This window comes from Odontesthes bonariensis, chromosome 24, assembly GCF_027942865.1.
Source record: "Odontesthes bonariensis isolate fOdoBon6 chromosome 24, fOdoBon6.hap1, whole genome shotgun sequence".
Lineage (NCBI taxonomy): Eukaryota > Metazoa > Chordata > Actinopteri > Atheriniformes > Atherinopsidae > Odontesthes > Odontesthes bonariensis.
Window position 1 is genome coordinate 18,902,775 of NC_134529.1, and position 262,987 is coordinate 19,165,761.

The following is a 262,987-nucleotide window of genomic DNA, read 5'->3' on the forward strand; positions in this document are numbered from 1 at the left end:
ATTGAACAGAAAGTAGGAGAAATAGGACAATTCAGAAGCTGTGTGAAAAACTAAGGACACTGCATGACTCAGTAGCCTGTAAAGTCAGTTTTAGCAGCCTCAACTTGAAGTAAGTAGAGAAATTCTGACCCACTCTTCTTTACAATAGTTGGTCTGTTCATTGAGGTTTGGGTATTTCTCTGCACACGGCTTTCTTAAGGTCCCACCCCAGAATTTCAATCGGGCTGGGGTCTGCTCTTTGACTGCACCATTGCAACACTTGAATCGTTTATTTTTCCGCCATTCTGTTATAGAGTTGTTGATTTGGGATCGTTGTCCTCTCATGTTATCAAATTTCAGCCAAGCTTTCGCTGTCAGACAGATGGCTTCACATTTGACTCTGGAACCACTTTGGTCTCATCTGTCCAAAGGACATTGTTCCAGAAGTGGTTTGTTCAGATGCAACTTTGCAAACCTAAGCTGTGTTGCCATGTTCTTTCTAGAGAGAAGGGGCTTTCTCTTGATAACCCTTGCAAACAAGCCCTACTCGTTCAGTTTTTTCTCTAATTGTACTGTCGTGAGCTTTAACGTTTAACATGCTAACTGAGGCCTGTATAGTTTGAGATGCAGCCATTGGGGTTTTCACCTTGGGGTGAATTTGCCAGGACAATTGAATGTTTTCCACTTTGGAACATTGGAACATTGCTGATGTCTTCCCTTGCTGACATTGTTAACACTTTATTAACACATACTTGAATGCTCCAGACCAGCAAACTGTCAAAACGTATGCTTTTGTAGAGATATTCAAACTGCTAAAGATCAGCTGATCAACTGCATTTGATCAGCAGCACCTGCCTGCCACTTATCCTGTTAACTGCCGTGGAAGGGTGTGAAAGGTGTGTTGTTGGTTTTTTTTGCTTTTTGTTTTTCATCATGTCCTGATTGGTGAAACCTCAGAACTTAAACTTTTCACAACTGCAAAATATTGAAGAGGAAAACACTGAAGAATCAGCGACACAAGATGGTGCTAATGCTCCCGAATCTCTCTGAAAACCACACGGGTCAGTGAAGACGTTGAGCTGGATTGCAAACTGTTAAACTGTGATAGATCTGTTGTTCCAGCACAGAGATGTTCGCAGATGAAGAGAAATTTGTCATTCACCTCGTTGACAGGAACTGTACTGACCTGTGCACAGCAGAGATGGCAGACGTTTTAGCGGTTTCATGACATCGCCCTGTTTGGGGGAAGAATCGGACACCATATACGCAACCCTGAAGGTTTCCAAATGAGTTGGTACTCTGGAAACTGTAACTACAGCAGAATTCAATGCAAACCCTATATTTAGATTTTAAAACTCTGGAGAAGTTGTGTAAAGATACAACAAATAAGTGAAACATGACATAACAATGTTGGTAAACTGGCGAGAGGTCATTACCATCACTGTTTGTTTGTTTGTTTCTTTATTTGTTTCAAATCTGTATACAGAATAGAGTTCACAATTAGCTACAACACTGCGATTTGAAAAGGGGATGGAGGAAGCTTTAATATTCCAACCCCTCACTCAACCGCTCACAACAAAACAATCACAAAATTCACAACAAAACAAACATAAAAACCCAATTTACTACAATAACTCTCAACACAAACACAGGACAAAGACAGAGACACAGATAGGCCCAGACAAACTCCACCCTTATACCCCTCTCCCCACAGAATATACATGTGTATTTACATATACATACATACACATGTATACACATACACATATATATACATACACACATATATACACTTATACACACATAACATACACAAAATCCAAAAAAAAAATAATAATAAAAATAATAATAATAATAAAAATAAAATTAAAAAATAAAACTACCAATAGTTAATACAATAGGTTTTTGGCCATCAGTCACTTTCCTCCTGGTATTTCCTCATCAACTTTCTTTTGAACATTATTTTAAACTTTACCAAATTTGTACAGGTTGTGGTTTCCTCTGTTAGACTGTTCCATAATGTGACTCCCCTCACCGAAATACACATAGATTTCAGGGTTGTTCTTACTTTTGGTTGATATAATTTATTAATTCCCCTTAGTTTGTAATTGTGGTGAGCTTCCCTATCTTGAAATAGGTTTTGAATATTACTAGGAAGAGAATTTTTCGATGCCCTGTACATTATTTGAGCTGTTTTATAATTAATCAAGTCACACAGTTTTAAATTGAAAGTGTTGAGGAAAAGTGTGTTGGTGTGTTCATTATATTTAACATGATGAACAATTCTCATGGCTCGTTTTTGAAGTGTGATTAAAGGTAACAAATTTGTCTTGTAACAGTTTCCCCAGATTTCTATACAATAACTTAAATATGACATTATAAAGGAGTGATAGCCTATAGTATAAATAAAGCACTTTGATTTAATACAAAACTACAGCGTTTCATCACACCGACACATATAGCCACTTTTGATCGTACATGTGTTATGTGAGGTTTCCAAGATAGTTTTTCATCAACAACTACACCCAAAAACACATATTGTTGTACTTTTTCAATTATTATGTTATCAATTATTATTTGTACAGGCACATTGTTTTTTCGGTTTCCAAAATGGCATAAGTTTAGTTTTATTCAAATTCATTAATAATTTATTTATATTGAACCAGTTTTTTAACTTGTACATTTCTTGCGTTATTTTATTCAGAAGTTTCTCCAGGTCAACCCCTGAACATAATATATTTGTATCATCTGCAAATAGAATAAATTTCATGATTTTAGATATTTTACATATGTCATTAATATAAAGTAAAAAGAGTTGGCCCCAAAATTGAACCTTGTGGGACCCCACATGTAATTTCTCTGCATATAGATTTATGTTGATCAACCTGAACAAGCTACCGTCTGCCCCACAAATAGCTCTCTAACCAGTTGTATGGAGTTCCTCTAATGCCATAATGTTCCAATTTGTTCAATAGAATATGGTGATCAATAGTGTCAAAAGCCTTTTGGAGATCAATAAAAATTCCAATAATAAATTTGTTTTTTTCAATACAATCTGAAATTTCTTCCACAAGTTCAATCAACACAAGTGCTGTGGATCGATCTTGTTTAAAACCATATTGACTGTTGGATAATAAATCATTTTTTTCAATAAATTTGAATAATCTTACATTAAAATTTTTTCTACTATTTTTGAGAACTGCGGCAGGAGGGCGACGGGGCGGTAGTTTGTGAAGCAGTGTTTATCTCCAGATTTAAATAAAGGGATAACTCTAGCGGTTTTCATTTTGGAGGGGAATTGACCAAACTGAAATGATAAGTTGCAAATATGTGTAAGCGGTTTGACAATTGCTTCTGCAACACTTCGAATTGTTCTCATGTCTACGTCATCAATATCCTGAGATGTTTTATTACTACATTTTTTTATTGTGTCTAAGACCTCTTTTTCATCAGTGGGAGCAAGAAACATAGAATTTGGATTAGTATCAATTAAATCAATCATTGGTTCATTATTAGTTTGAATTTTACCAGCGAGTTCAGGTCCAATTTTCACAAAAAAAGCTGTTAAATCTGTCCACAATTTCCTGCTTTTCACGAATAACCTTGTCATTCTCCATAAAATACTCTGGATAGCAGGGACTATTAGAACCTCCTCTAATGATACTATTCAGTGTCTTCCACATGCCTTGAATATTATATATTTTACTATCAAGTAATTTTGTATAATACTCTTTTTTACTTGCTCTTAGGATGGCTGTCAATTTATTTTTGTATGCTTTATATTTTTCTTCAGCCTCAGTAGTTCGGTACTTAAGAAATTGTTTGTGCAAGTGATTTTTCTTTTTGCATGCGTTCAGTGTAATGCGTTCAATGTTTGCATGCAATGTTTGTCATAGAGTGCAGTGAATATTTGCATAAAATAATTGTAAGCTGTGTCTACATCTGACTCCTGGTAAATAAATTCCCAGTTATAGGAGGATAAATCATTTTTCAGATCTCTTAGCGACTGCTCTGTTTTGATCCTAGACTGGGTTTAAAATGAGCATCCAATAGAGGCTGAGTGTCTAACAAATAAAGATTAGAAGGTTTTTGGGTTTTTTTCACTCTGTGAAAGACAGTATGGGCAAATAAATCAAGAATCATAAAATGACAAAGAATTTCAGCGTCATTACGACGGTTAAAGGATCTCTGTTTGCACAGGGAAATGCAAGTTATACCTCTACCATGCACTCCCATGAACATTCCCAAACATGATCCAGAAATGCTGTAGCCTCCTCTGGGCTGGAGTTCCGATCAAACCCGGCCTGTCATGCCATCTGATTCATCAAAATGTGAGATTCAGTGGAAATTTTGGATGGAGAATGATCATCAAGCTTGTTGTCAGCACTCAGCACATTGTTCAAAATCCAGTGTCCATGATGGTGTAAGGTTGCTTTTGTTATGGTTCAGGACTGCAGAAAGTGCTCTCCTCAGTTCCCAGATGTTGACAGTGTGTTGTTAAAGGAACAGGTGATGCCACAAAGTGGAAAACATGCTTTTCACATGTTTTTTAAAACATGTTGCAGGCATCAAAAGTCAAAATTCGATTATAATGTCATTCCAGTTATCTCGGTTTGAACATTTGCAAGAAGACTTTTAGATATCAGATAAAATATTCTAAATTGAAGATTTGCGAAGTGGATTTGCATTTAGTTTTTGTTTACATTCTAGGTGTGTGTGACGTGTTAGTAAAGTATAGTTGTATTTAATTTGCGTGTGTATGTGTGTGTGCATTGGGCAGGGCAACAGAACGAAATAAAAGATTGCGTTGCTCAAAAATGAAAAATAATATTCCATTTTTTTTTTTTAAGTGTTGTTCAAAGTTTTAGAAATGTTTAGGTTTTTCAAAATTTTTAACAAATTATCACCCCTGTGTCTCAGTGTGTTTTCTTCCAGAGTTAATTTGAGGCACACAGTTCACAAGGTAGCAGCACTCACAAAAAAAGTTGTAATACTATGCAAATATTGTCCGTAAATATCTTTGATATCTTTAAATAAATATCTTTTAGATAATAATAATTTGAACCAGATAAACAAAGCTGAACCGAGTTACGTTTTCTGACCCTGGTCCTCTAGTCTAACCCCAGCTAAAAGTGTCTTTCAGTGTGCACTTCGACATTTTTTTCTTTCATTTTTATTTATTTCCCCCCCTTTTTTAATGATGGTTATGCGGACACAAGCCATTCCTTGATAACTGAATACAAGAACATTAAATATATTATGTCGGGGCTTAAAGCGGTTGCAGAAGCAGTCGCGTTTGCATATTCATTCTGCGGTAAGGTCATAGTTCAACTGTCTGCCTCTCAAAATGGCGGCTGAACCAACACGGGAGTGGAGCGATGAGCAGCTCAAAAGTGATGATTTGCCCAAAAAAGACATGATAAAGTTCATTCAGGACAATGCAGCCCACTCGGTACGTTTTTTTTGCTTTAGTGCCCTTGTTATTCAATCTTGAATAGCTGTAGGTTGTGTTGTGAAGGCTAATTTAGAACTGCAGCATGGTGCGTGGTTAGCAAAGAGGAGCCACTTTTATTGGGGTGTTAGCATCAAACATAACAGAACGTGCAGCGGTATATACATTTATGCATACGGAAAATTAGCTAAGCCACAGATCATAATTTAATCTGACTCTAAGTGGAAACGGGTTAATTTATTATCTTGCATGAGTTTTATTGCAATTCGCAAATATTGTTAGAAAATGGTGGTTGTAGAAAGTCTGATTTCTCTTAACTACGTCTTCTCTCATAGTTCCTCAATGAGCACAAGCTGCTGGGAAACATAAAGAACGTGGCCAAAACGGCAAAGAAAGAGCAACTGATTATTGCTTACAATCAGCTGTTTGAGAGCAAAGTAAGTGATGCTAATAAGACCTGGCATGTGGCGCTGAATCAGCAGGCAGGACTGATGTAAACTGAGTTGAACTCGTGTCTTGCAGAGGTTTAAAGGCACAGAGCCCGTGGAAGAGGTGACCGAGCAGGTGAAAACTGTGAAAATTGAAGACAAACCCAAAGAAGTCAAGACAGAAGTTGTGGACGAGGTGCCCCATCCTATGTGTTCACATCGAAACGTTTTTAGTTCTGCTTGCCACACTACACACTTAACCCGTTCCTCCGCTTGTCTCAGGGTCCGCCGAAGTACACCAAATCAGTGCTGAAGAAAGGCGACAAGACCAACTTCCCCAAGAAGGGCGAGACTGTGAGCTGCTGGTACACCGGTACCCTAGAGGATGGGACTGTCTTTGACACAAATATCCCCGCATGTATGACATTATGCACATAAACTGTGACCGTTATTTATAGAATCATAGTTCTGCTTTGAGTTTCTATCATCATCTCTGAACCGTCACTATTCCCCTCTGCAGTGGCAAGAAAGAAGAAACAGACTAAACCCCTGAGCTTCAAAATAGGCACGGGAAAAGTCATCAGAGGAGTGAGTCATAAATGTATTTTCTATCTGGGGCATGCTTGTTTTGTTTGTTTGTTTTATCATTCCTATAGTTTTGACTCCTCTGTGAATCTTGTCGTCATCAGTGGGATGAGGGTCTGATGACCATGAGCAAGGGTGAAACGGCGCGGCTGGAAATTGAGCCAGAATGGGCTTATGGAAGAAAGGGCCTTCCTGATTCCAAGTATCCTTATCTTTGGTGTTTTGTGCTTCAGATGATTGTCACTTTAGTGCAGGGATCTCCTCCAGGGTCGCTTTCCTACGGATTTCTAGACGTTTCCCTGCTTCGACACGCCCGATTCAGATCGATGCCTCATTAGCTGGTTTGTGCTGAATTTAAGAATCTTTTGAAGAGATCCATTTAATCTGAATAGGGTGTGTTGAAGCAGGGAAACATCTCAATGTTATTTGTAATGTAATGTGATTTCTTGCTTAATTTCAGTAGATCCTCACTGAGGTTAAAATGTGAGTTGGTACCGTTTCAGATGTTTCTCCTGCGCCAAAGCTGAAGTTTGATTTCATACAAGTTTTTCCTTAATTCCTGCTCCTCCAGAATTCCACCCAACGCAAAGCTGATTTTTGAAATCGAACTGGTCGCTGTGGATTAACCATTTGGCCAACATGCACTACATTTTAAGTGTACTAGCCAATCTCAGGGCCCTGTTGTGAGGTTAGACGCAAGCATGGCTCTCGGACTGCACTATACCCCAGTTCCTACGACGTCCTCCTTTGCCTTTACTTTTTTTTTGTTCACACCTTTACTTATGAACAGACAAGACCATTAGAAAATGTTAAGTTTTGGTCTAAACTGGATGGCTTGTCAATAATGTATATATGACAGATCTTGAAAGTTGTGTTTTTTCTTTTGCATGTACAATGTAAATGATAAATAAACCTGTTTCTCTCAGTTCATATCAATGAATGACATGGCTTTTTTTTTTCTCTCTACATGTAACCAGTCCCATTACACACTACATTGGAATATCTGTTAGCCCACAAATTGGATTAAGAAACGGCTAATATGCTAAATTAAACCAATTTATATACCGAGACTGTTGATGCAGCTTAGTATCAAAATCATAGTTTAAATATATAAAACCAGTCATTTGTCCAAAATGAATATGTTCACGTTTTATGGAGACTTCCGTTAAGTCAGGACATCACTATAAATCCAAGTCAAACCATCTTTATTCTGTACAGCACAAACTTTAACTTGGCAAAAACTGACAGATGGTGGTGCCGCTGTTTCTCCTTTTAGCCACTGAAGCGCTTAGGAGTTGGCGTTGGGTCCCTTCTTCTTTCCGAAGGTGGGCACAACGTTCACAAAGCGCCGGTTGTACTGGATGCGACGCTTGGCACGACCAGTCTTCTTTTTCTTCTTCTCCTGTTTGTCCACCTGGACAAAAAAGGAAGCATTGTAATTTATTTTACGATCATGTTTGAATTTAAGATTTTGGATTACCAATTAAAAGTTAAACAATCATTTCATTCTAAAACATACAAAACAATTATATTGCTCTTTTAATGTGCATTTTGGTTGTTGTTTTTTTTAAATGTTGGTAAAGGAAATTAGTTAATATTCCAGTGAAATGCAACGTGCCAGAAAAAGCTACAAATCTTACCTTGGGAGTCTGTCCTCTCACTTTGCCGGCACGGGCCAGAGAGCCGTGCACCTTACCTGGTGGAAGAGAGCAAGGGAACAAGAAATATGGGCTTGATAATAAGAGCTCGAAAACCAGCTAATCAATCGAACTTAGCGGACGGCATGAAAAGACAGTATACCTTATTCAGTGTGCTTGCAGGTGAGCTAACACTGCTCATTTTCCAAACTCGCAACAAGATAACATGCAGGAATGTGAGTTACATGTGTACACTAACCTCCCAGCAGCCTGCCAGCTACCTCCAGGGTGCAGTGCTCTGACACACCGCATGATGCCAGGGAGGAATCATCCTCCAGTGGGCATCCAGCAAGCAGCAGCACCTGATCCTCGACCAGGAGTCCCTCCAGAGTCTGGACATGGGCCTGGAAAACACCGTAGTATAGTTATTTTATGAATGGGGCTCGACAAACCCTCAACAAAACGTCTTCTAAATATAAAACGTTCATAGCTTTCCTCCTTTTCTTTTTACCTTGATCTGGCCAACAGTCTCTTGTCCGGTCACCTCAAGGGTGTGAGTGTTCTGGGCACGCAAGAAGAGCTGCATCTTGACGCTGGAAGAGAGTAGAAAGGGCCAAAATACTTCAACTACAGTCAGTTAATTCCACAGGTCTTTCATTGGCGCCACGAAAATAAGTTTTAAAAAAAGTTTCACCTCTGATAGCATGAACCATCACTTAAATTAGCTAAACTTCCAAGTAGCCGTAATGGCTTACTAGTATAATAACTGGACACTTTGTGATAATCGATAGTTTGTGTCACTCATGCGAGATCAGCTATGACAAGTCCAAGATGTCCGCCGTGATGTTGCGGTAATCTCGCAGTAGCACTGCATTTATTTATCAAGTCTCACACTGGCTACCAAAGTCGACATGATAGATCTTTCTGAAGTTACTAAATAAATAACTTGGAAAACCCTGTCTGAAACATTCAACTGAATGAAACTATAGGAAACTAGTTTGCAAAAACGCGAAAAGAAACTGAGCAGACTTGCCTCTCTTAGCTTTTAGCAACCTCTGCTAGCCTAACTAGCCACATGGGGCACGCGTTTAAGAGAAATCGCATCAATATACATAATATACACATTCACAGCAGAAAATAAGGCATAACACCAGATACCTGATGGTATGATGGTTATATTCGCTAGCTAAAACTTGTCTTATTTCTTTCTTGTTTACAAGTTATTGCAGAAAACGAACAGGTCTCACCTCGTTTGATGCTAGTCGTTCCACGCTAGGCATAAAAAGGGCTGCTTGAGGGGCGATACTGCGCATGTGCAGAAACACGTAACCCTGATCTGAATCGATGATCCCGCCCGTCATATTTCCGGAAAGTAACGATGGTGACGCAGTTGATTACTTTAATCACTACACGGCTCCTAACGTTTTATATAGGAGACCAATCATGTATGTAATAGTTGAACATTAAAACAAACTGTAATAAAAGAAAAATAAGAGATTTTGCAGCTAATAATCAACAAATTAAAAATCACGGTTCGTACTTTGCTGCATCACCTGTCTTTTATGAGAGCTGGAAAAAAAAATTAGGCGTGAAGTTCACTTATGAAAAACAGTATTCTTCATTAGTCTGGCACCATCTCAGTCTTGAAGCCTCTTCATGGAATATTATTAAGACAAGTTTTAATGCTCTTTGCGGCACCAAACCTCGTTTAAGTTGACTGAATAAGAAAATTGTCCAGCATTTCAAACTGCACTTACTGTAGAGGTAATGACTGTGGAAAGTTGAACATTTTCTTCAGACAGCCATCTTTAAGTTTCATTAGACATAAACCAAACAAAAGTTCTAGCTCAGGTCTTCGTTTTTCCATTTTAAGATTAAGATCAGATTTATTGTCATGCATACACACAAAATTTGTCCAACACTTTTAACCCATCCAGGTTGGCACCTGTTGACACACACTCAGAGACAGATGCCATACACTGGAGCGGTGGGCAGCCATTCACAGCGCCAGGGGAGCATGGGGGTACAGCACCTTGCTCAAGTGCACCTCGCTTTCAAGGCCATTTTGTTTGGACTCGCTCAAAATGCCTGGGGAACAACCAACTTGTTTTGGGTTTTTTTGCCACAGTCTGAAGTCAAGTTTTAGAATAATTTCCATTCCTCCCACTGACAGCTCTCGGTGGGACCATGTTTCCTGTCAATCAGCCAGGTGTAACACAGCCAAGTCCTCCCTTTTATTTCAAAAAGTTGAATGAACATCCAAAGTGTAGCAAGAGGTTGTGTAATCAATTCTTGGAAATGAGCAACTACTCCATCAAAAAAGATGTAAAACATTTCAGATGTAATATTAGAACAGCTGGTGACATCAGTTCTGCAGCAACATTTTGAACCCGTTGGCATAAAAATCAGAGAAAGACATCCAGGGATATCAATTTATTTATTATGAAATCAAGTCGAAATTAAAAAAAAAAAAAAACAAGTAACTCTTCATTGCTCTTTGTGGAAATAAGCATGAAATATTAAAAATCAGAATTTTTGGGAAGGGGAGACATGGCTCAAACATCAACGAATGCCTCCTTTTACAAGTTTAAATCTTAAACACAAAGAAAGAGACCAAACTAAGTCATCTGATCTAAAAGGTTAAGCTCACACAGGAAAATAAATCTGCCTTCACAAACAACATGCATTTATGAACCCCCAAAACAGTGATGATGAATGTAGTAATTACTTTATTCCTTTAAAAGAGGGAAAAAAGAAAGAAAGAAATGTTTATTAATATTACTGTCATGGAGGCCAAAATATGTGTTATAACTGTGACCCAGTAAGAAGTGGGAGGGAGGAAAAAAAAAAAAAAAAAAAGACCATCTGAAATCTCCATGACATCCGGGTAATTTGTTCCAAGATTTAAGAAGCTCGGTAGAGACCCGTCTCCATCTTCAGAATGCAGGAACTGTCCATCATGTAGGAGGAGGAGGGTAGTACTGGTTGTACTGGCCATATTGGTTGTACTGGCCCCAGGAATTTTGACCCCAACCACCATATTGTTGCTAAAAAAGAAGATCGGAGTTAGACTGATTACCGATATTTCAAATTGGCAAACAAAACATCAGCTTAGTTTAATAAGTGGTTTGAGAGACTAAATTATAAGTCAGAAAACCCACCTGGTACCAGTTATAGTTGTATGCAGAGTTGTTTGCCTGCATGTCTGTCATGGCATTTGTTGCAACTGCAGAGCCATCGTCTACACGCTGCCTTTTGGAATCTGGTTCCTGAGAGCTGGGGGTAGCAGATTCAAGTTAATAAAAATCCCTTTTGAGGTTGCCAAAGAGTAAAGCTACCAATGCCTCGGCTGAACTGTGACTTAAGGAAAATGCATTTGGGGCTTCAACAGAGAGGGCAGCTGAAGAATTTTCAAAAAATGCAGATGTTTTGAGTCTCTTACCTGTCATATCCATTCTCAGCCTTCCTCTTTGAAGAGTCGCTTTCTTTCTGCAATTTCTGTTGTTCTTCATATGCAGCCACAAGCCTGAGAGAAGGAAAACAATAAATTCTTAAAAAGAAACGCACACAAACAAAGGGATGAAGAAAATAGAAAAAGTCGTTCACACAAAAGTTAACAAAGAAACTCACGCGTTGATGTCGCTGCCGAAATCTTCAAGAAACTCGACCTTGCGCTGGGAAAACAGCACGCGGGATTCCAGGGGCATGGGACTGTTCAGGGCACGGTCGAAGCAAGCAAGGATCTCCACTTCGTTCTGCGTCACATCCCCACTGTACTCCAGCTCAAGCAGGTTCAGATACAGCTTTGAACTCGTCTTTAAAAGCAATAATAGAAACAAATATTAAAGTGAAAATATCACAATCAGTGCAACAACTGCTGTGAAATGTGATGGTGCTTTCAGAAGTTTGCCTTTTTATTTATTTTTTTAATGTGTGTACATCAGCACACCCGCCAGATGCAAACCAACCCTCACCTGGTCTTTCTCGATGGCATCGAGCAACACCTTCTTGGCCTTGCTCAGACTTCTCTGCACCTTCATCAGCTGCCTGGCCAGCTTCACGGCATAAAATGACGTCTCCGTAGCGTTCTTCGCAGACTCCATTGCCTCCCTCAACAGCGCCTCTGCTTCCTCCAAGTTGCCATGGCGACGCTCCAGACTGACCCCTCGAAGGCGCACCATAGCCAGACCCGGTATCGCCGCCTCCAGGGACTTCAGGATTCCACGAGCCTCTTCTACGTTGCCTGGGTAAAGAAGAGATGGGAACTTTTACTCAGGCTGAACAGATCCAATTTTCTTTGAAACATGATACATTTAGTCCCACACGCTTAAAAATTCAAGTCCGTGTATTTGAATGCTGGTTGGAGAGATTCACACCTTGCTGTTCCTCAAAGGCTGCCCACAGCAGGTGGATGGCTGGTTTCTTGGGCAGGTGGATGGTGCACGCCTTCTTGTAGACATGTCTCACGCCGTCAGTGCTGAAGCCCTCTAGATATTTTGCATACTTCAGAGTGAAAAAGAGAAAGCGAGTTGGAAAGAGTGCAGGAGAGGACAGAAAAGAGGTGAAAGAGAAAGGCAAAAAAGAGACAGAACATTTAAACCTAAAATTTCAGTCGATACAGTGAATTTCTTCATTGACAAGATCGTTTTTAGAAATTTTCTGTGTAAACCCATCAGCACCTTCATGGAACCAATTAGATAAGTTTCTGTAAGGTAGTGGGAGACGAAGAAGATGCAACGTAGTAGTTGGCAAATGCTGCAGTCAAATCTTGTGTGGCAAGCTGGCCATCCCCTAATACAACAGATACAGTCACATATCAACGTTACACGCAAAGAGTGCAGGTCGATTTACTGTGTCGATGTGATATCATCGTTGATGGGGGAAGTGCAGGGAGGTAGCAGAAGTGAGAGCGAGGTTTTGTGCTCATGCTACCTTGATCCAGAACTCCTCGTAGAGGGCACAAGCGATGAGGCATCGTTCAAATAGAACAACCACGCGCTCCGGAGTTCCGTTTTCAATCTCGAAGTCCAGGTACTCCTTCCAGTTGTTCAGCTGCGTCTTCTCCAAGGCTTTGACGTGGAAGTAAGGTCTCTTAATCTGAAAAGGCATGAGTTAGTTAGTTTGATGTGAACATGATATGAGATCAGATATAGTTTGTACATTGAACACCACTGTAAAGAAAAAACAAACAAAAAAAAAAACAAACAAAAAAAAAAACATACTCCTTCCTCAAAGGCCCAACGCTTGCTGACTTCATGTTCATTGTGGTTGAACACTTCCTGCCGAACCTCGATCACCTTGTGGCGCATGTTCTCGATCTCTGTCACTCGCTACATAAAAAAAAAAAAAAAAAAAACACATAAAACAACAAGTTCAACATCTTTTTTTAAGCTTCACTGTATCACATTCTCCACTTGGAAGTGAAAACTGCTAGGCCTGCAACCAGGAATTAAAATCACCATGAGCTTGCCAGAGACAAGAAGCCTGCAGAGAGAGACATGTATGCACCCTGCATATCAGCTTCCGGGTGCAGGTGCTGTGTTCATGCGAACCCTGGTTGATCCTTTTAGTTTCAGGTTTACTCCCTGACTGGATGCCAACTTGAATCCCACTGGCTTGGCTGCTGACATAAAGACACCTCCAAATCTGACCAACAAATTTGTTCCATTTCATCATGGACAAGAAGTGAGCACCTACCAACCCTGCAAGCATTCATTTATTTAGTCAATGTGTCTCCCTTGAAGGCTTGGTGATCAGTTTTATACCTTAGCAGGATCCGTATGATCTTCTGTACCGGGTGGTAGATCCTCCGGAGGAACACTTGACTCCCCATCTTCACCAATCACTGCAGACAGACTGGCTTTGGAGAGCTCAAGCCTAAGCTGAACAAATTCCTCTTCTGACAAGAAGTATTTGGGGTGGTTGCTCTGCACGTGATCCTTAAACCTGTGTGGATAAAAATCAAATTAATTTTCCTCGTACAGAAGAGCATTCCAAATGAGGTATAATAGAGGACTATAACACTTTAAGGAATGAAAATATCAACCGAAATTAATCAAATCTTTTTCTCTACCTCTGAAAGTGCTGGGAATACAGCTGGGTTGGGATACCCAGGATGCGATCATAGATGGCGGTGACATTAGCCAGCTTCTGTTGTTCCGTCTCCCAGTTTATAAAGGACTCCCACAGGCGGTCTGAGCGAAAGTCTGTGCCTGCTGCAAGCACTGCATGTTCGTAGGAGCTAAATGTAGAAAAATAAAAAAAAAACAAAATAAAAAAAAAAAAAAAAAAACAGGAAATTATTTGTTGTCCCATTGTATTGGTCAGAACAGAAGTAACATGGCACTAACATACATCATAAGATGAAGTCACTTAAAACTAGATGAAGACGTTTTAATGGCATTTAATTGTTATACAGTAATGCAGTAACAAAGGTTTTACTCACGCTCGAATGTGTCCCTCAGTCTCTGGGTCATTGGGATCGGAGTTCTCTTTGATAAATGTGAGATAGTGAAGCCAGAGGTCCACACTGAGAGGAATGGCCTGCAAGCCTCTTCTGTACACCTGAGAAAAGACCAAATAAAAGTTTCTCAGTGGCTGAAATCGTTTTACAAAGTTCTTCAAGCAGCTCTTCATCCCCCTTTAACGTCAACCCATGTCATTAGTCTCTACAGGATAAAGACTAATCCTATGGAGACCAATACCAGCACTGTCTAGCTTGTCGTCAGCTAACTAACTGATTACACATGTGGCTGTGTAAGACTTAAACATTTACCTCTTCTGCAACTTGTATGTTGCCGTGCTTTTTCTCAAGATCAGCATACTTCTTCCAGTAGCCATAGCAGTAGGGATAACGTAGGAAGAAGATATCAAAAGACTGTCTCGCAGGTAGGAGGAGATTCTGCAAGAGGATAAGAGATAATACAAAACATTTGGGTTGTGCAAGTACGTCTAATTATTTTTTTTCTATGACAACATATTCATTTTTAATTTTTTTAACTTCACAGTCACATCTCAATCATCTACATTCTCTTACTTCTTGCTCCACATACTGCAGCAGGGTAACCCAGGCGTTGAAGTCGTCTGGGGTCTCCTCGCAAACTTTGAAGAACTTTTCAAACTCTGAGGGTGTGTCAGGCTCTGGGGGAACAGATAATTCTTGTGTGGATTCTTTAGAAGGTTCTTCAAGCTCCATGCCATCCTCTGTCGCCTGTGTTGCTTCAGTCATATCTGAAGAGGATCAATTATGAGGTAAATTAGTTGTCTTTATTGTCAAAAACAGATGAATAAACATTCAAAACCACTACGATGAGTACATAACAGTAACTAAGCAAATGTTATGATATTACACTTCGGTTAGACATTTTCAGTTACCTTCACTGTCATCCTGCGCAGCAGCCTCTGGCTGAGGCACTGCTTCTTCTGGATCTTCTGCGGGTGGTGGTGGAGGAGGTGGTGGTGGTGGTGGTGCCGGCTGCTCCTCTTGGAGTAGCTCAGCGTTGGCAAGCTGAAACTGCTCCACGGCCTTCTCTACAGACCCCAGCCCTGGAGAGTTCATTTGTTCGTTCTGTTGCTGTTCTTGGCTTGGTGCATCCTGAGAAGCATCCTGAGAAGCATCGGAGTCCTCGGGCAAGATGTTGGAAAGAGGTTCTGGAGGAACTTGGTCAAGTGACCACTCAGCTGATTGGCCTAGACTAGGAAGGTCAGGAAGAAAGGCATCCCCATTGCTTTCCATGACAGGGGACTCAGTGTCCAGCATTCCAATAATAGCGTCGTCTGAGAGTTGCTTGCCTGTTAGAAAACAAGTTTGATTATCAATTGTAATGCAATGGTGAATAATAATCAGTAAATTAACCAACAACTATTTTTAAACTAGATATAATCATTTTTGAATATTTTCCCAGACAATCAACATAAAAGTTGTCTGGTTTTAACATCACTTTACTTTTACTTTAAATATAAAACAGTGGCACCCGTATCATACAAGCTACAGAGTCAAATCATAACAGGACACATGGCAACCAAATTAGGCATATAAGAAATATAACCTGGGACCAAATTACTAAAAAGGTAAACTAAAAGTAACACACCATCTTCAACTATTTTAAGCTCTCTTCAAAGTAGACCAATATTTTTCCCAGAACTACTTTGAGAAAAAGGTTCCTTTTTGGGGAATAAGAAACAAAACAACTTACAAACATGTGAAACTTGTACATCCGTCGGAACAAAGTGCATAATTTTCGTTATTCTGAAGTAAATCAACCAAAATTCAACTACTTTAAGACCTTTTTTTCCAAATCAAACAGGGTCACAAGTAGAAGCGCCATCTGGTGCAAGCCGATACTTCCTTGTTTTAGCATTAACACGGGTGCCAGCTTAAGCTAAAATCCTAGCCGAGCGACTAAAAATAATAAAAACGCGTAATCAGTTATAAATGTACAGCCTTGGCTTGCATCCTTAGCTTATCTAATAACACTTACACGTATAAAGTTAGCTTTGTGGACCTTCACAATCTATTAGTCTCGCTTTCTAAATGAGGCCATGTTGCATCCGGGTAGACGTTTGCATAATCAAAGTTCAGTCTTAAGTTAGGCCTCAACGCCTGTCTATTTCATGTGAAGCATTGCGGTACTTATAAGCAGAACTTGTTAGCTCGAGATATCCGCGGCTTTCGTAACAATGCGAGTTAACTTATTTCTAATAATGAAGTATCTTTTTCAATTTGAGAACCAGCTCAATGTATCGTGTCAACAAAGTTAACCAACTATGACTGATAGACGTACAACGTGACCATAACTACAACGTGCCATGCATCTGCCGTCATTTCCAGGTAATAGTCGGTACCATTCTCCAAACTAGCTAGCAGGCTAACGTCGGCAATTTCGCCACTAGCGTGGCTAGCGTTAGCTGACTGTGGAGCTGCTGCACTTTTAGCAATAACACAACATATTCTTCAACAAAGACACGTTTGAAGATCTTACCAGTATATTTCGCGTGGCTGTGATGAACCTTGTGAACTTATGTATGCCCTTCGAAGCACGGTCACTAACCTACAACCGCCAAGCGAGCTTCATCCACCATTCTTATCAACTTGGAAGCAGAAAGTGCGCATGCTCAGTCATAACACCATGGATACAAAGTGAGCGGGCTTACCGGGCACAGGCCCAGGGGCTCGAGAAGTAAGGACGTCTCTGGTCTCGTGGCCAGAAACAGAAGTTCCAGAAAATGAGCAGCAAAGTAGATATAAACGAAGAGACGTAAAATTACCGCAAATACATTAAATGGTTACAAAAAAAATTTATAAAAATGAGCCACAAAATATTCATAAAAGCATACAAATATACACAGAATGCCTACAAAGGGATGCAAAGTGACCCAAATGTTCAGAAATGACATGTGAAATAACCATAAAAGTACAGAAAACAAGAAAATATGAGAAATAATGACCCTTGAGAGACAAAGTGCCGACAAGCATTATTTCAAAAATATTTTGTAATAACATGCAACTTGACGACAATAATATACAAAACGGTTATATATAACCAAAGTGACCAACTGGAGACACATAACAAGCAACTTCAGATGCAATAATATCATAATGCTTATTCGGATTTTTAAGTATTTTGAAGCAATGTTGGCATTTCAATATGTTCATAAGAAATTACAGTTATATTGATAAACTGTATCTCTGTTGATATTATGCAGAAAAAGATAAAAAATAGACAAAGATGTAAGTCAAATTCCGTATTTGAAATTGTTTCATAGGAGCTAATGCATATTAGGCTTACTAAAATCGTCATTTTAAAAACTTTTGATATCCTACTTTGACATAATTTCCTTCAGTAAAAGTTCTAAACTAAACTGTAGATCATCTCATATAAAATGTGTCTTTGGCCGGTCTTAAATATCAGGTGTGGTGTTTTTAAGCTGATTTTCACAATGAAACACTGTATCTTCTCCCCCGCCCTTCTCACTCACAACCTCCACGTCACACGCTAATCTTACGGAAATTGTTTGAATGAACGATATGACATGTCGGAAAAAACCGGCGCTAAAACCCCCCTTTTGATATTACTACACATTCATAAGAGTTGCATTTGTTTCATGAGCACAGTCTGGAGTCTTGTTGTGACACACATCACATTAAAGGCCACCACTTTCATAATGAATGCTCAAATGGCGTCAACAGTAGCTAATGGGCCGGTCTGCAGTTTGGATTTCTTTTTTTTCTTTTTCTGTGCGCATGCGAAATGGCGTACAGTGGCGTTTTGGGTAGTCGGAAATATTGCAATCACAGTGAACGTTGGTTTGTTTCCCTTGTCCACAATGGTTTGTAAATATTTACAGCATCTATTATAATAAATCAGCGATACAGCAACAAATTAGTGTACTTTTTTAAGATATTTTTTTAAATCCAACAATTTGAATTATAAATTAGTAATGACAATTAATAATTATCCGCGTCTTAAACGTCTGTTTTTTTCACCCAGCAGCTGTCATTGGTGGTTGGGAGTCATGTGCAGGGGTCAAGCTGGTCGGGGGGGGTGCCCCGTGTTGATGCTCTGAGGGGTGTACATCTTTCGTGCTCTGAGGGGTGTACATATTTCGTGCTCAGATGTCGGAGCTGTGAAGGAGTCCCTGAATGCAGCTGCAGTGTGTGTGAGCGGTGTAGAGGAAGTGGCGGCTGATCTGGGTCCGCACCTTTTCCGGTAACACAGCACCGCCACTGCTGGGACTGAACGGCTGGAGACAGAGAGGGAGGAAGAGAGACCGAGAGCGGCAAGAGCGGGGAGAAACGGCCCGGGGACTGGGGGAAGATTGCCGCAGACGCAGGTATTTATTCGGCTTTACATTTGTTCTGTTTGTGCCCAGCTTTTCTATCAGCGGTGAGAGTATTTTTTATTTTTTTTTTGATCCAAACTTGTCCTCTGTACTAACACCCCTCCCTTCTCTGGACTGCTCCTGTGTCACAGGGGGAAGAGAAGAAAGTCGGATGAATCAGTGACCTTTTGAACGATCCTCCTCTGAATGTCCCGCAACAGAAACGGACCGGGAAAAGGCTGTAAATTTCTGTGAGCTTTCGAAGAAATCGACTCGCTTTGAAATCCATCGACTGGAATAAGAAAAGGCCAAGTGTGGACAGCCGGCAGCCAAGGAGGAAGTGGGAACCCCGGGCTTGGACTGGGCCCGATTTATATCGACCGCTTTTGGTTGAAATAAGAAATTAATCACAAGTCTACTTCGGGTCATAATCGGTTCAACTGAGCGCAAGAGGAGTTTCTAAAGAGAAGAGAAACTTGATATGTGGATTTCGAAGCAAGTCTGCACTTCGAGGCGAGTTTGAAACCGGGGTATGTCATTTTTTCTTCTCACATCGGAGGGCAGTGGATCATGAAAATACATCTCCACCCAATTCTGCGAGGGCTCCACACATACCGCTCCCACTGAGAGCTCGCTCACCAGCTCAGGTCAGATCGCCTCAGTCCGGTTGATTGTGCTGTGCAAACTTGAAAGTCACCATCTTTTTGAATAGTGACACTTGTGTCAGCCCACCCGCCACCATCACGTGGAGGGTTTTTTTTTTTTTTCTTCTGTAGCTACACACTGAAACTGTAACCTCTCGGTTGTAGTAAAAGTAGTAAAAAACAACTTTTCCTCTGAAAAGAGAAGTGCAACTTTTTTTCCCTCCCTGACAAAGTATTTATGCACAGCAAAGAAGATGGGGAAAATGCTTTCAAAGATCTTTGGCAACAAGGAGATGAGAATATTGATGCTTGGACTTGATGCTGCTGGGAAAACTACCATCTTGTACAAGCTCAAACTGGGACAGTCCGTCACCACCATCCCAACGGTTGGGTTCAATGTGGAGACTGTCACCTATAAGAATGTGAAGTTCAACGTGTGGGATGTGGGCGGGCAGGACAAGATCAGGCCGCTTTGGAGACATTACTACACGGGCACCCAAGGCCTCATTTTCGTGGTGGACTGTGCCGACAGGGACAGGATCGACGAGGCGAGGCAGGAGCTGCACCGAATCATCAACGACCGGGAGATGAGGGACGCCATCATCCTGATCTTCGCCAACAAACAGGACCTCACTGATGCCATGAAGCCCCACGAGATCCAGGAGAAGCTGGGCCTGACCCGGATCAGAGATAGGAATTGGTACGTTCAGCCCTCGTGTGCAACAACGGGGGATGGACTTTACGAGGGCCTTACCTGGCTCACCTCAAATTACAAATCTTAATGTTTCGCCCACTCACCAGCCCGGACACTTTGAGGCGAACATGTAGCTGAGAATGAAAATTGGAAACGAAACAAAAAAAGAAGCAATCTGAAGCAATTAATAGCACGACCTCTCTGCTGAATATGTATCAAAGAGAGTAGCAAATACATTTTGGTTTATTTCTTCTTTTGATAACGATGACTTCACTTTAACCCCTGATTTCATTTAAGCAGAAGCCTTGTGATTCTTTTTTTGTTTTGTTTTTCTGTAGTTTTCTTTGGTTTTCACTCTGTATAATCAGTGCCGTTGAGATATACAATAAGCTTCCTTATAAGTTCTTGCTGCAATTGATTTTGTTTAATTCCTATTGTATAACTTCTTATAGGGGACTTGGGGACACATATTTTTAGCTTTGCCCCTGCTTAGCTCTCATTCAGTATTCTCATGACTTAGCTACATTTCCAAAGGATGGTAAAGTCCAGAAACCTACATCAGCATATCACTTTCATGGCGCGAACTGCCTGTGTAATATGTAAGAATGTGTATTATGGATGTGTTAGGACCTCAAAATGATACTTTGCTTTCATAATTGATTGTACTGGGATGAATGGGGGAAACATGGTAGTACTTCTTTCCTGTGCACACTGTGGACGCTGGATATTCACACACACACTGTGATTATGGACATATAATTTTGTTTCAGGGTCCAAATCTGTTACCACCAGTCTTATTCTTCTCTGTATTGTCTCTCTCAGAGCTTCCATTACTGTTGAGTATTTTGTAGTTTCAGCTGCCTTAGGAGGGACCAGGGTTCCAGGTGCCCCCCGAAAACTGAGACAGTTCCTACGACAGAAGGGGTAACCTCAACCGCTGAGTTTGCACTTTGGGTGGGAGAAGGGGGTTTGCGACTAGCTGGCTGTGCATATTTTGATGTCCCGTAACTGACTTTTGGACTCCAGCAAGTGTTTACGAAATTCCCAACCCCCTCCCTCCGCCTCCAATGCAGGTGCTTCAGTGACTGCGAGCCCCTTTTCTTTCTTCTTTGCTTTTATTTTAAGCCATCACCAGCCTGTAAGGTCCTGCGGTCCTACTCTTTGTTAGTAGTTCATACATACTGCTGTTTGATTTATTTTTTTTCCCCCTTTTCTTTTGCTATGCTGTTGAAATAATAAAAAAAATATATCCAGATCAGCATGGAAGTGGTGCCTTTTCAATGAGCCGCTGCGACTGTCGTTAAAGTAATGTTTCCCTTCTGAGAGAGGTTGAGCTTCTAAAAGAGGAAATGAGAGTTTTGGGCGTTATGATGGTTGAAAGAAGGACAAGCTGCGAAGTGAAGTGAGCCTCGGCCCGTTTCCTTTCTGCACTTGCAAGTGTGAGTCATTTGCTGTGAATAAATGATGAGATCTTAGGTTTCAGAGTAGTGATTGTCAGGTAAACCGTGCCCTGCCAAAGGTCCCAGTCAAAGGATCACTTTGTCCGTTAAGGTGCAGACTCCAGAGCACGTGTGACTTTAAAAAGAATATACCCATAAAAGGTCAAAAGTCAGGATCGGTAATGCAAAACAGTGTTTTTTTGGGTTTTTTTATAATTGCAAAAAAAAGTTCAGCCACAAAACTTTGCACACTCGAGAGGAAATGACAAATTTTTGCTCAGGATATGCTCCCATCATGTTTCAAACTTTCATTTCATTCTTGCTTCTTCTGTTCTGTTGTGTAACTACTGACGGTAGTCAGTCGTCTTCTTGAGAGGTTTTTCACCAGCCTGGCATTTTGCCCTGAATAAGCAAGCCGCCTGAGGCACAGAGCAGAGATCAGGCTACCATTTCAAAGCCATTCATTCATTTTTTTTCTCTTTTTTTTTTTGATCACCTGCTTGCTGGATATTTGCAGCTTCATCTGAACCGACCCCACACAATGGAGGAATATAGTTGCGTGTGTAAGGTCAGCTTCTCTGTTCTCACGTCAAAAGAGGAGGGTGTGAATCACACGGTGACATCACCGTGTGCAGTCAGGAAACGCTTAGAAGAAGAAGGCTGTTGTCATGGGGATTCTTGGATTAGTTGTGACTCACACAAAAAAAAAAAAGTTCAACTTTACATCTCAAAAGGTGAAATCATAACACGCGTTTTTTTAAATTTTTTATGTGCATTTCTGAACTCCGTAATGAGGAGGGTAGCGGCGACATTCTTTAACAGCTTACATTTTTAAGGTATTACACTCCTTCCAAATGTGTTGCTGGAGAAATATTCAGGAGAGTCAGAGTCCAGGAATTCCTGTCCAGGAATGCTTGTTTTCTATCTGTGCATTTGCTCTGTTTGCTCGTGTGTTGTTTGTTCTGCGGCTGTTGACGTGAAGTTTGACCCTGCTGCAGTGTTGAAGGCTGTACCCTGCATGTGACGTGTCCAGCTTGGAGGACAGGGGCATGGCCGTTACACCGAGATAGACACACAAATGCAGCAGCCTCTTATCTCTCCTGAAACTGCTGCCACTTTCCAGTTCTTGTTTCTTTCTTTTTTTTCCCCCTCTTTTAAATTAGAAGCACCAGTCACAGGACTTTCCCACATTTTCAGAGCAGACTTCTCATACTCAAACCTCTGTATTTAAACAGTTGAGGACAGTGCTCCGTCAGTGTCAAGTAAGATCTCGTTTGCTGATTATTTTCCATTTATGACTCATCGTGAATGTCGAAATTCTTTTCATTGAAACGCTTTTCATGTTTTCAGGAGGGGGGCAGTTTGAAACGGCCCCTGAAGTTACATCGGGGCATGAGCCGGTGGATCATGCTGCACGTGTCCCATGGCCTTTTGTACAGCTGTCACCGCTCTCGGCAGCAGATGCACTGCACACATTGGCTGGTGTCAAATGCTGTCAGGCTCACCTGTGGCCCTCACTTAAAGGACAAATGTTCAGATTTTATATTGTCGCTATGACTCGATGAGAATCAGAGAATTCGGGGAAAGTTGCGCTTGCGCAGCCTTTCTTTCTGAATTTACGGTCCTGCTTCGTGTTCCTTTGCATTACTGCAGTTTTTGCCCTGAGCGCCACCATTGTGTGTTGCAGGGTGGGGGTTGACTACACTATTGTATGCCTATGAAGGGATTGGTTTCAAACAATACTGCAAAAACTGAGCCCAATTGTAGTTCCTCTGTCGTTTGTTTACTCAGGCGTTCCTCTTTGATTTGAATCTCACTTCAGTTCTTCAATCAGCAAAGCAGGAAACCGTCATACAGACAATATACTGTACAATTCAGCATGAAGGAACCTGTTGCTCTCATGCTTGTGTTTGATTAAATATGACCTCAAAATCCACAAACTTTTACCTTTTTTTAAAATGTTAATCTCTCTACTCAGTGCTGATTTACTGTGAGTCTCACTCTGCGTGCTAACTGAAGTGCATCGGTGGTGTTAACTACCTGTGAAAGACATTCAGAATCCAAGCACACCACTCTGAGCAGACACTGCTTTTCTCACACCACACCGTCTACATCCTCCCACTGCTGTTTCCATAGAGCAGTGGAGTTGGAACATGGTATGCTGGCCTTATTTAAAGAGTCAGAGGCCAAATGAACCACTCAAAGTTTCAATCCAAAGCTTTTTCTCATGTTATTTGCACACACGTAAGTTGTGTTTGCGTTAGCTATTACTAATGCTTGCATGAACAGCATAGAGCCGGGTGAAAAAGGAAGCGCATCTTCTTTCAGCTCTAAGGTTATACGTAGCGGGACATGATTAAAAACAAAAAGTTTCCTGGTCCATACTAGGTCTTAAAAATGAGTTAATAAAACCTCACATCACAACATCACATTTCACATTACAATATTACACATATTACATTATCTCTTTCACAAAAACTAAATCAAAATATTTAGCCAATGTGTAAAAAACTAAGCCCACCCTTGCTGCTTCCGTAGAAATTAAAAAGTTAAATAGCAGTCGGGTGCTGCTAATCAAATACTCTTGATTCATTTTATCATCAGCAAGTATGAGCAACACCCTTTTTCTCTCTAAAAAGAACATGGCAGCACGGCTTTGTTTGTAAAGACTTCTGGAACAATGACCTTTGGAAAGATGAGACTAAAGTGGAGCTGTTTAGTCATAATATACAGCATCATGTCTGGTGCAATCCAAACATAGCTTATGGGCACAAACACCTCATACCGACTCAAGCACAGTGGTGCAGGAGTGATGATTTGGGCTTGTTCTGCAGCCACAGAACCTGAGCATGTTGCAGACATCGAGCCCACCATGAACTCCTCTATACCAAAGTATTCTGGAGTCAAATGTGAAGCCACCTGTACGACAGCTAAAGCTCGGCTGAAACTGGGCCCTCAACGGGACAATGATTCCAAACACAGCAGCAAATCTACAAGAGAACGTCTGACAAAGAAAAGAATAAAGGTGTTGCAATGGCTCAAAGTCTAGACCTCGACCTGGTTGAAATGCTGGGGTGGGACCTTAAGAGAGCTGTGTATTCACCAATGCCCACACATTTCAATGAAATGTAAAGAGAAGATCGGATCATAATTTCTTCACAATAAAGTGAGAGGCAGATAATGTCTACCTGAAAATGAAAATGATTACCTCGAGTGCTGTTAAAACTGTATTTTGGCTTAGTTTTTGTTCAGAAAGTAATGACACAAGGTAATATATAATTAGCTGTAAAGACCAGATGAATTCTAAATATGTCCTGATGCGTCAAGAGAGGGTGTACTTTTTTATCCCCACACGCCCCTATGCATGTAGAGTGTGAATAAAGGTGTCATTTAGTAAACCTAACCGAAGTTCAGCTGTATACCAACTACCGCTTCCTTTTAAGGTTTTTAATTGGTCAGTTGCTGGAAAATGCATTTTCTCAGTTATTGAGCTTAAATTTCTTTACAATTCAACATTTGACGTGTAAAACACATGACAACTTAGAAAACACGATTCCCCTTTAATCTTGCAGCGTATAATCACAAAGGTTTTCATGTATAATCAGTCTATCACATTCCTCCATGTTGGGCTTGAGGTCTTTTAACCAAGAACAGTATATCCCCCTGTTGCTGTTGGCAACAAGGCCAAAAGATTTTTTTTTAAATCCTCCAGCACAGCCGTTTATTTGGTATCCATCAACACTAATTGTTTAATTCATCAAGGATAAGACTTGTGCATGGATAGCTATTGTTCTGCCTTTTGACTGAGTGATTACCTGGAGTTGCATTTTCTGACAAATTCCATTGTAGAGAACGAAAGAAAAAGGGTTGGATCAGCAGGAGCTCAGCTCAGAAAGTTTCAGTGTCTTGTCATGTGGCCTGGTAAAGCAGCATGTAGAGTGACATTCGCCTTGCTGGTAGTTGTGCGCTCCCCGGATTCTGTTGCACGTTGCATTTCCCTCCGCTGCGGACAATGTGCTAATAATTATAGGGAGCCTGAGGCCTGTGTGTGCATTTGGCAGAGAGGCTGTGCAGTGGGAGGCATGTGTGCCGCTGCAGCCCTGTGTAGCATCAGTGATTTGAGCCCACAGATGTAATTAACAGAGGCTCTGCACTAACAGCAATACTTATTGACGTCCTCTGGAGGAAAGAATTTTCACTGAAGGTTTATTCTTTGAAACATGTTAATAACAACACTACCTCTGTGACAATTCACTTGACATTTGTTTTCACTGGTGGCTCTTTTCAGTCAGAATGTCTGTAAAGCAGCCCGATGCGGTCAGCCAAAGCAAATCACAGGAAATGAGCACAAAGACTGATTTTGGTAAACTGTTGTGAACGCAATGGCTGGACTTATCGGACGAGTCTGAAATGAATAGGGGGAAGCTATAAGGTTTTTAATTACAGTGCGACTTTTCCTCCGTCGATGAAGACACAAACTGGTGAGTGAAGCTGGTGTGAAGATGTGCTTTCGTTTGTGACAGGAACTGACATGTGCTGCAACCTTCCTGTGTGACACATGGCACACCACAGCGACAGATGGACAAACTGAGATATAAAAGAAGAGAGAAAGATAAGCAGGGTAGAGTAGAGAAAAGAACAATACATATGGCAGCCTGGGCCAGAAATAACACGCTCTGAACTACACTGTAATTACTTCAACTGGCTTTCTAGTGGCGGTTTTAATGAAGGAAATTTACCCGATTTATTTAACAGATTTCAGTTTATTTCTAAATAATTCCCTCCAACTACATGAAGTAAAACAGTCATCTACTCCTTAACACGTTCTTTAAGAGAGGTGGTAATAAATCTTGTCGTGCCCAGGTCAAAGGCTGCTTTTCACACGTTGCGTAATTATTGATATGTCTGCTGTTGAATGCTGCAGAACTGAGCAGGGAGCCAATTACTTTAAATGTTTGCCTGTTTCTGGTGCCTGTTGGTAATCTCCCACTCGCACAAACACAAAAATAGAGTCACCAATACAACCAACATCCCAAAATAACACACAACACCAAATCCAAAAATAACACACCACACACAGGCTCCCCACTGGTTCTTGCTAATAACCCGTCTGAAAAGCCATCTGCTTTCATGTGAAGCACACCAGCAGCTGTGAATGTGTGTGTGTGTGTGTGTGTGTGTGTGTGTGTGTGTGTGTGTGTGTGTGTGTGTGTGTGTGTGTGTAGTTTATGTGCTTGGGTCATGCACATGTATGGCAGGTTGTTAGCAGGTGCCCCTGTGATGCTTGAAGGGAATCAGTGTGCTGAAAGTTTCAACTGTTTAAGCCGAGCTTCAGTGTAGCCCACAGTGAGTCACTGTTCCGTGTTTCACTGATGAGATGGTGTGACAGAAGGTCACAACTCATTTTAATAAGCTTACATGGATACTTCTCTTGGCATTTATGCAGTTCTTTTCTTACAATAGTCCATGCAAAATGAAGCACTGCTGCCCACTGACTACAAAGGTTAATCTGGTCACATGTTTTCAAGGTTTATTTGCTGCGATTTGTTCTTATCGCCCGATTCTCACATGACCTCACAAAATCTTCTCTTATCTTGTTCCATTTTATGCTGCAGACCACATACATGTAAACAATTCTGCAGTTTGTTAAGGCTGTTATGTGCAGCATACGCAGTCAGTTGCCTCAGTTTATGACAGCACTTGTTTTCGGTGTTTTGTGACAAACCTATTTGTGTATGCAATTAGTCTACCCCATTGGGGGCCAAAATTGCTAGCGGAGCCTGGCGTGTCTGAGCTCCCAGAGCATGGGAATATGCTGAGCCATCTGCTGCCTCGGTATCAGTATCTATCTGCTCTGTGCAGGGGAAGACCTGCTGATCAAGGAGAGGGGATGTGGTGTCTCTCAAATGCACAAACACACAACCAATGCGCCTATATGGGCAGATGCAACACAGGTAGAGCTCATGATTTCAGTCGGTATGATTATGTTGCAGTTGTTGAATAACTGCTGCCGCTGCGATCGCATGCGTTCTGTCTACATATCTTAAGTTCTGCTTCGCTGGTCCTTCCAAGTTTTCTCTACAAGGAGGGAGACAGGTTTGCTTAATGACTGAAATACCTTTTCTTTGTTTGTTCCTGTCCCTATGGCAACACTGACAAAGACCCAGCAGCAGATGTCTGGAGCACATTAAGTGGCTAAACTGACTGTGTTGACTCCCGTTCCTTACTTGACATTCCTCCAAATGTGCGTTTAAACCTTTTACGTCAGAATCAACTCAGTGCAGATTGAGGAAGTCAAGCCAGAGGTGTCCTGTCACTCATACTTTGCTTCTTGGTGTAAATAATGGGAGATAATCCAGAAGTCTTTCACATTAACTATGTCTGATGGTGTACATATGTAAAACTGGTTCCTAATGCTACAAAACTTTGAAAAAAGTTTTCTGAGCTGGGTGTAGGGGCTCGGTATTTGTTTGTTATTATTATTATGTATATCTAGCATTCTGAAAAAATATTGTCGAACATTGGCGTGCAGAAATTTGGACTTGTGAAAAATGGCAGAAGTCGACCAGACTTCCAAAAGGTTCAAAAGTTAAAGAAGAAAAACCTCTCAAACATTTCTGAAGCAGGTCTACTTTTTTTGTTTCCAACTTTTACAGTTTTAAACCAACAAAAAAAGGAAACGAGAGAAAAATGGCCCCAAGCCAAAGTCTGGACACCCTGTGTGGTCAGTGCATAGTAACAATCCTTTTGGCAACACTTGTAAATACTTCTTGTGGCCAGCTGCGGGTGAGAATTGTGCTCGCTCAGGCTTTACAGGTGCACAAATAATTGCTCCACACTTTGAAGATTTCGGCAGTTGTAGGTTTTAACGTCTGTTTTTGCAAGAAAAAGTATATCAAAACCAGAAAATATGCTGCAGGTGCTACTTATTCCAAGAATTCCTCTACTTATCTGCAGATGTGCGAATTTTGCCCATGACTTCGAGTAAGCTGATGCTGGTATTTCAGTGCGTTTCACCACACATTCACTGCAGCAGCTGAAAATAAAAGAGCTGCTAACTTTCTGATTAATGGGGTAGGAGATGTGCACCTGCAAGGACAAATTCCAGGAGGTGTTACTGCTGTGTTGCATTTTGGGAAGAGGACAGAGCTGTTTCTTACCAGTAGAAATATCTGTCACGGGCTCAGTTGTTGTTGACCTAAAAATACCTTCATACTCCCTGGTATTGGGAACACACAGGAGCAGCGCGATCACAAAAAGGTCCATATTTGTGTATGCTCCACACAACCTTTCACCTCTGAATTATCAGCAGTCGCCCCCTCTACTTTGCTCGCCAAAAGTCACGTTATGATAACTGCAGTAATGCATGCCACATGTTCGCAATAAGGCAAACATTCTGACCTGGGATTTGCTCACCAAATATGGATTCTAGATAACTTGAGTCAAGTGACAAGGCTGTTCATTACTACACACTGTGGGGGGAGATTCGTTTGGCTGCTTCGATCCCTTATTTTTACCTGAATCCATGTAGACAGTACAAATATCAAGGCAGGTGGATAGAAATGGTCTCCTGACTACAACTGTATGTTGTGTGAAGTGTGAAACGAGCCGCATGCTGGGATTAGCAGATGCCAATTTGTCTGGCTGGTGAGGCCATCTCAGCACAGGGTGGCTGTCAATCAAAACTGTCACGTCAAATCTTTTATTTTCATTTATTCTGTCTTTATCAGCTGCAAGAGGAACTATATCACATAACTGATGACATTGTGGTCGTTCCGTCTCCAGTTTCTGTGGCCATTTGTGTCATCAGGGTGATGTTTTGTTCAGAAAGATGGTCCATGGGTTCCTTTAAACTCTCTATGACGGCAGGCATCTGTTCTGCTAACTTTTCTTCACCAGGCTGATGAATCCCCCCCCCCCCCCCCCTGCTATTCTGTTTCTGTAAATGGTCTTTGTTCCTCAGTGAAGAGTTAAAAGAGAAACTCTCCTCTTGGGATTAATACACTATCACAGAATACTGCATATACAGTTGATGACCAGGCAGGAAGTCCGTTTATTCATTCGGAGCATACTTTAAATTCCTGGATCGACAAAACGAGTAAATAACCTCGGCAGTCGAACTTGGATTTTTGCCCTACTGATGGATTATTATGACCATAAACTATGTAGAATAAAGGGTGAGCTGTAATGAATCCTATTCCAGTTCATGCTAAAACTCCCCCAAACAAAGACAGCCAGAAAGAAAAGAGAGGACGGAGGAAAGAGACAGTGAAGTTGGGAGGCAAAGTAGGAGAGGGTGTGACCTTAATCCCACAATGGGAGAGAAAGAAATGCACGCTCACTGAGACAAGCACACACACTTACATTCACACACTTCTGGTCTATCCAGTTTCTTCTTTGTATCTCAGAGGAAAAGTATGTTGGAGGTCAAACTTGTGATACACACAGTGAAAGTTGCGTTGCCTAGTTCTGTAAAAGAGGTGAGCGAGCTCTGAAGTTAGTTACTCTGTGACTGTGGTGGGTTTCCATTAATATAATGTGGGTTTGGTCGCTTGTTTGGTGTATCCTGATGTCATTTTATGAGTAACCACTCCTTACCTCACTTAAGTTGCAGCACTTCAGTTGCTTGTGTGAGGGAGTGCTAATACTGTCGCCCAACATGTCTGATAACAAAAATGAACATAAAACATATATTGCAGAGTCATGCTGAGAACTGTATGCTGTCTCTGTGCCTAACCCTGCATACAAGCCACCACATGTTGCACCAGCCTACCAGAATACAAATGGAGCTACTGTTTCAGATGAAGGCAGTGATGCTGTTGTGGAGACTAGGTTACTGTTACTGCATGAAATACAACCAAAAACAAAAGCAAAACAGAAAACAGAAAGTTAAAATCTACTATTTCTGGTTGGTTGCTGTGTCTTTCTAAAATTCACAGTACTATGCATCAGTCCTGAACCACCTTTCCATTATATTTTCCTTCAAGGAGCCAGGCTTTCTTGTAATCTTTTAAAGTGGGCTTTTGAGAAATAGTTCTCCTAGTTTTCCCTCGAACATTGGCTGTCTTTTCGCTCGTTTTCCAGCTCAATTCTTATACCTGACCATTTTCAGAGAAAGGTCTTTTGTTTGTTTGTTAAGCCACTTGATACCGACCTATGCATGATTCAAATATACAAAGGGACATAACTCAAAGGATAAACCCAGATTGTATTTACACTTAACTTTTAAATGTCATCTTTCAGCTCTTTGTAACCAACAGTCTGTTGCAGGACACATCATTTGTTCCCAGTTCTGTAGTTGCATCTATAGAAATGCCAAAGATAATAGTTTGACAGACATAAAATTATATTTTTACACCAACAAGGTGATTCTAAAAAATAAATAAATAAAGCTGGAAAACTGGAGGACAAAAGAATTGCCAGGCTTAAAATCTATTCACTGCAGATTGAAGAAAAGCTTTGAAATGTCCTTCAAGAAATCTGGAGTATTATTCCCAAAGACTACTTTAGCTTTAGAAATTAGCTTCTCTAAGAGGGTTCAGGCTGAGTTGTAGAAAAAAGGTGGTCATACAAATTATTGGCTTTCAGTCTTTTTTGGAATCATACAATGTGTTTTGTGCGTGTTTTAGTAAATCGCTTCACCCATGTCCTCTTTTACTGGCAGTATGTAAAGAAATTAACGGTGGCACAAGACTCTTTTTACAGTACTCTATTGGTACTTTTTTTAAAAAATTCTGCCTGACCCACTTTCTCAAAAAATAAATATAACTGAATGTGAACCAGCGTTGAGGAAAACAGAATGAACACGTCTGGGAAGAATCTACCTCATTCACTCATATCACTAAAATAATTTGATATATTAAACGGAAAAAAAAATGCACATCATATAAGACACAAAGTATTGATATATAAAAGTAAAGTTATAACTCACTCATACACATATACTAACACACAAATTAGTCCAAGTAATAACACCTGACTGACTTCATAGACTGGAAAGTTGTACTTTGCCATTGCACTGCCCTCATGTGGTCACAACGTTGCACTTTACTACACTTTCTGAGTGTGTGTGAATAATTCAGTGTATGTGTGTGTGTGTGTGTGTGTGTGTGTGTGTGTGTGTGTGTGTGTGTGTGTGTGTGTGTGTGTTTGTGTGTGCTTGTCTGAGGATGAGAAAAAAAGAGAAGAGAGGAACTGAATGTATGCTCCAGTCTGCCTATATCTGATTAGGCTCCTACATTAATGCAGAGAAGAAGAAAGGGGGTGTCGTCTGGGGTGCAATGCTGACCTACATCTTAGCTCCACCACACACCGACGAAGCCCCCCATTACGTCAGACTCTATAATGGCCAAAAAGACCAGTCTCACTTGATGTCCATACACTAATTCAAAGGAGGTAGGCTATTACTTTAAATACACTACGACACCTCTACCTGCCCGGGGATAGTAGTACTTCCTGTGAATTTCCAAATGGCTCATTTTATTCTATCAGTGGGAGCCTGCTTCCCATCATGGATGCATCCATTTGAACTTCGATAGGGGAGTTTGTTTTTTAAGCTCATTCTCTTTTTGGGTTATGGAGATTATTTTTTTAATACTCTAATATGAGAGTGTCTTTAATAGATTTCAGATTAATATAAAACAGAATATTTATCAGGAAAAATATTTTATCGAATATGTGTAAGCGCGCTCTGACTGTCATCCCCCCCCCTGTAGAACATGGTACGTCTTACACCCTGCCGTTAGCCGTTGTTGTACCCTATGCTACTGAACAGATTTGCTGCGATACAAACTAGCTTCCCACTGGCTTTAAACCAACGAAAATATGCTCCATCACGGAATTAAAATGATAAAACAAACACCAAGAAGTCTGGAAAAACTTTACCCAACTGTGCCCAAACTTTGATAGACTACAACTAAAACCACTTCTACACAGTTTCGAGTGTGTTAGCATTGTTTCATCTCACCACTATTGCCACTGGACGCGTTTTTCTTTTTTCTTCTTCTTTTGGAGCAGTCTAGTCTGATGAATTCACCGAAAAAAGACGGAGATGATGATGTGCCCGTCAAAGACCCGGTAAAATACGGAGAACTGGTCATTTTGGGGTAAGTCTCTTACAACCTTAAGGGTTAGAAATACTGTAACGGTTCGAGAAACACACCAGCTGCAAATGAACCTTAAATATGTAGCAGTTCCACCGGTTACCAATATACCAGTCGAGGACGAGGGATTTAACCCAGAATGTGATCACTATACGTCCTTACGGTTGCTTTTTAGATGGCAAAATTCATTATAGTAAAACAGCTCGGCTTATTTCTCGTTTATTGCACGTTGCCGTCTTTTTAATCGACATGTCTGGCCGTGTGGGAGTGTTGTAAAGTAACTTAATGGCTCAAACGTAGGGATATCTTCTAAAACTATACCACCGTATCGGTCTGTCTTCATTTATTGTTGCATTTTTGTTGCAAATGGTGCCAAACCGGCCGTAGCCGTACTACATAAGGCTACTACTGATGTAGCCGCTTTTTCATCAATGGTTGTAGTGGGGGTGAGCAGCGCTGTACTGCTCCTGCTGAAAACCCCAATGATGTCATACACTGCTGGATCCGTGACTGCTAAAAGTGGGGCTGAGGCTAATATCATCGTATGAAATATGCATGCACCTTGCTCATATTTCTTTTGGCTGGTTATTATGAATTAATCAAAGCCTTGGTCTGATCCATACCAAGGAGGAATGAGTAGGAGGGTGGAGGAGGAGGAGGAGAAAAGCCCCTTTACATCACTGGCGCGCACACAGTGGGCAGGATGTGCTGATGACAGCCACCAGCTTCCACAGAATTTCCAGCCCTACAGCTCCACACTATGCAGGGTCTGCAAGACCAGAAATGCCACAATACACACACACACACATATGTACATGCAGCGTCATATCCAGGCTTACAAAGGCCTCCCTCTCGCCCTGCGGTGCTTCCTGTGTATTCCAAAGATAACTGACCTAATGGCCCATCACTTCCCCTCCGGCTGAACGTGGAGCAAGGAGGCTGGAGCCAGCCTGCATCAGAATACTGATGAGTTGCCCCAGCTTGTCATTTGACCGTTTGAACAGAGACCTCCTTTACTTTCTCAGATCAGAACAAGGAAACGGAGAGTCGAATTCCTATTCTGGGTTTTTGGCTGTGTCACTTAAACCCGATCGTGCCCTTCTGAATGTGCCTTATCACTTGATGTCCTATCTCGTTGGTGGCTGGAAATGCATTCTTGTTAAGCCAATTTAAAACTGTAGTTATTGAGGTTTGATCTCGCCCAGTCAGCCTGATGGCGTCGAGGCCATTATAGGTATTCTCTTTGTGGCTTTGAACTGTTGCTGGGTGATATAGTGAAAACATTTTCTAATTTTGTGTTTTTACAGACCCATGATGTTTGTATTGGTTAGATTTATTTTGGGTCTGGCTCCTAAAAAGATCAACTGATATTAAGACAGGCTGTTCTTTCCACTGCTGCCTGTCGGATATTGTCATTTCCAGGCCTGTAAAAGATACATTCACAAGTATCTTTTACTTTAGATCTGTCACTCCTGATGATCGCATGCCCCGTGTGGTGGATGCCTGGCTAATTGCAGGCCACGTGGTCTTTGCAGTGGGAGCCCGCAACCCCTCTTTACCTTAGTTAGCCTGCAATACCGTACACCGTGTCAAGCAGCCAGCATACTCTTACACCCATGCTTATCACAATGCAACCACCATCTTGTCCTTCCCATATATTCCCCTCCACACACACCTTTTTGTTCCTGTCCACAACCCCTCTCAACACTGTCTGTGTTGCATTCCTCCGTCTCCCACCCAGTCCCCTCACTGCCAGCCTTTCAGTATGCTTGCTGAGTGCTGACTTTGACAGAAGCAGGTCTCCGCGGTGACTTACCCTCAACGAAAATAAACCCTGTGTTGGGGGGCAGAAGGAGTGAATATTTCATATTGGGCTTTACGCTGAGTGCACATGCGTGATGCTGGCCAGAAGTGCCCACAGTTGCACCTCGTGGAGCTGCCCCTCCACTCGCATCTCCCTTCGACCCTCTCGGCCTTTTCTCCTTTCCATGCTTCTTGCATCATTTCACTCATATGGCTTCAGCTCTCCAGTACTCACGGTAGCCCGTCACCGCTTCTTGTCTTCCGTCTCTGTCAACTCTTTCTCTCTTATTCTTTAGCTTAATTCGTGTCCTTTGACCTCAGAGCTCCGTCTTTACATGCGTTTCATCTGACAGACCTGGCCATGCTTAGCAGAGGCTTTGAGTCATGATCCTTGTCTAGACTTTTATGTTTGAAAAATATCCCAAATAAACACGGTTTGTTTGAAGTTTTTTTTTTTCCTCTGAGGACTTGACTCTGACAAAAGGATGTATGCCTACAGAAAATGTTTTTTTTTTTTGTTCTAATATTAGCGGAATGCGTGTTAAAAATATATAATGACATCAAACTTTCCCATATACGCGCTGACAGATGTAACCACTAAAATAGCCTTTTCTAATATTTCAACAAACTGGTATAAAGTACGAAGATGGTATAAGAACGTCGGATGGAACCTATTTCACACTTGATGTTGTTTGCATTTGTGCTGGATTTCTTTTTAAATACTTTGTACATTTTCATGCCCAGCTGTCAAAACTGAGACTTCCTGTTGATTTAATAACAGTTTCAGTGTCACGCTGTGCCTGCACTGTCAAAGCAAGCCCTGTTCCCTTAAGACCTCACCATGTGGTAAATATAGAGTGGACAGAGGAAAAAAAAACCCAGACCACATCCCCCTCTGATCTGATTAAGTTTGAATGCCTGTAAAGGCACTTGTTATCTGCAGTTATGGTATAGTGTTCTTGTCTTCTGGGTTTCCACTAAATGGTTTTGATAGGAACCATGTCCTGCTGATTAGAGAAAACCAGCTCGCTGCCTTCTGTGTGAACTTCAACTGAGAACAAATTCAGTCCAGTCAGCACTAGATGGAGGTTAAAATCAAGTCAGAATATTCTCATTCAAGGATAAAAAAAAAAGGGAGATCATCTAGTTGAGTTATGAAACTGTCCTTCGTGAGAAGAATCCGAGTTTTCATAGCTGCTTGTATTAACGGGCAAAACAATGTTTTCAAAGTAATATTCAGAATCCTAATGGGAGCACTGCTTTAAATGTTCAGTGTTAATCTGACTGTCTTCACCAGGACTCGTTTATGAAAATGAATTTGCTGTGCTGAGAACATTTCCCGTTGCAAAAAGGGGTCAGGTGATGAGTGAGCCCCTCTCGAGGCAACGAGGGCCTTAAGTACAAGCTGAGTGAGTCAGATCAAGTGCTAGTTATCCAGTTCATTGATGTTCAACAGTTTAATATGACTCACAAGTGGCAAGAATGTGCTGCTTTAATCCCTTTCAAAGGAATATGGGAAGATACATCTGCACAGATGGGATATATTGGCAGCAACACTATCATTTAAGCAGTAGCACATCATAAGTGAAGCAAGCAAACAAGATGGCAGTGTTTTTTAACGCCACTGAGCATCATCGATAAAGATCATTGAGCTGGAATGTGTTTACGCATGGTCTATCGGTTGTCTGCTAGTTAAATCTAGATTGCTAAATTGTGATCTGCTCCTTTCAGTACTCAGATTTTCTTCTGTTTTTGGTCGTCTTTCTCCAGGTATAATGGCTCTCTGCCAAGCGGAGACCGAGGACGCAGAAAAAGCCGCTTTGCTCTTTATCGACGGGCCAAAGCCAACGGCGTGAAACCCAGTGCTGTGCACATCCTGAACACACCCCAGGACAGCAAGGTGTGTGTGTGTGTGTGTGAGTGTGTTTAAACAGTGTGGCATTAGTTTCCTTCCTGTGCCCCCCTGTTGTCTTTCATGTGTGTGCTTGTGTGTGTCTACACAAGTGTATAATTGCTTGTTGATGGGCTTGTTAGTTATGAAATCAAGAGAAATTAATGGCATGTCTACATTAGATCATTGTCATTTGCTGTTGTCTCACACATTGCTTCTCAGCAACTTTCAATTTATAGAATCAAATCAAGAAACAAATCATTATATGTTGAATAAATATGTTTTAAAGTGAAAATAAGTGCATTAACTCAGCTCGTCGGTGCCGTTGTTGTTACAGGCAGTGCACAGCAGGGGGCAGCACAGCATCTCCTTTACTCTGTCCCGTAACCAGACAGTGGTGGTGGAGTACTGCCATGACAACAACACAGATATGTTCCAGGTAACGCACTCAGAAAATCAAGAAAACCATCAGTGATGACTGGGGGGGAGGAAAGGGAAAAATATATCACATTTCTGATCACGTGCAAGTTTCTCCCAAAATATCCTCTTACGTAATGCCATCAAAGTAATACTGAAGTGGGTGGATTATTTTGGGTCAGAGCTGTGACTATTTATTATTAAAAGAACGATCTTTGTGAAATGCCTCTTAAGTCTATTTTTATGCTGAGTTCTGCTCTTACTGCTATTATGCTGATAATAGTGTCAGAAATTAGCTTTATTTGCAATAACGACGCACGGCTATAAAGTTAAATGCAGCTTGCTTTAAACATAGACAGCAGATACATTTCTCCCTTAATCTGAAGGCTACCTTCGAAATAAAACTGCACATTGGTATATCTGTAACTGCTTTGTTTATTACAGAAACATTTGTTTTGTTAATTAGCTGCCAAATAAGTGTTACACATATGTGACTCACTGTATGTAGTGTAGTGCAGATGGATTCATCTGTAGACGTGATGCAGTCCTATAAGTGCATTAGTCGTCCACCCCCCCCCAGCTCATGCTTCTTCTTGTTCATGTTTTTTTAATGGCGTTTTAGAATTTAAAGTATGCAGTCAGCAGACTTTAAATGTCTTTTAGAGCAGTTTGGCTTGAAAAGACATTTGTTTCAGTTGATAATACACTGAAATGTCAGCGAACTACATCTCTGCTCCACTTCCTGCAGATCGGACGTTCAACAGAAAGTCCCATCGACTTCGTGGTTACAGACACGTCTGGTGGGGGAAAGGAAGGGGAGGATCCCTCCATCGCTCCCAGCACCATCTCTCGTTTCGCCTGCAGAGTGGTGTGTGAGCGCAACCCACCCTACACTGCACGCATCTACGCTGCAGGCTTCGACTCTTCCAAAAATATTTTTCTAGGGGTGAGCAGACCGATGATCCACAGACAAAGGTTTCTAATGGGTTGTGTGTCTTTTTGGAATCGGTGTTTAGTTTTTGCTTTCAAAAAAAGCCCTTAAATATCTTCTGTGAATGACCAGAATGGTGGTTTCATAGTAACGTGTTGTGACTTTTCTCAAAAGCCTGAAAGGAGCAGTATTTACTCAAATGTCTCTGATATTAGTGATTTCTGAATGACTGTGATTTTCTCTGTTTGGAAATGTTTAAACTACACTGTGGTATTGGCTTATGTGAATCTTTAGTATCATTTTAGCCCCATAAAGGCCAGCCATAGCAACATTCATGGCAAAAAAAAACTAACACAATTTTTTTCCAATTGTGCCTTAATGTCCTCGTCCCTCAGGAGAAAGCAACCAAATGGAAAAATCCTGATGGGCACATGGATGGCCTGACAACCAACGGGGTGTTAGTGATGCACCCAGAGGGTTTCCCAGAGGACCCAAAGCAGGGTCTGTGGAGGGAGATCTCTGTGTGCGGAGACGTTTATGCACTGCGGGAAACGCGCTCCGGACCCAGCCGGGGCAAACTGGTGAGTTGCTGCTGCTTTGGCTGTAATGTCCACATCCAGCAGGCTTCAGGACTTAACTTTGGCTCTTATGTCTGTCTGCCGCCCTCAGGCGGAGGGCGAGAGCAGCGCTCTGCGTGACGGCTCCCTAGTGGATCTGTGCGGCGCCACCCTGCTGTGGCGCACGGGTGAGGGGCTCATGCGCGCCCCCACTCTGCGCCATCTGGAGGCCCTACGTCAGGAACTTAATGCGTCCCGGCCCCAGTGTCCTGTAGGCCTCAGCACACTGGCTTTCCCCAGCCTGCCGCGCAGCCACAGGTGGGGTGTGCTTTGTTACACACATGCACACATAAACGTAGCTGCTTACAATATTAATAACTCGATGTGTTTCTGCAGCCTTGAGGAGCGTCAGCCCTGGGTCTACCTCACCTGCGGCCATGTCCACGGACGCCACGACTGGGGCCAGAGATCTCAAGGAGTGCAGGAACCAGGGGAGGGTGACGGCTCCACAGCCCGTCGAGAATGCCCCCTGTGCCGGAGTGTGGGTCCGTACGTGCCCCTGTGGCTGGGCTCTGAGCCCGCTGTGTACGTAGACGCAGGAGCTCCCACCCACGCTTTCGTGCCGTGTGGCCACGTCTGCTCAGAGAGGACAGCCAGGTACTGGGCGGAGACTCCTCTGCCCCACGGAACGCACGCCTTTAGGCCCGTCTGCCCCTTCTGCTCCTCGGCCCTCAGCACCCCCGGCTGGACACGGCTCATCTTCCAGGGCCCCATCGACTAGTCGCTTCTCCTCAGCAACCACTGTCACAACGACAAGAAGCTACCTGAGCTTAATTTATGTTACAGAAGTTGACGAGTAAGGAAAGGTAATGAATTCGGAGTGCTTAAGTCACTCTGGGTGAATAACAGCGCTCCTTAACGTCGTGTTACCGAATGTAGCTCAGAGCTGAAGAATCCCTTCTTTTGTTTATCCGTCAGTGCTTCAAGATCAGGAGGATACATGAAAGCAAACATGACAGGATAATCAACGCTCTCATGTAGACAGCATTTCTTTTAAATTCTAAGAGATACGTCCTCTGTCGTGCAGGATTCATATATTTTTATGCTAGCTGATTTGAATGATCACCCATCTTTCAACACAACAGTTCTCAGAGCTTAAATGATGCTGCTCGACCCTCTTCAAACATGCATTTTCCCCATATTATGAAACGACACAGCCCCAGTATAACTATCAGGTCTGAACACCGTTTTTGTCCTTATCAAATGACACGTACACTATGAAATGATGAGTAGCTTTTTGCACATACAAAATGAATGGCCTTGACTCTCAGTTTAACAGCATCGATTGCAGGTATCTGTGTTCTCAACTTGCTCCACTCAACCTGATATCCTACGACTTCTCTACCCTCTGAAACACAGTGTAATGAAATGCTTCTTCTTTTTTTTTCCCCGCATTGGTGGCAGCAGCACTTTGACAACTTTCCTCAGAAACCAACTTCATTCTCATTTAACCTCTGGTTTCTTTACAGATATGCATTTTGAGCCCCGCCCGAACAGTTGGTGTTGGCTGCTGGCTTATGCTGAACGGGTGGTTGGCTGAGGGGCTGGTGCTTCCATGCAGCATTTAAAATTCCATGAAAGCAAATTTGCAGCTCTCGTCTCTATGCACCGACGCCCCTTATGTCGTATTCGGTTGGAAAGCAAATGCGGTATGCCCCGAAGGAGCGCTACATTCAGTAGATCTTACCCTAATTGCGCAGCAAAATGAGGATAAACAAAAGGCAGGGAATGTAACTGGATAAACTCCACTCACAACTCTCTAAAGCAATAATAGCACTAGCACAGATAAGCTACATCTTGTGCTTTATTCAGCCAAGCGTTAGGTCAGCGGCCCCCTCAAACGGAGGGGAAATGGTCTCCAGGTTAAGGGCTCAACCAGAAGCGTGTTCGATGCCATCACTCATCGATCGAGTGTGGGTGCTGTAACCAAAGCACGAGACTTTAAAGATGAGCAACCAAATGAGCGGATGAATACCTACCACATGATTAGATATCAACATCCTCATTACAGTCCCAGAAATCGGTCGGCGTAGACCTCAGACCACACTGCGTCACTTCTGTTATTAGTTCAAACACACTTCTGGTTAGTGAATCGTGCTGAAACAGGGTCCGCGTTAGTGTGTGTCGGTAGGTTTGATCTCGTGTAACCTCAAAAAAAGAAAATCTTTTCTGTTTCAAAGAAAACTATTTTGTTAGGAAACGGGGTAAATGGGTTTATTTGGGGGAAATGAGAATTCTTTTAGATGTTCAGTGTTAAAAAAAAACCTAAAAAAAACAAACAAACAAAAAAAAAACTATTTTTATAGCTGAAAGTTGGTTTTAGTTGACTGACCTTAATCAGTGTAAGCGAGTTCCGTATGTGTCCAGATTAAAACCGTGTGGTAGATGTAGGAGAGCCCGTAAGTGAGAAATCGTTGCCAACACTGTGTCCACCTACACACTGCTACCGTGAAGCATTGCCCAGACAATGAATGTAGCCAAATACTCGGGCTATATTTAGCCTCCGCTGGTGCTCATATTGAATGGTCTATATTGTGATACTATTTTTGTAACTGAATATTACGGTGTTGCTTGGTGAACTCGTTCCAAATGTGTGGTCCTTTTCAATGATAGCCTCAAGTATGGAAGACAAGACATAACTGATTATACACACTCACATGGGAATTGTGTCTAGCTCGCATGTGCTGAACGTACACATCCAGTATGTACACTACACGTACGCGTATTCGAAAACTTTGCACGTGGATCGCCAACTCGTTGCTCACGCGGAGGGCGTTGGTCGCGGGTCAAGTTGTCTTCCGAATCCTCGGTTGGTTTAAAAAAAAATTTCACACATTTCTGAGAGGAAGAAAAAAACAGAACCTAGAAAAATCCTCATACTTGATAGATCTTTGTGAATCAGACCTCTCAAATCCCACGTCCACTACTATGCCAACATTTTGTACTCGGACGCGTTCTGGAACATTTCAAGCTCATGAATGTGAGCATATCGTTGCATAATGTGCCCAGAATTTGTCGTGTGGTGGATAAGTGACGTGGTGTTGATAATTGTTGTAGCTCAGGATAAGCGATCTCAGACTGAAGGAAGCCTGGTGGAAGATGCGTGGAGTCAAAAAGTATCCCAAATGATTTAAAAAAAAAAAAAAAAAAAAAAAAAACAAGTACAGGACATGAAACGTGGGAGTATCTACTTCTAATGTCCAAATTACAGAAGGCATGGCCAGTGGTGTAGTGGTGCTTTGAGATTAGTTTTCTAAGCGGTCTTTCCACCAAAGGATGCATTTCTTGTGTTATAAACGGTGACGTGTAAGATGATTTACACGGTTACATAGTTGATTCATCCAAATCTGGGCCTGTAGAATTTGCACATTGACCCTTAACTAAACTGCTGCTTGACGTCAGGGAGCAAGGATCACTATGAAACTGAAATAGCCAGAGAAAAGGTCCAGATTTCCTCAAATTCCATACATGATTATGCAAAATTGAACTCATCCTCCTTAACCCATCCCCACCTGAAAATTGAACAGTTGTTTCTCTTTCATGATTCCGAAAACCAGCTTTTGTTTGGCTGGTTCCCTTCATCTTCCTGTTAATTTAATTCCCCCTTTATTGTAAATCTCTCAAATTGTCGTGCCTAAACACAACTGACTCGTCCAAAGAAGGCAGCGAGCACCAGTCAGAGGAGACGACGACTGCGTCACGCTTCTCACCCTCCCAGGTTTTTAATGAATAACTGAAATATAAGTAAATATGTTGAGTTTGCCTCCATATTTGCTGCACTACACCACTGGGCATGATCACCAGGTCAGTTATATACGGGTCTTTCTAAAAAAGTGAACCAGGCTCCATCAGGCAGTGGAAACATCTCTGTCAGCTGCTCTTTATAAATCATGCCAAATCCAGTCAATTCTGCGTTTGAGGATGTAAATGTACAACAGCGCATTGGCATGTGGATGGATGATCGTTGCAGCACCCCCATTCGCGTTCAGTTTCTTTCAGCTAGTTTTCCTTCACTCTTCCCTTTGCCTTCTTCTTCTTTTGAACCCGCTCACTGGGTTTAGAGCCCCCCTCCCGTGTAATTTCCTTTTATATATATTTTTTTTAAGATTTTTAGTCGCGAGGAAAATCTCAGAAACAATATTTTTAACACAGAATCGCTTTGTTTTGAATCCACCTGTGACACCACGAGCTCTTCTCAAACGTAGTTTTATTTTTTATTTTTATTTTTTTTTCATTTTCTATCAAAATGAGCCTCCTCCCAGACGGCAAAACCACAAAACTCCTCAACTTACAGTGTAAACTCACTTGATTACAGGCGAGTGCGTAGCTGACATGTATAATACAGCGTAAAACCTCACAATTAACAATGCATTCCTTTAAATATATCTGTTATGTGCAGCGATTTTTGTATAATTTTATAACATATTCTTCTGTAATTGTCCGGTGCACAGACAATCGCTATACACATGTCAATAAACCAGTGGAAAGAAAACACTTGTCCGTCTCTTTTTCATCCTCAACCAACTCGGCATCCAGTGAAGAACGTTGTTACACAAAGTATTGGTGAATTGAATTTAAAGGGACAAAAAGCCACACGCCGCTTCCAGCAGAGGGCGCTCTCCACTTGCACTGGGGTTGAGTCAGGCACGCCGGTGAGGTTGCTTTGAATTGCATCACCTCTTTAGAAATAATCATCTGTTTTGATGAGCAGTTTTGGCAGTCGTGAGGAGTACATCCCCATGCAAATGTGATGGAAAAGCAGAAAATGTACAGAATGCTCGATTTCAAATGGCAACTTTAAGGACTTTGCAAAGAATTCAAGATGTGAAAGGCCCCGGAAGAGCTGCTGAGAGTGTTGTCTTTCAGAAGTTTGTGCAGAAATGATGGCGCGCTTAAAGCTTGAGGAGGAGTCTTCTTTACAAAGAGGCCCGTTTCACGGGTGTCTCTGTATATAAAGACTCTCAGAGCAGGGAAAGGAGAAAAACACCAGCCTTCCTTCCGACATTTCAGAGAGACTGAATGGTGTAAATTCTTGTTAAAATGCCCCTTCGGTTCAGATAAAAATTTGCAATATCACATTCATTTCTTCTTCTTTTTTTTTTTTACCTGACATAATTACAGTCTCTGAACAGTTTTGATACCTGACCTTTTTGTCCTCCACTTCAGGGCACTGAGTGTAAATGTTACAAAAGGAGGACACTGAGTGCAACATGAAACATTGTGCCGGAATGCTTCCGTGATTCCCAGAGACATTAAATGGACACGAAAAATAGTCAAGGTGCTGGAAGGAGAGTGATTAAAAACCAAGGCTTTTCTAGAGGGTCGGGGCGGCGTTAAAAAGCAGTACACTGGGAAAAAAAAAGAATTCCTGAAGTAAATTGAGTTTATCCATCAGAATAGTCCAATTTTAAAGAATCCCAGACCTAGTGATGATACCCAGCAATGTTCTGTGGCCTCTATGTGTGTTTGGGTTCTGTAGCGTGGATGATAGAGGCAGAGTTGAGCCATACCGTTGAATTCTCAGTGGAGGGATTTGTGGGTTTTGATCCGAGCTAATTAATGTGAATCCCTCAATGGGAGTGCTATCTGTGGCGGAGAAGTTTGAAGGGGACTCTTCAGTCCCTGTGTGGGCAACAAAAAACACGGCCCGTGAGTTTATGTGTGTTGGAAGAACGCAAAAGTTGTCGGGAGTCTGTGTGTGTGTGTGTGTGTGTGTGTGTGTGTGTGTGTGTGTTTGTGTGTGTTTTAATCAAAGGCTCTGAAATTTTAACTCTACTCTGCTACTGAGGTAGCAAAGGAAGGGCCTTTGTGCCATTGTTCCGCCAATCCACCCATTAGCTACAAACACTGGGAAACTTTAATGAAGCTGGGGCAAGAGACGATTAATTAACTTTAAGACTTTCACCTCTTTTCTTTTCATTTTTTTTTCTTTCCTACATATTACACTGAGCCACTGAAAGTGTTCATTTGGCCACGTAATTTCCAAATCCAATTAACGCCAATATTAATGCACCACAATCTGCTTTGCTGTGTTCTGTAGTCTTATAAGGCTATTCTCTTTTGTGGCTCGACTGTCAGCGAATGCCTGCGCACGTAAGCCGAGCAGAATACATTAAACAGGGGTTAAGAGTTGTAATAACTTTGATTATTTTATGGAGTTTATTATGCTGTGTTATCCTGTTAGGGAGGTGATGTTGTGGCAGTGGATTGGTAATCCAGACTTGGAGTCTTGTGGTCTCCCACTATGTCACCATGGATGCATTCATCACACATCTCTTGGATGGGGAGGCCCATCCTGGACGTGGGTGGGAAAAGAATTATGACAAAGGAGCATATTTGTCACATAAACCCAACAATCTTAAACAGTGGGTTGGTCTATAACCTCTTCATGCCACCGTGATCGAATGACCATTTTCACTCAACACAGTATGTTGCAGCATTTGAAGACATAACCTGAAAGTGGTGTCCCGCAAGCAGGAAATCCTTTATCAATTCCGCGCCGAGCACAAGTTATTTTCAGATAATCAGACAGTCAGTGGACCTGTGTTCTGCGGTCAGATGAGTCCACGTTTCAGCTGATTCGGGGAAAGAAAACTGACACCTGGTTCCACAGTACATGCCAAAGAACAAAGTACGTGAGTGTCCAATGCGATGATGACTCACATCCTGCATGTGTGAAGGTACCACTGATGTCGAGGCCTATACAAGAGAGACATTTGCTACCATTAGGGTGACATCTTTTGTGGTGAGGTCCGCAGTTATTTCACCAAAACGATGCCAGAACCTCATGCTGCACAACTTACAAATGCTGTCTATGGCTGAGAGCTGGTGAACATTGTTTCATCATGCTAGAGGTGGAAGAATAAGCCTCTTGAAGCGTCTGCACGGATAGAGGTAAGTGAGAAAATAGGCTTGTAATTTAAGTCTTTAATGACATCTAACCGGTTCCGTAAATGTACACCCATGTTATTTTAAATGGATAATGCGGATTCAGGGGATTTTCAAATAGATTAACTTTCACAACCGATTGTGATTGCTTAAAAACGTTAGGTTTTTTGGGTCAAGCGAAGCCAGAACCCTCCCTGTGATGACACGATGAACAGCACCGGCCCCCACCAGTTGGAATCTGCAACATTCCCTTTGTCATGAGGACTGCATTTCCATTGACTGGTTTGAGTAAGCTAAGCTGAGGCCGGTCACCACAAGGTGGCGGAGTAAACTACATCACAAGTGTCTGAAATTCAGTAGAAGAAGTCGCCCCAACCAGAAGCAAACAAAACAACAACAACTGTGGTGGACAGCCACAAAGGAATTACTTTAATCTCTGGGGACATCTGGGATATAACATCATATCTGTGAAGACACCGGCCCGCTACCTCAATTTATTTAATCTTTGCCACGTCAGACGTGAGTCATTTCAGTTGTTTCCACTATTCCCAACGCATTTTCAAGCCAAAACTGCCTTGAACATGTTGTTTTCGATTTGCGCGTTAGTGGAAGTTCACAATTGACAAAGAATTGACAAATAAACATCTGGCTTTGTTTCAAGATTAAAACCGAAACCGTTAAACAGTTTACATGATTTAAGGAATTTTGTGAAAAAGTAAGCAAATGTATTTCTAATGATTTAGTATATTTATGACTGGATTTCTCTGTGCACAAATTTTCACAAACCGAACGATCAAGCAGTGATGGAAACTGTCAGCAGGTAATTCCTCAATGAAAGTAGCGACAGCAGCTGCGATCCCAACGCCTATTTCAGAAAAACACGGCATTTAAAAAAAAAAAAATTCTTCTCCCTCTTCTTTTTCTCTGGCTGACAGGCTGTGAAAAATTCAAATCTCTGGTCTGGTTAATATACGTAAAGTACTGCATATGCCATTAGATATTAACCCAATGTCCATGTTTAAAAATAACCTTTTGGAAAGCTGCAATGAAAATGTTCCGTATGTTATCATCATGTGAGAAGTCAACTACGGCAGCTTCACGGTCGTTGATACGATTGATAATGTTACTGCATTATTCTTTCAGTTTCTGCTCCTTTTTGAGTTCTTTATTACTGTGCAAGCTTAACTTGTCCCTTGTTTTGATGAGAAAAACTCCTGTTGCAGAATCCCGCTGCCGCTTAGTGAATATAGGCCAAACATTTTCCTAAATTTTCCTCTTTTCTCCCTCAGAGCTGCGCTCGGCTGCGTGACCAATAAGAGCCTCGAGGACGCATTGCTGTAATTCTCTGTAAATGACACCTAATGAAGTTGCTGTTTCCTCTCATCACTTTGTGTCTTTCAGTGGTGCTCGGATGATGCAAGCGTGTGCCATTTTTTCCGTTTTCTTGGTTGGAAATCTGCGTGTTCCTCCTCTCCTTTTTTCCCCCTCTCATCAGCACCTTCAGCGGTCAGGGACGAGCGCTCTCCTCTTTGGTTGTATCAAGCACAAGCTCAATTAACATTGCATGAAAGGTGAGAGCCGTTTCGAAAACATTTCTCATTACACCTTATCGCTGGGCCACAGAGAGGGGGGGCAACATGAGGCAAATTAGAGGGGTGAATGGGAGATGGAGGACTGGAGACATCAAAGTGTTCCTGCTCTATTTAAATTGAGTGATCTTGTGTGAAAGATCCACACCACATAAAGATTAACCCCATCCACCCTCCCACACGAGCACACACACACACACGCGGCTCATAAAACACACCCACATACCCTTGGATTTATGTGTCAGGGGTTAATAACTATGAGGATGAGGACACTGAGGGGGATTTGTGTGGGGTGTTCCTGCAATTATGTGTGTGTGGGTGGGTGTGTGGGCCTGTTGGTTGTGTTTATGTTTATATGCTAGCAAAGTTGTTTGTGAGTATGAGTGAAAAGGAGAAGAGAGTCGGAGATCACACAGCAAGAGCACAAGAGGCTCAGTTTCATCGTGGACTGACAGCACTCCCACCAGCACCACTGAACAGATCTGCCAGGACTCTTCAGGAACACACACACACACACACCTACACACACACAAACACAGAGAAGATCTGTCGCCTGTTCTTTAACAATTTCATCATGTCCCTTTTCACTCGTTTTTATTTACAGAACTGCTCAGCTTGAGTGTGTGTGTGTGCGCGCTTCGTGTTTGTATTTCTGTTTTCCTTTGGATGCATGTTTCCGCCGTACCTGTTGTTTTTCACATTAAAAGAGTTTGTGTGCCTCCTCCGCCTCCCCACAAGTTGCCTTCATGCCGCGTGTGTGCCTGCTCAATCCCACCCGGTGGATTAGTGACGTCGGCGGAGCTCACCCTCTCCCTCCGATAAGGGCGTGCGGCGCTGCCTCCCGCTCCCTGCTCCCCATACTCAATTTCAGATAGTGCTAATGGAATCTGTCCCGCGCGATTGTAATGCGAACGAGACTCATTTTCCACGCAGCTTGGAACTGTCAGCTTGGCAGGACGGTGGGGGGTGTTGGATGGAAGGAGAGGAGAGGAGGACCAGTAAAGACAGGGTTGTTGGTGTGATGAGGAGGGAGAGGATGAGGGTGAGTGTGTGTGGCTGACATGGTAGACCTCTCCTTTCTGGAGTCAGTGTACTGACCTGATTGTGCACTCCTGTGTTCACTGAACAAGCTATGCACAACCCCAATGAATGTTTTAAAGCTATGCAAAATGTAAATAAAAACTGATTGCAAGGATTTGCAAATCTCATAAACCAATATTTCATTCCCAATTGAACAGCAACATGTCTCGAAAAAAAGTTTGGAAAGGTCCATGTTTACCGCTTTACAGCATCCCATCTTCTTTTACCCATAGTCCTTAAACATCTGGAAACTGGGGAGACCAGTTGTTGGACCTTTGGGAGAGGAATGTTGCCCCCTTCTTGCCCGGTATTGGATGCTAGCTGCTCTACAGTTCTGAGTCTTTCTGTGTGTAACCGGTATGAAATGGTTTTAATGGTTAATAGATGGAGACCACACTGCTGCTCTTTCAAAGGTTTTTTTTATTCTCCAACCTTTCCTCACGAACATCACAAAAGAGAGCGCAATTACAATGACGCAAACAATAGCGCAAATAAGTGAAATATGGAGCAACGTAGACAAAATAAAATGACAAATATAAGTGACAAAATGGGAGCTCACCTTTCCTCACGAACATCACAAAAGAGAGGAAGAGTTTTGGCGGGACCGTATCTTTTGTCACAAAAGTTGCTCCCCCATAAAAGAATGTACAGAAACAGTAAACGAAAACGAAAGTTCCACCTGACTAATCTTATAAATGTCATAAAAACAATTAAAACAATAATTTTGTGGAATTATACACAAGTCAAATTAACCCTTGTTACATGTGTTGCATTTTATGATGCACCAAAAGGTCTGGACTGCAATCAGGCCGGTCCAGCACCCAGACAAAACCATGCTGTTGCTATAGATGTAGTGTGAGGTTTAGCAATGCCTTGCTGAAATATGCAAAGCTTTCCCTAAAAAAAAGAGGGATTGCCTAGATGGGAACACGAGTTACTCTAAAACCTGTAAATACCTTTTACCATTGATGGTGCCTTTTCATATGTGAAAGTTGACAGTTCCATAGACAGTAATTCATCCCCACACCATTTTGAACTGAACAGGGATAACAGGCTGGACCTTCTCGTCTGTATTATGGAGAATGTGGCATTCGTGTTTTTTTTCAAAATAATTTAAAACTACGATTCAACTGACCACAGAACGGGTTCCCATTTTAAATTACATTTGGCCTGGAGAAGATGATGCCATTTCTGCATCATGTTCACATATGGCTTCTTCTTTGCATGATAGAGCTTTAACTTGCATTTGTTGATGGTAGGGTGAACTATGTTCACAGACAATGATTTCTGGAGGTTTGCCAGAGTGCATGCAGTTGTTTCCCAGACAGAATCGTGGCTGTTTTTAACGCAGTTACGCCTGAGGGCCCAAAGGTCACAGGCATTCAGCATTGATTGTTGTATCTTGTGTACAGAGATGCCTCCCAAATTGTCAAAAACTGATAATGAACATTATTGTGACATTGCTCCACACTTTGTCGATGCAGTTTTTCACAGATTGCTGAACCTCTGCCCATTTTTACTTCTGAGAGACTCTGTTTCTCGAGGGTGCTCTTTTTACACCAAATCGCGTTACTGACCTGTTTCCAATTTGTAATTACGTTGTACTAATTGGGATGTTCTCTAGCCATTATTCAATTAAAAATATTGAGTCAGATAAAGTTTTGCTTAAAGTTCCCACTTTTGGTTACACTTTTTTTACCTTTTAATGATGGAGTCTGTTTCTCCAATGTAAGGTGTGATGTTTATTATTCTGTAACATGAGCACAAACGAGGCAGTGCGAGTGAAAATGGTCCACTTTAATAAGCATTTCAAGAGTGTTTGCCGAAGCAAAGACAAACACAGGTTGGTTCAAACAAAATTGCAGGCAGTGACCAAACTACTCCGATCATGAACATACCAGGACGGCTGACGGGGTGAGCATCCGAGGACAAATTATTTCATTAACTCCACGCGAGTTATTAAAGCTTCAAAAAGTTTATGGGATTGAATTTGGAGGCCAGTTTTTAGGATGAACGGCTCATGTTAATAATTTCTCTTTAAGCACATTTTAAAAAGTTCAGTCCTGATGTTATTTTGACTGTGAACGTCTCCATGTGCGGTTGAGCCCGAGTGTGATTGGACGTGTTTTGAGTCCAGGTGTGTTTGAATCAGCAGCCTGCAGGTGGCAGCGTGTGCATAATGAACAGTTGAAAAGACTGGCCACTAAAAACCTGACCTCCTCTCCTCGCCGGGCTTTTCTCGTCCTCGCCGCTTTGTTACATCTTCATTTTGTTGTTGTCTTTGCTTTGTGTCTTTGTTTTGCGCATTCTGTCGTACAAGTAACTTTCTTTGCTTTAGAATTCAGAGTTTAGTAGTAATGACAGTGGATATGATTCGAAGAAATTACACAGGGCAGAGGTGATCCAGGTCTCTGTAATGCCCCCCTTTTTCTTTCTTTTTTTTTTATCCTCCCAATCTCCACTCATTTAGTGATGCACAGTTCAGCAAAGGGAGTAGAGGGAAATGCCTGTTTGGCAGTGTTACAGGGATTACAGTGGTGGCGGGCATCTTTAATCTGGGACAGACTGTAGCATTTGTCTGCACTTAAAACTGCCACCAGTCACCTTGTAAAAACACCAAACACTGCTGGAGCTTATTAGAGTCTTTGGAGCAGATGAATAGATACACAACACTTTAAATCTCACCGACCAGGCTTTAGACAGCCATTATACATACATCCACATCACATGATGGAGTGTTACTGGTATCTTAATCTTTCCCTTATTTGAGGGTACAAATCGTGTTTAGAGAGGTTCACTAAATGTCGGACCTTTGCCACTTTCCGCTTTCTAAAAATGACGCCACAGGTGCACTCAGATCCAGTGTTATTCAAAGAGCACGAGGTGACATAGATGCTTCTGGACATACACGTGTGCAACTGAGTATATGCTTAATCACCACTGGAGTTTCCCAGCGGATTAAAAAAAAAAGAGACTTGCAGGATTAATTCCTCGGAGGTGAACATCAGAAAAGTGCAGAGTTCAGCTCTCAGATGGAAAAAAAAAAAAAAAGATTATCTCCCAGAGAGTGGGAGAAAGAATCAGAGGTTGAAGGCGTCAGACTGTGATACCGAGGAAGAAAGAAGAAAGGCATCGCGTTGCAAGGAAGACAGACTGATAAAAGGACGAAAGCATCAGCGGAGGAAGAGAGAAAGAGGCCCCACAAATTGGCAAAGGGAAGTCAGGGTCTCTCCGCTTTGCATTTCATTTACATGGCTGGCCGTATCGACCAATCGGATTGGGAGCAGAGCCCGAGGCTTAGGAAGGCGAATAAAGACTCCAAATGCCTTCACTGCTCTCATCCCCCCCTCTCATAATACCCTGTCTGCCCTTCTTTTCTCTCGCTCTCTCTCTTTTCTCTCCTCTCTGTCATAATACCCTTTCTCTCCCCATTCTCTCCTCTCTGGCGTGGTACTATAAGCAGACCCTGTCCGATGTGATAGCGGGATGAGGAGAGGTGAAGGGGGTGGGGGGCTGTCGAGATGACTTTCTCTGCCACCCACCAAAAGTAAAAAGCAATTCAGTGCATGTGTGTAGGTTTATTTGCAGGGATTTTTTTTTGTCTCTCAGACTCTGAGCAGAAACACAGTCTCCCACATGTTTATTCCTGCTTTGCTCTTGTTGTTTTGAGTAGGTGCTCACCTTCCTGACACCTAAAAAGAAGCAGAGCGCACACATTGACACAAAACTCATGCAAGCACACACGACCAGAGGAGACGTGACGATGGCTAATTGATTTAAAATGCCCTCGAATTAATGGGGAATATATAATGTTGGAGATAATTGATACCGATAACTATCGTGTGAGTTCTTCGACGTGCAGTTGATGCTAATTTTCATCAGTGGGATGCTGTGAAATGCACGCACATCACAGTGATACCCTTGAATTCATTTGAATAATGGCATGTAGACAGACACATTAGAAAAACACAAGAATGACTCCAAGCACTTCTCACAGGAGACGGGCAGCCACTTAACACACACACACACACACACACACAGACCCTGAGGGGATCATTTTGTGCTATATTACAAGTCTAATAGTTTACCTCCCATCCATGCATGACAGTCCTCCATCTGTGAGTCGAATGGAAATTTGGGGAAAAGAGTCAAAGGATGAGAGAGAAATCTTTTCACGCCTTTCATAGATTATAACTATATCCTCCACATGGTCACAGGGCATTTAGATGTTCTCCTTGTACAGTGCAGGAACAGGTGCTGCAGTCGTTTTCTTTTTGGCCAAAACAGCAGTGCCTTGTGGGACAAAAAACATAGCATCAAGTCACTCACTGTGGACAGTGTCCAAGAAGAAAACCTTTGCTCACAGAAAAACTGCAAAAGGGACACCCGATGACACTGACACACACCCTTTGTTCGTATGTTTGGGTGTGGAGCGTGTGCTGGAATGTTGCTGCAAAGCGTGGATACTGAATGACAATATGACTCCCTGTTTCAGTAAGCCTACAGGAAACAAATTCCAGTATAAAAACTAAACCAAACAAGTATTTGCCTTGACTTTGATCCATTTGAAGAGTTGTGGAATATTCTAAAGTGAAAGTTAAAGCAAGACAACCCCTTCAAAGAACATCCCCAAATTCTTTGCCCTTGTAATTGGGAATTATGTTACATACAGAGAAATACTGGGCAGATTTGAACCATTCTCTTGCAGTACTACTTTCAAATTCAGGTGGAATTTACCCCAAATAATGGCTTAAAGTGCAAATCATTCAACTAGTTGTACTTGTTAGATTTTGATGGTGCGTTTTCAGAGCGACTTCCATCCATGATGAGCTGTGAACAAAACAACCAGATGCTTCTTGCACCAAAGATTATTTTCAGACGTGCAAATGTGCCACTGACAGTCTTTTAGCTTTTTAGCACACGTGTGAGCAGCCAACTCTCGACATCTTTCAGACCTGATTGTGTGGAAAATGTTCGGAAAAAACTTGGTGGTGTTCACAACAGCCTTTCAGCATCTGAAGGTGAGAAAAGAGCAAGAAATATTCCACCACTGCCACTTAATCTATGGCAACAGTGATACCTCTGCTCATTCTTCTCCGTGCCCAAACTCTCTCACACACACACGCACACACCACATCTTCACTGCTGCTAATCAGCAATAACAATGGCTTATTTGTCGGGGAGGAATGTTTACAATGGGATCACCCCTTAGGCGTGTCAGGCCCTCCCCCGACACGGCAGTGTGTCAGTGTGCCACCAATTACCGAGCGCAAACTGAATGAGGTCATAACGGGATGGGGTCATTAGCAAAACAAACCCTCCAACCCCCATGGGGCAAAAAAAGAGGCAAAGAAGAGATAGAGGGACTGATAAAGAAATAGGAGCTCCATCCCACCATGGCTGAATTTACACATGAGCCCATCTTTTTACTCTTCATCACTATCCAAGCAGGAGAACCCTGTCAAAGTGGTGATAGTTTATAGGTAGACGGTAGTTCTGGCTGTATGACAGGGTCTGAGCATCCATTTATATCACCTTAATCTATTTCTGACAGGCTTATTAAGTCATTCCAAACTACACCACACATCCCAAGTGATGATTATTAAGTTGACATGCAGCAACTGATGGTTGCTCTCAAAGGTCTGGACGATGCTTGTGAAATTGCTTTGTTTTTTTTTAATCTCTAGGGACATTTTTCATTCGTGCTCTCGGGATTGGGTATCAACATAATAATGATAACGCTCAATTTCTTTATGTAGAAGTGTAGAAAAAAGCGGTTAAAAAGCCAAACAAGACTTTTTATCTTTGAAGAAACGCCTCTATGAATAGTTCCGGGGAGCTGAGTCAAAGCACTTTTCAGCTTTCGCTTGTTCGAGTCAACTTTAGAAAAATGGTGTGATAATGTCGTCAAACTCGTCTAGTCGAGAGGCTAATGAGCCCTTCAGACTGCCGCCGAACAAATGACCGTTCGTGCTCCACTGAATCCCTGTGTTCACTATTCTTCACAGGACATTGTGTAGGGAGAGGCCCTTTGAGTAATCTTTAAGTGGGCTGTCGTATGCGTTTTGTTGTACGTGGCCTTCACACCACTCTAATGAACTGCCTGTTTATGTTGTCCATTCTGCCTTCATGGTGATGCCGTGTTTTGTGCACTTGTCTTCATCGGGACTGCTCATTAGTTTTTCCTTCCCCACGTCATAGGGCTTTTATGGTTGGAAAGTGGGACAGCGGATCTGTTGCTGGTCTACAACACCTCTCCTGGCAGCTCGCACACATGTTGAAAGGCGCCAAAAGCAAGGGCAGCCATTGGTGCTATGAACCCTCCTCAAAGAAAAAAAATTAATCCACAAGCAAATGGAAAAAAGAGAAGTTCATAGTTCGCCGTACATCCTGAGTCATTATATCCAAAAACGATCAAAATATGGAAGATGCTAAAAGCGATTAGCGGCGATGCTGTCTGGTGTGAGCGTGTCCTTTGTTGGCCGAGGGGCATATTTGTGTTTGTGTATCTCCATTGTGATGCGTGTAATCTGCATGCTCTCTAATCCCAGAGCAGGTGGCCCGGCGTTTGGCGGCTATGGGGGGGGCGTAGGGAGGGCACACTCCTCCGGCTTCTCTAAACACACACACATTCGCGTACGCTCACACACATGACTGATCTACAGACCCATAAGCACATGAAGACCCGCTCCACGAGCTGTGCTTCACACATTACCTCAGGGGAGAGGAAGCACATGTAGGCACACACCTGCACTTGCCTGCAATCCCCTAATGCCTGTAAACACACACACTGGCACACACACACACACCGGCGCACATGCTCCGTTCGATGGCTTGTGAGTGGGGAAAGGCCTGCAGGGAAGCATGTGCCAGCATATTCCAGTCGAGCCCTCTCTGGCCACCTACTCCCTGCGTGCGTCCACAGCAGAGACGCTCGCCTCCAGGAGATCACTCGCCGCCCTTAACAGGTGGGCAGCGTTGGGGCGGGGCAGGGAGCGGGGCATCTGTCAACAAACTGTGCATTCATCCACCTCTACTGCGCCACCTCTCCATCTGCCCAGAGAGAGAAAGAATGAAAAGGTCAGTGAAGCAGTGGGTCGACCATAAAGCAGACTGTAAACACGAGGCCTCTCCTGTAGCCGTAGTGCTTCTGAGCCCCCTTTATTGAAGTGCCCCAATTTTCTCCACTGTTAATGGAGGCGAATGGAGTGTTGTGTGATTTTCTGAAGTTTCACATGTTGTTCTGTTGTCTCACAAGCACCGGGAGGCCCCATTGACCTTTGCCCTCTGTATTGTAACAGCAATACAGGAGACATTTGGCAGTTGAAGTTTCCCCGCGTCTGATAAGTTGCCCGCTTAGTGAGGTACGTGACCTTATTGCATTCTTGTTTTATCTATATTTGCCCTTTAGAAAACCAGTAAAAGTCACACTGAGATAGCTCCTCTTCCAGAGATGAAAAAACATTCCGTTTTTACATAAAAGCTTCATGACAAAACACATTTTCAGGACCAAACCAAATTCAGACCAATAGCTTTTCTTCCGTTTAAAGTCAGCAACAGGTTTCCTTCTTTAAACACCCTTAAAAGTAGGTACATTGGGAAGCATCTGATGGTATTTTGAAGCTCATTTCATGGTTATAGAGCATTAAAGAAAAAAAACTAACAATTTTGGTCAGCTCTGAATGCACCTCAAGATCATTTAGAAGAGTCCTAGTATCAGACATAAATATATAAGCACATCTACCAGTGTTTTCTTTCTCTCTGGCTGCAAAGGGAAAAGCACATTTTTGAAGAAAACAAACAAAAAAAATAGACGTTCCTTCGCCTTATCCTGTCACTTCCTTAATAGAGCTTCCCTTAATCATTGCACCCTTTGCACCGAACGCTTTTAGCTTAAACTCAGGGAAGTAAATTTGGCCATTATGCATGTAATCTGTTATCAAAACATCTCTCTTTTTTTGCTGTTATAAGGAGATTTATGGGTCCTGCTAATGGTCTGTTCTCATGACAGCAGAAGTGCTTTGTTGGCTGAATGTCCACTGTTGGCATAATCCAGGGTGGTATGGTCTGTAGCTAAATGAATGCTCTGAAAAAACAGGGAGGGGGGGGGGGGCATTAGCTAGGCATTAACTTTATGTAAAGCATTAAGTCTTTAATGGCAATTCATTCTTTTACATATGCTGGATTTTCTCTAAACCTAAAATCTAGCTTTCTGCTTTACGTCTGTGGATGTGTATATATAACATTAATGAGTATTTAATGTGCTTTGCTTCATCGAATGGGAGCATTTCAGCATTATGAATATTTTCCATTGCATGTGTAGCCCAGAGTAATAGTAGAGAATCTCCGCTCCAATCGAATCCATCAATTAGGATATTTTTGCAAGTCTTTCCTTTTTAAGAGGTTTGCACTTCATCGCAGGCCAATATAAAAAAAATCAGTTGACTCCACATAAATTGAGTCATTATTGGATGAGATTTATGTAGCAGATTATGAAGCATATACTTTTCTAAGAATTTACATAATGTCTTTAAAGGGATTTTTTGGAGCTCTTACGGTTCAACAGGATGACTGAGAAATCAAACAGCGTTTTAAATGTTTTGCTGTGAAGAGACCTTTGGAGGAGAGAAAAAAAAATGCATCCATGTCAGGATGACGGCGTACAACGCTGCAGCAGATAAATGAAGGAGTAAGTTGTTCCAAAGATTCATTGTGCTTTAAAGGCACACTGTGAAGTATGCAAAAACAGTCATGCGGTGTGTCACGGCTGAAAAACAAAAATAGCATGAGCAGAAGGCGAGAGCAGCTATGGTTATTGAAAAAAAAAACACTCTGGAGGTCCGGTTTGTCAGCTTTTTTTCCACACAAATTCCAGGCATGAAATGGAAAAAAGCCAAATAGATATTCTAATAAACATACAGTGTACAGAGTGAACAGCGTTCATTATACCTAACATGCTCAATATTAACAACTGTTTGTTTACAGAGAAATATGGAACAATTAGTGGCATATTGGATAAAGTGTGGAAAATGTGAAATACCGTTAAATAAAATTAGATTAGTTACCTTAGATATGAGTAAATGAATTATTTCAGTGACTTCGTATTCACTGACAATAAGTAAAAACTAGAGTTTCCATATTTAATTATTTCATGCTTCAGCTCATTTCAGAGAGAAATACTGTCCTTGTAACTCTACTGTATTTATTTGATAACTGCGTTTGAAAAGCACAAATGTCGAGTGTTTGAAAGACCACACACACAAAAAAAGCAATGACAGTCGGGAAGCCGTTTGAAATGGAAATGGAAACTTGTGCAGTGGTTTTCATATCTCACATACCAATATCTCATTCGCAGTAAAACACAGAAAAACGTATCCAATGTTGAAAGTGAGACATTTTATTATTTCATGAAAAATACGAGCTCATCTTGAATTTGGAAGCAATCTGCACCTGAAGAAGGTGGGACCCTGTTTACCCCCTCTTCTTTTAACAGTCTGTAACCAGCTGCAGGACCTTTTTATGAGAGTCTCACATAGGATTCTAGCTGCTCAGCTGTCCTGGATCTTCCTTGTCATGTGTTGGAACAGATGCTGTTTGATGTTAAGCATTGTTTTACTGAAATATGTAAGAGGCCGAGACATTCGGGATTTTCTTCAAGCAATTTTCCACTTTGTTTGGTCCATTTTAAATGAGCTACGGCCCAGAGAAAATGATGGTATTTCTGGATCACGTTCACATGTGGCTTCTTCCTTCTATGATAGCTTTAACCTGCATGTGTGGATGGCAGAGTGCACTGTGTTCACACACTGTGATTTCTGGAAGTGTTCCTGAGCCTATGCAGTGATTCCCTTGACAGAAACATGTCTGTTTTTAATGCAGCGCAGCCCGAGGATCCAAAGATCATTGGCATCCGATACTGATTTTTGGCTGTGTTCCTTGTATACAGAGATGTGTTTAGATACTCGTAATCTTTTGATTGCTGCAGATGACGGAATAATCACAGTCTTTGGAATTTTTATATTGAGGAACATTACTCTGAAATTCTTTTGCAGATCGCTGACACCTCTATCCATCTTTACTTCGGAGAGACTCTGCCTCACTAAGGTGATCTTTCTTATTCCCAGTCCTGTTACTGACTTGTAACCAGTTCAACTATAATTTGTTCCTCAGGCCGTTTCATTCCAGAACCTCTTATTTTTCTAACCTTTTGTTGCCTCCTTCCCAACCTTATTTAGATGATTTGCTGCCATCAAATTCAAGAAGGGTTACTACTAATTCCCGAAACAGTCAAATGTCTCATTTTCAGTATTTTATATGTTTTCTATAATATTCTGGATACACTATTGGTTTATGATATTTGTAAACCGTTGCATTGCAGTGTCCCAGACTTTTTTTGGATTAAGGGGCTGTAGCTCCATCTCAACAACACTAAAATACAGCTTAAATGAATAAACAATTTCTAATAATGTACGATAATAACAATCACAGAGGGCATATTCTACAGAATGATGAATTGTACACCCTTTTAAATGTTCTCAGTGAATTAGTTCCTGGGTACTTTTACCAGTTATACAGCATCTCTTTCACTGTTCTGATAGTGAAGTATAGGGTCACTGCTGAGGTTTTTATTTGACAAAAAAAATAAAAAATAACAGCAACATTTACTCATAAATACGTTCAAATGAAATCAAATTCAAAACTGCATCTACTTTAAAGTCAATGTGTGTTTAGCAATTAACAGCACAGTTGCCTTGCTGTGAGTCCCATTAAACCATCACACGGCATCATTTAGCGCGTGTATTATAGATTTGAGCTTAATCTCTTCAAATAGTCTAATCTCTGAGTCGAAATCACTCCATACATTACACAGCTTAACGTGTTTAGAAAGGGTCAGGAGGTGTTAACAGTTTCTGCGCACTTTCACCATTTAACGTATTCCTCAACCGCCGGTCTGACGAGAGCACAGAAACACTATTGTTTCATTCATTCAAATGAGATTCCATGACTGCTGCTGTCACAAATGAATTATGTATGTGTTGCTCTGTTTATATGTGATAGACATTGCCTCCCTGGGAATGTAGGACACATACTTATGCATAACAATAGTTTTCAGTTGCATTCTCACCCATTGGCTGTTTATCTCAAATGTTCTTCCGTTTATACGAGAAAGTCTCTTCTGTTTTGTCTTGTACAGTATTTATCCTCACACCTGCTGCTGCAGTCGGGGCCATACCTCAGAAGGCCGTTAGTGCGTTTGGGTTGACGGGTGCCTCCTTATCCTTAAAAGAGGAATAAACAAATGTAGCCTTTTGGCGCAGAAGATGACGACATCGCCTGTTTAGAATGGTCACTTTCCTCTGTCTTGAAACTTATGGACGTGGCAGTGTGTTATAGATAGATAGATAGATAGATAGATAGATAGATAGATAGATAGATAGATAGATAGATAGATAGATAGATAGATAGATAGATAGATAGATAGATAGATAGATAGATGTCTCGGGGCTATTCGGCCGAGAAGAGGAACTTAAAAAAAAAGAAAAAATTATTGTTTGACATCCTCAAATGCGATGAGAGGATTAATGGAACGCGTCTGCCTGGCCCATATGTCCTCTTTAGTGCCGCTTGTGCTTAATTAAAACCGAATGGATTCTTGGGGGCCCCACCGGTCCTGCTGCCGCAAGAGGACTGACTTACTGCTCTTTGCTGACATTTATTAAAAAACCTGTTGATGGGCCCGAAAGGTCTGCGAGAAGCGTGGCATATTCCGCTTGGATTCACTGTCTTTGAACTTGGTTCTAAATTAGAGCTTTTGGCTTAAATGTCGCACAACGTCGATTTTGCTGCGTTTTTACGCGTTTTGTGTTTATTTTTTTCTCGCGCTCTCTCCATAAATTTCAGCCATGCCACATGAGCCTATATTAATGTTCTCACCTCGGCCGATTAGTTGTTTTTATCTTCTTTTTTAGGGACATTTTCTGTTTAGCCTGCTTGTTGTTTGTCACATTAATTCCCCCTTTGTAGCAAACTCCAAATCCTCTGGGGTTTTTTTGTCAGGATTGAAAATTCAACTGATTATCATGGGCTCTAAATTCTCTGTTTTTATTTTGTTGTTTTTGGTTTTTTTTTAAATAAACGATTGAACAAAAGTCTCAGACAAAAAAAAAGTGTTAACCTTTCCCGCAGCCATATAACATAAAGGTAATGAGCTCCATGCCATGCCGCCCTGATGCCTAATAGGGTCATTTGTCGCTAATTGGTGGTAAAAACAAACGGAAACAAAGCTTTTCAGCGGCAGCAAAAAGTCACAGCATTTTCAGGTTATTCCCCTTCACTGTCATTAGTCCCGGTCCGCTTTAATCTCATGCACGACTCCTCTCTTCTTCCAAAGAGGCTGCCGTGTCCGGTACTTCAACCCATATGTCCGACAGGAATCACAATCCCTGCTGCACCAGATGCCTGGATCTAATTGATTTGAATGTAGAATCCTTACGGACTAAAGGATGAATTAGGCTTCAAAACGTCATTTGAGGATGGACGTGAAGGCCTGTTTGCCATATATTGCAAACGCTTTAATTATGATTAAAATAATAGTGTTTGATATTAAAAAAAATATATATATATATATATATATATATATATATGCAGAAGACATTGTTGTTATAACGGATGTGTTTCCGAGATGACCATTTAGTGTCGTGCCCCCTGTCATTTTCTGCGCATCGGCTGTCCCTTTCTTACGCATTTCTCCGCGTGGAGAAGCCAGTGGTGTACCTTCACCCAAAAAAATATAGTTGGATTACAACATTACAATCTATGTAACGGGACCAAACATGATATAATTCCTCAGCAGCCTGGGCAGTTGTGTCGGAAATGTGTGGACGTTGCGGCAGTTATTAAGAGAGAAATTGACTGGCAAGATACATTTAATGCAGTTCATGAAGATTTCATGCCAAATCTGATCGTGCAAATATGAGTAGAGCTGCCATCCAGAGGCCGAGCAGTTCTAAACACAGGAAGTGGACTGATTTACACATGCAGCCGAGTTGGATCAGGTCAAGTGGTCTTTATTGTTGTCATTGGATGCGTTCGTGGCTCCATCACCGCACTTTACACGTCAAAATGGACCTCGCTTGTTGCTGGCTTGATTTTTTTTTTTACCCTGCTCTTCCTAATACTTTCAAACTAACAAGTCTTTATCATAAGTTATCATTTTAACACTCGAGAGTTAGAAATAACACTCGTCAAATTCACAGTTGGCTTGTGGCGCACGTGTTGCACAAAAGCAAAAAAAATTGCATACAGGCAGTACAAAGAATCACAAGTTTGACAAAAGGAAAAATAAAAACAATCACAAAGGGAGTATGATCATTCAATAACACGTAAAGGACATTAACGCTCACACGCAAGCGAACTGATTGTCTCAATAGTCTTATATTTTGTCATAAATTAAGTAGTGCATCCAGGTTCACGGCGGATCTGCTCTCTTTCTCTCTCTCACACACGCACACACACACACACACACGCATACAGAGGCTCTTTGCAACACAGAGACACACTCGTCTGCACCGCTTTTATCAAAGGGGTGCCAACTAAATTAAACAGAAAGACAAGAAGGGAGTCTTTAAGGAGCTTAGAAGAAAACCCGAACAATCCTTCAAATACTGCCAACTTAGGCTGGGAGCTTTCGCTCTCTTGATCCCATTTTCACCCCTTGAGGTCAACGTAAATGTTCCCGTGCCTATATGATCAAAGTCTGGCAGAAGTCAGTGTCATTGTTAGTCCAACAAAAAAAAAGACAACCGCCAGGAAAGCCCTGCTCTGCTCGACCCGAGGTAGAGGTTGGGGCCTGCAGTGGTGGAGAAACCGTCGCAGTTGCTGCTCGCGGCCTTGGGCTTCATTTGAATTTAAAGTCTGTAGTTCATTAAAGTTGTCACCTTTTTTTCTGCCCTCACAACACTTGAAATTTCCACGCTGCTTGGTCTTTGTAATCCAAACAGTCCGGGTTGAAATTAAGCTTCCACGAGGAGGCTGTTTGGTCCTTATAGTCCAGGCAATCTGCAGCGCCGGCGAAGCCGAGACCCGCCGCTCCGTACGCCGACGACGAGAGAGAGGACGCCGGGCTCAGGTGGCTGGACACGCCGTTACTGCCCATGGGGCTCATGGCGGAGCCCGCGGCGGATAACTGGTGGTGCATAGGCGATATGTAGGAGCCGCAGTCCATCCCGGTGAAGTAGGACGAGGAACCCGTGTAGCCCTGGTTGTAGCCCGTTGCCTGGGTGTAGGTCATGGGGTATGAGCGTTGCATGCAGGAGGAGGAGGAGGTAGAAAGCGGGTCGGAGAGAGGGGAGATGGAGGCCGGGCTCCAGATAGAGACGGGCGCCACGCTGCTGCTGACAGCCGGGAGCGAGGTGCTGGAGGGCGGCGTGAACTGGCCGCTGGCTCCGCTCTCTGAGCTGGCCTCCCTGACCGGAGAGCCTTTCTTTTTCACCGGCCTGCTGACAGACTTGTTCTGCACTCCAGGCTGGGTTTGCTGGGTTTGCTGGGCCTGCTGGCGATGTTTGGCTCGTCTGTTTTTGAACCATACCTGGAAGAACAAACATTGGAACAGAATTAGGCTTAGCTTGTTGAATCTTGTTCTGCAAACAGAACATGGCTGCATAGTTTTAGGCCTGTGACCGAGCAGTTGTAAAATGACTGAATCTTCTTGACTTTGGCCTGAGGGGGACCGTCTCACCTCTCAACGACACACAATCAACAGATATCAGCCTTGCGTATAATCGACTATTGCCGCGACTTACTTGCACCCTGGATTCTGGAAGGTTGATCTTTAAGGCCACCTCTTCTCTCATGAAGATGTCGGGGTAGCGAGTCTTGCCGAAAAGGTTCTCCAGCACGTCGAGCTGGGCCCGGGTGAAGGTGGTCCTCTCCCTCCTCTGTTTGCGAGGAGTTCCTGATAAGAAGTGAAAAACAGACGTGGGTAAGTCAGGGGGAAATGTCTTGGCTTTTGAGGAAAGCATAGCTGCACTTCAAATTTGTTTTCAGACCATCACAAAGAACATTTAGGAGAATTGATGATGCACTAGTTGTCTGTTATTTGGCACTGAAATTGTAATGCAGGTTTAGAATCAAGAGGGAGAGTCTGTTTCCGGTGTATTATCAGAAAAAAAGTCAGTCATCGATTAGTTGTTTATGTAAATGTTAGTGCCTGGGCAACAAATTGAGACAGATGCACCCAAGGCTATTACCTTGGTATCCCACTGAAGGATGCAGCAAGTCCACTCCTGAGGTAGTTAAGCTCAGTCCGTTCACCGTGTACGGTGGTTGCTTCAGATAGGACATCATGCTGGCGACTGGTCTTGAAAGCGCCGATGAAAAAGAAGAAAAAGAAAAAAAAAAGAAAGAAGGAAGGAAGGAATCTAAGAAAAAAGCGTCGCAGAAAATTGTGTTTTAATCCTCCGGCGTCTCCGTTTTTGTCACGTCGTCCGAATGAACCTGAAGCGAGACACAAATAAAATGTTCTTATGGGGTAAAAAAAAAAAAAGAAGAGAGAAAGAAAACGAAGAGGGGTTTAGATTAGTCTGTGTCCGCCAATTTTTACGCGCAGTCTTTTACGCACAGCGGTGGGCTTATAAGAAGTGGGCGTCCTCGAAGTCGGAGCGCTCTTAAAGCCGAGTCGAGACCCCCAGCTGTCCCCAGTTGGACTGAATTTGCTCTATCTGGCTGACAGACGTTTACGCCATCATCACCCCCTCCCCTCCTCTGCCACACCACTAAAGGCTGATTCATACTCGGCGCAAACGCGCAACTGTTCTGGCTCGAGAACCATTAATGACGTCATCGAAAGCGCCAGCCCCTTCACAGTTCCTTCAGCTCATAAGCGCAGTTTGCGCCGAGAATGCGTCACATTTGCAGTTCTCTCCAGACCAGCGAGCGTCACTGTTGAGGAAACAAGCTGAAAAGCATACGAAGAAAGCATACACAATGCCACCTGTGGTGTCACGTCAGCAGAGGCTGGCACATCTGATGCGGAATGAATTTACTCTGGGTGTAGAACTGTATATGTATCTCAGAGCTAAGCGGCTGCGGCAAAAACAGAAGAGAAGGTGGATTGTTCGTCCTTTGCAACAAGACGAACTTTGTCAAACGTTGTCCCAGTGTAACTTCATAGACGTGTCGTACAGATGTTTGTAGAGGCGCATCCTCTCGGTCACCGCGGTCTCTGCAGTGTTCATGTTTCCTTTCTCTTGGTCAGCTGTTTCCGGTGGAGCGCGCGTGAAGTCAGAAAAAAAGTTGTGTGCGCGCCCTTGCGCCGCGCGAGGATTTTCTAGCTTGCGAAGGGGGGCGTGGCGGAATTTTGGGACACGTGACCGTTTGCGCTATTTGCGACCAGCTAGTATGAGCGAGGTTGCGCCGAGTATGAATCAGCCTTCACTCCTACTATAACCCCGCCTCATGTCACCACCCTCCCCCAAACACTCCGCTCCTCCTCTTCTGGTACCACCAAAAACAAAACATTGTCGTTAAAATGCGCACACTCGTTGGGCCCCTGCAGGGGTCTCAATTAGCATATATACCCACAGGTTGGCCGAAGCTAAATAGACAGCTGATTGGGGGGCCATTTGCAGAAACAAAGCCCAGTGTTCGCCGATAAGTAGTGCTGATAACAAAAGACTTAAAGGGAACAAACAAAGACGCCAGCGCTGCAAACTGAGCGCCCATTCAAACCCGAGCCAGCAACTTTATTTCTAAATATCGGAGGTCATTGTGTGCTTTCTGCTAAAGAAGAGAAAAACCTTCACTACATTGAAATGTAGAGAAATTAAAATGGGCAACTTTAGCGAGTGGTTTAAAACATGAGGACATTCCCCTCAAAAGTGTGTGTATGTGTGTGTGTGTTTGTTGGGGGGGGGGGGGTTCTTGAGACTCCTCGGGGTGGTTTCACCTCTTTCCTTAATGAATTGCTCCCGGTAATTAGATTTGGAAGGTGAGACTTTATCGAAAAGTGTTGATTAGAGAGGAGCACTTCACCTAAACAAACAGGGAGGCATCTCGCTGTACAGAAAGGAAGAAAAAAAGGCCGGTGTCATCTTTTCTGTTTGTTTTATTTAATGGTTTTTCCCGGTCGTCCAGAGGTGACTTAAAAGACGAAGTGTCAGTAGAAGACGACCACTCATAGGATTTGATCAAAACTTTGGGATAAATAAAAGAGAAAAAGCTGCTCACGTTCTTGCTATTGATGTATCCAAAGACTATAGAGTGAAGCGGGTCGAACACAGAGTTCATGCTCAGGTGCACCATGGTCAATAAATATTTTGGTTGTATTTTTCAAATTGATAGATTGTTATTTTTAAAAAGTTGGAGCATTGTTGGCCTAAAACAGAGGGGTGGGCGTTCAAGAAGTATCAAGAAATTATTAGTGTTTGACATCTTCATCATGAGACCCTCTGAGGCCTCCCCGGTGAGACCTACCTGTGGAATAGTTCTCAGGGCCCTCCATGGCGCTCGCGCCTCCAGCCGGACCCCCTCGTTTTTAAGAGAGCCATTAACGGACACTGGTGTGTAGCCTACTCCTGAACTCAATCTGTCTTTTTTTAATTATTATTTGATTTTTTTTTTTTTTATCTCCGGCTACTGCACATTCGTTCAGTTAATTATTACTGGCTACAATAGTCCGCCCCCCCCCCCCCCGCCCCCCCCCCCCCCCCCCCATCTTCACCTTCGTCTTTTTTTTCTGTGAGAAATTAACGAGATAATCCGGCCGGCACGCGCTGGCCTGATTACAGGACGCCAGCCACGACTCCGCATTTAGGCCTCCTTCATTTTCTGCGTCACGAAAATAAAACAAAGACCGACATTGTGTTTATGAGAACAGCTGACTGGCAGACAACACCCCCCCCACAAAAAAAAAAAAAACCCTCATTACCCCAAACTGACCCATCCGCGCTCGTGCATTATCATCATCAGTATCATTTTCTTTTCATGCTGTCGCTGCCTTGAGCCATAGGCCTACTTTTGGATTATATTTTTAATATGTCAAATATTTCAACTTATTTTGACAAAAAAAGAATTGATCAATGAATAAAAATACAGCTGTTTTAGTTTGATCATAAACCAGAGCATTTTTCTTCTTCTTAATGCTTCGCCAGCCTTCGCTGAAGACGGCTTGAACTTTGGTGTTTTACACCCTCCCCGAGTTTGTAGTCTGAGGATGTGGCGTGGCCCGCTGGCCTGTAATTCATCAGCTGGACACTCCTTTGCTTTAAGCACCCCCCCACACACACACACACACCAAACACGCCTCCTCAATTATCTGTCTGTAGGCTGTGCATTTCTTCTCGCGCTCCGATCGATTTGAAAAAAAAAAGAAAAGAGAAGATAAATCGCGAAAAAACGTCAACAAATTCAAATGCCACTTACTTCAGCCTCCAGACGCCTGGGTTAATAACGCGCGCTTTGGTCGTGGCCCATCAAGCGGCTTTGATTTGTTTCCTTCCGGATAACCTTGTTGGATGCGGATTATACTTAGAGATGCTCAGTTTTTATGAAGAGAGAAAGTGTGTGTCAGAATGTGTGCGCGCGCGTGTGTGTGAGAGAGAGAGGTGGGGTGAGGAATTTTAGCAACCAATGGAAATTGGAGGGAAATGTGATGAGCAGAGGTGTCAAAGGATGCAGCCCGAGTTACAGGAACTGCTTTTAATTAAGGCGGAAATACAGCCTGTAGCACTGATCGTTTTGAGTCACAGCTGGCGAGTCAAGTTCGGAGTCAGGATCCCTATACAAGCTATTCCAGATACAGAGAGAGAAGAGAGAAAGAAAGAACAGTATAGGCCACTTGTATCAACATAAATTTGCCCCCCCTCCCACACTGGCCTCCGTTTGTTTAGCATGTTTTGGATTATGAACGTCTGTGCTGGATTATCAGCAGCTAATTCCGCTCTGCTCTCTTCGCTGATCTTTAGTGCTCCGATTTAATCCCAGATCAGCGTCATTACAGTGTTGTTGTTCTGTTTTTTGTCCTTTTTTTTTGTCTTTTTTTGCCTTTTTCCATTCGACTCCATTCCCGACAAAGCTTTGGCCCCGTCAGCCCCACAAATGAAGGTTTTTAATTGATGCTCTCCAACAAGCAGCAGGTTGGAGAAATAATTAGGAGTCTAGGCCTACATGCCAGATGAACAGACTGTGAGGCTGCTGGCTTGTTACACAAGCCTTAAAATCAATATGACCTATAGACTGCGCCATATCTACAGCGTTTATGTCAATTCTTGTGTGATTAGGCTAAAATAGCCTAATCATTTTATCATTATTTCATATTGCAGACATCAAAGCTATGAGTGTCTTAAATTCGATTAAATTGTCAAGACATAAATATGCCCTCATTTTCTGATGATCATTAGAGGACAAATTGTTTTTAATAATGCAGCCTTACTGTAGCCTTACTGGAGGTTTCCCGTTTTCCCTGAACGATCACAAAACAAACAGCCTAACCGGGCTTGAAAGTCGAGTCCCCTTGTTTCCCCCCAGCTATGTTCTTGGCTCACGCTGTGTCCTTTCATCTTCGGCTCTGATATATAATTCATCGGAAAATATCTAATAGCCCAGGGGAGCGTTTCAGCTAAACGGGGCCGTGGTTGTTAAAAGGTGAAGACGCGTGTTAATGTCTGTGGCAATATGCCCTCCTCCTGTCTCCCGGAGAATCGACGAAGTCACGGTTTTTCTCGCTGTCAGGGAGACCAAACGAAGGCTAAGAATCGTGGGACTGGTTTTCCCACTGGAAGACAGTGGCCTGGCTTGCATGAGCAAAGTATAATGTACTGCTTCCATTCTCATCCGCCCTGTTTGCTCAGCCTATGGTTATAATAACCTATAGCAAAAAAAAAAAGACAACCTCCATAGGCTTCAATGCAAAGAGGAGCCTACATCCAATATTACTGTACAGGGTAAATTTCACAATATCCAATCCCCATGTTTACTCCAACAAGTTCAGTTCACTTCAGCTGTCTATATCAAGGTCAAATCAATGGCTTGGCCCCCTCTGCCAAGTCCATCTGTTACACGCTGACACTCAGAACTGTATTGAACAGCAGAATCTTTTTTTTTGTTGTTGTTGTTGCCATATGTACCTAACATTGATAGATTTATTGATATAAGCATGGTGGATGAAGCCACAGTGTTGATGATTACACGTTACCAAAGCGAGCGTCGCTGGATATTGACCTACAGTATAATCACAAGAGTCTCCAGCTCTGGATAGCAGGTGTTTCAAAGGAAAACAACCAGACAAAGCTGGGTGTAAATTGTGCAAAATTAGGCCTATTTTTTTCAAGTTTTTTTCCTAGCCTCCCACTCTGAATGAAAGCTGTTTTTTTGTAAAAGTGGTGGTTGAAGCTTTGTGATATAATTCTCAGGTCTTGCTTGGGGATTATTGGAGCTGAAAAATAAGGCAGCTATAGTTTCTTGTTAGCTAGCCTCGCCTTGTCACAACAGCTTTCCAGATTCCTGATGTGTTTTTATTCCATCCAGCTGTTTTGATTTCAATCTTATGAATAAAGAACATGGGGTGAAGCTAGCTGCGTTTTAGGTACTTGTTGGTTGTTCTGCACTTATTAGGCTTTTTTTTTTTTTAAACCTTGGCTTAAAGGTGCAAGTTAGCAAACTAGTAATAATCCTTTTGCTAAAATGTAGCATGCAGTTAGGTATGCAGTTGCTTAAATGCTACAGATTAGAAGATTCAGGAAATATTCCCAACATTGGTCGACCAAGAAAAAAGTGTCATATATAAAGTGAAATAACAAGGGAACCAGTTCAGACTTGTGTTACATTTGCTGTGAAGTTATGCAGCAAAAGATGTGTATCTGGTTCATTGTTGTTGTCAGATGGACCTGCCTGTTAGAAAAAGTTTTTTTTAATATGTAAGAAAGTTTCTTACATAGTTTCACACCACATACTTCTATGGAAAGCAGCACGTTTTTTTTTCAACTGAAAGTACGTGAAACTTTTTCATCCCTTTCACTTCAGTTCAGTAAGAGGGAGTATTGCAAGAACGCTGTGAAACAAAACTGTATACCACCGTATTATGGGACAGGCAACTCTGTAGAAACAGTTAGCATGGAGGAGATTCAATCCATGCTGCTGTTCATTTACTGAGAGCTGGAGAAGAAATGATCCAAACAAAGTGATTTTATGAGTTGCTAAAGAGTATGTGCACATTGACATCATCAGCAATTTTGTTGAACTTACTCTTAGAACGCCAACTTTCCACCTCATTGCATGTAGTATGTCATTTTCATATTTCACGTCACAGACCGTAGTCCAATTAGTGACTCACACCCCCAACATGTTACCTGTGGCCCTTTAATGTTTAATTGCACCCAGATCTCTCAAAAAATGGAGCATTACTTGAGCTTCTCTCATGCCACAAAATCATGTCATAAAGCAGCTGTATGTGTTGCAAAATGCTGTAAGAACTCCGGTACTACCTCATAGTCCAATTAAGCAGTATATATGTTTAGTAATACAACTAATGTCAGAATACTCCTCACGGCCTAATGTGATGACTTTCAGACCAAAAAGCTTTTTGTAATGGCAGGATTTTGGTCAGTGTTATCTCAAGCACTTACCACATATTTTACACCAAAGATGGTTTCCCTCATGCAGGGAAGGCCCGTACGACGTAAAACTCTATGCTGCCGAACACGCGCAGTCCAGACTGTGGACTGATTTCATGACCTTTCATGGGAAGTGTCGGCATATCTAACTCAAAAGGCAGTAAGTGAAGGACTACATGGCCATCTGTTGTTGCTAGTCGGTTTGTGCACGGGGAGACAGAAAGCCATAATTCCTTATAGGGCACTTTGTTATTTGATCATGGTACAACAAACCTGAATTCACCCAATTTAATCATTCAGTACAGTTACTTGTCAGTGCATTGAATAATCGGATGTTCCTGTAAAATTCACACCGTTTTAAAGGCAGTTGTGATAAAGGCCCCTAAAACAGCTACACCAGGTCAACTATGATAACTTAAAATGACTTGACAGAGATTTGATAGAGTCTCAGCTCTATTACTATTTGATATTAAGCAGAATTAACATTTAACCCTGTTTGTGCTCTCTAATGCATGGCTTATATTCTTTTTGCCCTTCATTGAGATACATCCACCACTTGTGGTTTGCCCATGGGAGGGTTGAATGTCTTGTGCCTGCTGATACCTCGTTAACCTCCCGCGGCCCGTGGCTAGTGTTAGCCAAACTGAGAGGCCTTATACCTGGGTATTGGTCAGCAGGGACACACCCCAGGAGATCAGGACCCCCCACTGTCCTGGGGGAGGGAGACAGGCGGGACAGAGGAGGGCCAAACAAAAACACAACCTGGCATCCCCACTGCAAACAGCCCACCTACTGTCAGCCAGCATCTGAGCCACAGCACACAGCCCCTCCATTCACATTCTGATGATGTCAAATAGTGAGCAGCACACACACCCACACATACAGGTGCACACAGTTGGGTTTGTATGCAAAGGGCATAGTAACACCTGACTCAATTTGTACAGTAAACTTTTAACAGATTTGAAATTTGTATTAGTTTCAGTTGTTTTAAATAACCAAGTTGAGGCACTGTCTTTAGAAGCAACGCACAAGGACTTCGTTCTCAGCAGATTAGCAGAAAAAAAATGTACGGATGTAGCTTTTTTAGGCTCGGCTAAATGCTTCGAATGCATACTTTCAAGAGAGTAAATTGCATGTGAAGAGTAAAGTTCCGAAATTGCACAATAGAAAGAGATTGGGGAGAGAGTGACAGAAATAAGGAGGAGGAGTGTAAAGTTAATCCCGTCTGAATTGATTGGCCCGGCTGCAGGACTGACACTGAAAACAGTTTTTCTTTTCTTTCTTTTCTCTGCAAATTTGCTCTCCCCTCTCCCTCTCTTTTTGCTTCCTCCCGTGCCTCTCGCTATTTCTCTGCCTTCTTATCCTTTTTAATTAGAGGGGCCATTCTGCCGCACAGAGGACCTTAATCCCCAACTGACCAACAATGTAAAAAGCCAGCCTTTGAACAGCCGACCCACGCCCCTCTCTCCTCCACCAGCTCCGCCACCAATCACTGCACTGCCCAACCACTCCACCGCTGTTGCCGTCGGGGAAAACAAGGCCCTCTCCCTTTTCCATCTTCTCCAGCATCTCTGAGAAAGCACTTGGGGAGCCACTGCCTGAAAGAGCATTCCAATATCCGCCAAGGTTCTCGAAAAGCTTTGAAACGAGGTCAAAGCCATGTTCAACTGGAAGGTGACTTTCACTAAAACAGAGCTACAGAAATAACCATTTAACATCCGAAGTGCAGAGAGCTCCGGGTTACCAAAAAAGCACTGCTTCGAAACAAAATTGAGAAGAGTTTTCTGTGACGGTTGCTCTATGGACACAGGTCTGAGAAATAAACAAAACTATCCTGTTACGTGCACATTTACAAAACCATTAGTGCCTTTACTTCTCTCTATTTCATGTCGTTCTTTCTATTGTTCTGCAAAAAGGAAGGTAAGAGGACACAATATGAATAGCACAAACTCCAAAAGTAGATCCTTCAAATTCCCCCGCTGGGTCTAATTTCCATATGTATATGAATCACAAAATGGAGTCCATCAACAAACCCCTGTTCTGTTGTTAGATTATGATATTAATAACCTAATGAGAAATGAGAAATCACAAGTTAGGGTCCAAAGGGAGAAAGTTATTGGAGTTTACAACGCTGTACATGAATAGAAATCCATCAGCCAATCATGTGCGCCCATTTGTTTGGTTCAGTTGATTTCACTAGTTATTAACCTCTTTATTAACTATTAACTGACAGCAGTCCTTGTGTGTAAATAATTTGAAGGATAATGATTTTTTCCTAATAATGTCAATCGCATAACAATACAACAACTCTGCCTGAAAGTAACTCGAGCTAATTTCCTGTAATTTTAGCTCAGGCTGATTTTTTGTCAACATTTTTGCCAACATAGCAGTCTGACAAGTTGCCACTGGAGCACAATGAGAGTCCTCGTGCTTTCATCACTGCTCCACTAATTCCTTTCTCCACAGACGGCGGCAGTTTTCTTATTTATACATGCTGGCTCAACAGTCCCTCATACAGACAGAAAAAAAATAAAAAATAACACAGGCCAGCCAATCCCTCTGCCTGGCTAATCACAGGCCCAATATTTCCATAGCAGGCAATTAGCATCTTGCTTTTATGTGTGAAATGGCTGAGGCGAGAGGAGGACTGAGTCGAGGAGAGAGGCACTGTAGAAGCATAGAGAGAATAAAAGAGCAATTAAGATGTTGGGTGAGCGGAGGACAGAGACAGGCAGTCTGCTGCCGTGTGATTTGAGGCTTGCAGGCCCAGTAATTAGCACTTCATTGTGAGATAATGGACTTGGCCGATCCTCCTGGTTCCTTGAGCTGCCCGGCTCGACTCGACCCACGGAAGGTCAAAGGCCGCAATGTGCAGTTTGGCTCCTGTACTTTCGCGTGCATACGTGGGTGCATGTGTCCGACTGAGTTCAAGTCAGCAAAGCAAAACACACTTTAAAAAAAAAGTATTTGCATGCATGTAAATTAATCATCTATAAAGGTTTTTTTTGGATAAGTTAGATTTGACTTCTTGGGGCAAATTGTGCCGGTGAGGGCAACGGCCAGCTTTGAACCGTTGAAGTCATCAGTTTCTTGGCCTGTCACCCTTTTCTCCCGCCATCTTTAGAAGAGCAGTAATCTGTGAACCCTGAATCATAAGCTTTGGGTAAATCTATGTAATACGGGTAATTCGATGAAGCAGTATTTTTCCTGGTGAGAGGCAAAATCCTGTTGACTATTCAAGGACTGAATCATCCAACAGTAATGCCATTAGACCAGTGCCACGGATTCCTCAGAAAATGTTGTTTAATTGCCAGCAACCAGCCATTGTTTGGTGATGGGTAAACACTGGCCGGGAAGATGGGGGTGGGGGGGTGGGTAATTGTGGGGTGAGCATTGAATCGTGTGAAAAAAAAAAAAAATGGATGGGCCCCTTTGGCTTCAGCCAATCGCCACTGTGAGACGGATTTACACAGGCTCAGCGAAGCCTGTGCTGCAAAGTGCAGCGGCACTGGCTTAACTGAAGACTTCAAGAGAATAAATGCAGAGTAACCCTTTCCTTTTAATGTAGGATTTGCTCAACAATGCGATTTAGAGGGGTGTCTATTCAAGACAGACATTTTCTTTTTTGGAGTGGTAAGGTTTTTAAGGATCAGGACTTGTTGTGCAGGTTTATTAGCGCAGGACTCCGGGGCTCAGGGATTGTTGGTTGATGTAATCGTTGTGTAGTTTATCCATGATTGTGTTAGGCTGTATGTACTAACACTGACAGTAAGTCCCATTCTTGTACTGTGAATCTTTACAGAACAATACCGCTACCTACACTCAGCCACTTATCCTTAGCCACACTTCTTCTAGCCTCTTAACATTTACAAACTGATATCACCCGTAAAAAGGAACATAAGCTCATCTAAAGCCACTGAAGAGTGTTTTCTTTTTTACTTTCCGCAGCTCATCCCATTTTTACTAAACAGGGACTTTTTTTTTTTTTTTTATGAGAGTGTGAAAATCTGAGATGCATTGTCGTGCCTCCTCACAGCATCTCCGCTCTCAGGCCTGTCCTGGGGGAGGCAGATTGGAAGTGAGAGGTGTAGCAGCCGAGGCTCTCCTCCATTGTGAGCCGGTGTCTTGGAGACAAGGAGCCCTGCCAGAACTGACACTGATTGGGTTTGACACTGCGTCCAGGAGGCAAAAAGAAGCTTTTCTTTTCCCCCTTTTTTCCCCCCCCCATAAGTAAAAGAACCCTTTTTGGTAAGAAATGCCCCACTTCTCCTCCCTCTTCTGACTCCCCCCTCTTCTGTTGTGTTTTTTTTTTTGCCCTCCTCTTCGGCCCTTTCTCTTTCACTCCTCTTCTTACATTCCTACAAGTCCCTTCTCAGATTAAATCCATTGCACTTCTGTTTCTTTTGTCTCCCTCTGTCATTGTCCTTCTCACTTGGATATTGAGCAATAAACTTGATCCTCTGCATCACAACATTGCCCAAACTTTTACTTTTGTCCCTCACCCCCGCGTACAAAGTAGGAGAAACAGTAACCATTCCTGTGACTGGAACTTCAAACACTGAGGCAAACCTAATCTGTTTTATTACGCCACATATTGAACTCAGTACAACATCCCTGGGTGCACACCGCCACATACACGGGATCCCTAATCACCATGCTTCAGGTTATGTTCACACACTGCTAAACTCCGGACTTTTACACAGGATTTATCCTTTAATTCTCTAAGCTTGGGATCGAGCCTAATGCAACTAATGGTGTATCGCACCTGCAGTTTGTGTCCTGCAATTCCATTTGAACTAATACTTTGAGGGCACTGTGAGAATATGGCAAGCTTTACACAGCAAAGGACTGGAAACACACTATTAGATTCTGTTTAAGAGCACAATCGGCATAACAGCACCTCCAGAGATTCTGGGGCGTACGATACAAACGTGCAAATGTTTTGGTAAACGTGATCAAAATTTCTTATCACTGTGAAGACAGAAGTTTGGCAAGTATCACAAGTTTGTAAATGAGTTTTGTAGACATCTAAGACTCACTTAGTTCTTGCTTTGGGAATCTTCAACCATTGTTCAGATAAAAGGATTTTAGCTCGGTGATCAGACCATAAATTTTCTTGGTTAGGTCACAGATGACTGTGAGAGTCATAAGAAAGCTTTTATCTTGCACTTCTTTGAGTAGTCCATTGAGGATTTTGTGGTATGCTTAGGATCATTTTGCTGTAGAAGCCAAAATCTTCCCCTCCTCCAATGAAATTGTCCCTGTTTCCATATTCATGATACACATCTTTGTGAAAAAAGTTTTTTTTTATTCATTGTTGCTTGTTAAACAAACAAAAAAACAACAACAAAGTGGTACAATATGATAATATGAAAATAAGAATGAAAATCAGAAAGTTGTTTCTGCCTCAAGAGAATAAACACGGCCAGTAGCTGCTGCCATGAAAGAATAAACTCAACAAACTCCTGGAGTCCAATTTCCACTTGTCTTTTTTTTACATGACCAAGGCCATTAGTTTTGTTTGTGTCCTCTTCCTCAAAACTTATCAAAAACTTGTTTTTCATAATAAACTTTGTTTATTATAACCATGCACAAGGCAGGCCGTACTGCTACCGGCCGCAACACCACAAAGAATAGTTTATACCCTCCAAACTGGGAAATTAAAAAAAAAAATTATCAAACATTTCTGAAGTTCACTTCAAATTTGCTTGATAATTGAATGCAACACAAGCCCAGAGCATGATCAATCCACCCCCGTGCTGGAGTTGTTGGAGTTGGATGTAAATTCTGTGGACAGATAAAGTAAAAATGATCCCATAAGCAGTTTTCAAAGTTTTCAAGGTGTTCCAAACTTCAACTTGGCCTCTACTGTTCCTGTCAACTGACATTTGTTTATCACGTCGCTAATTGGGGAAGAGGCTACTTGAAAACAATCTGATGTACTCGGGAAGACTTCTTCTGCTTTGTGGGAAACAGTTTCTTTCATTTTCTGAGTGCATCACTGCTGCTCGTTAAGATAAGGTTTGAGGGATCAAATTTTTTATCATCTGTATTCATGTAATATACAATGTCTTGACTTTCCTTATGATTACTGTCAACAGGTCACGTGCCCCTCACAAGCTGATTAAGTACTGAGACCGCAATAGAAGTTTCTGAGTGCTGAAATCTCTCGAGGCGGACAACTTTTTGCACTTTGCTACTTTCCTTTTTTCACTCTGAAATGGTACAAGATCATAATATCATGAAATAAAAGAACGTGGGAAGGTGGAATTTTCTTGGAATTGATTCATCTTCAGTGCAGATCACCAAAGGAAAGCACAAAAATCTTGATCCGCTTAATGGAGCCACTAATGACGAGCTCCATTAGTTTGATATATGCTTTTATCGCCTTGCCCTTAGATGACTGTAGCATTTCATTAGACATGTCTGCCTCATATCTCACTTTGCACCCAGAGGAAACTGTGAAGGGATTAATTTTTTGATAGACCCCCTGCTTCTTCCTGCCACCCGTCCTCCTCCCTCTCCTCCCTCCTTCCCTCCCACCCTGCTCCCCTCAACTCAGCTCCCAGCCACAGACAGGGGACCCAGGAGGAATAGTGTCTTTGTCGTCCTGCCGTTTTTCGGAGTTGGGGAAACAAGAGGAGTTTAATCCTCATTGTCCAGGAGGCTGCAGAGGGTGAAGGGGGGTCCTCCGGCTGTAAAATGATCCAACTGGCCTTGGGCTAATCCCCTCCTAACCCCCCACTCCCTGGCCTGGACCTCCTCCTGGCCTGAATGCACGCCCCCACACTACCACAGTATCAAGCTATAAACACATAGACCCTTGCTTATAGAGCTGATCTTTAATGTAAACTCTGAAAAGACTAAAACAAGTGAATACGAGATTGGTGCATTTTTTTTCCACGCACATAGATGGGAGAAAATTGTCATTTGTAGTAATGTTTTAAGTGGTTCAGGGTGGTGTGTTTGAGTGGGAGTTAACTGGATCACCTGCACCTAGGCTTAATCAACCAGTATAGGTGTCTAATCGACTCCCACACACACATATTCACCTCTGTGTGTAAATATGTGCGAGCTGCACAGTTGTTTCAAATGTTAAAAAAAAAAAGCCTCATTTCACATAATGTGACATGTGGGACACACATTCAACATTGGGAGTGATGCGAGTGGATATGTGCGAGTGTGTGGATGCAATACGTGGGCTGATGAAAAAGAAAAAAAGAAATAAATAGCTCAGATTTATTATCCTTTTCATTAACTAAAGGATTATTTGAAGATCGGGCAGGACAGGACTGGACATCTATTCGACGTTAAACCTTCCGCTGACAAGACAGATGCTCTCCGCTCTGCACAAATCTTTTGCTTTCAGTTTTCCTACCTTGCGCAAACCCCTCTGTCCCTCCCTCCTTGCCTCCTTCTTCATCTCTCTCCTGTTCTGTCTTCATTTCTTCTCTCTTTCTTCTCCTCTCTGTCTTTTACTGCGCTCCTCCCTGAGTGACAGCTCAATACCCAGCTCTCTTAGGCTTATCTAGCCTCAGCAGATGGTTGACTTGGATCACTGTTCATACGCCACGATCTGGGCTGGTGATAAAGACTGTTACAGAGGGAATATATGCTATCTCTCCCAAGCTTGCTCTTTCTTCCTTTTGCGCCTTCTCCTCTCGCCTCCTCCCGATCCACTCTGCCGTTTCTTCCCTTCTCCATCCGCCTCTTTTCCACTCTTTGATTGCACGCTCTTTCTATCCTACCTGGGCCTTTCCACTCTCCTCCTTGTGTCCTCTCTGTCCCACCACCCGCTCCCCCTCCACGTATTCGCTGCGTCTCCCCATCTCTGTCCATCCCTCCATCTCTGCACATTGAATCTGGTGTTGTGTGATTGTCTCTTGTTCCCTGCTGGGCTGGCGCCTGTCTAAAGGGCCCTAGGACCCTCACGCACTGAGGGGGTTCCGGTCATGCCAGAGTTTCCTCTTCTTCTTCTTTCCTTTCTCCTCTCCTCCGATATATCATATCGTCTGGTCCCTCCTCATCTCCGCAGAATGGATAAAAAGGTCAAATTGTGCCTCCTTTAGCTCTTTCTCTTCCCCGTAATCCAAGTTCCATGCTTGGTCTGCCTCGAAGCGCACACACACTATCTGTTTACTGAAAATATGTACAAAACAGAGAAGTAATCTTCAAAGTGCAGCAGCATTTCACTTATGTGATCACTTCATTTGTGCAAGTGATACACACTTCACAGGCTGCAGTCACCCACTTTATGTATACTTCACTTGTCTGGATGGCTCACATGTTTTTTCTGTCTTCACAGCAAGACAACAAAGCAAATGGGAAGGGATCTGCCACTCGTAGATGAAAAAAAGGCTCTAAGTGCTGGGAGCGATATGAATGAGAACGTACAACACAGCACCTTGTATGGCAACAAGGAAGCAGACTGGCAAAGACATCACTCGCGCACACACTGTTTATCAGACCTACCCTGTGATGTGTGCCAGTGTAATATGAGAGGGGAAAGCATGAAAGCAAGCTCAAATCGAATGACTGTGAGGATGGTTTCTTGTGGAAAATGCAAAGAAAAGCTGTTGAAATTCATCACATAATAAGAGCAGCGGTGCCAGCTTAGGGTGTATAAGGAGCTGCCATCCCATATGTGTTTGAAAAAAAACCTCCTTCCCTGCCATTTGGTGGTGGCTTTTTTCGCTCACTTCTCCAGACAGTTTCCAACCATCTTAATCTGAACGCTGGAATCTGGCAACCACTCCGGAGCACCTGCATCCGTCCAGCCTGACCCGCTTTTGTTCTGGTTCAACCCCCTAACTTTAGTCCCTAATTAACCCAACAGAAACTAATTAAATACAGCTCTAGTGGACCAGACGCCAGACAATAAAAAAAAAAAAAGGAGCACAGGGAAGTGAGCGGAGTGAGGGGAGCAGGCCAAAGTGACAGGCAGGAGTAGGAGAGAGGGGGGGGTGGAGATCCAAAGCTTGGCCTCCAGCCTCTGAGACCGGTTCAGACAGACAAAAAGACCTGATGGAGAAGGGAACTTGAGTTTCAGTGTCAGCCTGTTTGTCCTTACCATGTCCCTCTCCATTTCCTCACGTGCTTCTGGGCTCCACACTGACCTCATACTTCTTGACATATTGTCGCTTTTCAAGGTATTTTAGATTCTTCCTTCAAAAAATCAATATGCCTGCCAACTGTTGTAATCACAAGCACACCAGTCACATGACGCAACTGACACCCTGGAGATATTTGGAAGAGAGCAGCGACAGGACGGGGAGAGTGTGGAGAGACAAGAGCAGTATATAATGAAAACAGGAGGGGAGGGGGGGGGGCAGTGGAGGGGCAGAGGAAGGTATGGGACAGGCTTGTGAGAAAGAAGATAGGCCTGAATAAATATGGGCTAAAACCAGCCAAATGTCTCTGGCAAGGCACTTCTGCTCCTAGTCCCAGGCACAGCTCTCTAAGTGATAGAGAAAGTAATTAAGAGAAGCCTGTTCAAGTAGATAGGCCTGAAAAGGAGATTTGAAGAGGGGAACTGATTGTGAATGTCTGATTCCAGCTCTTCTGAGACTTCTCAGCCTTAAGGCTTAGTTTTAAAAGAGCCCCCCCCCCCCATTCTAGCTCTCAGCCCTCTTCCCTTCTGATGTATATTGCCAAACAAAATATGACTTGTATTTCTGTACAAAATCGTACATATTATTGTCATAGGAAAGAGGCATCAGCATTGATATGTCTATCCATAGAAGTGTTTCTCCTGCTGGTCTTTTTGTGTCATGTACATACAGTATGGGTATATGGCTTTGCTATTGGACCTGAAAGTTCTCACAGTGCCATTACCAAATAGTGAATCACCTCAGATTACACAGATGACAGCAGATGCCCACTGCTCGAGGACATGATAGAGCAACACTGCCACCCAGGATAAACTTGATCATACTGCAAATAAACTCCAAGACGATTATGTGTTGTGTTGGAGGGTTAAATGCAGTGCAGAACACCTTGAGATTTCCTTGACATATGCAGGTGGAAAAAGTACTAATTTTTTTTCTGCTTTAAGAAAGAGCCAAATAAATATACAATCCGTAATATTGACCACATGATAATTGATTCTATCTGTAAACACACTAAAAAAAAAAACTACCCATGAACCGTGGTCTGGAGCTTAGAGGTCATATAATATAGTTACCAAAAAAAAACTCCCCAAAATATATATTAAAGATATGTCTGGACACGAACAAATGGTGGAGTAATGCAAGATTGTTTTTTTATTATGGCCTCTGTGAACAAGTCAGAGAGGAGATGGATCCCCTTGTTCAACTCTCCATAGCAACAGCTGATGATAGCGTGAAGCTTGAAGACCACATGCACTATATAATCCTGAAAATGGTGGCGTGGAAGTTTTTTTCAAATTTATTTATTTATTAAACATTTTTAACAAAATGTACAGAAACATGTGGCATGTATACACAAAGGTAAATCGGGTTGTACATGTTCAAGGCACACATAAGGTTATAAGATGAAAGAAGAAACCTCCAAAACTGTCAGGCATTAAACAGAGGAAAAAAACAAACAAACAAACAAAAAGAATAAAAAAAACACGAAGGGGCACTAATTCTCTTAAGTTAAGTTCAGTTCTTCACGGGCGTCAAGGAGCTGTATACTATTCTTGCTTTTCATCAATTTCAAGGCTCTTCATCAGCAGGCTTTTAAAGGTTGGAAAGTCAGGTTTTATGTTTCCCCATTTACAGAAGTGGATGAAGAATTTGGCATGGGTCAGCAGGTTGTTAAGTGTAAGGTCAGTTCTTCTGTCTCTGAGGGTGATTCCAAATATCATTTCCTCTCTTTTTAATGGATGGGGAAGGAAAAGTTTTGTTAAGATCCAGGCCTGAAAGTTATCCCAAAATGTTCCAGTGTTTACACAGTAGAAAAAGAGATGGTCCGTCGTTTCAATATCATTGTCACAAAAGGTACAGCTGTTAGTGTCGAAATTATATCTCTGTCTTAACAGTTCTCTGGACGGAAAAATGTTATTGAGAATTTTAAAATGTATTTCTTTTGCTTTTGGACTTAAGGGGTATTTAAGGTAAGCAGTTCTCCACTTGTTAACCTCTGAGTCAGAAAACAAGTTTAAAATGGAGTTTTTATTTGGTTGCGTAGGAAATATAAGATTAGTTAGATGCTGACGCATCCGTTTGTTATAGTTACTTTTATCCAAAAGGTTAACTCCATACATTTGAAGTGTGAGGTGGCGTGGAAGTGGCTGAATACCCCTGTCCATTTGAAAGCATGTGTTATAAACTTCTTCACACTCTGGGTGACGCTTCAATCCGATCTAATAGCGACATCTGCTGGAGAGGCTGCAGCATTGTTGTTACGAAAGGAAAGGGCTCAGCTTGGCGCCCTCTGCTGGTGAGAAAGTAGAAGGGTCAGTGTGCTAGAATGTGCTCTATGACCCTTTGGGTACGACTTAATCAATGACGTCGGTAGAAATTATAATACATACACAAATTTCGACGAATAGTCTATATTGCTTGCATAAAGTAAAAATATATCCCCTTAAACGTAAATCCACTTTAAAATTTTTGTTTTAGTGCCTTGTCTTTCTGGCATTTTTCTCATGAAAACCCTCCCCGGCATGTTTGCTCAGTATGTTCTTGTCCTTGAATGTGATCGCTTATGATGCATTCGAGTACAAAATACCGATAAACACCCATGTATACGGAAATAAAAAAAGTCATGTGGGGAAATCCCCATCATTTCAATATTAGTGGAATACAGCGATGAATTACATTAATCTGAGAAACTCCAACCATCACGCGTTTCACTACTGCCGTAAAACGTGTTTTTCTGTCGTAATGGCGTTGCGGCGGCGACACTTTGCGGCAGTAGGGAAATCGAGGAGAAAGCAGTGACAAACGTCGCCAGCGGATACGTTACCGCCTCGAAAAGCCCTCGGATTAATGCGATATTCGGCAACTTGTTTTTTATATTGACTGTAGATCCCCTCGCTTCGTTGATGAAATTGTGTTCAACGATTCCCAATCGTGAATCTCCACCTTAATGCAGTGGGATGGCCACAGTGCCGCCTGGGCCTAGTAGCGCACTGCCTGCATCCCCGGTTGAAATTCCTCCTTTCACCGGGGCTGGGAGAGCGGAGCCGGCTGAGGAAGACGGAGAACCGACCTGCCACGGGGAGGACTGTTTGCCCGACGGTACGGGGAAGAAGTCGCAGCCGGTAAGCGAGGTCAAAAGGTCGGTCAAGAAGAAGCAGAAAAACATGCTAGCGCGAGCTAGCCCGGCGGCGCTGCACCTCAAAATGCAAGCCCGAGAGCAGCAGCAGCTGAACGGCTTGGCCAGCCCCTCAGAGGACTCTGACAGCCACCAGCACGCAGGAAGCCTATCTGACAATCTCAGATCGTCCGTGGACAACTGTGACAGCAGCGGCAGCAGTGATGGGGCTGCGGCCGCTACAAACAATAATGAGAACCACTGCCAGCACGAAGGCCACGGCCCCTTCACCAAAAACGGCAGTCACTCACCTTTGATTAACAACAGTGTGAACGGGATGCCGGCTTTCACGAGAACTGAAGCGGCCCACGGAGGAGGGAAAGAGTTTGATCACACGCAGCCCCCAAGACCGCAGGGCAACGAGCAATCGGACGCTGACGGGCCCGGCGGTGAGGGGAGCCCCGGTGACCCGCAGCACCAGCCGCCGGCCGCGGAGCTGGCCCGACTCGACCTGAGCAGCTCCCCCGGCCGGGCGGAGGGGGAGAGCCACGACATCCGCTATGTCCGCTACGAGTCCGAGCTGCAGATGCCGTGGATCATGAGACTGATCACCAAGGACTTGTCTGAGCCTTATTCAATTTACACGTACAGGTACTTCATCCACAACTGGCCGCAGCTTTGCTTTCTGGTGAGTACAACACTGAAACCCATCAAATGAGGGATCAAATGAACCTCAAGCTATCTTTAACTTGGATCACTAACTTTGAAAAAGTGTGCTTTAGGTTGCGTAACTCTATTCGAGCTGGGCGTGGCTGCATACCCACTGCTCTTTATCAGCTGTCAGTGTGACTTACAGGCAGTCAGACACAGTGCTCATATCTGGTGGTGATAAACACACAAGCAGCACCTGGGTTTGGATTTTCTGCAGTTAACTGTCACCAACCCCACTTTTTTGTTGACTGTCAAAAGTGAAACTGACAAGACCACCTAATTCTGTGTTATCAGTGATATCAGTGTCTGGTTTGGTCATCTGCATGCAGCTATGTTGGAGCACGGAGACTTAGAAAACACTCATCTGATGTGCTTCGAGTACACGGTTCCATTTTGAGCCTCCTATGTCCAGTTAGGAAGCTCTTTGTTTATCTCTTGAGCCTCAAGGTTGCAAACTTCCCTGTCCCAGCTGTTCTGGAATGCCATAAGAGGAAGTACAATGAAATTTAAAGTTCAGGGGGTCATCTGAGGAAGTCAGCAGATCCGGCAGGATGACGGAGACTGTTGCTAGACTTTCTGCAGCCACCCATGCTGACACTGGAAGGACTTAACTTTTGGTTTTGTTTGTACGTCACAGGCCATGGTGGAGCAGGAGTGTGTCGGAGCTATCGTATGTAAGCTCGACATGCATAAGAAGATGTTTCGTCGTGGCTACATCGCCATGTTGGCCGTGGACTCGAAACACAGAAGGAAAAGCATCGGTGAGATCTCCCAAAGTCCCAATGTCCTAATAACAGATCCCTGCAGCCAGGTTCAGGGACATGGCCTTTTTTTTTGGTGCCGTCTATGAAACCAAGATCTCATTATGTAAATACACAGTGTAAATAAGCCATTCATAGCTCACTATCAGGCCCCCGAAGCAGAAACCGGAGGAAACAAACGTTATTTTTAAAGAAGTTTCGCTTAGTTTTCTCAGCTCAAGGCTCTGACTTCTTCTGTTGACTTTGTGGCTCTTTTGTTTCAGGTACTAATCTGGTGAAAAAGGCCATCTATGCCATGGTGGAGGGGGACTGTGATGAGGTAACTCGAACAGAGCGCAATCCATGTTTTACTGTTTATTCAAAGTTACAGTGTCAGAATATGAACATTGCATAATAAAACTGCCCCTGGGGAAAGTTGTATACATTATATCAGGGTTAAGTTTTCCTCCCCCGTCCTTCACTGGAACTTTAGTTTGATTGCCAGCACTCCTAAACTCCTACAGCTGCTGTTTCAGCCAGTCACGCACCCTCTCGGGTTTTTTGTAACCCGGTACGTGCTTATTTTGCATTTGAAGCCGGCCTCATGTTAGCAAAAGCCCGAGACGAGGCATTTTCAGCGCCTTGTTGCATCGATTCTTCCTTCAACAACACAAGATTTCAGCAGCTCAGCAGTTCAAGTACCCCCTTGTGTTTTTTTTCATTCCGTGACAATGTCATCAACATTTATGATGCCGTCCCGTAACCACCACCCCCCCCCCCCCCCCCGTAACCATCACAGATGCTTGTGTTTAAACTGTGTGCTGATTTTGAAAAAAAAAACAGCTACATGGTCCCTCCTCTCTTTCAGCCCAGAGGATTTGGCGGTCATGATTCCCAAAAATAACTCTATTTTCGGATTCGTCACACCTCGGGACCGCTTTTTCCACTTCGCCGCTGTCAGACTTAAATGAGCTTTAACTCTTAGGAGTTCTCAGGGTTTTCTGGACCTCGTTAGCGTGTTGGATTTTTAGATTTGCATTTGCGGTTGCGGCGTCAGATTGTGACAGATGGTCCCTGAGCCACTTCTACAGAATCGCGTTGGTTTATAATGCAGCGCTTCCTCGGCGTCCCGAGGTCTTTCTTGTCTGCCTCGACTCTCATCCACAGAGATCCTCTGAGTCTTTTTAATGATATAATGAATCGCAGATGATGAAACCCCTGAGTTCTTCTCCTAATCACATTACTGACGGGTTGCCAGTTAAACTTATTAGTTATGAGATGCTTGAGCAGGTGGTGTCCTTGCTTTGCACCACTTTTGTCTTGTTGCTTTGCCCCATTTATTTAGGAACATCTTGATGACGCCACATGCAGAATGGGTCAAGCCAGCAGCATTCCGACTGAAGGGCGGCTGCACAGCCTCCTGCACTAAATCTGCCCCTAACTGCATATAAAACCTGCCTTGAACTCGCCAAATATAAAGCCCTTCTCCCAACTGCAGGGCTGCAAAATAATGGATCATCTGTTTAAAACACTTCAGAAAGGGATTGCTCTGGAAGTGTCTGGGTGTCTTTTGTGCCTTAAAGATACATTGTTGGCTTTACATGCTATTTCTGATCTTGTACAAGACCCATCTCACTTTCAACTTGTTAAGATGACCAGTGAGCGAACTGCAAATGAATCGTGTAGATCAGTGATATTCACTATTTTTTTCACAAGAGCCACATTGGCAGAGCAAAATCAAGGGAAGAGCCACTTTTACAATAACATACTAAGTCCCCTTTTGCAAATATGCATTTCTACATATAAAACATCCCAAAAAAACAACACAGCCAATACATTTTCAATTCAGACCATATTTCCCTTAATACTGGGATGATTTGAAGCTGGCATGCATGTCCTCGACTTTCTTCATGTTGTATTTATAGTTTGTTGTTGTAATCATAGTGAGACATTCCAGATGAGCATGGTTTTTGTGCTGGTTTTTGCCCTCTTAATTAAAAACCGATCCATTGTGCCTGCATCTCGCGGTACACCCGACGTTTGCCTGCTCGTCCCCTCTCTGGCGTCTTCATGCTGATTTTCGTTTGGTTTTTGTGCTGGTTTTTGCCCTTTTGTAATTAAAAACCGATCTATTGTGCCTGCATCTCGCGCTGGCTAAAGGAGCTAGCTTGCACTGCGGTCAAGTGCAAGGTGGTTTAAGCGGGCTGCGTTGCCAGGTTTAACGGTGCCCCCTTTGGGAAACACCATTAAAGGTGGGGTATGAGATGTTTTCTGGAGCATTTTTTATCATATTGTCTGAAAACCTCCTCACGACCCCATTGCACCCACTAAAATAGAATGTTTGGGGGAAAAAAATATATATTTTAGTCCATTGTAGAGGGTGTAGCAAGAGGAAATGTCTGCCCAATAGAAGTAATGATGAGAGTTATTTCTATTGGATTCTGACATGCCAATCAACCGTCAGCCCCCCTCACCCCTCCGCGTTCACAGAGTCGTGACTCGTTCATGTGTTTTGAAGGCGTAGTTTCGAGGGGTGGACTGAAGGGAGAGGCAAGGTTGTGTATTTTCAAAAATATAGCTTGCAGGAACTGTTTTTCCCAGATCTCAGACCCCACCTTTAAGCCTTAATTAATACTTAATAAAAATACTTAATACTACAAAAACGCAAACTTAATAAAAATACTTAATACTGTACAGTATTCGCTGTATGTTATTTGAAAAAATGTTTTGTTATTGTTACCATATTGTTATAAACTACTATGGGAGTGCGAGCCACCAATTAAAGCTTGAGGAGCCGCATGTGTAGATGATAAGTTCGTAAACTTCCCAGTGTTTACAGAAACCCGTCTGCACACTGACACGCTTCCCTTGTGCCCCCCCCCCCCCCCCCCTCTCAGGTTGTGCTGGAGACGGAGATCACCAACAAATCGGCCCTGAAGCTGTACGAGAACTTGGGTTTTGTCAGAGACAAGCGGCTGTTCAGATACTACCTGAACGGAGTGGACGCGCTGCGGCTCAAACTGTGGCTCCGCTAGAGGAAAGCAGAAGGGACGGGGGGAGGTCGGGACAGCAGGAGCTGTTCACCTCTGACACTATCAGCTCAACAGCCTCAGCTCTGCCCTGGTCATTTTGCTCTTATTCTCACAAACGCACACACGCACACACACACATACACCTGTGTTCAAACGCGAGGAGTATGCACATAGGTATGCATAGACACAGGCACACGCTGTCGTTTTCTCCCCGACCTCTGAACAACTGTTGTTTAGGCAGAAATAGAAACGCCGTCAGACGCTTTCACGGAGGGGGCTCCTGATTCTTTGAGTGACGAGGAGGGGGCGGGGGCGGGGGTGGGGTGGGGTGGAGAGGAGAGGAGAGGGCGGTCTCTGGGATGACCGCGCTTTGGCGTGAGATGTGAGGAATGCGCATCCGAACCCAAGAGGACAAAGGCGCCACAACAACTGCGTCCTGCAGAACACAGGACAGAACAGACTTGGAGGAAGAAAAAAAACAACTCACAGGATGTGCGGCCGCGAACACCGACTGGGAAGAAAATATTTGTGGAGTTTATTTTTGTGTTTCTTTTTTAAAGCTTGTTAGTTGGGAGGGGGGTGGGGGGGGGGCTATAGTATGACTGTATGTATGTTTGTACCGCCTCATTTTTTGTTAAATGTTTTCGGACCGTATGCGGTGTGCAAGCGCACCTGTTTGTGTGACTGCGTTGGCTTGCTTTGCCCACTGTTTGTTTGTGTTTCCCCCATTCTGTCCGCCGGGTGCAGCGCTTCCCTGCCTCACCCCCCCCCCCCCCCATCACCCGCCTCAGCCCCCAGGACTGAAAACCGTAAAAGGTATGCATGCGTGTGTTTCAATGCGAGCGCGGGAGTAAGAGGCGCGTGGAATCGACCCCCGTCTGAGTGGAACCCCCTCGGTGTGGCAGGAGCAGCTGATCGAAACAAATCACTCCATTATCGCCTCAAACTTTGCCCACATTGTGGATCTGCCGTCATCACCCCCTCTGCTGTGTCTTTCATTAAATCTCTCCTCATTGAACCCTCTCAGGGTGTGGTTGAGGGGTTGTTTAGTTTTTTTTCCCCACATCCGATCTTGTTTTAATCAAATGCACTGCCAGCCTCTGCACCGCCCCCCCCCCCCCCCCCCCACAAGAAAAGGAGAAGCTGTCGTCTTTTTAAAGAGACTCCTTGCCAACGATGGTGTGTTCAGATCTCTCCAAGCCATCCGTGTTTACTCATTCACACCATCAGTCCAATCCTGTGCATTGCGAGTGCCACTAAATCCATCAGCACTAACGGTGCTCTGCCCGCTGACGGGCGACACCTCTGGTGGTCCGCCTCGAGGCAAAAGTGTTAAATATGCTGGATTCCTGTTTGAGTATGCTGTGTGTGTGTGTGTGTGTGTGTGTGTGTGTGTGTGTGTGTGTTTATCTCTTGATATAAAAGAAAAAAGGAAACTAGAGAAGAATCCTGAGCAGATTATGAATCTTTCTTTTGCTTTGCTTTCAGTTTCTGTAGGTCTGTCTCCTATACACCTGTGTAACCTCGTGCTGCTCATGAGCAGCTGAGTCCACGGTGCACTTCCTGGGTGCGCTACCTAACTCAATACACAACCAACCTCGCTAACGTTCTGAGTCTCCCTCACGGAGCTCGTCTCGCACGCACTCGGATGTTCCAGTACGCACCAATTGGAAAATTGCTTCAGCTGCTTTTTTTTTTTTTAAATTTCTTTATTTTCAGTTAAAAAAAAAATGAACAAAAGTCAAATGCACTTCTATGAAAATTGCTGCAGTGTGTATGAGTAAATGTGAGTGTGTTCTTCTGTTCTGACAGTGGTGTGGGTCTGTTCTGTTGGACTCCCGTTTTCTCTTCTTTCAGAGGAAAATCGGAGCATTCGCAGTGCTGCTGTTTGTTCTGGCCCGTAAAGGACAACAGGACTTGTTACCTGCAAGGAAGGAACAAGTGCACGCGTGCAATTTTAGTGTTTCAGGATACGACCAACAGCTCAAGGTTGTAGTCATGGCAGGAAAGAGATTGGCGTTGACCGTCCAAGGGAAAGTAAGTGGAATTTGATCGCGAATGAGAAAACCCAACGCATTGCAGGTTGTCGGTGCAAATTCCGCCTCCTTCTTACACCTCAGATCGCGTGGTTGGAATTTGTCGAGCTTTTGTCTCCCGATACTCAAAGCACTGCAAGGCACCGCCGTGCGACACTACTGAAAATCTGCGACACGAATTATCAGCAAAACAAATGTTCTCATTAACCAGAAGCTATCATAGTTTTAGGATGGACGACACTACAAGCCCTTTGCGCATGTTGTGAGGTTATGTCTGCCTTCCGCCGATATGCTAGGAGCCAAGGCCTGGAAGAGAAAGAGGATGATAACAGAGCTGCCACCCTGTCGATGTAAGTTTCTGTGTGCATTTGGAGCAATGGATCAGATACTTCTTTTCCTTTATTTTGAGTGTTCTATTCATTGATTATATATGAGAGTATTTTGTTTTTCTTTTTTCTTTTTGTAAATCACGTGTTGGGTTGGGGCCGGCTTGGGTTGATTTATCAGATTAGTTGTTTTTGGGCTTTTGTTTTATCTTTAATTTCTGTGCTACTTTAACCCATCCAGATGTGTGGTGAGACCGATGAGCAAATGAAAAGAGTCTGAACCCTGAACACCAACTGGCATCTTTGCTGCTCGTCAGACACTATTTAGAATGTTTTTTTTGTTTTTGTTTTTTTTATTATAGCCCTATTCAAATTCTTCCTGGTTCATTCTGGAGGTTTTAATCTTCTGTCCCTGTGTTGAACACATTTCCCTCCCTCCCTCCCTCCCTCCCTTTGTGTTCTCTCACTGTTTGGGTCTTTCTGGGTAGTTTTTTTTAAAAACGCTGACCACTGATGAGAGGAAGATTTAGCTTAATTTCTCAACCTATATCACTCTTTCAAACCAGTTGTCAGTGAGAGCAGATGTTTTAGATTTTGAAGGAAATGGGCCTGTGGGCAGTTCCATGAGGTTTATGGGCATTACAGTCGGGCACAGGGAGCAAAGGGGCTTCTTGAACATCACAGACTGAAGGGCTTTGTCATCTTTCATAGCCATGGCTTCTGGTATTGTGTATGTCACCCACTTTTCTAGAGCGACGACTCCTCTGCAGTTTGAATCAGTTTCACCATGACATGTCAGTTCAGTGTTCACAGATGTCAGAAGAAGTTTATTTCCTCATCCTGGATGTCGGCTGTGTTATCCTCACCTAGGGCAACTGCCATCCTACATTTAGGGCTTACAAATTCCCTGCAGAAACTGGCGCATCACTCAGATTTCTATTGGCAGTGCCACAAAATGCTCCCACAACACAACCATCCCAACACTTTCTGCAGTCTTTCTGGGGTGGGAAGCACCGCCTCCGCCAAGATTCATGAAGCGGGGAAAAAGGGAGAGCAAAAGGTTGTTGTTTTTTTGCATGGCTGTGTCCCTCTACCCCGTCCCATCTCTTGATTTTGATCTGGAAATGTCAGATAGCTTTTATTTAATGTGGAAAAATAACACAGAAATAAATTATTTGATTTTTTTTTTTTTTTTTTTTCTTTTTTTTTTTTTCTTTTCTTTTTTCTTTTTCTTTTTATGCTGTAAAACTGGGTTGTTGTGTCTGCTGTTTGGAGTGGATTAAAAACAAAAGAACAATTTACACTTATGATGTATCATAAGAAAGAGTCAAAATTAGACATCCAGATCCACAGTTTATTTGATCACAGTCTGTTTATTGTCTACACAAAGAGACCAGAAGAAGTGTCCACTGTTTTAAATCGCACTCACCTTAACAGTATTATTGCATATAGACAGGCGTTGGTAAAGTAAGCATTTCAGATGGGTGATGAAGTGACAAAATAACATTTCTTTTTAAACAGAAGACACCTTGATGCAACATTGGCCACAAATAACTAGAAATTGTCTTTGCTTCGTGAAAAGAAGTTATTTAATATGAATCTTCTCTTCTGCTGGTCCAGAAAGAAGGCGATTCTTTTTTTTTTTTTTTTTTTTTTTTTTTTTTTTTTTAAATAAAAATCTTTAATCATCTCTCCAAAAGTCAAAAACTTAATCGGACTACAACTCATTGTATCTGAGCTATGTGGCATTCAGGGACAAAAAAAAATGTTGAGCAAACTTATCCTTTATCTGCGCTTGTTGAAGGCAGATTAGCACACACAACACACATTTTTACAAGTTTTTATTCCTTAAAATTGGTGATTTGTCAAAACTAGGAACCTTTGCTTCACTGTCCTCAGTGTGTCTTTCCTGCCAACAGAAGCACATCATTCATTAAAAAAAAAACTTAGACTTAGGTCATGCACTTAGAAAAAAGTAAGATTGCAAGTGGAAATGAGTTCATATCAGAGTTATATTGTACATCAGAATATGTTTTATGTTACATACTTTTATAGGATGATGGTATTTTGTATGTGTTTCACAGCAACTTCTATGAACAAAAGACTGAATAAAACATTTGCATCTCCATTAATTTTACATTTAAACCAGTCATTAGTTCAATTGAATCATTATGGAACAGTTTGTAAAGGATTTTGATATCTTAGTTTGAATGATCGTAGCATTTGGGGGGCACAAATAGCTGATTCACATCTTTTAAGATGGAAAACCTAATAATCACAATTAAATCAGTTAAATGTGAAGTTAACTGTAATGCTAATTTATAAGATGCAGTGTAACCAGTGCAAGCTCCAGGAATTTTCTACTGTTGGCCTTAATGGTGTCCCACACATACCACACCAAAAGACCTATTCCATTTAAAAAAAATTTTTTTTTTTGGAGAAAAAATAAATAAAGGGAGATCATTACTTTTAGCAGATTGTGCCCATTTTGATAGCTTTTGACACTTTATGCTAGGTGCTAGCATAGCTCCCTGTCTTTATGCTAGCCGCCTGGGAGCTAGCATAAAGCTACTGATATTTTGCTCCAACTCACATATATCTAAAAATAAATAAATAAAAGCAAAGAAGGGTATTTCCAAAAATTACTCCTTTAAATATCTTCAGTGTCCAGCAAGAAAAAAAATATTTACACTAGTTTGCTTAAATCTAAATTCAAGTCAGCTTTATTTAAATGCTATATACACGTTAGCCTAAAATTATTCATTCTGATGATAATTTTAGATAATTAGTTAATTTAAGAGTTGACAAAAAAGTTTGTTGTGCCTCAAAATCGCTCAAGTGACAAGATTTAAAAATGTTAGTGACGAATTCGTTCCTATAAAAATATTTAAATATTAATCATACTATTTCACTGTAATATCCAGCGAAGCATTTACTATTACTATCATAACCAAACAGTAGGTATGTGAAGTCTCTACTTGGATATTGAGACTACCCCTGTTTCTGCCATATTGTTAGGCCTTTGAGGTTGGCTGTTGACAGGCTACCCATCACTTTGGCCTTTCAGATTTAGGGTGTAATTTAGGTCTGGACTCTGACAGCGGCACTCCAAAATCTTCATATTTTTCTCCGTCACCACTTTCCTGACAACTTCAGAAGTATATCTCAGATTATTTTCTTGATGAATGGGTCATTGCTGCCAAATGCCAAAGGATTCTGATTTCAGCAATCCTCTTTTTCTAAGGAACGCTGAAGGTCCAAAGATCAACATCAAAGCCATCCAAGTGAATCTGAGCATTTCTGATTACAATATTTCAAGTCGGCCATTGTAGCAGTCGAGCATAAGGCTCGTGTCTGTTGACTGGCTGCTGATCAAGGAGGGCTCGTTTTCCCCAAGAGTGGGGTGCAAAGACCCAATCTCCAAACACTTGGTGTGGGGCAATATTGGACAATGATCAGAAACATGCAAAAGTGGTCAGGAAGTTATTTGCAAATGACAAAGAAAGAGTATGAATAACTTTAAATATAATATCTGACTAAATGTATTATTAACATCTATAATGTTATTTCCTTCCTTTGTCACTTGTGTGTGTTATTAATTGACAGAAAACCTACTGGTTCTCACTCTCCATACCGCCCTGCCAAGCTAGCATCACCTGACAACATTTAGAAAAGTGCTCACTCTTACAAAGGGGGGTTTGGTATAAAGCTAACCTGTGTGCAGCCTTTCCAAACTGTACCCTCCACTCTGATACTTTCTCTGGATCAGATTAGTCATACCCAGGCAGGATAGGGTGATTAGAGATGCAGTAGTCATAGCGATGGGGATTTTTTTCTGCAGGCCTCCATTACATGAGGGCCACCAAAAAGAGAAAACCAAAAAGCCGACCTCAGAATTCATCCTCAGAGCTGTCAGCGAGCAGCATGGCTTGATCCTGACGGCTGGTGCTGGGTTCCCGTGGTTGCTGTAGGAGGAGACGTAAACTTAATGTTGAACTTGATGCTGTATGAACCATTTGATTGATTGAGACTGATCTGGAATAACACGTGATTAGGATATTGACCTCTGGCTGCCTGACCTTCCTCCTCTGATGTTTGAAGCTGTTCTTCCTTTTGCGGTGAATCATCCTAATGCTGTAGAGGGCGCCAACAATCAGCAGGGCCCCTGTAATACCGATGCCTACAGGGGCCAACATGCCCGACACGTAACCGGCCTGCCGAAGGTGAAGACACAGAAGTTGAAGCACAGTAGAATTGTAACTATGTTTTGTTTACATGAAGTCTACTCCCAAATCAAAATTAAATAAAATTTCTATGGATGAAAAGAAATTACCCAAAGAAACTTTTAATGTAGATTACAAGCGGAATTTCTGTTATTTTACTGTATTTTTCATGGAAAGTATGAGCTCATTGCATGGTACTCTCTGACTTGCGTTCCCTGTCTGTGCCATAAGTGACATATGTAGATATATATATATGTGTACAACAGGGGGCAGTCTTACCTTTTCTCTAATCAGCTCTACCCAGCTGCGCACTGAAAGAAAAGGGTAGTAGATTTAGCTGGGCAACATACATAAGGACTGCGATGTTGTACTGAATAGATGTTCACATGTGCTCGTACTCAGGCCCTGGTTGCGTTGAACCCAGACAGGAGGTGGAGGGATTAGACTGTACGATGGCTTTGTTGAGCATTTCACAGGCTTTTCTGTCAGATTTTCTTCACTCTCTTCTTCCACCGATTCCTCTGAGTTCTCATCGTCCTCATCCTCATCTGGCTCCTCTGTGGAAAGGAAGGAAAACTTTATTTGCTCTGCAGATACAAAGGATGGGACATCTACTTCCGGGTTTTAGTGGGACTGTTCCCCAAAATGTTATTGTTGTGAATCACATATGAGAAAAGATGTGCTGTTATGCAAGTGGTGAAAAAGCCCATCTTACCCTCAGACTCCATCTCCTCTAACCCTGATCTGGATTTGTGCGGGAGCTGATGGGTTGCCATGGTTACTGTAGTCATAGCATGCTGGAGGGATGAGAGTGAGGGGCCAGTCGAGGGCATGTTCTCTACAGGGCTTGATGTCCTCAAGGCATCTACGTGTTAAAGATCATATAGGATAAGGAGAAAGCAGGAGTGTTTCATACAGTGTATCCATAACTGCATCCTACGACCTACAGTAATTTGAATTTCTGTCACACTGTTAGGTGGGATATGTGTGTTTTCACTATGTCTGCAGTGCTCAGGTCAGTACGTGTGAAAAACCTATTTGCAGGGACAATTTGTCATCTATCACACCGAACGTTTAGTCTCATGTAGAATGAATGCCACGTTCACCCTTAGCCACAAGTGAAGGAAAACAGAAACTGTTTTTAAAAATGTTTGCAAAAAAGTCTTTAGCCGTCCTGCATTTTTTTATACAATATATTGCCAGGAAAACGTGGAGAAAAGGGGGAAGAAATTTCTTGAAAAATGTATCTGAGGCAAAAACAGAGTTTGTACAATTGTAACCTGCTTGAAGGTCAATATTTAGTATGAGTGTCTTCATTTTTCAACACAATCAGAACTTTCTGAGACAAGCTTTCTTGATATTTCTATAAGTAGTGTTCAGGAATAGTTCTTCTGTCACACCTCATCCTTTTCTCCCTGTTTCCCTTTTTTTTTAAGAATGGCTTCTTGACAGACATCCTTCCATGGAAACCATTTCTGATGGGGCTTGAGTGAATGGTTGTTGGATCAACTGAAGGTTCAGATGCATCACAAGTTTATGCTTTGCTTTTTATCTGTCAAACTGGGTTATCTTTGGCATTTTTCCTAGGTGTGCCATAAGAAATGGGGGAAAAAATACCTGTTTTTGCAACAGGCTGATAGTATCAGTGCCAAAAGATTGGTTCTTTGCTAAGTTGTCCTTCATGTGTAGACACAACACTGGTTCATCCCCTGAGTTAACTGCCTTTTTAATGCTTAAATGAGTCTTTGGTCAGTGTTAAAGGGCAGGAAAAGAAAACATATTCCTGTGAAAATAGCCAGGTGCAGGGACAAGAGTGAAAATGACTGAAAAAGCAGCCAATGTTTAAAAGACCTTCAGAAGGGCTCGAGACCTATTGCTCAAGAACAGTTTTTTAACTTTAACATCCATCTACATTTAAATGTAAAGCCCATTTTTCACGAACTATACCCTGTCTTATCAAAGATTAGTGGAAGTGAACCTGCCTGAGCCATTTGTCAAACTTGGTTTAGGTATGTAATGCTAAAAGAAAATGTGCGTTAAGACATTACTTTTTCAAAATTTCTTTCTTTTATCATAAAGTGTCACCCCAACCATTTGTGAAAAAAGCCTGGATTGTTCTTATTATTGCTCCAAGGAAATGAAAAAATCCAAAGACACATTTTTCCGTTGCTTCTTCTCAGTACGGACCTTAAAGGGTTAAAAAGATTGCAAGAAAGTTAAGCTGCTTGAAAACTAAATATAAAGAAATAAGGGGTAGCTCAAAATGTTTGCACGGGGCTACAGAAATATCAGAAATTATTATTTCCTAATCTTGAAGTTATCCAGCACAATGCAAAACAATAAGCAACAAGTTTCTTGTACTCTGGTGAAGTATTAGTATACTATTTAGTATTATGATCCTTATTATAGTAAATGTTAGGCAGTTGCATGATTCCATATAGCATCATGTTGTCTTTGAGATTTATTCATCCATACTACCAGATCCTCACTGTCACCTTTCTCCGGACGATCCTTTGGCTGAGTTTCAACTTGCCGCTGTGACACAGACGGACCTGCAGCGCTGATTGGCTCCAGGAGCTCGGCACCGGATGTCTGCCAAGGTGACGTCCAGTCTGGCAGGAGGATGGGAGGGTTGTGTGAGGGACCATTGCTGTCAGTCTCATCTGTGACCAGCTGGTCCAGGTCCACCTCTGACAGAGGCAGGCCTCCGGTCGCTATGGCAACAGGAGGCTGGGTGCTGCCTGGCACCTGAGTGACCACCATCGCAACTGCTGCGGCTGCTCCCTCCTCAGCTGTGACATCCTCAAAAGGCTCAAAGATGAGAGGTAGCGCCTCTGATGACATGGTGGCCTCTGTGGCTTCATCTTCAGACAGCGGGGCGGCTGTGTCTGCTGGAGTTTGGGTCAACGCAAGCACAGAGATGCAACACAGGTCACCATATGCAGCATGAGAATTCAATTTTCAAAGAGCAGATTGGAACATTCTGTGAAATACCACTAGAGCATGCTAGATTCACTAATGTGACAAAACTGGGGCAAATAAATGATGGCAAGTGAGGATCTTGCCATCTCAACTCCTCTTGCAGCTGAAATGAAAAATGTATGTTTTCCACTGGAAAGCGGAAATTGTATGCGACAAGTATTGTAGCTCATTTGGTATTTATAACAGAATCCAGCCTATTTAAAACAGATACTCTCTTGTGCGTGCAGCTTATCAATTAGAAATACTTCGCACCGAGGCTCAGAGAGAGTGCAAATCAAACGGCAGAAAAGAGTCTACTCTCTGGAGAATAGACCAGTACAGAGGGAACTCTCACAAGAGAAACTGTTACTGTATTGGCTTTATTCCAAAGCATCTCTAAAGTCGGTTGAAAAATGCCTATGTGAACCACCATCCTTTTTACGTAATACCATTTTGGGAATCGAGGCACTTTGTCAGCTTCATATCCTATTTGGAGAAAGCCTCATCAAATAGCCAATCCCCATATGTACACATATTGGCTCAGACAGATTGCTTTAATCCATTTCCCTCTCCTGACTTGCTGAATAATAACCTGCCTGGCTCTCTACAAAAGCCTGGATGGGGGAGTGTGAAAGGTGGGGAAGAAGGAGAGGAGGTTAGGGGGTATATAGATAGAGAGAGGTGGGTGTTGAATCCTCCAAAGACTTGTATAACAAACCCTGCCACCAGCCCTCTCCTGGCTGTTGTGATGTTCTCTCTTTTCTAACTTGAGTCAGGAATAGAAAGTAATTAGACTGCCACTGGTCCCAGCTGGGGTTCAAAGTGGAGCGTGGAAAAGCAGGCGGCCTTCTGTGCAAATCATCAAAGGCAATCTCTGCCTCGAGGCATGTCGTTTTCATTTCTGCCGCGTTTTTTAATGAAGCCTCCTGGAGCTCTGCAAAATTTCAGCAAGCTGGAAAATAAAGCTTTGGTGATGGTGGCTGCAGACATTTACCTTGATCTACTTTAAAGGGATTCTGGGATTCTGGATTTTGCAGCTTGCAATTAAAGACCAATAAAGGAGTGGGAAATGTTTCACCCCGATAAATGCTGTGCATGTCCTTATTCCCCTTAAGTTTTGCCATGCATCTTTAACTTTTCAGGCTTACCTCCAGCTGGTCTTGCCGCCTCTGTCCACAAACTTTCCAGGCCATCCTCTCTGGGCATCAGATTTGGTGCAATGTCAGGCAAAATAGGATCCGACAGAGAGGATGTTGTAGCTCCATCGCGACCCCAAATTGTCAGAGGCGTGGAGGTCCGAGAGGTGGCAAACATCAAGGGAGGGATGGCTGTGTGGGAGGTCAGTTTCTGGGTCCAGAGGGAAGTGTATGGATCTGGAGCATCTGATGGAAAGCTTGTCTCTGGGTCTTCATTCTGGATTATCCTGTCTGCCCCACCATCATTACTCTTTTGGCTGAATGAGGAGTCGATCTGCGATGTCAATGTCGTGGAGGCAAAAAATCTCTCTGCTGTCCATTTAGGTGTACTCATGTCAACATCCATCTGCTCTCTTCCACCTGTAGGACTCAAAGGCTCGGCATCGACAGGTGTGTCCTCCTTTTTACTGTCTGGATCTGCCATCTCAGGCGAGCTCTCAATCTTCTTTACCTCGCTCCTTTGGCGCCGTGCCTCTCCACCAGTCTTGCTTGGCCCAAATCTTCCACCATAGCTGTCCCCATTTGCTGTCTGCGTCACTGAATCTATCCCCTTGGGTCCTCTATGTGGGCCAGTCCCTCCTTCTGCACCCACGCTCAGTGTGAAGCCGGTGGCGAGCTCTTTATCTGAGGGTATGGACTCTGTATCGATGGTGTGTGTTGACTCAGGAGTTGCCGCTGAGCTGTCTTGTGTGTGGTTGAAGTTTGGGAGATAAACAGGGGCTCCACAGACACAGAGACAGGTCCCAGCCAAGAGGAGGCGGCGGAACGGCCACGACATCAGCATCTCTGTCTTGTCTCAGTGCCTGCTGACAGTGGACGTAAATGATAAACGCTAACAGGCTTAGCAGAGGTGTGAACAATCCCTGCCTCCAACTTCTACGCTGTGTCACCCAGCAGACATGTGGACACAGAGACAACACAGGGGTGGCAGTGAAAGGCAAATGGGAGACAAGGCACTACACCTCAAAGGGTCAGAATGCAATGGGAATTTCATCTAGGCTTTCGAGCATGTGATAACCAAAGAGAACAGGATTAACTGAGCGTTCCTGCCTGCCTTGGCTGTGATGCTGTAGGAGCAACGTTGAAATTCGGATGAAATTCCCTTTCATCTGAGACTCTTCTGTTCATTTTGTGTGTGCATAGGGAAAGGTAGGACACACACGCTCTCTAAAAAGAGGTACACACATAGATAAAGAAAGAGAAAGGAAATCTGACACAGCAATCCTCAGCACCCCTTCCCTTCGACTATAAATAGCAGTGGGTTTTCTATCCTCTGGGATCCTTTGAAAAGGCTTTGTGAATTATAAATCTGTGCATTCCACGGATCTCCGGCTATTAAAAATAAAACGTGACCAAATGCAACCCGAAATAAAAAAGCAATCTGTCTCATTCTTTGCTGTATATAACATATTGATACCCCCCCACCCCCCACCCATAGCTATTGTTAATTCTCTGCAGCTGAAAACAAAACAGGCGTCTGATAATGACAGGTTGACACCCTTCTATAGAGTCAGACAAGCGTCTGAGAAAAATCATCCCCCTTCCGCGGATGCACTGTGTGCACTCTGGATGCACAGTGTTGTAACATAATCCACTTTTCTGCGTTTGCAAACCTCCTTATGATCAATACACCAGAGTGCACATGCAGTCCACCACCTGGCAGCTTAACCGCGCCAGCTTTTGGACTGTAAACAAATTCACACTGCGGTGTTGAGTCACATTTCTCAAATATGACAACACAGAATCACCGTACCGGAGCTATTAATAGCCCTTTAAAACCTATAACGCATCCCTTAAACGGCATCACCCATCTCATTCTGGCATCGACAGCGCGATTCGCATAGGGTAGCAATTAAAGTCGCGTATAACTAGAAATAAAACATTTACCTTTAAGGGTTCATGCCGAATTTCTTTGCATGAGGACACAGATCTTCTCTTGTTGTGTGCAGAAATGCAGAAAGACAAAAAAAAAAGAAACCCGCCAGTCTCACGAATGTATAGCCTTAATTCAAGGTGGTCTAGCATGGAAATGAAGCTGTAGGAGAGGCTTGTTGTTTTGCAGCTGAGCGTCACTGACTGAAAACCAGTCTTCCGTATGTGTGTCCGCCTGTTTCTGAAGTGCTGCCACCAAATGCTTCGAACCTGCAAGATGCTTCAGCCTCTATGATGCACGTCAGTTCCTTTCAAGTGCATATTTTCCTTCTCTTGTTGGGATTCTTCATCTCCACTACCTCCTTCTGTGAGCCATTTGTACCTCTCTTGTCCTGCCGGGCCATATGAGGCGGCTGGTAGTGCTGAATGGACAGTTCCTTCACCTCAACTTAAAGGTTGTGTACTCCTCACAGAACACCTAGTCTAATTCATCTCATTTACCAAGAAAGGAATCTTACATTAAAAGTTAAAAATTGAATGTATTTTCTAAATTAGTCTACTTCTATTCATCCTATATTACATTACAAAAGAGGAACATCTTTCTGTAGAAATTTACACCTGGTTAAAATAGGTATCCACCATGGGTTAAGCGGGGGTCTTTGTGTTAAAATTTGCATTATACACATACATGTGCAGAACTTTGTAAAAGTCTTTAGCCATCCCTCTCTCTCTTGTGTGTGTGTGTGTGTGTGTGTGTGTGTGTGTGTGTGTGTGTGTGTGTGAGTGTGTCTTTTTTCTTTCAGGCTAAACTTTCTTACAATCTTTTATTGTGGTCTTAAGCAAAATTTCTCAAGGCTCCCTGGAGCTCTTTCAAATCTTTTTTTTTTTTTCATTGGGTTGCTTCTTATCTATTTTCAGTCCAGTCCTTGTACTTGACCATTTTTTGAGGAATGTGTTTGGACTTATGAATCACCCAAGCATAAATAGTCAACTCATGGAATGAGTCCTTGTTGTGCCGACACATAATGGACAACTTAGCAAAGAACCTATTTTAAATGTAACTTTGGGATGTTTGTAGCACCCTGATGCAGAAATGTGTAGTTTGGTCCCATTTCTTTAGCTATATTTAAAGAAGCTGCCAAAGATAAGCCACTTTGACAGCATAAGATTGTAAGATTTTTTTTGCTCCACCAAAGGGATTCTCAAAGAGCTATTCGCTAAAATATATATTTTTTTATGGATTTCAACTATCCAAAAGAAATATTAGCTGTTTTTAATCAGGCACGTACCGCCACCCTAATGTGACGTCTCGCCGTGCTAAAGACCCAGCCCGGGCCGACAGGAAGACAACACAGACTCTTGATAGGATGCAAACGAGCGGCTGTCGGCGCTAACTGTTAGTATAGTTTTCGCTAAAAGGCTTGTAAATCAGTAAAATGCCATTATTTGATGGACTGGGAAGTGGAGGAGAGAAGACTGCAATTGTCATTGATTTAGGAGCAGCATATACAAAGTGAGTATGGGCCGTTAGCACGTCATGCTAACAAAGCTACAAGGCTAGCATGTTATGCTAACATACACCTAACGTTTTGTGTTTCTTTTCTTAAGTAACCGCTTGTGTTTTGTCTGTGGGTGTATTTAAGAGGAACGTACAGTTGAGTGTTAATGTCTGTAACGGGATTTAAACACCCCAGTAGTGCGTTCTGCAGCCCTGATCGCTTGTAAGCCACCCTTAATGCTATTTTAACGAATGATGCCAGTGCTTAGCTAGGTAAGCGAAAGCTGCAGTTAAAACCCAATCATGTTAAGATAAAGACACAAGTGTACAGAACGCTACTGGGATTATTGCTGCAACGGTACTGAATATTATCTTCAAACCTTCGCATTTGCATTAATTTCAGACAACGACGCAATTCCCAGCTAGTTTTTCACGTGTCCAAGTTCTTGAAAAAGTTGTTAAAAGTGTCTCTCACATATTCAAGGTGAATCCCATCAGAAGTCGTCACATCAAATCAATAACAAGACCAGGTCACTGCCGCTTTTTTGGTTTATTTGCCAAATATACGGCTCCTTAAAAGAATATCTGTCCTCTACCAAAAGTCCCTGTATTTATTGTTACACCTGACGCATCATCCCACGTTTAAGTCATTTACGGTGAGCACATTACTTGAGATTTATCACAACCTATACACTAGAAAACCTAAAATGTTTTTTTTTTTTTTTTTTTTTTTTTAAAGAAAAAACTGATCTGACGCTAGTCACATGAAGATCAGGAGGACTGTTCTCTTCTTTTAAATAAAGATGCCTTTGTCCACAATATCAGTCCCCCAATGGTCCACACAGAGCTGCACTATGTGTTCGTTTCTTTATACACAGCTACATTTTATTACATTTTCGCCGTCTTGTGGCTATGTGCATTTGTAATTTTGGCTCGATATAGTTTGATTGCCATGTTTAAATAATTATTCCCTTTTTCTTTTTACAGTCTTCTCTTGTGGTTCCAAAAAAAATCAGTATGTGTAAAAGCATTTAGAAAAAGAAAAAGTAAAAGATGGTGAATATTAGCCGGAAATATTACAACACTCGTTCATATCTTAATCATGTCTTCCCTGCAGGGCCGCTGACGCTGTCCTTTTTCTTTTCTTTTTTGCAGATGTGGCTTTGCAGGGGAAACGGGGCCCAGGTTCATAATTCCGAGCGAGATTCGGAAACCGGGACAGCAGCAAGTGAGACTGTTGTGATTAGCTCCGTGTGAATACTTTAAGTGATGTATAAAAAAACTGCATGATTTGTGCTAACTGGGAATGTGACTCCTCAATTTCAGGCCATCAAAGTGGTTCAGTACAACATCAACACAGAAGAGCTATATGTCATCCTCAAAGAGTTTATCCACATTCTGTACTTCAGGTGAGAGTCTCCTGCGTTAGTTATTGCATACAGCGTTTTCAGCTTCCATAGCACACAGTATGTAGTTGCCAGTGTATAGAACATAAACCATAACTGAAGTTTGTTTTTGCCATTTGCTTCAATCAGGCACCTGCTGGTGAACCCTCGCGACAGAAGAGTGGTCATCATCGAGTCCATCCTCTGCCCGTCCCACTTCAGAGAGACCCTCACCAAGGTTTTCTTCAAACAGTTTGAGGTACAACAAAAAATCGAATCTGTGTTTTTATGGTCACCGCAGTTCATGTGCGTAGTCGACTTTAGAGTGGAGGATACTGGACATCACTGATGGTAGAAACAAAGTTATTTCTAACAAAGGAAACTGGTTGCATTAGAGGGGTGTTTGATTCTGAAACCTGATCAGTTTGGTATGTCTGATTAAGCTAAGAGGAAGAGGTTTCTTTTATTAATTCTTTTGTTATAATTAGTGAATGATAAAAGGAGTTTTGGTCATTTGTTGTTGATTTAATTATTTTAAATCTCATTTACCAGGTGCCCTCTGTGCTGTTTGCTCCAAGTCACCTCATGGCCATCATGACTTTGGGCATCAACTCTGCACTGGTGATGGACTGTGGCTACACGGAGACACTGGTGCTGCCCGTATCCTGATCGTTTCGGTTTGATCTACGAGCTCCTTTCTCGGGGGGGGGGGGGGGGGGGGGGGTTAAAAAAAAAACAAAACATGGTGGAATGACTTGTAAATAATTTAAACCCAGTAGTCAACTAAAAATAGTCGTCAGATGTTGCAACTGAGATTTTTTTTTTTTTGCTAAATATGGGCTCTTTGTGATCTTAACTTCCCTTTTGGTCACGTTTACCATGGCGGTGCATCATCTCTTTTTTTTTTTTTAACTCTTTAGTTGTGGAAGCTCTGACAGGAAAATGTGTTCCTGTTATTGTTTGATGTGGATTTTCAGCTGCTTGACATTTTGGGGCTTTCTTTATTCTATTTTTTTTTTCACAGTGATTGAACATGTGATGGACTCTAGAATGTGCTTTCATTATCACAAGTATTGATTAGTTCAACGTTGGTTCCAGCTTCAGCTCAAGGATTTGTCTTGGTATTTCGGTATATTTTATCACCAAATTATTTAAAGGGATACAAGGTAGTTTAGCGGCAGTATAGCGATCTCTAGGTCAACCTGAAATTCTACACTGTCGTAAAAATGCCCACCTTTGTATTATACACATCCACTAACTAAACATCGTGGCGAATGCTGCCGTTGTGTTATTTAGTCAGTGCAGTTAGGTCATCTGATTCACAAGTGTAGACTGCCCACGTAAGATACTATAATCAGAGATTTTCTGAAGAGAGAACTCAAGATAATATGCTATAATACTGTTGCTGGAGGAAGTGGTCGGGGACAGGGACGTCTGGGTTTCTCTGCTCAGGCTGCTGTCCCCGCGACCCGATCCCCAGACAAGCGGAAGATAATGGATGTATGGATGGACTGTTGCTGATCTTGAATGGGATTCTTCCCTCATCATGGTGTATTCGTGGAGTGATTCCTTTGTATTAGCAGACACTTACAAAAGTTACATCTTAGACAGATGCGCGCAGGCACTACCAACATACACGCCGCAATAAACGCAGACTAGCTCTACACTATTCCGATTACAATCATAATCCGAACAAATGAATCCATTTTCATGTGTAGATAACAATTCTTGTTCGGATCAAAACGCTATTCTTATTCTAATCAGGTCAGTCCGTGTATTTCTGAAGCTAGGCTACGTCTCGAACTCAGGAGGAATTAGAGCACCATCATCACCTGTTTCTTTACGATCTAAAACGCAGATCACTATGGTAGATGAACAAGATCACGCTTGGAGAAATTTCACAAAGATGGGAAGTGCCAACATCGAACGTTTCATATTCAGTCTGTGAAAGGCAGAATATGAAACGCTTGGTGTTGGCTCTTCAACGCAAGCGAACACATAGCCTACAACTACAGCTAGCATACAGTACCTAGCTAAGTGCCGTAAACACAAACGACTCTTCTCGCGCTTCACGACACTTCAGAAGCGGGTCGCTCCTGCCAAAGTTACATATGGGATTTTCAGCATACAGACCCCTGTTGGGAGCGAGACAGGCTTCATTCGCTTACCATTGACTTGTTTAACCTTTGGTAAACTCCTGAAGGCTATAATTTTAGGTGAAAATGCTACCTAGTGCCCCTTTAAATCTGTGATTTTACGTTAAACACCTGTACCGTTTTCTGAGATATTCCACCTTTTAGGGACTCCTCCAGTATGTTGTTTCACCCGCTTGTTTTTTGGACACAAATTCATTTCAGTTTTTTAACCTTTAATGTTGTTTTTCAGAGTGTTTTGTGTTTGAATTTAAACACTCTGTTTATTTGATTTTTAATGTCCTTTTGATCTACATTTAACACACCTCCCACCTCATTTCTGTAGTGGAGGCAGAAAGATGATTTACTGTGTCTTAGTATTTTCATAGTGTGAGGTCTACAATATCCACCTTAACTGTGTTAAATCAGGTTTACGAGTGCACTCCGATTCTACCAGCCTGGGAGGATTTGCCTCTGGGAGGAAAAGCCCTCCATAAGTAAGTAGCTCAGAGAGAGAGAGAGAGAGAGAGTGTGTGTGTGGGTGGCATGTTGGTGTTCTGTTTTACTCACACTTGAATGCAGAAATGACAATAAAAAATCTTGCCATCTTTTTTTAACTCAATGTGTTTGTTTATTGAAGAGAATTGGACGGATTTCTTGTGGAACAGTGCACCGTGGACACGGACACCACGACTGGGCAGAGCGTACCAGCTGCCATTGGTAAGTAGAGACAATCATCACACATTGTGTCTTTTTTGTCTTTTAAAAGGGGACAGTTGTGAAAACTTAAGTCAGTTATGCTTAGTTATTTTAGAGCTGAGAGTGGGTGGAGATGGGGTGGCTGTGACCCATTATGCATCGTTTACTATTCATGAGAAGAACTTGTTAACGTGCGACATTCAAGTGAATTGTGAATTATACATATGCATACAGTCTATTTTAAGGCTGATTCATACTCGGCGCAAACGCGCAACTGTTCTGGCTCGAGAACCATTAATGACGTCATCGAAAGCGCCAGCCCCTTCACAGTTCCTTTAGCTCATAAGCGCAGTTTGCGCCGAGAATGCGTCACATTTGCAGTTCTCTCCAGACCAGCGAGCGTCACTGTTGAGGAAACAAGCTGAAAAGCATACGAAGAAAGCATACACAATGCCACCTGTGGTGTCACGTCAGCAGAGGCTGGCACATCTGATGCGGAATGAATTTACTCTGGGTGTAGAACTGTATATGTATCTCAGAGCTAAGCGGCTGCGGCAAAAACAGAAGAGATGGTGGATTGTTCGTCCTTTGCAACAAGACGAACTTTGTCAAACGTTGTCCCAGTGTAACTTCATAGACGTGTCGTACAGATGTTTGTAGAGGCGCATCCTCTCGGTCACCGCGGTCTCTGCAGTGTTCATTTTTTCTTTTTCTTGGTCAGCTGTTTCCGGTGGAGCGCGCGCAAAGTCAGAAAAAAAGTTGTGTGCGCGCCCTTGCGCCACGCGAGGATTTTCTAGCTTGCGAAGGGGGGCGTGGCGGAATTTTGGGACACGTGACCGTTTGCGCCATTTGCGACCAGCTAGTATGAGCGAGGTTGCGCCGAGTATGAATCAGCCTTTAGAGTGTCCTCTCCACCCTCCTTTTTGACAGAGGTAATCGAGCGGTGATCCTACATATCTATAGTTGAAACAAACGGCAGGCTGACTCACTTAATTGGACTGTTGAGCTACATCTCTGCTGAAAGCACAGAGGCTGAGACACCTTTACGGTTAAGAGAGAGAGGGGAGGGCTTGGCTAAGCTCTGAAGTCCATAAAGAATTTGTAAAAGTGATGACTACTGCAAAAAAAACACAACAGCACTGCTGCAGTGTCAGCTCAGACTTCCCCAACCACTTATTCAGCCTTGTAATACAATTATCTCATATTTTCATCAGGGACTCTTCCAGAAGAAACTGTGGAGGACGTCAAGGGTAAGTTTGACTAAAAATCTGCACCCTTCTTTTCTTCTCCCTTGAGGATCTTGGTGTGATTCTTATCTTAATGGATGTATCGTTAGTTTCATAAGAATCAAGTCAGACTTGGCTATTCTAGTTTCCTACTTGATAATCACGATTTGTCGGCTTAAAGGGATAGTTCGCCTCTTTTGACATGAAACTGTATGACATCCCATTTTAGTAATATCAATTATGAACATTGACTTACCCCCCGCTGCGTCCTGTGAGCCGAGTTCCAGCCGAGTTTTGGCAGTGACGAAGGTAGTCCAGCTAGTTTGCTAGGGTCCTGAAAATAAAGCGTCTTGCTTCTCAAAACAATATGCGTTCAAAAGAGTAATACATTTGCATCACAAAATCCTCCCTCCAGAAAAAGTCAGACCTCACAATTGCTTGGCGCTATTTTTGCCTCCCTTCATATCAATGTGTTCAGCCACCTAGTGATAGCCGCACCTGTTACGGTGTGTGCTGCTCGGAAGCAGGGGACTGCTCGGTCTGCACGGTCTACACAGCCCGTAGTGATACGAAGGTAGAGAGAAAATAGCGCCAAGCGATTGTGAGGTCTGACTTTTTCTGGAGGGATGATTTTGTGATGCAAATGTATTACTCTTTTGAACGCATATTGTTTTGAGAAGCAAGACGCTTCATTTTTTAAACCCCAGCCAACTAGCCGGACTACTTTCATCAACGCCAAAACGAGGTCGGAACTCGGCTCACAGGACGCAGCAGGGGGTAAGTCAATGTTCATAAATGATTTTGCTAATATGGGATGTCATACAGCTTCATGTCAAAAGAGGCGAACTATCCCTTTAACGATTCACCCAAATGTTTTTAGACGTAGAGTTTGGTCGTTGGAAGTGTGGTCGACCATTTGTTTGTTAATTACGCGCAGAAACTGCGCCAAGAGAACCGAGTGAGGTTTTGACAGAACACAGTTTGCCTGTAAATCATTAACAGGATTCGCATTCACTAGTAATGTTACTTAAAAATCTTATCTATCATTCGCACAGTTGTTCCCGTCCCTTAGTTTAGATGTCTGACGTGGGCTGCTTTTGTTTTGCTTCTTGCAGTCAGAACGTGTTTTGTCAGTGACCTGCAGAGAGGCCTCAAGATCCAGGAAGCCAAATTTAACCTGGAAGGCACAGCGGAGGTAAATGAGCTGTTTGTATACTGCGTTCTTCAGTCGTGCGAGCAAAAGTTTGTTCCGAGTGAGTAGAAAATGCTGTAAGTTTATTTACTGTATCGTGGATTCTTTGATCCCAGCGTCCAGCCCCTCCCCCAGATGTCGACTACCCTCTGGATGGGGAGAAAATCCTGCACATTAAAGGCTCCATCAGGTATTGTGATCTCTCTATCTGCTGTCATTCGTCACTACTTTTCAGCAGATCTCGTGGGTTGAGACATTTGAGCTTCTTTGTGTTATTTCTCCTCATAGTTATGTTGGACCCGCTGGTCGTCTGCACTGTGTAATTTTCATTTTTTGAGTTACTTTTCCTGTTTTTTTCCAGGGACTCTGTGATGGAGATCCTGTTTGAACAGGACAACGAAGAGAAGAGCTTAGCCTCTCTGATACTCGATGCCCTGGTCAAGGTAGAGAAAGTCATCCGTACACTTGTATATTGTAACGTAGCATTGTGTTTCATCTGTGAATTGCCGCATGTCGGAAGTAGTCCAAACAAATGTTTGTGAGTTGAGATGTGCACAGATGAACCACCTGCCTAACAATGTGTACAAACGACACTATTCTGTGGGGTCGTTAACATGGGACAGGGGGCACAGGGTTGATGGTGACAGATCCTTTGGGTCCTGTCAGATACAGGGTGGATCGGGCTTGTTAATGGGCATCACGTGGATGCTTGATCAAAAAGGATCTGGGTAGTTGGGGCTTATTCAGGCCAGAGAGTCTTTGAAACAGGTGTATTATTTGAGTTTGTGAATAAGGGAGTGATTTCTGACTAGAGCTGTAACAAAATCCGGGTTATCCGGTTTTCAACCCGGATAAATACGTCACCCGGGCAGACCGGATGGTGGCATGCATTTGATCCGCCTTAAAAAAAAAAAAAAAAAAAAAAAAAAAAAGATCCGCCCAAGTTGAGCCAGACGGCATTTCATTATGTCAACAAATGGCAGTTACAGCGCTCTTGCACCTTTGTCGTGAGAGAAATGATGAAACCGGAATATATATATATATATATATATATCCCTCTTTAGTTGCCTACTAGTTCAGTCACAGGCACACACTGAGTGAAACGAAACCTAACTCCCGCCCCGTTTGTCACGAGCCCGTTTGTTGTTGGTTAAGTGAGCCATGCCCTCTACTGATCCGTCCTGACTTGCGATCCGTCCGGACGGGACGGATCCCCGCTGACTCGTACTGCTCGAACGGATCACTCTGCGAGTCGCGGTTCGCGGCGCATTCGGCTCTGCTCGCTCGCAACTCCTAGTTGTATAAATGAGCCACGCCACCAGCCAATCACAGACTGGTAGTTTTCACAGACTGGTATTTGTGTGATAAATAATAAAAAAATAAAGAGGAAGAATTGTAATAATCATGTTAGAACTGGTGTAGTTGGGTGCTAGCTAGCTAGTCCCGCCCCGTTTGTCACGAGCCCGTTTGTTGTTGGTTAAGTGAGCCATGCCCCCTACTGATCCGTCCTGACTTGCGATCCGTCCGGACGGGACTGATCCCCGCTGACTCGTACTGCTCGAACGGATCACTCTGCGAGTCGCGGGTCGCGGCGCACTCGGCTCTATCTCTCTGCTCGCTCGCAAGCTGAGTCGGGCGAATCATGCCGGCTCTGGGTGACTCACGGCCAGTCGAGTCACGCGGCAGAATCGAAACTTAAAAAGATCCGAGTTGGCAGTGATCCGCTACTTGCCCGTCTGACCCGCTGAGTCACTCAGAGCCAGCGATTCAGCGGTCAGACGGGCAAGTAGCGGATCACTGCCAACTCGGATCTTTTTAAGTTTCGATTCTGCCGGCAGCAAGGATTGTCGTCGTCAACCCGTCTGACTGCTGAAGCCTCTGTAGCTCGCTACAGGCTCGGTTAGCGTGGCTTCATGCATCTTGTACAGTCGTTGAAAAATAATCATTTCATGTCTGGCTTTCAGATAAAATGGCATTGAATTATTACTTGACAAAAATAAATGAGTGAACTTGTAGCCGTAGGCTGCTCTTTGATTTATCAAAATGAATTGATAAATGGGACAAAAAAAAAAGGCGAGGTACATAGCCACTTAACGGCAGAAAGGTTTTTTTTTTGGGTTTTTTTTAATAAGTGACTCAAGTGATTCAAGTGATCCGTATAACTCGAATCACCTCCTTGAAATGATCCGATCAGCCCGGATCACCCAAAAGATTCGAGTTAAGCATCTCTATTTCTGACTAGGGCTGTAGCGATACACTAATCATACGATAAGATACACGATATTCAGCCAACGATACGATTCGATACGATACGATACACTTGCATCATTTTCTGGGGGGGAAAAAAGGGACTGTGTGATTTGACATGAATTGTTGCTGATTGGACTGGTGGTCCAACCTTTGAACCGGAAAGACAACACAGCCAGACAAACAGAAACAAAACGAACATGTCACAAACGTGAGAGCTATGCACTTTATACAACATTTTTATGAACTAATTTATCACTGTTTTTGTATAATGTGACCCCCTGGCATTGTATTCCATCCATCCATTATCTTCCTCTTCTCCAGGGGTCGGGTCGCGGGGCCAGCAGCTTAAGCAGAGAAACCCAGATGTCCCTGTCTGTATTACCTTAATGTTCTGTGTTTTCACTAATTGCAACGTCTGACTTTTCAATTATGTTTGCTTTAAAAAGAAAATTTAAAACATTTTTTAAAAAATTAAAAATCGATACTTTATCGGGAAACGAAATATCGATATATATATCGCAGTATCGATAAAATTGCTCAGCTCTTAGACTATATCTAACAGGATTTTCGCCTGGTTGGTGGACCTAGTTTGTGTAACATTGTCTTAATGTAAACCTTCAGTACCCTTTGTCAGTAGGAGTTTAGCTGTTTCTGTGTGTATAGCTGTGAAATGCAGTGTTCAGTCAGACTTGGCGTGGCCGCTTTGCTGTGGGCATTCAGTGTAACTGAAAGCTGCATTGTTGTTCACCATGTTGGTCAAGTCAGCCTATGATATCCTAATTAATCTGATAAACATCCGCAGGAAACTTTGCACAACATTTTCAGAAGAGCTCTACATATTAGAGAAAGGGTTGCAGTAATGCAGGCCACATTATCCTCCGTCTCATTCTACAGTTATCAGGACGAGTTCTCCTGTATTTCTGAAGTGGCTGCCGCCTCTTATTTTTTTTTTTTATGTTGCAATGCTTAAGTGTTTTTTTTTCTCTATTCTTTTCTCTCTCTCCCTCTCCTCTTTTTTTCTCTCAGTGCCCGATTGACACCCGTAAAGTGCTCTCCGAGAACCTGGTGGTGATAGGAGGCACGGCCATGCTTCCGGGCTTCCTGCACCGCCTCCTGGCAGAGATACGCCTCCTGGTGGAGAAACCCAAGTACAGCGAAGTGCTGGCCAGCAAAAGCTTCCACATTCACGCTCCCCCTGCCAAGCCCAACTGCACGGCGTGGCTCGGAGGTGAGCTACGAGAGTCTTTCTGAGTGTGCAAAAAATGTGAAATCAGCACATTTCAGAAACCATCAGCGGTTTTTTTTTTTTTTTTTTTTTTTTCCTTTTTTTTCGTGCCTTTCTTGTATAATTTCTCAACTCTTTTCTCTCTCTCTCTCTCTCTCTCTCTCTCTCTCTCTCTCTCTCTCTCTCTCTCTCTCTCTCTCTCTCTCTCTCCTCTCCCTCTCCCTCTCCCTCTCCCTCTCCCTCTCCCTCTCCCTCTCCCTCTCCCTCTCCCTCTCCCTCTCCCTCTCTCTCTCTCTCTCTCTCTCTCTCTCTCTTTTCCCACCAGGTGCCATCTTCGGGGCCCTTCAGGACATCCTCGGCAGCAGGTCGGTGTCGCGGGACTACTACAACCAGACAGGCCGCATCCCGGACTGGTGCTGCTTGAGCTCCCCTCCTCCTGAGTGTTTGTACGACGCGGGGAAAACCCCTCCTCCGCTGATGAAGAGGGCTTTCTCCACCGAAAAGTAGAATAAGCCATGAGACGATTCACACAGGTGTTCTTCAGTTTAGCCCCTCCCTGGCACAACAGTCCAGTAAACGTTAATGTAACATCTCTACACTGGTTCAAGTGTTAATGTCCGGTAGTCAAAACTTTTTTTTTTATGTACTGACCGTGGACTGTTTGATCAGGCGAACAGATTTCAGACTGTAAGACAGAATGGATTTTGGGATTTTAGACGGTTGCATTAATTTGATGACTGCAAATTTCAAATGGCGCGTGCGTCACATGTACACGTCTACTGTCTCAAGACACCGAATCTGTACGTGCATCCTCTCACTCTTGATCTAATTCCCCTCTGAATGCTGATGACAGTAAACCTGAAAAACCCTCTGTTTGGCAGAAATGTTTCCGATGACGTTTCTGCTGAACAGAGGGTTTTTCAGGAAGAGAAGAGAAATCAGGCGGCGTGAGTCACGAGAAAATGTGCGAGCTTTTACTTTGACGGTCGTTACCCATATAGCTTTTTTTGAAAAGAGGAATAATTTGCACTTATTTATTGTTTGTACTTAGCTGTGTGATGTTTCAAATTTCAATTTCAAATAAAGTCCTGCGCAGACACAAGCATACACACAGGTATTAGTTGCAGTTTTCCACTCTAATATTAACAGTAAGAGGGTCAGACGTGTATAAACTTGCATTTACAAGAGGCCTAATCTTAACCATGTGTATGTTGTGTAGGGCTGTTTCCCATCCTTACATCTTACCCTGTAAAGCCCTTAAACCCTCATTGCAACAAATAAATACTCGTTGATTCGGACATGTTTCTTGTTCATTTTCAACGTAGAATAGAAAGTGAGGAATTTGTTTTTAGTTTATTCCAGGTCTGGATAAGCGAACCGAGTATGAAAAACATTTGTATTTCCAGACTATCTTGAGGGTATGCTACACGAACAGAAAGGCCTCGCTGCGTTGGACGATACAGTTCAACGGAATCACAAACTGCAGGCTTCTTGTTTCCATTCAGTTTATTCTTTCAGTACTATTTGAAAGAGAGGACGGAGAGCAGAGAGGACAGGACAGCGACACAAAATCACCAGACCATGGATACGTGCTGTGTGGAAAAGAAAGAGAAACACAAAGTTAATGACACCATAACATAGGTTTATTACATATGTGGAAGGTAAAAAAACTATGGGATATCTCTCCTGCCAACTATATTCTTTGTCAAAAAATTCCAATTTTAAGCCTAATCTTAAAGTTTGAGAGGGTGTCTCCCATAGTAGGAGCCGATCTCACAAGACTGACGACTGGTAAGTAAAAGCTCCCATTCTACTCTTTGAGACTCGCTGAACCAAAAGTAAACCCACAGAGTCTTTCAGGAATTGAGGATTACCTTTGTGCCTCTGGCCTGGACCTCTCCGCAGACTTCACAGCTGTGAGGACGGCGTCCTACTAAGACAAAGACATTTAGGCTGCTGGAGAAGATTCAGTTCGAGCAAACGTTTATTCCTAAACATGAAGCAGTGCAGAGCGTACCGGAAGTTCGGACTTCTCTCCAAAGGAGAATGAGGAGCTCATTCATGCGGCTCAGCTGAATTGCATTTAGCAGGTGTTCCTTGCCAAGAGCCATCATCTGACTTTGAAACCTGGCGATCACCCGGTCTTTTTTCTTCATCCCCACTTCCAGCTCCTCACACCTGGCTCTAAACTCAGCGGCTTTGCCGATCTCCAAGTCCGCCCTCACCGCTCTCCAGCCGTTTTCATAGGCAGTTTGAACTTTGTCCATCTCCTCCTGCCAGGCTGATTTGGCTTTGTCGTGGTGTTCTTGCCACCGAGCTAAGATCAATTCTGTCTCCTCGACGCGCGCACAGAGGGTTTCATAAAGGGTGGGTGCTTCACCCTTCTGCTCCGTGGGTCCAGGACACTGAGGAGACCTCTCTGATGCCCTCAGGTTTTGCACCGGGCAGAGGCCCCTTTCCTCTAGGATCCTGTGCCATCCGCTTATCTCTTGGATCAGCAACCTCTTTTGGTTTTCCCAGCTGATTCTATCACTCGTGTATCTCTCCATCTTCAGCTTCAGTGAAAAATTTTCCGAAAGAAGGCAGGTGACCTGCTCCTGAGCTGATAGGAGGGCTTGTTGGAGAGCTCCAATGTCATCGGTGGGAGCTAAAGGTGGCGTCGGCCAGCGAGGCTGCTGCTCTCCCCTAAACACCTGACACAAATACGCCAGCTGTTTAGGTACAAACGCAGTGACACAACTGAATGCTGATATTACCTGTCACAGAGGTTCATCCAAATCCAAATCTAGATCTATCTAGATAAATTGTATGCATAAACCAATAAAGTTAATATCACAAAATAACTACAAGCTTATCTTTTCCTCTCAAGTGATCATCTGTAAAACGCGTCTGTTTGTTTGATGCAATCGAATAATTTTATCTATTTAATTTTGTACATCAAGTTAAGTCCCAATTTCCAGTGAGATCTATGGAAGCTGAGGCGGACACATTTGTAACTTGTTACATGTCTTTTGTTATGGATGTTTCACCGATTTTTGAGTGCGTGAAAACGTGGACAAAGCAAATCTACACGTCTACAGCTATGGGCAAAGTTTAAAATCAAATCCACTACTACTCACTAAATCCACTTGTGAAAATGTAATCTACGAGGACAATTTAAATCTTCAAGTACGGATCAAATTTTCGGCTGAATTATCAAATCTTCAGGAAGGTATAACAAATGGAACTTCTCTGGAAGAGGTAAACTGAACACGAAGAGAAAGTAGGCCGGTGTCGATAAGTTCAGTGTTGGATAAAAAGTCTCCTGTTCAATAGAAAATATCCTACGCTGTTTGTTGTGTCGTCTTTTCTCTCCATGGCTCCCGACAGAAATTTATCTCGACCGTGGTCACAAGTGATTCCCAGGACACGTTTTGATGCTTTGATGACATTCATTCTAGAACCTTTGGAACTGTTTGCATCATAACTGGAATCCACAAGTTATGGGTTTCACATTCTATGAGTGAGTTTGCACGGAATAGCTACCTAAGACAAGGAGGCCATCGCGATGTCAGAGTACTGGTGTAGAGTATAATCTGTTGTCAGAAGGGTGGGGGGACATTTCTATGATACATGTTGAAAAATATTAACTCATCTTACATTTGAAGGGCAACAACATATCTCAAAAGAACTCTTGACAGGGGCAACAAAATGCGGGGAAAGTAAGTGGTTTTTAAAAAGAAACAACTGGAGGAGCATGTTGCAACCAGTTGGGTTAAATGGCAACCAGTCAGTCACATGATTTGGTAAAAAGAACACCTTCTTGAGTTCTAGCAATCTGTAGACAGTCATTCATGTTCAATGTTCCTCAATGTAGAACTGTGAAGACTTCAAATGCTCTTATTATCTCCTGTAAATTATACAATCAAACAAATTCAAAGAACCTGGAGAGGCATCTGTGTGCATGGAACCCAGGCATTGTGGAAATCACTACACGGGCTCTGGAAGACTTCCAGAAATCACTGTCGGGGAACACAGTACACAGACCATCTGCAAATGCAGGTTAAAACTATCATGCAAAGAGGAAGCCCCGTGTGAACATGATCCAGAAACACTGCTGTCTTCTCTTAGCTAAAGCTCATTTAAAATGGGCTGAAGCGAATTGTGAAAACTGTTAATAGATATGTTAAAATTCCTTGTAGAAATCCTGCATGCCGCATCCTGAAGACTAAAAAGGAATGGGACCATTGGTGCTTAGTTCAAAATCCTGCTTCTCCGGTGATACGGGGGTGCATTAGTGCCTATGGATCTGGCAACCAGCACATCGGGAAAGGCAACATAGGCTCCCATTCAGATGAGGTCTTTTCCAGATTAATTTTTTTTGGTAAATCCTCATATTACATCTGGTACAACTGCACGGCTTCATAGTAGAAGAATCTGGGGGCTGAACTGGCCTACCTGCCGTCCGGATCGTTCGCCAATTGAAAATGTTTGGTGCATCTTGAAACATAAAACATGATAACGATGACTCAGGACTGTTGAGAAGCTGGAATCGTATAACAGACAAGAACCTGAGGGCAGTCATCTCCCAAAGGTCCGGCAGCCAGTCTCCTCATTTCCCAAATGTTTTACAGCCTGGTGTTGCTACCATCAAACTCAAGAGGAACTGATATTTCTCATGGGATGGTAAAAATTCTCATTTTCAACATTTGTTCTATTCTGGCGAAAATATTAGTTTGTTAGATTTGAAAATCATTGCATTTTGCCTTTAATTTACATTTAACACAGCGAAGTAACTCCCTTCGGAATCTGAGTTGTATGTGCATGCAATGTGATGATGACTAGAATTCATAATGTGGACTTCGAATATGCCGGTGCGTGTAAAAGTGCGTAGCGGTCTGTACAGATACTGGTTGAAGAATACATGCTGTTAATGTCTGCACATCCTGGAATGGAGCTGCATCTGTTTGGCCTTTTGGGTCACATTAATCACTCAGACTGTTCCATCTGGCTACTGTGAGCTTGGGAACTAGTAGTATTACCCACAATGCACCTGCAGCAGCTCAACATTGGCCAAAAAGTGTGGGAAATCAGATAAAGTTTGGGTTTTAAGTCTCCGGCATAAACATCGAGTGGAGGAGGAGCGAAGCCTCCAGTGATAGATGATAGAAGGTGTGTGCCGGCTCTCCTCTGCCCTCCGCAGTGACATCAACAAACCGAGCAACCCTGATGAAGACCAATGGTCAGACAGCTTACGCAATAGTCTGGTGGGGAAAGATTTTCCCTTCTGGACATGAGTTTGGTGACCAGTAGGTAGAACACGTCGCAGCTTTCCTCATCCTTTTCTGTTACATAATATTAAAAAAAATTATCTACAGTGAAGAGCCTCTCTAGACTCCGCAGGGATTTCGGAGGAGACAGTGAAAGCTCTGTTAGTCGTGTGAATGCTTATATTGAAAAGCAGAGAAAGCGCAGACCTCCTACCTGTGGATGCGTGCCAAAGTTTCAGTGTTATCATGTGTGAACCGCAGCCTTTCTCAGATGATCCTTTTTCAAACATTAACTAAAGGCAGCCACGGCCTTGCTCACATATAGAGCAGCACGGTCCCACCTGCTGCTCCGGCTGAGGGAAACCCCATCCTCCCCTCGGCTGGAACTGGGACCTGGGCCTCAGTGAGGTTCCCAGAGACAGGAAGCAGCAGCTGTCCGTCTGACCCCTGGCTGTCTGATTTGGAACTCGGGAAGGGGACTCCCCGCCAAGAGGGTGAGGCCTGCCTGTTGGGAGTATCAGTAAAATGCATTTTAGAAAACTGCAGAGTCTGGAAAAGAGCCGACGGACGTCATCACTCTACAGGCTTGTTAAATAGTTTTGTTATTAAATAGTAAAATTGTGTTGTGCATTTTGTACAAGGCTTAGAAATGTTTTTAATAGGCAATACGCTCCTGTTTGTATTTTGTTTTTGAAAACAATATAACATACGTTGTGGATTAAAAAACATTTATACTTTGGTTAATGTTGTAAACAATGAGATGGAAACTTATTTCTTCTCAAATGCGGGCCCGACATCAACGCCAACACAGAGGACAAGGCGAATTGAGCTCGGGTGGAAGGCCTCATCCCATCATGGTTATCTTCTCCAGAGGCTGTTTCCGAACACACCAAACCAGTTATCAAGTCAATAACACTGGCTGTGAAAACATGTGTGAGCCCAACTAATAAACGTGAGGGCACCTCGGAGCTTGTCGTCGTTCAGAATGAGGAAACAAGAACATTTATAAGGCCGGGGTTACTGCCCTGGTACACAAACCTGTTCAGGAATGGTTCTGAACTGGAAATGAAAGCATCAGAGAGCCCTTTTAAACCATATAGTCACAATATAGTGATCTCCAGATGAGCACACCAAAGTCAGGGATTGATAATCTCGAGGCAGCTGTGTTTGTGTCAATATGGAACGGGCAGCACTTGGAGGTTTGTGGATCCTAATCGGTGCTGAAGAGTCACGCTGTTTATGCTAACAACAAGATCCAGATGTGGAGCCAAGTCAGCTGTATGTTGGCAGTTAGTACAGCGATCCACAGAGCTGCATGTGCTGTGGCCTCATACTGCCGGTGAGTATTTCAGTCACAATCTGACCATAAGATAGAGCTACGCCCGTTTATTTTAGCTCCTTATCTTAATTTTTTTTTCCAAATGAGGGCTTGACTCTGCTGATGTTCATTGGTTCACATATTCAATCAATCACACAAAGCATCAAGTCTGCCCTGTATTTTCCTCAGTTTTTTCTTCTACTAATCTGATTAATTAATTGACTGGTAGGTTACGTCAAGGCCACTAAATCTCATTAACTTGCATGCTCTGAAATGGAGAGTTGATGATGACTCACCTCATGTCTATTGTGTAACTTGGAGCTTTTCATTTAAAATGTGTATTTGCAGGAAAATGTGGGGTATCTCAGCACGGTGTGTAATGTCTCTCTAAAAGAATTTGAGAAAACTGGACAAGTGGAGGACAAAAGAAGAAGTGACAGGTCTTAAAAAGTGTCTTCAACAGATAGCTGACACAGGACCTGAGAGAGAGAGATCTGGACCTTCAGTTGATCCATCTACTGTTCACTGAAACCTCATCAGAAATGCTCTGATAAATTCTGGACTTTTAGCCTTAAAGCAATGTGTATGTCATGTCATGTGTGGCATGAGTCGGACAAGCCGTGGCAACTTACAACTTCATAACTTCTCTGGGATTCATCCTGGGGACGGTTTCCCATTAATCATCAGGCGTTGCCTTTGTATTCTGCGTTACTGGCGCGCGCTTCTCATCCCAGCTGGACTCGCGCTCAGTGGGGCGGCTCCAGGCTCTCGTTGCTCCTCGAAACCTCTCCTTGACAGTTTCATTTCTTTCCGAACCGACTGGAGAAGACAGGGGGAAACTCATCCTCGGCACCATGCAAAGCTTCATTGGAAATTCTCTCTTTTGTTTTCTTCTGCTGCACCTGGCACCTGCGCAGGTAAGTCATTAGCACGTGCAGTAAATCATTAAGATAAAGTTGTTGTTTTTTTCAGTCTTTATATATTATGATAGAAGGTGTGTGGCGTCTTAGTTACAATTAAACACATTCTGCTATCTTATTATAACACAGACTTGTTTATCATATATATATATATTTATTTATTTATTTATTTTTTTTTTTGGGGGGGGGGGGGTATTTTATAACCGGAAATATCTTTTTAAACATAGAGTAATGTGTATCCTTTAGCATTTTATGTCATGGAACTTTTACGACTTCACATGCGGCTCATGGCGTGAAACAGCTTTTTTCGACCCACATATGAATTTCCAGCTGTGTTCCCGTGCGCATGTGTGCAGATGTTGGCCTTTCGGCGAGCAGTTTCGGACGCAGCTGTTTTCACGGTTATGTTTTGGATTGAAATAGATATTTACTTTCTGCGTAGCAGGTGCTACACACTCAACCCGGCTGGCGCTCAGCCAGATGTGCGTCTGTAATTTGAAGGGTGCAAGATCTATGCTGCCAGGGACGGAGCCATGGCCAATGTCGCCCACTCAAGCCCGACCACTCCTGTGGAAGGGTTGCAGAGCAGAACACGGAAGCAATAAAAAGAAGCATTGTGTTATTACAAGGGGCAGATAAAATAATAGCAAAGGTGGCTATTGGATCATAAACATGAATAGAATCAAATGGAAACCACAGTTTATTCAAAAGCTATAGAGATAGCAATAAAATGAAATGACAACTAATCGATAAAACATACAGAATTCAACAAGAGACCAGACATAGAAAAAAGTTCAATGGAAATAACTGCAGTTATGAAACTGGGTAAAATGCATGGATAAACATACAAATAAATTATTCAAACTCAGTGGAGCAATGCACACCTGCACTTGATTTATAGGCACCAATTCAGAGAGCTTAACATGAGAAACTGCTCCTGATCGCAGCTAATCATCAAGTGTTGCATAAAAAAGGTGTATTTCAACATGCCAGTCATCCCTGTATATGTAAAATAGAGCAACAGATGAGGAACTATATATGTCACGCAGGAAAAGTTTCTGTGCTTGTGGTAGATTAGTTATCATTTGTTTGGTAGAATCCTCACTGAGCGAAATTATTCAAACACAATAGGAAGTTGTTGTTGTTGTTTTTTTGCACCTTTGCAGCTTCAGTTTGTGTGTGAATATAAGGGCAACCTGCTCAGCATTACTTTCTGGCTTTTAGCAGCTGCTTCCTCTTTGTGTCTCACCCAAGACGGACATAGTTAGGATCAGATTTCTGCATTCAGTATAGCAACCTAATTTATGCCAATCTAGCTCTAAATTGATCAGAATTAAGTTTGAAATTAATCTTTATATATATTTTCCAATCATCTAGGATAGATTTCATTCCACCGCATACTTCGTTGTGTGAGCCAATGTTCATCAGTCAATGAGAGGACATTTTATTATCTTGTGCACAAATAACTCACTGTCACTGCTCAGATTGGGACAGAAAAGGCAGAGTTTTCCGGAGGTTACAGTTTTATGCTCCACTAAACTGTACTTTGTATGTGAAGAGTTCACGAGGCCACAGAATATGGTGGATGTCTTGCTTGGTATCATTCCTGCATCTGTATTTTCTTTGCTGTCACTGTCTAATGAAGAATATGCTAAAAAAATATATAATATGGTGCAAAAGTCTTGAGCTGATTCCCATCCAACCATCGATCCATTTTATTGTCTTCCACTTATCAGAGGTGGGGTTATGTAGGCAACAGGTTCAGGAGGGAAACCCAGACATCCCTCACTCCAGCTCCTCTTGGGTGGATCTCAAGGCGTTCCCACGCCAGAAGGGATATATAATCCCTCCAGTGAGTTCTGAGTCTGCCCTGGGAACTCCTCCCTGTCGGACGTACCTTAAAAACCTCCAAATGATTCCTTTCGATGCAGAGGAGCAACGGCTCTACTCCAATTTCCCTCCAGATGACCGAGCTCCTCACACTATCTCTAAGGCTCTACCGACCACACAGCTCTCAGGGTCATGGGGAGACTCAAATCCCAGGTGGCAATTCTATGATTCATTACTTTATTTGTTGCCAGGAAAGAGATTTATTGAAACTTACAAACATAAATGGAAATACAGTATATAGGACAAAAACAGAGCTTGTACAAGTCTAATGACTTCCAAAGTCAATATTTGTTATGCCCATCTTTATTCTTCAAAACAGCCTAAATCCTCTTAGACAAGCTTTTCAATAACTGTGATCCACATTCACAAAAACATCGGACTACTAACCGAACAGTTCGTTTTTTTCAAACTTTCAACATCTAAAATGATTTTAGACAGAAATCGCAGTCAAAGTTTAATGTCTGATTCAGGGCCTCTATAGGACAGAACACTCAGAGCTAGAGTGGAGCATTAACTGACAGAGTAGCGGACGGTAAAATATTCTTTTCAGAAAAATCTTCTTTTACCCGATGGTCCCCAATTCTTACACTACAGGCAGCATTTTACCACCGAAATAGAAGAAAATGTCACATTTCTTTCACCATGTGACACCAGACTGAAAGTTCTAGTCCTAGAAGCTTCTGCATCACAGGAGTCCCATTCAACTGCCCATACAAAAAACAGAAATGACCTTTTTTTTTGATAGCAGAAACACAAATAACGCACCGATGTATCCAGGAAAGCTATGTTGTTGCTGCCGTAGGATAACTGTGCCAACAGGAGATATGGTTTTATAAAAAGAAAAGGTTTTAGACTAAGTTTGAGTACATTTCCAGACTGACTTGTACTGTCTGCTCTGAAGCACATAAACATGCAAACATATATTGACATTTATATCAGACAGATGGTCTCGTTTCTGCACCGTGTTTTGAAGCATTTTAACAACATTTTTACACCGCATGTACAGTAGATGTGAATATGATGTATGCACAGGGTAGGAGATCCTGGATTTTGAGTCCAGCGAAGCTGCATTTTGAAAATACGTAAAGCCTAATTTATGCTTCGGACGCATAGCCTCTGCGAGCGTCAAAATCTTGACCACTCCCCCACGCAGAGGCTCTGCGCGTGTTCTCGTGCACCTCAAAAAAATCCTGACTACGCGACAGACGCACGCAGACCACCAACGGAAGTGCGCAGACAAAAGCGGCTGTGATTGGTCCTCGGTGTGCCTTTCCGGTTGTCTGTGTTGTTGTCATGTTGAATATATACACTCCCCCCACCGAAGTTCTCGCGACTCGCGAGTTCTCGAATGGGCTCCCACTAGCGTTTTGGCGGGAAACTGCTATGCGTCGAGGTTGCAGAACCATAACATGAAAAGTGGTTCGCGACCAGAGCAAAGCAACACGTCAAGACGATAGACGCAGAACTGTAATCTGCCCTTAATTCGTTCACGGAGCAGGGTACGCGCACAGGGGGAAACAGGGGGAGGGAGGAGCAGATTGCACTTTGATAGACGGCATCAGAATCCAATCATGATTGGATAGTGTTTTTCCTAGATTGTAGGCCACTAAAACTTTTCATATTTGTGTCAAAACTTTTAATTAATTGGTTGCAATGGGGGTGTGAAGAGTATTACAAGCAATATGTAAAAAAATGCTCCAGAAAAAGAACCCCTACCCAACCTTTAAGAGCCATTGAAAAAAAGATCTTACTGGAAATTGTTATACACAGGGATGATTTGATAACAGCAAATTTTAGTTAGTGAATTCTAGCTCATTGTATACACACTACGACACAAGAAAACACACAAATATCAGCACATATTCACTCTTACACAGACATATTAACACTGATGCAGGCCAACACAAATGCACCAACACAAACGTATGCGACAGGAAACATAAAAAGGCCGCCTTAAACCCTTCTGCTCGCAAAGGGTCCCTATGAGTGACATTTCAAAGATAATGTTCCCTTCGGTGTTCACATACAGGCCGAGGGGAGATCAGCCTTCATCTAAAGGTGAAGACTCACAAAGGGATGACTGAGATTCAAAAGAAGAAGAGAGCCAAGATCTACTTTTGACAAATTTTCCCGCCCAATTTGCTTTTTCGTTGCCATTGTTCGTTTGGTGGCTGGCTTGTGAGAACTTAGCAAAAGTCATGCTGTTTTATGATACACGTCTCTACCCCGATTTTGTTTTAACAGTCTTATGGGGTGTAGAAGTCCCATGGGGGAAGGCAGCAGCTATTCTTTGCTGTTATTCTTTGCATGCTTTGAAGGTTTTTGCTTCTTATGATAATAAGCCGTCTTATGTTACAACCAACTGAGAAATCAAAAACGCTTTCCTTGTCAGTCGGCTCATTTTACTTTTTTATTTTATGTATTTATTTGTTCTATGCTGGCCCACAGTGGTGCGCTACTGAAACCATGCTGCATCATTGTTTTTGCAGGATCCAAGTATGTACAATAGTTTTTCTCCGCCACTAGAGAGAGCTGTGCCACTGCTGAATCCCAGAAACCACACATCCATTTCTGGGCCATTTCTGACCATATTTGGCTTTGAGGCTGATACTTATCAAAGCAAACTGAATTGTAGATTTTGGCAAAATTTGAATTCTTATTTGACGTAACTGTGTTTTTACAGATGTTTCACCTTCCAGATGAGAGACAGTCTAGAAGTAAGTCTGCTGCTCTGATTCATGTCCTTCTAAATGAGCTTTTCCACCTGGTGAGGTAAAAAGCAGATATGTAACCTCTCTTGAATCAGTGACGTTCATGGAGGTGATGGGAAAGAGCATGTGTCGACCCATGGAGCAGCTCGTGGATGTGGAGCACGAGTTCCCCAATGAAGTGGAGTACCTGTACATTCCTGCTTGTGTCCCACTTTGGCGGTGCTCTGGTTGCTGTACGGACGAGCAGCTGGAGTGCCATCCTACCGCCGAACGCAACGTCACTCTGGAGGTACGGCAAGATCTCTAATACACACAAATGCCCTTTCTGTTTACATTAGATATTTAGCCCTTTGTTGAGCCTACCCTTTTCTCTCGTGCCCTCAGGTTATGCGGATTCATCCTTTGGTGTCTATGCAACATGTGGATCTGACATTTGTGGAGCATCAGGGATGTGAATGCAGGTAGATTTCAGATAAGTCCCACTGAGAAACACCTGATTCATTTTTTAAAGAGCAATTAAGAGCAAGTTGTGTCTCTTTTTTCTGTTTTTCAGACTGAGTCGGAAACCTCAAAGCAATGACAAGTAAGTAATCAAACGTTTTGATTTACCTGACTTGAATTAATCGGTATCTTGATTGTGCTTCTCTTCCTGCATAGCAACAGTGAGTCTATCAAGAACAGACCTCGAAAGAGGAAACGCAAGAAGACTGCCGTCGGCTGTGGAAAGTAAGAGACCGAGCACGTTTACACTAGAAATTATTAGGTTAGTCTGACCGAAACTGGACTTTTTGAAAATAAAGCATGTTAGTCTGATCCAAGTTGTATGAAATTGAATTTCTCTAAGTGCATCCAGATAATGCGGTTTGGGATTGTATCACTCCTAAATGTGTACTCTCAGCTCGACTCAAGTGGGCCAAGGTGCTCGTCACATGCTGTAAGGTTCCATCTTTTTGCATCTTTTTGTAAAAACAGTAAAGTATAAGTGTATGATATTCAAATAATGATCCTTCTATTCACATATTTTTCTGTTTCTTTTGTTAAATTGATTAACCCGTCAGAAATTGTGACTGACAGCCAGCCCATTACGACTGCGTGTCAACTCACGGCCGCTTAAAGCACTTCCAGACTGTCGCTCTGCTCCAATAGAATCCTGATTTTAAGGCCGCAGCATCATCTGACAAATTCACCATTCAAGTAACATGAATCACTGTGCAGTGATTTCGTCTTTACTGTGCTCTCGTACAGAGAAAATTAGACGCAGTAGAATGTCCAAAACTTGTTTTTCACACAGTCCATGTATTTTGGAACAAGGATGGTGGTCCAAGTAAACGACCAAGTCGAGCCTTAACCATGGCTCAACTCAACTGTGCACGTAACCGTACTGATTGATTTCTCCCTTGTGGCGTTTGAACACGTTTACGGTTTCATGACCTTTATAGCCTAATTTCCTCCACTCAGCCTGATCACCAAGGACAGAAAAGATTAAACATTATCCTACAATACAATGTCTGCTGTGCTGCTCTTCACTTCTGCAGACATATAAAACATCCAAAACATTTGTGATGAGCAAGCTCTCTATAAGATCACAGAGCATTTGTTAGCACAATGCATCAAGGCCACTGATAGTTTTAACCAAGGACTGCTGCACTAAAGATTTTGACCGAAAACAACCAGGTTCACATATCAGGAATAGAACAAAGAATAACCAGAAGAAAAGAGGTGAATCTTTATTTTCCACAATGTATTAACCCAACATTGATATTTCGCAAGAAATGTCCATGAATGTCACAAGACATGGGTAATCATCCACTAATGCAATGGCTGAGAATTCCTGCTTTGAATCTGAAGAGCAACACTTACAGTCTCAGAAAGGGAAGGTGAGAAAGCTTGTGTGTTCTTGTGAATTATTGGAAGAGCCAATCCCGGCAGCTTGTAGCACAAGATAGGTGGAGACGACAGCAAGGCTGAGCAAGGAGCCACTACTGCCTCCCTTGTGACTGAGAGTTGTGGGCCAAAAGAGCCTGGAGCCAGCTGATAAGCGGTGCATTTCTGGTAGTTTAGAATGTGATTAAAAAAAAGTTAACACATTATCATTCTGATACTTCCACTACCATGTGAGCTTGCACAATTTGCCTTCCTCTACTTGAGAATAGCTCCCTGATTCAAACTTGTATGGCTTGAATTAGTTACTCCAGTTTTAGAAGTGCTAAACGGAGCACCGAATCAATAAGAGACGTAGAAAACAGTGCAGGCAATGTCATCTGCTGGCGGCAGAGACAGAGGCGGGGACAGATTAGTTTATTCATAGATCCCCGTTCACTACAGGTGAGCCTTTAGGGGGATTAATAACTGCTGGAGTGTGACTCTTAAAAAAAAGATACAGTGTTCTTAAAAGGGTATAGTCTTTGAATGCAGCAAGTCATAATCGTGTTAATTGTTTTTTTTAACAGGGCATTCTACCCAATCTACATGCAGATTATCTTATCTCTAAGCATACCTCAAGACCGGAAGTTTACAGCAGAGAGTTGCTTTGGGGTTTGAAAAATGCAGCTCAACAACATGAGCAAAGTAGATCTCTGCCTCTGCTGCTAAATCATTGTTGTTGCTCACTTTGTATGAAGTCTATTTTACCGTCCTGTCTTATCGGTTCCTGCTTGTTTGGAAAGTGAAAGTGTATTTTCAACATCCCCGGGGATGTTTCCACAGACTGAAATACAGTAGCCCTGAGGTCCAAAACCCCACAATAACAGTGCTCCTTCTAAAATATTGCGTATTTTATCTTTTAAGTTTTACTGCTTACATCTCATGTTGTGTTTTTCACATCAGCGCCACATTTAGCAGAAGCTTGTAGGGGCTGAGATGTGCAAATATAGCATGAGTTGTCTGAGTCAGTCAAATCACTTGGGTGTCTCTGAGAGTTGAAGCCTCATTAGCACGGAGAGGAAATTCATTTTGTCACCTCAGCTCAGCGAGGGAACGCTATTTTCACAAATTTGACACGAAATTTTGAGACTTAGAAGACAACACTTTTATTTGTCTAAACTGAAAAAGCTGAAAGCTGAAAGCTGAAAGATTTAGTTGAACTTGTCTTTATTCCCCCAGTCCTTGGACTGTTATCATGTTATGGAGTACTTTGGTTTTCATCAATGTCAGCCCGTCCTTTAAGCATTTAATTATCATTCAGTGATCGTCCTTATCAGCTTTCCTTCTCGGGGAACGAGAAAACATTTGCGGTAACTAGGTCACCTGCCTGCAGGGTGTCACCGTCGCCTTCATTTAGGAGGAGAATGAAGCAACAGAAGGAAAGAAATGCATCGTGGGAGTCAACCCGATTATCAGCCATATCATTTCGACTTGAGGTCACTGCGGGGGAAGGTTGTGTTAGTCTCTCAGTAAGATTTCGCACAAAAGCATTTTTACGAGTCTGTGTGGTCTTGTTGTGCCAGCTGTTTTCCTGGCCTGGAACAGTAATTATGTACTTTGAATTGCCTTGGCTTCTTTTTTCTTCGTAAACAACACTTAGAGCAGGAGCAGTGCCATCTCAAAACCCCATACTTAGTGGCGAGGGGACCACACGGCTGCAGCAGAGTTTTCATGTCTTCTATCAGTTATAGAGGTTTCAAACACCACGTGAGGCCTGAGGGGCATAAACACTTGATTTGATGTCGTCATGAGCTACCTAAAGTTTATGTATAGACTTTTATTTTGTTTTTTTTAGGAGCGTAATCTGTCACTCTGATACATGGATGAGAGATTTAGCTTTTTCAGAGCCTACGTCTTAAAGGCCTCTGACCCCAAGAGTGCGCTCCGTTGACTTGCTGTAATCCATCCATGTCAGAATGATCGTTTTATTCTGTTTAGATTTTTTTTAGTGCATTCGTGGCTCTCAAAAACCATCCCATTTGGAATTAGATAAAGATCTTATGGCTCGACAAATGTTGTGCCAAGATTATCTTTAAAGCAAAGCTACAAAGATTAAGTGTTGGTTTCTGCCCGAAGATGCTCTCAAACAAGAAAAAGAGGGATTTTTTTGGTGTTGTTTTTTCATTTGATGTAGTAATAAATTTCAAGCCATTCAGAACTACATGGGGATCTAACAGTGGTATTCAGCAACTACTTCTATCAATATTGGTGTCTGAATAGGTTTTCTATCCTAGCTGATTATGTCCTCTACCTGGATAAATGGTCGTAGCTTAGTTCAAAGAGGGGAAATAGGCAGGAATCAGTACATCAAATTGAACTGTCTAATGAAAACTGTTATAAATCAACACCAAATACTGATTCATCATGATTTGCACTAAGGATCTAATATTCAGAAGTCATTTGGAAAAAATGACATAAAGAAAAAAATCAAAACATGTTGGTTAGAGAGGTGGTTGAATTGACACATAATGCTGAACATGTGTATTTTTGTTTTTTTCAGGTGCCAATTCCCTCAAAAGCAGATAAACCTTGGATGAACTGATACAAAATTTGGAGGCGTGAGCAACAGCCCATGTGACAACGCACCTTTCTGCACCCACACTTTCCTTGCTGTGCATGCCAACTTTTTCCTTTTTGATTGATTATTAAAGCAGAAAAATCACACCACTACAGAAATCCTGTGTTCATATGACCTCACTCTCTCAGACCAAAATCAGTTCGGGCTTTTTTTGTCTAGCTGTTCCTGTGTGAAATTTAAAAAATATGCTTAGAATGCAGAACAGATACAGACGACTTCTTGTTTATTTTAACTTCCATTGGTATGAGACCAGCTTGAAAAACAGCAAAGACAATTAACCTAATGCATAGTCATTGTTTTGCTGACAATGTTTTTTTTTTTAAATAAACACTAAATATAAACTGCCAAACATGACACATGGCGAGTACATAAAATAAAAGTTAACTCAAAGTAAACCAGTCTTGTGTCGTCTGCATCTGTTGACTACTATGAGGACACAGCAGTTCTTCCTCTGGTCAGGCTCCACAGTAAACACACTGTGAGCACAGCACAAAGGGCTGCTGTTATCCATTCACTTGCAATGCGCTCCCAGCCTTGCACAGACATGTGAGATGATAGGGGTGTGGTTAGATTTAATAGCAAGGCCTTCTCGTGCCCTCGTATATCACATAAAAAGGAGGATTAAATTCACCAAACAAAGGATGTGTTGGGTAGTTAGTAACCTCTTATTAACTTACTATCAGTCACAATCCAGTTGACGTTTTGTCTCAGATTTCAAGTCACTGCACTTACTGTTTGTGAGAGCACTCCATTGGGTTTATATGATAACCCTATAATGCCAATCATTTAAAAGATTTGGAGATTTTCTTTCCTTAAGCATGCATACACAGCCTTGTCAGAAATCTCCCACCACCTCCTCAGCATGGGGAAGAACATAAATGTTAAGATAAAGCTGCACGTGAGCACGTTTTGTTCTTAAGTGCAGTGTTTTGTTTACAACTGCAAACATGCTGCGGACAGAACTCCCTCCACTTAGGTTAACTACAGGCCACACCATTATGTAATACACTAGACTCGCGTCACTGGATCCTTCGACGGTCATTTGAGATGCCTGCACTTTACCATACATATCCTCCTGCACTTCAAACACGTTGTCTTAGACGTGCCACACATTTGGCAGTGGTCACGTTTTTCAGCTGCTGGCCGGGCCGGCCAATCAGAAGCCGGGAGGCCTGTCAGGTGGGCGGGTATCGCAGTCTAAACACTGTGACGTATGTAATAATCCAAACAATACCACGCCCATAACGACCAAATTTGGCAAAATTGCTACAGTGACCATATCAACCCTTGCAGTTTTGGCGTCCATGAACAAAAATTTAAGGACTGTTTATAAACCACTTTCGATTTTGAGGCTCTTAGGACAATTAGAGTACAAAAGCTAACTACTGTGGCCACCGTGCTCCGCATGTGACTGAGAGGTAAAGGGAGGGGCGATTTGTCTCGTGTACGGCACCGTGGAACACCGAGTTCCAGGCAACGTAGCTGGGCGGCAGCAGTAACGGCCAAGCCGAGGAAAAGAAGTCAGAGACACAGCCGTGACCTCGAGCTAGATACAGGCTCCTTTCCGCAGCTTTGAAGACTGCGTCGTTGAAACGCTAACACATCGGAGAAAGTAAGCATGTCCTTTTGTTTCTCGGCTTTTTGTGTGGTGTTGTTGTGTATTTTATGAGTACTTAATACTTCGTGAGAGTAGCTTTGTTTAGCTGTTGTTAGCTTTGTTAGCGCTTCACCAAGCTAACCACAGACCGTTCGTCTTTTTGGTGTTACTGGCACGTTCCTTTGTATTTAGTTATGAAGACCGTCACTTAACATTTTTAATGTATAAAACCAATAGTGTACCTAGCTAACGTACCCAAATGTACAACGTTTTTATATTAACATTTGAATTAGCAAAAATAACTTAAACTAGCTTAAACTATGTTTAGGCTGTGTCATATATTTAAATTAGTATCGTGAATGTATTTTACGAACGATGATTAAGGTAGCTGGTGTTATCATTCAGGATACGGTAGTGTATATGTTTCTGGGGGAAATAGTTCACAATCACGGTTTTCATCGGTCATTTTATTCGCTGGAAATTTTATAAGGTCAGATAAACAAAGCAACCGATGTTCATATTAAAGGAATATTTCAATGAATTTCATGCTTCCGTCTTGAAATCCTGTAACTAGAATATCAAATGCATATGTTTGTCACGTTATAAATCTGTAGTCTTGTCATTTATGGGAAAAGAATTTGTGTACTTAGTGTCGTTTCATTCTCAATTCTAGCCTTTGACATGCTGATGCGGTTTTGTGACAGCTTCTGAGATCCAAGGGCATTGTTAGTACAGCAGGAAAAGAGATGAGCAACAAGAGGAAGGCAGAGAGTCACCTGAGGGCAGCAAACCGACCGCGCATCATGAAGTGCGGAGACTCCCGGGCTGACTCGGAGAGAGACTCCGGATTCTCAGGTGCAGCCAAACTCTCATGCACAGTTTAATGTGATATTCTTAGTTTGTGAGGATTCGCTCAGTTGAATCACTGCTAACTTTCCGTCTGCCCACAGATGCCAGCTCAGAGCACACGAGTGCGATGGACACCACAGACTTTGAGGATTCACGCCGGCGTTTTGTGCAGCAGAGGCCAAAGGCTGCTGGTTCAGGACCTCGGCCATCTCAGTTGGCTGTGGTGGGAGGTTCTTACTCCGGTCTATCTCCTATGATTATAATGAACAACGTTCTTCTCAAACAGGTAACACAATAAAACCTGGATTCTTTTAGAATGATGTGTTTGGCTGAATTGCTCCCCTGATTCCTCTCAACTGTTCAGCACTACTGCTCTGCTGGAAAGCTGACCCACTTCCATATTTGCTAACCATTTAGATCAATGCTTCCACTCACATCCGTCCACTAATTGTCCTAGTTCGAATCATGTGTTTACAACCAGTAGCCGACAGTTCCTGCAGTATACCTTTCTGTAAGCAGACCAGAGCTGTTGCAGAGATTGATAATGTGATGACTGAGTCGTGAATGTTGTGTGCCTCAACAAATATTTGCGACTTAAAAACATCTGACAATGATTTTATGCGTCAACGTGTCTTTAGTTGGTTAAATTATTAAGATGGTCGGGAGTTTTGACCCTTTACATCCTTGCACTTGCAACAGTTTTTTAAAGTTAATTTTGTACTGCGACTGGATTAAAAAGGTACTATTACTGCCTTCGGCTGCCTTTTTCTGTCCTTTTTCAGCAGCAAGTTATGAATAAAAACAAGTCATTTGCTTTTCTCTTTGTATTTTGCCAAATTACAATAAAATATGTGATTATTTCAGTGAATGCTCATTGAAATGCATTCGTTTGTAATTCAGTTGAAGAAGTAATTGGCATAAGTAGTGAGGAGGGCTTTTATGTTGAGGAGCAAAAGTAAATGACAAATAACTCCATGGCGAACGTCCACGGAAGGAAAATGGACACCGCTTTTGAAAGTCATTTGAACCTCGTTGTTTCATGCATATCAAGTCCTCTTTAAATGGGTCAACCACCTGGCTCCAAGTCCTCTAGGTGAGCTGTGTCAAGCTTTGGTGATTAGCCAGCTCTTTTATGGATGGGTGATTTTCAGATTTTGTTCGTGATTGTACAGAATCATCCTCAATGTCCTCAAAGAAAGCTTCACAGTGAAGTAGAAACTTCTCTGTTTTAGCTGTGAAATGTAACAAATATGCAGAGTGGTGGACGGTATCTGAAGGAGAAGACCAAATGCCTGGGTTTATTTATAGTAATGAGCACTTTTTAAGAAAAAAGAAAAAGTTCTAATATGCCTTTTTTATTGCTTTTTCAGCCTGTAGAGAATCCTCCTGCTCTGAAGCCCTGGGGCTTCAGTCCTGCCATGGAGGTGGTGCAGCCTGTGGTCCAGCAGCCTCAAGTGGTCTTTCTACAGCCTGTGGTCTCCCGTCAAGCTTCAAAAGAGACAACCTCTAGACACAGACGCTCCAAGAAGTATTTCCCAATACTGAAATCCTACCCCAAGATTGCCCCGCATCCTGGGGACAGCACGAGTTCCTCAGGAAGAGGGACTGCCTCCTCGTCCTCTTCTTCCTCCTCCTCTTCAGGTTCAGAGAGATGTAGCGCTTTAACCTCCAACTCTCAGAGAGAGAAGACACACAGAACACTTAGTGGCAGTGCAAGTGACTCTCGCTCAACCACTCCTGGTCTTCCTGCTTCTCCTCGCATCTCGTCTCCTCTGCTTCAGAGCAGACTTTGTCTCCCAGCAACAGAAACCAGCAGAAGCAGCAGTCCTGCCGACGAGAGGCCTTCATCGGCGATCAGCCAGGCAGAGCTTCCGACTTCCCTGTCTGTCAGTCACAAAACTGGCTCCAAAACCTCCAAGTTCCCTATTTCACGAGCACTCGCCCTGGAAAACATCTCTTCAGAAGATTGCAGCCTGAGTGACAGTGATTCTGACTCGAAGAGGAAGCGCTTCTGCAACACCTACAACATCTTGAGTAAATCTGGCCTGCTGGACATCACGCTTCGCACCAAGGAGCTACTCAGGCAGAACCGCCGCACCCAGAGCGACTTAGACAGACTTAAAGAACACACAGACCTCTTCCTTCATGCGCTACAGAGTGGTGACACCAGCGTTTGTGTTAAGCTGCAGGCCATTCTTCAGAAGGAAGACCAGGAGAGAGCAGTTGTGAGCAGTTTTAAATCAGATTAGACCTAGGCCAGTGCGAGGGAGTAATCCTTTAGACTGAGGTGGAGAGGAAGACCAGGATGGTGGGGGGGTGGTAGGTGTGTGCAGAGACAGATGGACCGAAAATAATGTGCTCTACACTAAACCCCTCCCCACCAGACTCTCAGACAGACAGTGCGCTCTGACCTATATTTAGTACCTTGGGGTCCTGTCACACCGATCCAACCTAAAAGAGAAAAAAAAAAAAAGCTGGGGATGTTGGTGCACAATATTTTTCTCCTGATGAAAGTTGCACTAATGTTTAAAGTCATTTTAGCACTACATATGGAGGTCAGTTAGCCACCAATACACATCTGAGAAGCAAACACAGCTGGATTCCTCACCACCTGACGCCTGGACTATTGACAGCCCGACAGAGTCGGGAGCAGCACAGGACTCTCTTTGTTTATCTACACCCTGCACACTGTAGACTTCCAGTACAACTCCTCTCCAGAACTACTCGGATGACTTTACAGTAGTCGGGTGTTTCGGTGGTGGACAGGAGGCTGAGTACAGAGAGCCGGTGGACTGCTTTGTTGCATCATATGGGAACAATCGGCTCCTTTTTGACCCCGACGAAGACACGAGGTGTTTGTGGATTTTGGGATTGATAGAATTGTGCTTCTCTGTATGTTCTGCTTCTGTGTGAGAAGAAGCCTTTTAGTCTGTAGTTGTTTTTTTTTATATAGAATACAGGAAAGACGAGTTTAAAAAAAAAAAAAAAAAGGTTTTCTTTACCACAGATTTGCGAAACTTGTCTAATTTTACACTCAGATTGTTAATTAAGAACATGGACATTGCAATACTGTCTTTGGTTTGCTTTAGTCTGTCATGGTTGGTCTTGGGCACAAAGTAATGAACATGGACTGCCGTAGACATCAAGTGCAGCCACATAAGCGTCTGTCGGCTTGGTTTATTGGGGGGCCAAATGAGGCCAAAGCTCATATCAAGAGTTATTTCACATTTAGCCTGTCAAGGTTTCTTCCATTGAAACGGCCTCTTTGTTGCACAAGTGTTTAGCTCATTGGCAATCAAGACCAAAAGAAGCTCAGAGAGTTGGATCTAAGGCATGTAGGGATCAGCAGATGTACAGCTTTATTCTACCGAAATGCACTATAGAGGTGTTGAATTTGATTTAAACCCTTGAAACTGGATATCTGAATTGAATCAAAGCATAAAAAAATGCTTCATCTGAAAAGGGAAAGAAATCGGCACCACCGTTCTGACAACAGAAAATGAACCCGCCCGACATTTGGCCTCAGACTTGCTACTTAACGGGCTCTTAATTTATCAGTGACAGCATCCGGCTGACTTCCAACACAATTGTGCAACGAATTTCTGAATATGACGAGCTTAAGGAGGTGTTTTCGTGCCATGTTGAATGTTCTCGGGCCCGGTCGGCTCCTTTAAACAGACAAATGTGCGCCTCAAGTGTCTTTTTCCCCTCTGCATTCTAAAGCTTGATCTGACAGGGCCTGTCGATGATTTCCCATCACGTTGATGGCAGTCTCGTACAAACTGTCTGGATGTAAAACTTTTAACAACCATTTCGATGCTTCCCTGATAAAACTCGCATTGTAAAGGGCGTTAAGTTGTAATTGACCCAGATTTCAATGGTTTTGTGAATCTGTTCTTATGTTTGTTTGTTTTTTTTATGCGCATATTGGTGTAATTTAATGTGGCAACGTTGTGAAACTTCAAGTGCAGTCTTTTTCTCTGACATGTTCTTTTTGTTTACATCTGCTCAGTGTTTGTTGTTGTTTTATTTTTCTTGTCCTCTAAGGCAACCATGGAATCAGATTTCCTGATGTATGCCAGTATGTCTGCATCTTCTTTGGATCTCAAGTGCAGGCGTGTCCTTTTTTTTTTTTTTTTTTTTTAAACGTCCACATTAAGGAAATTGGTCAGTTTTCGGGTGTTTTATCGTCAGCAGTTAATTAGCTCCTAAACAATGGCCTTAAAATCCAAACTCGATGTACTTCGTAGAACATTTGCACTGAAATGATCTAAAAGAAGCTCTGAGACGCTTTGTGGACGGACTTTTATGGCAGCTGTTGTTCTGTAGCTCATTTAAGGACAGTTTTTGTTTTGTTTTTTTTCTCTTTTGATATGAACCTGTTTTGTAACCATTTTTGATTTGTTGTTACTCAACATTTGTTTTTACATCTTCTGTATATTAAATTATGTAAAGAGGTTTGATTTTGTGCTTGCTTTGCTTCTATTTATTTACAGTGGGTTTTATAAGGAGTGTCACCATTATCCGCCATTCAAACTCGTCTGCGTGAGAAGACACTACTTTTTTAACAAGTACAGAGATGTTTAAAAGAATATATTATCTCCTCTACCTTTTTTTTTTGTCTTCTACAAATTTGATTTATTATTCCATTTCCTGTGAAATACTTGCTTTGTAGAGGCTCTTTAATTATTACTTGACCTCATTATTCAACATGCCACACTTCTGGGCCCTTTCCTGTCCTCTTTCCTGGTCTTCCTGAGGAAACAACAGTCCCATAGATGAGTTGTTTTTTTTTTTTGTTGGGGGGGGGGGGGGGGGGGGGGGTTGCTCCGAATAAAATTCCTGACTTCTGTAAGCTGTTATTTACTTTCTCTGCACGTGGAATGAGCTGCTCGTGTCTTCCTGGTTAAACTTATGTGGTTCAAGTTAACGAGCGCAGCTGAGGTGGGGGTGCGCGCGCAGGCGGTGTATGGGCGTTCACAACACATGATTTCTTATGTTCAAAAGACCCCCGACGTATTTCCAATTTTTTTTTTTTTTTTGCATTAATGACGTTTCACAAATGGCCGAATGGGGTAAAAAAAAAAAAAGTCAATTCTTAGGTGACATTTTTTTTTTAAATGTTTTCAACTACAACTTCAAGTTGTAAAAGCCACAGTTTGCTTCCTGTTTTTTTTTTCTTGCAAATACATGAAAACGGGACCTGATGAAACGGCTTCATGGCTGTGTTATCTGTGCCGTTGCTATGAAGGTTGTTACCGCGCGTACTTAATAAGAGCCTTTATATAGACACAGTACTGCTCTTCCAGACATTACAGCTCTGATAACCTGTTGGACAAAACCAGTGAAAATTGTCCTGTTTTTTCCCCCCACCTGTCACAGCTGAGATAAACAAACGAGAACATCTGAACTATCGTCAGTCAGAAGCACCCCAGGATATTCTTTGTGTACGTGTCGCTACGGTGCTTTTGTGTTTTTTCAGGATTTGCTGTACTCTGAAAATCTTTTTTTATTTATTTTTTTAAAGTCTTCTGTTTCCTAAGAGCTTTTCTTTTATCTGCTACCACTGGCTGAACTGAGTCGTTGACGTGAACGCTGCGTCACAGATAGTTGCTGCAGTCGTTTTGGCGACAGCGATTTTCTTTTTGCCTTGCAAACTGCGTTATAAACTGCGATATAAAACTTGAGTTTTATATCTTGCGGTGTAAAACATCGGGGAACAGGAAACCTGCGCTACATCGGTGACAAACAGATTTATGCGAAACTAAAAAAAACCGAGAAAGGGGTTTGATTTAAAGTGCTTTTCCAATGTTTTTGTACAACTTTTAAGTTAGAAACTCATTGCCTGTGTAATAAATATCACTGTAAAAAGAAGATGTTGTTGTCCTTGATATGGTATGCCTCATCTTTATAGGGAAATTATAGTGTCTCACTGACTCCCCAATAACCCTTACACCTCTTCTTGCACCGTCAGAAGTGATACTAGATCGAATTGTTCCTCATCTTTTGTAGAGCTGACAAATTAACAAACCAATATATATTGGTTACATTGTGACTTAACGGGCTGAAATTGAGTGTGATTTTGTGTGAAGTTTCCAGTTTAGATCTGTTTGCGTGTTTGACCGCTGGGTGCCGGTGGCGAGACAGCCTCGTTCTTCTCCAGAAACGCGGAAGCGCTCCAACATTGTTCCATCAGAGACTCCGTAGAGCAGAGCTGCCCTCTGTTTTGACACAATTGTAGGGATAAGTTATCCACACGCTTCGTTGCGCTTACTCGACTATTGCAAGTTATTGTAATTCGTTTTGTATTACTGGAGATTTAAAGGAGTTACATACACGCAGAGTTGACCGTCTGCGACCAGCTTTTGTCGGCGGGCTGCTGTGTTTAGGGAAACCCGTCCCGGTAGCTAGTTTTCTGCTGCTAACCTGCTAGCTAAGATAACAGGTAATCTGCTTGCTTTATACAACATAATTTGGACCACGGACCTTGCTGTCGAGTCTTAGCTGTATTTATGTAGTTAATAATCTGTCAGTGAAAACATCTGACATGTTCACTCAGTAATTTAGTTTTTTTTTTCCCTCTGTTGTTTAGAACAGAGCTCGTGTGATGTGTTTGACTCGGAGATGACCTGCAGCTCATGACCCGCAAAGAGTCTCACTTTCATTAGGTCAAACTTGAGGTTTGTGATGTCATAGCTCTTCTTGTGATTGTGATTGTGGTTGCTGTTGACGGCTAACGTTTGTGTCTTTACTGTACAGGCTCCACACAGGGTGACTCATGCTTTCTGATGAGCTTGACTCCAAACCAGAGGTAATATTTTCATCATTTGTCCACTCGCTCTCCACAGTACAGGCAGAAGAGTGTGTTGTGGAATAACACTTTAAATAACCATAAGGTCCACGCTGTCTGTATTATACATTTCCTCCTTTCTAATCATGCTGTCTTCTTCTCCTCTCAGCTGCTGGTGCAGTTTGTCCAGAATGCCTCCATCCAGTTGGTGCAGAGTCTGGAGGACTCCGAGTCCAAACACTCCTGCCTGCCTCTGCTCTCGCCACCTGAGAGCTCTCTGTGCACTCCGCTGGAGCTCACAGGTCAGCAGGCACTCACTGCTGTTGTCATTTCTGTTTGCTGTGTAGCATTACACCACCTTTGTTTCTGATGGCGTAGTTTAGAGCTGCAATAGAACGAGAATCGTATAAAAGCTACCGCTGTTGTCAACCAATAATTAATTTCAATTTATCAAGCCTAGAAAAGGTTTCTAAATGTTACGTGGCCAATCATTTTAAAAAAAGCCCCAGCCTTTTGGACACTTTAACTTGAATGCCTTTTTTTTTTTTTTTTTGACTTGTTATAATAAGATCGTAAAAATATATAAAATTGGGCTGGACTGTCGCTCAATGGCTGAGCGCACACAGCATTTACCTAAAGCTGATTCCCTCTTGCTACAGCGGGGGTTTGACTCCAACTCCGGTCCTTTGCAATGTCTAATAAGTCCTCATATGCCAAAAGAAAAAAGGGTAAAAGTCATCACTTGGTACAAAAAGTAGTAGCTAAGACTTGGGCGGTGCAGTGCGTGTCGAGTCTGCGAAGATCCTTACCCCCTGCTGTCCAATGTGGATTTTCCCATCACATTTACTCACCTGTTGCACCGAAACATTTATTTTACTGGGCAACAGCATCCTGTTCTTGGCTTAAAGAAACAAAGACAAGCTACAGTATTTCTTTCCCCATCTTTAGGGCGTGGGCTCCACAAATGAAAAACAATATTCTTCATCCATCAGGCTCCATCTTTCTCTTGTAGCGGATCAGCTTTTCAAGATGGAAGTCTTTAGCATGGGTCATGTGTTTTTTTTGTTTTTTTTTTCTCCACATTTCCACTTTAGTTTCCATTAGAATGAGATCCAGACTTTTGTTGGCCACGTCACCGAGTTGATTTGTCTTTTCTAAACAAAAGTTTGAGCGCTGTGGCGGGGCGCATCATCATCATCATCCTGAAAAATTACCTCTGCATCACCAAACAGCCCAAAATATCTACCTGTACATTTACGGGAGAGGAAATGATCGCCGTTTCCCCTGATCCTTAATCTGACGTCAGCCCAGAACGAAACAACGAGTATGTTTCATTGGACCTGCACCAAACAAAGTTCCAGAATCATCTCCCTGCCCGTCATTTACGCCAAGAGTTTTACTGATAACCGGCGAGAAAGTTCGGATATCACCCCTTTTAAAAAGTTCTGTTTTGTTCCATCACAATTTTTACCCCCAAAAAAACCGAGATAACGAAAGGAGCGACTTTACAGATCCTGTCGGCTGTGAAATTCAACAGAAAATCTAACAAACGCTGGTTTCCCCCTCAGATGGAGGCCTGAGCCACGAGCCGGAGACTTCCACCTCCCTGTCGGAGTTTGGAGGTGTGTCTGAGCAAAGCGCGTTGGTGGTCCAGACGCACTTGCAGCCGCGGGCCTCACCAAGCCCCCCGGCCATCCTGCATGACTTTCAGCAGCCAGACAGCACCTCCTACGTCCTGCTGAACCTCGCAAAAGGTGAGCACACACCGAGCACCTGCATGTTCATACACACCAGAGGGAAATCATCCAACTGGAACATCAAGAATCAAGAATCTTTATTGTCACTATGCAGGCATGATGAAATTTACTTCAGGAGCTCTTGGCTTTGGATACACAAAAGATATTAAAAGATATCTAAATAATATACAAGAGAATAAAAATAGTAAAAGTTAAAGTAAAAAGTTACAGTGCAATCCGGTTGTTGTATGACTGTATTGCACATATTGCAGCATAAGTAAGTCAAATAAAAGTGCAGTGCAGTGCGAATAATTTGAATATTATGCAGTGCGAATAACATCTGAATAATCCCCCCCAAAAAATCACACCTTTAAGCTTAAATTGCTCTTTGTCTTCTCGTCCTTCTGTTCGCTGCACAGCTGGATTTTTTCAGTAGAATAGAAGCTGCTGCTGAGACAGTTTGTGGATTCCCGTGTCAAAGTTGGATTTTTCTCCAACACTTAATTAAATATTTTTGTCAAAGAAAAAACGAGTTGATAAATAAATATTTGGCTGTGCCTCTTGTGTTGGGAAAAGTTGTGCAGCAGGAGTCTAAATCTGATCTTGTGTGTGTACTTTGTGTCTCGCGCTGTTCCCGATTCTGCACACGGCGCTAAAAAGAAATGAGGTGACACCAAAAGAAAAAGAGAGAAATATATTCTGGCACAAAGAGAGGATCCTTGGCAGGCACAGCCTCCTGGTTTATCAGCCCTTTGGCAGGAGAGTCGAAAAAAGGATTTCTTGTCTCTTGACTTATATTTTTCTGCATAGTGTATATTTCTCTGTCTGTGACTGAGAGAAGGATTCATTCTTTCTCTTTGTATGTGTGTTGTTCAATAGCGACGTTTAGAAATATGACCTAGATAGGCTCAGGCCATTTTCCTTGCAGAACGTTGGTCTTGATTCTCTCCCTTTTCCCTCTCAGGCATCACTGCCTCTTCAGAGTCCCTGATCTTTGCCGCAGATGGCACAGGGGAGGATGAAGACGAGGGCGTCTCGTCGGGAGACTACGGAATAGACGGGAGCGCTCCCTGGTATCTGCGGGTGCAGGAGCTTGCGCACGACAGCCTGATTGCCGCCACACGGGCACAACTTGCGAGGGATGCCAAAGCCAGCCAAGATGCCAGAGCTACAGGTGTCGGCAACGGTAAAGTGACGCCAATCTCGGCATCACAAGCACAAAAGTTTTTGGTCTACAAAGTAATATCGAGCAGCCTTCAGTAAGCGTTCGCATTATTGCTGCTCATGGACGTGGGGTGAGCAAAGTTGGGAGTAAAATGAGAAAATCTCAAAAAACGTGCACAAAGCAAAACACATTTCCGGGGAGATGAGCTGGTGTACTTATTGCATGCTTCAAAAATGGAGGATAAATGAGGTCGGCGCTGAGATGCAAGTGCAGTATAATCAGCAGTGACTAAAACAATACTCAACACTTGCCTTTAGACGCCTGGAAATCAGATGGCATTTGTAGCTTCGTCTTGACAGATTTACAAATCTGACAGCAAATGTCCACTGGAGCCGTGTCACAGGCTTCCCAGCCACTGATCATCATTTAGTGGGCGTGGTGATAGTTTAAAAAGCCAGCGCAGGCATCAAGCATCAACCAGTCAGGTGATCAGGCCTGTGTTATAGATTGAAACTTCTTTCACGCCTGCACAGTAAATATAAGCTACCTCCAGCAGCCACTTAGCTTAGCCTAACAAAAAGATCAGAAACATTCTCATCAGTTTTGCAGGACTCCGGGTTTCCCTGCTCTGTCAAGCCTTGTTTACACAACCCTTTCTTCGTCTGTCCTTTTTCTAATACGTCTCATCGCATTCGTCTCATCGCACAGCGAGGCTTCCGCTTTGATCTGAAACAGACATTCATTTCCTGCAGCTCGCAGAGCCGAATCAAGCTGTTGACCCACTCCGGGAGTCGGGACTAAATGACAAATCATTTTAAGCTCCCTCCACAGGCGGCCTGTTAAGATTCAGAATTTACCCTTGACAATGAAGGCAATGTGGCTCCGAGCCACATGTCTGATCTTTGAACCCCCCTGAGTCGAATTGCAGCTGGAGGTTGTGTTTGGAAAGTGGTACATGAGGAAGTTTTCTTCCTCTCTCCGTCTGCTAAAGGTGTATTTTTATCAAGTCCCGACTTAGATCTTTTTTAGAGAAAACAAGCATGGTGCTGCTGAGCACATTTATTGTACATTTGCTATTTACTTGTTTTCTGTTACTTTAACTTGTTAAAAAATTTACAGGAGTGTTGAAAGTTGATATTTAGATCAAGTTTGAAAAGTTATCAGTGTCTTAAAATGAGCATATCATCTGTTTTGACACTATAATGGCAGAAAAAAGGCTTCTCCGCTGCTTCCTCTTCTCACATAAAGGAGAATACATCCTTTTCCCACAATTCGTCCCATAATATTCAGAACTGGGTGTTTCTGCTACCTAAGGGCTCTTTGGCCGGATTACATATTTTTATTGAGGCTGAATTAGAATCGTCAGAAGAGAACACGTTGAACACTGAATGAATAAAGGCTTCATTGTCTTTGACGTCATTTTTGACATGTAGCTGCACTGCAGTAACACAACTTGAGATAAAACCTCCTTCTTAAAAACAGGGGATGTCGTGAAATATGAAGGAGGAAAAAAAACTCAATGATTTGCAAATGAATCCTTTAGAATAAACTGTTTTGAATTAATTAGATAAGCGACCCAAATCATTGCACTCGGTTTTTATACACATTCCCCATATACTCCTGCATGGTCAAATACAACATAGTATATGTCAAAGAGTGTTCAGTCCAGGGCTAAGACTGCCAGCTCCGTGCTGCAGTAATTGCCGCCCTCCCACTATCTTGCTTTAGATTAGACACATTTCCTTCTGCAGCGGGGTTTCAGCTATAGGTGCATTACAACTGGCACGCCACAAGCAAAGTGGGAGCCGTTAAAGATGTTGAAAGCGGGGAGTCAAGTCTAGTTAAAAGGGAGTGATTGCATTCAGCTCGGGGTTGTTTTCTTTGTCCTGCAGTTGTTCAGCAGGTCGCAGTCAGTAACCGATGATTTTTACAGCCGGGCTCCAGAGGCTGGCCACCTTGCACTCTTGGATTGATTACTGCACAACCCTGCTCACTTTCCCCTTCCGGTTGCCTAGGTGACCACACACACAGTCTGATAGCAGACGGGGACAAGCGGGAGCTGCCGGCTCGAACCAGCCGCCCCCTCTCTAAGCAGATCCTGCGCTGCTCGTTTGAGGGCTGCTGCAGGACGTTCACCTGGCCGGCACATCTGAAATACCACCTCAAAACACACAGGTAGCATATTACACACACACACACACACACACACACACACACACACACACACACACAGAACTATCTGGTTTAGCAGTAGAGTCCAGCAGTGGTCAGAGGGACGGTGCCTTTGCCAAACAGTGTAATTTATGGATAAGGCATGGAGGCTTCCAACTGTCACACAGTCATTTTATACCTAAGCTACTATTACCTGTAAAACCCAAACGCAGGAAAGACACTCGATGTCTCGCTTTGAAGTGCTTCTGTTTTATATGCCTGAAAAGGATGTAAAAAAATCACATCCAGCTCAAAGGGACTCAGGAGACACCGTGAAAGCTTTCTTTAATAACCTAGATCCGTACATGCACAGAGGAAATTAAAGACAAGAGATTTAAACCATTTCCACAGTCAAAGTTTCAGAACTTTTATGGGCAACAACAGTATTAATAAAGTCTGTCATTAAACAGTAGTTAAATATCAACATTAAACTACGGCTGTAATATTTGTTAATATCTGCTTCACTTGACCAGCGTAACATCTCACAGAAGATTATTTCTGTCTGACAACTTCAAACTGTCTACATAATGGTTCCAAACTAAATTGTTCTGTTTTTAATTAAAAATGGTACAAATAACTCTGAGTTTATGGCCAGGATTTGAACTATGCAAGTGCTTTAGAGCTGAAGAAGCTGCAAGGTTGATGTAGTGTTTCCTACACAGCTGAGACTTTGAAAGAAGTGTATTTGTACACCAGAGTATTTTTTAATATCTGCTTGTGTATCGTGCAGGAATGACCGAATGTTCAGGTGCGGCGCAGAGGGCTGCGGGAAGAGTTTCTACGTGCTGCAGAGGCTGCAGGTTCACATGAGGACTCACAACGGCGAGAAGCCCTTCATCTGCAAAGAGAAGAACTGTGGCAAGAAGTTCACCACTGCTGGGAACTTGAAGAACCACAGACGCATACACACAGGTGGGGAGCGGGAGATATCCGCGTCTAAAAGCCCAAACGAGCTGGAGGCAATAACTGACTCAGGCCATTCGGCTCCTGCTCTTTTAATGCTTCCTTGATGCAGCAAAGGCCGCAGATGTGACGAGTCAGCAGTGCTGGCGCCATCATTTCCCTGCTGCAAGCAGTAACACTACTTTGTCACTTTTTATTTAGGGTGACGTTAAGATTTTCGATGGTCAGTTTTACAGTCTGCATCATCTGTCTAGTGATCAACAAACAGACCAGCTATGAAATAAGCTGCTTCTATTTTACTCTTCTGTCTGGACCGCTGCTGACCTGTTTGGGTTATCACTTTGAACACGTCAGAGCATTTCTGCAAAGCGAGTTTCTTCAGGTTTCTACTGTGGAGGTAAACCGTGTGGTTTGGTGGCTTTTTCTTTCTTTTCCAGGGGAGAAGCCTTTTCTATGCGAAGCAGATAGCTGTGGGCGGTCCTTTGCAGAGTACTCCAGTCTACGAAAACACATGCTCGTACATTCTGGTGAGTGGCGCAGTTCACAGCTGGACGGTTGTTTCGCAGATAATACTGTGAGCTTTAAAGATATGAGCTCAGTTCAAAAGGGGACCACAGGATAGCGTTTTGGTTCACTTTGTGCTGGTGTTACCCAGGTGAGAAGCCTCATGTGTGTGGGATCTGTGGCAAAACTTTCTCCCAGTCCGGCAGCAGAAACGTCCACATGAGGAAGAGGCACGGAGAGGAGGGGCTCGGTGGTGAAAGCAGAGAAACAGGTCTCTCTCTCTCTTTCTCTCTCACACACACTCACACACACACACACACACACACACACACACACACACACACACACACACACACACACACACACACACACACACACACACACACACACACACACACACACACACACACAGTCAGTGTGGTAGTTGATATGCTAATAATTTTTATGTAGCTCCAAGCAGCCCCATACATTTAAAAAAAATGTGCCTATAGAAGCTATTGCTTTAAGTTAAAGATAGGAACATTCCTTAAATTATTTAAAGAGTTTTAGCATTAAAAATGTAACCCCCCCCTTTTTTTTTGTGGGGGCCAGCAGCTGAATTGTTTTTAACTGAACGCATCTTTGAAAAAGCTGAGACAGCACAACTCTACCGCAGAATGAGGCCCATTAGGCCTCTTGTGATGTGATAAGATTCCTCTGAGAAGTCTGTAATCACCAAAATGGCACAGTGACTCAAATGGATGCCTTAAAGCTTCTCCTGCTTATTCAGACACCTTTTTGCCTTCACCTTACTGAGATGACTAAGCACAAAAGTAGAAGCAGCGTCTCCACAGCAGACGCGGAAGGTTTTTCACTTCTGGATTTCTCCTGTTCTGGATATTGGGTTCATTTCCTCTTCATGTTTAAAGCGTCCCTTTGAGACTAATTGTTCCAGATGCTTAAATTCATTTTTAACATGTAATAATGACAGCAGACGGCGCATTCATGCCTCTTTTGTCATTTTTCCATAACAGTAGGGAAGCCATGCAGCTGAATCACCACAGAGGAAAAGCTGCCAAAGCTCTAATTATAAAACAGCAGAATTATTCGGGTCAGCCTCCCCGAAGAGGCAGAGCAAAGAAAGAGGCAGTTGCGCAACAGACGTACCGTTTCTGTGTTATAACAGAAATGCTGGATTAAGTCGACACGTAAATAAACTCTGATCTCATGTTTATTTTTTTTTTGAGGTGTTGGAAAAAAGCGAAAAAAGTTTCACTGTCTGCTTCCAACCAACAGGAGAGGCTCTGACACAAAGCAGCCTGCTGGAGGCAGACGGCGAGAATGGAGGTGGTATGGTCACCATGACAACAACCGTGGAACCAATGAATCTTCATCACGCCATGCTTAGATCACCAGGTAGGCATTTTAAACACGGGACAGAAAACATGAAAGGTGCACAGACTTAACAACACATCTGACCAAGGTAACAGCCGCTGCTGTAAATACTCATTTGGTAAAGCTCTTAATGTTTGTGTTGATGTCATGCGATGCTGAGTCAGCTCGTGGCGTTACTAATGCCCTGGTAAGTGTTTTTCTGTCAGCGTTGGCGAGTCCTGCTGTCATTGGCTGTCTAGAGTTCTTGTGTTTACATTAGTCATCTCTTTAAAACCTTTTGTCCTGGAGCTTTGAACAGTTCAGCACTCTATAATGACTGTCAAAGTTTAACTAGGACTCTGTTTATAGTTTACCTAACAACCTTACTGCATCATTTAAAGTTGCTGCACATACAAGAATTTCCAATTCATGATCACAAGCAGCTTTACAACCACATGATGAACTTCCTTTTGTTTACCATTCTTAAAGGACCAATAAAGAAAACTTTTCTACTCAATAGTTTAAAAACTACTTTCAACAATGAGAACATCTGGGATATTGTATCATAACTGGAAAGACACGCGCGTTACATCATAGTTCTGTTTTCTCTGTCGGACTTTCATTCCCTTCGAAATAGGCAAATAAATACTTTGAGACAGCGAAAAAACATTTGGCACGTTAGCATTGGTGTTTTTCTTTTTACAATCTCAATTCATCTCTTATTCACGTCTTCTAAATGCAGATAAAACCTTTTTTTTAAAAAACGACAAAGAAAACCCAGCTTGTGCCTTTTTGATTTTCCAGCTAAATGAACTAAATAGTATTTAGTATTTTTTCTAATTGACCTCAAACTTAGATGGAAACAATCACAACGTTGCACTACTACCAATGTAGAGTTAAGCTGCAGATGCAACAATATTATCGGTCATTTAGGTGAAACTTGCCCCGAGTAAGAAGAGTTCAAGTATCTTTGGGTTCACTTAACAAGTGAGAGAAGACAGGAGTGATTACCAGTCAAGTTACATTCCCTTTTCATCTATAAACAGAGGCCTTTCTAGCGCCTCAGAGAAGAGAAGAGAATGGGTGCTTTCCTTTTTTTTCCCCATTAACTCTGTAAATTGCTACAAGTTAAATGACATTTTTTCTACAGCAGCATTTGTGTTACCATGTACTCAGCCCCTGTTTAACTTGCCTTTGTCTCTCTTTGTCCAGGTTCAGCAGACTCTGTGGTAGTTCTCTCTCAGCCTCATGAACTGGTGACCATGACAACAGAGGGCCATGCTTATGGAGAGGATGTTGTTGCTCTGCTGTAGTCTCCGGTCATGACAGTCATCACATGCTGCCTATTTTGGCTTTGTTCAGTGGACTAAACGTAGACATGTAATTTGTAAAGAGATTAATCACAGACTTTAACACTTGTAGATATTTGTAATTAACAATCTATGATGGTTTTATTTTGACAAGTATGAAACTGCAGAGTTTGTACAAGCAACACTTTTTTTTTTTTTTTAAATACTCCCAAAGAAACACAGACGGGTTGTAAAGGATTCTGATAGCGTGACCAATGTTTTATGTGCATTATCATGTCAAACACGGACCGGAGGTGGAAGTGCGGGCGATGGTCGCCGATGAAACGGGATTACCAGAAACCTCCGCGGCTGTTCTTGTTAGTGAGACTTAAATGTATCAGACACAAAGTTTTATTATGCTTACAACAAAAACTAGACTATTAAAAAATGCTAAAGCGCTGTTTACCACTTTGTTGCACTTCAGTGCACGGCACGAGCAGTCCCAACAAGCCCCGGCACATCGTTTATCAATTATTTCAAACACGCTACAGATCCAGTTTTGCTGAAAGCTGAAGGATGGTGCTATCTCTAGTGATTAACTTGGTCTTAATAAGGCAAGACAACTTACAGCAGAATATATTGTTGCTTAAGAAAAAAAAGTGTCTAAAAATGAATTAAGGGTAATATTGAGGTTCTTTCTGGCTGTATGAAACCAACGGCAGGTGTATGGGGCTGGTAGAAATGGCAGTGTTTGCAAATGAGCGCGACATGAATTAGCTTCTCATTGTTGCCGTCTGTTCATCACCTCTCCTCAGTGGATCCTCAGGTTGTGGAAGTGGTCCAACGTAGCGCCTAGAGCCCAGCTAGCCTCCACATTCTTTACTTTCTTGGTCAGCTGAGAGGGGAAAAGAACCAAATGACACAAATTACTTTTGTATTTACTGAATAAAAAAGTAACTGAGTGTAGAATTGTCTTATTTTTCTTAAAATGTGACTGCCAGCAGACCAAAGAATAAGATGTTGATAATATGTCATGGCCTCATTATTTCAAGCTGCTAAATGGCAGCAAATAAATGCTCTACCTTTAAATGAAAAGAGCCGTGCTTGAGCCTTTCGATGCGCTATTGTATTCACTTCATAAAACACAAGTCTGGACTACACCCTTTCCTTTAGTTGCAGACTTGTTAATATTGTATAATGCAGCCTAACCTGTAGCATCGTGCTCTCCTTGAAGCCAAACCCATCCTTGAGTAGACAAGTGATGTAGGTCATGTCCATACACAGGAAAGGGCTGACGGGTGGGTGCTTGGTCATCTTATTGCACACTGAGAGAAAGAAATCATCTGTGTTAGGTTGAATAATCAGTCACCTGTATGCTGCTGACAGATGGGGGCAGCATTTCAGACAGAAACAACTCGAGGTCCATTCAGATGCACGCTATATCTGAAGTACAGGGAGCTGTACTGTCACAGTAATGATGCATTCTCCTGCCCATCTCACCCTCTTTGGCTCTCTTCTTGAAGTCTCTGACCTGCAGCATCCCTCCTTGGACATTATCTGCAACGGGGTGATTTAGAAGTAATTATTTCATTTCAACGGCTAAAACATTCATTACAACAGCAGATCTACACGCATATTTCCATTGTACTAATGATAGAGCCCGTGGCCTTTCAGCGTAGAATGGCAGAGGATAGCAATTTCTGTAATACCAACACAACTATAGCTTGTCAAATCCCCTGATCCAGGAGCAGATGACACATTTTTCAGCCTCTGTCTGGCATGCCTTGTCGGTATAATTATATAAGGTGTGGAGAGAAGGTGTGTGTTTGTGTGTGTGCGCTCACCGATAAGGCCTGCATCCACAGCTCTGTCAAAGTAATAGGAGAATGCATAGAAAACACTGCCATCTTGGAGCTTGTATGGCTGATGAATAACCCCATTCACCACCTTAAGTACTTCCTGATAACAATGCTTGTATCCTGCATCACCTGAGAGAAATGGAGACAGCGGTGTAAATGATTAATTTCCTCTCGGAACGATGTCATAGAATAATGTGTAATTCCTTTAAGTCCATTTTGCTAATGTTAGGCTGCCCACACAAGATTGTCTCGCGTGCATTGTGCTCACATCTGTCACACGGCTCCATTTATGCCAGATGTTTGTCGTCAGATACATTATGGATTTAACACGAGGCCAGGAAAATCAAAGGGAGAAACTAATATTTTGAAAATTCCGATAAGAGTCGGCTTGGGATTTAGCTTAATACTTAACTTCAAACAATTTAAACGGGATCTTACCATCTGGGTTTCCGCTCACTTGATAGGTTCGCCCTCCGAAGCTCCATTCATCTCTGAACTTATTCGGCAGGCAGGAACTATTATAAACCAGCCCCTCCAACCCTGTGAGAGCACAGACATAATTAATCCAACGGGTACAACAGCTTTGTTGGCTTGTCACGGTCTGAGCCCGACTCAAAAAACTCTAATAGCGAGTAATTTAGCTGAAGTGCTTCAGTGACTAATCTCAGGATATTACTGAAAATGTTTATGGGTAGGAAACTTGATGTAGATCCTAAAAAAAAAATCTATATCTTGTGAATATATAAGTGTAGCGAAGAAGACGAGACGGAAGACAAACTGCTGAACTCTGTTTGAGTCTCCAATCCTTCAGTGACACACAGTGACTATGAGAAACACTGACCCACAGCTGACGGCATTGCAGTGCTGTTAACCTCGAGCATAGCGCCTTCTCCACCCAGCGTGGCGAGCCGTGCCATCATTAGTCCGTTTCCTAGATAACTGGGGAAAGACAAAAGGATTGCTGTACAGTTACAAAACCAATCTGGAACAGAGAGTGCATCTAGCAAATAAGTCATTCTGAAACTCGGCCAAACAAGTGGTGTCTGCCTATTATTCACATCCTAATGACTAAGCAGATACCAGAAGCTGTCCTAATTACAAAGAGCTCTAAATGAAGTTAAATGTAACAAGAACAAAGTGAGTGGAATTAGCACCATAACCAAAGGCCAGTTTAAACCTCCATGAAAAATGAAGTTGATTAGACGTAAAACAGATGCATGAATTCATGCAGTCGTAACATTCGAAAATGGGTTTAGACTACGTCTCATGAAAAATGCATCAGTTCTCAAATCTGTTACCTGTGACTGTACAGTTCAAACGTTGAGTTGAAGATGTCAAATCTGGCGACGTAATCAGCGACGGGAGCACTTTCAATGGTTTTCTGTGGTGGAATAATAAAGATATCGCGGCTTAACGTCACTAGAGTCTCAGAAGAAGAAATTTTGAAAAAAACTCTGACCCTCAGTTTTGGCAGGAAAGTGATCTGCGTGGAACCTCCTCCCAAATCCAATATTCCAACCGTCTTCTTGGTTTGTACGTTCAGATGACCTGGAAGAAATCCAATCTTTAATTAAGCCACTTTGTCTGAGTGGAGCAAATCAGTTCCACCTGATTAGATTGTACACGTATTCCAAAGGCTTTCTTGGCACACATGAACGATCTAAGAAGCATGAAATGGCAGCATTCGGTCTGAGAAAGATCACAGCAATGCTCTTTAGGCGGGGAATTCACACTTGTATCGATTCAGCCCACACAAAGACAAAGAAATGATTTTCAGTGTCTTAAAAGACCAAAAATAGACTCCTCTTTCAGAACTGCAACATTTAGAATCCTCACTTCCTAAATGATTAAAAACTGCTAATAATAAAGTGAAGTATCACAATGGAAAATATTCCTTTTTCGCAACTTTTTTGGGTTTGTTGCTGGCATTGAAATGTTTATATTTCTCCTAAATGCAACACACTGAAAACCATTTCTTTTGACTTGAATACATCTTCAAACAAATGAACAAATGCCAGTTAAGTTCTTATGGCTTTTAAAAAACACTCCAACGTTTCGGGCGATCTGGTTTGTGAATTAAATTTGGAGATGCAGAGCCTGAGATAAGAAAAACAAAAGCTACTCTGTATCCAGGGAAAGGCACTGAGTGTTTTATAGCTGTGTGCAGACTTGCCTGTCAGAAAGTTCACAGAAATCCAAGCCAGGATCCCTACAATTGCAAAATTAGAACCAGAAAGCAATCATTTCAGATGGAACGTGCAAGTTCATTTTAGAAAAGCTGACAACAAATTTGTGAAATACAAACACACCCGAGTTAAGCTAAATTGCTGACAAATCAATTACACCGTAGCACAACTGACTCACATTTTTCACCACATCATTACCAGCTTTTAGGATCAAAATAACTTGGTGGGTTATTTTTCTTTCATTTTTTTTTTAAACGTGTCATTATAAATAATATTCATAATATACTGTAATTTACTTAAACGCCTTCATTAAGCGAAGTTCTTTACAGAAACTGCACAGCATGCCAACAATATGGCATTAAGATCAGTGATGTCATCTGCGAAATGTTTTAACCGGGGACATGAGCGGATGGGATAAGGGATGAATGAGCTGCTTGTCAGGATGGAGGGTGGGCGGAAGTTACCTTCGCTCGTGCCGTTCATTATGCTGACGCTGTTGTCTGGGACCAAAAAAGGAGAGTCGGCAAACACATGTTGAACCTGAGAGCAGAGGAGGGAGGGAGAAGAGTGAGAAGGAGGAAGAAAACGGAAGAATGAGAGCACCTTGGAGTAACAGTGAACAGAAGGGAAATGGCCAGAATGCTGTCTACTGCGATAGTGGCTCACCCAGAGGTGCCGTCCGCTGGATAGGATTAATTCATTCCCTCAGGGGGATTAATATTGTATCATTTATCATCCAAGGTGCCCCAGGGCCATCCATTATTATGTTATCCCCTAAACAAGAGTCTTCCACACTAAGCTCACAGTGCTCCAGGAGAAATATTTCCATCTTGTCTCTGTACCACCTGTCACAGCACGAAAAATGTTCTTTTCTTCTCTGCCCGCTGCTTCACTCAATGAGAGGTTGTACTTTCCTGTGAAAGTGTCAGCCAACGTTAGAGCTAACAACTCCTTTATGATACAGAACTGCGCTCTGCTCTGCAGAGTCTTTGTACTGCTGAAATAGAACCTCAATCATATGTCGGTGTGAGTGTACTCATTGACCTGCTCCAGAAGGGCCTGGGCTTTCTCAGCGGGCAGCAGCCGTAATCCAGCTGTGGCTCTCAGCACCAAAGGCGTTCTCTTCCAGTCCAGACGAGGCACCGTCTTCCTGGCCACCTTTAGCAGTATCCTCACTGTTTGTCCAGCCTGTACAAACGCACACAATACTGTCTAAAAGCAACACTGTACGCAAAGGCCCTTAGATGACAGACTGCTAAGAGTTAAGAAAACTCGAGAAACATTATGGCAACTACATCTACCCGTTTGCCATTTCTCTAAACTTATATGCTTTTATCAGTAATGTGATTCCAGTAGAGGGAGGCTATTGGCAGCGTTTCTACAATTTAGAGCCAGCAGACCTTTTCCCCTCAGCTCGGTATAATTGATTACATCTGACAATTAACTCACCATTTGAGGGGAGTCGACATATGCTGACAAACCAGGCTTCACAGAATGGAACATCTCGTTGTCCAAAACGGGCAGCTTCTCTGAAAAGTACCACCCACATCAAATATGAAGCAGTCATTAAAAGCATTACAGGTTTAAATCCACTTAGCATACATATGCAATATCAAGTGTAAGTAACTTGTATGTAACTTGAAGTGTGCAAATAAGAGTAAATGTTAAAGAAAAGCATTCATAATCGCTTCGAAGCAGCAAAACCTATGGGCCTCCAAGTGTTTTAAAGGCAATTTATTGGCATTATATTTCAGTCTTCTCAGCAGTAAATGCGACCACATATATATATATATATATATATATATATACATATATCTCCAAAAATACAAATAACCCCCCCCCCCCAAAAAAGAAATCAGCTCATCTGAGACAACCTTGTAAAGCATTACCCGTGTCACTCTGGATGAAGGTGTAGACGTGAATGCGCGTCCCCGTACTCCCTGCATCAAACATCACCGCGTAGAAGATGCGGGTCTGGTTCGCCGGCCGGCTGAGGCTGGGAAGGATCCCAGATAGATCTAGAAAAGAGGTCTTTACTTGGGCTTGGTTCAGCCTCGCGACGGCAAGCAGGACCAGGAGGAGCAGCGGGACGGTGGGCTTCATCTTCCCTCTGGCGTGACAGAAAACAAACAGCAATTCTTTGCGTTACACCTCCGGAACGCTGATAACGAATGATTTGAGCGGCTCGAAAGCAGCTCAAAGTGCTGATGACTAGCACCCGGGGGTTTTAAATTACAGCGTGGCAGGCGACGGGGTAATAAGAAGCAATCATGCTGTTTACACCATCACGTTTGACCACACCCCATCAGTGGACCAAAACCAACCTTTTCACCTGCTCAGTCAACTCCTGTTGAAAGTTGAAGCACACACAACAACTTCACTGTGTTGGATTTCATGTGGTGAGCTTTAATCCATGGATCTTGGCGATCTGGTTTTAATCCTTAAACTTCGCACTGCAGAGTTTAAGGATTAATAACTCCTTATTACCTCAGTCAAGCATTGCTCTACAAAAAAAAAGAAGAATCCTTCTAGAGACACCATCACAGTGCTTCCACAGAAATGTAACAGCCTGGAGGAATTTAACTTCAGAAATGTTACCGCTTGTGAATCTCAACTGAGGTTTTACATTTCAAATGTTTCATTTGCCTTTTGGGCCAGAAACGAGTATAAAAAATGAATAGAAATGCTGAAATTCCCTATAACTCCTAACAGTTACAGGGGCTGTGTAAACCAAAATGTAACAGACAAAGGCAGCGAAGTGTCTGCCTTACAAAACGTCCGCCTGGAATTATGCAAAGAAAACTTTGCATGGAAGATCAGATTTTTAAAAAACGTTCACTGCACTCCAAACGCTGCCTCTTCAGCTAATACTTAAAAAATATTCAGATTTCTGTCTCAACTCGGAGACTAATTGTGCCTCTCTCAAATCAAAATAAGACAGACAACGAATTGCAATCTAACAGTCACTGCCGTTCACCTTGGGGGACAAATAACATGGGTCTCCACTGTATGCTCCGCCTAGGGACCATCTGCAAAGTAAAACGTAAATATTCAATTACTTTACTGTCAAAATCAGTGCTGTGGCCAAAAAAATAAAAAGATTTTTTTTTTTTTTTTTAAATTGCAGTTTCTTGAAAGAGAAGCATTTAAATTGGGGTAAAAAAGAAAATGGCAACATCTGTTGCCACTTTTACTACTTCGAATTGCATATCGACACGATTTGTCTACGTTTTCCCCTTTTTTTTTGGAAACTAGATTTTTTTTTTTGCTAAATTTACTTACAATAATGAGACCTGAGGGCTGTAAGATGAGCTGGATGTTAGTTCCACAATCCAGGGTAACGGTGATGAAAGAAGAACCAAAGCTTTGAGGATCGTCGGTCAGAGGATCCCAGCAATCCATCTGGATAATAATTCAAAACATGTAAACACTGAAACCTGAAACTTTAAATCAATTGTGCAGTGATGGTGTGACATATAAACGTTGGAATCTTATTTGTCACTGATAGTTAATACCAATTACAAACATAATTTAACGGCAACACAATATGACATGAGATGCACACAAAATACAAACTCCCAGTGTGCATTCTTATACTGAGGATGGAGCCACCAAAGACATCGGCTGTGACACATTTAAGAAAACTTAAATATAACCGTTGTGGTAATTTAAAGAAACTAAATTTACACAGTATATGTTGTGTTTTTTTTCCCTCCACGTGTTGTTGGAACACCAACAGGAGACCACTGAATTCAAGTTGACTTTGGTGACCTACACGAATCAAAGGCTTGGAAAAGTATGTGAACCCAATTCAAGAGATCAAAAGTTCTGTGTAAAGCCTGGTTTTTCTATCGTCAGCAGGAGATATACCTCAGGTGATTTATTTATTTATTTTTTCTGTGACACTTGTTCTGGTAAAATTGGCACATTTGAGATTGAGTGTTGCGCTTTGAAGACGGTCCCCTGCGCAGCTGGCTGCTCTGAGGTCAGTGCCATTTGTTTGGCTTTGACAACGGCTCGTTTTGATGAAAATGAGCTCGAAGCTTGTCATGTACCTTCCCACACCCTATAGCAGACGTCATTTGTCTTTAATCGTCTCGTTCATGGGACATTGCTGGGGAAGGACGAGTCTGCTCATATCTTTCCAAATTTGGCAAGTTGCCAGCAGCCATTTGTGCAGTAAGTTAGCAGCGGACTTCCAAACTTTGTTTCTAGCATAATAACGAACAGCCGGTTCAGTTACACACAAGCCGTCCCTCACAACACTGTCCTCTACTCTTGTTAGTCTTGACACTTTCCACATAAAGCACTGAAATGGGCCGAATGAAGATAAATTATGTCAAGGAGAGCTGAGGGGACCGTTGCAAGCTGTGAAAAAAAAACACTAATTAGCGTCAGCTACATTTTTAAAAGGCTAAGCGGTGAAGTTTGTCAAGCTAATATTAGCTTGTTAGCTGTTGCGGGTACATAAAATACCGGAATTTGGACAAAAAAGAAACTCCTATGCCTGTCAATTAAATATGCTACAATACGTCTGTAAGTAATTCGATGTAGCGGCAGCTAAGCGCTTAAAAGAACTGAGGCTCACCATGATGTCCGACTCGCAGCACCCTTGTCTCTAGACGTCATTGGGAGTATTTTCGGTCTCGGGCTACAGTATGTTTCATAGTGTCTCGCGCTGAGTTTACCAGTGGATGCATGAATAGAACGTGCTGTGCGTTGAATTCAAACAGCAAGCACCAATAAACTCCGTGTTCGGGCTGTGGTTGTTAGTTTAATGTCAGAAATATTTATTTTTCACAAGCTGTCAAAACAGAGGGGTGCATTCAGCAACACAGTTGTGACAAGTTCAAACAATACTGCTTTGTCTTTATGTTTAAAGAACAATTGAACCACAGGATAATTTCAACATAAGTCACAGTTCAGAGCACTCAAATTACAGCATCTTTATTAAAACAACTAACAATCAGTACAAAGAAGTGTCACTGTCAAGGGGGTGAGGTTTAGAATGGCCCCACACATCGGATGTAAATATTTCTTGTAAATAGTATTAACTGCACCACTGCTAATAGTTTCATCCCAAATATTTGACCTTAATAGCCAATATAGAATCTTGAATTTCAAGTTCATTACATGTAAAGCACTTCATCTTGACACGCCGTTCATGACCAGAAGTATTATTTTGACTGGACAATAAAAACAAACTGTAAAGGTCTATCTGACACCGAGAAGACACACACACACACACACACACAACACTGGAGTGTTTTAGTAGGATGTTGAGCCCTTAAAGGACAAGAACCCCAGTTTTGTTTTGTTTTAATGTAATCCAAAGACAGCTGCGCCCACGTTCTGATGTAACATCTGTTCCAGTCACGATTCAAGTATCTACCCAAACATCTGATAAACAATAATGAACTTCAGTGCGTCCATAGAAAGCATTTGCTGTTGGTGCCTGGCGACAGAATCCCTAACCGTTTTGAGAAATGTGATGGCGCAACACTCAGGAGACAACGCAAGTGACTGACCACGATTAAAGGAGAATTCCGGCTATTTTACAAACATATCCCATCTGTTGGAGACAGATGAAGACATGACCACAGAGGAAGACAGTATGTGCTGCATGGATTGGGACCTCTTACAGCGCGATCCAGATGGGTCACATAGCAGCGAGTGTTTCACCCAGACAGAGACGTCACGGCGAAAATGGGTGTTGAAACGAGTCAGCTGTTCGATAGGAAACAATAACAAACATGGCAATGTCTAGTTCAGTTCCCGAGGGTCGTTTTTGGTGGACAAAAAGACAATTTTGGAATACTATAGTGTATGACTTCGGCGATCGATTTGTGCGCACGCCTGTGGAACACGGAAGCTGAGAGAGGTAGGTGCGCTGTTTTTGAAATCTCAAAATGTATAATGTCTGTGCTAGCTAACGGTATGGTTAGCCCCTGGGTTGAATTGTATTGCTACTGACACCACGGCCAATTCGGTAAAAAGTATTTTGATACACCTTAAGAGCCTCAGGAAAGGTTAAAAGCTTGCCCGATAAAGCCCGCTTTCATGGAAATCAGAGCAATTGGACAACTTTGCGCAGCGGGCATGAAAATTTCTCGCGTTTTTCCCTTTGGCAAACTTTCCTGGGTCTCCAACAGATGGGATATGTTTGTAAAATAGCCGGAATTCTCCTTCAACTCATGATTCTCTCGGTCAGCAAGGGAAGTGAGTGGGGGAAAAAAAAAAAAAACTGAAAAAATACAACAAATCAATGAGGATACTCTCAGCATCATTTTGTGCAGGAGTGCAGTTAATCTTCCCCGGGGCTAAAGGAATTGAAGGTGTGATTTGTGCTTTGAGTTTATACAACAACGTGGACATTCAAAAGTTCAAACTAATCCCCGGTTTTAGTATTGGTCAGCATTGAACAAATCATGTAACATCTTTCCCGAACCCTCCTCGGGCTGCTTCTTAAGGCATGTCAGAAGTCAATCATGGATGAATTGTCATTTTAGCTTAGCGACCCATGGTTGGCATGGTAACAGCCGGGCTCCTTACAGTGGCATCCTCAGCCTTCCACTGTGATGTCACAGTTTTGATCTGAGTGAAGAACTGAATGCCCTGGTGGTGAAGAGAGGAAAGATTCAATTGTCAAAGTCTATTGAACTTTAAAAAATGTTCTTTTACATCCTAATGATCAGTGTCATAAGACACGCTACTTCTTGTATTTACCTGCTTTCCATAGAAGTTGGTATCTCCTCTGAATGAACCTCTGGAGCCAGTAAAGGAGAACATGGGGAGGGGCACAGGGATAGGTACATTCACGCCAATCTGCACAAATGTAAAAAAATATGCCACGGATCAGAGGATAACTTGAATAATTTAGTTGACTTCACCTCAGTTGTATCCAAGATACATGTTCAAGGCTAAAAATTTCTAAAACTACGGATGCTTTCTTAATAAGTTCAAACAGCAGCACAGAAGATCCTGACAATGCAATGACCACAGTTATCAAGGTGGACACCCAAAAATTTGAGTCATTACTTCAGCACCAGAGCGAATGGTACCTAATTTGCCTCATTTCTGAGTTGGGTTATGGAACAGCAACAAACTTACTATGGTACAGTGAAGCTGACCTTTAAGCTTTTGTATATAAAAGGAAATCCCTTCATATTTTCATCCCATTAGACATACGTGTGAAATTGAATCATAATTAGTGACTTGTGGCCAAAAGCAACTTTTATTAAAAGGTGGAGAGGGTGATCCTGGACCCTCACCACCTAAATCTAATGATCGTGACAGACCTAAAGAAATGTTATTCGTATGTTTGTTATGCCTTAATAAAAGAAAGAAAGAAAGAAAAATGATCACATATAAAAAGTCCTTTAGTCTATGAATTGGCTCTTGCCGTTTTATTGCCCAAGTACTGCCGTTCTCCATCCCTTCTTGGTACTGGCAAGTCTTATCTGTGACAGTTTCAGGTTAGCGAGGTACCACGGGATTTGAGTCAAATAGATGTTCCCACCTCGCATGTTTCTTCCTTCTGAAACAACACATCCCACTCAAAACTGTTACAGTCTCACACAGGCGACTCACTGAGAGCTAAAAATCTCACGGACGGTGGCAACTTTACTTCCACGTTTAAGCTATGCCTTGACAGAAAATAAAAGCCCCACCAACCCCAAACTCAGTCCTGACTTTTCCCCATCCACCTACGTAAACACCTCTCACCTGGCCTACATCCACCTCGTGCGTGTATTTGCGTGCTGTGGCTCCGTTGGTGGTAAAGATTGCTGTGCCGTTGCCATACGGGTTGTTGTTGATTAGAGAGATGGCATCATCGAGAGTGTCGGCCTCCATGACGACGAGCACTGGCCCGAAGATCTCCTCTCTGTAGCATTTCATGTCAGACTGCAAACAACAGAAAGCTGATAAGACCAGAGTTTTCTTCAGAAAAAACAAACAAAATGGACAACTCAAACTCCACGAGGCGTTATTAAGAGGTGACATGGCACTGGTGAGTCCATGTTGGATAAGATATTGGGAGGAGGGGGGAGGAAAAAAAAAGGGCTTTAGATATATTTCATAACACTTAGAGAAAAATTCTATTTAAAGAAGTACCAAGTCTGACACCCAACACTTGGTGGGTGGGGGAGGATGTCACTGAGAGGACTGCGTGTTATTTAGGTGGTTTTATTTGTCTGCAGTGTAAAGATTTGAATTAGAACGAGCTTTAAAAATAAAAAGACACTGGACTTTTAACTCCATTTACAAATAAGTTCTGCAGACCATTGTTTCTATGCCTTTTTCTGAGCCTCCTAGTGGGACTTGCTTAGGAAGAAAATGATCCGTTTCTTCCATCAAGAGATTTTCACATTTGAAAAAGAGGCAGCCTGTATCTCACTCTTTATCTCAGCCAAATTCAAATGATCAGCTCACCGTAATATTGCCTAAAATGGTGGGTCCTACAAAGTTTCCATTTTCATATCCTTTGACATTAACATTTCTCCCATCCAGCAGCAGCTTGGCACCCTCCTCCACGCCGCTCTGGATCAAGAACTCCACCCTGTCCTTGGCTTCCGGAGAGATCAGGGGACCCACATCTGCCCCAGGCTGATCGCCTAAAGCACAAAATTGAATCCTTTTGAAAAAGGGCAATATCCTGCGGCAATTTTATTGTATTTAAATGCTTATGAACTGACACCAATTTAGAATGGTTTGGGAAAAAAAAAAAAAAAAAAAAAAAGTGCTTATTCGTGTTGATGCAGGTACCTGCATTTACACGCAGTGATTTGGAGAGTTCCACCAGCTCCGGGAGCCATTCACGAGACTCCCCAACAAAAATAGCTGTGGAGAGAGCCATGCAGCGCTGGCCGGCTGCCCCAAAGGCAGCACCCACCAGTTGGTTGAGGGTATTTTCTTTGTTGGCATCAGGCATCACCACACCATGGTTCTTGGCACCCTAAATGCAAAAATGTAGGACGCAAGATAATTTTTAACATGTGGGTTAAAAAAAAAAAAAAAAAGTTCCCTCATGGCAGCGCAGTGCATTTAGTCTCTTTAACTGAAAACTGTGAGTACCATGTTGGACTGCACTCTCTTGCCATTCTTGGAACCTCGCTCATAGATGTACTCTCCCGCCTGGTTGGATCCCACAAAGCTGATGGCTTTGATGGCTGGATGGTCACAGATAAAGTTCACCGCTACACATGGAAACAAGAACAAAATAAATAAATAACAGTAAATCCTGTTTTTTTTTTTCCATCTGCACCTTAGCCGTAAGGCACAATGTATGAGCACTGATACAGAGACTCAAATCCTCCTGCTTCAAACAGATATAGGTCACACATATTATGGAAATTTCCTATTTACATATCACCAGAGGGTATAAGATTAGGGTTTCAGCCATCCTTGGACCTCCTCCCGTTGTTTAGTACAAACACGTCTTCTGTGCCACTGACTCAACACAGAGTCACACACTCACCTGCATGCTGCCCGTGGATGATGTTGAGGGTACCATCCGGAGCCCCAGCATCCTGGAGCAATTTAGCCAAAAGCATGGTGCAGCCTGGGACACGCTCGGAGGGCTTCATCAGGTAAGTGTTGCCACACACCATCCCGACGGGGAACATCCACATAGGGATCATGGCGGGGAAGTTAAAAGGAGCGATGCCGGCACAAACCCCGATGGGCAGACGGTACGTGTACGTGTCCATGTCCTTTGTAATGGAGGGCAAGGTTTCCCCAAGCATGAGGGATGTGATGCTGCAGGCGTGCTCAACCACCTCTGAGGGGGGGGGAGAATAATTATATGTGAGATACACAATAAACTGATCCATGCGTCCATGAAAAGTTTGACTGATATAAAGGGCGGGTGTAAAGTTCATTGGTCCTTTCAGGTTTAGCATGTTTTGTTATGTTCAGCTAACAACTTGTTCAGCTAAAATCCAAAGATTTCCTGTTACACGGGCCAGTCACTGTTTAATTGCAGATAACTTTAAAGCTACTGAAATAAAAATAAAAATTAAAAAAAAAAAATCCTTCAGACAATTGACAGTCGTGATTACACAACAAAAATAGATTAAAAATCCTCCTGTGCCAAAAATCTTGCCCCCTGCCCGCAGATTCTGCACATTCAGACGCAGTTATCTGCTTAATGAGATTTGCACGTGGCTTTATTGTATTCATTAGACACAATTAAAGCTCACACCTGTCTGTATATGGTCTCACAGTTGACGGTGTATGTCAGATTAAAAAGCAAAATCGAGATAATTGCTGGCAGACCTGTGAGACAGGATTGTGCTCCGTCACAGATCTGAGAAAGGATAAAAGAGAATGTCTGCAGCATTTTAAGCGTCTGAACAGCAACTTCATTCCCAGACCGACTTTAGGCCGCCATGGATGTTTTTGGGAAATGATACATATTAAAAGGAAGGCTCTGAATCAAACTTTTAATCTTTTAAAAATGTACAAAAACCCTCCGAAATGTTTCGTCTTTTGCTTCGTCATTGGTGAGAACCGCGTGCCAGTTAAAGCGGTACAATGTAACTTCTCAAAAAGCCAGAACTGGAGCTCCCCCTACAGGCTTGGACGGATAGGACACTGTCGTAAATACAACACCCTTTCACTTTCACATTTGTTGACGAACCGGCGAGGAGTCAGAAGGTGCAAGCTATGTCGACTGAGAAGGTAAGAGTAATCAAATGTTTTACGGTGCGTTCACACCAAACGCAATGCGAATATTCGCACCGCCTTCATCGCGCGATCGTTGCCGCAGGTGTAAATTAAATTCCATCGCCTCAAACGCCTCTTTGACATCTCCGGAGGCGCAGTCAGCTCGGAGAATTTCACCGCCTTCTCCAGGAGTTGCGTCTGGATGACGGCCGCTTCCAGCGGTATTTCAGGCTCACCAGGACCCAGCCTGACGACCGGCTCGGGAGGACCGGCGCCGCGATCTCTCGGCAGGACACCATGCCACAGACGCCCCGCAGCTGAAACGGAGCCGCGGCCCAGCTGCGGAGCGCCTGCAGCCGGCGTCCCGCCGAGAGATCACGGCACCGATCCTCCCGAGCAGGCCACCAAACTGGGTCCTGGTGGGCCCGAAACACCGCTGGAAGCGGCCGCCACGGGAGGATCGGTGCCGTGATCTCTCGGCGGGACGCCGGCTGCAGGCGCTCCGCAGCTGGGCCGCGGCTCCGTTTCAGCTGCGGGGCGCCTGTGGCATGGTGTCCTGCCGAGAGACACAGTTATAACAAACTAGCGAGTCACTTTCCGAACACAGTGAAACATCAAGCAAGTACAACACAGCACAAAGCATGGCAGCAAATAAGCTACTTACTAATCCAGCAGAAAGGTGGCTAGCTCTGAATCGAACTTGTATCCAAATGTTGCTTTCAGCTCTCGCCAACGAGTAAAAGCTGTTCCGAGAGGAACTCTAGTCCGGTCTCTTGCTTTATCGGCCTCTCTCTTTCTCTTCCTTGCTTCATCAGTCAATGTGTTCTTCAGTTTCTTCGGTGCCTCTGCCATGATGATCGTACTGACAATGTTGCGCTAGCTTAGCCTTATACCTGGGAGCGTGAGAGGGGTCTGTGGTAGGAGTGCCAGAAAGCAAGTCGAAGTACTTCCGCTCAGCTACCGGGCCGCCACCGGGCCGCTCCAGCAAAGTTACATAGCGCAGTTTTTCCAACTCAGACCCCCGAGGGGCATAGGAGACAGGTCAATCGTAATATTAAAACTCATTCTAGCCGCACAATTTTTTTCAAGCTGTTATTTTAAGGTAGAATTGTTACATAGTGTTGCTTTAATGAGAAAATAATTAAGACGAGTCAGACATAATATAAGGGAAACAGGACACAGTATCAACTGCCCTTCTTTAATCAATAAAGACTTATTGTCTCCATCAAAATGCTTTCAGAAGTTTGAATTACAACCTCTTAAATTAGAGACAAGCCCTGCCAGTTCTATTTCTATACCGTTAATGCAAAAAACTTCAAGCTGCTTCATACAGCAGGAGATCTCCACTGCTGGCAGCACACCTGTAAATGGAGCCTGTCTTTCAGCTGATAATAGGAGAGTTGGCATGCCAGAATAATTTGAGCACCCAATAACTGGGATGTGTACCAAGTGGCAAAAATAAATAAAATGCAGTTCTTTGGTCTCCAAAAAATTATGCTCAAATATTCACAAGTGCAAATAGCTCTCTTAATTTCTCAACATGTTTGTTGTTTATGTAAGGCTGCCAAAGCGAATAAGTGCAACTCAGTAAGGGGAAAATCACTTAATTACTTCTATACAAAATGCAGCACAAAGCAGAGCCGACAGAGTGTTTTAGAATGGGCAGAAAAAGAAAGTGAGAGTCAAATTTTAGCATCGAGACTGGAAATGGTAATGCTGCAGAAATACCGCTACCTGAACTTTTGAGTTTATATTTGTTTGTCTAAAATTACTACCAACTTAAATCTCCAACAGAATGCAACCCTGTCTCTTTGTTTGTGTCTGAAAAATATGTCATTCACTGAGCCGTTCAGATATGCACGGCAATGTTTCGTACCAGTACCAGCTCAGCTCAGCTCAGCTCAGAGTGGAATAATCTAAGCACGTCATCTTTTAGTCCACTTCAAATCCTACAGCAGGGCTATTCAATTACAAATTCAGTTGGGCCAGATTTTAAAACCGAGACCTTAAGCTGGGCCGGACATTTTCAGCGGTCAGTAAGGAGGAGGTAATGACAAATTTCAAACCAACACAAATATAATGAAATAACATGTGAGGTTTATTCATCATTTCCCCTCTTCGTATTTTTGTAAAACACAGCCACTTCAAAAAGTGCATAAAAACACATTTCAAAACTTTTAAATGAACTGAGGTAGTCGCAATACTCTCACTCCTGAAATAACCCAGGCATTAAAACAAAAAGTGCACATCAATGGTGATGAAATAGTTTTCCCTTTTGAAATGAAATAAACATATCTGACATAAGAACATCAAAAAGTGCATTAAAAACTTGCCTGAGGTAACAGCAATGCTATTTTTCACTTTAAAATACTAAAAAAAATATTTCTGTCACAAAATATTGTCTCCCTTTTGAAATTAAATCAAAGTAACATTCTGGTCATATCTGACCGTATGCACATTACAAGGTGCGTTTAAGTGAATAAAAAAGAACCGTGTGGAATTGGCGTTTGGAGTTGGTGGTAAAATAAAACAGTATTTGTCTGCCCAGGCAGGGTTAAAACGACAGTTTTTAATCGTACATTTTTCGTTTGAGGGTTGAGAAAGACACTTTTTCAGTTGGAGTTGAGTTGCTAACATGGTTCTATCAGTAACTTTCAGAACAACGCGCTGCTTTGTGGGTTGGTTGTGTGTTGCTAGGCTACGTGGAGTGTTGCATTCACTCTCTGATCTACTGTAGGAATTTTGCACTCATTTTCGCGAACTGTGTTTTTCATGGTTTTTCTCTGCTTTTTTGGCTGAACCACAAGTTGGGCCACTCAGGTATTGCTTCTGGGCCGCATGTGGCCCGCGGGCCGCCATTTGAATTGCCATGTCCTACAGCATTTGTTGTACATCAGAAGTTTCAATTTGCTATAAATGGGAAATTCTAATCAGCATTTACATCACTCACTGAAGAAAGAAATGAGCTAATAATGCTTAATGTGTACCGAAAGGAAATCCAGCCTGTTGTTAAGAGTTTTCTTCACTTTCCCAGTCATAAGTTGTCATTTCCAGGGGCAGCATGGACAAACGCAACATTACAAAAACCTCAGTAAAACGTTTCCCGTTTAAGCAATCCTCATTAGCCTCTATAAACAAAACACAGAGGAACTGACCAACAGTAAAAAGCCCAATTTATCCCGAGCCATTAAGTGACGGAAGAATTGAGGCGTCTTTTCTTGGCTCATCTATTCACTGTCAGCTAACGGCAACATAATTTCCCCCTCTGCGCTACAACATTTCAACAACCTCGGCGACAGGACTGCTCAAAAGAGTGATTAGCATGAGCTCTTTTCGGCCAAACTGCAGACGGGAGAAATCTTGGGGCAGGAGGTAAAAACTGCCAGGTAAGTATTTGGTGTGTGGTAGTCTGAGCTTCGTTTACTGTGTGTATGCTAGAGTGAGCTCTCGGCCTGGATGTCCTGTCACACTTGAGTCCAAATTTGGGTTTTCAATAGAGCACACAGCTTTACGACTGACCTAAAAAGACACTGAATAGTAAGTTGGAATGGAGTGGCTTATTCCACCCCATAAAACCTGCTGATTTGATCAAAACTGAGAAGAGGTGGTTGGGAATGGAGCTTTTGTGAGGCAACAGTGTGAACTTTTGACTGAAGAATGACACAGATTACAAATTCATTGCAACCTCAGGAAATTGTGTACATTTGTGAAAAAAAACCATCATAAAATGCCTCCTTTAACATTCATGAATAGCAAAGTAAGCCTCAATATGCCAACACAAACAAATCAGTCCCTTTGCTGATTACTAATTCAATAGTGCAAATCACTTCTGCAAGGTGTGTCTGGTTACACACAAATAATGAACGCCCTCCAGCCACCTAGGTATCAAACTCTCACCCAGGCCTCAGTATAAACAGGGACAGGCTTTCATCAGGAGTTTCAGATATGATAGATAACAGTTCCAACGGGGGAATTTTAATTTCTGATATCTATCCAGCAGCACTCTAATCGAGCCAGTATATCAAAACCTAATAGCAGCAGTGGAAGTCAAGTCTATGCATTACTTACGCAGTCCTCTAAATACATCTCCCTCTGCATCAGCCAGAGTTTTGCCCTGCTCCAAGGTGATGATTTTCGACAGCTCTTTCTGAAATAGTCGAAGGAGAAGCAGACTGACAGGATCAATTCGGGAATTCAACGATAATTTGCTCTGAGACACACAGGAGTAACCGACAGACTTCCTTACAATGTTATCCTTTATGAGCTGCTGGTAGCGAAGGAAGATCTGTTGCCTGCTGAGGATGGAAGTCTCAGACCAGGACTTAAAGGCTCGGGAGCAGGAATCCACAGCTGCCAGCATCTCCGTCTGAGTAGCTTTGGGGCAGCGTCCCACCACTTCATTAGTGGCCTGAGGAGAAGGAGACAGTCCAAACAGTGAAGTTGACTTAGAAAAAGGGAAGTTATTACTTGCATGAACATTATTTAACTGATATTAAACAAGAGAGCATTTGTCCTATGCCCTTCACAGCTTTGCAATCTTAAATGGTGAGATTTTATGCGATGAGATTTGCATGCTATAAATCACCCATTACTGTCTTGCTGGAGGTCAATATTTAACAAGCTTTACACCAGGCTGAACTTTTAAAGGATATAAAAAAAAAATGGCAAGCTGTGCACCCCAGACATTTTTCCCTTCACACTTTATAAATCTAGCAATTATAAATTGGCAAATCAAGACTTGTTTACCCAGAAAAGATACAAAACTACACAAGTTGTATTTAGCCAGCTCTTGTTACTCGTGTCAGCCCCTTTGCAAGTTGTTTACAATACTCACAGGATTGTTTATGTCTAGCCATTCAGATGTGTTGGACTCGACAAACTTGCCATCGATGAACAGCTTTGTGTTGGGCTAGAAAAATCAAAGAAGAATACGTTTAAATCCCGTCCTACCTGTCGACATCATTAATAGATTCAGTTTATCAATTATTCATCACAACATGTGCATGGGCTGTCTAGAGCTTTTCAAACCTCATTACTTTGCATGCACGGAGTTGTGTTGACACATTTAAACACTGCCTTCAGAAGGCATTTCTAAGCAGACCCTAAATGCTTCTGAACATCTCCACGTCATAACAAATAATTGCCCAATTTCAATTATTTGAGCTGATTCAGACAGTTTTGCTTAATCTTTTCTGTTCACCTGTTGGATGTTGACTGTTTATTGGCGTTAGAATAAAAGGTTGCAGGTAAAACGTGCTTTCACTGCGGAACATGACGCAGGGAAAGTTGCTAGACTTCATTTAGAATGGCGTCATGACAAAGTTTGTCCAGCAAAGCTGTTCGGATTCCCATTAACAAGACAAAGGTGCAGAGTCAACATGTGTGCTCGCCGTAAGTTGTGTTCAAATCACTGGAAAGCTAAATACAAAATGACCTCGCTCAAACTGAAGTGCGATGGTTTCGGGTTCAATTCCTAGTTGATATGAAACGTCAATGTAGAAACAGAAATGACACGCTGGCACACCCATAGAGAAGGTAGGGTAAACCCAATAAATTCCAGAGGGTAGACTGATCCTTCAATAGTGATTGTGGGATGTGTTTTGATGAAGACATTTATTATAAAAAAGAAAAATAATGGGACAGTTTTAAATTAAATGGCATTGTCCAAAAATAAACCCTGTACTAGTTGGTCTCTAAAATGTCACGTCATACTTCCATCGCTGTTGCCACATCATTTTCCATACTTTTTCTGCACCGATTTGAATGGAGCAAGCTGTTTATCTCAAAGCTCTTCCCTTCCATTATTTGACCAACTGTATTTTGACAGGCATCCATAAGCATCGACTTCCATGGGCTCATTTCGGCCTGCACAATAATCAGAAAAAAAATTACTAAATCAGCACGAGCACAGCTGGCAGTTCCCCAGTGTGCAGGTGATCCGAAGGACCTTTAAGAACGTTACATGTGTCTTTGCTCGATTTAGACTTTGGTGACACATGACGATACGAGGGGGAAACAACAGACAACAACAAACAAAAGCAAAGAAAGAAAGAAAAAGACTGCCTTCATGTCTGACTGTGTTGGTGCTTTGTTACCATGGAGCTGTGAGTGACCAATTCTGCATGTATGTCATATGAAATCTGACAACGAGGGACATGAACTGACAACAATATAAGGTGGCATTCGTTCACTCTTCCGAGTGAGTTAGAACAGCAGCTGAATGTCAGTGGGGGCTCTTACCACCGAGGAGGAGGAGTAGCCCATTCGACCCAGCTGAAGGGGGACCTGAAAAAAACAAAACACACCAGAACATTAATGACCTCAAAGTCCTGTACAAGTCACTGCCAGATTCTAACGAACGAGTGCCACGTCTGAATCCTCCAGTAACAACTCACTAACGTGGAACTATTCCGTTCAAGACGTCAACATTTTTGCAGAAAGTGGGAGTGAACAGTGTGCAACGTGTGTGACTTTTGTTAGCCCACAAGCTCGGGTTGTTAGCCGTTTTAAGTTGCATAAGCATGAGGGGGAAAACAAAGGTCCCTGTAGAAATTAGCACAAATTTAAATCACCTTCTTGTTCAACACGGACCGGAGGAGAATTGCTGCCATTATGGTGGGTCAGGTGTTTGTTTTTTTTCCCTGCTGAGGAGCCCTTCAACCGACCCACGATACGCTGGAGTGCGAGGAAGTTCAGCTCCAACTGGTTCGAAAGGGCTGCGGGATCCGATGCTGCGCTTTTTATCAGATCTACAATGCCCTGTCCATGCGGCTAACAATGATACGGACTCATCCAGATACTTTGTTTATCTGTGGAAACGGTGCGTGGTGCCATTGGCTATTTCCATATATATGGGCGGGACATATATTTCGAACAACCAGTCATATCACGCTATCTCCAGCCGCCCCAAATTACGAGGCGCTGATTTGCTGTTGCGGGAAACGCAAACTGAAGGGATATCCGTTGGTTGTTTTGCACCTTAAAATCAGTTTTTGCGAAGTGCGGATTTAATGGTGTCGTCAAGTTGCCTTAAAACGGCTCGACGCTGTAAAGTGAATATGTTTATAGAGTTGTGTTGATGTAGATGTGTATCAAAGGGCAAACATTCGCTGAGGGAAATGCTTAATTAAGTGTCAGGTGGGCTAACAGTTTCCATAGAAACGTGCTTGGAGACAACATGAACTTTCTACAGTGGAGTTGTCATGACGTTGCGAGATGGGTTGAGTCTTTAGGATTTCCTCAATACAAAGTAGGTTAAAACTGACTCGACTGAACCCAAAACCCTTTCCCCTGGATAGTGTACGTTCCTGTCAGCCTCCAGTCACTTATTATCATTGTTATGATCATTTTCCATTTCTGTTGCAGGCTTGTTTCACTGAGAATATCATCACTGGGAGGAAGCTCATTCACGTAAATTGTAACAACTTGCCAAGACTCGGGATCACAGATTTTAAAGACATGCAGGTATTGTTACGAGGCAGAAATTCTCGCTTGAGATTGTTACTGTGAAGGCTCGTTTACATGCAAAACATGCTGCACGTTTCAGCAAAGACAGCAACTATGGTGCTGCTGAGTGATTACAGTGCTGTTCAGAAGTTTATGGAACACCAAAGCATTTGCTGCACATCTCACAGATGTGTCACTTTGGTCTGACTGTGGTGGGATAATTAACAGCTCATTTTACCTGCTCGAAGAAGAAGATCATTTTTTTGGATCTTCACTTGTACTTCAAGTCTCCTCTCTGTGCCGCTAAGTGGACTCCAGACACCAGAAACCTGCTGCCTCTGTGTCTACTTAGCACAGTTACACATCCTGTTTGGCACTCTTTGAAGAGTGTGATATCCAGTTAAGCTGTGTACTGTAACCAGGTGTCACTGCCAGAAAAGACCTAAAATCAGCTCTGTCACAAAGCCAACTGTACGCTGTATATAGTCATTATTTTTATTTCTCATTGATATAGGACTAAATAGGCCATAAATGCCTCTATATATTCATATTTGCTTGCTGTCGAAGCAAAAGCTGTTGGTGAGTGTAATCTGATAATGAAGGAGAATGTGAAACTCTGTTAAGAAGTGTCCAAACTATTCTGGTTAAACATATAAGTCCTTTCATTTATCGGCTGTATGATATGTAAGCCTGTAGCCTCTGTTCCGACACAAGAATCTTGATGAGATCTCCTCGACTAGATCCTCTCACTCTCAGTGGGGCTACATTATTAAACTGAGTTAGCGGGTGTAAAGCGTGCTTCATCAAAGTCCTCAGTCCTGCTGTGCGTCCTGCAGGTCATCTCTGCTGGTGTGCGCGAGCTGCTGGGGATCACAGAGACCCTGTGGAGTCGCAGCGTCGCTGACCCAAGGCGGGACACCGTGGCCCTGTTCTTGGAGAAAAAGAGCCCCACGGGCGAGCGCGCAGACAGCCTCACCTACGTGCAGTTCCTGGATGGCACGCATTCGTGAGATCCCAGCATGAGTCATAACAGTAAAGGAGCAGAGAAAAAAATACATAAAAAGCAAAGCATGTCAGTGTCATTTCCCATCACCAACTGTCAGCCTTCGATGATGCCGATGACACACTCGCAGCAGGTCACACACGCAGGGCCTTGACATTAACATTTCCCAACAGCAAAATGTGAGTACTGTTGTGGCTGTTTTAAAAAAAAAAAAAGAAAAAGAATTGTCCATTCGAGTGGGTTTTCTGCTTGCTGTCAACATGCATTTGTCTTGAACTCTTTGGAAATGCCCTGACTATCGGGTGATCTCACAACAAGAGTAGAACAGCAAACACCGAGAGCAGCACAGACTGCGCACTTGCGTGCAGTTTAACCCACTATTCGAGGAGCTCACACTTTTCCAATTCAGGAGAAATGCACACGCTATCCTTGTTGATCTTGGGTGGATGTGTCGTAACCGGATTGAATTATTGATCTGAAGAAGAAATCCTTTGGGGAATTCTCTGAACGACCACAAACGCCTATTTAGAAGTGCCAGGAGGCAAGTGGTCTTGGTCCTGGTGCTTGTTCTCAGAAAAAATTAAATAAAATAATGAAAGAAAGAAAAACGCCCCCAAAAATGAGTACTGAGCTGCTGTAATGCACTTGTGCACACACTGGCTATAGTCAGCTTTGCATAAAGAGCTGTAGGATGGGTGCATCAGATAATTATTGGTTGAGTGCCAAGCAGACCCATAGGGAGCCTTTCCCTTTCAGTCAACTCAACACTTTCTTGCCAAAAAATCTATGTAATACATAATGTTCAGCTATAGGTTGCTATTTTTGGCTGGTCCTAGACCCGGTGTGCATAGGCCCAGGTTTTATCCAGAGGAATGGATGGATTTTTTTATAACGGCATGGTTATTGCTTGGTTAATTTTTTTTCATCTTCTTTATGTCTAAACCTTTTTTTCCCCCTTAATTCTTTGAGAATATGATAGGTCCAGTGTATTTTCGTGCAGCAGAGTTCCGTCTACATGAATAAATTATGATGCCTGCCTGTGAGATAGGCTGGGAGGCACTGCATCTGCCTATGCACACAAATGGTCTCTGTGCAGCTCAGAGCGCACCGATTACCATTCCGAGCACAGCACTTCTGGTCAGAAATGGAGCCGGGGTCGGTGGCTGACAGCAGTCCGGGGGCAAAAAAAGGGGAGGATAAAGCCGACAATGGCAGCAACCTTTCACTCAATCTGGATTAACTCGCGTTGAGCTCTGCCTCGCCGAGAAAAAAAACTCGTGAAAGCGACACGAACATCTGGTCGGATTCAGCGCAACACCGGCCACTCGCAGCGGTGTATGTTGAGGCGGCTTGTCGCTACAAAGGCGTTTTCTCCTTCTTCTGGAGGTGCACGCAGGCAGATGCGCAATAGAGGCGACCCCGCACAGTTGCAGAACCACACCGGGACCCTCCGGGCTGTGGGTTTTTTTTTTTCTTTCTTTCTTTTTTCTTTTTTTTCTCTCTCTTCCCCGCTCTCTCTTCAAATGGAGGAATCCGAGTAAAATTTCACTGGTGTGAGACAGGATATGGGTTCGTCCTTTATCTTGCTTATGGAATTCTTGAAGGGCAGCACTGGCTTCGCAGGCCGTTACATATCATAGGAGCCAAGGCGCAGGTTTCGGGACACCTGAATTACCACCAAGAGGCACCGTCGGTCCCATCTCAGGCAGACAGTATGCTCTCATTCCTCATGGGAGGAAAGACGCGCAAACCCATCCTACTCTGACTCGGCTTGATGTTTCATCTGCAAGGTAAATTCAATAATTGATAGAGTGAATTGCAGCTCTGAACTCTTCTTTTTTTTTTTTTAGGGGGGGGGGGGGTCTGTTTATGAAGAGGCAAGATATTGACTTGAAGTAGTTCTCTCAGGACCCATTTGAATGGGCTCGCATCTTTTCCCTCGTGACAGGGGTTGTGGCTGTGTAACCCACCAACCCAGGACCTGTACCGCAAGGTCAAAAAGAAAAAAAAAGAAGGGATGCTGTCAGATAGAGATTTTTATTTTTAGTATCCTCTTGGCTGCATTCTGTGCTGCTTTTTTTTTCTCTCCTGCAGGTGAAACAGAGAATGGTGGCTGATGTGCCCATTATTCATTCTTCTCTCACAGACACGCAAGGAAAGGACTGATATCAACTGTGTTTTATTGCCTGCTTAGCAGAGGATGCAGTCAGTGGTTATAACCCGTGGTACAGATTACACACCAGTCCGCGATCAAGTCTGAATATTAGAATAAATAGCTAAACTGATAATAAGTCTGAGAGGAGAGATTCATGCTGCCAGGTGACTGAAAGGGACAGGCACAAAATGTGATTATCATTAATGATGATGGTCCTGCCTTCTGTGGAGTGTTAGTTATCACATATCTTATTATTCATGAGTGCCTGAGGCACCATTGTAACTGCTACACCAGTGAAACCAAGCCCACGCCTCATTTTGCCGCTCCTGTCGGCTCTTTGCTGCTGTGTGAATGTGCTCAGTGTCGGTGCTTCGGTGCTTCAACCTTCTCACTGATGGCAGAGAAGTGATAGATGGCTCCTCGGCGGCGGGCTGTTTCTGCACACCAGCTCCACATTCGCTGACCCAAATTTGCACTCCCCTTCGAAAAAAAAAAGGAGAGCTTTTGTTTCCGCTGAAGAAGTGCTTCCATTAAGATTTTAGACTCGGATATGGCTGCATACACATCCACCTGCTCCACATTTGAGAGATGCTTCGTGATTACGACTTAATAAGAGGGGAGATGTGTTTACATTATCTAGCCATTTTGTGGCTGGTGGGAAACACAGCTTTTGACACGGAAATATGAGTTTGTGGGTGCAGAGATTGTAGTTATTTTCAGCTGCCCTTGTTTTACCACAAAGAAACAAAAAGCCTGCATGTGGAGTATGTCATCATTTCAACCACTGAAGCACATTTTTTCTATGTTGTTTAGAATTCCTCTACCGTAAACTGCATTTGAGATGACAAATGTGAACATCTACTACACAATTACAGTCGCCTTATTATGATTACTGGCTGAGATCGTTCTGTATCATTTTTGGAATCCTCTCCAGTCATCTGTATGAAAAACAGCTGGATGAGCCTTACAGAAACATCAAATTCCATCAGTACCTCTGCATTGTTTCTCAGTGTTTAGTCTCCCATCGTCTGCTGTGGTTTGATGGCACCACCTGTTTATTCTGAGGTATTTAACGTTTGACATTCCCCATTTGGGTTTCTAACCAAATTAAAAAGAGAGCCCAATTACTTAGGTCCAATCCTGATTCCTCCCCTTGGCCCTAACCCTCTGTTTTGCAGGGATAAGGTGTCCCGTTTTCCTTTGGGGATTGAGGAGCAGTGCTTATCTAGCAATCCAAATCAACACCTCAATTTATGGGCTTGATGACTGACACACTTGAACCTAAAGAAGTAAAAGGAAGCCTCATCCCTGCAAAAGTGAAGGGTAGGGCTAAGGATCGGAATTGGAATCAGGCTGTGGTTTAACACCGTGGTGAATATTCACCAAAGGAGTTCACTTTAAGAGCTGGTGGTGGAGGATTCTGCATTGATCGGAAGAAAAACACCTCAAGTCATGAGCCCCTCAAACGGGGATGGTGCTAGAATGAAAAGCTGTACCAGATTTACAATTTACATCGAGCTCAGAATGTGAATTTGTCAGCCAGTGAGCTAGATTACACCACGGAGAAGATAGAAGTGTTCTGACGCCTCACCTGTGAGATATTCAGCAGATCAAGTTATCACTGATGATCTTGTGTTGCAGTGTGAAGGAAAACACTTGGAATTACAAGGGGGAGATGTAGATGCTGATGAACAGCACTTCTATTGATGCAGTGGGCTCTGCTTAGTATGCTATCCCCCTGGTACGCACACACACACACACACACACACACACACAAGCTTTTCACACCAGAAAATAATTTCAACTGCATCAGATTTCCCATCAACTCATTTGGGTTTTTATGACGTGCCAGACTGGGGAAAAGGGTAATGACTGAAACATTAATCCAACACAAAATTAGCTGAGTGTGCAGTCTCCTTATCGCCTCTGTGTCATAAATGCTACAGTGGGTCTCTAACGTGGCCTTCAACCAGAAGATTTGTTCTAAATATTATTAGGTAATCTGACAATCGGCCACTGATTACATCGCACCCAACGCTGAGGTTTTCTGAGTTGCCATGGCATCCGGGCTGTCACCCAGAAGCTATCACACTCTAACATGTGCAGACTTTGTAGGAAAATGGTGTCACAGCACATCCCCACATTCACAAAAAAAAAAAAAAAAAAAGTTTAAAGGTCCACAACGGCATCAGTGTTTGATCCGGATGTTTGGACTCGGGCTACACAGCCATTTACCCGACGAAATAGCATTTCTACCAGCTCAGTCAAAATATGATCCACTTCAGCACATGCAGCAGCTCCATTTGGCCTCATAAAACGAGCCGGCCGAGGACCTGTTTCACTGCTTTGTCGATACCATTTTGCCATCATGTAGCAGCATCGGTTTACCTCCTTGACACAACGGGAGTTTATTTTTGGCAGCAGCAGACGTCCGGCTGCTCTTCTCTGACTGAGACGCTGCAAGTTGCTGTTGCTGCCTCGACCTGCTGTGGAGCCATAGGCAGATCTCATTAACTTCAGGGCAGCTTTCCCTGATTTCCTGCCCAGACATGGATTGTAGAACCTTTTCTCACATGAGCTCCAGCATAAGTTATACCATCTGAAAACATATCCCCCTCCCATGACCTCACCAGCGGATTGGCGTACAGCGTGCTGCATAAGTCTTTTCTTGGCGAACGCTACCCCAGGGAGACCATAGATATCCTCTCCTACGGTGTGCCGCTGCTGCACATGAATGCGTCTCAGTAGCTGGAGGTTGTTGTGTGGTGGAGCTGCCTCTATTAGGCACAAATCCACCCACTGGTGTGCATGTGTGGGAGTGGGGCTGTCAGTCTGTTCTGTTCTCTGAGGTTGTAAACTTACATCTGATTGACCGAGAAGGAGATTCTGCTTGATTTATCGATACGATCGTCTGCTTTCTTGTTTGTTTGGGGTTTTTTTTCTGGGCTTCCTGAGTTGCTTCACTGTAATACGAAGCGCAAACCTGGACAACAATAATTTTCTGGGGGGGTGTGACATTTAAAGCTGAAGTGTGGGATTGATGAATGCATTAATTGATTATCTACTTACTTGTTCACGTATCTGATGAGTGCAACCTGTTATGCAAATCTCTGTGGAGCACCCATAATTAAATGCAAATGAAGGAGAACGGCAACAGATATTTCTGGCCAGGTCTCTGCAGCGGGGGTGGAGGAGCGGGAGGGCAGATGTCCTTTTGTCCGCACAGAACAGATTTTGGAAGGATTACCATTGCAACCGCTCTCCTCACGTTTGGCTGGGTTTTTCAGCAGCAGTAAATAAATAAATGAATCAATTAAAAAAAAAGCCTCATCTCCCAAGGGTGAGTAAGTATCATGTTTTCAGCAACAATCGAGGCTGGAAGTAGCAGGTCCTCTCTGCCTCATTGCACAGCCATGGGACCGTACCATCCAGTCAGAGCTGAAGGTGGTCGACGTGCACACACTTAGTGCACCTCAGTTTTTCAAGCCTATTCTTTGATACACGTGAACCCACACATGTACAGTCATGTGAAAAAGAAACAACACCTTCTCTCAAATCTAACATTTCACATACCGGGACGCGTTAAAAAATATCTCCTTGTCCTTACCAGGTCCTGAAATAAGGTAAAGAATGAAAAACTACACATGACATGTTACACTGTGTAAATGAAAAAGAAACATGAACCAAAATGCAGAATTAATGTGTGATTAAAAACAAGTACGCCCTTACTGCTTCCATAGGACTTAAGGGGATAAGTGGCAGCCAGGTGCTGCTAAATGAATGCAGTTGGTTCAGAGATCATCACCAGGTTTGAGCACCTCTATAAAAGCAGATGTTTTGGGAATTTGTTGGTCTTTCAGGTGTGTGTTAACGCAATGCCATGGAGGAAAGACATAAGCAGTGATCTTGGAGAAGCAATTCTTGCTGCCCATCAATTTGAGAAGGGTTATAAGGTCATTTCCAAACAATTTGGAGTCCATCGTTCCGCAATAAGAACGATTATGCACAGGAGGAAAACATTCAAGACAGTTGCTGATATTTAGGGGTGGACGTCCTTTGCAAATTTGCACCAAGGTCAAACTGTGCTATGCTCAGAAAAATAAAGAAAAAAACCAAGAGCTAAATGTCAGACTCCACTGGCCTCAGTTAGCATGTTAAATGTTAAAATGAATCCCAGTACTTATCCACAAAGACAGAGCAAGAATGGCTTGCTTGGAAGGGTTGTCAGGAGAAAGCCTCTTCTCTCTAAGGGAAATGGAAGCACAGCTTAGGTTTGCAACCAAAGTTGAACAAACCACAAGAACTCTGCAAAAAGTTTAGGCCAAAGTTTAAATGTTTGGTCATGGTGCCCAGTACCATGTTTGGTAAAAAAGCAAAAATACCATATAAGTAAAAATATCACATACCAACTGTTAGGCATGGTGTTGGAGGGCGATTATTTGGGCCTCAGGATCTTGGCACCTTGTCTTTAAGTCCACCGGGAACTCCTCCATATGCCAAAAAATTCTGAAGTAAAATGTGAGCCCAGCTCTTTGATCCTAAACACAGCAACAAATCTACAATAGAATGTCTGCGTAAGAAAAGAATCGAGGTGTCCGGACCTCAGCCTGACTGAAATGCTGTTCTGGGAATGTAAGAGAGATGTGGAAAAAATCATTAAAGTACCTTTGGAAAGCAGTGTGGACCAAAATTCCTCCAGAAATAAGTGAGAGACTGATAATGTCTAACAGAAAACTATTACCTCTAGTTATTGCTTCTAAAGGTGGATTGAACCATGGGGTGTACTTGGTATTTCACACTCTGCTTCTGTAATGTGGATTAGTTTTAGATGAGTAGATAATGAAACAGTGCAATATGTCATGTGTCATCTGAGGTTGTATTTATCTCATTTTTACCTGGTGGACCAGATGATTTTATCATGTCCTGATATGTAAAACCGTAGAACTGAACCAGGGTCTTTTCTTTTTTCACATGAACAGATGTTAGACCTGCCACACAGGCAGGCTAAGAGAGCCATGCACATTCAGTAATGACTCTACACTCCATTTCTCATCAACTCCACACCATACACCACCGCACAACCTAAATAAAATCCACGAATCTTGTGCGATTTGGTTAAGTTGTGTCTATTCATAAATGGGTCAGGAACAGACATTTTATTCGCTCATGAAAATGTCAGTGTGCTCTCTCTAATAATATTCCTCCCCTCTATATTATGGGTCGTTTAAAGGCGACCTTGTTTCTGCTGCCTTGTCAGGCTGCAGTACTTCTTACCCGGCTGTCAAAAAGCAACCGCCGTCAGCGGATGCCACCAGGCTTCCGCTTTCCCCCACATGGCTGTGTGTGTCACTCCTGTCCTGTCTGATGTTTCCTATATGAGATTTTCCTCATACTCAGACTGGCAGGGTTATCGCACCATGAGCTGTGTGTCACTGCTCAGGTGCAGAAGAAGCCTTTGAAGCATGAAGTTTCTTAGTTGATATGTTATTTGCTGAGGCAAGATTTTCATGCATATTCTGCAACACCCATCGCAGAAACTGGGGGTATTACCAGCAAACCGCAGGAAGCTGCAATCATAAATCATCTGTTCTCTTCGGTATTCAAATTTTGTATTTTTTGAAGTTGCGGGATTTGATCTCTTGTTCCCTGCTTTTGATTGGATCGCTGTTCCTTTCTGTGCTCTGTCATGGGAAACCCAGGGGGCTGAATATTGTACGTTCAACTAAAATGACACTGAATTTCAGTTCTAAATATCGAATATAAATCCATCTAACATCACTCGTGGCCTGACACATTGTGCGGTAGGACTGCAGAGCTGTGATCTGATCTCCAAGGCCTTAGTTATGAGATTCTATATCCCTGACAATGTCTCAGGATTCATCAAACGGATCCCTTCTTATCCCCCATCTCAGCTGTGTCATAAGTAAGAGTAGCAGCCGAAAGAGCAGAGAGAAAATCAATAGCAAGGCATAGCACATCCTCACTGAGGCACCAGGCCGAATCATCCCTTCCTATTGGCGATATGATCCTGCGAGATATCAGTCTAATTCTTATGAGGCCCCGAATTGCCGGTCTAGACTTTCATCCTTCTGTACACAAACTTAAAAGGGCTGGTATTATCATATCAAAAAAGCATGATCAGGGGAGCTGGGGCTTAAAGGGAAAGCTGCCACAAAGACCATACATGATTACTGGGGATGTTTCACTCTCAAGTCTGTAGGTGACTAATTGGTTTCATGTCTAATTGCATGGCATCTATTGTTTGTTCAGGCATCGACTTGCTTAGCTTCCTGCCCACATTTTGGATTCACTTCAAATCTGAGCTTTGAGCTGGCAATGATAGTGTTTCAAATCAGCGGAAAAGCCTGAACTTTCCAGGGCAGAATTCTGCAGTTTCTCATTTAAAGGGATGTTTCTTACTGTGTTTTTGATCAGAGCAACAAATATTAGACTTTGTTAAAGATGATACTAATCCAAAAGTTCATGCTTTGCATTTTTTACTGTTTGATTTAAAAACATCTTTTTTTTAAACAAGCTTCTCTTTTTTCTCTCCGTACCCTGATGTTTTCTGTCTCTTTTTTAGGTCTGTTCACTTGATTTAAAGCCAAATGGAGTCGTTCCTGGTGTTTCTGATAGTCCTCGGTGTGGCTATAAAGGCACACAAAGTTCAAATCTGCCCCAAACGCTGCGTCTGCCAGATGCTTAACCCCAATTTGGCGACTTTGTGCGACAAGAAGGGCCTGCTGTTTGTGCCCCCGAACATCGACAGGCACACAGTGGAGATGCGGCTTGGGGATAACTTTGTGACCACCGTTAAACGCAAAGATTTTGCAAACATGACCAAGCTTGTAGACTTGACCCTTTCTCGTAACACCATCGGCTCCATTGTGCCTCATGCCTTCAAAGACCTGGAGAACCTACGAGCCCTTCACCTTGACAGTAACCGGCTGACCCGCATCACCAACGACACCTTCAGTGGCATGTCCAAGCTGCACCACCTCATCCTCAACAACAACCAGCTCACCCACATCCACAGTGGGGCCTTTAATGACCTAACGGCGCTGGAGGAGCTGGACTTGTCTTACAACAACTTGGAAAGTGCCCCGTGGGTTGCCATCCAGAGGATGTCCAATCTCCATACGCTCAATTTAGACCACAACATGCTCAGCTACATCCCAGAGGGAACTTTCTCTGGACTGCAGAAGCTTAAGAGGTTGGATGTGACGTCCAACAAGCTCCAAAAGCTTCCCCCTGACCCTGTTTTCCAAAGAGCGGGGGTCCTGGCTACCTCTGGGATAATGGGTCCTTCGTCTTTCGCATTGAGCTTCGGAGGGAACCCGCTGAGGTGTAACTGTGAGCTGCTCTGGCTGCGGAGGCTGCGGAGGGAAGACGATCTGGAAACATGCGCCTCACCCCAGCACCTTGCTGGACGTTATTTCTGGACTGTTTCAGAGGAGGAATTCCTGTGTGATGCTCCTCTCATCACCCGGCACTCTCAGGTAAACTGAATTGTGCACTGTTAAGACATAATATACTCTACATACTCTCCACTGTCTGAGCAAGCATTTCCTTACTTAATCCAGGCTGGCACAGCAAATATTAGCTTTTGAGTTTGAGGAGTCGTCCAAGAACCCTTGGACATGACATGTCCAACCTGTGACCTGCAGTTAAGAGATTATTGTCAAATATATTGCTATTAAAATGCCAAGCCCTGTTGCCAAGCTTAGAGAGAAGTTATTTAGCAGGATTTGTACTCACCACTTTATTCAAGGTATTAGAAGGTTTATGATGGATTGGTTGTGAAGCTCTTGATACACGGTGGGAGTTCTCAGGAATTTAGTCACTGAGCCATGCATCCAAACAGAATTATCTGATAAAGTCTCTGCCAAATAACTCCATCTATGTCAACTCATTTACATTCAGCAGACTTGCTCTGCATAATTGTAGAGAAAATTGACTTTTTTTCCCCAGCAAAACAGCGTATGTGTTTGAAGTAGTTCTCTCCTGCCTCTGCCTCAGGAGCTGCGAGCTTTAGAGGGTCAGAGTGTGACCCTCCGCTGTAAGGCCAGGGGCGACCCCGACCCCATTATCCACTGGATCGCGCCAGACGGACGCCTTATGTCCAACTCCTCCAGGGCTGTGGTCCACACAGATGGAACACTGGACATCCTCATCAGCACTGTCAAGGACTCAGGTCTGTTTACATTCTGGTGGCTGTGTTCATGTTGTTGACTGAACAAAATTTCTTGTTTGCTTGTGCACACATAAGCCTATAGGACTAAAGTATTTGTCTACACCACATGATAAAGTTGATAATGGAGGCACGCAGGCTGATGTACTGATAAAAGTCACAAGACAATGAAAAGTGACTTGCTTTTCCTTCATATAGATAGAAATAGACCAGATGACACTTTTGGGGATTTTCCTCTTCTTCTTTGTGTTATATGTCTTGTTGTTTGATGTGAAAATCACAAGTCCACACCAAAAGGAGCTATTCCTCTCCACAGAAGACACTCCTTTTAATCTGTCTTGGTCGTGTCTTCATCACAATTGAACTCATTAGCATATTACATGTCCCGTGGCTCGTCTCTCAGGTCTCCAACAAAAAAAATGAGCAGCTATCTTGACCAATCAGATCAGATTTGGCCGTTTGAAGTGGGGCCTTAAAGAGACAGGAGCTAAAACAAACCATGCCAGAAAGAAGGATACAAGAGGAGCTGTAACGATGCGCAGTATAGGAATTTATATATATTTCTTAAACAAGAACACATCGAAACTTACTCTAACAAGCCACCAACAGGAAATTATCATCTGGAAACTAAGCACTACATGGGCACTGTGTAAAGCAAGAGCCCGCATTTGATCCTTAACTCATTGAGCACTTGGTTATTTGTTCAAATTCGCAGCATGTAAAAGACACTCAAACTCACTGACTAACAGCTCCACAGCTGTAAGCCCAAAATGAACAACTTTGGTTTTAGTGAAAAAGAAAGACAGCTTGGAGAATTTTTAAATCCAGTCTCTACTTTTCCGTTTACCAGAACAGAGAATGTGACTTATTAAATATTGGGGAGAATGCTAATCTCATCACTTCGTGTTTCAGGTTCCTTTACCTGCGTGGCTTCCAATCCGGCAGGAGAGGCTCAGCAGACGGTGGATCTGGTCATTGCTAAACTCCCTCATATCACCAACGATACAGTTGCAGAGCAGGAGCCTGACCCCGGATCATCAGATATCGCCACAGTGACCAAGACGGGGCCAGAGGTAGGAGGAGTTCCTCTGGGGAATGCAAAAACAAGCCAAGAGAAGAAAGTAGTAATCGCTGAGGCCACTTCTACCTCAGCCCTGGTCAAGTTCAACTTCCACAGGAGTATTCCTGGAATTCGCATGTTTCAAATCCAGTATAATGGGACATATGACGATTCACTAGTATACAGGTAAGCAAAAAGACTTCATCTGCTATAAATTTATAGAAATAAAAGTCATGTTGTAGTGGGACATTGCTCAGAAACATTCATCTTTATTTGAAGTGTATGCAAACAAACTGAACCATATTTCAAATCCTATGACCCTTAACTTCATAGTTGATTGTGAATGCTTAAATCCCCTTTTTATGGCCAGTCATTCAGAGCCAGGCCCGACTGTCGGGGTGATTTGTGGTATCTGTCAATCCAATGAGTAAGACAGGCTAATGCACTGTATCTGACTTATTATCTTTCGACTCGTAATCCCCCCTTGTGTATCATTTACTATGTGCCAGACCCTGATAATGCTTAATCAACAAAATCAAAATAGAATGTCAGCACCAAGCTGTGGACCCACAGGATGATGAAACAAGCCGTCCTCCAGCTTTTTACAGAAAGCATCAGAGGCTTCAGTCCTATCTGAAGAACCGCCGCACACGGCATTCTTTCATCCCTACCTGCTTCCGCTTCATATTTAGTGGTAATCAGATGTGATAGGATCATTGCGCAGTCTTTTATTTTATTTTATTTTTCTTCCATGAAAACACTTTGTGATTAGTGGCACACATGGTGTTTTAGCTGTGGCTGCAGGACTCAGGTAACATGAAAGACTTCCGTCTGCTATCCCGATGCAATGAACAAACGGAGGCATCCTGTGTTCCCAAGCAACCTTTTATCAGTGGTGTTGTTGAAAGAATAAATCAAATGTCACAAAAGATTGTGCCTAGACACATCTTAAATAGCCCCCTGAGAGATAAATGATTGTCATGTCATTTTATCCCAACAACAGTAAGCTGGATAATCTGATTTGCTTCAGTCCCTTTTCATTTAAACCTTCCTAATCTATGCCACAATTTACAAAGCTCTTCTCCTTCCACAGAATGATACCCCCATCTAGTAAGAGCATCCTGGTAAACAACCTGGCGGCTGGTACGCACTACGACTTGTGTGTGCTGGCCATCTATGATGACCAGGTGACTTCGCTTACTGCCACCAGGGTGATAGGTTGCATCCACTTCACTACTGAGCCACAGTACCTGAGATGCCATTTCATGCAGTCCCAGTTTCTTGGTGGCACCATTGTGGTTATCATTGGAGGGATTATTGTGGCTTCTGTGCTCGCTTTTATCATCTTCCTCATTGTGCGCTACCGGGTGTGTAACCAAGGAGAAGCAGATAAGGTCAGTTCGGCATGATTCATTATGTCTTCCCCTCTTGTTCACGAATTTTCTTGGCTTTTAAGCAGGGATGTGTAATGGATTTGTTGCCATTCTTCTCTCTCTTGCCGCACCTGTCTCCTGTAATGTCAGGCACTTGAGATGGGGGATATTCGTTCACTGAGCAGTGATGGACAGCTTCAGGGCTGTGGGATACCCAAGTCCCTCTCTAAGCAGGTGCTGCGTCCAGAGAAGAATGACAAGGAGTGCCTCAGAGTTGCCCTCCCGCCCCCAGAGCCAGCCAAGCAGCGACCGCCTGTCACTGTACCCTCCACAAAAGCTTCTGTCCCTGACTGCACAGTCTCTACCGCTGCTGGTAGTCACAGTTGGCACCCAGCCTCCCCAGGAGCTCCAAGGCCCAAACGCTCCAGTGCTCCACCAAAACCCTCAGAGGCACGACGATCTGAAGCTCAGGCAGATGTTGAGCTCAATAACATGAACCGGAATAACTCGTCAGATGTTAAAACAGCTACTGGCTTCCCTCTCACGGTGCCTGGCCAGCCTGCCAAATGGACTGCCGCTCCCCGAGTACCGCGGCCCCACCAAGCTTCTCGACATTACATGACTGTGCCTGCAGGAGGGGTGAGGGTGAACCGCAGGCACTCGCTTAATGCAGACTCATATAGGGAGCGCTGCTATGTGGCCCACCCCAAAACTGGGGCCAGCCTGCGCTCCAAACGCAGCCTGTCAATGAGCGGAGAGCTGCCACAGCTCGAGAGCACAACAAACTTTCGCCAGGCCAGGGACAAACTCTCCAAGTCTGAGTGGCTGCTGGAGAGCACCTTATGATTTGAAGTTAATGACCTGAGCTCTCATGTATTCTTGGATTTGAACTTGTGACCCATCGTGGAACAAACAGGAATTTTATGCCTTTTTTGGAGCTGTTGTGCTCTACGTGTTGATAGACCTCCGGAAGGCTGGTACACAGGGTTAAGGGAAACATTTTCTACCTTATAACCTATCAAAGTCTTCTTTATAACATTTAAACAAACTTCGATGAAAGGAACAACACAATGTATAAAACAACATCATGTACAAAAATGTTTAGTTGTGTGAGATACTATATATCTCAGTGCAACCATAAGTGTTCATGTGGTATTGAATGCAGTAACCTGGACATACTGTATTATAACCAGAAAGGCATCACACATGGGAGGAGGCTGTTCTACTCACAGTCTCGTTGCCTGTTACTTAAGGTGATAAAATCTTTGAAGACGATTTTTGTCTCCAGATACACATGTAGGCGTTGATATGTCTTAATTACCTTGGTGGTGCTTTGGTGAGATTAGGAATGTGCTTTACATCCCAGAGGTGTGGGAACAGAATGTAGTAGACAGACAGAGCTCCAGCTTTTCATCCCGACCCTTCCAGACACAGCACAATGCAGCATTTTCGTGGCACAAGTCGACTCAGCCTAAAACTGCCCTCCGGTTTGAATCAATACATTTTTATCACACAATTACATACAGACTCAACTCTGATAGGATTCCTGTCGTGACTGATTTGAGAGGCAACACCAATGGCACGACAAGTGCGGCAGGTAATCTGATATTACGTGTGGATATGATCAAGCGGAATGGTTCCTTTCCGTATTTTTTTACTTACAGATGTTATGTCATGCCAACAACCATTGTAAATGAACTTGTCGATGTAAGGGAAACGGTAATTACAAGAATGGGAGGATGTCCACTCTTGATTTTGCTGTTGTTTCTGTTTGATGTTTACCAGTATAAATAAACCAGTGATTAAAGGGACACACTCACAGTCATCTCATTTTCAAGATGCCTTGTGTGTTTTCCCAAGTTTTCTCGCATCCCAAAGTACTGAGTGAGGAGCCCTCTCTGCATTGCATTGTTGTCTTAGAACAAAATATCGGCATCCATTCCTTATTCCGCCGCGCTCTGCTAGTTAACGCAGTAAGAAACCGAGGGTTTTGGTTGTGTTTGAACAACTTCATTCCCCTTTATCTGCAAGTGATGAACCTCTGACGGGTCCCTGTGCCCTGGTGTTTGTTCAAAGAGATGAGGAAAGCAGATGATGAAAGGAGGCCATGCGAGTCACAGGGGACGCTTTTCGGTTGCACATCTCACCGCTCATCTAACAAAGTCTGTTCCCTCCAAAGGAGGCTCACTGCAGAAACCTGCCGCAGGAGAGGTTAAACACAACCTCCGCAGTGGGAACCCGTGTGCGACTAAATCTACAGTTACAGTCGCAGAACTGACACAATATGCATTATCTGCTGGAATGTGAGGTCTGGTTCGCTGGGTGTTTTGGCGTTTGGATGTTGCCTGATTGATTTTTACTTACACTAACATCTCGTTATTCAAAATCTCAAGGGAAACAGCACACTGGGTTTGAAATACTCTTCCTTTTTACAGGAAAATGCATTAAGATGAGCTGCACATATAATACAAAAATTGATTCCCGTTATCTGAATAGGCTGCATTCAAGCACTTTCACTCGTTTTTTTCTTGCTCATTACAAGTCATTAAAATGCTGAGGAGTTCGGCCTGAACCAGGGTTCAATTGTTGGCGAGAGCCAGAGGTATATGTTAATAATAGATGCATTTCGGGAGTGAGAAAGAGTCAGAGAGTGGAGGAGAGGAGAGGAGACAAGGCAGAGGAGTAAAGGGAAGGTTTTGTGAAACAAAAACAGCACGGGCAGGGTGGGAGGCAGGGAGAAAGAAAGGCAGGGGTGAGGATGAAGAAATAGAGGTGGAGAGAAGAAAACGGCTCAAAGATGTAGCATGAGAGAAGAGAGGAGAGCGGCACAGGGAGCGGAGCGGAAGAATGTAGAGCAGAGCACAATAAAAAGAGCATCTCTTAAAAGGCAGCCATGCAGCCTCTGGCTCCTCTGTATTCAGCACACCTTCACAAAGATGGTAAGGATGGGGAGGAGGCAGCAGCGGGGCGAGTGTGGGTGATAGACCTCAAATGGAGTTCAGGCAATGAGCAAAGCTGAGTGAACCGTGCGCTCACATCTATGCACGCAGTGCCCATCACAAAACTGCAGGAGTCTGACCCACTTTCCAAATATCTATGATTCGTTTCCAAGCCCATGTCGGTCTTTCTTCCTTCTGGTACCAACCTCCTCCTCTCCAGTCTGCTGTCTTGCAACATGCTGACTCACTACCCTAAACTGCGGGATTCCTGCCATGCTCCTGAGCAGCCATGAAGTCCCTCTCATCACCACCCATCTAATCCCAGATACATTTTCTGCTCCTGCTGCTTAGAGGCTATTATTCCTTGGTAGGACTTTCACTTTATTCTGACAGGACGAGTCCCCTCATAGGGTGCTTACACCCACATGGACTCTAATGCAACAATTGACTCCTTTTAAAGTCCCATTCCAGCAGCTATTAATCCCTTAAAAAAGACCATCTGTATTATTCTTTAAAATTCTTCTTTACATTTCAAGGTTGTAGCCGAATCAAAAAAACTCCTTTTAATGCCTGACCCAAGAAATAATGGACAGAAAAATTCAAATTTTTGGAATCTGGAGTCTTTATTTGGCCCTTTAACAAATATGACACCTACGGCATTACAGGGTTAACTACTGGATCCTGAGCTAGCCAAGAAACTACCACAGCTGAAGGCTAGCTTGGCTAGTTCCTGGCTCCCCCTGTTTTATGTTGCTCCTCAGCTAAAGAGCTCCAGGCTTGCATGGCACAAATCTAACTTGGCTAACTCCTTGGCTACCTTCCAGTTCTTGTACATCCAAAGCTCTTGGGTTGCTCATCCAAGAGCTTGCTCACTATTTGGCAAGTCAGGAGCAAGCAGAATAGTTAGAAAGCCCGAAGCCGTCGGAGGGCCACAGTCTTTGGTCTTCTTCTAGCTGGTGTTGATAAACCTTTCAAATTTGGCTAGCTTCTTACCTTACAGGTTTCTCACAAATTATGCAAATTAGCTGTAAAGCACCACCCAGTGAGCACTCAGGATTGATTCTTTAATTCTTCCACGTAAAACATAACCCTGACCTTTCTTTTCTTAGACTGTAGGTGTCGTAATTTACATTCTCGGCCATGACACCAATGGCTAATTTTTTTGCAAATGATTTCTCATGTAACAACAAAGAATTTTTTTTTCATGGGTACGTTAACAAGGTTTTAAATCTTGATTTTTATTCGAGGGGGACTTTATTAACAGTAACGTTGTGTGGAAAATCACATTAGGACAATGATGTGTGAAACTTGTGGTCAGTCATTTCATTTAAAGAGATCATTATACCTTCTTCAACAGAATAAAGAGCCTATTAGCATCAGAGTTAGAGTAGAGTAATAGGAGGGCTTAATCGAACAGAACTAAGGTTTCTTCAACAAGTGTGTCAGCACCTCTCGCTCTCTGTGCTGCGGCTCAGTGTTTCATTATCTCCACACAGCAGGCAGTATGAGTCAAAGTCACACACATGCAACAAAATTTCTCTGTCAAGCGTTGTTCCTGGGAGAACGCGTAAAGAGAGCCCAGATCAAGAACACAACCAAAAACACCAATGGTAATTTTTTAGGGAGGGGGTGTCATAATGTAAAATATGCAGAGGCAATTCCAAAGAATATGCATTATTGAGAAGAGTAAATGGGTTGAGACTGAACATCATGGCTCATTAATAGTGAATGTGATTACTGTTTCTGGGAATGCAGCAGTCTGAACGGGGGGGGGGGGGTAATAACTGAAATGGTCAAATTTAAACTGATCCGCTTGTTTACTCAGAACCATCTGCCATGTCAAACTCGTGACCAAAACTGAAAACTGAATCTGCCAAGTGTCCGGTCATGATGCCAACTCACTGATCTGGAAGCTACTCCACCTTCGTGCGTGGCTTTGCTAGTTTAAGTGGTCTGAAGAAAGGTTGGAGTCATTCATCTTTTATGATCTCGGCTTTTGAGTCAATTACCGCCTGGATTTTTGACAAAGCTGAAAGTGAAAATGGATGAGCATTTTTGCAAACCCATTATAACGTGGAGGAGTTGGCTGAGTGAAGGTCACGCACGGGGGGGGGGGACATGGCGCGACTCCCCTCCATGTGACACAGCATCATTCCACAAGATTTGGTTTTGACGTGAAGCCAGTTTATTGAGTCACCCGCCTCGCGGAGGGGTTCCCACGCTGAACGAACAGATGCCTCCTCCCCTTCCTCTCCTCTCTTCCAGCCTCCCTGCTTTCTGATACATATGCTCCGGGGTGATGGACGACGAGGAGCATGCCTTGAGTTAACGCCAGACGTACCAGGCACCATTAGGAACCATTTTCTGCCTATTTGCCTGATAGCTGCTATCTCTTATAGAAGGGATTTGCTCTCCTTCTCTGGAATGATGGATCTCTCATTGATTTGCCAGACTCAGAGATCACTAAAAGAGCAGTGCAGCTGCCAAGCAGATGTGCCAGCCAGCTCTCAAATATTTATCAATAGCTGGTGAAGTGGGGCAAATCAAACCTCAATCACAGTGATTTACTTTTGAGTGATCACTTCAGCCGTCTGATAACAACGAATAGGAAGCCTTTGGGGGGTCGTGGGCCACATTATTCTGACTCCCATCCCACAGAACATTTAATGTTACTACATGAATATTAGCATTTCTTTTGGATATTTTCGAACCCAGTGACAGAAATAGGCTTACCTTTAGGCCATCCTTAACCAGCTCACAGAGGGATTACAACATGACTGTGTTCCTGTGTGCTAATCGTATTTATTGCTCAGTGGCAAAAGTGTGCTTTTTAAGTATCAATTATCAATTCATAGTGTCATATTTAACATGGATTTCACGCCGAGTCTCATATGCTGGCATAGACAGAAGGAAGAAGAAAAAAAATGCAGTGGCCCCGCAGTGATCATCTGCTGCAGCTGATCAGACAGAGCTGCATCATGAGAAAGTGAGAGTGTCAGGCGGCTCTTCATTTTCCAAGTCTGTGAAGGCACCTTCTTTTGACTGTGACCACATTTGCGATGCAGAACTCGCAGGCAGATCCCATCTCTGCACAGCCGCGCAGTCTGTGGTTTTGAAATGGAGATGTAACGGGCTTCACTATTTTTGACGAGAGTTCACCTTCAGTGGCCGGTTAGAGTGAGGAGAACGTGATGGGAATGTTGACATGAAAGGAAGCATTAATCAAACAAAGGTCGATCTGTGATTGGCATGTCGTACCTGATGTGGGAGAGTGTGAGGCAGAGGAGAGAAGGGTAAAAAAAACGGAGTTGGGCACTGCCTACAGAGAACGGAGGAGAAGCCAGTGTGTAATAAAAAAAAAAAAAAACGACAGCGTACAGCATGTTTGTTCATCTGCTCTGAAAGCATACTTGAAATCAGAGCTATTGAAAGCGGACAGAGTGAACAGTCAAAGCCTGGCACGGACTATTCATGCTGTGGATACATATTTTAAAACTGCAAAAAAATAATATATATATATATATATATATATATATATATAGACTTGCAACAGTGTTAGGCTGCTGAAAACAAGAGGTAGAAATAAAGAAATAAACGTTTCAGCTTGTAAAAAGACAGACGAATCCAAGTCTTTACCATCTTAAATCAACCTTCTTTAAAAGCCTTGCATAAGCAACTGCTAACTATTACTGATTGAGCCGAGAGTCTTTCGTGGAGGAGAGTCTCAGATTGTATATTAAAGGCAAAGCAGTGACATAAAAATACATACTGAAATACAAATATAGGTTTTGCATTCAAAATGATGGCTGCATAAAGGCATATGTTATATCTTACATGATTGCATTTGAATTACTAATACTTAATTACTTGACTTATACTGTAGTTGGGTGCATGAGGTGGAGTACGTTTCAGCTACTGTCAACAGAGCTGGTTAGTTCAGTCTGGTTGTTCCTGATTGAGAGATGACAGACAAGATAAACACATTTAAGTTGATAGGCTTCAAACAATTAATAAAGTAAGGCATGTGGAGGGAAATGCATCTTAACCTTTGTATCCACCGCTTTAATCCTTAACTTAATCTTGTTTTTTGTGAGTGAAATCTGAAAACTGTGTAAAACTGTGCCAGGTACATGTGTAAGAGTGGAAAGTGCAGTATATTTCCCTCTGAAATATTCCAAAGTAAAACAGCATAAAAAGCTAACTAAATGTGCTTTTTTTTAAAAAAAAAAAAAAAAGAAGAAAATAAAAACATATTGCTCCGTTGCTCCGATCAATCATCATGAAACAGAGAAAAAGCTTTAATCTTGGAAACTTGTGAGTTTGAGCCCTTTTCGCATAACCCGTGGCTGAAATGACGGACCATCAGAACAGATGGTGGTCAGTCGTGCTGATTTACCGATATGAAAACCGAGCCATGTGGTCCTTGTGCAACCTGCTTTGGCATCACTGCAGTGTGGTCAATTGTGGGAAATTTTGTCCCGACGGGTGCCGAGAGGAAACCAGAGAGAAAGACATGAGTACACTGACTGGAACTGAGGCGGAAGGAAGAGAGAAAAAGCTTTCTATATTAAAGCAGGGACAAGCTCAGTGAGAACGGATAGCGTAACCAGAGGTGTGACACAAGGACTGGAAAAGTAAACTGCAGCCTATACTGCTTTGTAGCACCTCAGCAAAAAACAAAAAAATAAAACCAAAGGCAGAAACAAAACCCAACGTCCTGACATAACGCAGCGGGTGTCAGATGTGAGGTGCAGGGCCTGCTGGATGTTTGCAGGGTGGAGCAGTGCGCTCTAACATCTGCAGCAGCAGTTCTGGCGTTTAGGGGGTATCTCAGCCTCTTCCTCTTCCTCTCTCTCATGCTCTCACACTCTCCTCTGTTACCTTGGCAACATATTTTCTGCATGGAAATAGCATCTCTTGCTGTGCCAAGCGCAGAAAAAAGAAAAAAGGGGAAGAAAAAAAAAACACACTTTAAGAGATTTAAACGCGTCTAAGCCAGATTTGACCCACAGAGTAGATGGAAAAGAATCGTGGTTTTTTTTTTTTTTTTACTGTTCGGCTTGTCTTAGCCGCAAATTGGCCGTGTGAAGGAGCAATTTAGGAGTTAGGCATGATAGTCACTGACAGGCTCTCATTATATAACTAAGGATGTAGAGGAAGGGGATAACCTATATACCGGCCCCTATTGTACAGCTCTGAGTTCGTCCACGTTTAATAGTCAAACATGTTTAACGCATGATGATTTAGAGCTAGAAAATGTGCGCATACTGCTGTCTTCTGTTACTTAGTTTTGAGGCTCAGCTCTCACAAGCCGGGGCAAGACCCGTGCAGGAGTGTTATTAAGAAATGTAGAACAAACGTTGAGCCACAGAGAGCTGTGGGTTGATCTGTGCGGATTTCCTCCACTAACAGACAAAAGGGGCCCCGAGTCTTATCTCACTTTCCGAGGCTGCCTGGTAGCTTCAGTGCGATAAAGCTGTTTGCTTGCCGTCAGAGCAACAAAGGAGAGACAGAAAAAAACTAATGAAAGAAAATCTACACCTTGACATGATGGGTGAGATTCCACTCAGCTGCAAATAAGCCAAGACCAGGCTAAAGCATGGGGGGGAGAGAGGGCGAGGCGGTGAGAGAGCGAATAACATGCAGGTAAACATGCAGCACAGGATTTATAAAAGGAGTGAGCGCCTCGACTCCTGGGAGAGAGAAGCCATAATGAAATAAGCATCTGAAAGAGAGCAGGTGTTGGAGGCTTGACAGACTTCAGCTGCATAACAAGTAGTGCATTCACTCTCCCCCGTCTTTGTCAATCAAAACAACCAGTGCTGTAAATAAAACGCTCCCTTAAAAGAGGGAGGAAAAAGAAAAAGAAAAAAAGAGAGACAGATTCCCCCAAGTGGTGCTTGAATCAGCTTTCACATACTCCGACTCTCTTCTTAAGTCACACGTGAAAAAAAGAGGAGGGTGCACTCGCACGTCAGTCCAGTCAAAGTTGGTCTCAGGTAGAAGAAAAGTGAGCCTGGTTCTGAATTTAAAACAGGAGCACTGAGCTGTTTGGGGTATAAAAAAAAGCCAATAGGATATCGAGCGACAGTGAGGACGGGGGGGGGGGGGGTTCGAGAAGAGGGGCTCGATAGTAAACTCTACAACAGACGGACACAAGCGTGGTTGTTTTACAGCCACGGCCTGCAGATCAGCACCATGGATAGCACCGTCACCGGGGCAGTACACGTTGCTGCCTGAAGGGGGCAGCAGGAGCTGGTCTGGAGTCTGCAGTTCTGCAGGGGGATCAGGCCAAAGAGCAGGATCTTAGCGGGGCGCTGACATAGGCAGTTGAACTAATCCTGCTGGCTGAGCAGAAACAGGAAAAATACTGAGGAGGGACCACAAAAAATTATCCGAGAGGAGAGGAAGGAAATCCATCTGAAGTGATGCAGCTTTCAGAACTTTATCCGGAGCTAAATATAAATTAAAACTGACACATGCTGTCTTTGTGGACGGTTTCGCCGAGTTTCCTTTCATTCCTGATAGAAACACATACACAGCATGTTTCAGGAAGACTTTGTCCTGTCTTTTTTATGGTGCCGGTCGGTTCCAAAGCTTAATTTTGATACAAATATATATATAAATGATAAGAAGTGAAAAAACGTTCTCTGAAAAAAAAAAGACCAGCGCATTACATTAGTATAAAAAGAAATCACATGATTTAAAAAAAAAAGTCATAAAAAGTCATGAAAACAAATTGTCCTCGTTTCATCAGGCATCAGGTACATTTGACAGAACTGTAGGCTGCATGAACTACTTTGAAAATTCCAGATTTTCTTGCTTTTCTTTTAAGCTAAAAGAGGAAAACATGCATGAAAAATCTGTAATTCTTATCAGGGTCACTTCTTTGTAACCTCTGGCAGATATCCAGCTGTGGATATTCATATTCCGAGATATTTTAGGCTGCCTTACGTGGCCCAGTGCGTCTCAAAATCTGCCCCAAAGATTTCCAACTCCTTTGAGCCTCTTTTTCGGACGCACTGCCAGATATGTTGTAAACTGTTGGCAAAAGTATTCTTTTCCGTCAAATGCAGACGCATCCAGATGTTGCCCGACGTGCTTCAGGTGGCAGGTTTTTTGCGAGGAGTTTGCAGGTGAATTCAGTATTTCTGGGTGCAGTGCTTCTAAAACACATTGGGCAGGAGGAAAGGTACAATCCGACCACGTTGACTGTCCTTCATGGACATAACTAAGACAAAGACGAACCGGTAAATTCATTATTCAGCTTACCATACATGTCTTTGGACCATGGGAGGAAGCCGAAGAAAACCTACACACCTACTCATCACACAGGAGGAAACATGGGGTTCGGTGTCTTCCCCAAGGACACCAGGAATGCTGGGAACTGAACTGACGACCTCCCAAACGTCAAGATGACCGCTCTTCCTCCTGAGCTGCACTGTCTTCTCATATCGCCGTTACATTGAGCTCTGATTAATAAAAACTGCTGTCAATAGGAGAATAAAAAGAAATGAAAAGAACGCCGGTGAAAAAGACGCACGTGGCAAACCGCACGGTGTAGTTCAACAGAGTTGGAATGACCCATTTTATTGTGGGCAGTTGAGATACATGGGCGTAAATATCAACAAAGGTAGTTAATGGCTGACGTCTGTACATTACATTCTAACAAAGAAGTGATGGTCTCGCAGTCAGTTCAATGTACGCTTCAGATACTTCAACTGTGACAGGCTCCGAGGACGTTCACGTGACTCATTCATCTGTGTGAAGACAGTTAATAGAAAATATAACGTAACTCATGACTAAAAGTTTAATTGGTTAACACTTTAAATCACACCTCTATCTAGGTCTACTTAATTTCAATACAGCCATACAATACAGGTATACAAGGTTATTTTGTGGTTAGAGAAAAACACAACCGAAGGAGGTGTGGAAATGCAAACATACAGCCGTTTTTAAACTTGTCATAAGTGTGATCCGGGTCGAACAAGGCTGAGGCCTTTTCTTCTATATCAGTATGATTTTATAATGCAGGGGCGAGGGGGAGAAAAAAAAAAAGAAAGAAAAAAATGGGGAAAATCACAATTTTACTAAACACAGCCTGAGGAAAGTGTACAATATGCACACTTGGAGGGACATAAAAGCAATGTGACAAAATAAAAATACTAATAAACTGCTGTGTCTCTGATCTCTCTGGTAAAAATAAGTCTCTGATGTTTGTCCATGGGTTCCATCTTCTGGCGGCCGAGTGCCACTGGAGAAACGGGGGGCCGTGTTGGCCGGGGCTTTTTCGGGGAGAGTACTCGGTGTGTTCCTCATCCAATATGACAGGAGAACAAAGGGGGCTCGGGAAAGCCGGCTGATTTTCAGTGTTTTTGTCTTTCAATCTGTCAGATTTGTTTTTCTTCAATATAAATCAATAAGTCTCAAGCTTTTTCAGTTCGTCTTCAAAAGAGGCTTCACGCATGCCGCCAAGAATGCGTGTCCCCCCCCCTCTCGTCTTTGTGGCTCGACGCTGATGGATGGGTTCTCATTGGTTATTTTTAGCTTTGGCGTGTGTGAGAATGTGAGACTTTAGGTTGGTTGACTGGGCGAATTTCTTATTGCAGCCGTCGAAAGGGCAGACGTAGGGTCGGTCTCCAGTGTGGATCCGCACGTGTGTGCGCAGGTTGAAGTCCAGAGAGAACCTTTTCCCACAGCCTTCAAAGGTACACTGGGGGGGTAGGGGAGAGGGAGGAGGGAGGAGAAGGGCAGCGAGTCATCACATTGATCAAACAGTGCGACACACAAAGAAAATCTCAGTTTCTGACTGACATTATCAGGACACGAGGAAAGAAGTTGTTGTTTTTTTTGGTGCAATATATCTGCAGAAATTATGTAAAGTTTGAACTCGTGCAAAGATTAAAAATGTCACCCGCCAAAGATGATGTTTCACTGACATTTACCCTATTCTCTGTGGCATAGCTCTTCAGCTAAAAAAAATGTAAACACGGATTAAGAGTGTAAAGGACCCGTGGCGTTAGTACAGATTCCCACCTGGAAGGGTTTCTCGCCCGTGTGAACGAGTTGGTGGCGCTTGAGCTTGGAGCTCTCGACGAAGGCCTTGCCGCACTCGGCGCAGACGTGCACGCGGGGCCCGTGGGTGTGGAGATGCTTCCTCATGGCAGAGTTATCCCTGAACATCTTTGTGCAGCCCTGGAGGACCAAAACGTAGTTCCAGCTCAGTGCTGATAAACATACAATGCAATGGTTTTCTGCAGCAAGGCTGTCAAATGCTTTAGTGATGAGCAACGGGGGTTACATTTTTTTTTATTATTTTTTATTACAAATGCCAGCGTTAAGGGCTCTCAGCATTTTGTAGAGCTTTTTCGAAAAAGAGTGGAGCTCTAACCAGTCCTGAAGTGGCAATGTTGCTGTTAACAGCTACACATTCCAAGAGCCGACTGCCCACAGAGGGAGGCAAACATTTACATTAGCCGGCTCAGATAAGGCTGGCTGTTCATGTTCGGACATAAAAAACAAATGCATTCAAAGTGCCATTTTGTTTCTGCGTCACCTTTAGCAGAGGGCAACGGAGCAACAGTGGGTAAAATGTTCAAACTCGTCGGGAAAGATTAATTCGATTTAGCTGAAACGGTGACGGGAGTTCTGTTCACCAAACTCACTTTATGAGGGCACGCTATCGTCCGGGGAGCATCATCCTCTTTGACCTTTCTGGGCTTCATTCTGGTGAGGAGGGAAATAAATGGTTGGGGGTTTTAACCATCAAGAAACAAATAACGACATTCCTCAAAAAAAAAAAAAATAAAATAATTGAGTTAGCAGCTAGTCCTGGTTTCTACAGAAACTTGCCACATTTGCTGGCCTCACAATAAAATAAAACCACTTCCATTTAAAACATTTTTGTTGGGAGACATTGGTTGTATTTTGGTCTTTTTTTCTTTCTCTTGAAAGATGAATCTTTGCGAGAAACATCGCACCTAAAAGGGCACCTAGACATGTTTTAAAGATATGATCTTTAGCTGATTTTAAACATTATAGATATATATCAAAGTTCCCATAAAAATACAATCCGGTGTGTCAATTGTGTATAAACGGAAGATGTACCAAGAATAAATGAATAAAGTGCTCTTAAAAAAACGACATGAGGCTTAAATAACATCATCAACAGAAGCCTGAATTTGCCATAAATTCGTAAAACGAATTAGAAAATATGCAACACTGAAAACTGTTCAGTTAAGGGAAGACACTGGATGTGAACATGGCAAGCTTTTAGTCAGACATCACCACAAAACCTCCCCTACCAATTACTAACATTTAAACTATTAGAAATGTTGGAAATTTTACAATAAAATATGCACATGAAGTATTAGCTTATTAAATATCCACCAATTGGATTGATTCAACTAAGTGCTGTGGAATAAACACTGAAATTAGCATTTTTGGAAAGGTTTTCCACCCATCTGAAAGAAGAGATGGTCACCAAATCTCAAAACTGACAACTGTGAGACCAAGTCCCACCAAAAGGGTGAGGAGCTTTATTCCAAGCATAATTATTCACAGTAAGAGTACGAATCAGCTTTGACCACCAAATAGCGTCTGACCACGTGGCAAAACTTCGAATTCCTTGTTTTGACCTTTCACACTCACAACAGCAGAATATCTCACATACAGCAGCCGCTGCAGCTTCCTGTATAGTCATCAGAACTGTGTTGACAGTGTAAACAAGTCTGTTTACTGCCGGGGGTAAATGACGCAGACACCTTGACACACACACACACAATCTCTCACCTGGCAAACTCAGCCAGCTGTTTGGGATCTGAGAGGTCGATTCCCGGGATGCCACCAGGGGGCAACTTCTTCCCTGTCATGTACTCGGAGTAATCCGGAGGGGAGTTCTCCCCGACGATCTGTTCTTCCACCACCGACTCATGGTCAATGTCTTTATTGTCATCTAGAAATACATTACAGAGACTGAACCGATAACATATTGGTGGTACCCTGGCAACAATCCCCGGGTGGCGGAAAACATCTGCTGCAGCCTTCGGCCGTCGAGTGATATTAAGAGGCGCTTCACTGTCGCATAAGTACATTATACATTTTACCATTTCCAGGTGTTTACATTACTCCCAATATTGCAATTCTCAAACGTGAAAAGAGGACACACGTGTTCGAAAATATTTCACAGATGACCACTGAAAGTAAAACTGCTGTTTTAAAGTCACTAAAAAACACAGAGCCAGCGGTGGAATATGTTTTCTTTTCGAGCCAGTTCCCACTTCTACTGCCCTGTATCTCAGGAGATGCTGTCATTTTGACTGATGCTGAACTTAATCAGGATTATTGCACGAAACCAAGAAACTTTTGAATTGCAAAACAGACTACCCAGCAGTTTACAAAAACGATCTGCTGAAACTGTGAGTGGATTAATCAGGTCAACTCACTGGCAACTATTCCAATGATCAATTACAGCACTCACTGGTGTGATTTCTCACCAATCAACTGATTAATGGGGATAATAAGTAACAGAATGATCCATAAACGCTTTCTTCACTTTAACCCCCCCCCCCCCCCCCCTAGATTGGGATGCAATGAAAATATTAATCTATGAGAATACAGAATAGCATAATTGTCATGTGACATCGTCTGCATTGAGAGGTTTCACATTTTCAATGCAACATTTAACTGAATTTTCATCCTGTATTACTGTAATTACTGTAACAAATAGCACTTTTTTTGCAGCAGTTGGAATGACTAATCAATCTTATAAGTGTTAAGTGTTAAAATTAAGTGTTAAAAATATCTAGTTTGCTAGGAACATAAATTAATACTTAATAATTTCGCTGTCGATTGTACAAAACCATTATACAACTGTGCAAATCAAATATATATTTAGTGATTAGTTACTCTCAATTTTTTATATATATATATATATATATATATATTTATAAATATAAAACTAACCATTTAGTCACAACATGCATTCATGTGTAAACATTACTCTCCATCAGCCAGCAGAGAGCACTAAAAATAGACTAGACCAGAATAGGCCGTGAGCTGCTACACTTCTTTCACTAAGCAGGTTAAACTTGCTGCTTTACAAAGCTGTTGGATAAAAGTGACGGTCTCATTTAAAAAAATAGCTTTCACATGTCCTATTGACCTACTTGTAATGATGATGGATTAGCACCGGGTCACTGTACGTTTCCACTGCACAGTCAGTTATTTAGGCGCAAAACTATATGGCCTGGTTAACGACCAGCAACGGCAGCCAGAGCTAACGGCTACACGATATTGTGAATAAATAGTGCTCGACTCAAAATTCACACCCAAATTATTCTTTAAGCGCGTAACCTGACCCCCGTGCGCCACATCAGATGCAATTGTGCATCAAGTGCGCCACAATTTTGCGGCCTGTAAATATTACCAGACCCTACTGCCTCCCTATATAGAGCACCGCCGCCATCTCTGCCTGGCCGCGACTATCGCCATTTTTTCGGGGCCGCCGCCATACTTACTAGTCTCGGGGAATATGGCGGCGCCCAGCAGCACCTAAAACATGGCCTCCCTTCAAAACAAAAACATTTCGATATGCTAAAACAGGGTTTTGCACAGAAAACTTGCACTAAATGTCGCTTCTTACAACGGTGCGACGGAGCACTCCAGGAAATAGTCTGGTGCAGCAGGACAACGCCCTGGTAACGAGGCCTCATGCAACGAAGCTGACAAAACACGGTTGGGCTTGCGTTACTTACCCGATGCCCACATTGTAACAGAAAATTCCCCCTCCAGTGTCTTTATTTGCACCTGCTTCTGTTCCCATTTTCTTCCACCAGCCTCCGAGCCGCTTAAATAGCTCTTTTTGCCCGATTTCTTTCCACCAGTGCCGCCTCCCCGTTTCACCCGACCCACTGAGCTCTTCCCAGCCACAGTCACTAAAGTCTGCTCGATGTACTCGTCCTCAACCCCCGGAGCCGGTACTGGGATGAGGATCTGGTCCTCAAATCCGCCACCACCGTCCGTATGCAGGTCCGAGTCATCCCCACCGACCACCTCCTCCCGAGTCTGGACCAGGATTACCTCCTGGTGATGGTGGATCGAGTTGGGGTCGTCCGTGACCAGTGGCTGGAGCGCGATCATGGGCTGCCCGTCGTCATCGTCATCCCCTCCGACCACCGTGGTCTCGATAGTCTCAACCGGTATCGTTTCCACCTCTATCTCGTGGAGCTCAACGATCTCGGCCGGCATCTCCGAGCCGTCTGTCTCAATGTACAGCGTATCTCCGGATGCCATATTGAAATCCGCCAGTTTGCCTCTCTCATTCAAGCCGTGTTGTGCTCCTGTTTTGGACCTCACAAACACACTCACACACCCCCTGCTTTGCTCCAGCCTCCGTCTCTTCTCCCTCTTCTTCGATAACAACTCTCCTTACTCAGTCCCACGGCAGTTCTCGTCGCCACTATGCTCTGTCATGCTCAACCATCGCGAGACTTCGATGAACCCAATGACAACAGTGCTGTTGTGGTACTGGGGGTTCCAGTAGGGGTTCCCAGAGATTATGGATTGAGATTTAGACAAATTTGCCACAAAGCACTCATTTGTGAAGCATTTGTGGACTCGTGTTTTCATTTTTTTAATTAGAATGAATGGATATTTATCAGTGAATAAACAATAATCATAACAATTTAGCCAGTTTTGCACAAAATCTAGCTAAAGCTTTCAGTAGATCTCAAATTGATATAGTCAAAAAGTTAGATCCTGACCAATACATAAAAAAGGACACATTTAGCTTTAATAAGAAATTGGGAAAGAAAGCACATTTGTCACAATGCTATTTGATATCTTTATTGAGTGCTTTTATATTCAGGCTAAAGACAAATTAAATTATGACCTGCTTAATGACATTATTAGTTGATCAACATAATGATAATCAAATGTCATTTTACAGAGCTGCTTTTCAAGAGCTTCCACGAAAAGCACACTTGTAACAGTTTTGGGATCTAATGATAATAATAACACATTTTATTTAAAATGCACTAGAACTACAGAACGGAAAAAGGATAAAAGCTTTATACGATTTAAAGAATCAAATCTACCTAATCTAAACAAGGTGTGCTTCAAAAAGGAGTCGGTAAAAACCTTTTGTTTGTTTGTTCCACCCTAAAGCAATTTATGAACCTTAAAGTGATACTCCGGAGTAGATTCAACCTGGGGTCATTTGAACCGTGACATCCAGCCAAGTAGCCCACCCGCAGTTTTTTCGATATTGGCTGAACATCAGCGGAGTTACAGAGTTATCCCGAATAGCTTCGTACAATGGTTAATGGATCCTGGTCCGTATCTCCAAAATTATCACACTAAAATCACATGCCATGACACCAAACTTCTACAGTAGTACAAATATGGTCTGTACTCACCAAACGATGCATTTGGAAGTTTGAAAATAGTCCAGGAGTTAATTATTATCAACACAAGCCTAATAGCTTCTCTGCAGCTAAAGCTGCGTTGACGTCACTTCAGAGAGCTGGGAGCTTCAAAGTAAGATGAGGGTTGATCTACTACTGTAGACAACAAAGTATATGCTATATTCTACATGTTTTTTTTATGAATTTTTATGTTGTAGAGTTGTGAAGTTATTTTATCAATGGAGAAACTGAGCAGCCTTGCTTTGTTGTCTACAGTAGTAGATCAACCTTCATCTTACTTTGAAGCTCCCAGCTCTCTGAAGTGACGTCGACACAGCTTTAGCTGCAGAGAAGCTATCAGGCTTGTGTTGATAATAATTAACTCCTGGACTATTTTCAAACTTCCAAATGCATCGTTTGGTGAGTACAGACCATATTTGTACTCCTGTAGAAGTTTGGTGTAATGGCATGTGATTTTAGTGTGGTAATTTTGGAGATACGGACCAGGATCCATTAACCCTTGTACGAAGCTATTCGGGATAACTCTGTAACTCAGCTGATGTTCAGCCAATATCGAAAAAACTGCGGGTGGGCTACTTGGCTGGATATCACGGTTCAAATGACCCCAGGTTGAATCTACTCCGGAGTATCACTTTAAAGAGATATATACCATGCCAAGTTTCAGAAAAATTGGGAACTTTTCTAAAGAGCGACAACATTTAAATCTTTTGATATTTAAAATTTGTTTGAAATAGTTTCTTCCCTGACCAGATTCATTGAATTTAATGCCAGTAAGATCATTCAAAAAAAGTTGGAGGTTAGACAAAGCTTTCTGGAACATTCAGCAATCATCAGATTAATTGGTGAGAGGTGAGGGTGTCATGATTGGGTATAAAAGCAGCATCTGCCAAAGGTTTAGTCTTTCTGAGCGAGGATTGATCGAGCCATCCTCTTTCAGAGAATTATTTACCAGTGAAGAAAATATATCTCAATGCAGGATTGCACATGAATTTTGGTTTGTCAACATCAACAGAGCACATCATTGTGAAACGTTTCAGGATGTTTTTGGAAATCCTAATTCATAATGGCGGAGCAGGTAAAACAACTGTTTGATAGTTATGACCTTTGAGCCCTCAGGCAGCACTGCACGAGAAGTCGTAATGCCACCCTGATCAGTAATGCCACGGGGACTCAGGAATACCCATGAAACTGCATAACTCAAGGGGGATTATATATCAACCCTGCACATTTTACGTTTTACGTGCAAAAGGATGAGAAAAAGCATTCATTCCGTTATCAGTGAAAGGTGTACAATCCAGCGCCTGTGAAAGTATGGGGCTGCATAAGGGCTCGTGGCAGGGATGACTTGCATACGTGTGAAAGCATCATCGATGCAGAGGCATTGGTTGTAATTTTGGAGACTAATGCAACCATCGAGGAGGAATCTTTTCCCATGATGTCCGTGGTTCTTTCAGTAGGACAATGCCAGACCTCATTCTGAACAACCTACAACGACGTGACTTCATAGACACACAGACTTTTCACATATACCTTGAAGTCAGGACTGATGTACCTTCATTGCACTTTGATGTCATGCGTGAAAGAAATGAGGCCGCATGGAGGTTGAAGTTGATCTGCTGCAGATACACCTTTCAGATGGCAAGGGAGGTAGCAACAGAGGTGAAACGGGCTGTGTTTTTTTTGCTATAAAGCAAAAACCAATATGTGATGAGGCAACAACATGTGCTCTGACAAAAAAAACAACAACAACCACAGACTATTGAGCAGTTAAAATCTTGTATTCAGCCAGGATGGATGCAGATTCTTCTGAAAAAATTCAACAATTAGTATCCTCAGTTCTTAAATGATTAAAAGTGTCAAAAAAAAGGAAAGGCGATGTAACACGATGGTAAACATTCCTCTATTCCAACCTTTTCAGATTGTGTTACTGGCATTTTTTTTTACATGCTTTACATGTTCAAATATTTTCTAAAAACAAATAAGCTTGTCAGTGAAGATACTAAGATCCTTTACTATTTACTTGTGTCTTTAAAAAAAAGCTTATAGCAGTAGCTTATAGTACATAAAGTTGTAGAAAGTTTTTTCAAAATCTGCATTTTTACTAAAGAAAAATACTATTCAATATTCCTCCCATAGTATAAACGATTGAGGTTTGAAATTCTCTACTTTTCCAACTTTATTTCCTGTAGCAAGTTGTTGCTGTAAATATGGCCTAAAAGACATATACCATCAATACATATGCTCCAGTTGCAATTTATAGTCCATATTAAATAAAAGCAGGGTTTTTTTTATGGGACAGAAGCTCCAGTCAGGTATCAAAATCACACCAAACAAGCACAAAAGAAAGTAGACACCTTCATTTATCCAAGACATTGTTCAGTTTTATTTGAATTCATTTCAAACTTGGTGTTTTTTTTGTTTTTTTCTTTCTTTCTTAAATTGGGAAGCACTTTGTCATAAAAGGAAAGAATAAAATGAACAGTACTTTACCACATCTTTGCAGCCAATAAACTTTTTTTTTATTTTATTTTTTTATCGACAACATGATCACAAATACTCTGGTGTTTTATTTATTTTATTTTTTAGTTTATAAGATTGCAGTACCCAAAGAAGTGTATTCCACTCTTAGTTTCAGGTCAGAGCCTGTTTTTTTTTTTTTTTTCCTGCCACGGTTTCCATACATAACTGTTGGCAAAAAGGATAAAAAAAACCTTTTAAAAATATTTCAGGTCAAACGATGGGAGAAAAAAAAAAAAAAAAAAAAAAAAACGGGAACGTGCCTGCAAACATAGCTCAAACAAAACAACAAATATGAAATACAAAAAAAAACAAAAACTGACTCAATATGTGCAACAATAAAACTAACATTATAATTACTATCATACTCTTATCATCATTTCCCCATTATTACATCGCACTTACTACACTACTACAATTCATAACATTACACCGACAATCATAAGAATGATAGTAATAATAATGAGATCGATAACAAAAAGCTTTCAAACAAATAACTGAAAGAAAAAACAAGCAGAGCAAGTAAAATAATTTATATTTTATCACTTTCATTTGGGGGAAGGGCAGAGGGGAGGGACTGGGCTGACGAACGGACAAACATGTTAATAAAATCTGGGCAATCAGTGCGAGAATGCGCCCCATTCACGAATTTCTGTCAAAAAAGGAAAGAGTCGAAATAAAATAAAAACAAACGGTACACAGACGCATCTGAGGTGTCACGGCAATGTTGCCACGTTGCTTCAGCACCGCAGCTGAACGCGATGAGTAGATGTCACAGTTTGGGCCTCTGTTCCAGACTCCTCTTCCTCCTCCTCCTCCTCCTCTTCAGGGCCACAGCAGCGGCTGCAGGGGCAATGCTTTGAAAAAGGGGTTCATGTCTGAGAGTACTTCTCAAAGATTATGTCGTGCTGACTCGACTGAGTTCGTGTCTAAGGGCTGGGAGGAGCAAGAACACGCGAAAGAGAGTCGGGTTAACAATGAAGGTTAGGACAGAGTCTCACAACTTAATACAACTTCATTTCAGTTGCATCAGAAAGTTACAGGTTAAAGAGATTTAACATTTTTTGTTACAGTTATGTGAATATAAGGATATGTATTAAAGTGTTATTTAGCCGTGCACTTCATATACTACTGCTGTATGTATGTATGACGTGTCATTATAAATCACGGTGTAGACAAATATCTATCAGGTGTGCTTTGGAATGGGTTATCGTTTCTGAGATGGTGTTTTGCAAATATTAGAGCCACATTTTATATGTGAATGTGCAGGTTAAGGAATGATGTCATCTTCACCCCTCAGGGATTGAGGATGAGATTTCTGAGGCGTTTTTTAAGGTCTTGAACAACAAGTTGAAAGTATGATAATCTTTTTACCAGCATTAATTGCATAAAATGCAACATAATTACCTCCTCGTGTACAACACGATGCCTCTTGTTATTAGGTTTGTGACTTAGTGAGTACTAATAACAATCTTTGTTTCGTAGACTCTCTCTCTTAGACTCTTAGAATTGTAATAGAAATCTAGTGCCGCCCAGTGGTTACAGCGGCACATAACCAGCAGACTCGCACACCCCTCAGGACAGATTTCCACTCGAGTATTCATTAACATAAGTGACGGGAGATAAAGTACTCGGGAAAAGCGCTGCGTGACAAGCCCACTCTGTGTTTAAGAATGAATTAAACGCACCGTCAAGGATTTCATCCTTCACTTTGTGCAATTCACGGAACACCTCGTCCAAGATTTCCTGTTGAAGCACAATCAAGGAAGTAACAGAAGTGTTAATAGAGCAAAAGGCACTTCTTTTTCATTCACATTGGATACATTTGTTCAAAGAGGTGCTCAAGGTAAAGAGGGTATTTTATCTATTTCAAAGGCATTTGGAGCACAGTGTGTTTTATTTTTTACCTGTTTCATCCTGTCAAGGTCTAATGAGTCTGTGTCGCTACCGGTCCCTCCAGGTCGTACCCTGCAAGCAAAGAGTTAAAAAATAAATAAATGAGAGATTTTTGGGGGGCTTTAATTGACTGTTGCTGTTGTGGCAGAGTGGCATATCCAATGAGCCGAGGCGCTTTCAAGCCCCTCACCTCGAAACCATCGACCGGTCAGCGGAGTTAGCTCGGTCCCAGGGCTTCTTCGCACCATCTATGTGACGAAGGAACACATTTGGATGAAAAAAATGAAATCATGTTCAGACGGTAGATAAACGGAAGCACAGAGACAGGCATAGTATATGCATTCATCGTTACATTCGGGGCAGGAGGCATTTTGGCTCAAGAAGAAAGATATGATGAGGATTTTCTAAACATCTAACCGAGCCCATCTCCGTTTTAGTAAATTTGAATACTTAATTATTGAGACCAAACACAATACGTTTTGCTGTGCTTAGTTTTCCTACCTGAGGCACTCTGTCCACTCCGATTGCTGGGTGAAGGGTCGTCCTGGAGAAGCACACACAGAAGGAATGAATGTGCAACATCCTGAAAATATGACCTCAGCATCACCAAACCTCCTTTCAGGTGATTGAATGAGAAAAGTGTCCAAATGTTCCATGTACACCTTTACATTTACTAAAGAGGTAATGGCCATCATCTCCCCATGTCCTTTCCCCGACACCGATCCCATATCAGTCATGATTTGTTTTTCTTCAGGCAGTCTTTATGTCTTTATATGCGTCATAGGGCCCACACCTAACAAGAGTTCTGGTCTTTTCCCAGAAAATAGCTGAGTGAACATCGTATGTCTGAACCATTAGGTCAACAATAGCTTCCTAATAACATCCTAAATATCACTGTGATTCCCCGGTTAACATCAATAGATCACCGTTTCCCGTTCACTCACATTTTGGCTGTCCTCTGGCTTCTCTGAGGCTGCTTTCCTTCTGGGAGAAAGAAGAAGCCTCAGATAAGAACAAGCAATTCATTCAAATCCATCAATGTCAATTTTAAAACGATCTCATAACGATAAAGAGAAATGAAACACTGTGGACTCGAAGACTGCAGTGACCGATTACACCTAATGCGGCTGCGGGATATATCAACATAAATGAACTTTGTGGTTTTTTCTCTGTGTATTTCTCCGACCTTCTTGCCAACAGAGCATTCATCTCCTCCATCAGTCCTCCACTCCCCCCACTTGTTCGGTTGGCATCATTTTTGGGGCCTGAAGAGCTGTCCTCAGGCTGTGGAGGAGAGAGCAGAGTCCAGGACTATGGGTTACCTCCTAATGTGAACTTTTCAACTGCGTCAGTCAGATTCAAAAGAGACAACGCAGTTATGTCCTGAACGGCTGAGAGACGTTTCATTGAAACATTAAAGCCAGAGGCGGAAAAAAAACACAAAAAACTGGTGCTTTACTCTTTGGACACGGCGCAGTTTGGCTCCGGCGATCATAGCAGCGAGACCCGTCGGTGCAGGGGGTTCGTCCCCCTGGGCCCCTCCTCCTATGGGCAGCGGAGGTGGGAGGGGAGGCTGGGGGGCCACTGCTGACGGTGGCGGCGGGCCCGGCGGCGGTGGTGGGGGAGGAGGGCCGCCCATGTTCACCGCTGGAGGTAATACTGGTGGGGCCACGGAAAGCACGGCAGGGTGGCCTTGGAAAGGAGAACCTGGAAGAAAGTGCACGTGAAGAAATCTACGCAGCTCCAGTCGCATTTGTTTGGGATGTACTCGGATGATTAATTCACTTCTTTTCAGTGTGAATGACTGAATGACTTACCTGAGTTGGAGGACCGTCGCTCTCGCTCCATGTGCGCCTGCATCTGCTGCTGCTGCTCCATCATCTGCCTAGAGGAGCCAGAAGGAAACCCAGCTGCTCACTTAACATCGCAACATCATAATCTACAACGCCAACAACACCCAAACAAATTGTGGAGCATTTTTAGAATCAAGAGGAAAAAGAGGACCCAGAACTGTTGAGCAGCTAATATTCTAGATCAGATAAAATGGGACTAAATTCCTCTCCAGGTCCAGCAACTGGTCTCCTCTGTTCTCAGACGTTTAATATATATGGCCCTGTCCCAATCTTTTTTCAGATGTGTTGCTGCCATCAAATTCAACATTTTTGACTCACTTTCAAACTTCCACATGTTTTCTATGTTCTATATTATGAATTAAATACTGGTTAAGGATCATTGCAAACCACTGTATTCAGTTTTTATGTACACAGCGCCCCCAACCTTTTTGGTTGTACAAACACAATCTATCGAATTCTGAAATGGAGAATTTTTCCTTTATAGATTTTGGAAAAATATGCTAATTGCTCATTGGGAATTAAAGTCTTTCAGAAGATGGGGAGACGTTCACCACCGTCAGCCGTTTCAGATTATCCTTTGTCAGATTGGATGCCGTTTCTGTGTCTGCAATCATCCTGCATTGATTTTAGCAGCTTGAAACTCTTGACTTGGCATCGTAGCACAGTCTCCCCACAGCACCGTGTAAACGTCTTGAGGCTCACATCCCTTATTGATTCATCTCCATCCATCTGCATTCAGCACCTTGTCATCTCTCCCTCTTCCCCCTTCTCTCATCTCTCCTCCTGCGTCTGCTTTTAATGCGAGAAGCATATGTATGCCACGACCCAGGAGAGGAGGGAAGGAGACAGCCAGCAAAGAGGAAGTGGAGTTTTCCAGCTGTGAGTCAGATAGGAGAAGTGCTGAGACAGCAGCAGCATCCCTGATGTGACAGCAGCACTCACAGCAGGAGAAGAGCTGATGAGCAATGTCGCCTCATCGCCATCGGCGAGGGCTCAGTGAAATTCATTCGCGCCCGCTGACAAATGCCAAACACGCGGACCTGGAACACACAGTCTCCCGTCACAACCACAGCCGTAATCCTAGGAACAGTTTGGTAGACATGGGATGAGATTGAGCCGTAACTCCCATCGTATTTGTTCTCTTAAGCCCTGGCATTTGGATGAGCCAATAGGCTGAGCGGAAATAGGTTTTAAAAACATCAACAAAGGCCTAGTTGTGTCTGAGTGTGTCAAAGGGGAACAGCAGTCACAATATAAACCAGAGAAACAACCCCAAGCACCACTCTGAGTACTACACATCCATTAGTGTGGGTTCTCCCAGAACAAAAAAAAAAAGAAGCAGCATCTTGCGTTTTAGCCATTTCTACAGAGCTCACTGAGGGGAGAGAGAAAGGATTGCATTGCTTATCTCAGTGGCCAAACTCTTTTCTTACTCTCTTTGTGACAGGTTGTCAGACACGTGGGGCTACATTTAATGCCCTAATCCTAACCACAGTTCCCATCTGCACAGACGGTGCACTACAAGCTCATCCAATGCAGATAATTCACTGAAATATCCGGAACACAAGTCCTCGTACCAGCCAACATTTCAGAGGTAAGCAGCAAATAGAACCTCGCTGCTGGAGACCTCGAAATAAAGCGGAAATCCCCTTTTTCTTCAGTCGTCTACCCGTGTCCTGTGCAATAGTTTCAATATCTGACTTTGAAGTAGATCCAAAGTATTCAAAAGATGTTTCAGATCGGATTCCATTTTTATGTCCTCAGCAATATAATCCAGGGAATCAAGTAAATTTCAGTTTTATGCCCTCAGTCTGTTCACCCACCAGCCACTGTTGCTTTATTCTAGAGACAACAAAGGGGGAGTTTTTAATCTGGTGCTAATGGGCGAGAGGTGGAGCGCTGACAGGACAGTCCGCCGCTGAACCAACGCAGAGATTCAGCTCATTTTAGAAAAGTCAGTGGCGCGCTTTGTTGGGAGGAAGCATAAGGAAACCCACACGGTCATAGAGCTCCATGGACCAGCAGGTTCAAACTCTTTGGAAAGTCTTTGAGCTGTGAGGAGACAAGGACTGTTTGTACATTCTCACCTTGCTCTCTGAGCTTCCATCTCATCTGAAGTCGGGCCATTCTGGACATGGCGCTGCAGAGCTGGACCTGAAGATGTAAATGAAGGCAGAGAGACAGAAAGAGACACAGATAAAGCAAAGCTGGCCTCAATAATCTATTACTAGCGCTGTAATGTTAATTAGAATTAGTGCCAGCCAAGACAATTAACCACAAAATGACAGGGAATTAAACAAGAGTTCATTATGCCACCTTTTTTTTTTTCTCCTCTGTTTCTGGCATCGAGTAATGTGTGAAGGAAAGCATATTAATCATTAAAGATAAATGAGTGTAAATTGATTCATCCACTTTGTCTACTGAAGGCAATGAGAACCCCATCCACAGTCGTCTGGCTCCGATGCCACACGGCTCTTCAGCTTATCGGCCGAACAATACACCCATATGCCGCTCTGGGCTGCTATCTGTTAAGTGTTTCAAACTCACAGAAGAAGTGCGAATGAGCAGAAACAGACACAAGCAAAAAGAAATGGGAAAATGTCAGCCAGAACCCCCGGCGAGGTCTGGAGTGTGTTTGAGCTGCTCTCCCTGTCTCTGGAAACTGGAAACAGCAGACTGAGAGCAGAGGCTGCTCTTGGGGTAAAAGTTCACACTCAGTAAACAGTTTTGACCATATTTTTAAAAAGGTTCCAGGAGGTCCAAGGCGCCACATCCCTCCTGATTTTAAAGTTATCAGCAGGGACTAATCTGTGTTAAAAGAGAAGCAGTCACTTCATCGCTGTGAAAAAGGCTCAAAGATATGAAAGTTTATTATCATCTCTTTCTTATGATACTGTACAAGCGACAAGGCTTCGGCAGTGTAATCCGTTTAGCGGCATTAGTGAGAGATCTGCAGATGGGGAGGCAGATAAGGAGTGTGATTAATTCGAGACATGATGAGACGGGCGAAGGAGCACTTCAGCTCAGAGATTACAATGAAATCAGAGGGAATGATCAGCCGTACCTTACAAGAATTGCTGAGAATTTAGATGTGAACTTGTTATTAATTGTTGGTTCAGGCATTGGAGGAGAGATCTCGGATTGTCCTGCACTTTTGTTTTTTTCTGATTCATGTTTGCCTCCGTCTTAAAAAGTAAATGAGAGTGGTTATAAAAAAAAAAAAGGAAACAGAAACAGAAATCATCCTTCATTGGAACTGGACTTGTTCCAGCCACCTCCTGTTCTGGCTAATGAAAAGTGGGGCCTTACATCATAGTTTTACATCTCCACGGTCGGGCCGTGTTCAGGGTCAGTGTCAGCTGATGATACTCTCCACCGCTCGCATCTCTGAGGGGAGCGGCTTTGGCGGGCCCACGGTGCTAATGGCTGCCATTGATCAAGTAACCGAGATCCAAAAATAACACAGGATAACAAAAGACATGACTCCTGCCTACTATCGGACACCTCATTCAGGACACACAGGCTCAACCTGCTAACATACACATCTGTTTCCACATTGTTACCTCGTAAATGTGAACCTTTTTACGAGGGAAGAAACACAGCAGCGTGATGTTTTAAAGACAACTCATGAATTCAGAGGGTTTAAACATCACTTAAACATTAGCTGCTCCTAATGACTTCGGTGGGCAGAGAAATCTAAACGTGTGGCCGTGTGCTCAGACAACCAACTAAAGCTCTATCGGGAAATGTTAGGAGCAGTTTCTGTTAAAAATTCAAAAGCAAATTAACAGCACCATTTTTTGCCATGCGGGGCTGGAATCCCGCCTCCCTCTTTCCTTCAAAACTACTACATAAACAGTGTCATCTGAGTTAATTAGGAGAGTTGTTAGAGTGTATTTGGTTACTTGGCCAAAAACGCACACACTCTTCCAGTGGGGGGAAATGGAATCCATAAAATGCCCAGAGACAGTGGAAAAATGTGCATCACAGGGTCTTTAAAGGGACACATCGAACTGTAGGATTTGTACACATGCTGCTTTAACATGGGCCCATCTCTAAAAGCGTAACTATTAAAGTTTACAGTGTTACTTTTCTAGGTAAAGGATTTCCTTTTGACTGAAGTCAGGAAAATGATCCCTGAATGATTTTGTTGGGAATTATAATCACATAATAAGAAGACTCAACATTCTATGCACACAAACACACAAACTTTGAATCCCAATGGTCATGCAGGGTTTAAACACAGAGAGACACACTCGGCAGTCGTTTTTCTACCTACATGACATACTGAAGAAGAGAAACCGGCTGTAGCAGACACAGAGGCACTGACAGACCCACTCCCTCCTGACCATCTCTTGCTTTTAGCTGCGCTTCCTCCTCCTCATCGTCTTCCCCATCCATCACCTCCCTCTCTCCTCACCTGCCTACCTTCCTCCCCTCCTCCCGTCCTCCACGCAGCCACAGTATCATCTCTCATCTTCGTGTAATTCACACCAGCAGCGGCGGCAGCAGTGCGGCGAGCATCTCTGGTTAATGTTACAAAAGGTCGGCTTAGTCTGCGGGCCGCGCAGCCAAACAAGTATGACAGCGAGACGATCTCCATGCATCCTTGGTTTACTCGGAGCCTCACGCATGAGGGCTGCTCGGCGAGCTTAAATCAAAAATCCCACCAAAAACCAGTTTGGATTTACACCACAGAAAACCTAGATCATGACTGTTTAAGATTGGCTCTGTGGCGACACTCTGTGTTGACTGCTGTTACTGAAGTAATAAATTGATGTCAGCTCATGACTTGTTTCTCTGATCCAGCAGCCGATCATTTAACCTAAAGACAAGACAGCAAGAACACAAAATACTGATCTTAAGATTGCTTAATGACCGTGACACTAAAATCGGCTCTTTTTTTTATTTATTTGACCGGTATTTTGCTTGTTTGCGGTGGTCATCAATTGAAATCATTTGAGCTGTCATTTAAGTGACTCTCCACTACGTGTGGGAGCAATGAGGTCAAAAGATCAAGTTTTGACCTCCTTACCACTAGAGGGTGTTGCTTAGACGGCAAGGAAACACATGTTATGGGGACTTTGGCGCCACAAAGCGTAAATGTGTCTTATGCAATCAGCTGGGGTGCGCAGATAGGCTGAAATCAGGTCCTTTGCCATGTGTTTTCTGCAGTGCACATGTGTCGCTGCTGCACTGCAGTGAGATGGCAGCCCAGAGCTGTTAAGCCGTCTTTCCATCTCTCAAAATGTTTGCGTCCTCCTCACGTGTATTTTGAGCTCTTGTGTTTGGCTGCTGTCACTCGAGCCTCTTTGTCTAATGTTATTAGGCAGATGAAAAGGTCCGCTCTGGGGCTCAGGACCCAGGGGAGGTCTTCTCAATGGTTCATTCTAATTAAGGGGCTGGAGGGGGCTGCAGGGGGAGACACGCTTCTGTTGATGGAGAATGAGCAGCAAGCTGTGAAAGTCACTCTGTCTCAGTCTCATTCTGTCACTCCCCAATTTATATCCGTCTGTCTCTTTGTGGCGCACACACACACACACACACTTCTGAAAGAAGTCTTTAAACACCCCACCAGACCCCCCCGACTTAAAGCAGAAAAGCACAAGCAGGAGTAATAAAATTAACCACAGGATGGGAGACAGGAAGCCACACCAGTGATCCCAATGAAATGAAGCTAATATTAATGTCACTGTCAGACGTAATTAGTGATCAATCTCACGAACCTTATCACAGCTAATTGTCACACATAAACAGCTCACTGCTACTCTTGAGGGGCAGCACCTATGCTTCATTTGCTGAAGATGCTGTGTCACGAAGTGGCCAGCAGTGGGGAGTGTGTGTCAGAATGAAGCTCATCTACTGTACGTTTGAAGAATCAGAGCAGGCAACAGAGAGGTTATAGCCCGGGGAGATTAAAATTCAGCAAACACAAACGCAGTCGCACTTTCCTTAGAAACGGCAAGGACGAGAGTCAAGGGACCAGTTGGTAAACCTGACATGAGAATAATGTTGCATTACACACTGAGCTTAAAATCTCATCAACTTGTAGACTGAGGAATATTGATGCATCTGCAGGGGGAAGGATTTGTTTGGTGTGTGGGGGGGGGGGCTCTGTAGCACCTCCCTGAACCCATAGGCTAAGCTGGCAGAGGAAAGGATGGCAGCTGTCTGCAGATAGCCTCCGTGCCTTCTTCTGCATCCTCTCTGTAAACACTTGAGTCGGGGCCTTTCTTTTTACCCGGCGCTGACCACAATGCTGCAAAATTACATTGTTAGATCTATGGTGTAGCATGCAGGAAGCTTCTGTTAACACTGGCTTTGTTCACTTCTTCTTGGAAGATAAAATCGCTCTGAGGACTTAATGAAGATAAACTGCGTCTTCGGAACTATTTTTTAAAGCAACCCTTACACCAAAGATGTCTTCTCTCGACAAGAAATATAAGGGGGAATTAACAGCCAGGTAAAAAAAAAAAAAAAGCGTGCAAGCATTCGTGCTCATTTGTCTGAAAAAGTGTGTGTGGCGCACTGAGGGGAAAGCTCACCTCCGTCCTGAGCGCTGAGGATGTTGAGAGCAAAAAGCATGGCGTTGGAGAAGGTGGTGGCCTCCTCCTTGCTGGCAAAGTTGAGGCCATAGACCTGCCTGGCGTCCCTCCACTGGTGAAAGGTCGGGGTGGCTTGGTTGTACTTGAGCCCCTTCACTATTGAATAGTTGATAACCACCTATAAGAAGTGAAGAAGAGGAGGGAACATGAGAGGAAGAGCGGCAAAGAAGAAAAACCCTGAAGATCTGTTTTTTCCAAACACCTATTCTTCTTTTTTAACTCAAAGATGGCAAGACATAAATACATCGCTCATGCTATTCTCACAAACAGACTTGTGTTACAGGCCGAAAAGGATCTTTAAATGCCGGAGAACTCACTGCACAGAGTGCGAAAGGGTCTGTAGATTCTAAATGGCTTCAGTCACGTGAAACACATCTTTTATGCCAGTATCAACGGGCAGTCCAGTTTGTGATAGTCTTTTTTTTTTTATTCCTCTTGCATTCTGAACAGTAAAGCAGGTTATTCCACATCCTCACACTGCCGTCTTCAGCAGAAGTAGAAGGAGAAAGAATTCCTTTCTGAGTGAAACTTTGTTTCCCCGCTCATTTACACGAGACGTGTTGTGGAGATGTCATCCAGAGCTGATTTGATGCTGAGTTTATTTGCCACATTTTGACTTTATTCTTTGAAATGCATGACAACCTCATTCTGGATATTTCGAGGTGTATAGCTTTTTCCCCCCATTTCAGCTGCCTGGCTTTGCTCTCGGAATTTGAGAACAAAAAAATAAATAGGAAAAAATAGAAAAACTACCTCCTCTTATCATTCTTCCTTCATTTGGCCCTGATGCTTTGTGTACTCTCCGATCTTAGTTTAAATACTGATTTTATTTATTTTTTAATTGATATTATAAGGCTAATTAACTTCAAAATTAATTAGCCTCCTGATTCAAGAGGAGCCTGCGGAGGGATTCAATTTTTCCCAACCAATTGCAAAAAAGCCAACAGTTTGGCAAATAACAACAGTAACAACCTGACAATAGAAAAGGACAATGGCTGGTTGGCATACATGCTTACGCTAAAGTGCTGAGTGTTAATGAGTAGTTGCCTTTGAAGAGATTGACAGAGGGCAAATTTTTCTTCGATTCACAGTGGAAAAGTTACTTCAAAGCAGAACTCACGAAACCAAATGAGTTGCAATCCTCCCGCATCACACTAAAATCTCTGACTGAAGAGCATAGCGCCATGCCCTCTGTGTTACCTGCTGGTCCTGCAGTTTGACGCCCACCACTCTGAAGGTGTTGTTGGCAGTGTTGTGGTAGATGTTGATGCGGCTGAATCCCTGCTGTCCGGGCTTGATGGGCACCCATTTCTTGCTGGTGTCATCGTACACCATGACAGAGGCCCGCGCCTGGCAGATACTCTGCTCGCTGGGAGAGGAAAAAAAAGACAGAGCAGGAGAAGAGGTTTGATCACTGACAGTTCAATTTTGGAAACAACGACATTAAGGTTTAAAAAAAAAAAAAATAGAGGAAAATACAGATTTTTCACCTCTTTTGGCGTCTTTTGTTTCAAAGTCAGAATTACTCTCAGGATATTCGTGAGAGCTACTATGCTCGTAGCCCAGTGTGATGTTTGAGTATGAGGGAAATATATCATGCATGTGCTTATGTCGGTAAACAAAGATAATAATAGTATCCCTGGATTTTTAACAACATATATCAATACTACTTAAATGATAACACCATCATCTACTCCACTAAAAATAAGTCAAAAGTGTCCACATCGGGGTGGTCGGTGGCGTAGTGGGTTAAGCGGCCGCCCCATGTACAGAGGCTACAGTCCTCGCTGCAGCGGGCCCCGGTTCGACTCCCGCACCGAGTGGTCCTGTGCTGCGTGTCTTTCCCCTCTCTCTGCCCCCTGCTTCCTGTCTCTCTCCATCTGTCCTCTCATTAAAGTCATAAAAAGCCCAAAAAAATACTTAAAAAAAAAACAAAAGTGTCCACATCACATATCCAGGTCATGTTCAAGTTGGGTTAAATAAATAATCCAATCAACTAAATCAAAACTGAGAACTTTGAGAAAGTCTTATCAGTCTTTATCAAACAAACAAACAAAAATAACCAATGACTGAGTGATGTAAAAGGGGTATCGTGAAAAGTACAGGCTCCAAAAGATATTTGAGAAATCCAAAAACATCTATTGGGGTCTCAGACTTGTTACAGCTGTAGCTTGGTTAGGAAATGTTACATGATACAAATGAAACAGTCAAACTTCTCAAATCTTGTCAGTTGGGCCCCAAAAAGCAAATAGAAAATAGAAATATTAAAACTGTAGCACAGCGTGTTCAGGTAGCGGTTTCCTTCCGCAGTGGAATTAAGAACTGACAGTTAAGTCAAGTTGAAGGACGTCAGAGTGCTCTCGGTTTGGAGATTTGGAGGCTTTACGGGAGAAACAGAGCTAAAAGCCTCTTAGAAGTAAAGCTGCAGAACTGCCTGTGTGGTTAATAGAAAAGGCAAATCAAACCCCAGTTTACTCCAAAAAGATTTGGCTGAAGGAAATCTTTTTTGTGTTATCATAGAGAAAACAAAAGCACATGTTGTTTGCAAATCAACAACTAAATGACCCTGGCACATTTTACAAATGAGTCCGGTGCAATAATGAAATTAAAATGCATTTTATTGGCTGCAAAGAGAAAAGATTTGTTCGAAGAAATGGTGATGAATTTCACAGTAAAGAACACCAAGCCAACTGTTAAGTAAGGGAGTGGGTTGATCATGCTTTGGGCTTGTGTTTCCAGTACCATTGGCACTGGCATCACTTCACTGGTAGAGGGAAGAATGGATTTAATTCAATCCCAGCAAATTCTGGAAGTAAACGTTACACGCTCTGTTTAAGGCTGGCGATAGAAAGCCTTCGACAACAGCGCAGTCATCTTAAACCTAGCTCAAAACATACAGCTGACTACCGCACACTCTTGGCCGAAAATAAAAATTTTCATCACTGATGTCCAAAGTTTTGCATGCCGATGTATTTCTAATAGCATTTTCTGAACTGTAGAATCACAGTAGCCTATATGCCACGGATTAATGTGAGGATAAAAGAGGGATAATTATACTGATCAAGACAACAACTCACTTCTCTAATCCAATGTTATACTAATGGTCTAATCCAATGTAATCAAGCGCTTGTCCGGCATCTGTTGATGTTCTTAATGAGGCGCAATTGTAATGCGTGTGTGTGTGTGGGGGGTGTTACAGTGATCAAAAGAGGGGAAAGTGGGAGCCTCAGTGAACTGTAATAAAAGCTGTCGGATGGGAGCGCAGTCAGACCCAACACTGGAGGCCACACACACACACACACACCCACAAGCATACTGTAAATGCCACTGTTCATATGACCTTTTCCCTGAGTTTTACAGACAAAAGCCTCATGCTGCATAGTAGACATGAAAAAAAAATAATAATAAAGTTAAGGTGTGAAGTTATTAAGAGAAAAAAAAATAAATAAATAAAAGGGAAACAATGTTGACTTGCAAATGAGATTAGGAAGAAGAAGCCCATCTGTGTCTTTGCTCCGTGCCAAGCTAAAATGAGTGGATCAGGCCTTAAGGCCAAGTGAATGAGCTTTGTTCGAGAAGTGAAAGAAAGAAAACAGAGAGGACAATTCTAGGCTTTTAGAGTAGTATGTGTAGGTAACATATGGTTCAGCGAGATGGTGGTACATCTACACGACTGCTTATAGGTTATCCATAGATAAGAGTACTGAGACTAATCCCATGCTTCAATGATATGAAAATACATTTCAACTTATGGAACTAATCCCTGGAACTAAGGACCTTTCCTGAACCTGGAAATTTGCACTACACTGTCCCGGGACTTAAAAAATATTGATATTTTACCCCCAATAATGACCCTGGTGAGGAGGTAGTACTTTCAGAGAGTTTCTGGTTCTGTAGGGGTAGGGCTTAGAGTACTGAGCATTTCTGACTGCTGATGTACTACCAACGTATTATTTCCAAATTTCGGACTTAGACTTTTCACTGTTAATCCTCTTAATTAAACAGAAAGCATCAGTTAGCATCAGCGCACTAGTTGACCTCGTTTTCTCAGAAGTTAAGAACACAGAAGAAATTCAGACAACCGCTTAAATACTCAAATGCAACCATTTACATTAAGTTCTCCTTTGCATTATTTGCAATGATTTAGTTGTTCCTACACTGAAATTTCTAGCAGCTGTTAATGTGTGTTTAATGACGACAAGCACAATGTAACCTACATACTGTTAAGTCAAACGGCACTGGTGAACATAATGAACAGGTCTGCGTATAAATAGGTTGCACACATTGTGCATATAGAAAGAGAAAATAAATACCCACACACTAGAGTATCATTTTAGGGTGCAAAGTACTGCATAAAACTCTGAATTCTCTGTGTCCTGAGCCATATTTATAAGTTGAGTTTATTTCTGGTATCATTTTCTGATTTTCAATTCATTTTAGGAGGTGTTTGTTGGAAGTTAATTGAGCTAGCTGCTTCCATATTTTATGCTAATGAAAATCACTTCCCAGGTCTAGTGCTAATAGGACAATTTCCAAAAAATGTTAAGCTATTCCTTCAACAAAAATGTATAGCACTGATACTCGTGACACTCATCCAACAGTAGAGGAGAGGGTTATATTCGATTTTTACATTCTGACTTCATAAAGTTACTCAATGAAACCTAGGATTGGAGAAGGATATCAAAATCGTGCTACAAGCTAATGTGCCTGACTTGAGCACAAACAGCACCAAACAGCAACACATTTATATATTATGAAGAGATATTCATATGAAGAAAGCACCAGGCTATCATTTAGAAAAAGGAAGTATTACTTTCTCTTTCATTTCAAACTGTAAAGGAAGCAGCTGAAACATGCAGGGTTTGAATCAAACCACGTAGCCAAAAATCTTCATATGCTACTCTGCTAGCCCCATTCCCATTTAAAAGTATTTCTTACTGCTTGTGTCTTACTATCCACACCTACATTACAGCAACCATTTTTAAGTCCACTTGAAATAAGCACCAGCAGAGCAATGGTGTGTTTTATTCAAATTTGTTAACTTGTCGACTCTGTTAATTTTTAAAATGGTGATCTTGGCAGCTAGCTAAAAATGGCACTGCGGGCCTACGAGCATGAATAAATGAGGTTCTTGTGCAAGAAGAGACCCGAGCAGACAGGCAGAAGGAGATCGAGTGGGTAAAGGAAAAGAGATGAAGCAAAAAGTAAGGCAGGTTTATACTGACTGACAGTTATGGGACACACTCTCACAAACACATACACAAATACAGGAATGTTGAGTGGATTGCTACATTGCATCTGTGGAAAAATGAGGAATTGCTGCGCAGGACATAAATAAATGAGATGCTTCTGAATAGACTATGACAGCACACACTTGTGCACTCATATATGCACACAGATGCACACTTTAAATGTCATTGTCCTTGCTCTGCACACGACCAGTTAATGCATGAGTAAATTTGAGCCAACAGTAACAGACAGAAAAATCTCAGAGAGCTGCGGGACAATAATTTCTTTCCTCTACTGAGGAAATATTCCTCAAAGCAACTGTCGTTATAAAGAACCTATTTGGCATTATAATAGTTCTGATAGACTGATAGACTAGATGAATTTTCTCTGAACAGAAGACGACATCATTCTCAAACTTCTGAACTCAAACATGACATACAGCATTCTGGGAGGCTGGGAGCTACATGATGAAAACCCCACATGTATCCCACTGAATCCAATACACCCTGATTTGTATCTTAAATGACTTTAACACAAACTAACAGACTATCTATAGAATTTGCATTGAGGGTTTTTTTCGCACTCTGTCTAAGGTCAGATTAATGAGTGTCTGTAACGATGAACACATGATTTATCCATCCATATCACTCAGTGTATAGAGGTTTGAAAAAAATTAAGCGTTGCTCAAACACAAACGCAAATGCTCATTCTTTCTTTTTCATCTCTTGAAAGAACACATGCGCAAAGAAGATTGTTTGCAACGCTTCTGAAAAACTGCTCTCCTCTTGGTCTCAGGTCATTTTAGGGTTAATAAGATTTTTAATGTTAATAAGTTTTACTGAAATAATTTCCCTTCGATCTCATAAAGCCACTTTCACGTGCTAATTTTTTCTTGAATCCGATAACTGTTTAAATGGAAGACGCCGTGTTTGTGAGCCATTTTGTGCCCTCACATCACCGATGTGGTCATGAAAATCTGCTTGCACCTGGTCCCATCACATTCATTCGCTCTAACCTGCAGTGTCACAGCGTTAAGTTCCCCTCTCTATATCTGGTGCCAAACTTCCTGTCGGCTTGCAGCAAATTTACCCCTCCAGCATTGCTCTTCTGATCCAAAACGAACAGCGCAACCTCAAGCTGTCAGAGGAGAGGGATACGCTGCTGACTAACAGAGGGATCACAGGATGGGAAAAATAAATAAATAAATGCACAGGAGACGGATGTTTTAGGAATTATAAATGTTATGAAAAAGAAAACCCTGAAGCATGAGACATAATTAGCACTTTGATCCTCTCCTCTGCTGATGAATTGGCAGAACAGAGGGAGGAGGAATTTGAGTTCAGCACAATAACTGCTTGGTAATGGCATTTTTACGTAAGAGTACAGGGAGAGTTTCTCATATTTCCACTTAGTTATCTGCCATCGTGTTAAGTGGTTTATTATCTTTTGAATTCCTCTGAAGCGGAGTTCTCTATCTGATCCGTGTTCTTTCATTGTTTCTGTGAGCTATCTATTCGAAAGGACACATAAGTCTTGCCACCTACACCTACAGTATATCCACAGTCTCAGTGTCCTGCCATTGTCACGTGAACTTTAGTGCAACCGTGTAAGCTGCTGTGGAGGCGTGTCGCTTGTGAGCATTTGCATGTGTCAGTCCTAGTCACGTCTCCAACGCTAGTCTGCACTGTCAAAGGGTCTCGTGTATATGTCTCAGCCTCCAACCGCAAGATGGCTTGCTACGGCAGCTATTACAGTGCACCACCCTGCAGACATCGTAACATCAAAGACACAGTGTTGCTCCACTTTCTGGGGCCTTGGCGCTCAAGGCAGCGGTGCACAAACAATAAAGACGAACCTGCCTAAAATAGCCACACACATAGCTGTATGCTAATATTGTGCATGCGTTGTCTCTACAGTCCACTTCGAGTGCGTCAACACCAGCAAGGCAAAGAATACTGAAGTGACTTGAAGAAAAATACAAACTCAAAATAACTAAGCAACAGTGAGATGTATTAGAACAGCAGTGTAAAACTGTGGCTCCCATAACCTAAAGCAAATATATAGATGAAGCTGGACAAGTGATGGGTAGAGCCGCAGCTAAGAGCATGGCACATGTTTCTCTTTCAGCTCCTACAGCTTCAAGGCAAACTGATGATATAGTGAAATAGCAAAATCCTGAAAGCGTTGGAACATCTCAAGGAGTCACCGTTTTAGTTGATGAGCCCACCAGCCTCTGAAAGGGGGCAATACTCCCGGCTTACGTGGCTGTGACTGCATCGTTGGGAGATGGCGAACTCGCTGAAGCCCTGGCAGCTCATTTTATGCCAAGGTTGGATATTACCTCACCGTTTCAATATTGCCGAGGTCTCCATCACAATAAACAAAGATAAAAATAAACGTGACATTCTAAAATATGCGACCTTCAACGAGCCCATATGTTGCTCAATTTACAAGCACTGCAGGCATTATGCAAATGTGTGCAATGATGTAGACAAGTGAGGGAAGAGAAGCCTGGACTAGAAACAAGGTGGCTCAGCAGCCCTGTCTTCTGTGGGAGAGAATAAGTCTTTGGTGTAGACTTTGTAACTTTGCAGACCTTTCAGAAGCATAACTTCAGAAGCTTACTGCCAAAGTAAGTGTGATAAAGGGGACAGAGTGCTGCTTAAAGCGTAGGTTGCTAATGTGAAGGCATCTCACGCCCTGTTGCATGTTGGGTTGGCAGAACCATCTTGTGAAGAATATACTTCTACTAAACACTGAAAAATAGATTCATTATGTTTGCCTTTAAACTTGCTCCACTTTAGCGCCCAAAAGTACAATGAATACACTTCAAATTCTGCTTTTCAACTATTTAGTTCAGGTAAAGTATACTAAACAAGTGGTTCCAAAATATCAAACTTCCAGTTATTTATTACCACACTTGAAGTATAGCGAGGATTAGTCTGACTGCAAGTACATTCAAGTATGCTAAAATCTGATATACTGAGCCCAGTTATAGTATATTAGGATGATTTTCACGAGAATCCCTTTAAACACATACTTCAACTTCTCACTACATTTTGATCTCGTGGACAAATGTACCTTTTCCATGTTTTGTTGCGAGACTAGGCTGAATCAAAGCTTTGTGGAAATACATTTACAGTGCAGCTGTGACTGTTATTAATGACATCACATCTAAACCCACACTGATTTGACGGGTTAGTTAGCGTGTCAAGCGATGCTGCTGATAACCAGAACAAGGTTATCTGCTACACAGGGCTTACTCTCATCTGGACAAGGAGAGCGGTGCTGTGAGAATCATGTTTTTTTATTTCTCCAGCGCCTTCAACACCATCCAGCCCACCCTGCTGAGAGACAAGCTGACAGAGATGAGAGTGAACTCACACCTGGTGAGATGGATTACAGACTACCTCACAGAGAGACCGCAGTACGTCAGACTGAAGAACTGCATGTCGGACACTGTGGTTAGCAGCACCGGAGCACCACAGGGGACTGTGCTCTCTCCCGTCCTCTTCACCTTATACACATCTGACTTCCAGTACAACTCTGGGCTCTGCCACATGCAGAAATACTCAGATGATACTGCGATAGTTGGCTGTATCGAGGATGGATGGGAGGGGGAGTACAGGAGCCTGGTGGAGGACTTTGTGGGGTGGTGCAAGTCCAACCGCCTACAGCTGAACACCTCCAAGACTAAGGAGATGGTGGTGGACTTCAGAAGGAAGAAACACAGCTCCAACCTGTGTCCATCGAGGGGGTCGAAGTGGAGGTGGTCAGGACGTATAAATATCTGGGGCTGCAGCTGGATGACAGGTTGGACTGGTCAGCAAACATAGACTCTGCACACAGGAAAGGACAGAGCCGTCTGTACTTCCTGAGAAGGCTGTGGTGGCCAGCGTCCTCTTCTACGCTGTGGTTTGCTGGGGAGGTAGCAGCAAGAAGAGGGACTCTGCCCGAGTGGACAGACTGGTGAGGAAAGCTGGACTCTCTGGTGACAGTGGCAGAGAGAAGGACCCTGGCCAACACCCACCACCCTCTGCACAACACCTTCATCAGGCAGAGGAGCATGTTCAGTGGCAGACTGCTGTCTCTATCCTGCTCCACCAACAGACTCAAAAACTCTTTTGTTCCTCTGGCCATCAGGCTGTACAACAGCTCTCAGTGATGGCACTTCTGAATTTAACTGATCACTTTATATTTCACTTTCGTCTTACTTCAATGGTCACTTTATATTTTTAAACTGTTTTTTTTAAATTGTTTTTTAAATTCTTAGATTGTTTTTAAAGTGTTTATAATTGTATAAACATTTTTATTGCTTTATTATATCTGCTACTGGATGCTTGAATTTCCTTCGGGATCAATAAAGTATCTATCTATCTATCTATCTATCTATCTATCTATCTATCTATCTATCTGTCTATCTAACTATCTATGACGTTGATACACAGTAAATCTCCTCACGAAGCGCCACCAGTGAGAGATAAAGAAACAGTGAAAGCCCTCACAATGTTCCACACACTTGGGTGTATTTGATACAGTGAGTATATTGTGAGTCCGTTTGAGTAAGTGTAATGAAGAGGCCCATATGCGGAGGGGTGACTGTGCTCAGTCACTAGTGAAAACAAGTGAAAATTATATTCAGAAATCAGAAATCTGATTGCCAGTCAAACAGAAGCTGACTGCATATGTCTTCCTTTTTCTCTCTAATACTTCATTTGGGTTTGAATCACTGAACTTCCCAGGATCAGAAGTCCTGATGTGGTCCAAAGTCCAGTCCTAATGAGGCAGGATGTCATTCTTGGGGTGAGGGCTAAGTGAATGTAGATTAAGGATGCAATTAAGCATAAACTGGTTCTGCTTAAAGGAATATATATATGTGTGTATTAATATATTTTCGTTTGTTTTCAAATGGGGTCGTGCGATGTACTTCTGAGTAGTCAGTGTCTTACCTGCAGTAGGCAGCAGTCAGAGCGCTCTCAGTTTGGAGAATCAGGGAGGAATTCTGATGAGAGGCCAACAGCTGCTCAGAACTGGGAAACAGAAGAGCAAACTTTTGCCATCTAAAACAACTCAGTCTTCAAAAAGTTGTTTACTTTGTCATTATTTTCTCAACCAGGGATGGTCCACGTCCCTGCGGACACGTGTGCATGAAGTGGCCTGATGTATCCTGCTGCTGATCAGCTGTGTCCGGCAGGAGCTGGGTCAGGGACGTTTCAAGGCTTTTTACTCATTTCACTTGTAGTTGGCATTTACTATCTTGTAGTTGGATTAGACCAGAGGAATTTTGGAGCCACAGCCGATCAGCAGCAGGGTACGCTGGGCAGCCCCCTTGCATGCTGTGGCACAGACATTCTCTGTGGACATGAGGCAAAGCAAACGACTGCTCGATGCAAAAGCAGCTTGGAATAAAATTTACAGCGTTTGCTCAAACTCCTGTGACATTTTATTTTTTATTTTTTTTATGTTTTAGTTGTTTTCGATGGTGAAAATTCACTCTTCTGTGGCTCTCTTGGGAGGAGCAGCCTGGACAGAAACCACTCCCGATTCTCCAAACTGAAAGCTCTCTGGCTGCTGTCGACTGCAAGTAAAACACCGACAACTCATACATTCTTCACACGACTCCATAAACGAAAAAAAAAATGACCACATCCCTTTCAGGTTCAGGTTAGGCACAAACTGGTTACGATTCAGGTTAGGCTGTTTTTGCTTTTGCTAAAAAAAAAAACTAAAAAAAAAACAGCAGCTTGATTCCAAAGATTACACACATATTCCTCTTTTACTTTCTGCTTCTCTGGTTGTTCAGCAGTCCCTCCATTCTCACGTTGGCTGTTTATCAGGACGTGCAAACACACACAAACACCCTTCGGGGTCCTTCGTCTTGATCACTGTATACTTTAAGGCAGTAAAGTTTATTTTGCAGTTTTTGGATGAGCAGCAGTGAAAGAGAGGTGCGGCTGATAACAGAAAGCGTCTTTGTGTCCGGCAGCCAGCTGCTTAGAGGGAACAGCCAAATCCCCAGAGTTAGCTGGCAGAACAATCGCCACCATAAATTGTTTGTCTCTTTATCTAAGTCCTTCACAAAATGCTCTCTGTTTTCCTCGACAGGAGGGACAATGATGGAGAATCCTCTGGCTTGCAAAGGGGACAGAAATGGGGCACAGTGAAACGACTTGTATATCACAACAAGTATGTGTGTGTGTGTGTGTGCGTTTGTGTGTAAGTGAGCACCGGCTGCATCAAACATCAAAGCCACACAAAGCAGAAAGATGAACAGCCGACAGCTTAAAGATTCATAAGCAAACCAAGGCAATGGGACATGAGCAACGAGACGGAGAGTCAGCTAAACCTCAGCTTACGCAGAAAATGCGATGAATTGTGTTGAACTATCTTTGCAGTGTAACATCTGAGGCGAGTTGGCATGATGTCAAGCCTCATCTGCTCAAGAATCAATTTCTACACTATCTGAGTATCTCAACAGTTGTCTTCAGGGAAGTTGCTAAAGCACTTGCAGATAGAGTTTGGCCCAGTTCTTTCTGGTGCTTGTGTGACCACCGGTGTAAATCACTGCAGGGTCATGCAGTAAAAGGGCTTGTAAAAGAAAGCAAGATGGGCTTAAAGAAAGCAATCTGTCGGGCAGCTTTTCGTCCCGGAACATCAGCAGCATGCATGCTGGGTGTTTTTAACGGTAGCTGGAAGGTGGAAAAGAGTCGAGCAGGGAGAGTTACACAGAAGATCCAGAAGAGAGGAAACAGCCTGCCAGCTCAAATACATACAGCTATGAAACAAACTAAACAGGCAAACTTGGAAAGGAGAAGTCTAAAAATAGCTGGCCCTGGAGGAACCAAGTTTTATGTCTGTTAATCACGTTGCGCAAATTTTGCAGTTCGGGAGAGAAATATCCGAAAACCGTGACCAGGGAAGTTGGTTTATGAGCAGTGATTCATGGAAAAATTGTAGTGTGGGGGTCAATAATTCTCATTACCGCTGGATGTGACGCTGCATATTTGTACCAAAAATAGATCAGCCGTTTTTAAACTTCATCTCCGTGGACTCGGAGTGTTAAATCATTTCTGGCCCAGTTTTTCAGCCTATTGTGTAAGCTAATCTGAAAAAAAACTGTGCACAGTTTCAGGCCACTGATGTGCGCAGGGGGACGTCTCCTCTGGGAAAATCCTTTCCTGTACAAAAAAGCAGCCATAAAAACTAACAAAGGAAAATAAAGAACACACACAAAGTACACACTTTTTCGCTGATCTGGAGCATTGTGTGTGTTAACACAATGCCAAGGAGGAAAGACATCAGCAATGATCTTGGAGAAGCAATTGTTGCTGCCCATCAATCTCAGAAGAGTTTTCAAACTGGAGTCCATCGTTGTTGGGAAGGATCGCAGGAGAAAGCCTCTTCTCTCTAATAAGAACATGGCAGCACAGCTTAGGTTCGTGAAGTCCGGATCAATGTCCCTTGGACAGATAAGACCGAAGTGGCAATGTTTGGTCATGATACACAGCCCCACGTTTGAAGAAAAGCAAACACAGCATATCAGCACAAACACCTCATACCAACCGTCAACCACGGTGGCGGAAGGCTGATCATGTTTTTTTCCTCCAAGTAATGACTCAGTATGTCATGTGTTGTTCGTCTCAGGCAGTTTTTGCCTTATCTAGAAACCGGATGGGGGCTGCACAGGGGTGTGAAGCAAGAAGCTGTGCGGAGCTTGCATTTTCTCCCTGTGCTTGCATGGGTTCTCTCCAGGTACTCCGGGTTCCACTTGCAGTCCACTTGCAGACTTTTAAATTAATTAATTAATGACTATTTTTTATGTTTTTTTGGAATGATTTTATTGCCTTCTTGTGATTTTATGTAGCTGTAAAGCACTTTGAATTACCTTGTGTACGAATTGTGCTCTACAAATAAAATTGCCTTGCCTTGCCTTGCCTTGCCTTGCCTTGCCTTGCCTTGCCTTGCCTTGCCTTGCCTTGCCTTGCCTTGCCTTGCCTTGCCTTGCCTTGCCTTGCCTTGCCTTGCCTTGCAGTCCAAAAACATGCATGTTAGATAAATCGGTCCTTCTAAATAAACCATGTGCATGCTTTGTCTCTGTGTTGGCCATGTATTGGCCCTGTGATGGCCCCCGCTCAAACCTGAACTGAATAAAGCAGTTATAGAAAATGGACGGATGAATGAATAAAAACCCAATGAGAACAACATGATTTTTTTTTTTAATCTTGTTCTAATACGTTAAACCTTGAAACTGAAATAGGGCGCACTCTGTCTAAATGCAGGTCAGAGCATGGACACCATGCAGAAAGGATACACACCCGAACAAGAACATCACTTCACTGCTGACTCTGACTGCTGACATCACGCTAAAGCATGCTAATCTGTTGGCATGACAACTGGAGTGGAACATTCGTTTGGCCTAGAAAATATGGCTGTGTAGAAAAGATGAATGAGCAGCGAGATATGAATAAAAAAAACAGCATAAGCCCTCAGACGGGATGCGCCTTAATTACAGACCCCACTGTCTTTGCCACAAGACTGCACAATGTCCTGTCCCGTTGAATAACTCTCTCTCGATGCAGCAGCTGCACATTTGCATGCTTGTATGCATCTATTTGAGTATGCACCGTTATGAAATACGGTATGAGTTCTAACCTCTGTCTGTAAAAGGAAACTGCCTTCACTGCCTATGCTGTGGCCTATGCGTTTCCTTGCTTTTTGAGATTGCGTGGTCTTCTTTTGACATGCAAAATAAAGCAATAAACGCCTCCGACAGAACACGCAGTCACAGTCAGGCAGGGAACGACCAAACGGAACACCATCACATCCTGGTGCCATAAAGCCATAAAGGTATGAATTGATGGTCTAATTCCAGCTGAAAGCTGGCGAAGGCAGAGCAACGACGAGGCGTCTTTTACGGCTGCTCGGCGTGATCACATAAAGCATTTAAGGGCTTCCTCTCCACTGGGAGCTCATTCTGAGCATCTGCAAAGCAGTGGGGAATCTTACTGTGCGGGGCCAGATTCACAGGAGGTTTAGTCAGAGATCAGGTTCCCTCAACTTCCGTGTTTGGCCAACACTTGCTTACATTATTCATTGCGATGGATGTGAACTCTTTCCATTATGTCAACTGTAGCGTTTAAGAAGTGCGTTAGAGGTTCAGGGGGGGGAAGGATGTTTTCATTTCTTATCCGTTCATCTTAGCAATATGTCGTCTTGCACAGCCCTGACTAACCCCTCCATCTCTGAGTGTTGGTCGATCACAGAAGTGGAACAACAGAAATTAAACCGGGGTTTATCTGCGTCTGACCTCGCTTGGCTTATGCCTATATTTATTTTCTATTCAGTTCTATCTCTCTGAAAGTCTCAGTGACGGGAGATTTAGAGTCTGAATGGTCCTTTATGTCTCCGCAGAGACACAAAATCCTCTGACATAACAGAGGCATACAGGCAGACAGCACACATGGTCAAACGATTTGGGATGAGTTGCAGCGCCAAATAAACAAGTTAATCTGTCGAGAACTCAGTGGAAGCGGACGTGCATCGGAGATTCGATAAGGTGCGTGAAATTTGAAGCTGGAAACCTGCTGATGCATGAGGAACTCGTACTTGCACTTTTGGTTTATTTGGTCAATTTATTCCCGAATAAAGAGCCGATTTGTCCCATCAGTTTACAGATCTATTCAAATCTCCCCAGAAATCAATCTACTGGGTTCAGATTCAGACTCCTGTATTCGTGTAAGAACAACACGGAGAGACTTTTTGCATGAGAATCCCCTGTTATCCACTTCTCAATAGGACTGTAATGCCTCTGTAAAGTCTCTGTTTCATCAGATCAGAGTTTACTTCTCATGCTCTGAGAGTCATTCGGTTGCCTTTTGGCAAATTTCATGCAGACAGTTGGATTAGAAGATTTGTATCACCGTCACCTGCCAGCATCTCCAAAGCTGAGGCTGTTCGATCAGTTATCATTGAGCCCCAGCGGAGACCGTTTATGCTAGATTTATTGCAAATAAAGGAGAGCTGAACTGTTTTACTTCTGCCAAAAAGCACATCTGCCATTTTTGCTGCACACCAAACCATATCTTTAAACCACATTTAACTCAAATACAAGGTGCAGCATTTAAAGGCTTCAACATGGGGCCCAGACATCCCCTGCTGCTCATGAGAGTCTTGATCTCGACTAAATGAGCATTTGCTGGAATGTCGCTTCGCCCAGAGCCTCGGGCTGTCCACGTCTGTCCAGCTGAAGCCATGCATCACTGACATATTAAGAGTCAATCCTCCACCAGTGCGTGTGCGGATGCACTCACAGGGGGGGTCAGTGACTCAAATGGATGAGAAGAAGCACTCAAGGCTCCTTGCTGAAAGCAGAAACAAGCAAGAATACCATGAAGGATTAAAAAAAAAAAAAACCTCAGGAACAGAGAGAGACTGAGAAAGTGGCGAGACGGGAAAAAGAAAAATCGAGGAGGAAGACAGGTACAGAAGTTATGGAGTAGAGCACGGAGCTGCACTCTTTGAAAAATGCATGTGTCTCCATTTGGGGAGGGAAAAAAAACTTTCTAGCAGAGAGGTGAGAACAGAACTGGAGCGTTCTTAAGGCGCTTGGATTGTCGATTTGAAGATGCCCTGAGGCTGCCTCTTTCCCATGATGCAGTGGACAAACACACCCACTGTGCAGACATGTTTACATATGATCCATTTTACAGCCGAGTTATGCTGAAGGCCATTAGGTTAAGTGCTTTGTACTGCAGACTACAGTGGCACCTGATCTCATGGACAGCACACACTCGCAGGCATCAATAACTGACCGACTCAACCCGCTTTGGAAACGGCACAAAGCCATGACGGACACGACGCCCTTCCTGTTTGTGCTGCAAATCATCAGCCTGTGGATCCAGTGACCCAGAATGTGTCACGGATTTCCAGAAGTGCTTTCTAATGTTTGACAAGTACATGTGGTAGCCTCCATCTCTAATCTGTCCGACAACAGTGCGCCGGGGAGAATAATAAAGACATTTGGCCTCCTCTGGGAATCCTTAAAAAAAAAACCAGAAAGCCTCTCCATCATCCCAAGATATAATCCTTAAGGAACAACTTACATCACTGCAGCTCTTGGATTAAATTTAAAGGCTTTTAAAGTGATAGAATAGAGGTAGCCGGAGGGGAGAACGTCCCAGGACAACTGAGTTGGGGAGGGGAGACCAGAAAGTCTTTTTTAAAAATGTCACAATTTAGTAGGACACTTAAAATCTTAAAACTTTTATGTCATCACTTGGGCAAATCTTAACTTTCTAATGTAAAGGAAGACAGAAGTAAAGTGCAAAGGGGAATTTCTATCTAGGTTGCTGGAACCCGAACCCACCGAAGAACTGATTCCACTGACAGACGTTTCCTCGGAATGACCAATAAAATGACAACATTCAGAACCACTTGGTTACAATTAGTGGAGCCCGCCATCACGGTTGAAACTGAGACAAATCATTGTATCCAAAACTAATTATTATTTTTTTTTTAAATTCAACCAAACACCAACTTACCATGAGGATATTCTAGATTTCTGAACCAAGCACTCAAGCATGACCTCAACCTTGTCGAGCGAAAAGACCACCACGCTACAGTCCTCCTGCCTCTGCTTCTGAGACAAAAATGTCACATAAATGTCTTGGCAGACAAGCATACTGTCTGTTATTTTAGCTATCTTAACTTAACTTTTTGGAGAACAGTCTCAGATGGGAGCATAGTTAAGAAACTGCTCATAGATTTAGCTTACTGGTGAAAAAAAACAACAACAAGCAGCTACAACATTAAAAATACCATCCGCAAAATAAGGAGTTTTGAGGCCCGATCAATAATTCTGGGCTCACCTTTTAAGTTTCTTGCACCGTCCTTCTGCTGTTTTTGGAGTGAGCCCTCAATTTCCACTTGAAATCAGTTTCAAGTCAGTTCATTTAGGATTTTAAACTGCAGAAGACCAAAAAATAACGAGAGGGAGACATTTTTGACTACAGAAGAATAACTTTTAAAAACGATTTTGACAGAATTTTCTACTTAGTTAACATTTTAAACAATTCCATTTAGGGTCATATGATTAAAATTGTCATTAAAGGGGAACTGCGGTATTTTCAACATTAAGCCTCTTTTATGAGTCGTCTGCAATGTTTTAGAACCCCCCTCACCGCTTTTTTGATGTTTACTGCTGTCTCCGGTATTTGCCTAATTTTGATTCTTCTCAACCTGTTTCAGAATGGCAAGTCATGCGCATGTCCAAAAAGGTCCGTAAAAGCACAATAAACGTCCGTTTTCAAAATAATCAACTCACCGGAGTGGTTACTGGTGGTGTGCACTGGTAATCCGTATCAAATTTCGTTGCGAAAAGTTGCTTCTATCGTGTTTTATTTGACATTTTGTACTGGATGTTCGTTGATATTACTCCGCCACCGCTAAGAAAATAGTGCGAGCATGAACGAGCTGCCAAATAAAACACGACAGAAGCAACTTTTCGCAACAAAATTTGATATGGATTACCAGCGCACACCAGTAACCACTCCGATGAGATGATTATTTCAGAAGATGTTATTTCAAGTCAAGAATGAGAAACAATGTTACGTAGTATTTTTTTACAGTTTACTTTCCAAACTTCCTAATACCAAGAGGATAAAGTCCTCACTAGAAAAGGCTTCCACAAAGCCTGCCAATCACATGAAAGTGAGCTTTCAGGGATGGGAATACCTAAAAATATAGACGCTAAAATGGCTTGTCTTAGGCCGAGGCACCGTACATGATAAATACTTCTGTGAGAAATCAAAGCAGTTTCTGATACCAAACAGTAGGAAACAGTGGCTGTCAAGCTGAAGGCAGCAAGTTTGACATATGACAAGGCAGAAGCGAGGCACACGCTGCCAAAGATAGTCAAAGATGACATTTTATTAAAGTGTACAAAAATTCTTGCATGAGGTAAAAAATAACGCAGTGAGTGAAAAAAAAGCTAACCCCAAACGGCAAAAAAGCTAGCTTCAGCGCAACAGTTTACCTGTTGCTTTCTGCCAATGTTAGCAGCCAAGAAAAAGAGTTCCAAGTAATTGGAGATAAATCTTTTCAATTTCACTGGGATTCACAGTAACCTTTTTTATAATTCTAGGTGCTCAAATCTCCACTTTTCTCACTAACAACTAGCTAATATTGGTAAGCAATCAGAAATTCTGCTCTACAGCCTAAACTGAAACATTTTTAAAAATCTTCCTTGACTCATGGGCAAAATATTAATCTTTTATCACCAAAATGACGTATTCAGAAGTTTTTTCAATTAAAAAAGAAAAAAAGAAAAAGATTAATTGTCTGTTAGCATTCAACAGTTCTGAAGCCTTTGTAATCACAGGGAAGCCCATATAGACCCGTTTAGCGCGCTAACGTTAGCTAAACTTTGTTCCAAATTGCCTGTTTCCCACTGTTAGGTTTGTGCCTCATGGCTCCGCTGAATGACCCTGGCTATTTGAGATTTGGGATTTTAAGACTGCCGTTGGTGGAAATAATCTGCAGCTATTGTGATGTTCTTTTTTTTTTACTTGTGATATATCTTGTAAGCACATAAAAAAAAAAACTAAAAAAACCCCACATGTGATCGGTAAAAAGGTTCCTTAGAACAATAATAATAAAAAAACAGGCACAAACAGATCACCATTACTGGGTCTCTGCTTGCTGCTGAAAGAGTCAGCAGTCATTGAGGCAGATGGTCTCTTGAGCTCTGCATGTGTGTGTGCGGATGTCTGTGCATACATGTGCTGTATGTGTAGCTGTGGTTGTGGATTGGCCAGTACTGGTTGTCATGGTTATCATGCTATCATGTGGCTATCCTGTGGTAACCATGGAGCACAGGCTGGTGCTAATATCCCAGCATCCCCCTACAAAGGTTTTCCAAGAACTATGCTACACCAAATTCCTTGCTCAAACATCCTTTTTTTTCTTTCCCACAGTCACACCAGTGCCTCCTTTCCACTTTAATTTCACTTCCATCCATCTGACACACGTTTGCAACGTACTCTCGCTTTATTCTGCTTAGCTTTGCTTTTCTCACCATCCCTACCACCCCCCATCCACCAGTCCCTTATTCTTTCCCCCTCTGCTTCCGCTCTGCCTTCCTTGGCTTTCCACATCTTCTGTCTCCAGTTTCTATTTCCTCCCTCTCGCCCAGCTCTAATGAGCTCAACTTATTAATAATACAGGCATAAATGCTGCTGTATAAAACTGTCCATCTCTCCACATCACCGATTCTATTGTCAGCGCACAAACTTCCGCACAAATGGAAACAACAAGCAAAAGAGACTAAATTTGCACCGACACAGATACGGCAGTCTGTGTTCACTTTAAACCTCTTTAATCACTGCATGAACACACGGTGTGTGTGTGTGTGTGTGTGTGTGAGTGTGTGCGTGTGTGTGTGCGTGTGTGTGTGTGTGTGTGTGTTTGTGTGTGCTTTCCTCTCGAAGTGAAGAAGAGGTGTGAGCAAGAAAATGTGTGAGACTATGGTTTTTCATTATGGTGGCAGTCTGCAGACACATCAAACCCTGAAATTTACCGACGTTTTCTGCTCTTTGATGAGGAGAACATTTCACAGAAGGTCACAGAGGGGGGATTAGATAAAATATAATCTGTTTTTATTGCTTATTGTTCTAAATCCATTGTGAAAATAACCCTTTGCAAAATTACTAAACTCTGTAAAGGTGAGCAGAGATGACTTTTTAATTTTTTTTTTATTGAAGTCTGTTTTACCGTCTTACTCCCCTCTGTTAGAGCCCAGCTGTGAACAGCATCAGATTCCTGTGGAGCCATCAGGGAGCTCAGCCAGGCCGTGACAGTGACACACTGCAAACAGACATAGCAGCTCCACCATCCTGGAGGTCTGTCCAAACCAAAAGCTGCTTAGTGTGGAAAAACTCTGGCTGAGTCCCTTAAAGCTGCACAAATCAGAACTGTTAGAGGAGGGAATCGTCAAATGTATCATATACGAGATTACATGGACATCTCAAGCTATGGATGCAAAGATTGACGAGTACATGGATTGTGACTGATACAAGGGCAGATGGCTTAAATCACAGCGCCCGTTTGCTCGATGCGAGAGCGGTTTTTTTTCCGTCTTCTGGTCGATGTCACAAAGCACGAGCTCTGAGTTCCTGCACGCCCAAGTGCAACAGCTCCATCCAGCACAATTACATCTCGGCCAGACAAAGAGCGGGGAAGCTGTTGCATGTCTGAGCATGCGTCTTGACGCGCTCCGAAAGCATGACGGCAGCTGTAGGCTGTGGACGTAACAATCCACCCTGAGCACTTTAAGCACTGATTGGCGAGGAAGAGAAACAAAAAAAGAAAAAAAAGAAAAGGGGTGCAAATGTAGAGAACAAAAGAGCCATGCAGGATTCCAATAAGAGGGCTATAGATTCCTGGATGGCAAATATAACACAACTGTGGCACTGTCAGTCCCTCGGTCCAAACTTGGCAAGCTCCTCCACAGGCCATCAATGCCCCCTGCTTCTCCCAGGAGCCTAACACTTTTCTGCACAGCTAGTTGATACATTAGCATGCAGCCCCATCCCCCTGCAAGGGCAATCAGAAACTCACAGCAGTACTCATCACACATAGAATCGCCTTATATGTAGCAACAGCTGGGGATCAGCTGGAAAATAAAACCATCACTCCATTTTCTGCCAATACTAAAGGCAACTAGCAGTGACAAAAGTCAACGAATATATCAGACTCAATCGATAAAAAAAAATGATTGCTTACTTATTTACCTGTGGATGCAATGTAAACACCTCCCTCCCCATTGGATGCCTACCTGACTTTGAACTCAGCAAGCTGTGGCTGCACCCCAGCTTCAGCACAGTAGATTTGGGGGAAGTAAAATCGGTGCGACTGAAGGTTGATGTCCATCGTGTCCACGCAGAGCAGGCACACAGGTCAGCCCTGTTCTGCGACCTTAAAAATTCAAAACAAATGTCTGTATTCGCCGCCTCAGGTGCTTCTTTCTTTGTCTGTCCTGAATTATGCCGCTGACACTCCCACTAAAGGTTGGAGTTGAGCGGAAGCATTCCAGTCACCTTCTCCGCCAGTGGTCGCAGGGCTACAGAGCGCTACCGCCAGAAAGGCATCCCCCGCCTCCTCATCTCCTCCGTGCACTGAACATGCAATCACCTCTGCTGCCCGGCACCGAACAGGCACACTAACCTATTTCCCCACAAGCGGTTTCTGAACGCTCAGCAGCTGTGAGCACGAGAACAAAGATGACTCCAGTAAAAAGATACTGCTTCCAAACGAATGAAGAGAAGAAAAAAAAATATATATCCTAGACTTCCGTCACCAAGTCATCCTTTAATCGGATAGAGATGCGAATTTAGGAAGAAAATGAAGGATGACATTTAAATTGTGGGTACAAGAATGGTTTAAAATATGAGGGCGCTGCTCAGTCACACGAAGAGAAGACTGAACGGGTAAAGAGATTCGTTTGGTTTTTACGCTTCAGAGACAGAAGAAAAGGGGGGGTTGGAGGGAGGTAGAGAGATGGAGATAGAGAGAGATTCCCGGTGCTGTGAGGCGTTGCCCTGGCGCTGCCTCTCCCCTCTGTGTCTCATTGGATTACCTCCTCCCTCTCCATGCTCCCTCCTCCCTTTCTCTCCCTCCCTCCATCCCTGCCATTCTCCCCTCCCAGCTGTGACAAGAGAGGTGGGCTGCCAGGCCCAGAGGCTGCTGGTCCCTGGTGCTGCCCCTCCTCCTCCCGGCTGCCTGATTGGCTGACGCGGGCATGCGTAAATCCGCATGGGGCAAAAGAACAGAGGCGAATGGGAGGAGCGAGAGATTTTAATTCATCTGATGGCTCCCATTTTTTCTCGCGTATGATTTGACGTAGTGTGCCCGGCTGGGGTGGAGCTACAAATGCAACACACAAAACACACACTAGCATCTATGTACACAAACTGATCCGGAGGCTTATACTGGAAGTTCATTAACCTAAAGGGATGCAGGTGGCGAGAGAAAAATAAACATATCCATCTGATGCAACACATCGCGGCTTAGGTGGCTGTAGACATATTGAACGGTCAGAAACATGTGTATCGTATATCTGACAAGACATTTATATAAACTCGACAAATCGTGACAAAATGAGCAACCAAATGTGGACGCAAAGTATTCTGCTCTCCAGCCATCCAGATGTGTGCAGTTTCTAAGTGATATACAGAAGGTTAAGTGAGGCCACAACACTAATCTCCTGAGTGGGTTAAAGATCAAAGTAGTTTGACTGCTACTGACAAATCCCTCCCATAATTACTGTACATCCTCTGACATCACAGGGAAAGAAAAAAAAAAGATCCCTCTGTGTTTTCTTTCAAGTACAACTCAGCCCGCTCACGTAAACCTACATCTGTCCGCCATTGTTTTGCCAGCAGGCAGACTTGGTGAAGAGCCGGCAGGGTTTGTTTTGTGGTTGGTGTGAATGTTAGGGGCCTTACAATTTCAGTTCGACGTACTCGTCTGCCAATAATGATGTGTTAAAATTTCCTCTATGTCCCTTTAAGTTTGATCCCTACCAACTTATTTGTTGTTTTTTTACATTTAGACTTTATGGTTTGCGTCACGTTTCAAACCGAAACTTAACCCAGTCCTCGTTGTGCCTAAACCTTAAAAATTGCTGCTGGAATTTTGCATCTGGTCTATATTCTGCAGGTAGGGGGAAATTATTAGGTAAACAAGGTAATAGCAGCTGGATGCATTTGCTTAAAAAATAAAATAATCAACAAATATCTAAAAATCTTTTAAAAGTGGAATAACTGGTCATTTTTTGCCATGTAGCAATGCTGGCAAAGAACCATAAAATCGGAAATCATAAAATGCATGTAAACATCATAATCCGACAAAAAAAAAACTTAAGCTTCTCAAAACCATACAAACAGAACTAGATAATACGGTTGTGAATCGAAACTTTCCTGCATACATATGCCCAACTAGACTCAAATGGTCCTGATCGCTCCAAAGTTCCATCTTTAAGCTTCTTTTTGCAAAAACAGTAAATAATTAGTGTATTAATACAGCAAAATTCCACATGAAGCTGCTTTCAACTACAGATTTATCTGTTTCTTGCTAATATCTGAGCTTATACCTCAATTTTCTCTCCTATGCATGTATACTAGGACATGGATGGTGGTTTAAATGCCCAAGTAAGCTCAGCTATGAATGAAACAATACCATGTGATACATTAGACAGAGCACATATGTACAAAAAATAAATATCAGGTTCCAGTGCCAAAGCACAGCAGAGAGGGAGGGGGAGGTGCCTAAAAGTTGTATTCATTCAAATTCTCAAGGTCTCAAACTTCTGCTTTAGTGACAAACACCTGTAATAAGATACAGGGACAAATGTACATTTATCTGAATTTATGCATGTTTAATTTCATTGATTTGATTTATTGCTGTCATCAACGATATGTTTTTTTTAAACAAACTTATATTAGGCTCTGACTGAAATGGATACTACTTATATCGAGGTTCATATCAACAGCACTGCACTCATTTCTGACAACTAGCTCATTATCACTCTTCTTATGTGTGAGAAATAATTCTCTCTCCTGTTTCTCTTTCCCTCACCCATGGAGGAACCTGGCTTTCATGTTCAAAGGGTGAAAGCAGCATCTACACTGACCACAGTCAAACGCAGCACAATGTTTTTCACCAACCCATTTATCCAGTTAATCATATACATTTACATTTATTGATTCAACAGATGCATTTATCCGAAGCAACAAAGAGGTGAGGGGCAGCATTTAAGCTTCAGTAGAGAAAGAAACCCTGGCATAGGCATAAAGTGCCAGATCTATTTAAACCTACTTGAATGAGAGGGTATATGTGGAACAAGTACAGAAGTGCAAGGCAAGTAAAGGTTCAACATGGTAAAGTTAAGTTATCGTGCTCTGAAGTGAAGAGCCTTGAAGAAATTCTTGACGGTAGAGAGGTCTGCCTCTGCTCTGATAGCAATTGGTAGCTCGCTACACCAGCATTGAACCACAAACAAGAAGAGCATCAACCTAGACTGCCTTGTTCATATGGCTTACAGTCCCAGAAGATGATCCTGAGAGGAAAACAAAGGGCATAAACCTGTATGGCTGAGTTTAGCAAGTTGGGTGCAGACCCTACAGTTACTCTGTAGGAAAGCACCAGTTACTTGAATTGGATTCCGACAGCCATAGGTGGCCAGTGGAGTTGAATTCGTAAGCGCTGTTGCATATTGGATCATCTCTAGGGGTTTCACTTTGCATGCTAGAGGAGCAGTGCCACAGTTGAGGCAAGAGATGGCCATAGCTTGAACCTAGAGCTGGGTGACATACTAAGTCTGATCCAACTTAACATTTTTTGTGTTTTGTTTTTGTTTATGGTTTTATGCATTTGGCAGACGCTTTTATCCAAAGTGACTTACAAGTATGGAGGTAGGGTAAGGGGGTCTTGCCTAAGGACCCCTACTGGGGGTAGTACCTTTCATGCAAGGAATTTGAACCCAGGTCACCTACATGAAAGGTGGCAATCTTACCACTACACTATCCAGTCAGAGTAGTAATTACAAAGTGACATGAATGAGAGAAATGCAACATGGTTAGAGTGGAACAACTAGACATCAGTCACCAATCCCTGTTTTCTTACAACCTTTTTTGGGGAGATATTTGAAGAGGTGATTCTTTTTTTTTCTTTTCTTTTTTAAATCACCTTGGGTGAACTCATTGACTGGGATTACCCAAAAGATCAGTCTAATTGCGGTTTTGTTTGAAAGTAGATTTTTTTTTCATCTATGTGGATATGTTTTAAAGGCAAACTAAGATTCCTGTTGAAACTGTGGGATCATTTGGTCAGAAAAGAGGAACAGGTGGGTATCGTCTACAAACTGATGACCGACCCCAACATATAACCGTGTATTGATCATCTACAATACTTAATGATGATTGATATGCTAATATCATCTTTTGAAAACTGTACTGGTTTAATTACTAAAAATGCACAAAAGTAGACCAACAAACAATTTAAGTGACTGTTTAGTTTTAATTTGTATCGCTGAAAACCTATGAATCAAGTGCATAATCACCAAAAAAAAATTATTGTGATATAAGAAATTTAACCACTATATAAACCATGACTGTATTTTTTTTCTCAGAAAAGCTGATTATGGGACTAAATGGTATATGGGATAGTTTTTGCCATTTATGAATAAACTGCAGAGTTTCAGCTGAAATGACATGCTTCAGTGGTTAGAGTTAAAATCAATAAAAGGCAGTCCATCGCAATTTAACTGAAACACAGAAACCGCATCACTTGCTCTTATGATTCGATGGCTGAAACAGACTGACACACCTGGCTGCTTTTACACTGAAGCATATGCATGAAAAAAAACAAAACATTTTATAAGCATCTTAATGTACATTTGAGCAGCAGAGAAACTAAATAAAAATAAAGCATGCACCACCGGTCACAGAAGTATGAATCATACAATAATACAAAGATGATAAAGGAGGCAGGGTTACAAAAAAAGAAGAAAAAAAAGAAAGAAGTGGTGAGGGCCAGGATATAGAGAAGGGAACCGGAGAGTAAAAGATCGAGAATGAAAAGAGAAGAGGCAGAACAAGAAGTGAAAGGGTGAGAGGACATCCAGTGTGCACCCATCCCCCATCCCTGCCTGTCAGGTCAGACCCAGCAGCAGACTATATTCTAATATTAAACTACACTGCTCTGCTTGTACTGAGTAATATGCAAGCATGTAGGAGTGTGAGAGTGTGTGTCTGTGGGTTGGCATGGCCAAGTGTGAGTGTGTGTGTCTGTGGGTATGCATGGCCAAGTGTGAGTGCTACAGTGGGAACCTGGCTATTAGCATCCTGCAGGAGGGTTGACCTTCTGTCTGACACACAGTTTGAGTCTGTGTCACATGAAGAGGTGGTGAGAGAAGGATGGAGCTTCGAGTAAAAAAGGGTTCATCACAGACAAGCAAAGATGTGGAGACAAAAAAACCTCAAGAGTGAACAAAATGAAGTGGGTCTAGATTTGTCCGTTTAGGCAGACTTTAGACTGTGTCACACACACAGTAGCCTTTTGCATCTGTTATATGCAGCCAGAATTCGGCTTTTTACTCGTGTGAGACTCGGTTCTGACTTTTTTTCATGACAGTGTGACAAGCACAAGTCACATGGAATCAGATTTTGTCTTCAGTATGTGGTCATAAATGGGATACAGGTTGGATGTTTTGCAATGTGATGTGAATTAATGCGACTTCAACGTCACTCTCGGTCGATGTTGTCGAATTCATAAAATTACTTGAAAAAGTACCAAGCGATCAGCTTTGTAAGTTCAAAAGAAACGACCCTGTAGAGGTAAAACAGAAAAGGTCGGATTTCACATCAGGTTTAGGCAAAAAACCAACAATCCCTGTTTCATCTTCAGTGGATGAACACAGAGCCTTTACAGTTTTTATCTACAGTCCTGCTTGAAGACAATCAGGGGGAGATGGAGACGTACAGATGGAAATACTGAATCCACGCCATCATAATTTGCATTTCTAAAACAGAAACCTGCACAAGTCTAAAAAAAAAAGGAGTCCGCAGTTAAAGGAGTGCTTGCAGAGCCTAAGGAGCTGCCGCACCTGACTGATTAACAGGAAACGTGGCCCCAACAGGAGAGACATCCGTGGAAATAATGGAAAAGATTTAAGACTCCTTAAAAAAAAAAAAAAAAGGTAATTTATTACAGAAAAAGATGTTAGTTGTTCTGAATCAGCTGTGTCTAAAATGTGGAGAAAATACAAACAAAATGGGAAGGCTGTAAAATGGAAACATGCAGGTCGGCTGAGGAGGACGTCAAAGCGTCGAGGCAGAAAACTCGATGCCGTACGCCTGAAAAGAGCAAATGCACAACAAAAGAAAATAAAAACAAATGAGCAGTCAGCGAAGTCAATGAAGTGAGGAACTACCGGACGGATATGGGATCTAGCCATGACAATAACCATCGCTTCACCTAAAGAGCATGAAAGGAGGTCAGCTGAAGGACATGGGGAGGTGGCAGACATTACCTTTACACTAAAGGCTCAGGTGTGCTGCATCTGTGAGTACGTCATTTGTCAGGATGATGACGCATCTTTGCCAGAGAGCAAACAACATTCAAGCTTCTGCCATAGAAGAAAGTTCTCAACCTGCCTGATGAAAAATAGTATTCTTTTTTCCCTCCCATCGGTGAAGTCCACACCTGAAGGAATTCAAACTATCATAAAAGTCAGAGAAGCTGTGACTGATTGCGATATGTTTTTGGGTTCATGGGTTTTCAGAATGTGCACTTTTTAACTGCCTCCGTCGTAGATACGCAGTCATTTTTCAGCCTCCTGGTTGGTTCGCTTTATTGGCGATACATAACCACTAAAGTCATAGTTAAAGAAGAGGCCATAACCAGGGCAGTCTTCACAGTGAACTGAAACAATTGTACCTTCATTTAGAGTCTGAAAATTATCCATCCTTTTGTGTCTAATCCTACCCGACAGCTTAGAGAGAAAAAAAAAATGTGTCAAACGTACACAAAATGTACTATTATTGTATACATGAGCTGATTGTTCTATATCCAGTGATGTCACGCCGTATAATCCAATCAGATTGCCCGTCCTGTTCATATCTTGCGTCTGACAAATCCTGTCTTCTCAGTAAACTCACACAAGCTCATTCTTTAGAGGCTGATGACAGAACAAACACAAACACACGCACCCTGTCAGATTCACATGAGCCTCACACTCTCATTGAGCCACACACCAGTGGGGGCTGGCAGAGAAGGTATAGAGGTGGGGAAGGGGGGCAGCGGGGGAAAAGAGGCGGGAGTGATTTCATTCTCACTCACAAAGATTTGATAATCTCTTTTTAAAACACACACACACACACACACACACACACACACACGTCTGTGTTGATCAGCCGGACTGCTCTGCCTCTGGATGCCTCAGCGTGCAGAATTATGACTCATTAAACCACGCAACTGTCACCCAAAATAAACTGATTCATAACAGAGTGCACACACGAGGCCTCACACCTGACACGTCTGCGTCCTTAAGCACAGCATCCCTTTTCATTTGGAGTTGTGTCACAAACGTGATGCGGCTGCAGGAGTGGGCCCTGTGATGGACTGAAACTGCCAGAGAGCGGAGATCAATTTTAAAAAAAAGCATGAAAGGAATATGTATGTAGTTTAAAATACAAGAAATGAAAAGAAAATATGGGGAAAAAAATAATAATAATAAAAAATAATCACAGGAGAGAAGTTAATACATGATTTAATAAGGGTATGAAAAGAAAGAAAGAAATTAAAGGGATAGTTCGCCTCTTTTGACATGAAGCTGTATGACATCCCATATTGGCAATATCATTTATGAACATTTTCTTACCCCCTGCTGCGTCCTGTGAGCCGAGTTCCGACCTTGTTTTGGCGTTGACGAAAGTAGTCCGGCTAGTTGGCTGGGGCCACAAAAATAAAGCGTTTTGCTTCTCAAAATGCGTTCAAAAGAGTAATACATTTGCATCACAAAATCGTTGTGCAGGAAAAAGTCAGACCTCACAATTGCTTGGCACTATTTTCTCTCCCTTCGTATCACTGCGTGCTGCCACCTAGCCATAGCCGCACCTGTTACGGTGTTTACTGCTCGGAAGCAGGGGGAGTGCTCGGTCTGCACGGTCTACACAGCCCGCAGTGATACGAAGGGAGAGAAAATAGCACCAAGCAATTGTGAGGTCTGACTTTTTCTTGCACAACGATTTTGTGATGCAAATGTATTACTCTTTTGAACGCATTTTGTTTTGAGAAGCAAAAAGCTTTATTTTTGCAACCCCAGTCAACTAGCCGGACTACCTTCGTCAACGCCAAAACAAGGCCGGAACTCGGCTCACAGGAGGGGGTAAGTCAAATTTAATAAATGATATTGCTAATATGGGATGTCATACAGCTTCATGTCAAAAGAGGCGAACTATCCCTTTAAAAGGAAGCAATAAAAAGAACTAAAAGTCTTTTTAAAAAGTGAAAGAATTGCGGAAAAAACTGTGTAAGATTAGATGTAAATCAGCGATCTCCTGCTTGAAAAAAAAACCTGGAATCACTCAAGCTCAGATGTAAGGTAGCCTTACATTCTCAGTTTATTATGAAAATATACACTACCATCACACACCTGCAACCTCGCTAAAGTTAAACACACTTACAGTACAGCGATATATCCGCTGTGCATTAGCCTCTCTGTGTTTGCCTTTCGGCACAGTCACTGCTAAGGCTGGTTTACATGTGGGTCAAACGCATTCCACCAACTGCTCCTGTCAATACGCATCAGGAAACGCTGATACTGGGTCAACAGATCTCTCACTTCACTCTCAGAGCAAAAATTAAACAATCCAGTACGAGCAAAGACAGATGGTGGCCATGACTGGACCACATATCAGTCTGGGCTGGCTCAGACAGGTAGTTACTGTACATGCTACCTGACAGGCAGTCAAAGTGGCACTTCGATCACAAGCAGCATATTTCACTGTGACAGATTAGTGACATCATGTGGTTTAATTGCAAATTGCAACCAAATGAATATCTCCCCACCCCTCTCTTACCCTTCCCCTATAAGAAAGCATGTAGGAGAGCAGAACATCTTAAATATCCCACCTTGGAACTTTGTAAATTCTTAAGCCAGACCAGCAATTCATAAAGAGACATATGGAGTCGTCGGGTCTGTGCAGAGGCATTTCCAAAACTTTGCCTTTCAACATGAGAGGGTCCGAAAGCGTTCGCTTTTATCACAAATTAATTTAAAAAGTGTACCAAATATCCTAAAAGTACTAACTGAAATCAATGCCCATTAGGTCAGGTGCACAACACCAGTTGGTGTCCTACTGACACGCATACAGCAACAACACAGAAACATCTGGATGGATCCAGATACTATGGTAACTATGGTTAACGGGTGGCTTGTCGTGCTTGTGAGACAGTCTGTGTTGCCACCTACAGAGCGCCTCCATATTAACACAAATGTCTCCCAATAAATCTAAATTCTGTGTTCGAGCAGCTGCCAGACAAATGCTGAAATGACAGGTTGGATGTAAGCCATAAAATCTTTCATTTCAAAGGATTTGTAGGCCTACAGTGAGGCGCATGGCTTGTTTGGGCATCATTAGTGGATAAAACAAAAACAAAAAAAACTTTAAAAAAATATGCATGTACATTATTTGTCACGAAAATTACAAAAAGATGTAGAAATGTATGTTTTCTCTACATTAATGTTACCCCTCAGTTACAACACCACGGTCCCTCCTGTTCGCGGTGAACCTCTGACAAGAGCTCGAGCCTCACCCACATGTCTTTGCCGCAGCAGTCTTGCACCCGATTGGTCGGAGGACCTGACCGCCAGTAACATTTTCCCCGATAGGCTCTCAGCATCAGTCAGTAAACCCAGCGTTTGCATCCCGGAGACAGCCGCTCTGACGAATACTCGAAGCCGATTGGCTCTCGGGCAGGGAGGTGTGTGAGCGTGCAGATTTCATGTCACCGGTGCGCGCACACATTTTCAAGTGTATTGGCAATTTCAGAAATCGGGCGTGAGTCTCACTTAAGGATCTTATATCAAGACGCCACAGCCCGCTACACGTGTTGTCTGGTTTCTATGACAACTCCTTTGCTTTTTTTTTTTTTTCTCTCTCAGACAGCCTCCACGTGACACATGACAGAGCAAGCTGGAGTCTGAATTGTTATCTGGCGTCATATTAAGGCTCGCCCCCTTCGTATTTACAGCTCTTAGCGGTTAGAAAGTCTTACGGGTCCCACGTTCTCTCTGTCTGCGATGTGCCGGTGGATAAAGGCGGTGTTCCTGTGAATCACAGCCTCTGATACACCTACCGTGATGCGGTGGCCACAGGCCTCTGACTCAAACTGCGACAATAACTCCCAACAGTTTGTCTTATCGAGAGATCTCCTAACACCGAGCAGGGTAAAAAGCGATTTCTGTGCTGGAAAAGAGCAACCAGTGCCGCTTACCTCATCTTTGTCCGCTGTCCGTTTGAATGAAACCTGGAATTTTTCCTATCCTCCCAAAATGCCCTTATAGTTCTTAAAGTCCTTGTGAACTCGGCTCAAAGGAAGAACGACCCAGAACCGCGGCAGTTCTGGGCCTTTGAACAGAAAACAACAAAGCCTGCAGCCGTCTGGGTGTGCAGATGTTGAGGATGAAATAGATGACAGGGTGTGGAAAATGCCACACGGATATCCACAGTTTGCAGGTCAGTCGCTTGGAGGGAATTGTTCTCCGGTGTCCGTCAGGCGGCTGGTGGTCGGGTCGGAGCCATTTTCAGAGGGCAGCGTGCCGCTTCGAGGGGGACCAGAAGCCGGGCGGAGTGGCTGTGTGCGGCTTCTGGGGTGCCATCTTTTCCTGCCTCCAACCACTGGGAGGCTGGATGGAGAGGAGAGGTAGGGGGGGTGGAGGTGGGGTGGAGTGGAGTGGAGCGGGCTGCTGAAATAGTCATGTCATCTTAGTTTTGCAACACGACAGCGCCCTCTGTCAAGTGACGGAGCGACGGTGCAGGCTGTGTGGCAGGAAAAAAAAAAAAACTAGTCTCTTTGACGAAAAAGCTCTGTTAAAATGAAATAATGCTTGTTTTGTTCTCTGTTTTACGAGAGAGATCACATACAGAAAGCCCCAAGGGACCGGGATTGATTAACTGTGGGTTAATATCACTGATGACGTTGGATATAAAACCAGTTACCTCAAACACTTAAACCGTTTAAGGCCACGAGCAAACATCTCGGCCCTGCAGTCTCTTAAAGATCAAATCCAGCTATCGATCTTCTGAAAACAATCAAAACTGTATATTTTGAAGTTTTTTCCACAAAAAGAACTCTTGTTGTGGCCCTAAATAGGACATTATGTATGCATGTGAGGTCTGCCATCGTCACAAAAACAGTTTTTTTTTCTAACGATGTACATACGTGTAGTTATGTCTCCTAATGTTTCCACATTTAACATACATTTCCAACTAACTCTGTAGCATTTCCATTACATACAGTATATGCTTAGCAGGAGATTTTCCCTTCTTTACTCTGACTGATGGATGTAACTGATATGGCGTAAAATCACAGTGTGGCTGGCTCACACACGCACACACACACACACACACACACACACACACACACACACACACACACCTGTAAACAAGACAGAATGGACTATCTTTAGCATCTGTGTCCAGCTGAATCAGCCAGCTGATGCTCATTTGAGACCAGACACTCTTGTCTGGATTATAGGATCCATGATGTGCGGTGACCATTTGTTCTGATCTGGGTTAGGGTTGCAAAGCCCACAATGAGCTTCGTGTCAGAAATGTTGGAATATTTTGTACATAAAGCATCCCTTAAAGGGATAGTTCACCTCTTTTGACATGAAGCTGTATGACATCCCATATTAGCAATATCATTTATGACCATTTTCTTACCCCCCGCTGCGTCCTGTGAGCCGAGTTCCAGCCTCGTTTTGGCGTTGACGAAGGTAGTCCGGCTAGTTGGCTGGGGCCATAAAAATAAAGCGTTTCGCTTCTTAAAACAATTGCGTTCAAAAGAGTAATACATTTGCATCACAAAATCGTTCATCCAGAAAAAGTCAGACCTCACAATAGCTTGGCGCTATTTTCTCTCTCCCTTCATATCAATGCGTGCAGCCACCTGCCGACAGCCGCACCTGTTACGGTGTTTACTGCTCGGAAGCAGGGGGAGTGCTCGGTCTGCACTTCGGTCTGCACGGTCTACACAGCACGCAGTGATACGAAGGGAGAGAAAATAGCGCCAAGCGATTGTGAGGTCTGACTTTTTCCTGGACAACGATTTTGTGATGCAAATGTATTACTCTTTTAAACGCATTTTGTTTTGAGAAGCAAAACGCTTTATTTTTTAAGCCCCAGCCAACTAGCCGGACTACCTTCGTCAACGTCAAAACGAGGTCGGTGTTATGCCGAAAAGTGCATGCCTGCCGAGAAATGCATCCCCATTCGCGGGACCAGCAGGGGATGCATTTTTCGGCAGACCTTTGCCGAAATATGCCTTGCCGAAAAAATCCATCCCCTGCTGGTCCCCTGCTTTAAAGAGAGAATGGACTGATATAACTACATTATCGTTTGTTTACCTGATTGTATTAACAGATGCGAATTTCAATAAGTTAAAAATTGTATTTAAAATGAAAATAATCAATTTTCATAGTTTTAGGTTAATTTTTAAATTATTTCATCTGGGCTATACTGAGTAAAGATTGATATTCATAGAAAATGTCTCTAACCGTCTTTCGGGCTTATTATAAAAGTGTTGGTCACGGCCCTTACTTTGGAATATTTGTACAATAATATAATAATAGGTGAAAGAGATGCTATAAAATGTGCAATTGTCGGATTATCATAAGTGTACATGTATTATTAATCCACATGAAAAAATTAGAAAAAAAGATGGACGAATGAAACACCATTGTCAGCTCAATATTATCACTGCAACTTTATTGGATAAATGTAATAATCCACACCTGAAACGCTCCCGCGAATGAGGATGCATTTCTCGGCAGGCATGCACTTCTCGGCATAACACCGGAACTCGGCTCACAGGACGCAGCAGGGGGTATGTCAAATTTAATAAATGATATTGCTAATATGGGATGTCATACAGCTTCATGTCAAAAGAGGGGAACTATCCCTTTAATGCTTGCTTTCCCTTAAAATTCTTTCATTTCTACATCTTAAGAAGGAGTTCATGGGGAACTTTTCGATCTGTCGTGTGTGCTCGGGAAAGTGTCTCCGTAGGCTACTCATTGTAGAACTTTCTGGCTTCTTGGGAGTCGTTCTTGTCTTTAGGCTCCTGTGTATCCACAACAATGAAACTGCAGGAATCCAGGACCTTACAAAGAGAGTAAATTAACATTTTGCCATAGGAGGCTTCCTGTGAAATCCTTCAGCTTTAAAAGTACAGTAAAGAGCTGAATCCCTGGCTGGGACTTTAGAGGTAGATTTATATCTGTCATAGCCAGCTTTTCTCCCAGAGAGCCAGTTGCCCCCTTCTTCTTCCTCTTCTCTTTTTGGTTAAGGAGCTTGTAGATGTGGCTCAGTTGAACCAATATCCTTTCTTATTCTCCACTTCCACCTTCTCACACCTGGATCTCCGGACCACCTTTAGCTACGCTCCGAGTGAAAGCCCCTCACATTTAGAATCCTGTCCGGTCCATTTGTTTCAAGAAATTACCATGTCGCTCCACATCACTGCATGCAGTGTCTGCCCAAATGTGCTCCTCTGTGGCCTGTTCTTAGTAGCTGTTAGCTTAGCTCCCTGTCAGAAATACTAACTGACACTATGTATTGCAGATAAGAGAGGGATTGTTAGGTACTTTGCACAATCCTGCCAAAAAAAAACTCAGAACATCTCTTAGATCACATACTGCTTTATTGTACATTGTACTATAAACAGGACCATAGATTTACTATATGAACATTTTGTATTGAAGTAGACTTGAATCTAGTGATATGAAGTCATTAGGAAAACAAGTCTCAGTTCAACTGAGAAGTATTGCAACTATCATTAGCTCCATTAACAGTCATTTCCAGGCAGACTCTGCACACACTGATGCAGCGCTGAGCCCTTGTTTGGTATGTGTGAATTACAAAGACCGTTACAAAGACTTTAAATGATAAAGTATTAATTTTCTATCACTTACTTTGGATTCTTACTTATAAAAGAGACTAATTGAATATGTAAGGGTATCGTTGAGTTTTAGTACCTAGAAAAACAATTTTCTGGCAAATACTCAGCAGAATAAGAGAATACATAGAATATTACACATTAGATTGTTTGGTAGCAAAGAGAAGAGGGTCAGCGTTGGTAAATATCTTGAGACTCGGGACCTTACAATCACTGAGCAAGTTGGTAACCTCGGAGTGTTGATAGACTCAGATCTGACTTTCAGCAGCCACATCAAAGCTGTCACCAAGGCAGCTTTTTACCACCTCAGAAACATCAACAGAATTAAAGGTTTCCTCTCCCAAAAAGACCAGGAGAAATTCATCCATGCATTCATCTCCAGTAGACTCGATTACTGTAATGTTCTTTTAACTGGACTTCCCAAAAAGAGCATTAAACATCTGCAGCTCATCCAGAACGCTGCTGCTAGAGTTTTAACCCGGACTAAGAGATCTGAACACATCACAGCAGTTTTAAAATCTTTACACTGGCTTCCAGTCAGTCACAGAATAGATTTTAAAAGCCTGCTGATGGTTTACAAATCCCAGAACGGTTTAGGCCCAAAATACATCTGTGATATGTTCAGAGAATATAAACCCAGCAGAGCTCTTAGATCCAAGGACTCAGGTCTGCTGGTCCAGTCCAGAGTCCAGACTAAACATGGTTCTGTTCTGTTGTTTTGTACATGAAATGTGCTATACAAATAAATTTGACTTGATTTGATTTAGATTTAGATTTCATAACCATTCCAATCATATAAAAATCTTGAGTTCAGAATAACTGTAGCGATCAACTATTTTATTTAGTGAACATGGCTGTGGTGGTTCAACTTTAATCTCCACGTAACATTATTTAGTTATCAAGCTGTTTTCCGTAGATCACTGCTGTTATTTTTTGGCCTTTATCTCCACAGGAGGGCGCTGAGGCTGTGAAAACATGGAGGGTGCTCATATTATCATTCCTCACACAAGCTCAAAGTGACCGTTCCAGCTCACTGACTTTTCACACGGACCCATCCGAACAAGTGCATTTTTTTTCTCCTCTCTTACAATAAGATACCAGGGGCCTCATGTAACATGGCGTACGCTCAAACCCAAATGACCTCCAACGTCGGATGTATGAATCTGTGCGCACGCATCAATCCAAGCACATTTCGTTTGTACATCCCAATCAACGTGGAATTGAGCGCACATGTCGGAGCACCCGACTCCTCCCTGTCCACGCCCCTACTTAAATTTGCAAATCCTATTTAAATGAGCCCTGCACCTGCGATTCCCCTCTGTGTACGACCAGAAAATAAAGAAAAAAGAATGAATAAGACGGGAAAAATGAGAACTTTACGGAAAGCGAGATATCGGTGCTACTTTCTGAAGTGGAGGCCAGCAAAAATGTGTTCTTTGGCACGCTGTCCTCCAGCAAACACAAGAGTGGGTGGGTGGGAGAGCGTGTGCGAGGCTGTTAGTGCTGTGGGGTCAGAGAAGCGCACTCAAGCAGAGGTGAAGAAGAAGTGGTCCGACATTAAGGTGGATGTGAAGCGGAGACTGGCTGCCCACCGCCGCAGTGTGGCCAAAACAGGCGGGGGGCTGTTTGAACAGAGTGTCGGCGCAACTATGGGTGACACTGCTCTTTGCCCACAGAGACGATCAGGGGCTTGTTAGAAATATCTTAAGCTGAAGTTTAACCAGCAAAAAACAGCAAGAAACTAACTTTAACCACCGACTTTATTGGAACTTTCTGAAAGCATATTTTGTTGAGCTCCCAGCAGGTGTGTAGCTCAAGTATTTCCCTCATGTGTCCACTCCAATGTTCATCCAACAGTGGGGGTCATGACCGGAGATTTCCAGCAATTTCCTGCTCATCAAAGTGTTCAGCGGCCGATCGACCTGCGTAAGCCATCATCAGAGAAGTGCTTCATTACAGTGGCTGCACTTTTCTTTCTCTCGGGGGGGCTGATTGAACTCAACCATGCCAGGAAAGCACGGCACACAGTGGAACAGGATCACTGCCAAATACACATTCTTTACACACACACACACACACACACACACAGTGGTAAATGTGACAAGGAAAAGCCATTCTTTTAGTTTAGTTTTTTATTGATTCTCCTGAATTAAAATGAACATTTTCTTGGTGAGGTGGAATCTAAGATGAAACATCAAAAAAACACAAATGACAACATCACAGCAAACAGACGCAGACTCCCTCATTTCACAGTTTCCCCCTTACGTCACACTCGGCGCTCGCTCGCACACAGACAGACTGACAGCGTCTCACGCAGAGGGACAGAGCATTAGCGGGGAGCGCGGGCATTCAGGGAAACAATGTGCACGTTTCAAGGTGGGACAAATGGATCTACAACTATGCTGCCGTCTCCCAAGAAGGTAAAAACCCATCAAAGCGTTGACTATTCTCAAAATAAATGAATGGAAAACACAACATTAGATTTACTCAAACATGTTAACATTAATATCACACACACACACACACAAAAAAAAACATATTTTCAGTTTCAGGTGATCCAATGAGGCTTTTGAAAATGTGTTTGGAATTGAAGGGAGAGTTTTTCCAAGGTAAACTGTTGATTTCAACATTTTAAGAGTGACTTTTTGGTCTGTGTCAGTAACAAATCTGAAAATACTGGCTGGGCGACTTGATGGGACTTTTGTAGCTGGATATGTCCTGCTGCGTTCCCTGGCTGGTTGTAGTTTTCTGCAGGTTTAGGGTGAAGGACGGGCTTGATTTCTTCATCCCCAGCTTGCTGCCCCCGTTCACCCGAGGGGGGTTGGGCGTGGCCACGGGCCCGTTGTCAGCGGGCACCGGAGACGCAGACTTGGCAGCCTCAGAAGACCCAGTCTTTCTTGTGAGGGGGCTCAGATAGATCTGCATAGTCACTAAGTGAAGTGGTGAAATGAGGTGAGGAAGATGAGAGAATAGGCAGAGTGGAGGGTCGCCAGTTGGACAAGAGTGATGTGATCGTACGGACAAATGAGGAGGAAATGTTAAAGCAGAGGTGAGGGGGAATTGGGGACATAAGTCATGGTGAGATGTGAAAAATGAAGAATGAGCAGAAAAGAAAAACTCACAAGTCTGTCCACTGAATGGTTCATTAAAGTGTTTTCCTTATAGTCAGGGGCGAAGCCTACCTTTGCAGTATGTCACACGCCTTGTCCCTGCGTCAAAACAACATGACAAACACATAAAAAGGTAGTTTATTTATGATCTGCGAACAATAGCTACCAGTGCAATGCCCGTCTTTCACGTAAATCTTCCCACTATTCGCTCCGCAGAAGTTTCCCATTCCTGTTTTGAGTGCTGCCAGTTTGAGAAAGAAGCAATGACTGCAGCGAAAAGGAGAAAGCGTTCTCTCACCTGCACTCACTGCAGCTTCCTTTGACTTGCTGCTGCTGCTGCTGCTATATTGGGACACAAGGCAGAAAGAGGGGGAAACGGATTTAGAGAATCTCTGACAAGAATAGGGAGTCAATGTGAAAGACCGAAATCAGTGTCAGGTTGACAAAACATTTTAGGGTCCCCCTGCAATGGGATTTAGACAGAAATAATAATAAATCATTTTCATACATGGCAGGATGTTTGTTAGGAAGGGGTTATATTTCACAAAATTATTGTTTTAAACCTGACATTTATAAGACGAGTCAGGTGGAACTTTTGTTTTCTTTTTCTGTACATTCTTTTACGGGGGAGCAACATCCGCGACAAAAGACACGGTCCCACTTAAACTCTTCCTCTTTTTTTCTGATGCTCGGTGAGGAAAGGTTGAGGAAAATAAAGACCTACTAAAGAGCAGCGGTGTGCTCTCCATTCGTACAAGCCTTAACCCAACGCAGAGGTTTCATACCGGTTACATATATAAGGCCGAAACAGAGTTTCTCTGCTTCTAATGAGCTTGAAAATCAATATTTGGTGTGAGCACTTTTTATTCTTCAACAGTCTGAACCCTGTTAGACAATCTTTGTTATCTGTAGACTCAACACTGGATCATCTCTTGAGTTGGGTGCCGTCAGACCTTCGGAAAAATTGGAGGACTATATCTCAAGACCATTTTAAAAGATTAGAAGGTAGTCTGGCTCCTTGGAGGGAAAATCTAAAGAAATGATGGGCGGCCTAAGACTTTTGCTCAGTACTGTATGTCTTGCATGTTATACATAAACAGCCTCTTACCTCTCTGAAGATTTCTTGAAGCTTGAGGCTGCAGAAATGGGTCGAGTTTTAGTGGTCTTACATGGACTGTCCTTCACGCTACCCAGTGGGCTTCTCACACCACTGGAGAGAAAAAGAGGAAAAGACATACAGGAAGATGAAAATAAAAGGACAGACTTAGACAGAGGACATTATACACTCTCAAAAGTTTGCATTGTTATAAAAAAAAGATACATTTATCAATGGTGGGAAAGGGGAAATAATAGAGTAGAGAAATGAACTGGTGCCACTGAAGAGGACTCTTCCTCTCCCTTCATCGTAATAATGAGCAGACAGCCTTAAGTGAATAGAGATTTACATTGCTCTGTGCAATTATATCAGCGTACTACAGATGTAGTGGTAGCACATTAAGGTACCATGGAGAGGCTCTATCATGGCTTCTGACCAACATCAACTAATGGCAGTATCATTTCAAGGGTAATTGAGAGGAAGAGAATATTGCTTTGGAATAAAGGCCAATGTCGGGATGATTACTGAGCATCCATGTGCAGCGTTTCTCAGATAATGGAGAGTGTCTGCTGATTGCACCTTAGATAATGAGATTTGAAACTTGAGATCTGAGACTGACGCTTCACTGCGAGCTGTCTGATTAGGGCCGTTTCCCATTAGTGCTGTTTGTGGCAGCTTTCTCATCGCCCCGGGTGCTTTTTATCGAGCGGGTCGTCAGAGACGAGAGGCTCACACAGTGGAGGATAAAGAAATCACCTGACAATAACCTTGGTTTCAGAAAATATCCAACTTTAACAATTCAAACTAGTCCGAATACGGGAAAAACAAAAGAAAAAATAGCATATTCCGAGTGCATCACAAACCATCGCGCAACCTGATTAAATATTACCTGCAGACCGAGCAGTGATGCCTTACCTTTGAGGTGGCGTTGGGCTGTAGTTCCTGGCTGTGGAGCTGGAGGGCAGCGTGGAGCTCTTCTTCACAGAAGCAGCGCCGGAGGTCACCATGGGCGGTCTGGAGGGCAGAGCCAGGGACACAGGCCTGGCTGTGGAAACACACACACACACACACACAAGGGGAAGATTAGTTCTTTGGACTATATTTCTGGTCATTGTTGTGACTGCTCTGTGTTTTGTATGCACAAATAAAGCTTGTTCTAGGCGATTCATTTATTAATAAAAGTGCACGCATTCTAGCATGAACAGCAAAAAGAATTCTGTGAAACCATGAATCAAGGAATAAATCAGAATCAACAACTACACTGCATCCCCTTCCAAGCAAATGTGCCATGTTTTTCCATGTCTATTTTCTAAGTATATTTGTGGATTTACTGTTTTTCTTTGATTTATGTGATTTCTAGCTGAATGTATTAATTGATTGAAATGAGGGGCATTTCCAGGATGTCATTTTGGACTTAAATAAAGTTTGATGCATAAATAGTCATACGTAACTTGGCCATGGAGACTTTTTCCTTTCCTTTCGGTTGATTATATCGACTTTTTTTTCTTTCCTCAAAGCGACAAAACTCAGCACTCACACCCGAGGGTAGTATTCTGTCAAATAGAAGACGACCGCTCCTGAAATGCCTGAAAACCACGTTTTCCAGGCACTTCTTCAGTCTCGCTGCTAGTTGGAAGCAGAGTTTGAGCAACTGCCTGATACTTTGGCTTTTTTTGACCAATCAGTTCGCTGGAGTAGATGGGGGCCTTTGGGAAGAGGGCTTTAAAGAGACAGGAGCCACAACAGAGCATTTCATACAAAATATGATAAGAAGTGCTGCGGCAGTGGGAAGAGATGTGTAAAGAATGTCAGCATATTTCAGTAGCCCCGAAAGTAAGATTATTAACTAGGGCTGGGCAAGTTAACTCGTTATTATCACGTTAACGCATTGATTATTTAACGCCAATAATTGTTTTATCGCGCATTAACGTTTTTTTTTGTTTTTATTTTGTAAAAGTCTGTTGCTGTCTGCTGCTGAACCGGAAAAGAAAGTAATCGGCGGATCCACCAAACATGGAGAAGGGTACGAAACTTTTACTCGGCCATTTTCATATTAAAGTTCTTCCAGACGGCGGAGTCGACAGAACCAAAGTCATCTGTAAACACTGCCAAGTTGAATTGTCTTCTCAGCGTAGTAGTTCCAGTCTAAAATATCACTTAAAGACAACAATTGTTAGAAAAGCTGACAGTGCAGGTCAGCATGATAACACTGGTCTTGGCTCACCTTTGGCGATGGGTGCTCTCCTGCCTGCAGCAGCTGCTGCAGCCTGGTGCTCCTCAGAGATGTTGAGTCTCTTGAGGACGTCAGCAAGAGCCATCTTCAGCAGCTGGATTTCATCTTCCTGCATCTGCATTCTCTGCTCCAAATAGGTGAGGCGGTCGACCACATCCAGGCCGCTGGCTGCCGAGCTGCAGCCGTCTGGAGGAAGGAGGGGGGAAATATGGAGAGGTGGAAAAAGTTAGATTCGTGGCACTGCATTGTCGCTCTCGTTCTGTCTCTGTGCGTGCGATCCTTCGATGAATAGACGGCATGAAGTGTTTTCACCCAGGCGCAGATTATCTTGCTGCTGCCTTTCAAATACATTACATAACTAATGAGATGGTGGAACTACTGCACAACAGCTGAATCAGAGACAACCACCGAACATTTGCCAGTTTTCAAAGTAGGAATGTCCCAAAATATTACATTAAAAGAAGGAAATATCAATATTGTGTTGGTTATACTTGTATAATTACATAACGATTTGGTCTCAACTAGTAAAACCCATACCTTATATAATGCAGGTAGGTTTTTGCAGTTTTAGGTTTCAGTGTAATTCAAATTAAAAATAAAGGACTTGAAACCCCCCCCGAAAAAAATCAAAGACGAATTAGTCTGAGCAGTGTATTTATTCTGAACGTTTTCATTGATATCCAAATAGCATTGTTTGGATTTCTGTTGCCACCAGACCTTTTGACAAGCCTTCCCCAAAAAAAATGCTTTGAGATTTCGTCACATAACAAGAAACGGCAAACTCCCCAAGAAAGGTCAAAGGCCTCAACTGACTTACAACACCACGCAAACAGAAAGGAGGGCAAGGATGGTGGGAGAAAAACACACACAGCTGTCTTGTCAACAAGATCTGTGAAGCTGAAATCAGAGAAAGGGTTAATCTCTTTGAAATCCCCTATTCATGCCTGTGGCATAAATCACGGTAATGAGGTCGCGTCACAGTTGGACCCAGCAGATCATCTGCACTGTCATCATACAGCAGCATGTAAACAAGGGTATTAAAGCACATATCCAGAACACAATAACAGTTTTCCTCCATTACATTCGACTTGATTTTTCTTTAGCTGCCAGTCACAGTGATAGTGATTCAGAGGTGAATACCATGTGAGCCGCTGGACACCGATGTGTAGTCAGTTTTCCTCTGCTGGCAACTTGAACCATCTTCCTCCACCCCAGACGTCTTCCTCCTCTTCTTCTCCTCTCGCGAGCAAATTCTTTCAGTCCTCTTTCCTCCCCTGGCTCCAATCAGATTGCCGTGCTCTCCCTCCATCTAATTTGGCCGGTGTCCACTAAGATCTCATCGCCTTCGCTTCCACTTATGTCTCGCAGGCAGATACGCACTCACAGATCAGTCCTGCCGGTGTCCTGTTTCCAGCATCCAAATGATAAAAAGATGAGCAGCGGGAGAGGAACGTGGTGGCGTTTTGATCTCGTCGAGTCTCTTTGGTGGATGCCCGGCACACTCTGGGACGCAGCTGCGGATGTGTTTGAGTTTAAAGCCTTTTGCTCAGGGTGTGTGTGTGTATATAAAGGTGGGGGTGGGGTTGATAATGCTTAAAAACTCAGCAGTCGTCCAATTCAGCCTGAATTGTCCTTGTTTGTGTGTGTTCGTTGACTTGCATGTGTGTGTGTGTGTGTAGGAGGGCAGAGTACAATGTTAATCCCATAGATTTAGTCTCTTTGACCCCGCCCCCACACATAAGCCCTGTGTCACTGTGGGATATAGGCATAGGAAACAGCAGAACCTGAAATTGCATTGAACAGAAGTAGACATCTTGATTAAATGGGAATATGAAGCAGACGCAGACTAAACTAATAGCAGGCACTGAGAGGGACACTTTTTTCCCCTCTGCAGTCTTTTCACCTCAATGAAAGGATGGGCTAGCCCAACTAGTTTGATGAAACAGAAAAATTCAGTTTGATTAAAAGGTGCATTAGCTAAACGAGTTAACGGCCTTGCTGTCGGGAGTGCATGAAAACCAGTTAGAATTTTTGTTCAGCATTAAAAAGTTATGATTTAAAGATTTGAATAGCTGGAGGAATGCATAAACAGTCCAAACTGTTTGCTAAAAGTAATGGGTTAAATGCAGCAACAGCTAATGTCTTGGGGAAAAAAAGCAGAAAGACCCCAAAATAAAGGTGAGGTTGATGGGGTTGAATAGCTAACAGTAATGAAAAAGTCCTGAAAATGGTTTTGTGTCCCATCACTCAGAATGTGCTTTTGAATTAGCCAAATATATAGACGTATAACTTTAAGAAATGTGTTTGTTGGAATCTTGCAAGCTCTAATGAAAGTGTCAAAACACGAGGAAACACTAGCCCCTTTCACACTGCGACCCGCTACCTTAGCGGGTCCAAATTGCACCTTCGACCCGCGTCGAGCAATGTGAACGCTTGGCGTGTCAGGGTGACCCGTGTCGCCTGAAGCCGAGTTCAGGGGGAGTTGCCTAGTGGCAGAGCGTCACACGAAACACATAAAATGCTGGGCGTGTACAATGACGTAGGCACAAGCCATGCGTCGGAGCCGGAGGTAGGGTGAAATACACCTGTCTGCATCAAATTTTTCAAACAAACGATGGCGGGACACCTTGAGAACTCATTTTTGCAATGCAGTTCATGGAGATGTTACTTTACGGTGCGTCTTGCTGCGTGGGAAACCGCGCTCTCCCATCTTTCTCGCCAGCCCTTCCAGCAGAGGTCCATCTTTCACCGTCCCCGACATGTGGCGGTAAATAACGTCCTCTGCTCGGAGGCTGAGGAGCTCGCGGACCTCCTTGTCTCCCCAGTTGGCCATATTAAAAATTGTCTCGAACTTGATGTAGGCTAAAACAGAGTAAAACTTGTCCTCACCTGTCGCTGTTGTTCTGAATCAGCTGTCCATTCTGTCTTTTAAACTCCTCACGTCACGCCCACGTCCGACCCGCGTCGATTGTGTTCACATCAAACTCGGCTCGGCAAAAAGACTAGGGTCCGACGCGGGTCGAAAGGCGAGTCGAGTTGACGCGGCAGCCCGGGTCGGCAGTGTGAACACAACAGCGGACACGCTAAATTGGCGAATTAAACGCGGGTTATTCGGCAGTGTGAAAGGGGCTACTGTGTGCCCGTCAGACACCGGGCTGTACTTTGGTAATGAGTCGTGGAATACTTGGTTTAATGTCGATATTAACGGAAAGTTTGTGTTTGAATATAACTGTGGCTCAATATGCCAAAGCTGGAATCCGCAAAGGCTAATTTTTGGAAAATGTTTAGCCACAGTTTTCACTCCAACTCTAGAGGGAAATTTCTAACAGCAAAATAACTGAAATAGCGAGTTAGCTAAAAGTGTAAAATGTTAACTGTTAGCTCGTGAAGTTAGCTAACTAGCTTGCACTTTCAACCATTAACTATATTGAAACATAATGTCAGCATTACATGTTATATGGTTACATATAATGTCAAGTAATAAGTTAAAGTTTGAAAAAAAAAAAACAGTTAAAGTTAGTGGTTACAATGTTAGTTAGAAGTAACATGTTTGTGTGTTTGAAATGGTTAGCTAACTGGTTTCTAGAGTTGACCCAGCTCCTTGTGGTCAAATGCAAACTTAAGCAAAAACTTCTAATAGGTGAAAAAAAACATCATTATTGAAATAATATCCAATTTAGCATAAAAAATAATAATGAAAAAAATACATGATGCTTAAGCGGTAACTCCTGTCATCCTGAATTTAGTAACTGTAATAATTATCTTCCAAAATGTTGATTTCTCCTTTCTTGCTGTAAATCATTAGCGATATGAGCTTTTCCTCCTAACAGTGTTGATCTGCTGTGGGTGAGGATATTCACTATAATCACTCAAGTATGCAGGCAGAAGTAATCTGCATCTCATGGAGAGTTGTGATTCTGTGTAGGCTCATGATCTTCTGTTCCTACTCTCGTCCTGGCTGTGGCATCATCCTCGTGCCACCTCCACACACTCCATATGGGATTGGGATTAGAATAGCCCATAATCCTAGTGCTGTAAAAGAGAATTAGCAAAGCCAAAGCTCTGTGTCTGTGCTAAGTGAGCTTCACTAAGAATAGGCAGGCACCTCGGATGTGCATTTTATGCTAATGCAATCACAACACAGGTCCCATTTAGTCGTGCCCACACACACACAAACAGCACTTTCAGAATCCATAAACTTGTTATAGATTTTTTGCTAAATCAAAACACATTGAGGCATAACTGCAGCCCACTGAGCCAGTGAAGTGTTTTAATCTCTGCTTGCAGATGGTGTCTCTGGAATGACAGAAGAGCATCGGCTGACGCTCACAGGCTACATATACATGCATCAGTCCACTCTGATATCAATGTCCCCAACAGGATGGGATGTTTGCCTCCGTTTCCCTTTTCAGGTGAGACCATTCCACAACACCAACAGTTTTGACAGTATGGCTTCTGAGTAAATGGTAAATTTTCAAGAATATGGTGTTTGAGTTTTTATCTTGTTTGAAAGCCAACTCTGCCCAACCAACTGACATGCAAAGAAAGACTGGTTTTCACTCAGTGTATATCCCAAGTGGCACAAAAAGCAAAAAAAATTAGTATGAATGACATGTTTGTAATGACAGCTGCCAGAGAACGAGAGCTACATGCAAAGTTCAGTACAAAACGTACTCGTCGAGTCTGGCAATGCTCCTCGGCCACGTTATTGGATTTCAGTTAAGTAATTATTTTTCGATGGATTCTTTTGACAAACCAGAAGTAAACCTGGAAACTTGCAAACCGTTGTGAACCACACGTGCTTGCATCCCTTTGTTTGTTTATCACGCCTGCATTTCTATCACTCATCCCAATTAATAGTGCTCAAAAACGAGCTGCAACCCCGTCCATGCTCCGAGGTGAAAGCGGAAAAACTATCTGGATTTTAGGTTCTTTTTGTAATTTAAGCGCACTGACCCTTCAGTCGTCTGAACCGGCTCAGCTCTACCTGTCATGAAGTCCGTGTCTGGTGCCAGCAGGCAGTCGCCGTGGTAGGTCCCCTTCAGTGAAGGTCTTCTCAGCAGGCCGTGGGACGTCTCCTCCATCCCGAGGCCGTGGTCCACCAACTCTTCCATGTTTGTGTCCCCCTCCTCTGTGCCTGCTGCCATGGCCCTGTGTGCTTTGACTAAGTATCCCTCAACCTCTCAGTTGATCTGATTCACCTTCCCTAGTCCAATAGTGACCACCCGCCTCCTGCTTTCCCTCCCTCGCCTAATGTTCTGTAAGGAGCGTGTGGGTGCTGGGAGAGGGTGATGTCACTCAGGCAACAGATTAAGGGCCCGGTAAGCCATCTGAAGCTCATGGGAGGACAGGACTAAGGGAGAAGGACATGTCATGGTGGAAAGGAAGGGAAAAAACTTTCATGTTAAAGACCCTCAAATTCCTGGGAGATAAGTTTCACAACTCCTTGTTAATGAGCATAGAGACACTGCTCCATGGTAAAAAAAAAAAATAATGGTGAGTGACAATTACTGATCTCGTGTTGAGGAAAAACATACTCCTGACAAAACACACACACAGCAGGGTGGGACCGAGCAATTTGCTGTGGTATGCAAAGTTGCAGACAAGCACACAATTACACTCCCCAAAAGAGCTTACATCAGGCTACCATCCGGTGTGGTCAGCCCTGGTGTGCAGTAAGGATGATGAGATTCAGAGATTAGGGAGCAGAACTTGATTAATTATAGTCATCAAGAGGACAATAAGCCGGATGTGGTAATTAGACCTACAGAGAAAGAAACAGGGGCAGACGAAAAGCTAGTTAGGCGATTGTGTTGGGGTCTCCTCCAGGGTAAGCTGGCGTTTTGTCGGTTCTGCAGTTCACTGGATTGATTCTTTCGCTAACAGATGCTTCCATTTGCTGATCTGTCAGAGCTTTCTGGCCCCATAAAGCGAGCGCTCACTTCCCACAAATTAAAAAAAAAAACAAAAAAAAACTAGAACCGTAGACTTGACAGAAGCATAAAGCAACGTTGAGAACATCAAACAGGCTTCTGTTCCTCCCATTCTTCTGCTTCCTCCGTCTCCTCACCGTCAGACTTCCTGTCCACGTCAGCGTGCATTTGTCTCCATGCTGCACTGACGCAACATTCAGGTCATTTACTTTGGTGAGAGCAGCTAACCCAGATGGCGCAAATACTCCATTACGTGTAAAAGTCCTGCACCGAGTCGGACTCAAGTAAAAAGGTATATTTCCACCAAAATGTACCTCAAGAATCCAACTTGTTCGGGTATTCATCCACTTAACCCTGACCTCAGACTCATTCAGGCATAAAAACGTTGCCTAACTCAAGGAACCAGTGCTGTGTCCACTCATAACATCGCACTCTTAAAATTACTGTAAATTGTTGCACTGTTTTTAATTTCATCTTCCAAAGCATCCCAACTCATTGGAAATGTAATTTAACCACATACAGAGATTTACTCGGGCAGCATCCACATTAATATTTAGAGTACAGACCGTGTTGATGCCTCTTGCATGTTGATGAACACTGCAACGTCACATTGACAGTAGTCGCACTCAGTCTATCAACTTATCTACTCAACGAGAGGGCGCCGACATACACGAGAGGATTGTGCACTCAGCGCTTTAAAGAATAAAATATGGTATAAATTGCAGTAAGAGTATTTCGGGCAAACCAAATTAGAGCACTCGGAGCAGCCCCGGAGCACTTGACAGACCTCTCACGTCAACTAGTGTGACCGGTTATATGACACAGTAATCTTCTGGTCTTGCTGCCCTTATCCCTGTGCGAGACACTGGGGCCCTGCGGTGTGGTGGTGCACGTGTGCCACACATTCCTGATGCCCTGAGGCCTGAACAGGGATAAAGGCCAAAGGCAGATAATGACATCGCTGATAAGAGGGTGTGTGGGGAAAAGAGATGGGAAACATGGAAGACGGGCAGTAGGATGTGAAAGCCTTCCTCCTGCTGTACTACGATAGACAGATTATCTTGGGCTTTGTGGTCCGATTAAAACCAAAACGTTGAGGTCAGAGGAGAATTGGACGATGATCCACAGCTGGCGTCTCACTACCGGCCTCCTGTGGACATTCTGTAGTATTACAGCTGATTGGCTGTCAATCACATGCAACTAACTCTGCCTCTCCTTTCACTCACCAGAAGGTACTCTTTCAGTTAACTGTTCTTGGAAAGGTGAGTGTAATAACCTAATTTATAGACATAAAAGATGATATATATATATATATATATATATATATATATATATATATATATATATTCTATAATGAATAGTTCAAGAAATGTGCAATAAAAACCCACACTCAAAATTTTCACAAAGGATTTTAAAATTTATAAATATTCTCTCAACAGTACATTAAATCAGTGGGGATGATATATAATTCTTCAAAAAAACAAACAAAACAAAAATCCAAGATATCTTCAGAGAGCATGAAAAAGTGACGACAATCTGAGACACACATTTCTTTCTACTCCAAAAATATCTGTCTATCCCCCAAGTTTTTCCAAATATATCAAAATATATGCCGACAATAAGCATTAATACAGGCCACAGAGAAAGCAGAATCTCACAGGTTGGTCGGGTGCTCTTGTTTAATGGAGTGAACACACACACACGCGCAGAGTCTCACACACACACACACACACACAGACAGACATAAACGAGCCTCCTGTGAGGCAGCAGTAAAAAGGTTACTCAGTGTTTCATCTCTGCCACTGTGGACGCCGAAGAGTACACAGGAACGTTTTTTTTTATGAGAGCTAGTGCGGCCGCGTCGTCGTGGTAATGAGGGATGCAACTGTGCCAGTGCAAAGCTTGTGGGTACGCAAATGATAACACACAAACGAGTCTGCGCTTTTTGCAGGGACTAGCATGGCTTAGCAAGACTTTCCTCGACTGCTTTTCCAGGAAGTTCCTGCATCCCTCTGGCTCTCTCTCTCTAGGGGTCAAATGGATCAATGCACATGTGGGAGAAGGGCAACGGTGGCCAGCTGACATGCATGGAAGGAGAAGCAGATCAGCCCGTCCTGAATTTGATCTACAACATCTACAGCAAGCACTGCAAAACAGAGAACAACCGTTCTATTTTTAGCGCAGACTAATCATTTCAACACAATCCCTTAACCTGACACTTAGGCTTTTACAATGCAGCGTTTGATTTGTGGTGGGGGGGCGACTGGTCTCAGCTCAGCGTCCGAGGGAATCCTTCACCTGAAGCTCGTAGGACGTCCTGTCCTGGATGTCCCGTCTCGTATTTACTGCTCGTCTCTTTCCTAATGGGGCAAATCGATAACTGCTCAGGTGACCATGTTGCCATTCTCCCATTCAGCACACTTAAGGTCAGTCAAGTTTGGCAGGAGAGCCGCGAGTAGTCTCATTCAGCGGGTCTCAGATCAGACTTTCTTTTTTTTTTTTTTTTTTTTTCAGAGCACATCTGGCTCACCCTGCCGCTGGGGTGTAGCTCGGTCTGGTCTCCTACCCGCAATGTCAAAAAAAAAAAAACTAAACAAACAAGTTACGTTTCTGCCATCAACCTCACCGATTCTCTACACTCTTTAACTTACAAATACAAATTATTTCTATCCCGGAACACCAAAAAAAACAAAACACAGGATATAGCTCATTAATCAGACACGGCTCGTCCAAATAAGTTAAATGAAGTTTTCCATATATTTAATTGTTTTTCTCCGTTTAAATATCTTCTTCTTTACTTTAAATATAATTATTACAGATATTGCAAAATAAAAATACTACACTGTGCATTGGCTTGTCTGCTTGTTTAAAAAGAGTGCCCGGTGCGCTTTCCTGGATTCAGATATGTATACTTCATCAGAAGTCGGCTTGAAGGGAAGCTCCTCAGCTCACGTGATGGCATCGGGTCCTGCTCCGTTTCTTTCATTTGGTCAAATCTTAATCAACGCTGCGGAGATTTTAAAAACGGAGCTGAAATCAAGTCGAAATAATGCATATTCTTTTTCTTGATTCGTTAAGTTCATTTTCCAAAAATAGTTAAGTCTAAAAATATATTGCATATGCCATCTTAGGAAACTGACATAGTAAAATATCATTAGGAAGGAGAAATTGTAAAGTAGGAGAATATATATACATATATAAATATATATATATATATATATATATATATATATATATATATAAATATATATATATATATATATATATATATATATATATATATATATATATATATATATATATATATTACCTCTTTCGGGGATCTGGGGATAAATAGAAGAGAAAAAAAAAGGCTCAATGTTCAGGATTTAATTTAGTTCTGGGTTAGGATTCATGATGCTCAAATAGGGGCAAAGTTAAAAATGGCTTTAGTGTTGGGAAAAACGTTTGCAGCTTCGTATGTGGGACGATACGGGAGGAAAAAAAGAAAAGCAATCGGGTGCTCTTCATATTCCTTAAAGGTACACGCACGCTGACACTACTCGGGTGACAGTAAAACACTTGCAGGTTAGAAAGGCAATGGATGAGTGTGATTTCAAATCAACCACAGCTCCATTTAAAGTACAAAAATACCCCCCCCACCCCGAACCCCTTACAGCCCCTTCAACACACACACGTCTGTAACGGTGCTACGTTTGTCCGAGCAACGACTCAGGCCTCTACCGCGATGCATTCTTTCAAACTAATCACATTAACACTTTGGATACATAATAAATATATTATGTTCATGTGAGTATGTCTGAGCCGATTGGGAAAAAAAAAAACAAAAAACAAAAAAACAAATGGAATGACTCCAGTACTGTGCGTCTGTACAGGCTGCATATATTCCACGGGATTCAACAGGTTGAGCATCAGGTCACATGACAAACACGTCGGCCGATTCCTCTACT

The 262,987-nt window shown here is 42.8% G+C and overlaps 19 protein-coding genes across 34 annotated transcripts; 9 read left to right on the forward strand and 10 right to left on the reverse strand.

Moving 5' to 3' along the window:
- Window positions 1-5,307: 5,307 nt before the first annotated feature.
- On the forward strand, window positions 5,308-7,374 carry fkbp3 (FKBP prolyl isomerase 3). Its single transcript, XM_075459131.1, has 7 exons — window positions 5,308-5,431; window positions 5,767-5,868; window positions 5,954-6,055; window positions 6,142-6,277; window positions 6,380-6,447; window positions 6,549-6,646; window positions 7,016-7,374. The coding sequence occupies exons 1-7, from the start codon at window positions 5,327-5,329 to the stop codon at window positions 7,068-7,070; spliced, it is 666 nt and encodes a 221-aa protein (XP_075315246.1). The 5' UTR covers window positions 5,308-5,326; the 3' UTR covers window positions 7,071-7,374.
- Window positions 7,375-7,632: 258 nt separating this feature from the next.
- Window positions 7,633-9,417, reverse strand: faua (FAU ubiquitin like and ribosomal protein S30 fusion a). Its single transcript, XM_075459132.1, has 5 exons — window positions 9,329-9,417; window positions 8,593-8,674; window positions 8,341-8,485; window positions 8,085-8,140; window positions 7,633-7,858 (listed from the first exon to the last, which is right to left on the reverse strand). The coding sequence occupies exons 2-5, from the start codon at window positions 8,665-8,667 to the stop codon at window positions 7,733-7,735; spliced, it is 402 nt and encodes a 133-aa protein (XP_075315247.1). The 5' UTR covers window positions 8,668-8,674; window positions 9,329-9,417; the 3' UTR covers window positions 7,633-7,732.
- Window positions 9,418-10,480: 1,063 nt separating this feature from the next.
- On the reverse strand, window positions 10,481-17,174 carry prpf39 (PRP39 pre-mRNA processing factor 39 homolog (yeast)). Its single transcript, XM_075459208.1, has 15 exons — window positions 17,063-17,174; window positions 15,456-15,872; window positions 15,118-15,311; window positions 14,857-14,982; window positions 14,527-14,645; window positions 14,155-14,322; window positions 13,847-14,027; window positions 13,304-13,411; window positions 13,014-13,178; window positions 12,458-12,584; window positions 12,056-12,324; window positions 11,712-11,896; window positions 11,524-11,607; window positions 11,243-11,357; window positions 10,481-11,128 (listed from the first exon to the last, which is right to left on the reverse strand). Exons 2-15 carry the CDS (start codon window positions 15,838-15,840, stop codon window positions 11,039-11,041), a joined length of 2,316 nt encoding a protein of 771 aa, XP_075315323.1. The 5' UTR covers window positions 15,841-15,872; window positions 17,063-17,174; the 3' UTR covers window positions 10,481-11,038.
- Window positions 17,175-18,785: 1,611 nt separating this feature from the next.
- Window positions 18,786-21,498, forward strand: arf6a (ADP-ribosylation factor 6a). Its single transcript, XM_075458806.1, has 2 exons — window positions 18,786-18,914; window positions 19,055-21,498. The coding sequence occupies exon 2, from the start codon at window positions 19,801-19,803 to the stop codon at window positions 20,326-20,328; it is 528 nt and encodes a 175-aa protein (XP_075314921.1). The 5' UTR covers window positions 18,786-18,914; window positions 19,055-19,800; the 3' UTR covers window positions 20,329-21,498.
- Window positions 21,499-32,422: 10,924 nt separating this feature from the next.
- LOC142375273 (E3 ubiquitin-protein ligase pellino homolog 2) lies at window positions 32,423-41,738 on the forward strand. 2 transcript variants are annotated; one of them, XM_075459246.1, is made up of 7 exons: window positions 32,423-32,784; window positions 36,355-36,484; window positions 36,813-36,914; window positions 37,641-37,838; window positions 38,219-38,404; window positions 38,493-38,698; window positions 38,777-41,738. In XM_075459246.1, exons 1-7 carry the CDS (start codon window positions 32,705-32,707, stop codon window positions 39,159-39,161), a joined length of 1,287 nt encoding a protein of 428 aa, XP_075315361.1. In that variant the 5' UTR covers window positions 32,423-32,704; the 3' UTR covers window positions 39,162-41,738. The 2 variants fall into 2 exon arrangements, with proteins under 2 accessions (XP_075315361.1, XP_075315360.1); XM_075459245.1 differs by having other exon boundaries at window positions 38,493-41,738.
- Window positions 41,739-61,151: 19,413 nt separating this feature from the next.
- LOC142375006 (homeobox protein OTX2-like) lies at window positions 61,152-63,514 on the reverse strand. Its single transcript, XM_075458913.1, has 3 exons — window positions 63,246-63,514; window positions 62,799-62,950; window positions 61,152-62,584 (listed from the first exon to the last, which is right to left on the reverse strand). Exons 1-3 carry the CDS (start codon window positions 63,340-63,342, stop codon window positions 61,949-61,951), a joined length of 885 nt encoding a protein of 294 aa, XP_075315028.1. The 5' UTR covers window positions 63,343-63,514; the 3' UTR covers window positions 61,152-61,948.
- A 17,946-nt stretch (window positions 63,515-81,460) lies between these two features.
- On the forward strand, window positions 81,461-86,613 carry naa30 (N-alpha-acetyltransferase 30, NatC catalytic subunit). The gene is made up of 4 exons (XM_075458818.1): window positions 81,461-82,518; window positions 83,179-83,302; window positions 83,566-83,621; window positions 86,179-86,613. The coding sequence occupies exons 1-4, from the start codon at window positions 81,673-81,675 to the stop codon at window positions 86,314-86,316; spliced, it is 1,164 nt and encodes a 387-aa protein (XP_075314933.1). The 5' UTR covers window positions 81,461-81,672; the 3' UTR covers window positions 86,317-86,613.
- A 3,693-nt stretch (window positions 86,614-90,306) lies between these two features.
- Window positions 90,307-99,343, reverse strand: armh4 (armadillo like helical domain containing 4). 3 transcript variants are annotated; one of them, XM_075459142.1, is made up of 8 exons: window positions 98,943-99,343; window positions 97,008-97,861; window positions 95,394-95,789; window positions 93,614-93,763; window positions 93,297-93,455; window positions 93,178-93,209; window positions 92,755-92,889; window positions 90,307-92,640 (listed from the first exon to the last, which is right to left on the reverse strand). In XM_075459142.1, the coding sequence occupies exons 2-8, from the start codon at window positions 97,837-97,839 to the stop codon at window positions 92,566-92,568; spliced, it is 1,779 nt and encodes a 592-aa protein (XP_075315257.1). In that variant the 5' UTR covers window positions 97,840-97,861; window positions 98,943-99,343; the 3' UTR covers window positions 90,307-92,565. The 3 variants fall into 3 exon arrangements, with proteins under 3 accessions (XP_075315257.1, XP_075315256.1, XP_075315255.1); XM_075459141.1 differs by having other exon boundaries at window positions 92,740-92,889; window positions 97,008-97,858; window positions 98,943-99,342; XM_075459140.1 differs by having other exon boundaries at window positions 92,740-92,889; window positions 98,943-99,342.
- A 908-nt stretch (window positions 99,344-100,251) lies between these two features.
- actr10 (actin related protein 10) lies at window positions 100,252-111,832 on the forward strand. Its single transcript, XM_075459357.1, has 13 exons — window positions 100,252-100,440; window positions 101,581-101,653; window positions 101,752-101,834; window positions 101,961-102,069; window positions 102,363-102,470; window positions 104,372-104,439; window positions 104,583-104,662; window positions 105,856-105,891; window positions 106,983-107,062; window positions 107,176-107,249; window positions 107,421-107,502; window positions 110,336-110,537; window positions 110,860-111,832. The coding sequence occupies exons 1-13, from the start codon at window positions 100,364-100,366 to the stop codon at window positions 111,039-111,041; spliced, it is 1,254 nt and encodes a 417-aa protein (XP_075315472.1). The 5' UTR covers window positions 100,252-100,363; the 3' UTR covers window positions 111,042-111,832.
- Window positions 111,833-112,053: 221 nt separating this feature from the next.
- LOC142375587 (uncharacterized) lies at window positions 112,054-116,145 on the reverse strand. The gene is made up of 4 exons (XM_075459685.1): window positions 115,998-116,145; window positions 112,552-113,227; window positions 112,409-112,464; window positions 112,054-112,126 (listed from the first exon to the last, which is right to left on the reverse strand). Exons 2-4 carry the CDS (start codon window positions 113,081-113,083, stop codon window positions 112,106-112,108), a joined length of 609 nt encoding a protein of 202 aa, XP_075315800.1. The 5' UTR covers window positions 113,084-113,227; window positions 115,998-116,145; the 3' UTR covers window positions 112,054-112,105.
- A 1,771-nt stretch (window positions 116,146-117,916) lies between these two features.
- On the forward strand, window positions 117,917-127,481 carry LOC142375283 (snake venom vascular endothelial growth factor toxin HF-like). Its single transcript, XM_075459259.1, has 7 exons — window positions 117,917-118,018; window positions 122,595-122,628; window positions 122,718-122,911; window positions 123,007-123,083; window positions 123,176-123,205; window positions 123,280-123,348; window positions 127,046-127,481. The coding sequence occupies exons 1-7, from the start codon at window positions 117,956-117,958 to the stop codon at window positions 127,080-127,082; spliced, it is 504 nt and encodes a 167-aa protein (XP_075315374.1). The 5' UTR covers window positions 117,917-117,955; the 3' UTR covers window positions 127,083-127,481.
- A 914-nt stretch (window positions 127,482-128,395) lies between these two features.
- cipcb (CLOCK-interacting pacemaker b) lies at window positions 128,396-133,038 on the forward strand. 2 transcript variants are annotated; one of them, XM_075459178.1, is made up of 4 exons: window positions 128,396-128,735; window positions 129,394-129,575; window positions 129,671-129,855; window positions 130,940-133,038. In XM_075459178.1, the coding sequence occupies exons 2-4, from the start codon at window positions 129,467-129,469 to the stop codon at window positions 131,816-131,818; spliced, it is 1,173 nt and encodes a 390-aa protein (XP_075315293.1). In that variant the 5' UTR covers window positions 128,396-128,735; window positions 129,394-129,466; the 3' UTR covers window positions 131,819-133,038. The 2 variants fall into 2 exon arrangements, with proteins under 2 accessions (XP_075315293.1, XP_075315294.1); XM_075459179.1 differs by having other exon boundaries at window positions 129,425-129,575.
- Window positions 133,039-135,758: 2,720 nt separating this feature from the next.
- znf410 (zinc finger protein 410) lies at window positions 135,759-146,615 on the forward strand. 3 transcript variants are annotated; one of them, XR_012769032.1, is made up of 12 exons: window positions 135,759-136,014; window positions 136,162-136,249; window positions 136,329-136,380; window positions 136,529-136,661; window positions 137,928-138,113; window positions 139,060-139,281; window positions 141,276-141,435; window positions 142,202-142,383; window positions 142,812-142,901; window positions 143,030-143,149; window positions 143,892-144,065; window positions 144,154-144,236. XR_012769032.1 is itself a non-coding variant. In XM_075459882.1 (12 exons), exons 3-12 carry the CDS (start codon window positions 136,348-136,350, stop codon window positions 145,542-145,544), a joined length of 1,347 nt encoding a protein of 448 aa, XP_075315997.1. In that variant the 5' UTR covers window positions 135,759-136,014; window positions 136,162-136,249; window positions 136,329-136,347; the 3' UTR covers window positions 145,545-146,615. The 3 variants fall into 3 exon arrangements, 2 of the variants coding, with proteins under 2 accessions (XP_075315997.1, XP_075315998.1); XM_075459882.1 differs by lacking the exon at window positions 143,892-144,065 and adding an exon at window positions 145,444-146,615 and having other exon boundaries at window positions 144,154-144,273; XM_075459883.1 differs by lacking the exon at window positions 143,892-144,065 and adding an exon at window positions 145,444-146,615 and having other exon boundaries at window positions 136,167-136,249; window positions 144,154-144,273.
- Window positions 145,653-154,842, reverse strand: entpd5b (ectonucleoside triphosphate diphosphohydrolase 5b). 3 transcript variants are annotated; one of them, XM_075459885.1, is made up of 16 exons: window positions 154,154-154,842; window positions 152,848-152,967; window positions 152,543-152,594; window positions 151,455-151,675; window positions 151,015-151,094; window positions 150,610-150,753; window positions 150,030-150,105; window positions 149,553-149,588; window positions 148,839-148,927; window positions 148,678-148,760; window positions 148,221-148,318; window positions 147,818-147,919; window positions 147,365-147,508; window positions 147,021-147,077; window positions 146,730-146,845; window positions 145,653-146,415 (listed from the first exon to the last, which is right to left on the reverse strand). In XM_075459885.1, the coding sequence occupies exons 4-16, from the start codon at window positions 151,666-151,668 to the stop codon at window positions 146,332-146,334; spliced, it is 1,323 nt and encodes a 440-aa protein (XP_075316000.1). In that variant the 5' UTR covers window positions 151,669-151,675; window positions 152,543-152,594; window positions 152,848-152,967; window positions 154,154-154,842; the 3' UTR covers window positions 145,653-146,331. The 3 variants fall into 3 exon arrangements, with proteins under 3 accessions (XP_075316000.1, XP_075315999.1, XP_075316001.1); XM_075459884.1 differs by lacking the exon at window positions 152,543-152,594; XM_075459886.1 differs by lacking the exons at window positions 152,543-152,594; window positions 152,848-152,967.
- A 966-nt stretch (window positions 154,843-155,808) lies between these two features.
- On the reverse strand, window positions 155,809-166,970 carry LOC142375354 (methylmalonate-semialdehyde/malonate-semialdehyde dehydrogenase [acylating], mitochondrial-like). Its single transcript, XM_075459353.1, has 12 exons — window positions 166,806-166,970; window positions 166,474-166,518; window positions 165,068-165,142; window positions 164,480-164,641; window positions 164,302-164,380; window positions 159,044-159,346; window positions 158,641-158,762; window positions 158,332-158,521; window positions 157,999-158,180; window positions 157,291-157,470; window positions 156,292-156,390; window positions 155,809-156,180 (listed from the first exon to the last, which is right to left on the reverse strand). Exons 1-12 carry the CDS (start codon window positions 166,842-166,844, stop codon window positions 156,076-156,078), a joined length of 1,581 nt encoding a protein of 526 aa, XP_075315468.1. The 5' UTR covers window positions 166,845-166,970; the 3' UTR covers window positions 155,809-156,075.
- Window positions 166,971-167,192: 222 nt separating this feature from the next.
- lrfn5b (leucine rich repeat and fibronectin type III domain containing 5b) lies at window positions 167,193-183,330 on the forward strand. Of its 3 annotated transcripts, XM_075459420.1 has the most exons (8): window positions 167,193-167,482; window positions 167,599-167,697; window positions 168,516-168,861; window positions 177,421-178,336; window positions 178,857-179,031; window positions 179,941-180,274; window positions 181,182-181,482; window positions 181,612-183,330. In XM_075459420.1, the coding sequence occupies exons 4-8, from the start codon at window positions 177,446-177,448 to the stop codon at window positions 182,305-182,307; spliced, it is 2,397 nt and encodes a 798-aa protein (XP_075315535.1). In that variant the 5' UTR covers window positions 167,193-167,482; window positions 167,599-167,697; window positions 168,516-168,861; window positions 177,421-177,445; the 3' UTR covers window positions 182,308-183,330. The 3 variants fall into 3 exon arrangements, with proteins under 3 accessions (XP_075315535.1, XP_075315536.1, XP_075315537.1); XM_075459421.1 differs by lacking the exon at window positions 168,516-168,861; XM_075459422.1 differs by lacking the exons at window positions 167,193-167,482; window positions 167,599-167,697; window positions 168,516-168,861 and adding an exon at window positions 169,748-170,472.
- Window positions 183,331-191,959: 8,629 nt separating this feature from the next.
- Window positions 191,960-197,878, reverse strand: yy1b (YY1 transcription factor b). 2 transcript variants are annotated; one of them, XM_075458962.1, is made up of 5 exons: window positions 197,156-197,878; window positions 195,192-195,354; window positions 194,066-194,126; window positions 193,437-193,595; window positions 191,960-193,113 (listed from the first exon to the last, which is right to left on the reverse strand). In XM_075458962.1, exons 1-5 carry the CDS (start codon window positions 197,691-197,693, stop codon window positions 192,931-192,933), a joined length of 1,104 nt encoding a protein of 367 aa, XP_075315077.1. In that variant the 5' UTR covers window positions 197,694-197,878; the 3' UTR covers window positions 191,960-192,930. The 2 variants fall into 2 exon arrangements, with proteins under 2 accessions (XP_075315077.1, XP_075315078.1); XM_075458963.1 differs by having other exon boundaries at window positions 195,192-195,342; window positions 197,156-197,877.
- A 3,322-nt stretch (window positions 197,879-201,200) lies between these two features.
- evlb (Enah/Vasp-like b) lies at window positions 201,201-243,387 on the reverse strand. 5 transcript variants are annotated; one of them, XM_075459564.1, is made up of 14 exons: window positions 232,759-233,466; window positions 221,876-221,956; window positions 212,898-213,066; window positions 211,638-211,815; window positions 207,180-207,246; window positions 205,057-205,124; window positions 204,699-204,946; window positions 204,426-204,523; window positions 204,184-204,220; window positions 203,741-203,783; window positions 203,430-203,487; window positions 203,251-203,311; window positions 203,032-203,089; window positions 201,201-202,279 (listed from the first exon to the last, which is right to left on the reverse strand). In XM_075459564.1, the coding sequence occupies exons 1-14, from the start codon at window positions 232,851-232,853 to the stop codon at window positions 202,242-202,244; spliced, it is 1,299 nt and encodes a 432-aa protein (XP_075315679.1). In that variant the 5' UTR covers window positions 232,854-233,466; the 3' UTR covers window positions 201,201-202,241. The 5 variants fall into 5 exon arrangements, with proteins under 5 accessions (XP_075315679.1, XP_075315678.1, XP_075315682.1 ...); XM_075459563.1 differs by having other exon boundaries at window positions 204,184-204,223; XM_075459567.1 differs by lacking the exons at window positions 221,876-221,956; window positions 232,759-233,466 and adding an exon at window positions 242,982-243,387 and having other exon boundaries at window positions 201,202-202,279; window positions 204,184-204,223.
- A 5,629-nt stretch (window positions 243,388-249,016) lies between these two features.
- On the reverse strand, window positions 249,017-254,462 carry LOC142375315 (uncharacterized). Its single transcript, XM_075459304.1, has 7 exons — window positions 254,245-254,462; window positions 253,096-253,290; window positions 251,787-251,916; window positions 250,884-250,985; window positions 250,074-250,102; window positions 249,848-249,874; window positions 249,017-249,595 (listed from the first exon to the last, which is right to left on the reverse strand). Exons 1-7 carry the CDS (start codon window positions 254,411-254,413, stop codon window positions 249,321-249,323), a joined length of 927 nt encoding a protein of 308 aa, XP_075315419.1. The 5' UTR covers window positions 254,414-254,462; the 3' UTR covers window positions 249,017-249,320.
- Between the last annotated feature and the right edge of the window lie 8,525 nt (window positions 254,463-262,987).

What these genes read in the sequence shown, in the direction of transcription:
- fkbp3 (XM_075459131.1), top strand. Translation starts at nt 5,327, where the DNA reads ATGGCGGCTGAACCAACACGGGAGTGGAGCGATGAGCAGCTCAAAAGT. An exon ending in ATCAGCTGTTTGAGAGCAAA is followed by an intron (nt 5,869 to 5,953) that starts GTAAGTGATGCT and finishes CGTGTCTTGCAG; the next exon opens with AGGTTTAAAGGCACAGAGCC. An exon ending in AGACAGAAGTTGTGGACGAG is followed by an intron (nt 6,056 to 6,141) that starts GTGCCCCATCCT and finishes CGCTTGTCTCAG; the next exon opens with GGTCCGCCGAAGTACACCAA.
- faua (XM_075459132.1), bottom strand. Translation starts at nt 8,667, where the DNA reads ATGCAGCTCTTCTTGCGTGCCCAGAACACTCACACCCTTGAGGTGACC. An exon ending in AGACTGTTGGCCAGATCAAG is followed by an intron (nt 8,486 to 8,592) that starts GTAAAAAGAAAA and finishes GGTGTTTTCCAG; the next exon opens with GCCCATGTCCAGACTCTGGA. An exon ending in TGAGAGGACAGACTCCCAAG is followed by an intron (nt 7,859 to 8,084) that starts GTAAGATTTGTA and finishes TTTTTTGTCCAG; the next exon opens with GTGGACAAACAGGAGAAGAA.
- prpf39 (XM_075459208.1), bottom strand. Translation starts at nt 15,840, where the DNA reads ATGCTGGACACTGAGTCCCCTGTCATGGAAAGCAATGGGGATGCCTTT. An exon ending in ACGAGGAGTTCTGGATCAAG is followed by an intron (nt 12,585 to 13,013) that starts GTAGCATGAGCA and finishes TTCACTCTGAAG; the next exon opens with TATGCAAAATATCTAGAGGG. An exon ending in ACAACTATAACTGGTACCAG is followed by an intron (nt 11,129 to 11,242) that starts GTGGGTTTTCTG and finishes CTTCTTTTTTAG; the next exon opens with CAACAATATGGTGGTTGGGG.
- arf6a (XM_075458806.1), top strand. Translation starts at nt 19,801, where the DNA reads ATGGGGAAAATGCTTTCAAAGATCTTTGGCAACAAGGAGATGAGAATA.
- LOC142375273 (XM_075459245.1), top strand. Translation starts at nt 32,705, where the DNA reads ATGAATTCACCGAAAAAAGACGGAGATGATGATGTGCCCGTCAAAGAC. An exon ending in GGAGAACTGGTCATTTTGGG is followed by an intron (nt 32,785 to 36,354) that starts GTAAGTCTCTTA and finishes GTCTTTCTCCAG; the next exon opens with GTATAATGGCTCTCTGCCAA. An exon ending in ACACACCCCAGGACAGCAAG is followed by an intron (nt 36,485 to 36,812) that starts GTGTGTGTGTGT and finishes TTGTTGTTACAG; the next exon opens with GCAGTGCACAGCAGGGGGCA.
- LOC142375006 (XM_075458913.1), bottom strand. Translation starts at nt 63,342, where the DNA reads ATGATGTCCTATCTGAAGCAACCACCGTACACGGTGAACGGACTGAGC. An exon ending in TCCTTCAGTGGGATACCAAG is followed by an intron (nt 62,951 to 63,245) that starts GTAATAGCCTTG and finishes ACTTCTTATCAG; the next exon opens with GAACTCCTCGCAAACAGAGG. An exon ending in TTCCAGAATCCAGGGTGCAA is followed by an intron (nt 62,585 to 62,798) that starts GTAAGTCGCGGC and finishes TTGTTCTTCCAG; the next exon opens with GTATGGTTCAAAAACAGACG.
- naa30 (XM_075458818.1), top strand. Translation starts at nt 81,673, where the DNA reads ATGGCCACAGTGCCGCCTGGGCCTAGTAGCGCACTGCCTGCATCCCCG. An exon ending in ACACAGAAGGAAAAGCATCG is followed by an intron (nt 83,303 to 83,565) that starts GTGAGATCTCCC and finishes CTTTTGTTTCAG; the next exon opens with GTACTAATCTGGTGAAAAAG. An exon ending in TGGAGGGGGACTGTGATGAG is followed by an intron (nt 83,622 to 86,178) that starts GTAACTCGAACA and finishes CCCCCCTCTCAG; the next exon opens with GTTGTGCTGGAGACGGAGAT.
- armh4 (XM_075459141.1), bottom strand. Translation starts at nt 97,839, where the DNA reads ATGCTGATGTCGTGGCCGTTCCGCCGCCTCCTCTTGGCTGGGACCTGT. An exon ending in AGAGGAGATGGAGTCTGAGG is followed by an intron (nt 93,456 to 93,613) that starts GTAAGATGGGCT and finishes TCCTTTCCACAG; the next exon opens with AGGAGCCAGATGAGGATGAG. An exon ending in TAGAGCTGATTAGAGAAAAG is followed by an intron (nt 92,890 to 93,177) that starts GTAAGACTGCCC and finishes CACCTTCGGCAG; the next exon opens with GCCGGTTACGTGTCGGGCAT.
- actr10 (XM_075459357.1), top strand. Translation starts at nt 100,364, where the DNA reads ATGCCATTATTTGATGGACTGGGAAGTGGAGGAGAGAAGACTGCAATT. An exon ending in GGAAACCGGGACAGCAGCAA is followed by an intron (nt 101,654 to 101,751) that starts GTGAGACTGTTG and finishes CCTCAATTTCAG; the next exon opens with GCCATCAAAGTGGTTCAGTA. An exon ending in CACATTAAAGGCTCCATCAG is followed by an intron (nt 107,250 to 107,420) that starts GTATTGTGATCT and finishes GTTTTTTTCCAG; the next exon opens with GGACTCTGTGATGGAGATCC.
- LOC142375587 (XM_075459685.1), bottom strand. Translation starts at nt 113,083, where the DNA reads ATGGAGAGATACACGAGTGATAGAATCAGCTGGGAAAACCAAAAGAGG. An exon ending in GAGAGAAGTCCGAACTTCCG is followed by an intron (nt 112,465 to 112,551) that starts GTACGCTCTGCA and finishes TTGTCTTAGTAG; the next exon opens with GACGCCGTCCTCACAGCTGT. An exon ending in TCCAGGCCAGAGGCACAAAG is followed by an intron (nt 112,127 to 112,408) that starts GTAATCCTCAAT and finishes TTTTCCACACAG; the next exon opens with CACGTATCCATGGTCTGGTG.
- LOC142375283 (XM_075459259.1), top strand. Translation starts at nt 117,956, where the DNA reads ATGCAAAGCTTCATTGGAAATTCTCTCTTTTGTTTTCTTCTGCTGCAC. An exon ending in AGATGAGAGACAGTCTAGAA is followed by an intron (nt 122,629 to 122,717) that starts GTAAGTCTGCTG and finishes CTCTTGAATCAG; the next exon opens with TGACGTTCATGGAGGTGATG. An exon ending in CATCAGGGATGTGAATGCAG is followed by an intron (nt 123,084 to 123,175) that starts GTAGATTTCAGA and finishes TCTGTTTTTCAG; the next exon opens with ACTGAGTCGGAAACCTCAAA.
- cipcb (XM_075459178.1), top strand. Translation starts at nt 129,467, where the DNA reads ATGAGCAACAAGAGGAAGGCAGAGAGTCACCTGAGGGCAGCAAACCGA. An exon ending in GAGAGACTCCGGATTCTCAG is followed by an intron (nt 129,576 to 129,670) that starts GTGCAGCCAAAC and finishes GTCTGCCCACAG; the next exon opens with ATGCCAGCTCAGAGCACACG. An exon ending in ACAACGTTCTTCTCAAACAG is followed by an intron (nt 129,856 to 130,939) that starts GTAACACAATAA and finishes TTGCTTTTTCAG; the next exon opens with CCTGTAGAGAATCCTCCTGC.
- znf410 (XM_075459882.1), top strand. Translation starts at nt 136,348, where the DNA reads ATGCTTTCTGATGAGCTTGACTCCAAACCAGAG. An exon ending in AGCTACAGGTGTCGGCAACG is followed by an intron (nt 139,282 to 141,275) that starts GTAAAGTGACGC and finishes CCGGTTGCCTAG; the next exon opens with GTGACCACACACACAGTCTG. An exon ending in CCACAGACGCATACACACAG is followed by an intron (nt 142,384 to 142,811) that starts GTGGGGAGCGGG and finishes TTTCTTTTCCAG; the next exon opens with GGGAGAAGCCTTTTCTATGC.
- entpd5b (XM_075459886.1), bottom strand. Translation starts at nt 151,668, where the DNA reads ATGAAGCCCACCGTCCCGCTGCTCCTCCTGGTCCTGCTTGCCGTCGCG. An exon ending in CCCAGGCCCTTCTGGAGCAG is followed by an intron (nt 150,106 to 150,609) that starts GTCAATGAGTAC and finishes CTCTGCTCTCAG; the next exon opens with GTTCAACATGTGTTTGCCGA. An exon ending in AGGAGAGCACGATGCTACAG is followed by an intron (nt 146,416 to 146,729) that starts GTTAGGCTGCAT and finishes TTCCCCTCTCAG; the next exon opens with CTGACCAAGAAAGTAAAGAA.
- LOC142375354 (XM_075459353.1), bottom strand. Translation starts at nt 166,844, where the DNA reads ATGGCAGCAATTCTCCTCCGGTCCGTGTTGAACAAGAAG. An exon ending in GCTACTCCTCCTCCTCGGTG is followed by an intron (nt 165,143 to 166,473) that starts GTAAGAGCCCCC and finishes TGATTTTTCTAG; the next exon opens with CCCAACACAAAGCTGTTCAT. An exon ending in CATCCACGGGCAGCATGCAG is followed by an intron (nt 158,763 to 159,043) that starts GTGAGTGTGTGA and finishes TTCCATGTGTAG; the next exon opens with CGGTGAACTTTATCTGTGAC.
- lrfn5b (XM_075459420.1), top strand. Translation starts at nt 177,446, where the DNA reads ATGGAGTCGTTCCTGGTGTTTCTGATAGTCCTCGGTGTGGCTATAAAG. An exon ending in GACGATTCACTAGTATACAG is followed by an intron (nt 180,275 to 181,181) that starts GTAAGCAAAAAG and finishes CTCCTTCCACAG; the next exon opens with AATGATACCCCCATCTAGTA. An exon ending in ACCAAGGAGAAGCAGATAAG is followed by an intron (nt 181,483 to 181,611) that starts GTCAGTTCGGCA and finishes CTGTAATGTCAG; the next exon opens with GCACTTGAGATGGGGGATAT.
- yy1b (XM_075458962.1), bottom strand. Translation starts at nt 197,693, where the DNA reads ATGGCATCCGGAGATACGCTGTACATTGAGACAGACGGCTCGGAGATG. An exon ending in CAGCTGGCTGAGTTTGCCAG is followed by an intron (nt 194,127 to 195,191) that starts GTGAGAGATTGT and finishes CCTCCTCACCAG; the next exon opens with AATGAAGCCCAGAAAGGTCA. An exon ending in CGATAGCGTGCCCTCATAAA is followed by an intron (nt 193,596 to 194,065) that starts GTGAGTTTGGTG and finishes TTGGTCCTCCAG; the next exon opens with GGCTGCACAAAGATGTTCAG.
- evlb (XM_075459563.1), bottom strand. Translation starts at nt 232,853, where the DNA reads ATGGACATCAACCTTCAGTCGCACCGATTTTACTTCCCCCAAATCTAC. An exon ending in AGCCAGAGGACAGCCAAAAT is followed by an intron (nt 203,784 to 204,183) that starts GTGAGTGAACGG and finishes GTGCTTCTCCAG; the next exon opens with GACGACCCTTCACCCAGCAA. An exon ending in GAGTGGACAGAGTGCCTCAG is followed by an intron (nt 203,488 to 203,740) that starts GTAGGAAAACTA and finishes TTCGTCACATAG; the next exon opens with ATGGTGCGAAGAAGCCCTGG.
- LOC142375315 (XM_075459304.1), bottom strand. Translation starts at nt 254,413, where the DNA reads ATGGAGGGAGAGCACGGCAATCTGATTGGAGCCAGGGGAGGAAAGAGG. An exon ending in GAGAGCACCCATCGCCAAAG is followed by an intron (nt 251,917 to 253,095) that starts GTGAGCCAAGAC and finishes GTGTTTCCACAG; the next exon opens with CCAGGCCTGTGTCCCTGGCT. An exon ending in TTCAAGAAATCTTCAGAGAG is followed by an intron (nt 250,103 to 250,883) that starts GTAAGAGGCTGT and finishes CAGCAGCAGCAG; the next exon opens with CAAGTCAAAGGAAGCTGCAG.